General features: G+C 43.8%; 8 protein-coding genes across 13 annotated transcripts in view; 7 read left to right on the top strand and 1 right to left on the bottom strand.

Annotated features, from left to right (window-relative positions):
• Positions 1-800: 800 nt before the first annotated feature.
• Positions 801-10,611, bottom strand: LOC109871374 (sodium/myo-inositol cotransporter). Of its 3 annotated transcripts, none has more exons than XM_020462227.2 (2): positions 10,518-10,611; positions 801-4,543 (listed from the first exon to the last, which is right to left on the bottom strand). In XM_020462227.2, the coding sequence occupies exon 2, from the start codon at positions 4,486-4,488 to the stop codon at positions 2,338-2,340; it is 2,151 nt and encodes a 716-aa protein (XP_020317816.1). In that variant the 5' UTR covers positions 4,489-4,543; positions 10,518-10,611; the 3' UTR covers positions 801-2,337. The 3 variants fall into 3 exon arrangements, with proteins under 3 accessions (XP_020317816.1, XP_020317815.1, XP_031661341.1); XM_020462226.2 differs by lacking the exon at positions 10,518-10,611 and adding an exon at positions 6,905-7,146; XM_031805481.1 differs by lacking the exon at positions 10,518-10,611 and adding an exon at positions 6,905-7,141 and having other exon boundaries at positions 801-4,760.
• A 59-nt stretch (positions 10,612-10,670) lies between these two features.
• Positions 10,671-17,471, top strand: LOC109871375 (ATP synthase subunit O, mitochondrial-like). The gene is made up of 7 exons (XM_020462228.2): positions 10,671-10,760; positions 11,211-11,255; positions 11,448-11,558; positions 11,731-11,860; positions 12,512-12,624; positions 14,288-14,374; positions 17,244-17,471. The coding sequence occupies exons 1-7, from the start codon at positions 10,734-10,736 to the stop codon at positions 17,352-17,354; spliced, it is 624 nt and encodes a 207-aa protein (XP_020317817.1). The 5' UTR covers positions 10,671-10,733; the 3' UTR covers positions 17,355-17,471.
• A 3,867-nt stretch (positions 17,472-21,338) lies between these two features.
• Positions 21,339-24,469, top strand: LOC109871407 (carbonyl reductase [NADPH] 1-like). Of its 2 annotated transcripts, none has more exons than XR_004205610.1 (2): positions 21,339-23,481; positions 23,904-24,469. XR_004205610.1 is itself a non-coding variant. In XM_020462280.2 (2 exons), exons 1-2 carry the CDS (start codon positions 23,238-23,240, stop codon positions 23,936-23,938), a joined length of 321 nt encoding a protein of 106 aa, XP_020317869.1. In that variant the 5' UTR covers positions 21,339-23,237; the 3' UTR covers positions 23,939-24,469. The 2 variants fall into 2 exon arrangements, 1 of the variants encoding a protein (XP_020317869.1); XM_020462280.2 differs by having other exon boundaries at positions 21,339-23,523.
• A 299-nt stretch (positions 24,470-24,768) lies between these two features.
• LOC109870828 (protein dopey-2) lies at positions 24,769-70,961 on the top strand. 2 transcript variants are annotated; one of them, XM_031805682.1, is made up of 36 exons: positions 24,769-25,045; positions 30,716-30,890; positions 32,009-32,190; positions 32,359-32,529; positions 32,657-32,846; positions 33,197-33,295; positions 33,507-33,630; positions 36,094-36,203; positions 36,419-36,530; positions 44,023-44,143; positions 46,585-46,704; positions 46,832-46,943; positions 47,027-47,254; positions 47,805-48,142; positions 48,821-49,236; positions 51,001-51,272; positions 51,576-51,728; positions 54,040-54,140; positions 54,343-54,533; positions 54,654-56,323; positions 56,455-56,646; positions 56,776-56,901; positions 58,245-58,379; positions 58,853-58,908; positions 59,035-59,139; positions 61,455-61,521; positions 61,757-61,913; positions 62,747-62,829; positions 62,909-63,168; positions 63,287-63,348; positions 63,433-63,561; positions 67,279-67,415; positions 67,561-67,616; positions 67,774-67,914; positions 68,016-68,148; positions 69,480-70,961. In XM_031805682.1, exons 2-36 carry the CDS (start codon positions 30,753-30,755, stop codon positions 69,729-69,731), a joined length of 6,939 nt encoding a protein of 2,312 aa, XP_031661542.1. In that variant the 5' UTR covers positions 24,769-25,045; positions 30,716-30,752; the 3' UTR covers positions 69,732-70,961. The 2 variants fall into 2 exon arrangements, with proteins under 2 accessions (XP_031661542.1, XP_031661541.1); XM_031805681.1 differs by having other exon boundaries at positions 51,477-51,728.
• Positions 70,962-72,431: 1,470 nt separating this feature from the next.
• Positions 72,432-113,135, top strand: LOC109871341 (MORC family CW-type zinc finger protein 3). Of its 2 annotated transcripts, XR_004205640.1 has the most exons (19): positions 72,432-72,527; positions 86,798-86,870; positions 88,578-88,710; positions 89,116-89,354; positions 89,553-89,700; positions 89,977-90,136; positions 95,596-95,724; positions 96,086-96,205; positions 97,270-97,367; positions 97,550-97,657; positions 97,742-97,870; positions 100,745-100,819; positions 101,527-101,569; positions 102,848-102,950; positions 103,517-103,667; positions 103,830-104,649; positions 104,876-105,057; positions 105,267-105,468; positions 112,887-113,135. XR_004205640.1 is itself a non-coding variant. In XM_020462183.2 (18 exons), the coding sequence occupies exons 1-18, from the start codon at positions 72,495-72,497 to the stop codon at positions 105,412-105,414; spliced, it is 2,892 nt and encodes a 963-aa protein (XP_020317772.1). In that variant the 5' UTR covers positions 72,432-72,494; the 3' UTR covers positions 105,415-109,305. The 2 variants fall into 2 exon arrangements, 1 of the variants encoding a protein (XP_020317772.1); XM_020462183.2 differs by lacking the exon at positions 112,887-113,135 and having other exon boundaries at positions 105,267-109,305.
• Positions 113,136-119,923: 6,788 nt separating this feature from the next.
• On the top strand, positions 119,924-128,115 carry LOC109870675 (chromatin assembly factor 1 subunit B-like). Its single transcript, XM_020461266.2, has 14 exons — positions 119,924-120,050; positions 120,475-120,607; positions 120,907-121,039; positions 122,216-122,336; positions 122,451-122,554; positions 122,692-122,788; positions 122,912-122,996; positions 123,100-123,193; positions 123,378-123,447; positions 123,580-123,671; positions 123,772-123,931; positions 124,170-124,736; positions 125,794-125,873; positions 126,126-128,115. Exons 1-14 carry the CDS (start codon positions 119,956-119,958, stop codon positions 126,245-126,247), a joined length of 1,953 nt encoding a protein of 650 aa, XP_020316855.2. The 5' UTR covers positions 119,924-119,955; the 3' UTR covers positions 126,248-128,115.
• A 6,986-nt stretch (positions 128,116-135,101) lies between these two features.
• LOC109870901 (uncharacterized) lies at positions 135,102-146,584 on the top strand. The gene is made up of 7 exons (XM_020461592.2): positions 135,102-136,800; positions 137,567-137,640; positions 137,865-138,099; positions 139,130-141,249; positions 142,226-142,435; positions 143,937-144,052; positions 144,426-146,584. The coding sequence occupies exons 1-6, from the start codon at positions 136,461-136,463 to the stop codon at positions 144,036-144,038; spliced, it is 3,081 nt and encodes a 1,026-aa protein (XP_020317181.1). The 5' UTR covers positions 135,102-136,460; the 3' UTR covers positions 144,039-144,052; positions 144,426-146,584.
• Positions 146,585-180,953: 34,369 nt separating this feature from the next.
• The window catches only part of LOC109870839 (B-cell CLL/lymphoma 9 protein), a 31,835-nt gene continuing 2,788 nt past the window's right edge, over positions 180,954-210,000 (top strand). Inside the window, 9 exon segments of the mRNA XM_031805996.1 lie at positions 180,954-181,087; positions 182,774-182,954; positions 186,335-186,407; positions 193,342-193,775; positions 198,295-198,641; positions 199,132-199,239; positions 199,351-199,537; positions 205,153-205,252; positions 205,758-207,927. Coding sequence (XP_031661856.1) covers positions 193,477-193,775; positions 198,295-198,641; positions 199,132-199,239; positions 199,351-199,537; positions 205,153-205,252; positions 205,758-207,927 — 3,211 coding nt within the window. The 5' untranslated portion in view covers positions 180,954-181,087; positions 182,774-182,954; positions 186,335-186,407; positions 193,342-193,476.

The following is a 210,000-nucleotide window of genomic DNA, read 5'->3' as shown; positions in this document are numbered from 1 at the left end:
CCAAATCCAGAACTCCATGGGTTGATAAATTTGATTTCCATTGATAATATGTGTGATTGTGTTGTCAGCACATTCAACTATGTAAAGAAATTCTTATGAAATACTTTTATTTCATTCATCCAGATCTAGGATGTGTTATTTTAGTGTTCCCTTTATTTTTTTGAGCAGTGTATATATATATATATATACATACACACATGCTGTGCATGTGCGCCATCTGCATAAATGTATTTTGTCACCCCCCCGACATGCAGGTTAAAATATCAAACTCTGAACCAATTATATTAATTTGAGGACAGGTCGAAAAGCATTAAACAGTTATGGCAACTAAGCTGGCTAGGTGCACTTGCTAGCTAATTTGTCCTATTTACCTGAAATGCACATGGTCCTCTACTCCACCAATTAATCCATACATAAAACGTCAACCAAATCTAGTCATCTCTCATCCTTCCAGACCTTTTTTTCTCTTGACTTTATATTGCGATTGGCAACTTTCATAAATTAGGTGCATTACCGCCACCAACCTTGTTCGTCTTCAGTCACCCACGTGGGTATAACCAATAAGGAGATGGCATGTGGGTACTCGTTTCTATGAACCAATGAAGAGATGGGAGAGGCAGGACTTGCAGCGTGATCAGCGTCAGAAATAGAACAGACTTCTATTTTAGCAACGCAGACGCTTGTTGGCGCATGCGAGCAGTGTGGGTGCAATAATTGAATAATATAGATTTCAAAATATATTTTGCGACGTGAGTGGTGTAGTCAGCCTGTAATCATCCTTTTATCAGACTCGGAACAGGGATGGTTAGCGAAGCTTTAATTTTCAGCAAAACAACTACAGGTCTGAAATAGCATGTCTACTTTGCAAATGAATCTCCATTAGGTACGCTATTGAAGAGTTGCCACTATTTCACTACAAAACATTATCCAATTAATAGTAAGCATTGCTTTGGCATTGTTTTGCCTTCTTGAAAAACAAAAACATTTTCTTCAGCATTGAACACTAAGACACATTTGGTAAAAGATTTCACTCAAATGCATGTTGCGTTTAGTTTTATTTTACCTTTATTTAACTAGGCAAGTCCGTTAAGAACACATTCTTAATTATTTTCAATGACGGCCTAGGAACAGTGGGTTAACTGCCTTGTTCAGGGTTAGAACGACAGATTTTTACCTTGTCAGCTTATATTTTTGTTCAGTATAAATAAAAGGTCAAACAAAAGACCCACAAAAAACAGGACTTGGTTTTAGTGTTTTGTCACTAAGTTACCAAAATAGCTTACTGAACAAATGTCATGACATTAACTGTGGAAGATACAACATTCAGACAAACAGTAAGAAATAGCTAATATTAACCTAATCATAAACACATGACAAACTACCAGCATTGATACTGTATGTTCAATTCTTGGAATGCTACAATAAGTGTATAATAAAAAGTAGAGTTTTTCCTGTTGACAAACTGTCATACATACTTTCATCTTTATACTTAAGAACATCATTTTTACACATTCTACAGCAACTCACCTGGGTATTCTTATGAATTGGAAACGTCAGAAAATAAAAAGTAATAGGACAAACATTAACTAAATAATTTGGTAAAAATTCTAGGCATTTGCAATCACCATATCAACAACGTATAATAGGAAAGGAAAACACTTATGATAGTGTATTCTCCATCTGTGGTAGAGGGTGATGGCTTTAGTGTAACTTTGAGGTAATCTCTGCATAACAAAAAGGCCTTAAAATGGTTTCTTAAACTTTCGATAGAAAAGCAGGTGGAATAACACAGCAGCACACTATTAAGCTGTACTAAACAAGGAATTCACCCAGCTTAACCACTTGTGCTGATATGGATATAGTAACATAGCAGTACATGGAAAGTCTGAACACACTATTCGTAAACCACATACAGTACATGTTCAGAGTACATAGACATTCAGATATATAGGTGTGCTATAGCTAACATCAAAGTCAATGGTCCCAATAACACTTTTAGCACAGGAACAACTGTTCAAGGAAATATAAAAAGTGAATATAAATAATGCTAATGTCACCAAACACATACCACAGTTCTATAAATCACAATAGATATGTCAGTCACATTAACAATAAGCACTTTACAAAAATGACAAGTACAGGATAGAGTTGAAGTGGTTCGGAGTTTTGTGAGACTAGACAGAAGATTCAATCGTTTCAAAAGAATGATTTCAAAAAGCTCAGTGAATCCTTGTTAGGAAGCTGCACTGTAAATATTACAAACTTCAGATTCATAAAATATTAGAAAATTGTAACTTCCCTTGAAACAATCCCCAACAACCCCTCCTTTGGCCCAGTCTATAGAGAGAAGTAGACAAATAGGAATATTCCCAATGAGCAGACGAGAAACAGGCCACAGTTGAGCAGCAGTTTGGTTCTGGGTGGCTCGTACAGCATCTCCATAACGGCTCTCTCGTCCTCCGCTGTCCTTTTGGGATGGGCATCATATGCCGCTTCCTTAAACCCACAGAACCACTCCAACAGCTGCATGCACCTCCCATCCTCCTCATCCCCACAACCTTCCTCTGCATGCACTAGCCCTGGGTGCCCGTTATCAAACTGGGTGGTGGGCGTTGCTAGTGTCATTTCCGGGGTTGTCTCGCCACTGGGAGTCGCGGGGTCAAAGTCAGAAGGCGGAGCTAGCAGCTTGACATCCTCCCCATCTAGACACCTAGCATTGCAGATGTCTGGGGGCAGATCCTTATAGAGGCCTCCATTCAACTGCAAAGGGCTCTTATCCGTCAGCTTGTACATCTCCTCACGGTCTTTGAGGAGAAGCTTTCCCATGTTACGCAGGCCCCATAATGTGGTTGTGCGGATCTGCTCCTTATCTGGAGGAGGGTTGCAGAGACTGACGACCACAGCCACCAGTCCAGACACCCAGAACAGCCCAGCAGCCACATACATGTAGTGGACATGTGTGATGAAGAAAGGCCTGTCGTCTGGCTGGTCACAGGGAGGCTCTCGGTAAATAAACGCCAAGGTCAGCCGGGTGGTACCCAGCGCAAACCCGGTCATACCGCCCCAGAATGCACCCCTTTCGTTGCAGCGCTTCCAGAACACACCCAGCAGGAAGAGGGCAGCAATGGGCGGGGTTAGGTATCCGGCTACTTCCTGTATGTACAGGTACATCTGGCCGCCCTGCATCTCGATGATGACAGGGACCCAGGCGATGCTGATAACCACCATGAACACCACGAACAGCCGGCCCACCAACAACAGTTCTTTATGGGACGCACCACGCCTAGCACTCTGGTAGATGTCCAGGGTGAAGATAGTGCTAGCACTGTTAAAGATAGAGTCCAGATCACTCATGAGAGCCGCAATCATCACAGCCATCATAAGCCCTCGCAGTCCCACAGGCATCACTGCCATGACCAGCCGCGGGTATGCAATATTGGAGCACCCCGCCTTAGAGCCACACACAGCCAGGCAGTGCTCTGGCCCAATGCAGGCAATCTCATCTGCAAACAAGATCCGGGATATCATCCCGGGGATAACGATAATAAACATGGGCAGGACCTTCAGGAAGCCAGCCATCAGCGTGGAGCCCTTGGCGTGGGCAAGGTTCTTGGCAGCCAGCACCCTCTGGACAATAACCTGGTCAGCACACCAGTACCAGATGGAAGCTGGAGTTTGACCTAAGAGGAAGCCAGGCCAGGGGATGTCCTCGTCCAACGGGCCCCGGAGGATCCTCAGGGAGTCTGGCTTGGGCTCGATGCGGCAGGAGGGTGAGTGGGTGAAGTTCCCACTGGCCAGGATAGCTGTTACATTTGGGACAGCTAGCATGTACTTGGTCCGAACCCCTTCAAGACCACCGACCTTGATCAGGCTGATGATGGTCAGGCTGAGAGCTCCACCAATCATCAGCACGGCCTGGAGGGTGTCTGTGTACATGACCGCAACCAGGCCGCCGGTGACCGTAAGCAGTGCGGTCATACTAATGAGCAGAATGATGGACAGGTAGAGATTCCAGCCCAGTGACTCCTGGATGAAAAGCGCCCCAGCGTACAAGTCCACAGAGATCTTGGTGAAGATGTAGAGCAGCACAGAAAGCGAAGCAAAGTACACCTTTAGCCTATTGCCCCCATAGCGTTTGGACAGGTACTCCGGCATGGTGTACACACCAGAGTGGATATACACAGGTATGAAGACCCAGCCCAGCAGCTGCAGCAGGAGAAGAGCGTTAAACTCCCATGCTCCCACAGCAAAGCCGCTGGCTGCTCCCGACCCAGCCAGGCCTATGAAGTGTTCACTGCCGATGTTGCTGACAAACAGGGACGCTCCGATCACCACCCATGTCATGGAGCGTCCCGCAAGGAAGTAGCCGCTCACCGTGCTGCGGTTGGCCTTCCACATGGCGAAGAACCCGATGCTCAGGACCAGGATGAAGTACAGCACCACCACAGCAATGTCTGCTGCCTCCATGACAGCCGTACCCATCTTCATTGTGAGTGCTAAATGGAACCACTGGTTCAAAACGGCTGAAAAACTCCCTTGAACCCTGCAAAAGTCAAAGCCAAGTTTTAGCGTAACAGAAGAGCAATAAAAATTCTCTATCCTTTGGTTTGCTGTCTGGATGGAAGCTGTAGTATCCACCGTCAGGTCAAATTCACTAGGGGTGTCTGCATTTGGGGGTGTAATCCACCTGCACTGAGAACACTAGTTTTAAGGGAGGATGCAGCAGGCCTCTGGTCTAGTATAGCCTAGAGTTTACATTCCTGCAAGACAGCAAAGACAAAGACAAACACCTGATTAGAGCCTGTGTCAGATGGGAACCAAGAAAGGTGACACGCATTCTAAAATTGATTAAATTGTCCCTCACTCTCAGTTTACACACAATATCCCATAATGACAAAGCAAAAACAGGTTGACATTGCAAATGTATTAAAAATAAAACTTTAATCACATTTACATAAGTATTAAGATACTTTACTCAGTACTTTGTTGTATCATCTTTGGCAGTGATTACAGCCTCAAGTCTTGGGTATGATACTATAAGCTTGGCACACCTGTATTTGGAGAGTTTCTCTCATTCTTCTCTGGAGATCCTCTCAAGCTCCATTAGGTTGGATGGGGAGCGTCGATGCACAGCTATTTACACATTGATTTGGACCTTCTATAGAAGGTGTGTGCCTTTCCAAATGTCCAATCAATTGAATTTACCACAGGTGTACTCCAATCAAGTTGTAGAAATATCTCAAGGATGATCAATGGAAATAGGATGCACCTGAGCTCAATTTTGAGTCTCATAGCAAAGGGTCTGAATACTTCTGTAAACGTTATATTTCAGTTGTTAATTTTGAATACATTTGCAATAAAATAAAAATAAAAATGTGTTACTGTCATTATGGGGTATTGTGTGTCGATTGACGAGGAAAAATAACAATTTAATTACATTTTAGAATAAGGCTGTAACGTAACAAAATGTGGGAAAAGTCAAGGGGTCTGAATACTTTCCGAAGGGGACACACGCAACATTTCTGAGAAACAGGTCATCAAAACAGAGCTTGATCAGATGACTTTATTCACACTCAAACTGGGCATGGTAACAGATTTAAATACCGTATTTACAGTAACTTTCTCTAGCCCTCACCCCAATCTCTTAAATAGTGGCTAAACCTAAAAGAGAAAGAGCCATGTCCATCTCAGAGCTTCAAACCAAAAAGTCTAGCAGCTCAGTCCATGTGAAGAGATCAAAAATGCCTACATAGCCTAGTGGTAAAATAAGGAGTGCAATTATATATTTAAAAATATATAAAAAAATATTTTAAAAATAATGTTTTATTCATTCATTAATGTATTACACAATCATGACAGACGCATTATGATTACATCATCAGCCCCCAACCAAGTCATTATCCCAGAGGCAAGCTTTGCTAATTATTTAATAGACAATACGATATTTTATATTAATATTTCTGGTCACCTCCAGCATCATCGTCTACAGCTAATGCTGACCGATTAACCAATTGTTGGTTTTGTTGCTGCAATATTGTTTGTTGTTATTAAACAGCTAATTGACCAACGTCGATTCAATTACTTGAAATACATTTTGTTTTTTGAGAGCCGAACGTGCCGTTCCTCTAGAAATAAATCAAATAATAAACGAGAAATGTAGTTTTCATTGGGCAAATATTCTACCAAGTTCAGCGCAGAAACGTGGTAATTAACTACAATGACCACAATCCATTGCGCTAGTTTTCGTCCCAGCTCAGAGAGGAGGAGGTTTCACTCTTGTCAATATCTTTCCAAAATAAGCACAATGCATTTCTATGGCCTTATTTTAGACCTAAACTTGTTTTCCCGCCTTTGGGACGGCTCCCATTGTTATGGCATAGACATGAGCATCTTGTTATTATATACACAGATCTACGCTAAATAGACCGCATGAGAGAGGAATATGCACAACGACGAAGGACAAAGACAGCTCGTGAAAGTTGGCCTTATCTACTTTGAAGAAATGGTATCGACATGATACTGGTAAGAAAGATATGAGGATCAGTACAATGTAGTCAAAGTATAATCACGAAATGTGGCACGCTACACAACAGCTGCGGAATATTCTAGAAAAGAGTACGCGCATCTTCCGCAATGCCAAGGAGAGTATATCTAATTGAGGTAGCCGATATGTAGTTTGAGTAAAACAAGTGGTTGAATTCGTCAAATAGACTAGTATAGGACCCTGACCTAGTAGCCTACATTCAATTAATTTACATCCAATGCACAATAGTAAATTAAGCGCTCGACCTGCTTTTTACATTTTCCCCATCACCATCTTTTGTCCCTTCTGCTTTTCTAGCGTCAGTTACATTATCTAGGCTACAATTTAAAACGGGCGGCCATCACAAAAATACACACTCACCATTGCAATTACAATACTCCGCTATATTGTAGCTAATGTAGGCTACATCAAACCACAAGTTCAGGATGCGACTGTCTGAGCCTGCTTTTCTGGCGACAATATGTATGCGTCTCTTCCTGCGTCAGTTCTTCCGATGTAGAGATAGTTCGTGTCCTCCGCTTCAGAGCAATTAGGTTTAACACATAAGGTAGCTGCACTTTATAAGCATCGACTCTGCTTCTTCCCCATTGCCACGCCCTTCATGTGTAATATCAGTGAGGAAGCGGAAGAGAGAGGCCCAATTCGGGGGATTTTTTTTTTTTCTTCGGCCACCAAGCAAGGTTTTGTATGTAGCTCAATGAGTGTCGAATTTGGTCAACAACAAAAAATAAATGGCTTATTTGCTACGTGATGTTTATTTGATTGAATAGAAGTTTCGTAATGCTTAAGTTGTTGCTGATGTACTGCTTTGGACACGTGACATCCCGGCTACTTTGAGAAAAACACATTTGAGTTGCCTCGAGATGTATATGCATATTCACAACATGCGGCTAGTGGTATAGCATCTCTCTCCATTGAATACAGACGGTTGACGTCAACAACCCTCGTCGAATATTTTTTTTAAATGACAATAATGAGATTTATCCACCAATCCAAAGAACGTATTGGCGGGCGCTAGACAGCCCGCCATGCCGCTTTGTGGACACCGACTCCCATTGTTAGGGCGAGGAGACATGTAGTATCTTGTTAGTTCATCCATCATCTTTGGTAATACACATGTGACGTTTCAAATGCAACACGCCCATTGGTTATTGTTCTAATTCTAGTAGCCTGGAATTGAAATACCGTATTGTTTTGAGGCACAAATTAATTTTTTCGGATAACAACCGACTCAGAATGCATGCTACTGTAAGTGAACCTTTGTTTTAAAACAGTGGATTGGCTTTCCTCATGACATTCAACCTGTTAGGCTACTTGGGTCGAAATTGCCTTAAACCCCACTTTGCCTAATTAACTGACAGGTTTACATATCCTGGTTGATAATGAGCTTTACCAGTGGAATGGTAATAACTGAACAATCTAGAAATGGGCACTTTTGGATATATTAACTTGTAAAACCCTTGTAATTTTCCTTCAAAGTGTTCAACTTTCCAGAAATGTATATTGGCATATAGCCTAATCTGACCTCCAAACAGGCTACATACAGCTCATGCATCTATCTAGAATGTAATGTCATAGCATATGGGGGAGATAAACGGGATGCATTTGATAAGTTATTAAAGTTATTTGCAGTCTCAATAACACAGTACAGTGACAGCTGGTGTGACAGCCCATTCAGTGCGTCCATAGTTTACGTCAATTTACAGTGTGAGGGTATTCAATCGTTGGGCACAGGCGTAGGAACCACACAGGTAACCGTACGCGTTTTGATTAGTGACTAGCGCCTGCCATTCTCTCTGATAAATAAATAGGCTCTGTCTGATGTAGGATGTGACAAATGTAAGACTATTAAAATTATACCTTAGTCAATATATGTTGGCCTGTATGCAATGATAACCCCTTCAGTTCAGCGCACACATAAGTGGCATGTTTTATCATGGTGAAAGGTGCATAAGATGTCTGGAGAAGCCACTTTGGCTGTGTCACTGCGCATCTGTGAGAATGAAATGCATAAACAATGTGGATCAATCTACACTGGGACCCTAAACTATATACTGACACAGTCTGACAGTATCTTCATACAGGTGATGTTGGGACAACTAGGCCTGTGTCAATACATACTTGGGGTGATATCAGCAAGAATGCACTTATAAGCTTTATATAAAATGGAGCTCCTATTTTAATTACATAGGCCTAATTTTTAACACTTTCTGAGAACCTGATAAGTAGCCAACTATATGGCCTTGATGAGGAAATAGTATAGTCCCACACATTTACATTTGAGTCATTTAGCAAACACTTTGTCCAGACCGACTTCATACATTTTTGTACTGGTCCCCAGTAGGGATCAAACCCACAACCCTGGCATTCCAAACGCCATGCACTACCAACTGAGCCACATAGCTTAAACCAATTAAATTGGTTGCTTGTCTGCCAACGTGTATCTGACAAGGACAGTGAATTTCCACTTACTATTTTTTTTAGGTCTAGGAAGTAAATTCTTCTTATTCGCTGTATTTTTTTTATGGCAGTTGGCAACCAACTTTAAGGTGCCTTTACTGCCACCAACTGGACTGGAGTGTGGACCAGAGACAGGGAAGATCTAAATCCTACCCAATATTCTCATCCCCCTAAGGAAACAAAATACATAATTAAATAGTACATCCCCTGACGATTTCCCCAGCAGTTCACTTAATCTTGGCTCTTCAACCCCATCACTCCTTAAATCGAATAACAATCACTTCATTTTCCTCCCATATTGCTGGTACTGAAATAGAACGTGTTCCACTGTCTCCATCTCCTCCTGACAAAGATCACACCTCCCAGTCTGCATTTGTCCTACCAATTTCAAAGGTGGGACACACTATTGAGCCTTGTGTGTCCCAGTCTCTGATTACACACTCCTCCCTTCTCTCGACCTGAGGACCTCCCTGCCCCCACCTTTTCCTGTATCTTATACAGGTGTCTTCCCTTTCTCTCCCTTTTCCACAACTCTTGCCATTTCTTTTTAACTACTGTTTTTATCAACCCCTTGGCTTCTTCTTTACTGATTGACAATTCCATCTTAACATTAGGATGTTTAAGAGCCTGCTTGGCGATAACATCCACCTCCTCATTCCCCTCTACTCCCACATGAGCTGGTGCTCAGAGGAACATCACAAATACCACAATCTGTCTCACAAGCACTGCAAAACCTCATACAACACATCCTGTCTGCTCTGAGACACAAATTACTTTTATTTATCAGTGCTGCACAGGAGTCAGAGTAGATCACTACAATTTTTGGTCTCACCTCCTCCACCCACTCTGCAACCAAGAGTATGGCCAGCAATTCCATTGTGTAAACAGATACATTATCCTTTGTTATTTTTGTCACTGCCAAGGTGGCAGACTCAGGAACACTAAAAGCTGCATCTGTCCTCCCAATTTTAGGGTCTATAGATCCATCTGTGAATATATTCAAGAAAGCATAGTATTGTGTTTTTAAATGTTCACTTACAACAGAATCTACTCCTTCCTTAACAAATCTTACCCTCTCAAGCAACCTAGATCTATCCCTAGCTGAGGGAGCAACCAAGCAGTGGAGGCTGCTGAGGGCATGACGGTTCACAATAATCGCTGGAATGTAACAAATAGAATGGCATCAAACACTTGGAAACCATGTGTTTGATGTATTTGATACCATTGCACTTATTCCGCTCCAGCCATTACCACAAGCCAATTAAGGTGCAACCAAGGTGGGATAGCAGGAAGACACACAGAGGGGCTAAACTCCTTCCCAATCAACCCCATCTCTCTCGCCATGCCATTGCTTATCCACCCAAAACTTGTACTCAAATTTCGTTCATGTTCCCATTACTGTAGGAGTACCTTTTTTTGTAGGATATGCAACCTTATGTCCTTGTCGATTTACCCATATGTCATGGTTAGTTGCTGTCTATCTTAACTTTAACGGCATCTCTCCCAACTGTACCTGCATTGCTGCCACCGAGGAGGTCCTGAGTGCTCCACAGCATATTCGTAGCGCTTGTCTGAGCTGCTTATCCATATGCTACACTTTCAGGAAGTACATTTCCACTACATCGACATACAAACTACGTTTCCCATAATGCTTCTCGCTTCAGAATATACGTGTTTCTTTTGCGACCAGCTTTCATGCGCAGAAGTTGACCTACAGTCTCTGAAGAAAATGGCAGCATTAGGACTGGGGCTGCAGGTATGATTTTCGGATGAACGTGAATGTTATGCGATTCATGGCTGGGTTTTTAATTTGAGAATGTATGTATATTATTAATTGGCACAAAATGGATCAGTGTGCATTGTTTTGATGTCGCGCAGAAATAGTTTTCAACGCACAACACGCGAGGCCTTCTGTGAACTTGACAAGCCCGCTCCGCTACTGTTAACTAGTTAATGTTAATTACAGCCCGCTAGCTTGTTGAATATAGCTAGCTACCTAGTTATGCTTATTTGTCATTTTGCAACGGAGCAATAACATGACTATTTACTGTTGTCCATAAGACAGGCGCATGACATTGTAGAACATGTGGTCAAGATTTTTGCTAGTTCAAAACGATTTTGATAGCTTGCTAACTAACAGCTACTGCACTCCAGACGTCACTGTTCTATATTCATCATTTCCTTTATCATCTCTATCCTTTTTCAGGTGCGTCAATTCAGCACGTCGGTTCTCCGACAAGCTTTGATCAGGGTAAGAATTATGAAGTTAAACTTCAAATTACCCTTGTCATTTGATCAGTGCAATATTCTGTTCTATGGCTGATCACGTCCTTTGGTAATATGATACGCACGCTACAGCTTGAGCAATGTCAGTGTTCATTTGCTCTGTGGTTCAAGTACGTGGTTGGTTATTCCTTATGTTTGTGTGCGTTTTCTATTTTAGCCCCCTATCGATGTGTATGGGGTCGGAGGTCGCTATGCCACAGCCCTGTTCTCTGCTGCCAGCAAGCAGAAGAAACTGGAACAAGTAGAGAAGGAGATGAGGACGTTGTCGGTGAGTTATCCACTGCACCTCTCTCTCCTGTCTCAGTACTCTGTCCACTTGTGTGTAATGTGTATATACACTCTCTATTAACTAGGGAAACATTCATTAGTTTGTTAGGCACTGATGCGGCCACTATCATTTTTGACCAGCTCTCTTTCTCTCTTTTCATTCTCTCTACCAGGCTCTGATCAAGGACCCCAAGCTGTCCAGTATTGTGATGAACCCTCATGTCAAGCGCAGCCTCAAGCTGAAGTTCTTTGGTGATGCCATGACGAAGGCAAATCTCTCCCCAATATCAGTTAACCTCATCAGTGAGTCGCCCAGCCTAACTAAGTCATACTCCACAGTGCACTCTTGTTCTGGAAACTGCTTTTGTGTAAGAAAAATAAATGGGGCCGGTTTGGGGAGGATGACATTGTTTTTCTGCTGTCAAGAGCCTCATCTACCAAACTGCTTAATTTCCTTGTCTTCTGACTCTCTTGACCATCTGAAATGGAAAGAGCGATATGTATGTCACTCCATACCTTTTTTTTTTTTGTTTTCACTAGTTACCACAGACAGTCATGAAAACAAAAATGTGCTTTTGGTCTACATTTAAGGTTGGAGTTAGTCATGAGGTTAGCAATGTGCTTACATTTTAGTTTTAAAATCAAATTAAGACAAATTGTAGCAAAGATTTTTGCTGTGGTAAGTAGTGACAACCTACCCTTTTGGTTGGCTAGTTGTAACCGGAATATAAAGTAAACGTCAGCTAAGAGTACTGTTTACTGCTCACTAATGATCTTAATTAATTAGTGATACAAATGAGAGATTAGGAGAAATACTTGAGTATTTTTGCTTTTGTTATGAGTACATCCTCACCCTTACTAATGTTACTGAAAGCAAATGCAGTTTGTGCAAATATTATTTGTGGCTGCTGGCTAAGCCACTGAGGTTTCATTGTTCCCCTCTCTCCTCCTCAGCTGTGTTGGCAGATAATGGCCGTCTGACCCTGACCGCAGATGTAGTTGGCGCCTTTGCGAAAATGATGAGCGCTCACCGTGGCGAGGTCATCTGCACTGTCACCACCGCACATGTACGGTGACCCACCACCATACACACCGTGGTTGTACAGTTGAAGTCAGAAGTTTACATACACCTTAGACAAATACATTTAAACTCAGTTTTTCACAATTCCGGACATTTAATCAGAGTAAAAAGTCCCTGTTTTAGGTGAGTTAGGATCACCACTTTTTTTTAAGAATGTGAATTGTCAGAATAATAGTAGAGTGATTTATTTCAGCTTTTATTTCTTTCATCACATTCCCAGTTGGTCAGAAGTTTACATGCACTCAATTAGTATTTGGTAGCATTGCCTTTAAATTGTTGGGTCAAATGTTTCTGGTAGCCTTCCACAAGCTTCCCACAATAAGTTGGGTGAATTTTGGCCCATTCCTTCTGACAGAGCTGGTGGAACTGAGTCAGGTTTGTAGGCCTCCTTGCTCGCTCACACTTTTTCAGTTCTGACCACAAATATTCTATATGATTGAGGTTAGGGCTTTGTGATGGCCACTCCAATACCTTGACTTTGTTGTCCTTAAGCCATTTTTGTCTTGAGATGATGTTTTGAGATGTTGCTTCAATATCCACATAATTTTACTTTCTCATGATGCCATCTATTTTGTTTAGTGCACCAGTCCCTCCTGCAACAAAGCACCCCCACAACATGATGCTGCCACCCCCGTGCTTCACAGTTGGGATGGTGTTCTTTGGCCTGCAAGCCTCCCCCTTTTTCCTCCAAACATAAGGATGGTCATTATGGCCAAACAGTTCTATTTTTGTTTTATCAGACCAGAGGACATTTCTCAAAAAGTACGATATTTTTCCACATGTGCAGTTGCAAACCGTAGTCTGGCTTTCTTATGACGGTTTTGGAGCAGTGGCTTCTTCCTTGCTGAGCGGCCTCTCAGGTTATGTCGATATAGGACTCATTTTACGGTGGCTATGGATACTTTTGTGCCTGTTTCCTCCAGCATCTTCACAAGGTCCTTTGCTGTTGTTCTGGGATTGAGTAGCACTTTTCGCACAGAAGTACTTTCATCTCTAGGAGACCGAACATGTCTCCTTCCTGAGCGATATGATGGCTGCGTGGTCCCATAGTGTTTATACTTGCATACTATTGTTTGTACAGATGAACGTGGTACCTTTAGGCATTTGGAAATTGCTACCAAGGATGAACCAGACTTGTGGAGGTCTACAATTTTTTTTCTGAGGTCTTGGCTGATTTCTTTTGATTTTCCAATGATGTCAAAGAAAGAGGTACTGAGTTTGAAGGTAAGCCTTGAAATACATCCACAGGTACACCTCCAATTGACTCAAATGATGTCAATTAGCCTATCAGAAGCTTCTAAAACCATGACATAATTTTCTGGAATTTTCCAAGCTGTTTAAAGGCACAGTCAACTTAGTGTTTTTAAACTTTTGACCCACTGGAATTGTGATACAGTGAATTATAAGTGAAATAATCTCTGTAAACGATTGTTGGAAAAATGACTTGTCATGCACAATATAGATGTCCTAACTGACTTGCCAAAACTATAGTTTGTTGACAATAAATTTGTAGAGTGGTTGAAAAACAATTTTTAATGACTCCATCCTAAGTGTATGTAAACTTCTGACTTCAACTGTATATAGTTGTCAACCCGAGTTCCATATTAGTTTTTATAGTGTTTGATTTGATCTTTGTGTGTATGACACAGCCCCTGGATGAGGCTAACCTGGCAGAGCTGAAGGTGGCTCTGAACGGCTTCCTGGCAAAGGGAGAGACACTCATATTAGAGACCAAGGTGAGACCATACTCAATTCGTGTCCTCGTTGGCACAATAAGGATTTATCTGCTGTCAACTCCTGGTATGGCAGGCCGGTAAACTGTTAAAAATATATATACTGGTATTCATTCACAGACAGATTTTTTTTTCTCCCAACAGATGTGTTTAAATCAAATTGATTAGTTGTGGCTAAAAGGCTGTGCGTGATGACGTAGTGCACAGAAATAACTTTTGCGGTTACATTCTCATGTAGTGAATAGAAAATACAAGTTAAATGGGTTTCCATCGCATTTTAAACTACTGATGGTTTTGTCATACACACATTTTTAGTTATATAGTGAAGGTGCCCACTTTGGTCTTGGCACATGCTCTCCAGCCACAACCAAGCAAGGCTAAGGCTGTACGATGGCTCGGTTATTTCAGCAGTAGGGGAGTGTGAACTACAAGCCAATCATGATGCGGAAACCTATGTGCTAAAGTTCCAAATGGTGAAAACCTTGCAAACGCCTCTCCTTTCAGCAGAAACATGTGAAAAGCTTAAGTTAATACAGCTCAACCAGTGTCAGCACTAAAGGAAAAACTAAATGTCCCATCACACTTGAACACCTCAGAGGCAATACTGAAACAGTTTGAGGACATTTTTGAAGGGTTGGGGGCTCTGTGAGGTGAGCTCCACCCAGTGGTGGATGTGTCTGTCAGACCAGTTCAACAGCTTCCCCGCCAAATCTCCATTCCACTGAAGGAAACGATACTAAAGGCTGTTGATTCAATGGAGGAACAGGGTGTCAATACGAAGGTCACCAAACCTACTAAGTGGATAAGGAACATGATTGTGGTGGAAAAGCCAGGCAAAATAAGTCTGCTTGATCCAAGTGCCCTGAACAAAGCCTTATGTAGGGTACATTACCAAATACATACTATTGATGAGGTACTGCCTAGCCTGGAAAAAAACTAATCTTTGGGAATGGATGCAAAAAAACGAGTACTGGCAGGAATGTTGTTTGGATGAAGAGAAAAGTTACCTCACCACATTTTGGACCCCCAATGGTAGATACCGATGGACACGGTTACCTTTTTGGAGTGAAACCAGCTGCAGACTAATATCAGCAAAGGCCTGTCATGACATTTTCTTATTGTGCCTTCAGAAAGTATTTACAGCTCTCAACATTTTGTTTTTACAAAGTGGGATTCAAATGGATGTCATTTTTGGTCAACGATACACAAAATACACAAAAATACTTGTCAGTGGAAGAAAAATTTGAACATTTTCAAAAGATGTAAGGAAAATAACTACGCTGAACTAAAATATAAACGCAACAATTTTAGTGATTTTACGAAGTTCATAGAAGGAAATCAATTGAAATAATAAATTCATTAGACCCTAATCTATGGATTTCACATGACTGGGAATGCAAATATCTTAAATTATATTTTTAAAGTAGGGGAGTGGATCAGAAAACCAGTCAGTATCTGGTGTGACCACAAATTCCCTCATGCAGCGCAACACATCTCATTCGCATAGTTGATCAGGCTGTTGATTGTGGCCTGTGGAATGTTGTCCCACTCCTCTTCAATGGCTGTCTGAAGTTGCTGGATATTGGCGGGAACTGGAACACGCTGTAGTACACTTCGATCCAAGCATCCCAAACATGTTCAAGGGGTGACATGCCTGGTGAGTATGCAGGCCATGGAAGAACTGGGACATTTCCAGCTTCCAGGAATCGTGTACAGATCCTTGCGACATGGGGTTGTGCATTATCATGCTGAAGCATAAAGTGATGTCGGCGGAAGAATGGCACATCAATGGGCCTCAGGATCTTGTCACGGTGTCTGTGCATTCAAATTGCCATCGACTATAATGCAATTGTGTTCGTTGTCCGTGGCTTATGCTTGCCCATACCATAACCCCACAATGGGGCACTCTGTTCACAACGTTGATATCAGCTAAATGCTCGCCCACATGACACTATACATGCTGTCTGCCATCTGCCCGGTACAGTTGTAAATGGGATTCATCTGTGAAGAGGCCACTTCTCGGTGGCCATCGAAGGTGAGCATTTGCCCACTGGTTACGCCGCCGCAATGCAGTCAGGTGAGGACAACGAGAGCTTCCCTTAGACGGTTTCTGACAGTTTGTACAGAAATTCTTCAGTTGTACAAACCTACAGTTACATCAGCTGTCTGGGTGGCTGGTCTGATGATCCCGCAGGTGAAGAAGCTGGATGTGGGGGTCCTGGGCTGGCATGGCTATGATAGGGTTCTAAACAGATTTGTGCACAACATCTGAGAGAGAAGCTTTTTGTGCATCTGAAAAAAGGTGATCTTTATATTTAGCTCATGATACATGGGACCAACTCTTTGCATGTTGCGTTTTATTTTTGTTCAGTGTAATAACAAATTAGTGCAGAAAATGTAAGAAATTCATAAATGCTGGAAGTGAATGCAGAAATGTAATAAATAACTATACAAATGGGAACTGTTGGTCAAGTAGCAGAGTTGGAGGCTACCAAAGAGGATTTTTGATTCCTGTGCAATGTTCTATAAATGGGACTACTTTGCTGTCAGATTTGTCCTGTTATTTTTGGTTGAAGCAATCAGGATGGAGAAAGCTCATTTATAAAATCAACTTTGAATTCATGTTTTGCCATTCTAGGGTCATGCACTACCCATAAAGCATAGCCTAGAACTCTTATTATGCAGAAACATCAAATACCTTCAAATGAGAAATACTGTGATATATTATGTCGATATTGCCCTGCCCTGCCCTACCTAACACCTGGTATATGCAAAGGCTTAGGACTGTCAGGCTAGCACTAATCTGGAACATGCTGATATGCCTATGGTTTGAATGGTGCTTTAACTTGTATTACTTTTCTCTTTCCTCCAGTCTGATGCCTCCATCCTGGGTGGTATGATTGTCAGCATAGGAGATAAGTATGTGGACATGTCCACCAAGACAAAGATCCACAAACTGACCAAGATCATCAGAGATAGTTAAGTCCATTGCCCCGTCCAGAGAGGGAAAGTTTCTCTGCTTCCTGCCACCTATAAAGCGCTTTGTCCGCTAAAATCCTGTCTAGTTGTGTTCGTAATAAAATATTCTGTAACATACAAAGTGTATTTGTAATGCCTTTTTATTGGCCAGTTGAGAAGAAGTTCTCATTTACAACTGCGACCTGGCCAAGATCGAGCAAAGCAGTGCGACACAAACAACACAGAGTTACACATGGGATAAACAAACATACAGTCAATAACACAATAGAAAAATCTGTATACAGTGTATGCAAATGAGGTAAGGCAATAAATAGGCCATAGTGGCAAATTAATTACAATTTAGCATTTAACACTGGAGTGATAATGTGCAGATGAAGATGTGCAAGTAGAAATACTGGTGTGCAAAAGAGCAGAAAAAAACTAAACAAGTATGGGGATGAGGTAGGTAGTTGGATGGGCTATTTACAGATGGGCTGTGGACAGCTGCAGCGATCGGTAAGCTGCTCTGACAGCCGATGCTTGAAGTTAGTGAGGGAGATATGTCTTCAACTTCAGTGATTTTTGCAATTTGTTCCAGTCATTGGCAGCAGAGAACTGGAAGGAAAGGCGGCCAAAGGAGGTGTTTGCTTTGGGGATGATCAGTGAAATATACCTGCTGGAGCGCATGCTAAGGGTGGGTGTAGCTATGGTGACCAGTGAGCTGAGATAAGACGGCGCTTTACCTAGCAAAGACTTGTATTTCTGTGTCCATGCAGACTGGTTGTTGCTGGTGGAGGGAATATAAAATGCCTGTTTATCAGCTTGGATCATTTATGATGCAGTTGATGTACCACATTAGTGCCATAATATCAATTATAAACTGGGTGGTTCGAGCCCTGAATTCTGATTTGGCTGAAAGCCATGGTATATCCGACTGTATGACCAAATATTTATTTTTACTGCTTACGCTGGTAATCCGTTTATAATAGCAATAAGGCTCCTCGGGGTGGGTCCGTGTACCAAAGCCACACCGCGTTGCGTCTTACATAAGAACAGCCCTTAGTCGTCGTATATTGCCCATATACCGCACCTCCTCACATCCTATTGCTTAATTATAAACTGGGTAGTTTGATGCTGGTATGATGCAAATGTATTTGTTTACGTTTTTTAATTATGATGGTAACCAGTTTATAATAGCAAGGCACCCTGGGGTGCTTTGTGGTAAATGGCTAATATACAGTACCACAGCTAAGGGTGGTATCCAGGCACTCCGTGTTGCGAGAACAGCCCTTAGCTTTGGTATAACCCCACGGCCTTATTGCTTAAATATATTTTCTCTTTTGACTTCAAAAGATATTAATATCAGAATGTAGCAATTAGTGTTTCCTCTCATTCATGGGAATATGCTCTGCCACTTCTTGGTATATCTGTCCATACTATGCTCTTAATAGAGGAATTAAATTCCTATATGTTTAATACCCAATTAAATTAATACACTCAGCCCATTTCTAAGGATTTGTAAGAAACTTATTTGCATAAAATGGGCGGAGACCAGTCTCAAAATCAAGCACAAGCGTTTATTCTTGAGAGTACTGAACATGATACAATTTACAACAGGTTATAAACTGAAAATGACGTCATTAAGTTTCGAACTGTCCTGTCTCTCCTCCACTCCGGTACAATGGCAGTATAGTTCTCAAGCCTTCCTACATCGTCTCCCACCAATTTAGATAATTTATGACCAAGCCAAGGTCTTCCTGTGTAGATAAGCATTCTAGCCAGTCTGACGATAAGTTCATTCGTTTCTACCAAGGAACAGACAGTCATTGTTCTAATTCTTGGTTATAATTACACACATTATATTCAGTACTAGGATTAAAAGAAAATTAATGCATCTATACAGTAACATAATAGTATTCTGATTAGTCAGTCCTGATTGACAATTGCCAGGTCGCAATTGTAAATGAGAACTTGTTCTCAACTTGCCTACCTGGTTAAATAAAGGTAAAATAAAAATAAATAAAAAAATTGAAATGTGTACATAATTAGTCATTATTGATTTTAAAAAATGCCTTAACAGCTCTGCATAGCCGGGGGTGTGCTCCATACTACTTTAACAATTTTACATTCACACTGGTGATGCAGTGATTTCGGAAAGTATTCAGACCCCTTTATCCACATTTTTCTTTCTAAAATTATCTGCCGAAATTGTTGCCACCCCTATTACTAGCCTGTTCAACCTCTCTTTCGTGTCTAACTGAGATTCCCAAAGATTGGAAAGCAGCTGCGGTCATCCCCCCTCTTCAAAGGGGGGGACACTCTTGACCCAAACTGCTACAGACCTATATCTATCCTACCGTGCCTTTCTAAGGTCTTCGAAAGCCAAGTCAACAAACAGATTACCGACCATTTCGAATCTCACCATACCTTCTCTGCTATGCAATCTGGTTTCAGAGCTGGTCATGGGTGCACCTCAGCCACGCTCAAGGTCCTAAACGATATCTTAACCGCCATCGATAAGAAACATTACTGTGCAGCCGTATTCATTGATCTGGCCAAGGCTTTCGACTCTGTCAATCACCATATCCTCATCGGCAGACTCGACAGCCTTGGTTTCTCAAATGATTGCCTCGTCTGGTTCACCAACTACTTCTCTGATAGAGTTCAGTGTGTCAAATCGGAGGGTCTGCTGTCCGGACCTCTGGCAGTCTCTATGGGGGTGCCACAGGGTTCAATTCTTGGACCGACTCTCTTCTCTGTATACATCAATGAGGTCGCTCTTGCTGCTGGTGAGTCCCTGATCCACCTCTACGCAGACGACACCATTCTGTATACTTCCGGCCCTTCTCTGGACACTGTGTTAACAACCCTCCAGGCAAGCTTCAATGCCATACAACTCTCCTTCCGTGGCCTCCAATTGCTCTTGAATGCAAGTAAAACTAAATGCATGCTCTTCAACCGATCGCTGCCTGCACCTACCCGCCTGTCCAACATCACTACTCTGGACGGCTCTGACTTAGAATACGTGGACAACTACAAATACTTAGGTGTCTGGTTAGATTGTAAACTCTCCTTCCAGACCCATATCAAACATCTCCAATCCAAAGTTAAATCTAGAATTGGCTTCCTATTTCGCAACAAAGCATCCTTCACTCATGCTGCCAAACATACCCTTGTAAAACTGACCATCCTACCAATCCTCGACTTTGGCGATGTCATTTACAAAATAGCCTCCAATACCCTACTCAACAAATTGGATGCAGTCTATCACAGTGCAATCCGTTTTATCACCAAAGCCCCATATACTACCCACCATTGCGACCTGTACGCTCTCGTTGGCTGGCCCTCGCTTCATACTCGTCGCCAAACCCACTGGCTCCATGTCATCTACAAGACCCTGCTAGGTAAAGTCCCCCCTTATCTCAGCTCGCTGGTCACCATAGCATCTCCCACCTGTAGCACACGCTCCAGCAGGTATATCTCTCTAGTCACCCCCAAAACCAATTCTTTCTTTGGCCGCCTCTCCTTCCAGTTCTCTGCTGCCAATGACTGGAACGAACTACAAAAATCTCTGAAACTGGAAACACTTATCTCCCTCACTAGCTTTAAGCAACAACTGTCAGAGCAGCTCACAGATTACTGCACCTGTACATAGCCCACCTATAATTTAGCCCAAACAACTACCTCTTTCCCAACTGTATTTAATTTTAATTTATTTATTTATTTTGCTCCTTTGCACCCCATTATTTTTTTATTTCTACTTTGCACATTCTTCCATTGCAAAACTACCATTCCAGTATTTTACTTGCTATATTGTATTTACTTTGCCATCTTGGCCTTTTTTGCCTTTACCTCCCTTCTCACCTCATTTGCTCACATTGTATATAGACTTGTTTATACTGCATTATTGACTGTATGTTTGTTTTTACTCCATGTGTAACTCTGTGTCGTTTTATCTGTCGAACTGCTTTGCTTTATCTTGGCCAGGTCGCAATTGTAAATGAGAACTTGTTCTCAACTTGCCTACCTGGTTAAATAAAGGTAAAATAAATAAAATAAATAAATACATTTTGTTACGTTACAGCCTTATTCTAAAATGTATTTAAATAATTTTTCCCTCTCAATCTACACACCCCATAATAACAAAGCAAAAACGTTTTTTTTATTTTTTATTCTGACAAATGTATTCAAAATAAACATATCACATTTACATAAGTGTTCTGACCCTTTACGCAGTACATTGAAGTACCTTTGGCAGTGATTACAGCCTCGAGTCTTGAGTATGATGCTACAAGCTTGGCACACCTGTTTGGGGAGTTTCTTCCATTTGTCTCTGCATTTGTCTCAAGTTCTGTCAAGTTGTTCGATCAGGTTCAAGTCCGGGTCACTCAAGGACATTCAGAGACTTGTCCCGAAGCCACTTCTGCGTTATTTTGGCTGTGGCTTAGGGTCATTGTCCTGTTGGAAGGTGAACCTTCATCCCAGTCTGAGATCCTGAGCGATCTGGAGCAGGTTTTCATCAAGGGTCTCTTTGTACTTTGCTCTGTTCATCTTTCCCTCAATCCTGACTAGTCTCCCAGTCCTTGCCGCTGAAAAACATCCCAACTGCATGATGCTGCCACCCTGCTTCACCGTAGGGATGGTTCCAGGTTTCCTCCAGACGAGACACTTGGCATTCAGGCCTAAGAGTTCAATCTTGGTTTCTCCAAGCAGGCTGTCATGTGCTTCCGTCTGGCCACTCTACCATAAAGGCCTGATTGGTGGAGTGCAGTAGAGATGGTTGTCCTTCTGTTTTCGCTTTGTCATTATAGGGTATTGTGTGTGGGTTGGGTTGGGGCAATTTAATACATTTTTAGAATAAGGCTGTAATGTAACAGAATGCCAAAAAAGTCAAGGTTTCTGAATACTTTCTGGATGCACTGTACATCTGAATGATACATATTCTTTATTCACTTACTGTGTAGACTTTAGGGGTCACCATACTCCTACAATATAGCCTACTGCTTAAATTCCTCTGGTAATTCCGTTTTAATGTATGTTTAGATTATGTGGATGTGTTAGATGATTCATTTTGTACTGCATAGCAGCATACCCCAACAAGTCCTCTCGAGTTTCAGGGCGTGCCGGCTAATGTTATAGGCCATCACTAAAACAACTGATTAAACTACCATGAACCTTGATTAAAGTTTCAAAGTTTATTCACAATGTGCACAGGATAGAGTCCGTGTGGATACTCTGAGAGGGAGATTTTTTTTCAGAGTTAGTAGTTAGCCATTAACAATTTTATGGCGAGGGGATAAGCACTGTTTAGGAGTCTGTCTGAGCCTTGATGCACCAGTACGGCCTGCCGGATGGTAGCATGTAGAACAGTCCATGTATTGGGTGGCTGGAGTTGAATAAGGTATGCTAATGCTGGGTCAGCTGACAAACTAGCTCTCTGGATTTGTGATCACTGGAGCGGCAGGTAGCCTAGTGGTTAGAACGTTGAGCAAGTAACCAAAAGGTTCTGCCCCTAAACAAGGCAGTTAACCAACTGTTCATAGGCTGTCATTGTAAATAAGAATCTGTTCTTAACTGACTTGCCTAGTTAAATAAAATAAAAAATCACTGCTATAAAGTGTTTCATACCTTTTAATTGATATTGAGGACATAAACGTTTAACTCTGGAAATGTGTTTCCCGGTGGCTCAGAATCTATGGCCTTCAAATTCAAATCTGGACCTTGAAGCCAGTTCCACAGTTTTTTCCCCCTTTCTAATCAGGGAAGGGTTTAGAACTGGGACACTAAGGTGTGTGCAATTAATTATCGGGTATAACAGAAGTCTGAACCTCATAGGGAAAGATCTGAATACCCCTGCTCTGTAGCTTTCAGAATCTATTGCTTTTGATTTCTTTCTCTTTTTGAGGTGATGTCTGGCCCCCAGGTGGCTCTGGTCACTGGTTCCACGTGGGGCCTGGGGTTAGCCATAGTGCAGGCACTGTGCCAGGGCTTTAAATGGGATGTGTATCTGAGCGCCTGGGACGTCCAGAGGGGAGCCGTGGTTGTGGAGGATCTGCAGAGGGAGGGACTCAAGCCCAGACTCCTCCAACTGGACATTACAGACCTGGCCAACATCCTGGCGGCATGGCAGCATTTCATGAAGGAGTACGGGGGTATGGATGTGCTAATCAACAACACACGCATCGCCCCAAGAAGTAACTGCACATTATTAATGCCTTAACATTCACTCACACAGTCTGACACACTGGCTGCTTTCATACAGGCAGCCCAATTCAGATTTTTTTTCCCTCATCAGATTTTTGTCAGAGCTAATTTGATTGGTCAAAATACAATTAGTAAAAAAAGAACAGATTTGGGTTGCCTGTCTAAATGCAGCCATTGTGCAATAGTTGTGTGTCAGCTGGCCTGGGAATCAGTAACATTTAATGTAAACTAATAGCTCCCTCTATGTCCAGAAGGTGACCCTGCATCCTTCGGCAGCCAAGTAGAACACATTCTCTAAACCAAATTCTTTGCCACCAGTAACATGTGCAATGAGCTTCTTCCTCTCCATGTGTGTTCTCTGGACATCCAGGCCCTGCAGAAATGACATCGCAGAGGAGGAGCTAGTGGCTCTGATGAAGTGCTTTGTTGCCGAGGCCAAAGCTGGAGACCACGTCAGCAAGAGCTGGCCAAATTCTGGCTATGGGTTGTCCAAAATAGGCCTGATGGCTCTTAGAGACACCCCAGAGAGGATCCAGCTAAACCCCTGCTGCCCGGGCTGACATTACCTATACCAACGGGACTAGGACTCCCACGGAGGGGTTGGACACACCTGTACACCTTATTACAGGTGCAGTGAAATATGTTGTTTTACTGGGACAGCCATGGTAGTATGGTGCAAATTATAGATGTTTCACCTTGTTGGCTCAAGTATTCAAACCAGTGACCTTACTTACTGGGCCAACGCTCTAACCACTCTAGGCTCCTTGCCACCCTACATTAAACCACCATGTTAATGTGTCTCATTTGTTTACAGGGCCAGAGGATAGGTTGTGTACTGAATAGCTAGTATTGTCTTTGATTAAACAAGTCACTTCATTGTCTCAAAAAGGACTGTTCAATGTAATACATGATTATTAAATAACAAAGAAACAGATACAGTATGTTTGCAGTTATTTTTGTTAATGCTCTTTACCCCAGCGTTGACCAAATATCTGACAGTGAAGTGAGAGGTTTGTAAACGTCGCATATCCTGGAATGTACCAACACCGGGGGTGCCAGTGAAAAAATATACATAATTTCTGATTTGAACGCTGAACTCAAGAAACAGGTTTACCTAATTCTACTGAATCGCTTATTCGTTAATTGTGAATACTTTTAACTGACATTGTGAGCGGCTTTTAGCTTGTGAAGATAAATTCTGCACCTAAACTGTCAAGGATCTCCACATTCCACCCCTCCGAAGATCAGGAAGTGCGCTCTCCGTGCTCCAATCGCTCTCTGTGAATCAGCTGAGTTTGGGCTTTCCACCCAGTTGCGTTTAGCATGATCTGCACGAGAGAAATTGGAAACGCACCCCCCCACCTAACGGTTGGTTGACCGTTTCTCAAAGCTTCAGTTACAGAACGGACGCTACACCCAGAACCGTTAACATTCGCCGGTTTCCCGGGATTTAGTGACATTTGTTGGACGCACGCGAATGGTCAGCTCAAACCCGAGCTTGTTTTGCAGTTGGTGAGTCATTGATGCAGCCATATGATGCACCTTGTGTTTTTTTGTTTACCGCAACATTAGGTGCCGGTTTGGTGAGAATACAAATTGACGGGGTGTAGCTAATAATATAGGCCTATAAATCACTGGATATAGCACATTGAAATCAACATATTTCAATTTTAATTGGCTTGTGTTTTCTCCCCAGTTCACGTTTCCCTGTTGTGAATCAATATTATCTAAATATAGTGCTACCCTAATTCCTTTGACTCGGTGGACAATGGGGACATGATGCAGTGCCGCGTTCACGCTATTTTAATTATTTCTCTGCAACATCAACAACCATTCAATCTCAGTTATTGTAACATTGTTGCACTGAGTCTGGAGCTTTATAAACAACATTGGAAAGATGAAGAAGCAGCAGAATCTTGGGTGGGCCTGGGAGCCAGACTCAGCCAATCAGAATTAGTTTTTCCCCACAAAGGGGCTTTACTACAGGTAGAAATACTCGTCAGTATCATCAGCTGTCCGGGTAGCTGGTCTCGGACCATCCTGCAGGTGAAGAAGCAGGATGTGGAGGTCCTGGGCTGGCATTGTTACACGTGGTCTGCTATTGTGAGGCCTGTTGGATGCACTGCAAATTTCTCTAAAACGACGTTGGAGGCAGCTTATGGTAGAGAAATGAACATTCACTTTTCTGGCAACAGCTCTCATGGACATTCCTGCAGTCAGCATGCCAATTGCACACTCCCTTTAAACTTAAGACCTGTGGAATTGTGTTGTATGACATTTTAGAGTAGCCTTTTATTGTAACCAGTATAAGGTGCACCAGTGTAATGATCATGCTGTTTAATCAGCTTCTTGATATGGCACAACGGTCAGGTGGATTATCTTGGCAAAGGAGAAATGCTCTCTAATAGGAATGTAAAGAAATTTGTGCAAAAAATATGCTTTTTGTGTGTATGGAAATATATTTTATTCAGCTCATGAAACATGGGACCAACACTTTACACGTTGCATTTATATTTTTGTTCAGTATACATTGCCAACAACATCTAAATGGATGAAATCGTTTCTCCTTCTCATTCTCTTTCTCACACACAGACAGATGGAAATCCCTGATTTGCTCTTTGACGAGGCCATCTTACATAATGCAGTCAGGTCTATAGAGTCACATTCAGAGCCATAGCGCTGCCATGACTCCGTCTTTAACAGCAGTGTCTGTCCCATCCTAGAAGTTCTAGCCTGTCCTATTCATTTTATAGGCCTAGTCTCACAAGGCATAGTCATATGCTATATGGTAGTCAGTTTCATGGTGTCACAATCAGGTGACTGATATCTCTTTGCATTGCCTATTGGGTTTGTGTCCCTAAATCAGCTGGTAGTGAGTCCACCCTCTAAACACACAGTCTCCTTTCCCCTTCAGGAGCAAACGTTGCAGACCTACCACAAGCACTCCCAGCTCCCTATCAGCATGTTCATGAGATGAAGAATGAGTGTCTGATAGGCCGCTCCAGGTATTATTGTGTGTTGAAATGCAACTTTAGGCCACACAGCAATGCGTTTCAGTATTAATGCGATGTAGGCCTAAATATCTACATTTCCTTGTTTGAATTCAAACATTAGTTTATGACTAGATAAATATTCCAGGAAGCTAATAAAATCAGTTTTGTGAAAGATATCTGTATCCACAGGGTAATGTGTTTGCAGAGGGTTTTAGTAGGTCACTTGACAGGCTTGAGGTTGTGCTATTCAGGCAGCCTGTATTTCTGCACCTGACGTTCACATTGCATACAAATCAGGTAGCCTGGCAGGTAGGAGTGTTGGGCCAGTGGATCAAATCCCAGAGCTGACAAGGTAAAAATCTGTAGTTATGCCCCTGAGCAAGGCAGTTAACCCACTGTTCCCCAGGCGCCAATGTTGATTAAGGCAGCTCCCCGCACCTCTCATTCAGAGGGGTTAGGTTAAATGCGGAAGACACATTTCAATTGAATGCATTCAATTGCACAACTGACTAGGTATTCCCTTTTCTTCTTCACTTCTCTGTCAGGAGAGAACATACCACATTAGCAGAAGGTGGGAGAGTGAGACAGAAAGGGGGAAAAATGAACCTGACTGAAGATGTGTGGATGTGTCAGCAGCTGTAATGAGGCTGGCCTTTTCACTCAGTTTGGGGATAGTACTGACCCAGCCTCTTAAAGGAGATGTTCTGATCCAGAATCTGTATTAAAGTGGAGCTCAACCAATCAACCAGTTGACTAATTGGGTTCTGCCCTAGTCCAATGGCCACAGCTGTGATAGAGAATATTCAATTCACATCTTATCTGTTCTATTATCTGACCAGAGCTAGACAAGCTATAGTCAGTCAGTTCACGTACATGCTAAAGTCATACTGTGTGTGTGTGTGTGTGTGTGTGTGTGTGTGTGTGTGTAGGTGTATGTACAAAAGTAGTAAGTCAGTTAATCTGTGTAGTGCGTTGAGTTTGGGAGTGATTTGCAGGATTTAGTGGGTGAGGGTGTGTTATTCAAGGTCGGTCAGGAGATGAGGACATGATGTGTTAAGTTTCTGTCAACGCCACTTCTGCTTACTCATAAGCCAGGATTCCCCTCTCAGTGATATAATACTCCTCCTTATAGCTCTCTCTCTCTCTCTCTCTCTCTCTCTCTCTCTCTCTCTCTCTCTCTCTCTCTCTCTTACTCCAATTCAAATGAAATCTAATTTTATTTGTCACATGCTTTGTAAACAACAGGTGTAGACTAACAGTGAAATGCTTACTTACGGGCCCTTCCCAACAATGCAGAGAGAAAGAAAATAGAGGAATAATAATAGAAAAGTAAAAACCCGTAATAATCGATAGACAATGAGTAATGATGATCTTGGCTATATACTAGGGATACCAGTACCGAGTCGATGTGCAGGGGTACGAAGTAATAGATATGTACATATAACTAGGAATGACGTGACAGATAGTGAAAAGTAGCAGCAGTGTATGTGATGAGTCAAAAGAAGTTAGTGCAAAAAGGGTCAATGCGGATAGTCCTGGTAGCTAGTTGGTCAAAGTGGCAATATCTAACTTTTTGGGTGACCCGAACAAATTGATATAGAAATGTGAGTTATAATTCCACTTGAAAGCAAGTCTAAGAAGCAGTAGATCTGTTCTATTTGCACTGTTACTGTGCTTCCCCTTCTTAAGTTTTGTTTTTGTGTCTTTTACTTTCGTTTTTTTTACACCAGATGAAACAACAATATTTTTGGTTATGGAAATATATTTTGCAGTGGTTTAAATGGTACAATAAGTCTCTACACTATACTAGCTTATTTTGTCACATAAACTGAAAATAGGCAAACTATTAGTTTTAGCAACCACGAAATGGCAGCGCGATTTCTGCATAGTGCAACTTTAACTATTTAACTATTTAGCAGTTTTATAGCTTGTGGGTAGAAGCTGTTCAGGGTCCTGTTGGTTCCAAACTTGGTGCATCGTTACCACTTGCCTTGCGGTAGCAGAGAGAACAGTATGACTTGGGTGGCTGGAGTCTTTGACAATTTTTAAAGGCCTTCCTCTGACACCGCCTGGTATAGTGGTCCTGGATGGCAGGGAGTTCAGCCCCAGTGATGGACTAGACCAGTCAAGATTCTCTCAATGGTGCAGTTGTAGAACATTTTGAGGTTCTTAAGGTGTTGTCGTGGGGGAAGAGGCATTGTCATGCCATTTTCATGACTGTGTTGGTGTGTTTGGACCACGATAGATCCTTAGTGATGTGGACACAGAGGAACTTGATGCTCTCGACCTGCTCCACTACAGCCCCGTCCATGTGAATGGGGGCGTGCTCAGCCTTTCGGGTTCACGTAGTCCACCATCAGCTCCTTTGTCGTGCTGACGTTGAGGGACAGGTTGTTGTCCTGGTACCACACTGCCAGGTCTCTGACCTCCTCCCTATATGCTGTTTCATCATCGTCGGTGATCAGGCCTACCACCGTCGTGCCATCGGCAAACTTTCCCGTCTGTCTCTTTGTCAACCTTTCTGTCTACAAATCCCTAAGCTTGTCTGAGATAAAGGTTTAGAGAGAAACCGAGACAGAAATAGGCCTAGATTTAAAGGAGATAGTCCTAGTCAATTATCAAGTCAATCCATGTGTGTGTCAGTGTGTCTGCTCATTTTGTTTACAGGAAACACATTGCAGATCAATGTTGTGGAGGAGTCAGACAGATAAAGAATGCTAAGGCTGGCAAACAAACAAAAGCAGCCCCTAGCTAGCTCCTGTCCATTAGAACCCAGACTAGACATGTTGACCTGAGATGGCCCTAATTTAATCAACTGACTGAGTGTGCCTGTGATCTCACTATACACACAGCCTCTAACACACAGACACAGAGAGCTAGGTTATTACACATATAGAGGGGAGGGATATGGGTTCTGAGCTTGGGGTGTGTGCAGGTATACCCCAGACAGAGTGATTAGGGTAGAGCATGTATTGGTAGACCACTTTGTCGTTGACATTTACTCTGACTTGGTTACTGGCTGCCATGTTATTGTTGCTCAGCAGCACCATGTTCTCTCCTGTTTCCATGGCTCAAGGCATTGAGTTTTTATAGTGCTTCCTCACTGTTATTCTGTTAATGGAGGAATTATTTCCAGAGGTAAGCTGACCTGCGACTGTACTGACATAGCGTGACCAGAATGAGACTCCTCCCATCTGGCAGTGCTCGTGTCTTTAACGAAACAACCAGGGAACTCATGATATTGTGTTTTTATAAGCATAATATTGTGTGTGTGTGTTGTCAGGCACGTGTTGGGCAGGCTTGCCGATGTTAAAGCCTCTCTCTCTCTCCAAAAGTAAGTCCAGATGTCTCTGTTGCTCTAATCCTGTCCTGTCTCTGTTAGTCCCTCTCTCTCTGCTTTATTACATTGGCATAGTACATAGTACACACACACACACACAAAACAACTATGCCACTGCAGAAGAGCCATCTGATCATAATACAGTTAAACCAAATATTTTTGCTAGCTGAATAAATGGTTTTATTGACTTTAAGCCTAAGCATATCGAGTATGAGGTTTCCATTTGAGATCTTTCAAAGGACTCGTTATCCCACTGGTTGTCATAGCAAGCATCTGTGGGCGTTATTTGCTCCAGTATTCACAAATCATCTCAAGAGTAAGAGTGCTCCCATCTTATTCATCATGATTTAAAAGGCTAAACTACTCCTAGATCAGCACTTCTATCTTGAGACACTTTGTGAATATGGGCCCTGATGTGTATTCCTCTGGGAGCACGTGTAAATGGGGTAAACAAGAATTATTCGCCTTGTGTCCTAAATACCAGTTGTCTATTGTACACACTCCTCCCTCTCCCATTTTTCTCAGAATTCAAGACAGGCCAGGCAGACCAGCACAGAGCAGACCCAATCATGATTGAGCACATTGTGATTCCTGCATGTGTGTGTGTGCACGTGTGACTGTGAGCATATCAAACCACGTTTGCAAGAGAAACCCCTCTGCAACATGCTACAAACAGAGATCTGGGTTCAGGGTTGTGTTCATTTGGTTACACCGTATCAAAACATTTCAAGTACATGTAGCCTATTGGACATGATTTTGGTGTAGGGATTCATATCTGACAACAATTCTCTGTTCTGTCTCCCCTCTCTCCCTATCCTCCTCTGCTCCCCTTCCTCCCCCTTTCCCCAGACACAGGCTGAGTATGCTGGGGTGTGAGTGAGGCATCATGGATCCCGAGGAGCAGGAGCTGCAGAATGACTACCGTTACCGTAGCTACGCGGCGGTCATCGAGAAAGCCCTGCGGAACTTTGAGTCGTCCAGCGAGTGGGCTGACCTCATCTCCTCTCTGGGCAAACTCAACAAGGTATGGATGGCAAGGCTGGTACAATATATTGAGTCTGGAGGTCAGACATCCAGACACTCTATACTATTGAGTTGCACCCATGGTGTGACAGATGAAATTACTCAGTGGTGCATTCAGTTGTATTTCCATCCTGGTTTGCATTTCCTCAGTGTGTTCGTGTCCTGTCAGAGTAGAAGAGCACTGCTTATTTTTTTGCATTGACGAGTTAGACAGGCCATTGGTCTCTTGATCAGTGTATTGCCATTAGTGTTTTATTAGTTATTTTGTGTATGTTGGTTTGCATTGAGAGCATTTGCATGTGGAAGTGTCAGTTTAAACATTCTGTAAACAAAGCAGGAAATAGTTTTTGCTACTTTCAGCAATTTTAAACTCAACAGCATGCATATTATATGTGTGTAAGAGTTCATGGGCGTGTGTCTGTGTGTGAGTGACTCTCTGGCTCTGAGCCCAGTCACTACCTGCAGTCCCTTATCTGGCCTTGCTGGCATTGCCATGGTTGCATCTGGTTCTATCTGGCTCCAGGATCAGTGGACTGGGAGATGGAAAACATTCCAAATCTATCAATTGAGTTTCTAAAACTTATCCTACATCAGTGTTGATTCACTTATCCCCCAATCATTCAATGGAGAGGATGATAGACTGTCCCTTTCACTGAATAATGTATTTACCAAACACATTATTCAAACTCTTATTGACCTATCATATAGTGTGTATAGATTGCTTTTGCAGGTACTCCGTTTAAAGTTTCTCGTAAATTGTTCTACTTCAGTAGCCCAGAATACATGGCCTGACTCTCTGTCCCCTGCTCCACCCAAATGGGACTTTGGACACTAGTAGGTCCCTGCTTGTGACACATTTAGGAAGAAGGATGTTTGCTAAGGAGTGTTATGGTAGAATGGCCGTGTCTTGATCTGTGTGTGTCTAGGTGCTGTGTGTGAATGAATGAGGATTCTTTCAGGCCACTTTAGCATTAATCTGTCAAGTAAACAAAGCAAATGACAAAGTAGCATGATAACTATACAATAATTACCAATGAATTACGTATTTCTTTGATATCCATTAAAACACATACCACTAACACGTACCACTGGCATATCTCTCACTGTCCGTCCCCCTAGGCCCTGCAAAGTAACCTGCGCTACTCTCTGCTGCCCCAGAGGCTGATCATTGGGAAGCGTCTGGCCCAGTGTCTGCACCCGGCCCTGCCCAGTGGAGTGCACCTCAAGGCCTTAGAGACCTATGAGATCATCTTCAAGATCATCGGCACCAAATGGCTGGCCAAGGACCTCTTCATCTACAGGTGTGGGACCAGTCTAACCCATTTTGTGTGTGTGCATGCCTGTCTATTGTCCTGATTTGTTTGAAGGCCTATTGAACAATGTTAGTGTGTTTTTGGGGGATTTGTGTGTTGTTCACCTGTACTGTATGAGTTAGTGTGTTGTATTGATCTCTGTCATGTGTGTTTTAGCTCAGGACTGTTCCCGTTGCTGGGCCATGCTGCGATGGCGGTGAAGCCAGCCCTGTTGACGCTGTATGAGCGCTACTACCTCCCTCTACAGAGGGCCTTACTGCCCAGCCTACAGGCCTTCATCACTGGACTACTGCCTGGCCTGGAGGAGGGGGCTGATGTCTATGACAGGTACACACACACATGTACCTGTGTATCTAAACAGAGCTAAAAATATCTCTCCCATAAATATTTGCAAAATATAACATATCCTTTTCCCACTATCTTAAACTTTGATCTCTCTCCCTTCTCTGTCCAGGACGGATGCGTTGCTATTGAAGCTGTCTCTGTTAGTGGGCCAGCAAGTGTTCTATGGGGCTCTGTGGGGCAGTGTGTTGGTCAGCCCTCTGGTCCGGCTACCCGCCTCTCTCTTCATTGTCACACACTTCGACCGCTTCACCCCACCGCGCCAGCAGAGATGCATGCTGGGATATAACAACCGCTTGGTGGTGAGTTGATGTGTGTTTCCACATGTTAATATGAGTATGAGTGTCGGGATGTGTCTGCCATGTTGGATATGTTGTAGAACCTGTCTCTCCCTCTAGTGGTTAGAGCGTTGGGCCAGTAACCGAAAGGTTGCCGGATCAAATCCCCGAGCTGACAAGGTAAAAATCTGTTGTTCTGCCCCTGAGCAAGGCAGTTAACCCACTGTTCCCCGGGCGCCGAAGACGTGGATGGCAGCTCCCCGCACCTCTCAGATTCAGAGGGGTTGGGTTAAATGCGGAAGACACATTTCAGTTGAAGGCATTCAGTTGTACAACTGACTAGGTATCTCCCTTTCCTTTCCTCTCTCTTCCAGATGAAGGCGTTGTGTCTGTCTCTGCAGGACTCTAATGTTCTGGTGCAGAGGAACATGTTGGAGATCCTGCTATACTTCTTCTCCTTGGCCACCTGCCTGGTGAGTAACTTTTCCTCCTCCTCACCTCCTTCACCACCTCACCTTTTTCAGCTTATCCACCCTGTCCTGCTCCTCCACTTCCCCTCGCTCCTCCTCCAACTCTTCCTTCTCTGCCTCTCTATTATCTTCATCCACTACTGTTTCCTTCTCCCTCTTCATTAACTCCTTCTTCCTCCTTCCTGTGCCCCCTCTGTACCTGTTGTTCTCTCAGGATCCAACAGAAGGCAGTATTCCTATGACCAGGGAGGACACGATCACAGTGGTGTCTGCTGCTTCCCTCACGCTGCTCCGCAGAGACATGTCCCTCAACAGACGCCTCTACGCCTGGCTGCTAGGTAGCTACTGTGGATAGACATGCACCACACACACACCCACATGCAATGAAGTTATGGCTTTGAGTCCTATTCTAGCAATAGGCCTGAATATAGTTCACTGTGTAGCTAATAATAGCTTGAGTTGCTTTAGTAGCTAATGTCGTTAAAGTCTAGGTAATACATTTATCCATATAGCTTCAATTCTTTACCCCTTGCCTTTCAGAGACAAAAATGTATGACTTATTATACAGTGTCTTCAAAAAGTATTCATACCCCTTGACTTATTCAATATTTTGTTGTTACAGTCTGAATTAAAAATGTATTCATATTTTTTTCTACACACAAAACATGTTTTTAGAAATGTATTGAAAATGGAATACAGAGATATCTCATTTACTTAAGTATTCACACCCCTGAGTCAATACTTTGTAGAAGTACCTTTAGCAGTGATTACAGCTGTCTTTCTGGGCAAGTCTCTTAAGAGCTTTCCACACCTGGATTGGGCGACGTTTGCCCATTATTCTATTCAAAATTCTTCAAGCTCTGTCAAATTGGTTGTTGATCATTGCTAGATAAACATTTTCAGATCTTGCCATAGATTTTCAAGTAGATTTAAGTCAAAACTGTAACTTGGCCACTCCAGAACATTCACTGTCTTCTTGGTAAGCAACTAGTGTAGATTTGGCCTTGTGTTTTAGGTTATTATCCTTCTGAAAGGTGGATTCATCTCCCAGTCTCTGGTGGAAAGCAGACTGAACCAGGTTTTCTGCTAGGATTTGGCCTGTGCTTAGCTCCATTCAATGTATTTTTTTTTATCCTGAAAAACTCCCCAGTCCATGACGGTTGCAAGCATACCCATAACACAGTGGTGGGCCGTCAGGGCCAGCAAGGCCTTATCTGCTGGCCTAAACATCATCAGAATATAATTTAAAAATATATATATTTTCCCACAAATATGTATTAAATTATTCCCCAGAGTAAGAGCTATACTCTTCATTTCATCGCTTTCCTCTTGGTTGCACTGCTTCCAGCCCCAGGTTGAGATTTGGAGGGCTGGTCTTTATGTTAGATCTTTTATCCAATCATATTCAGCCATCATGAGTTGCCAGGGGTCTAAAATCTGCCCTCAGGCCTTCAGAATCAACAGTGCGGGCGCTTGTAGCTTGAAGTGAATGGAAATAAACATTTTGTGTCAACCAATCAGCTTTAGAGTTGGCTATTGTACGCCTGCTGGCTGGCTCCTGTGTTACACAGGAGCCAGCTAGCAGGCGTACGTCTTTTGATTGGATTACCAATATTGAGAGGCAGGTCTATGCAGAACTTCAGAACTAGGAAACTGAATTTGATAAATTAATTAACTTGTGTACTACTAAGCTGTTTTTTCAACCCACAATGGCGGAAGGAGGAGAAGATATCGATTTGGTCGAGGATATAATTTAACGCCATTCTCAAGACGAACTTTTCAAGAAAAGTTAGACATTGTAAGGAGAGGTCGCCCGACGCTACAAAGGAAAGGGGTTCGTTCGCCACTTTCAAAGTTCCAACTACGAGCGCTATCAATGGCTCACAGGCTCTGAGAAGCACTGTAAATTGTACTGCTGGGAATGCCTATTATTTGTTATAAGTAATGGATTTGGTGTTTGGAGCCACACTGGCTTTGCAAAGTTGAGTTGTCTAACCAAGGCAGTAACGAGACACCAAAGTACGGCTGGGCACTTACAAGCAATGGTGCTTTTGAAAACTTTTGGGGACACCCGAGTGGATCTACAGCTCAACGAACAAGCGCTCAGGGCAATGGAGCCGCAAAATGAAAAGGTGAAGAAAAATAGGGAAATATTTAAAAGACTCATTGATTGTGTCATGTTTTTGGGTGACGCCGGGTTATACTGCGTTTCTGTCTAAATGTATAGTGTCTAGAGCCATGGCATCATAATGATGGTAATAAGAAGTGGATTCATTCGGGTGGGACTGTGTAGGACCTCACTGAAGGCTCAGGCCCACGGCACGCCACTGCCATAACATGATACAGCCACCACTTTGCTTGAAAATATGGAGAATTGTACTCAGTAATTTTTTGCAGTTTTGCTTTAGTGCCTTGTTACAAACAGGATACATGTTTTGGAATTAGTTTAGTATTTTGGAGTAACTACAATGTTGTTGATCCATCCTCACCCTTGGCATCATGGGTGAAATCCCTGAGTGGTTTCCTTCCTCTCTGGTAACTGAATTAGGAAGGACACCTGTATCGTTGTAGTGACTGGGTGTATTGATACACTATCCAACATCCATAGTTAATTAGTAAACATTTTGAAAAGCCATAATTCCACTTTATGGGGTGTTGGTCAGTGTAATTATTTTGATTTTTTTAAAGCAATTTTCTATTTAGGCTGTAACCACAAAATGTTGAAAAAGTCAAGGGGTGTGAATACTTTCTGAAGGCTCTGTAAATTACTATCTGTCTGTGTGTGTGTTGCTGTTCGACAGGCACAGACATTAAGGGAGGTATGATTGCTGCAGACCCTGACCTCTCCATCTCCATGGAGGAACACACAGCCTTCTACTTCAACACCCACTCCAGAGAACTCCTAGTGCAGGTCAGACACACTAACACTACTGTTGAGCAGTTATATAAATCATACTGTTACAGAGGATTATACCTCAAAGGACTTCTCTGAAAAACACCTGCCCTTTAAATGCAAGTCACTCATTCAAATACGAAAACATTGAATCCAAGGTCACATTGTTTCTGTCAATAACCGGTGGTGTAACCTTGTGTATGTATGTGTGTACTCTGTCTCTCTGTACTTAGGCTTTGATCAACATCCTGAATCAGAAAGATGTGGAGGCAGACCCGGAGAGCGTGATTGGTTATCTCCGACCCTTCCGCATCATCATCAGCCTAATGGATAAGCCAGAGATAGGTAGTCACACACACACCTCCCCTCCTTCAGGCCTAAACACACACACACACACACCTCTTCTTCCTTACATTTTACTTTTTAGTTATTTAGCAGACCCTCTTATCAAGAGCGACTTACATTTAGTGCATTCATCTTCAGATAGCTAGGTGAGACAACCACATATCACAGTCATAATTTGGAGGGCCAAGAGACCAGAGGTGGCAGAACAGAGTGCTCGGGTTGGGGTGTTTGAGCATAGCCTAAGTATTGAGTGGCAGTGCCTCTTGCTGCTTCGTAGGCAAGTACGATGGTCTTGTAGTGGATGCGAGCTTCGACTGGAAGCCAGTGGATTGTGCGGAAGAGTGGGGTGACATGGGAGACCTTTGGAAGGTTGAACACCAGGTGGGCAGCACCGCTCTGGATAATTTGCAGGGGTTTGATGGCACAAGTGAGGAGCCCAGCCAACAGCGAGTTACAGTAGTCCAAACGGGAGATGATAAGTGCCTGGATAAGGACTTGCGGCGCTTCCTATGTGTGATAGGCTCATACACTATGGATGTTGTACAGCATGAACCTGCAGGATGCGAGTCACTGCTTTGATGTTGTCCAGGGTCACGCCAAGGTTCTTTGCACTCTGGTAGGGGGACACCATGGAGTTATCAACGGGGGAGTGTATCTGCCAGGCACGCAGAGATGTGTGTCGCCACCTGGTGCAGACACAGATCCTCTTCACGTCACCTGGTAGAAGCAGCCTGCCAGGTAGAGTGTGCAGCACCTGAGACGCCCAGCCTGAGAAAGTGGAGAGGAGGTCTAATGGTTCATGGTGTCAAAGGCGGAAAAGGAGAGAGAGTCAGCTTTGGCAGTGCAGAGAGCCTCTGTTACACAGAGGAGCAGTCTCGGTTGAGTTACCCATCTTGAAGCCTGACTGGTTAAGATCAAGAAGATCATTCTGAGAGAGATGGCAAGAGAGTTGGTCAGAGATCGCACACTCAATGTTTTGAAAATAAAATAAAGAATACTGGTCTGCAGTTTTTGACATCAGAGGAGTCACGAGTGTTGCTTTGAGGAGGGGAGTGACTCAGGCCATTTTGAAGTCCGATGGGACGCAGCCAGTGGTCAGGGATAAGTTGATGAGGAATGGGAGAAGGTCTCAAGAGATATGGAGAGGGGATGGGATTGAGTGGGCAAGTTGTCTGGTGGCCGGACTTCACTAGTCTCAGGATTTCACCCTGGAAATAGAGGGGATAAAGAGGTCAAGGCGTAGGGTAGTTATGTGTGAGTGGGACCAGTGAACTCAATATGCTGAGTGAATGTGGAGCGGATGTTGTCAACCTTCTTTTTAAAGTGGTTGACAAAGTCCTCCACGTAGGGGAAGGGGGTGGAGGATTAGGGAGGGAGGAGAAGGTTGAAAAGAGTTTCCTAGGATTAGAGGCAGAAGCTTGACATTTAGAGTGATTGAAATTGGAGTTCACAGTGGATACAGAGAAAGCAACGGTAGAGAGGAGGGAGTGAAAGGCTGATAGGTCGTTCGGAAGTTTAGTCCCCTTTCCTCCCAAGCCAACCGGGAGGAAAGGGTACAGTGCAAGTTAGAGGTTGACCGATACCGATTATTGGAGGGCCAATTAATTGGCCGATTTTAAAATATGTATGTGTGTAATAATGACAATTACAACACTACTGAATGAACAATTTACACTTTTATTTTAACTTAATAAAATACATAAATAAAATCTATTTAGTCTCAAATAAATAATGAAACATGTTCAATTTGGTTTAAATAATGCAAAAACAGTGTTGGAGGAGAAAGTAAAAGTGCAATATGTGCCATGTAAAAAAGCTAACGTTTAAGTTCCTTGCTCAGAACATGAGAACATATGAACGCTTCCTTTTAACGCTTCCTTTTTTCGTTTTAACATGAGTCTTCAATATTCCCAGTTAAGAAGTTTTAGGTTGTCGTTATTATAGGAATTATGACGTGTCGACTACTTCTCTCTATACCATTTGTATTTCATATACCTTTGACCATTGGATGTTCTAATAGGCACTTTAGTATTGCCAGCCTAATCTTGGGAGTTTAAATTTTTTTTATTTTACCTTTTATTTAACTAGGCAAGTCAGTTAAGAACAAATTCTTATTTTCAATGACGGCCTAGGAACAGTGGGTTAACTGCCTGTTCAGGGGCAGAACGACAGATTTGTACCTTGTCAGCTCGGGGGTTTGATCTTGCAACCTTCCGGTTACTAGTCCAACGCTCTAACCACTAGGCTACGCTGCCGCCCCAGGGAGTTGATAGGGTTGAAGTCATAAACAGGGCTGTGCTTCAAGCATTGCTAAGAGCTGCTGGCAAACGCAGTAAAGTGCTTACCACCGCTCAGTCAGACTTCTCTATCAAATATCAAATCATATACTTAATTATAATGTAATAAACACACAGAAATACGAGCCTTTGGTCATTAATATGGTATTTTTTCAGTGAAATACGGAACCGTTACGTATTTTGTCGAACTTGTGGCAACCCTAAGTCTAAATATTGCTGTTACATTGCACAACCTTCAATGTTATGTCATAATTATGTCAAATTCTGGCAAATTAATTGGTCTCTGTTAGGAAGAAATGGTCTTCACACAGTTCGCAACGAGCCAGGCGGCCCAAACTGCTGCATATACCCTGACTCGGCTTGCACTGAACGCAAGAGAAGTGACAATTTCTCTAGTTAATACTGCCTGCTAACATGCATTTCGTTTAACTAAATATGCAGGTTTAAAAAATATATACTTCAGTGTGTTGATGTTTATGGTTAGGTACATTTGTGCAACGATTGTGCTTTTTTCGCGAATGTGCTTTTGTTAAATCACCACCCGTTTGGCGAAATTGAAGTAGGCTGTGATTCGATGATAAAAAAACAGGCACCGCATTGATTATATGCACGCAGAACAAGCTAGTTAACCTAGTAATATCATCAACTATGTGTAGTTAACTAGTGATTATGTTAAGATTGTTTGTTTTTTATAAGATAAGTTAATGCTAGCAAGCAACTTACCTTGGCTCATTGCAGCCATAGGTCCTTTTGATGCCGCACTCGCGTAACAGGTGGTCAGCCTTCCATGCAGTCTCCTCGTGGATTGCAATGTTATCGGCCATAATCGGTGTCCAAAAAGGCCGATTACCGATTGTTATGAAAACTTGAAATCGGCCCTAATTTATTGGCCATGCACTAGAGGTCGACCGATTTATCGGCAAGTAATAGGATGCGGGAAAGGGAGGAGAGTTGGGTTGAAGAGGTAGAATCAGGAGACAGGAGGGAGAAGGATTTAGCAGAAGGGAAAGATGAGAGAGTGCAAAGATTGCGATGGCGCATGATCATCTGGGTAGGGGCTGGGTGGCTATGGTTGGAGGAAAGGGAGACAGAAAAGGAAACTAAGTAGGGATCAGAGACCTGGAGGGGGATTGCAGTGAGATTAGTAGGCAAACAGCCTCTAGTAAAGATAAGGTCAAGCATATTGTCTGCCTTGTGAGTGGGAGGGGACTGGGAAAGTGTGAGGTCAAAAGAGGCAAGGAGGGGAAAGAGAGAGTTGGAAAGAAATTAGGTTGAAGTAGCCAAGTACGAAGAGCGGTGAGCCATCGTCAGGAAATTAGCTTAATCAAGGTGTCAAGCTCATTGGGGAACTATTTAAGGACACCTGGTGGGCAATAGGTGACATCATTGTAAAGCTTGAGTGAACAAGTGACAGTGACCGCATGGAATTGAAATGATAGAAAGTCTCCACTTAGGAGAAATTAGTAGTCCTGTGTGATGACCAGATGCTCTCGAACTATGAAGAGAGAGGAGCTGGAGTAGCAGTGATCTCTGGGGGGATCCATGTCTCCGTCAGGGCCAAAAAGTAAAAGGACTGAAGGGCAGCATAGGCTCTGGTAGTTCCAAACGCTGCCAGAGACCAGGGTTGTGCGTGCAGGGTACACCAAATTAGATGGGTTGTAGCCAAGGGGTGGGGAGCATCTGTAAAGCCTCCAGGAAGAGGAGCGAACAGGTATAGAAAACACACACATATTGTAGTTGTCAAAGCTACAAAAGAGCAAAATTAGATCTGAAAATAACTAGGTAAGATAGTGGTTTGGATGGATCCTTCCTCTCTTTCCTTCCTCGAACAACTCAGCAGAACCGTTTTTGTTTCGGTGACCATCTTCGTTTTGCGACTAGACCGCTGCTTAGAAATCAGGGGAGTCTGAAGTACTAATACTAATTGCTTGCAAAGGTGAAGAGCACACATCCCGGTACTAATCTCTGACTGCCTAGGAGAGGAGAAACCACTCCCTCCAATACAGCCACTGATTATGAAAACAACAAGAGTCACAAATTGCCTTGCCCCTTAATCCTGGTTTATGTGTCAATCATCATCTTCAAGTTATGAGCAGTCAGCAGTTCACACACCAAGTAAGCTACTGGGAAGACAGGCAGCACTTAAAGTAAATGGCCCTAGCTAGCAAAAAGACGGTACTAGACAACAACAGATAAAGAAAAAGATTATACTCATCACTCCTGGAGATATCAGGAGTCCTCTAGCTATAGAATTAAGCACACCCTTAGGCCCAAACACACTCACCTCCCCTCCCACAGGCCCAAACACACACACCTCCCCTCCCACAGGACCAAACACACACACACCTCACCTCCCTTAAGCCTTCCGAATGCTTCGGTTTGGCTGGTGCCTAGTCGAATGAGTGTGCTCGCATACTCCCTTAAAAGACCGCTTGAAAAACGAGAAAAAAGTTGCAATAGTATTTACTAAAAATAGATAACTCAAGAAATGTCATTAAAGTTTTTGCTGAGGAGATCTTACATCTAACTAAGATGTTTGTTGCAGTACAAGTGAAAAATTAGCATGAAAAATATTTGTCTCTCGTTGAATGACAACATTGAAGTATTCCTACTGTTGACCAACCACCGACGAAGGCAAGTAGACCTTGGCTTGCCTATAAAAAAAAAATTGTGTGCACGAACAGCCGAAAAAACACTTTCCGAAGACCAAAACGAACAAAAAACGTCACAAAATGTCATCATAATATACAGTGCATTCCGAATGTATTCAGATCCCTTGACGTTAAAGCCTTATTCAAAAATGGATTAAATCGTTTTTTCCCCCCTCATCAATCCTCACACAATACCCCATAATGACAACGCAAAAACAGGTTTTTATACATTTTTGCAAATTTATAAAAAAAATATATAAATATCGCATTTACATAAGTATTCAGAGCTATTTTTTTAATTTTATTTGACCTTTATTTAACTAGGCAAGTCAGTTAAGAACAAATTCTTATTTTCAATGACTGCCTAGGAACAGTGGGTTAACTGCCTGTTCAGGGGCAGAACGACAGATTTGTACCTTGTCAGCTCGGGGATTTGAACTTGCAACCTTTCGGTTACTAGTCCAACGCTCTAACGACTAGGCTACCCTGCCGCCCCTATAAGCTTGGCACACCTGTATTTGGGGAGTTTCTCATTCTTCTCTGCAGATCCTCAAGCTCTGTCAGGTTGGATGGGGAGCGTCGCTGCACAGCTACTCTTAGGTCTCTCCAGAGATGTTCGATCGGGTTCAAGTCCGGACTCTGTGTTGGCTGTGTGCTTAGGGGTGTTGTTCTGTTGGAAGGTGAACCTTCGCCACCAGTCTGAGGTCCTGAGCAGTTTTTCATCAAGGATCTCTCTGTACTTTGCTCCGTTCATCTTCCCCTCAATCCTGACTAGTCTCCCAGTCCCTGCCGCTGAAAAACCTCCCCACAGCATGATGCTGCCACAACACATCACCGTGGAGATGGTGCCAGGTTTCCTCCAGACGTCACGCTCCAGACATTCAGGCCAAGAAGTTCAATCTTGTTTCTCATGGTATGAGAGTCTTTAGGTGCCTTTTGGCAAACTCCAAGCGGGCTGTCATGTGCCTTTTACTGAGGAGTGGCTTTCATCTGGCCACTCTACCATAAGCACCTGGTGCAGTGCTGCAGAAATGGTTGTCCTTCTGGAAAGTTCTCCCATCTCCACAGAGGAACTGTGGAAGTCTGTCAAAGTGACCATCGGTTTCTTGGTCACCTCCCTGACCAAGGCTGAGTTGGGCCCCGATTGCTCAGTTTGGCCCGGCGGCCAGCTCTTTAAAGAGTCTTTGTAGGTCTAAACTTCTTCTTTAAGAATGATGGAGGCCACAGTGTTCTTGGGGACCTTCAATCCTGCATAATTGTTTTGTTACCCTTCCCCAGATCAGTGCCTCGACACAATCCTTTCTCTGAGCTCTACCGACAATTCCTTCGACCTCATGCCTTGGTTTTTGCTCTGACATGCACTGTCAACTGTGGGACTTTATATAGACAGGTGTGTGCCTTTCCAAATCATGTCCAATCAATTGAATTTACCACAGATGGACTCTAATCAAGTTATAGAAACATCTCAAGGATGATCAATGGAAACAGAATCCACCTGAGCTCAATTTCGAGTCTCATAGCAAAAGGTCTGAATACTTATGTAAATAAGGTATCTGTTTTTAATATATTTGCAAAATTGTCTAAACTTGTTTTTGCTTTGTCAATATGGGGTTTTGTGTGTAGATTGAGGGAAAAACAAATATTTGATCTGTTTTAGAATAAGGTTGTAACGTAAGAATATGTGGAAAAAGGGAAGGGGTCTGAATACTTTCCGAATGCACTGTATGCACAAACCGTTTCGGATGGGAAGCATGCAGACACTTTCAGGCCTAAACACACACACCTCCCCTCCCTCAGGCCTTATCTCTCTCCCCCCACCCCTTCCCTTCTATCTCTCTTCATCTGTCTCAATCCCTCTGCTCGTAGATAGTGTAGTGGTGATGAAGAGGATGATGATGATGGTGGTGGTCCCTCTCAGGCCCTCTGGTAGTGTGTAGTGATGATGATGATGATGGTAGTCTCTCTAAGGACCTTTGGTAGTGTGTAGTGATGATAATGATGGTAGTCTCTCTAAGGACCTCTTGGTGGTGGGCAGTGTGTAGTGATGATGGTGGTCTCTAACAGGTCCTCTGGTGGTGGGCAGTGTGTAGTGATGATGGTGGTCTCTAACAGGTCCTCTGGTGGTGAACAGTGTATAGTGATGATGGTGGTCTCTTTCAGGTCCTCTGGTGGTGGGCAGTGTGTAATGATGATGGTGGTCTCTTTCAGGTCCTCTGGTGGTGGACAGTGTGTAGTGATGATGGCGGTCTCTTTCAGGTCTTCTGGTGGTGGACAGTGTGTAGTGATGATGGTGGTCTCTAACAGGTCCTCTGGTGGTGGACAGTGTGTAGTGATGATGGTGGTCTCTTTCAGGTCCTCTGGTGGTGGGCAGTGTGTAGTGATGAAGGTGGTCTCTAACAGGTCCTCTGGTGGTGGGCAGTGTGTAGTGATGATGGTGATCTCTAACAGGTCCTCTGGTGGTGGACAGTGTGTAGTGATGATGGTGGTCTCTAACAGGTCTTCTGGTGGTGGACAGTGTGTAGTGATGATGGTGGTCTCTAACAGGTCTTCTGGTGGTGGACAGTGTGTTATTGGAGGCAGTGAGAGCGTTCTACAGCTACTGCAGAGAGATGCTGGGAGAGGAGTCTATCACCAGCACTGGCCTGACGGGCAAACAACTAACCAGGTGAGAAGACCGGTGCGGAAGAGATACTGTGCCTTCAGAAAGTATTCACACACCTTGACTTTTTCCACATTTTGTTGTTTACAAAGTGAGATTCAAATGGATTCAATTGTCATTTTTTTTGTAAACGATCTACACAATACTCTGTCAAAGTGGAAGAAAAATTATAACATTGGTAAAACATTTATGAAAAATAAAACCCTAATATGTCTTGATTAGAGAAGTATTCAACCCCCTGAGTCAGCAATTACATCTGAGTTTTTATGGGTAACTCTCTAAGAGCTTTCCACACCTGAAATGTGCAACATTTGCCCATTATTCTTTACAGAATTCTTTAAGCTCTGTCATATTTGTTCTTGATCATGGCTAGACAACCATTTTCCGGTCTTACCATAGATTTTCAAGCAAATTTATGTCAGAACTGTAACTTGGACACTCAGGAACATTCCCTTTCTTGGTAAGCAACTCCAGTGTATATTTGACCCAGTGTATATTTGTGTTTTAGGTTATTGTCTTGCTGAAAGGTGAATTCATATCCCAATGTCTGGTGGAAAACAGACTGAACTAGGTTTTCCTCTAGGATTTTGCCTGTGCTAGGCTCCATTCCGTTAATCTTTTACCCTGAAAAAGTCCCCTTGCTTCTACATCTGTATTGCTTCCTGTTTGGGGTATTAGGATGGATTTCTGTATAAGCACTTTGTGACATCTGCTGATGTAAAAAGGGCTTTACAAATACATTTGATTAATTAACGATTACAAGCATACCTATAACATGATGCTGCCACCACTATGCTTGGAAATATGGAAAGTGGTACTCAGTAATATGTTTGGGGCAAATCCAATACAACACTTTGTATTCAGGTCAAAAAATGAATTGCTTTGCCACATTCTTTGCAGTATTTAGTGCCTTGTTGCAAACAGGATGCATGTTTTGGAATATGTTTTATTCTTTATAGGCTTCCTTCTTTTTACACTGTCAATTAGGTTAGTATTGTGGAGTAACTACAATGTTGTTAATCCATCCTCAGTTTTCTCCTATCACAGACTTAAACTGTTTTAAAGTCACCATTGGCCTCATGGTGAAATCTGAGCGTTTTCCTTCCTCTCCGGCAACTGAATTAGTAAGGACGTCTGCATCTGTGTAGTGACTGGGTGTATTGATACACCATCCAAAGTTAACTTATTTAGGCTTGTCATAAAGGGTTTGAAAACGTATTGTCTCAAGACATTTCAGCTTTTCATATTTAATTAGCCCAACTACCGGTACCGGTACGTTGACTCTGTACCGGTACCACCTGTATATAGCCTCGCTACTGTTATTTTCACTGTCATTTTACTTATCTATTGTTTACCTAATACCTATTTTTTACTTACAAATTGCACTGTTGGTTAAGGCTTAAGCATTTCACCTGCTGTATTTGGCGCACGTGACAAATAAACTTTTATTTGAATTACACTGAACAAAAATATAAACGCAACATCTAAAGTGTTGGTCCCATGTTTCATGAGCTGAAATAACAAGTAGCAGAACTTTTCCATATAGCATGCACAAAAAGCTTATTTTGCTCAAACACCTGACAGGTGTGGAATATCCAGAAGCCGATTAAACAGCATGATCATTACACAGGTGCACCTTGTGCTGGGGACAATAAGTGGCCACTTTAAAATGTGCAGTTTTGGCACAATGCCACAGATGTCTCAAGTTTTGAGGGAGTGTGCAATTGGCATGCTGACTGCAGGAATGTCCACCAAAGCTGTTGCCAGAGAATTGGATGTTAATTTCTCTACCATAAACTAGCTCCAATGTCGTTTAAGAGAATATGGCAGAACTTCCAAACGACCTCACAACTGCAGATCACGTGTAACCATGCCAGCCCAGATCCTCCACATCCGGCTTCTTCAACTGATGGACTAGGAGTATGACTGTTTGTAATAAAGCCCTTTTGTGGGGAAAAACTCATTCTGATTGGCCGGGCCTGGCTCCCCAGTGGGTGGGCCTATGACCTCCAAGGCCCACCCATTAATGCACCCCTGCCCAGACAACTGAAAGCCATATATTAGGACCTAATGAATTTATTTCAATTGACTGACTTCTTTATATGAACTGTAACTCAGTAAACTATTAGACATTGTTCCGTTTACATTTTTGAACAGTATAAATTGTTTAAAAAATTCCTAAAACATCATTCCACTTTGACATTATGGGGTATTGTGTAGGCCAGTGACACAATCTCAATTGAATCCATTTTAAATTCAGGCTGTACTGCAACAACAGTTGGAAAAAGTCAAGGGTTTTCTGAAGGCACTGTAAGTGGAGAATAAACTGATATATAAATGAAGGTTATTTATTGGGAATGGTTGTCCTTATATCCTAAGATTTTTCTAAAAAGAGAGTGACATGATAGTGACTTCGAGGATGTATTTGTATTGTGTTGTCTGTGCAGTAAAATAAAAGAAAACAAGAATGCGTCAGAGATCATAAAGACAGTGAACATGCTGGTGAGCTCCATGAACAGTGATTTCCTGTGGGATTACATGACCTGCCACTTCTGCACTTGCCTCAGGTAACACCTCTACTAACCCTTACTGTACCTCCTCTGGAATAGTCATAGTAGCTTTAATGTTATAAAGCATATTTTTCAAACATTGTTTAACTGCTCTCTCTCTCTCATCCTGTCTCTGTCTCCATAGTGACCTAGCTGACCTGCCGCTACCCACTCTGCAGTATCAGAGTGCCTCTCCTGCTCCCTCTGTCACAGAGATCTCTACCCTCATCATATTTCTAATGGATGTTATCCCTCTGGTACTCTCTCTCTCTCTCTCATTGGTCTGTTTCTCTGTGTCTCTCTCTTTGATTGGTCCGTTTCTCTGTGTTTGGTCCAATAGGAGCTCCATGCTGACATCCAGTCTCAGTTCCTGCCCCAGATGTTGTGTCGCATGCTGCACACGCTCTGCACCCACATGAATACCCTGGACTTATTGGAGCTCACGCAAGGCCTGGACGCCTGCTTCAAGGTGCTCAGTAAGATCCAGATGCCTGTGGCTTATATGGACATGGAGGAGTCACAGACACAGGAAGTGGAGGCACAGGAGGAGAGCTTTGAATATGTTCAGGTCAGACGTGTGTGTGTGTGTGTGTGTGCGCGCAGTGGTTCAGAAAAGCTGTGACATGTATTGAGAGTAGAAGAAAAATGGGAGTTAAGGATGCAGCATTACAGAGGTACTTCAGAAAATACATGCCTTTTGGCCAGGATGCTGTGCCCTTAGGTCAGGATACTGTCTGGGAGGTGATCTGTCTGACCGAGGGATAACATATCTGGTAGGGTACTGTACTACTCTTGTCTTGATCTTCGATCCTGACTCTACACAGGCTGGCCAATCACATGCTTCACTGTCCATTCAGATGTAATAGTTTTTTTTTTGCCAAGGTCTGGAGTCTAGCTGTAACACTGACCTGTCTATCTGTCACATAGAGATCAGTGGGAGCTGTGTCTATCTTTGTTCACTCACTGACTGGACCGTGATGGGATTTCTCCTTGAAAATTAATGGATATTTGAGAAGTTTAAGGACAAGGAGATGGTTCTTTAACAGTATTTGTAGGTCATACTACACTCTCCCTCAATGGTGATAATCTGGTTGGATCATACATTTTCTACCCTACAGTACAATGACAGTGATGAGGAGGATAACGATGAAGATGCTGGTAAGGTCAACGGTAACCATGACAACACAGAACAAGAGGAAGAACCTAAACTGAATGGGGTTATGGAGCACGAGATTGGTCCAGGAGAGGGAGAAAGCCCCTTCCTGCCCCTTCGGTCTGAAGACAGCGGATTGGGCATCAGCGCCTCGCCGTCAGAGCTGCACCTCCTACCAGGGGCGGGCCTGGGCCCTGAGGAGGCAGGGATTGTGAAAGAGGGAGAGGGTGTGTGGAGGAAGGGGGGCAGTGTGGAGACCATAACCCAGTATCTGCAGGATATCCTGGCCTTCATCATCAGCAGGTAGAGAACAGTGTCACATCAGGGAAACATAATAATCAACTCTAACAAACTTTGTATTTTCTTTTTCTCTCGCTATACTGGATTTGCTAAATGTACAGTAGCCCTTATCCAGTTAGCTAAACACTAACTGCAACAAACACAAAAGTGCATGTTTTCAGTTACAGTAGTATAGAGCACAGAATGTCTTCCACAATAACTGCACTAAATGTATGAAATAAGGAATAAGAGTACTCAATCTAGAGCCAAATATAAAATAAAGTTACGAGAATGCAATTGTTTGCTTAATATTACTCAGCTAGGGATCCCTAGGGAGAAATAGCATTGAAGCTAATGCATAGTAACTAACAGCTAACTCAATTATTAATCTTTTACAGAAACATGAAAACTATGTGATAAACATTTACCTTGTGTTAATAAACACATGTACTTACAGACATTGTGTCATGCAAAGCTTATAAAGAAGGATGTTGAATGATTGTAACTACTGACACATCTTACACATTGCTTCACTTCTGAAACTGCCTCCTGTCACATGAAACAAACAGGTCAATTCTAGACTGCTGAACTTAAACTGCCACTAGGGGGTGCTAAACAACTAACAGGTCCAGAACACTCCCTCTCTATCTCTCTGTCTACCTTGCTCTCTCTCCAACTCTATTTCTCTCTCTGCCCTCCCAGGTACCTGCTGGTTCAGGTGGAGGATGTCAGGGGGCAGGAGGAGGCTGTACAACCCGACCCCGCTGCCCTCTCCCCTGGTCGGAAGTCCTCGTTCCGGGAGGGCCCTCAGATCACCACCACCCAGATCAAAGACAAGCTAGCCGAGCTCTTCACCCCCAACAAACACAAACCACGTGCCACCTCAGACCCCCCTGTCCCAGACCCCCCTACAGAGAGGAAGAAGGGGCGAAGGTGTGCGGGAGGAGGGGTGGACTGGGGGGCAGGGTACATGCCCCGGAGCAGAGCGGAGATTTCGGAGGAGTGTCGACAGGCGTTCACGGCAGCGTGCCACCTTCTGTTGGAGTCTACCACCTTCCCCCTGTACCTGAGTGAGGGGGAGAGCCATGGGCTCTATAATGACATGTTCAACCATACAGGTGAGGTCACTGTATTCACTTTTAGCCAATAATAGTTGTTTAGCCATACCCGAATACAGCTTTTCTAATAGGGTTGATTTGACTACTTTATGATGCACCCTGATATACTTTCCTAATCGTTGAACATATTGAATGTGAAGTCACCAACATGTTTTTTGTTTTTATCTTACAGTTGAAATGGGAAGTTTACATACACCTGAGTCAAATACATTTAAACACAGTTTTTCACAATTCCTGACAAATTCCCTGTCCTAGGTCAGTTAGAATCACCACTTTATTTTAAGAATTTGAAATGTCAGAGTAATAGTAGAGAGAATGATTTATTTCAGCTTTTATTTCTTTCATCCCATTCCCAGTGGGTCAGACGTTTACATACACAATTAGTATTTGGGAACATTGCCTTTAAATTGTTTAACTTGGGTCAAATGTTTCGGGTAGCCCTCCATAACCTTCCCACAATAAGTTGGGTGAATTTTGGCCCATTCCTCCTGACAGAGCTGGTGTAACTGAGTCAGGTTGTAGGCCTCCTTGCTCGCACACACTTTTTCAGTTCTGCCCACACATTTCCTATAGGATTGAGGTCAGGGCTTTGTGATGGCCACTCCAATACCTTGACTTTGTTGTCCTTAAGCCATTTTGCCACGACTTTGGAAGTATGCTTGGGGTCATTGTCCATTTGGAAGACCCATTTTCGACCAAGCTTTAACTTCCTGACTGATGTCTTGAGATGTTGCTTCAATATATCCACGTAATTTTACTTTCTCATGATGCCGTCTAGTTTGAAGTGCACCAGTCCCTCCTGCAGCAAAGCACCCCCACAGCATGATGCTGCCACCCCCGTGCTTCACGGTTGGAATGGTGATCTTTGGCTTGCAAGCCTCCCCCTTTTTCCTCCGAACATAACAATGGTCATTATGCCCAAACAGTTCTATTTTTGTTTCATCAGACCAGAGGACATTTCTCCAAAGAGTACGATCTTTGTCCCCATGTGCAGTTGCAAACCGTATTCTGGCTTTTTTATGGTGGTTTTAGAGCAGTGGCTTCTTCCTTGCTGAGCAGGTTTCAGGTTATGTCGATATAGGACGTGTTTTACTGTGGATATAGATACTTTTGTACCGGTTTCCTCCAGCATCTTCACAAGGTTCTTTGCAGTTGTTCTGGGATTGATTTGCACTTTTCGCACCAAAGTATGTTCATCTCTAGGAGACAGAATGCGTCTCCTTCCAGAGCGGTATGACGGCTGCGTGGTCCCATGGTGTTTATACTTGCACACTATTGTTTGTACAGATGAACGTAGTAGGATGAACCAGACTTATGGAGGTCTACAACTTTTCTTCTGGGGTCTTGGCTGATTTCTTTTGATTTTCCCTTGATGTCAAGCAAAGAGGCACTGAGTTAAGGTAGGCCTTGAAATACATCCACAGGTATACCTCCAATTGACTCAAATGATGTCAATTAGCCTATCAGAAGCTTTTAAAGCCATGACATCTTCTGGAATTTTCCAAGCTGTTTAAAGGCACAGTCAACTTAGTGTATGTGAACTTCTGACCTACTGGAATTGTGATACAGTGAGTTATGTGAAATAATCTGTCTGTTTTCAATTGTTGGAAAAATGACTTGTCATGCACAAAGTAGATGTCCTAACCGACTTTCCAAAACTATAGTTTGTTAAGTGGTTGAAGAATGGTTGAAAAACTCGTTTTAATGACTCCAACCTAAGTGTATGTAAAACCTCCGACTTAAACGGAATGTGTTTCTCTTCAGGCAGTGACGTAGACAGCCTGCCTGTGTGGCTGAGGTCCTTGATGACTCTGTGTTGCCTGTCGAGGGACTACCACGTGCAGCACATGGCCATGTCGTCTCTGCTGGAGCTCATCAACCACTCACGGTCCCTGGCCCTGGTCATTCAGGACAAGACCAGGCGCTACCAGGCCAGCGATGGTAACCCTCTCAGTGGGCGGCTGCAGATGGTCACTATGCCCCCCATCTACCCAGGTCTGCTAAGCACCATCGAGCAGGGCACAGACTACTACCAGGTCAGGAAACAATTGTCTGCCATGGCAGGTGGCTTGTATTACTGCCACGTTAAGAGGGAACATATAAGGGGGCCTTGCTGGTCCGACGTGTTACTGTATAATATGATGAAATATGTCAATTTCCTTACTGAAGATGTCATCTGTAAAACTCACTTGTACAACAGCATCATCACCTTTTATGTCCGCTGCCTATTACCTCACCAGATCAAGAATGTTCGTCATATGATGCTGCTGCCTTCAGTTGATCCAAATGAACACCAATCATCCTCACCTCTAACCTTAGAACTCTGTGACCCCATGCAGCGGGTGGCCCAGGTGTTGTGGGGTCAGCTGGACGTGGAGCGTCGAGAGCAGCACACCTCCAGTGTAGAGCTCTTCTATCGGCTCCACTGCTTGGCCCCCTCTGCATCCATCTGTGAGGACATCATCTGCCAGGCTTTATTGCACAGAGACAAGGTACAGAACACACACAAACAAGATTTTACTGTACTATCAAGACAAACTGTGCACTACACGCCTACAGCAAAGATCCATCCTATACCACTATAGCAGGGGTCGGCAAAAGGCAGCCCACAAGTGAATTGTTTAGGCCCCCCACATTTTTTTGTTAAACAAATAATATATATGTTTTGGTAAGATACTGTAAAATCTCCTGGAATTCATCTAAAAATGTGTTTAACTTAGGAAATCTTTTCCCAATAGAGTTTTCCCGGTGTTTTACAAATGTTCCATCCCGGGGATAAATCAGTTTTCTCCCAGGTAATCTGGTATTTCCTACCAAAACCGGAAGTGCCATTCTAAAGCATATAAATATTTCTGGATTTCATTCAAGCTTTGATCAGCATGAAAATTCAAGCCTGATGCTACCTGAGCCTGATGAGTCATACACTAAAGACATTTTATGTACCCTACATTAGACATTTTATGAGCCCAAAGAAGCCCAAATTATTGTGCCATCATCCAATACATAGCCCATGGTGACTCCCTGCTTAGTCTAGCTTTTCACGGGACTCCGAGCTAAGGAGTGTTTTTTAAGGAGAGGCCAGCAGAGCGCAGGTGCGTATTGAGCAAGAGGCTATAAGTTATAACTGTATGCATAACCTTTCATTCATGAGCTAAAAATAAGGCTTCATTGAATTTATTACCTGAAATAGGTAGGCTAGGACATCTATATATTTATCTTTCTATCGTGAACAGGAATATCTATTTTGTATTTTGATTGGAATTGAAGGAGAGAGAAAACGACAGAGTGCTCAAGTACGCACTGATTTAAAGCAATTATATTAGAGTGTTAGGCTGTTTTAAAACTCTGCAGATGCAAATATCCCAAAATTATCTTTAGGCTACAATTAAAAAGTAAGGTGACCCCTTGGTGATGTGTAAATGAGTCCTTGTATTATATACTGTAGCATAGGCTTTGCTGTAGCAAATGTAGGCTTGTCACAAGAAAATAAGTTACTATGAGAAGATGATACATGTTTTGTGAACTGCGCTCCATAGCTTAATGAGATGCACTGTCTGTCCCCACCCTGAGCGTTGATGATCGATAATGCAGATGATTATTTTCATTAATTTAACTTTATTTAAGTCGGTTAAGAACAAAATCTTATTTACAATGACAGCCTACCAAAAGGCCTCCTGTGGGGACGGGGATTAAAAATACAAAATAAACAAAAAAATATAGAACATAAACACACATCACGACAAGAGACACCACAACACTACCTAAGACAACAACATGGCATTGTAGCAACACAACATGGCAACAACATGGTAGCAACACAACATGGAAGCAACATGGTAGCAACACAACATGACAACAACATGGTAGCAACACAACATGACAACAACATGGTAGCAACACAACATGACAACAACATGGTAGCAACACAACATGACAACAACATGGTAGCAACACAACATGACAACAACATGGTAGCAACACAACATGACAACAACATGGTAGCAACACAACATGACAACAACATGGTAGCAACACAACATGGCAACAACATGGTAGCAACACAACATGACAACAACATGGTAGCAACACAACATGACAAAAACATGGTAGCAACACAACATGACAACAACATGGTAGCAACACAACATGACAACAACATGGTAGCAACACAACATGACAACAACATGGTAGCAACACAACATGGCAACAACATGGTAGCAACACAACATGACAACAACATGGTAGCAACACAACATGACAACAACATGGTAGCAACACAACATGACAAAAACATGGTAGCAACGCAACATGGCAGCAGCACAACATCGTAGCAGCACGTAGGGTATAATTGACCAGTTTCTCGCAGTTATTTATTCTTTGAAAAGGTAACCTAGTTCCCGCTATTCAACCCTAGTTCCCAAGCATCCCCCTCCCCCAAAAAAGAGAGACGTGATCAATGTAATCAAGGTGTGAAATAAAATCTCATTTTGGGAACTAGGGTTGAATAGATTTTCAAAGACAATCTCATTTTGGGCTCTGTTGTGGTCAATTTGTAGTGTATCATTTATCATTTTGTTCCGGCCCCCCAACCATCCACTCCGACAGAAATCTAGTTGCCTACCCCTGCCCTACAGCATCCCTAACACATTTAAACAAGGCCCTGTAACTAAGAAACTCAGTTTTACACATATCCACCTTACATTGACTAGGAACAAATACACGAAGCCATGCTCATATGATATGACTAAGAGCAAGTTATCCTGTGTGTTTAACTAACATGTAAATTACGTGTGTGTCCCTCAGGCTGTACGGTTGGAGGCCCTACACAGGTTCTCAGTGCTGTGGCACCTGACCAGGGACATCCAGTCAAACCGGACCATGTCTCTGAACCGCTCATTTGACCGGTGAGTACAGAGCTGAAGTGCGGTCAGTGGTTTACTACAACATCACTCTTTACTACTACCTTCCTTTTCCTCAGATTGCGGAGATGGGATGTGTATCTATCTCCTTATCTCTCTCTCCTCTCTCTCTCTCTCTCTGGTCACCATTTAAGATTGTGCGTGTGTCTCTAAGCTCTCTATGACTGACTGTGTATCTCTGTCCCAGGTCTCTGTGTGTGGTGGTGGACTGTCTGAACAGCCCAGATGGTTCTGTGAGTGCTGCAGCCCAGTGCTGGCTGGTCAGGGCTCTCTCCCTGCAGGATGTGGTCCGCATCCTGGAGCCTGTTCTGCTGCTGCTGCTCCACCCCTCCACCCAGCGCTGCACCATCCAGAGTGTCAAACAGAACCTCACCGCAGGTATGTGTGTGTTTTGATGGGTGAAGTGGAGATTGTTGGAGTGTTTAGGGATGTTGCTCTCCTAGTGTGTTTGTTTGTGTGTGTGTTTTGATATGCTCAGAAATATCTTTCTCTCTGTAGGTATTCTGAAAGATTTAAAGAGCAGAATTCGAAGCACTGCCAACAGTTACACGAACGCCATAACAACCAGTACCCAAACAGATGAAGGTACACTGGGTCACATGATCCTGGTGGACCGGGAGGCCCTGTGGGGGGAGCTAGAGCATGACCCGGAGACAACCAAACCACCGGCCGACTCCACGGGGGTGTCTCGCAGCAATAGCGAAGCTACAGAGGAAGAAGACGAACCGGAGGAAGTGGAGGAGGAGGAGAGTGTACACACCGAGTCGAGCGGCGTCCAGGTCTCCACTGAGAACTCTAGCTCTGGCTCCGCCCCTTACGGTAGTAGTGTAGAAGAAGGAAGCATGGTCAACGGCCTGAGGAGGATGGAATCGGAACACACGCAGGCGTCAGATTCGCTGTCGAGCGAGGAGGAGGAGGACTTGGAGCTTGAAGCCATGGCTCGGTCACGTCTCCTCAAACAGGAGCGTGAGAAGCGGGAAGCCATCGACTCTATGTTCCGCCATGTTCTGCTGTACTCTGTGGCCGGCGGCTGGCCCCGTCTGCTCCACGGCCTGGCCCTGCTGGACAGCCTGTTGAGGAGCAGTGCCCAGCAGCCACTAGTGAATGCCCTCTCCTCCACCTCCCTGGACACCAGCTCAGCTGCACACCTCAATCTGGTCTCCAACCTGCTCCAGCGCCACCAGCAGGCCCAGGACGGAAGAGGCTTCTACGGACGCCTACTCTCGCCCTCCAGTCCCCTCTCCCTGCTCATCGAGCTGATGGTGTCCCTGTGCCTGAAGTTCCTGCGCTCCCACTACCCATCTTACCTCACTCTGGACCCCAGGGAGCTGCAGGGGAACAGAGAGGTCCAGGTGAAGAGCGTGGGGGTGCTGACCCGCCTGGTGACCCAGCTGGGGATTGTGGCGCGGGGCCAGGGAGACACCTCCACGCAAGGGGAGGCTGGCGTCAGCCCAGAGCCCATCTGTAAGCTGCTGGCCAGGTGTAAGGTGCAGCAGTACGCCCTCCTCACCCTCTCAGCCTCCATGTACATTAGCCAGAGAGGAACGGAGAAGGGCTCTGCCATGGGGGGTGTAGATCTGTTAGATGAACAGGTAGGTCTGTCTGAGGAGAGTCTGGTGAATCTGGGAGGGGCAGGGGGACAAGAGCAGTACCCCTTACAGATGGAGCTGCTCAAGCTCCTACAGGCCCTCATCGTCCTGGAGTACCACGTGTGGCCAGGGGAGTCTGGTTCGACCCTGCACTCCGATGAGCCCCGTGACTCCCCTGCCCCCTCAGCACTAGCACGGGAATGGCAGACAGCGGTTCTGTTCCAACAGTCCATCAAGGCAGCTCAGTACGTCCAAACCCAGCCCATCACAGCCCAGGGGATGTTTGTGTCTGCTGCAGCCCGGGCTTTACAGCCGCAGTACGGCTATGCCATGCACCCCCACTGGGTGGCGCTGCTTTGCTCGTCTCTGCCCTACCTGGGGCGCTCGCTGGGCATCATCGTGGCTCCTCTCATCACTCAGATGTGCAGGAACCTGGATGAGCTGGTCAAACAGTACGACGGGGGGAAGGCTACACAGAGTCTGATTGGCAGGAAGGAGAACATCACTCCTGATTATCCTCTCACCCTACTGGAGGGACTGACCACACTCACTCACCACTGTCTACTGGACAACAAGAAGGTGAGGCACACTCACACATATCCATGCAGTCTGCTGATTTGGCTACATGTAGGTGGATCACTGTGCCACACACTTAGACACACAGAGGTGAATGCAGAAAACTTTAAAATGTTTCTCTCCCGCCCTCTCAGTCCCTGGTGGCTTGTGACCCTGCAGACGTCCGGAATGCCCGCAACGCTGTGATTGAGGAGCTGCCGCACATGCTCAGTAGCATGGCTCTGCTGTGGGGTGTGGTCAAGAGGGAGGAGTCCCAGAGTAGGGGCTCAGACTATTCCCAGACCGCCAGACACACCTCTACTTCTGTCTACTTCAGGAGCTCCAAGGTATGTATGTGTGTGTGTTCGAGTGTGTGTGCATTCTTATGGACACTAGTGCTATGATGTGTTTTGCATGTGTATTTGTGTGTCACTCTCTGATGGTACTACTCATTGTGTGTGTGTGTGTGTGTATAGACCCTGAGACAGCGTGTGTTGGAATTTCTGACTCCTCTGACGGGGCAGTACGGGGTGCAGCTAATGGCCTCAGTGGGAGCTGTGTGGAGCAGCCGGAGGAACAGGAGGAGACACACCAAAAACAAAGTGAGTGCTTTAAAACATCATTATTTATTTAGCAATAAGCGGGTGGGACATGTAGGCTACACACACACACACGCACTACATGGCTAAAAGTATGTGGACACCTGCTCATCAAACATCGCATTCCAAAATCATGGGTATTAATATGGAGTTGGTCACCGCTTTGCCGCTATAACAGCCTTCACTCTTCTGGGAAGGCTTTCCACTAGATGTTGGAACATTGCTGTGGAGACTTGCTTCAATTCAGCCACAAGAGCATTGGTGAGGTCGGTCACTGATGTTGGGCGATTAGGCCTGGCTCGCAATCTGCGTTCCAATTCATCCCAAAGATGTTCGATGGGGTTGAGGTCAGGGCTCTGTGCAGGCCAGTCAAGTTCTTCCACACCGATCTCGACAAACCATTTCTGTATGGACTTTGCTTTGTGCACAGGGGCATTGTCATGCTGAAACAGGAAAGGGCCTTCCCCAAAATGTTGCCACAAAGTTGGAAGCACAGAATTGTCTAGAGTGTAATTGGATTTTGTAGCGTTAAGATTTCCCTTCACTGGAACTAAGGGGTCTAGCCTGAACCAAGAAAAAACGCCCTAGACCATTATTCCTCCACCAAACTTTACAGTTGGCACAATGCATTCAGGAAGGTAGAGTTGCCCTGGATCCGCCAAACCCACATTCTTCCGTTTGCCACATGGTGAAGCGTGATTCATCACTCAGAGAATGCTTTTCCCCTGCTCCAGAGTCCACTGGCGGCAAGCTGACTCTTGGCATTGTACATGATGATCTTAGGCTTGTGTGCGGCTGCTCGGCCATGGAAACCCATTTAATTAAGCTCCCACCGAACAGTTCTTGTGCTGACGTTACTTCCAGTGGCAGTTTGGAACTTGGTAGTGAGTGTTGCAACTGACGACAGACCATTTTTACCCGCTTCAGCACTCGGCGGTCCCGTTCTGTGAGCTTGAGTGGACTTCTCAGCAGAGCCGTTGTTGCTCAAAGGCATTTCCACTTCACAATAACAATACTTACAGTTGACCAGGTCAGCTCTAGTAGTAGAGCAGAAATTGAACGAACTGACTTGTTGGAAAGGTTGCATCCTTTGACGGCGTTACATTGAAATTCACTGAGCTTTTCAGTAAGGCCATTCTACTGTCAATGTTTCTATTTGGAGATTGCATGGCTGTGTGCTCGATTTGAAATGTCAGAATCCACTAATTTGAAGGGGTGTCCACATATTTTTGAATATATAGTGTACCTTCCATCACACACCCCTGTTTACATGACAACAAGAAGGTGACACACAAAGTCATTCCTCTCCCTCTCTCTTTCTCCCCCCCCTCTCTATCTCAATCTAGATCTTACCTGTGGCCAGTGAGTCTCGTCTGACCATCGTGGATCTGGTGAAGTCCCTGGGCACTCTCAGTACAGAACATATCCTGCAAATGGTCAAAGAGGTGGTGAAAAAACCCCACCAGATCAAACGAGACCAGGTACACACACATACACCTAAACATTTGACTGTTTAACCAAATCAAATCAAATCAAATGTATTTATATAGCCCTTCGTACATCAGCTGATATCTCAAAGTGCTGTACAGAAACCCAGCCTAAAACCCCAAACAGCAAGCAATGCAGGTGTAGAAGCACGGTGGCTAGGAAAAACTCCCTAGAAAGGCCAATACCTAGGAAGAAACCTAGAGAGGAACCAGGCTATGTGGGGTGGCCAGTCCTCTTCTGGCTGTGCCGGGTGGAGATTATAACAGAACATGGTCAAGATGTTCAATGTTCATAAATGACCAGCATGGTCGAATAATAATAAGGCAGAACAGTTGAAACTAGAGCAGCAGCACAGTCAGGTGGAAGTTGAAACTGGAGCAGTTAACCCAGAGATAAATGACACGGTGGTAATGTGAAGGTCATAGTTGATGCAAGTCCCTTTTTGTTTCCTTCCTCTGTGTGGCAGAAGTCCACCCTGGTAGACATCCCCATGCTACAGTTCAGCTATGCCTACATTCAGAGGTAACAAACTACAACAACAACACAGAGATTCACAGTGTCATGTAGTTAGTAATACACTTTAGTTCTTGCCTATATGTGATAGCATTTAAAAGTGTTTCACCTTCCTCCTCTCCCTGTGTGTGGTAGTATTCCGGCACAGGCGCTCCAGGAGAACATGGCACCCCTCCTCACTCTTCTCAGAGAATCTGTGCAGCTCAACCTGGCCCCGCCCGGACACTTCCTGCTGCTGGGGTGAGTCAGCAACTTCCTCTCTGTCTGACACATGTACTGTTATTTGTTGTCCAATGTCCATAAACCGTTATCAGCAGTGGTGGGAAAAGTACCCAACTGTCATACAACTGTCACACTCAGTAAAATATTACTTGAGTAAAAGTATTTGGTTAAATAAATTCAGCAAAAAAAGAAATGTCCCTTTTTCAGGACCCTGTCTTTCAAAGATAATTCATAAAAATCCAAGTAACTTCACAGATCTTCATAGTAAAGGGTTTAAACACTGTTTCCCATGCTTTTCAATGAACCATAAACAATGAATGAACATGCACCTATGGAACGGTTGTTAAGACACTAACAGCTTACAGACGGTAGGCAATTAAGGTCACAGTTATGAAAACTTAGGACACTAAAGAGGCCTTTCTACTGACTCTGAAAAACACCAAAAGAAAGATGCCCTGGGTCCCTGCTCATCTGTGTGAACGTGCCTTAGGCATGCTTCAAGGAGGCATGAGGACTGCAGATGTGGCCAGGGCAATAAATTGCAATGTCCATACTGTGAGATGCCTAAGACAGGACGGACAGCTCCTTGTCCTCGCAGTGGCAGACCATGTGTAACAACAACTGCACAGGATCGGTACATCCAAACATCACACCTGCGGGACAGGTACAGGATTGCAACAACAACTGCCAGAGTTACAATGGGAACGCACCATCTCTCCATCAGTGCTCAGACTGTCCTCAATAGGCTGAGAGAGGCTGGACTGAGGGCTTGTGGGCCTGTTGTAAGTAGGGTTTCTCACCAGACATCACCGGCAACAACGTTGCCTATGGGCACAAACCCACCATCACTGGACCGGACAGGACTGGCAAAAAGTGCTCTTCACTGACGAGTTGCAGTTTTGTCTCACATGGGGTGATGGTCGGATTCTCGTTTATCGTCGAAGGAATGAGTGTTACACCGAGGCCTGTACTCTGGAGCGGGATCGATTTGGAGGTGGAGGGTCCATCATGGTCTGGGGCGGTGTGTCACAGCATCATCGGACTGAGCTTGTTGTCATTGCAGGCAATCTCAACGCTGTGCATTACAGGGAAGACATCGTCCTCTCTCATGTGGTACCCTTCTTGCAGGCTCATCCTGACATGATCCTCCAGCATGACAATGCCACCAGCCATACTGCTTGTTCTGTGCGTGATTTCCTCCAGTGTTCTGCCATGGCCAGCGAAGAGCCCAGATCTCAATCCCACAGAGCACATCTGGGACCTGTTGGATCGGAGGTTGAGGGCTAGGGCCATTCCCCCCAGAAATGTCCGGGAACTTGCAGGTGCCTTGGTGGACGAGTGGGGTAGAATCTCACAGCATGAACTGGCAAATCTGGTGCAGTCCATGAGAAGGAGGTGCACTGCACTGCAGCTGGTGGCCACACCAGATACTGACTGTTACTTTTGATTTTGACCCCCCCTCCCCTTTGTTCAGGGACACATTATTCCATTTCTGTCACATGTTTGTGGAACTTGTTCAGTTTATGTCTCAGTTGTTGAATCTTGTTATGTTTATACAAATATTTACACATGTTAAGTTTGCTGAAAATAAACGCAGTTGACAGTGAGAGGACGTTTCTTTTTTTGCTGAGTTTATACTTAAGTATCAAATGGAAAAGTAATTGCTAAAATATACTTACTATACTAATATACTTAAGTTAAAGTATAAATCATTTAAAATGTCTTATATTAAGCAAACCAGATGGCACAATTTTTTTAAAGATATTTTTTTACAGATAGCCAGGGGCACACTCAAACACTCAGCCATAATTTACAAACTAAGTATGTGTGTTTAGTGAGTCCGCCAGATCAGAGGCAGTAGGGATGACCAGCGATATTATTTTCGTACATGCGTGAATTTTACAATTTTCCTGTCCTGCTAAGCATTCAAAATGTAACAAATACTTTTGAGTGTCAGGGAAAATGTATGGAGTAAAAAGTACATTATTTTCTTTAGGAATGTAGTGAACTAAAAGTAAATAGTATAGTACAGATACCCATACAAACTACTTAAGTAGTACTTAAGATTATTTTTACAGAAGTACTTTACACCACTGGTTATCAGTCATTCATCTCTGGTCATACTGATTTATTACTATAGATATTGTTCCTAGCATAACACTCCCTGTTGGAAACAATGTTTCTCCTATATGTTTTTACCAAACATAAGTAGAACGTCACACATCTCTCAGATGTGCTTTGGTTTGATACTGTATCATAATCAATAAGATATTATTGCACTCTGGTCTACCAATCTATAATTGTACTGTTATTTTAATTCTCTCCTACCACAGGATCCTCAATGACTTTGTAAACCGGCTCCCCAACCTAGACAATAAGAAGTACACTAGGGATATGCAGGTAAGACATGGGTCACAGTATCACCATCCTGGCTTCAGCCTAATTTTCACCTTTCTCTTCCGCATCATCCGCTAGGTCTCTCCTCACGGATTCAGAAACCCCACTTTGCACACCTGTGCGAAAGGGAGCGGACATTTGATTGAAGTGAAAGGTGTAAATTAGGCTTCAGTGTGAGATTGAAAGGGTACAGCGTGAGATGCATGATGATGGTGGTAATGATGTTGATGCCATGTAGGAGGTGACCCAGAAGATCCTAGAGGCTGTGGGCGGGGTGGCGGGGTCATCTCTGGAGCAGACCAGCTGGCTCAGCCGTAACCTGGAGGTCAAGAACCAGCCTCAGGTGTGTCCTGAGACAGAGGAGCCATCCGACGAGCTGGACCTGGACCTCTATGGTAACCATGGATACCACACACCCACTCACCTGTAGACATCCCTGGTTTCTATCAAGTACAGACTCAAGTCTAGTTTACACCTTGGGGTCTGATAGGTCCGCACTAAAGAAATGATGCAATATCAAATGTCCACTCCTGTCTCTATATGTCCACACTTTTCCAAGAAGGTGCGGACTGGAGCGGACATTCAATTGACCTTCGATTGAAGCAGAAGATTAGGATTCAAACTGGCTCAGAGATGCTCACATCCTAAAGCCTCAGGGCATGACACTCCTCTGTAACCGTGGCAACCAAACCCTGACCCGCTTATGCACGTTCCACATTAGCTGAGAAAGGGCCCACCTCAACCAACCTTTCCTTTCCTCTCTTCTCTCCTCATTTTTTAATTTTTTAATTGAACCTTTTAACCTTTATTCTGTCCTCATCTCTCTTCAGGTCTACATTAGAGTGGACTGAGAGAGTCCACAGACCCATACTGTAACCATGGAAATACAGCACTTCCCCTCTTAGTCCCCCAGTGTAGTGATCGAGGGAGGAAGAAGGACACTTCTTCCAAAAGTGCATTGGGAGAAGTACTTCTCTCCTCTGCTGTTACCATGGCAACCAGACTAGTTCCTCCAGTGACGTAAGAGCACTGCAGCTTCACTGGCATCAGTACTTCATGGGTAGACTCAGGATGTGGTCTAAAGTATGAGATAGAGTTCCTTCCTGATGCCTTGGGTCTGTCCTCAGGGCACTCACTAAAGAAGAAAGTCATAAATATTTATGAGTAACAACACTTCTGTCCCCATCTCCTTCTTTCCCTTTCTCCTCAATTGTCTTCTCTTCTCCAGACTCTGAGGCTCAGGCCAGCACCATGGTCTCTTCCTCAGCCCCTTCTGTGTACAGTGTGCAAGCCCTAGTGCTATTGGCAGAGGTAAGTATGTTTGTGTGCAACTATGGTTTTCACGCCTATGTATGTGTTTCTGTATATGACAGACCCTCCTCCTCTGCAGGTTCTAGCCCCTCTCCTGGACATGGTGTATCGCAGTGATGAGAAGGAGAAAGCGGTTCCTCTCATCTCTCGCCTCATGTACTACGTCTTCCCCTACCTGAAGAACCACAGTGCCTACAACATGCCCAGTTTTGGCGCAGGTGCCCAGCTTCTGAGCAATCTGAGTGGGTACGCCTACACCAAGAGGGCCTGGAGGAAAGAGGCCTTCGAACTCTACATGGACCCCCTCTTCTTCACCATGGACGTCTCCTGCACCCCCCAGTAAGATTGGATTTGTGTGTACATTACATGTACATTACATGTAAATATTGACATATTTATCATCAGATAAAATGTCAAAAGAAATTGACTGTTTGACCTCCTGACCTGTTTTCTATAGCTGGAGGTCTATCATCGACCACCTGCTGACCCATGAGAAGACCATGTTCAAAGACCTCATGAGTAAGTAGAGCCACCCAACCCTGTGTGTGTGTGTTTGTGTGTTTGTACGCACGTGCGTGTTAACTCTGTGTGTGTGTGTTGCAGGCATGCAGAGCAGTTCTCTGAAGCTGTTTCCCAGTGTAGAGCAGAAGCCCATGTTACTGAAGCGTCAGGCCTTTGCTATGTTCAGTGGAGAGTTAGACCAGTACCACCTCTACCTGCCCCTCATCCAAGGTGGGTGTGCTTTTTGTGTATTTAGGCATTTCTTTGTGTGTGTGACTGAATGCTTTGCATGAACATTGCTGCTGTGTGTCTGAGTGTGTAGAGAATGTGAGTGTGTGTGTGAAATGTTATAAGGTCAATATGATTAGGGATGGGCATTTTAAATGATTTCAGTATTCTAATATCTTTATTTTTTCAGATTTCCGGACAGTCCAAATACATGTACAATTTTGTTAACTTGGCAAAAATAAATCAATTAAGACTTGCTCGTGCAACTCGATAGAGCCGGTTTGCTGTGCTCTGCTTGTTTCAGCAGAAGGGTAGGGCGAGAGAGGAGCAGGGGCCAGTGTGTGTGACAGCAGAGATCTGTATATAATGACGAGATGCTCATGCTCGTTGTCCCAAAGGTGGGCGACCAAGCTTAGGTCCAAAATAAGCCCATAGAAACGCATTGGGCTTATTTTGGACAGATTTCAGCGGGTGTGTTCCAAACCGACTTGCACTAGTTTGACAAACTTGTTGCTGCCATAGATTACCTATCATACCAGCTGGTAGTGCCTGTCTTGACTACATCAAATAGTTGTAAAGAAGCTAGCTACATTAGCCAGCTACACTATATATACACTCAAAAGTATGTGGACACCGCTTCAAATGAATGGATTCGGCTATTTCAGCCACACCCGTTGCTGACAAGTGTATAAAATCAACACACAGCCATGCAATCTCCATAGACAAACATTGGCAGTAGAATGTTCTTACTGAAGAGCTCAGTGACTTTCAACGTGGCACCGTCATAGGATGCAACCTTTCCAAGAAATCAGTTTATCAAATTTCTGCCCTGCTAGAGCTGCCCCCCCCGGTCAACAATAAGTGCTGTTATTGTGAAGTGGAAACATCTTGGAGCAACATCGGCTCAGCCGCGAAGTGGTAGGCCACACAAGCTCACAAAACTGGACCGCTGAAGCGCGTCACACGTAAAAATGGTCTGTCCTCGGTTTTAACATTCACTACAGAGTTCCAAACTGCCTCTGGAAGCAACATTAGCACAAGAACTGTTCATCGGGAGCTTCATTAAATGAGTTTCCATGTCCGAGCAGCTGCACACAAGCCTAAGATCACCATGCGCAATGCCAAGCATCGGCTGGAGTGGTGTAAAGCTTGCCGCCATTGGATTCTGGAGCAGTGGAAACGTGTTCTCTGGAGTGATGAATCACGCTTCACCATCTGGCAGTCCAACGGACAAATCTGTGTTTGGAGGATGCCAGGAGAACGCTACCTGCCCCAATGCATAGTGCCAACTGTAAAGTTTGGTGGAGGAGGAATAATGGTCTGGCACTGTTTTTCATGGTTCGGGCTAGGCCCCTTAGTTCCAGTGAAGGGAAAGCTTAACGCTAAAGCATACAATGACATTCTAGACGATTCTGTGCTTCCAACTTTGTGGCAACAGTTTGGGGAAGGGCCTTTCCTGTTTCAGCTTGACAATGCCCTCATGCACAAAGCGCGGTCCATACAGAAATGGTTTGTCAAGATCGGTGAGGAAGAACTTGACTGGCCTGCACAGAGCCCTGACCTCCACCCCATCGAACACCTTTGGGATGAATTGGCCTAATCGTCCAACATCAGTGCCAGTCCTCACTAATACTCTTGTCAATTTAGTGTATATAAGCTTCTGACCCACGGGAATTGTGATGCAGTGAATTATAAGTGAAATAATCTGTCTGTAAATAATTGTTGGAAGAATTACTTGTGTCATGCACAAAGTAGATGTCCTAACCGATTTGCCAAAACTACAGTTTGTTAACAAGAAATTTGTGGAGTGGTTGAAAAATGAATTTTAATGACTCCAACATAAGTGTATGTAAACTTCCGACTTCAACTGTATGTGAGAATGCTATTCATTGACTACAACTCAAAATTCAACACCATAGTGCCCTCAAAGCTCATCACTATGCTAAGGACCATGGGACTAAGCACCTCCCTCTGAAACTGGATCCTGGATCCTGGACTGGCTGCCCCCAGGTGGTAAGGGTAGGTAACAACACACCACTCTGATCCTCAACACGGGGGCCCCTCAGGGGTGCGTGCTCAGCCCCCTCCTGTACTCCCTGTTCACTCTTGACTGCACGGTCAGGCCTGATCACCAACAACGATGAGACTATGGGAAGGAGGTCAGAGACCTGACTGTGTGGTGCAAGGACAACAACCTCTCCCTCAACGTGATCAAGACAAAGGAGATGATTGTGGACTACAGGAAAAGGAGGACTGAGCACACCCCCATTCTCATCGACGGGCTGTAGTGGAGCAGGTTGAGAGCTTCAAGTTCCTTGGCGTCCACATCACCAACAAACTAACATGGACCAAGCACACCAAGACAATCACCCTCAGGAGACTGAAAAGATGTGCATGGGTCCTCAGATCCTCAAAAGGTTTTACAGCTGCACCATCGAGCACGTCTTGACGGGTTGCATCACTTCCTGGTATGGCAATTGCTCGGCATCCAAACGCAAGGCACTACAGAGGGTAGTGCATACGGCCCAGTACATCACCGGGGCCAAGCTTTGTGCCATCCAGAACCTCTACACCAGGCGGTGTCGGAGGAAGGCCCTAAAATATCAGAGACTCCAGCCACGCTAGTCATAGACTGTTCTCTCTGCTACCGCACAGCAAGCGGTACCGGAGCACCAAGTCTAGGTCCAATAGGCTCCTAAATAGCTTCTACCCCCAAGCCATAAGACTCCTGAACAGCTAAGCAAATGCCTACACAGACTATTTGCTCATGTGACAAATAAAATTTTATTTGATTTAGTAAACCCGATACCATCATGCAGTATCGTTAGTGTACAGTCAGTAAGCAGTTTAGCACTGACACCGGCGGGCCACTGGGAAATTAATTTGTCAAACCAAAAGCTTACCTTGACTTCGAAGATTTCCAGTGTTGTGTTGCACAGTCAGCTAGCTAACATAGCATCGCTCTTTTTGAGCAGGGTGTTTGAGTAGGCTAAACTAGCTAGCTGCATTTGCTAGCTAAATAAATGAAACAGAATTTTTTATTTATTTTTATGAAATCTCTCTCGATCTCTATGGCTTCTCCTTCATTTTGGAACACTGTTCAACTATTTTCTTTCTCTCTTTGAGTCAACTACTCACCATATTTTATGCTCTGCAGTGCTAGCTCTGTACCTAATGCTTTCAGTACTAGATTTATTCTCTGATCCTTTGATTGGGTGGACAACATGTCAGTTCATGCTACAAGAGCTCTGATAGATTGGAGAACATTCTCTGGAAGTTGTCATAATTACTGTGTAAGTCTATGGAAGGGGGTGAGAACCATGAGCCTCTTGGGTTTTGTATTGAAGTCAATGTACCCAGAGGAGGATGGTTACACCATAGTGCTACCCTACAGAGTGATGTTGAGACTACTTTAGACCTTCATTGCAAAAATGTGTATTTTAATCAATTATTTGGTGGTGTGAATAGTTTTATCAAAAAGAATAACTTTTTAAACGTTCAATTTATTTTTGTTTTATGGATCTCCCCTTCCTCCTCTGGGTAGCTTCCACTGATTTTATTTAAATTTCAGACAAGGCCTTTAAAAAAAAAAGCGTATTTAAAAAATGAATACTCTCTTACTCAAGTAATCGAATACCTATGTTTGTTCAGATATGAATATTCAAATAACCGTACCCATCCCTAAATGTAATGATGATCTCTCCACCCATCCTCACTCAGAGCGGCTGACAGAGGCTCTGCGTATGGGTCAGACGCCCTCCCTCTCTGCTCAGATGTTTCTGACATTCCGTGTTCTTGTGCTGCGGATCTCCCCCCAGCACCTCACCTCCCTCTGGCCAATCATGGTCACAGAACTGGTGAGGAACAACCCCACATTGATGACATCACTTCCGGTCACTGTTGATTTCCTGACATGTACACCTACATGCATATTGGCAAGTGTTTGTTAGTGTTTGTCCAGTCCTGTCTTCTAATGGTGTGTCTCTTCTCTCCGTTTGTCAGATCCGAATATTTGTTCGGCTGGAAAAAGCCTTGTTGGAAGAAAAAGAGGTGTCAAAGTGAGTCAGTCTACCCATCCATTATTTTATCTACATATATAACGTCAATGTATCAGGCAGTGTATCATGTGAATATCTTGACTATGTTTCATTCAGACTTATTGTGTTGTCTCTTGCTTTTTCTCTGTTCTCCTTCTACTCTGTCTTTCTCTGTCAGGTTGACCAAAGTTGTACGTGGGGCCATTGGGAATGGGCCATTGGCTTTCCCCCAGCCAGAGTTGGACATGTACCTGTCTGCCTGCAAGTTCCTGGACACCGCCCTGGCCTTCCCCACAGAGAAGATGCCCCTCTTTCAGATGTAAGAGCCTAACCGGCTTAGTATCTGCTTAGCATGTATGTAGGGTGTGCTTAGAATGATTACAATTGCATTCCATTCTCTCTGCTCTTGTGCGTGTCTAGGTATCGCTGGGCCTTTGTTCCAGAAGTGGATACGAGCTGCTACAGTGGCCCGGAGAATAGTCTCCTGGAGGGAGAGCAGGAGTGCAAACCCCATATTGTCAAAGTACTAGAGGCACTACACCAACGCTACGGAGTAAGGGAACACCCTATCTTGCACTATGCACACTCACATTCTTGTACGACTAACCTTGTGGGGACACACAATTCAGTACAATTCAAAATCATATTTTCCCTAAACATTGCTCTTACCTTAACCTGAAAACATAACCCTAACCCTAGTTCCTAACCCTAAAATGAACCCTAGCTCCTAACCCTAAACCTAATTCTATCCTTAACCCCCTAGAAATAGCATTTGACCTTGTGGGGACCAACAAAATGTCCCCAGATGGTGAAATGTTTGTTAATTTACTATTCTTGTGGGGACTTCTGATCCCCTTCTGATAGTTAAACATGTCCACACACACACAGACACTCACACAAAACTCACACACACATGCATATCGACAACGCAAACACACATACACACACACACACACACACACACATACACACACACGCACACCAACACAAACGCACATACGCACACACACACCCTTTTACACTCATCATATGCTGCTGCTACTTTATTCTTTATTTTACTCTTATTATCTATCCTGATGCCTAGTAACTTTACCCTGCCTTCATGTACATACAGTATCTACCTCAAAAACACTATATATACAAAAGTATGTGGACACCCCATCAAATTTGTGGATTTGGCTATTTCAGCCACACCGGTTGCTGACAGGTATATAAAGTCAAGCACACAGCCATACAATCTCCATAGACAAACATTAGCAGTAGAATGGCCTTACTGAAGAGCTCAGTGACTTTGAACGTGGCACTGTCATAGGATGCCACCTTTCCAACAAGTCAGTTTGTCAAATTTCTGCTCTGCTAGAGCTGCCCCAGTCAACTCTTAATTGCTGTTAATGTGAAGTGGAAATGTCTAGGAGCAACAACAGCTCAGCCGCAAAGTGTTAGGCCACACAAGCTCACAGAATGGGACTGCCGGGTGCTATGCTTTTTTTCCTCAGTTGCAGCACTCACTACCGACTTCCAAACTGTGTCTGGAAGCAACGAGCTGGTGTCAACATACTTTTGGTCACCTCTCACCTCTGCACTTTGATCTGGTTCTGGTACTCACTGGATATACCTCCATTCCTGTGTATATTATTCATGTGTTACTATTTTATTATTTATTATTATTTCTTAACTATGCATCATTGAAGGGTTTGTAAGCAAGCATTTCATGGATAAGTCCTACAGCCATTGTATTCGGCGCATGTGACAATTAAAATTGAATTTGAGCACACACACTGTTATCGAGCAAAATATCACGTCCTTATATGCACTGTGATAACGAGCTGACTCAATCATGCGGTCCCATCGTCCCTTTCTGATGAGCACGTCTTTTCATTCCAGATGCTGAACGGGCTGAGCGAGGAGTCCTCTACGGAGCGTCTGGAGTTCCCCCTCCTCACCCGTCGCTTTCTCACCTCCATCACCCAGCTTGCTCCCTTCCTCCATACACTCTGCTGTTCCTTCCAGGGCACTTCACCCAGCAGCCCTCCAGATTACCCTGTGACAGACTACCCTGCAGCCAGCGCTGACCAAGTCCTGAAGAGACTGGAGCACATCACTGAGGAAGAGTTCCTAGACTCCATGGAGAGTTAGAACTCCACCAAGGATCTAGATCTTAGAACGTAGAGGAAATGAGAACTAGAACCATATAAATGGAATGTGTAGAATGGGCACAACCACTGAAAGCGATGTTGTATTGTAAGCATATGCCAGCTAAATGGTCATATTTTGGGATGTTCTTTTGAATTTTGAATTGTTTACCTTACCTGGTTGAGATTTAACACGTCTATATAGGATATTCTACATTTGAGATACTCTAAAATAATCTAGAATTAACTGACACAAACTGGAATGGCAGTTGGGGCGGCAGGTAGCCTAGTGGTTAGAGCGTTGGACGTGTAACCGAAAGGTTGCAAGATCGAATCACCGAGCTGACGAGGTAAAAATCTGTCGCTCTGCCACTAAACAAGGCAGTTAACCCACTGTTCCTAGGCCGTCATTGAAAATAAGAATGTGTTCTTAACTGACTTGCCTAGTTAAATAAAGGTGAAATACATTTTGAAAATTAGGCTCTCTCTGAGTACAAGTCTGAATGTGCTGACTTAAAATAAGAGTAGTACTGATACTAACTAGCTTTTCGAGGCGACACTGGTCATAAGAAGCACCACTGTAACCAAAGAGTGGGACAGCAGTACTGACTACTAATTGCTCTACAAAGCTCTCCATAAACCTGCTCCCTACTATTAGCATATGTTGTAATATATTCCAATGAGACAGGAGTAGATGAGTATACCTGCTGGTCAGTGACTATGGGACCTCTAAGGCTTTTAATAGAGGATGGTTGATTTTTTTATGTTTAAAAGGTCTGCTTGTCATCAATCATGTCACAGTTTTATTTGTGGGTAAATTCTTTAATGTGATTTGTGTGCACAGTAATACCTCTAGATATCTAATAAGTTAAATAACGTGTGGTATCTGTTCATGGGGAGTCTCTATTTTTAGGTGTTTTGTGGAATGTTTGGACATATGGTGCTTTCAAAGCAACTCAGAATCTCTGAAATTTGACTTGGAAACTAGTTGTAGAATGATGAGGCCCAAGTTTCTAGAATCAACCAATAGGAAGCTCTATGCAAACAAATGTAAATTGACTCAGAGGTTCAGTTTACCACTTGTCATGAATACACCATTACCACTCAACGCAATTTTATTCTTCAAATGTGAATGCTTAACTAAACTATGTAAATGTTTGACCTCCTGAAAATGATTACTTGTTAATATCCAAATTAATATATCATGGTCTGCAAATAAAAACATTTAAAAATGTCCAGACTATTTACATTGACACCCTACCCCCCTTTGATTTTACACTGCTGCTACTCACTGTTTATTATCTATGTATAGTCACTTTACCCCTACGTACAAACTACCTCAACTAACCTGTATCCCCCAACCCGGGTGACTCTAGGCCAATTGTGCGCCGACCTATGGGATTCCCGATCACGGCCGGTTGTGATACAGCCCAGGATCGAACCCAGGTCTGTAGTGATGCCTCTAGCACTACGATGCAATGCCTTAGACTGATGCGCCACTCAGGATCCCAATAGCATAATGTATGCAGGTTTTATAACTTTATCAAAGCCAATGATTCCTTTGGCCGGCTTTCCTTCCAGTTCTCTGCTGCCAATGACTGGAACGAACTGCAAAAATCACTGAAGCTGGAGACTCATATCTCCCTAAATAGCTTTAAGCACCAGCAATCAGAGCAGCTCACAGATCACTGGACCTGTACATAGCCCATCCAACTACTCCATCCCCATACTGTATTTATTTATCTTGCTCCTTTGCACCCCAGTATCTCTACTTGCACATTCATCTTCTACACATCTAACGTTCCAGTGTTTAATTGCTATATTGTAATTACTTCGCCACCATGGCCTATTTATTACTTTACTTCCCTCATCCTACCTCATTTGCACACACTGTATATAGACCTTTTCTACTGTATTATTGACTGTTTGTTTATTCCATGTGTAACTGTGTTGTTGTATGTGTCGTACTGCTTTACTTTATCTTGGCCAGGTCGCAGCTGCAATTGAGAACTTGTTCTCAACTAGCCTACCTGGTTAAATAAAGGTGGGAAAAAATAAAATAATCTAGGGAGGCAGGTGTTTGTGTTCCGGGTCAATACCAGCATCTCTCTTTTAAATTAATATCAATTGGTTCATGAATAAACAGATAAATTAAGTTATTCTTCAACACTCCAAGGAGTGTTCAGTTACACCCACCAAATGGAGCAAACGTACCTCAAAGTCTGTTCCAGAACATTTTGGGGAAACGTGTAGTTCAGTACAAACTGTTCCGCAACGTAGCAATTGTTCCATCGAACTAAAAGCACCCCTGACTTGTCCCACACGCTGACCTCTGACATCTACTAAAGAAATTACCTAGATAATAGCATTTGTCAGTTACATACAACAAAACATTGTTTATAAAAAGCAATATATGTTTTTGTAACACTATGTTGTTTACAATCATGATATCTGTACTTTTAGTTTATGGTTGAGCTTGTGTGAATCGGCATTTTTCAACGCGTTCAAAGGAAGTGAATACATTTAACTGGTAATTATCACCTTCCCACTTGGCTATGAATGCAGCATTATTATTCAAAACACCCGCTCGGCCCAGCTGGATGGTGCCCTCGCTCTAGACTTGTTCATGTATACATTTAACTTGTAATTACCACCTCCCCACTTGGTTATGAACGCAGCATTATTATTCAACACACCCACTTGGCCCAGCTGGGTGGTTCCCTCGCGCTAGACTTATGCATGTTTTCCCTTCTGCATTTCAGAGAAGATGGCGTCGCAGAGAGGAGTCCCTATAAGTAAGGTATGCGTTAACATGATATTTTACTTTTACAGTATCTTAGCCACAACCTGTTGACATTGTGCTATGTAGAAGTAAATTATGTGCAGTTGCTTCTGATTATAGTGATTAAACTATTCATCGAAATCATAGCACGTTTTTGGTCTCGATCAGTAGTTTTTACCTGATAAAGTAGAATCCTGTTGAAAAAGTATGTAAAGTACCGTTTATATTCCTAAAACATATATACAATTATACTGTTGCTTTTTTATACTGTTGCTTTTTTATACTGTTGCTTTTTTATTTATGGCCCACTGTCCAAGCGCCGGTTTTAAATATCCAAATGAATAATCAATATGTTGAAATAAATTGTGATATTTTGAAGACGAATACGTAAAAGTTACTGCCTACACACACACACGTATCACACTTGTGTTTAGATTATTTGTATTTGGCAAATTCGTAGCCTACCTTCTAACCTGCACACGCAGCAATATTTACGGAGCGGTCACTCAAGACTGGAATTGGTCGCTTGTTCTACTGTAATAAATCACGCGCGCAAATATACCAGTCATGTCGATATTGTTTAAGTCAATAGAACTGGGACAATAACCGCTGGGACATGTACGGTTTGCACACATCTAACAGACAAACTCAAAGAACTTTGGTATAGGCTACTACTTCTGTCAAGATATGACAACCTGTTATTTCGATAGATGGCAAGGAAACACGTTTTTACTGGATAATTTAAACAAATCACCACCTCATAATGGTTTCTAGATAGTGATAGGGGTTGGCATTCATTTCAATGATAAACCCTTAAGTCCATGACTTAAAAGTCCTCGGATCACATTAAGGGAGGATCGCCCGATTTTGTTTTTCTAGCCACGGTGGTCTGAAAATGACAGCTCCATTTCCAATGCCGCATTCAAAACAACTGGGAACTCTGAACTGGAACATTTCCGACTTCAGAATTCAGTGCGTTCAAGACAACTGGGAAGTCGGGAAAAAACGAGCTCCGACTGGGAAAAATCGTAAAAACCGAAAACTCGGAATTCCAAGTCGGGAACACGGGCCTCTTTCTGGAACTACTTCTTTCCGACCTGAAGATCACTGACATCATGATTCGACCTCGTTTTAGTTCCCAGTTGTCTTGAAAGCGTATTCTGTCCCAGTTTGAACTGGTTCGAATGACAAAAACAGTGGTACTAAACCAAAGATATTGATATATTTTAAGCAATCGATTTTGTGAGATCGTGATGACTATAAACAGTAATACTAACAACATTGCCCCCTGTATATAACCTCGTTATTGTTATTTTGTGTTAAAACATTTTTATTTGATAAATATTTTCTTAACTCTTCTTGAACTGCACTGTTGGTTACGGGCTTGTAAGTAAGAATTTCGCAGTAAGGTCTACACCTGTTGTATTAAAGTTGGATTAGATCACCAATCTGAGGTAAAGGGGATGTGTATTTCCTTTCATTTGTGTGTGGTGAAAACGTTCATCTGTGTAATGTAGTAACACGTTCTGACTACTATAGGGAAATGAGCGTAATATAGAATAATCAAATCAAATGTTATTGGTCACATACACATGTTTAGCAGATGTTATTGCGTGTGTAGCGAAATGCGTGTGTTTCTAGCTCCAACACTCACTTCTCCAAATCAAAGCACCAGATTTGTTCCCACTATTAGACAGTCCAGAGGCAAAGTCAAAATTGATGAATACAAAATGTTCCTTTTTGGTCTTAATTCAAGGTAAAGGTTATTATTGCGGTTGATGTTAGGGTTAGGTTTAAAATCATATTTGAAGAGATAAATTGTAGAAATAGGCGGTATTTACAGATTTTCTGCTTGCCCAGATAGTGACAAACGTCCAGATTGGCGAAGCATCCAGCTACAGATTATGCATGCTGACGCTGCTTGGTCTGTGAACTTCAAAGTGCATGCAGGTGCTTCTCAGACGGTATTTTTGCATCTCAAATGGTATGTGCACACGCAACCTGTAGATATTTGTTGGTTGAGTGTTTTGCTTTAGTCGGTAGCTTTGTTCCAAGGCGTCAGTGTGCTACCAGTCGGCGTACAAGCTCTGGTCCAGGGCGTTATTCTAACCACTGTTGATTGTGCAGCTAGCTAGTGCACACTTCTTAGCTAGCTAGTGTAGCCGGTGCTATACTGCACCGCTGTAACTCTGCGTTGTGTGTGGTTGATTGAGACTATAAACGTGGACTTTGGAGATCAGGTAGTTTTAATCAAGCAGAACTGACTCTCTGCATCTGCATCCAAAAGGAAATAAAACATTTGTAGAGCACATATGTTCTGAGAATCGTCGCCTCTTTCTACAACAGATGCACAATAGGAGGGACTGGGATCATTCGAGGAGCTAGCCATCGTTCACACATACAATAGCCTGCTAATACCTTAGCTAGCTATTAACCACATGTTGAATTCAGAATATTGATATCATCCTAAAAAAGTACAATTACAAGTGCATCTTAACAATACCATCCACTTATGAGTAACCTCTAAATATAGATCATTATTCATGAACAAAACACTGTGTGTATGACATTGTACTTAAAAGAATCCAACTTTTCTGAAGACAGAAAAAGCGTGCCTACCTCTCTCAGTGCATCAAAAATGATTTGAGCACCAGCACGCAGGGCAAAACGTAAGTACAAACTCCCCTTCTCCCAGGATGCAGGCATGCAATACAAATCAACACAACATATTGATATATGAACCTGGTGAAATTCACATAGTACTTTAACAACTGTTACATTCACCCCTCCTGAATTTCACCAACCTTGTAAAACAACAAAATAACCTACCAAGCTCAAGGCTTGATTCTGAATTCAGCTCAAAGCTACCCATAGGGTTCAGGGCAAGTGAAAGTTGGTCAGGCCTTCAACTGCCCCTAGATGCATAGTGCCTCTTACACTATATCTACATTCTTAGCCTTAAAAAAAAGAATCCTGTACTAAATCATCTCTCTGTACTATGTTAAACTTACACCTTCTGGTGGATTGACTCTATTAGTCTCTTTACTGGTTTAACTACCCTCCCCGCCCTTGTGCGCCCTGCCACTGGGCTAGGGGCCATGGTAACTAACGGTGGCTCTGGCCTTAGATCATTGATCAGAGGTGGGTTTGAAGGAATCAGCTCCAGAATCTCAGAGGTGCTTCCCCGGTCATTTTCCTCAAGCAAACAAGGTTCTTCTGGCTCTGACTTTCCATCCGATGTCCAGAGCTCGGAGTAATCGCTTGAATCCTCCGCCAGCCAGGATGCACTTTCCTCCCCAGAGTCCTCCATGTATTCCCTGTCCAGTCCATCGCCGGAGTGGGTGACCTCTCCTGCATCTACATTGATTGAAGGCCCTGCAGCATCACTGTCATTGAAGTGCACTGAATCATCAATTTCAAATGGCAGGAAATTCACCTGCAGCAGTAGATTCCGGTGAACCACTTTCTCTCTGCCGTAACGGTCTTGGATTATGTACGTGTGAGTTTGTGGATTGACTGAAGTCACTGTGAAAATCTCAGGGTTCCACTTGTCAGCCAACTTGCGGCGGCCCCTTTCACCCTTGTTGGCGATGAGGACACAATCCCCCATGGACAAACCGATGCCTTTAACCCGCTTGTCATACTCCCGACCTTGTCGTCTCTGTTGCTTGTCAGTGTGCCTTTGGGCAACACTCATAGCTTCCTTCAGCCCAGTGATCAGAGTCTCGACATACTTGTTGCAATCCACAACACTGGAGTCGTCCAAATCATTGCGGAACATAACATCCACTGGTAGCCGAGGGACTCTACCAAACATGAGAAAGAATGGAGCCTAGCCCGTAGTCTCGTGAACAGTGGCATTGTAGGCAAATGTTTGTTCAGGCCAATGTTCTTTGGTTTTCAAGGGCAGACTCCTGAGCATGCTACCTAAAGTCCTGTTGAAGCGTTCAGTTTCTCCATTCCCCATTGGGTGATATGCTGTGGTTCTTGACTTTTGGACAACGGAGAGCTTAAGCAGTTCTGCTATTAGCTCACTCTCAAAATTTGCGCCTTGATCAGTATGGATCCTTGATGCAAAGCCATAGACACAGAAGACATGATCCCACAGTTTACGAGCTACTTGCTTGGCTGTCTGGTTTCTGCATGGCCATGCATGGGCAAGTTTAGTGAAGTGGTCAGTCACCACCAGAACATCAACTGAGTTCTTCTTACTGTCTTCCGCTGTCCAAAAATCCAAACACACCAACTCCATGGGAGAGCAAGTTTTGATGCTCTCTAACGGGGCTCTAGCCGCTGGCTCTGGAGTCTTTGCTAGAACGCATCTCTGGCAGCAACGCACATACTCCTTGATGTCCCTCTCCATTGCAGGCCAGAAAAATCTCTGTCTGGCCAGAGCTAGAGTTCTAGCTTGGCCTTGATGTCCTGCAAGGTTGTGAATGCCAGTCATCGCTTTGAGTCTCAACACCTCTGGCAAGACATACTGGAACTTTCTCCGGTTTGTGTGACTCTCCTTAATGACACGATGCAGAACTCCCTCTTTTAGGATCAAGCGATCCCACTGTTTCATCAGCAACAACACTTTAGAAGAAACATTGTATCGATCTCGTCTGGTGGGCCGTTTCTTATTGAAGATGAAAGGGATGACCTTGGAAGTCACAGAGTCTTGCAGCTGGAGATCTCGAAGTTCCTCGTGCGAGAGTTCAGGCAAAGTGTCAATACCAGGAGAAAGCAGCCGTTGGGTGTTGGAACCAAGCTGGATTGCTTGCATCTCCGTTGAACATTCCCAGTCAATATGGAGCTGACATATGGCCTTCACTTCAGCAGTGGTCAAAGAGGTTATCTCCTGGGGATAAGAAGCCCAACGGAAGGCATCTTGGACATCATCATTCAGCGTCCCAACAGCCTCAGACAGAAGTGCTAGGTAGGACGCCCTCATCAGTCTCTGCGCGACAGTCACTGCAAAGGGGTCGCGGCTCAGTGCATCTGCTACTGTATTCTTGCTGCCTGGAATACGCTTCAAATCAAAGTTATACGGTGCCAGCTTGGCAACCCATCTTTGCTCGCAAGTGTCCAGTTTGGGTTTTGTCATGATGTACGTTAACGGGTTACTATCTGTCCAGACAGTGCACTCGTGCCCCTTAAGCCAGTGACTGAATTTGTTACACACACTCCATTTCAGTGCTAGAAATTAAAGTCTGTGTGCCGGATACCTTCTCTGCGACTTACTCAGGGTCTTGCTCGCAAATGCTATGGGCCTTGCCTTATCTTCACCTTCAGGTACTTGGCAAAGCACAGCCCCAAGACCATCCAAGGAAGCGTCAGTGAAGAGAATGAACGACAATTCAAAAGAGCATCCTTCAGCTTCTGGAATGCAACGACACACTCCTCAGTCCAATCCGATAGCGTCAGTTTCCGGAAAATCCCACTGTTGCCCTTCTTCCCATCTCTTCCTCTTCTCTTTTGACCCCCAGTGAGTGAAAACAAAAGGTCTGGCTATAGCAGAACAGTCAGGAATGAAGTGCTGGTAATATAATGCCTTCACATGGAGTTATCTGGGGATGTACTGTTACTTGCTTTGAGGATACAGCGGTAGATTGACACATGGTGGCCTTCCTGCGGCGTTCATGTTCATAGATTCTCTCCTGTACTTCACTCGCAGTCCATTTCTCAGCAGACTTGTATTGGAATACTGCTGCCAGTTTGGGGTCAGGGCAGTATGTTACAAACATCCTAACGACATCAGAGTTGGAGCCGTCAATCTTCTTACCTTGTCTCTTAAGGCCCTCGTCAGCGACATCTACGGCCTTGTTCAATCGAACCCAGTACTCCATAACAGCCTCTCCGGGTACAGGTTTAGTATTGTAAAAATCAGCCAAGGGCATGCATGAATAGGCCAATTCGCTGAAATTCTGTTTCAGAATGTCAAATGCAATCTCTGGCTTCTCTGTAGGATCAACTGTTGTCTCATTGCGTAAATTTATCTTTACCATGTCTCTTGCTTTGCCAGATAATCGACTAATCATCTCATCTGATTGTTCCCCAACAGGACATCCCTTCGTCCTCAAGTATATTTCTCATCAACTCCTCCCATTCATGAATGGAGCATTTGTCTGTACCATCTCCTCTATATGTAGGAGGTTCCTTTATGTCTGATTGCATGATGAACTTAATTTGACTGAGATCTACATATCCTACTGACTCTGAATGATGATCACTTATCTTTTCTGTACTTACTGGTGGCTCATAAGTACTGGACCTGCCACTCTGTAGTTCTTCCCTAATGGAGCTCCCTATTTCTCGGGCTAGCTGAGTGACCAGCTCAGCTAGACCATCTACAGGGGCATTTGGATTAACACTAGATGAAGGGCTTTCATCCTATTTTTTTGTGGAGCAAAACATGGGGGAACTTCCTGCACCTACACACTTTACAGGGGTTTGATCAGAGTATGAGAAAAACCTCTGAACCTTTGGGTTCATCACCATTATAAGATGCCATGCCACTAAAGTTACGTTAAAATGTCTGTTGATGAACACACTTCTATGTTGGTTAACGATAAACAGCGCTCTCAATACATAAAAATAAAAAAAGGAAAAAGGAAAAAAGACTGTAGTTCCGATTTTTGCCACAAGGCCGTAAGTACAAACTCCCCTTCTCCCAGGATGCAGGCATGCATAACAAATCAACACAACATATTGATATATGAACCTGGTGAAATTCACATAGTACTTTAACAACTGTTACACTAGTACTCACTTCTTAGCTAGCTAGTACACACTTCTTAGCTAGCTAGTACACACTTCTTAGCTAGCTAATACACACTTCTTAGCTAGCTAATACACACTTCATAGCTAGCTAGTACACACTAGATAGGTAGTAGGCCTACACCACTAGCTAGCTAGTACACACTAGCTAGTACCTAGCTTCTAATTGTACAAGTAATTTCACCACTACTGCGGGTTGGTGGCGGTAAAACACCATCTTTCTGGCATCATTAGACCTATCTGAGCTGGTATGTCTCACAGTCTGTGTCCTGCGAAAGTATCTGCTGGAGCCAGACCCTATTGCCAGATTGCTTGAAACCAATGACTGAATGGACAAAGCCACCGATCACTTGACACCATTCATTTCTATGTGAGGACTCATCACCACCTTGAAATGTATCAATTTTTGTTCATTACGCACCCATTAAGACTTTACACACAATGACTGTTCTGTCGTACTAGCAAATGAGTGACAATACACTTTGTTCTGTTTACTCTATAACTAGACCAGATCCAGTTGACAAATGCATGTAGGCCAATGAACAGGTTAAATGTAGTGAAATACAGGGGATTCTATTAATCTGGCCGGGTAGGCATAGTTTGCACCGGGTGAAAAGTGATTCTATTCATTTTGGAACCAGGCTGCCATGCAGGGCTGAGCACCCCTGACTTGTCCCACAAGCTGACCTCTGGCCGACTACAAAATCAGCTCAAAACAAAAATGATGTAGGTTAAGCACATGGAGTAATGAGTCGGATTCAGGATTTTTTTGATTGCTTTTGATAACTCTATCTAGTTTGAAAATTGAAATATATTTTATGGAAAAGATATGTTTCTGAACGATGGATCAACCACCCAACTTTGCAGTAGTTAGGTATATTTCCCTGCTTGAAAGGAGCTAGCTAGTAGTTCCTGGAGACTTCTAGCAATTGTGCTTAGCTAAAACTACACACAGAGACATAAAAATGGTATCATTGTGTGACTTTGGGTAAGTTGGAAAAATGGCTTAAGTATCCCTTTTAGTAGACCGGAACTGTGACCATTTTTTACAATGGTAAACAGACAGTGTAAGACATCTTCAATTATCCACCATCTTTGAATGCATTTGAAGCCAAGGGAGTCGGCAATGATGGCGTCTCATAGAGACATAGGTCACGTTCCTCTGCCCAGGTGTTGCTGACACATGCCAGATTTAAACAATGTCTGGATAGGTATTTTATATGTCAGCTAACCACATCATATGCTTTAGCAATCTGGTGCCCAACGGCACACACAACCATTGGTTGATGCAGGCAATGTCTGAGTGTACTGGTGTGAAATTCCTAGCTAGTTAGCGGTGCACGCTAGTAGTATTTCAATCAGTGACTTCACTCACCCTGAGACCTTGAAGTGGTTGTTTCCCTTACTCTGCAAGGGCGACAGCTTTTGTGGAGTGATAGGTAAGGATGTTTTGTCGGAGGAAGTCGTGTTCAGAGAGTCCGTGGTACAAACCCAGGTTGGGGCGAAGGACCGAAGCAAGACTGTTACATTGATGTTGTTGACCCTGATTACTGGTTGTTGCAGAGAACTTGGAGGTTAAAAGGGGGAGGAAGGGGGGTGGGTGTAACCGGTGTGAAATGGCTAGCTAGTTAGCAGTGCATGATAGTAGCATTTCAATCAGTGACTTCACTGGCTCAGACCTTGAAGTAGTTGTTTCCGTTCCTCTGTAAAGCTTTTGTGGAGTAATATTGATTTAAGGACATTAGTGTAATAGAAGCAACTATTGGTACGATGATTGCATTTGATTTATAGATTTTTACACAGATTGGCCACAAATATTGCCAATGTATCTTTCGTATTTCCAAAACCGTATCGCAAGCGTAGAGCGTTTGGGAAGCGTCTGATTATTTGCGTCTGACAGCATGTAGGAACATGGAATGATGTAATGCAATGCAGTTGGAGTCATGATAGGCACGTCCCCATAAGAGAGCGTGACAGAGCTGCATATGAGCTCTCACATTTTTCAACAAGTTTTTTTTAACAAAAGGATAGATTTGAAGTTAGATAAACTTGGATTTTTCAGCAGGTACAAGTGCAGGATGCTACCCTCCACAGCATGGTCTTCTCTCCAGATCAAAACTGAATGCCGAGTTAAGGCTCCCAGGCTTGCAAGGACAGACCAGATACAAATCCAATTAGCACTAAGGTGTGAAGTAAATGGTGTCATGGCCTTTGAAGCATCCTCTGAAGCCCTCTCCTACTGTTCAAAGACCATTCACTGGCATTTTCTACAAGAAATCTGCCTCCAGAAATTAAGGCTTGGGTTAGGGTTAGGGTTAGCTTGTATTGTGCATGGGACTCCGACTATTGTTTACACTGACATTTGGCCTCCCATCCTATTCTAGCCACCTCTCGCCAGCTTTGGATTCATGTTACCTGATGAAATTGCTATACAATATGATCTTGTTGCCATCTGATATCATACGTTCTTACGTACACCTCTAGGAAGAGGGAATGCAACACTCTGCTACAACGCAACTCCCCGTGGAGTGAAAGAGGTATGGACTGTAGGTGCGAGGAAGGATGACAAAGGCAGAGATTAGTACCGTTTACAGGGAATTTATTCCATCACACGGTAAATTTGGGGTAAAGGGGCTGAACGGAACCAAAGCAAAGAAAGTAAAATGTCAAAGGCCCCTCTCCTACCTTAACTGCCTACCCACTACTTACCTAACTTTGCACCACCTGGTGCGCTAACCAAAATACAGGGGGTGGTCCGCCCAGGTCTTACCTAGTGTGTATAGACAGTAAATACTACAGGTTATGCATGCTCGCAGGCCTCTTGCCTATGCACTCCCTAGGTGCCTTCCACCATGGGAACAAATGAAACAGAATACAAAAAATTACTATAATCAAAAAGTCCTTTTGTCATAGATATACCTTAGCAGGACCGACTAAAATATTGCCAACAAATTATACCTCTGCAACAACCAACACATGATATAAGAATAAGCTCTGAGAAACAATCAACACAGGATATACTAATCAGCGCTCTCTCAGCAACAACCCACACAGGATTTACTAATCAGCTCTAGTCTCTCAGTAGCAACCAACACAGGACATATTAATAATCTCTCTCTAACAAAGGAACACTGGCTTTTTCCAGCTGGAGAAGGAGTCTGTAATTGGATACAGCTGTATCCTCTGACGAGAGGGCGGGGTTAGCTCCAATTAGCAATGGGGCCGACCAATCAGCTGCTTGGGGGAATTTCAGGAAGCCATCCTGAAACACACACATACAAACAAAACCACAGCACAAGAACTGGGGAACGTAACATACATCAGCAATGCAGAGCTCCTCCTGTCCTATGCCGTGCCTTGATTGTATTACTGTTGGAAATGTGCATGTACACGCTGGCCCACCTAACCCTGGCCCACCTCATGTTGCTAGCCCCAATTCTGACTTGTGCTCTGATATCTGATTCACTGATTTCTGCTCTCATAAAAGCCTGGGTTTTCTGCACGTTAACACTAGAAGCTTATTACCTAAAATGGATCAAATGAAAGTGTGGGTTTACAGCTCCAATCCAGATGTTGGTCATTACTGAGACGTGGTTAAGGAAGACTGTTTTGAACACTGATGTTAACCTTTCTGGTTATAACCTTTTTCGGCAAGACGGATCTTCCAAAGGTGGGGGAGTGGCAATCTTTACCAAGGATCACCTTCAGTGCTCGGTTGTCTCCACCAAGTCTGTCCCCAGACAATTTGATTTGCTGATTTTAAGCATTAAACGTTCAAATAGCACTTTGTTGGCTATTGCTGGGTGGTATTGTCCTCCATCAGCACCGGCCTGTACCCTACCTGCCCTAAGCTCTCTCCTGGCCCCTTGCACAAAGTCTGAATTTGTTCTGCTTGGTTACCTTAACTGGGACATGCTTAAACCACAATGGGACTCCCTACATCTTTCTCATATTATTACCAATCCCACAAGGTATGACTCCAAACACCCAGAAAAGGCTACTCTCCTCAATGTAATCCTTTCAAATAATCCTGATAGGTATCAGTCTGGTGTTTTCTGTAATGACCTTAGCAATCACTATTTTACAGCCTGTGCTCGTAATGGCTGCTCAGTGAAATGACCTGTCCTGATTTGTCATAGACACTTGCTAAAAAAGTTTTATGAGCAAGCCTTCCTTCATGAACTGGCATCTGTAAAATGGTATAGAATCAGCTTGATCCCCTCTGTCGAAGACAATGGACCTTCCTTTTTGATATTTTCAGTGGTAATTGTTAACAAACATGCCCGCTAAAGAAAATGAGAATTAAAAACAGGTTCAGCCCCTGGTTCGACCGTGATCTTGCAGAGTTACTTAAGAATTGCATTTGGCGAGAGGCTCGGCACACGCATACTCAGGCTGACTGGCTATCTTTCAGGCAAATATGAAATAAGTGCACTCAGGCTATCTGGAAGGCCAAAGTTAGTTACTTTGAGGAGCAGTCTCTCTGTTGGTCTAACCCCTAGTTCTGGAAAACGGTTAAAGACCTGGAGAATAAACCCTCCTCCTCACAGCTGCCCATATCCCTTAATGTTGATGATGTGGTTGTTACTGACAAGAAGCACATGGCTGAGCTCCTTAATCACCACTTCATTAAGTCAGGATTCCTATTTGTCTCAGCCATGCCTCCCTGCCCGTCCAACATTTCCCGTCCCACCCCTTCTAATGCGACTATCCCCGATGCTTCTCCCTCTTTTTCTCCTGCCCCCCTACAAAGTCCTAGGTGCTGAAGAAGCTCCTTAAACTTGACCCCCAAAAAACATCTGGGTCAGATGGTTTAGACCCTTTCTTCTTTAAGGTTGCTGCCCCTATCGTCGCCAAGCCTATCTCCAACCTTTTTAACCTGTCTCTCCTTTCTGGGGAGGTTCCCATTGCTTGGAAGCCAACCACGGTTCATCCTTTATTTAAAGGGGAGATCAAGCTGATCCTAAATGTTATAGGCCTATTTCTATTTTGCCCTGTTTATCAAAAGTGTTGGAAAAACTTGTCAATAATCAACTAACTGGCTTTTTTGATGTTTATCGTATTCTCTCTGGTATGCAATCTGCTTTCCGCTCCGGTTATGGATCTGTCATTGCAACCTTAAAGGTCCTCTTGATGTCACCATTGCCCTTGATTCTAAGCAATATTGTGTTGCTATTTTTATTGACTTGGCCAAAGCTTTTGATACGGTTCCATTCTTGTGGGCTGGCTAAGGAGTATTGGTGTCTCTGAGGGGTCTTTGGACTGGTTTGCTAACTACCTCTCTCAAAGAGTGCAGTGTATAAAGTCAGAAAATCTGCTGTCTCAGCCACTGCCTGTCACCAAGGGAGTACCACAAGGCTCGATCGTAGGCCCCACACTCTTCTCAGTTTACATCAACAACATAGCTCAGGCAGTAGGATGCTCTCTCATCCATTTATACAGTGCCTTGCGAAAGTATTCGGCCCCCTTGAACTTTGCGACCTTTTGCCACATTTCAGGCTTCAAACATAAAGATATAAAACTGTATTTTTTTGTGAAGAATCAACAACAAGTGGGACACAATCATGAAGTGGAACGACATTTATTGGATATTTCAAACTTTTTTAACAAATCAAAAACTGAAAATTGGGCGTGCAAAAGACTCCCTGCAGGAGTGACACAAAACATAGAAATAAAAATATTATTCATGCCTTACCTTTGACGAGCTTCTTTTGTTGTCACTCCAATATGTCCCATAAACATCACAAATGGTCCTTTTGTTCGATTAATTACGTCAATATATATCCAAAATGTCCATTTATTTGGCACGTTTTATCTAGAAAAACACCAATTCCAACTTGCGCAACGTGACTACAAAATATCTCAAAAGTTACTGTACCTGTAAACTTTGCCAAAACATTTCAAACTACTTTTGTAATACAACTTTAGGTATTTGTTTACGTAAATAATCGATAAAATTGAAGACGGGATGATCTGTGTTCAATACAGGAGGAAAACACACTGTAGCTAGCTTTCTGGTCACGCGCCTCTATCTAACAGTACACTTCAAGTGACCCTCGTTCAAGATGGCCGTACTTCTTCATTACACAAGGAAAAACCTCAACCAATTTCTAAAGACTGGTGACATCCAGTGGAAGCGATAGGAACTGCAAGAAGGTCCCTTAGAAATATGGATTCCCAATGAAAACCCATTGAAAAGAGAGTGACCTCAAAAAAAAAAAAGTCTGAATGGTTTGTCCTCGGGGTTTCACCTGCTAAATAAGTTATGTTATACTCACAGACATGATTCAAACAGGTTCAGAAACTTCAGAGTGTTTTCTATCCAAATCTAATAATGAAAATACTGCCACCATGAAGTTAACCTTGTTCTGAACACCTCGAAAACAAAGGTCATGTGGTTTGGTAAGAAGAATGCCTGTCTCCCCACAGGTGTGATTACTAGCTCTGAGGGTTTAGAGCTTGAGGTAATCACCTCATACAAGTACTTGGGAGTATAGCTAGACAGTGCCCTGTCCTTCTCTCAGCACATATTAAAGCTGCAGGCTAAAGTTAAATCTAGTCTTGGTTTCCTCTATCGTAATCGCTCCTCTTTCACCCAGCTGCCAAACTAACCCTGATTCAGATGACCATGCTAGATTACGGAGACATCATTTATAGATCGGCAGGTAAGGGTGCTCTCAGCGGCTAGATGTTCTTCACCATTCGGCCATCAGATTTTCCACCATTGCTCCTTATAGGACACATCACTGCACTATATACTCCTCTGTAAACTGATCATCTCTGTAGACCCGTTGCAAGACCCACTGGTTGATGCTAATTTATAAAACCCACTTAGGCCTCATTCCCCTTATCTGAGATATCTACTGCAGCCCTCATCCTCCACATAGAACACCCGTTCTGCTAGTCACATTCTGTTAAAGGTCCCCAAAGCACACACATCCCTGGGTCGCCCCTCTTTTCAGTTCGCTGCAGCTAGCGACTGGAACGAGCTGCAATAAACACTCAAACTGGACAGTTTTATCTCCGTCTCTCATGGACACTCTTACTGACAGTTGTGCCTGCTTTGCGTGATGTATTGTTGTCTCTACCTTCTTGCCCTTTGTGCTGTTGTCTGTGCCCAATAATGTTTGTACCATGTTTTGTGCTGCTACCATGTTGTGTGCTACCATGTTGTTCTGTTGTGTTGCTACCATGCTGTGTTATCATGTGTTGCTGCCTTGCTATGTTGTTGCCTTAGGTCTCTCTTTATGTAGTGTTTTCTCTATTGTTGTGATGTGTGTTTTGTCCTATATTTATTTATATTGTATAATTTTTTTATCCCAGGCTCGTCCCCGTCATTGTAAATAAGAATTTGTTGTTAACTGACTTGCCTAGTTTTATAAAGGTTAAATAAAAATACAATAAAACTAAGGGCAAGAGTAGGCCGAACTTAACCCAGGAGGTGATAATACGCAAAAATAAAATCCCATTTCATGTTGTCAGCATTTGTATAGTGTAACTCTAATCCTCTGCCCCTTCCTTTACAGCTATGTCCAATGTTCCTCCACACAAACTCCACCAGCCACACCTGGCCCTTCAGCGCCATCGCTGAACTAATAGGTGAGTCATCGTCATATTGTCCAATCACAAAACCAGTGTTTTCCTACCTTTTTTAACCCTGATATGCATTGATGGGATAAAACATTCTAAGGCACACCTAAAATGTCCCTATTCATTTATTTAGTGGTAATGCCCTCCCTGCAAACAATAATGAGTCGTTAGGAAATGGTCACCTAAAATCGTCAGGATGTGGTGTCAGGGTCCCCTGGAGGTTTTGTTTATTTCTAGCTTGGTCCCGGGGATGTCCCCAAGGACTTTTTAGGATGTTCTTGGGACGTTGTGTCATGGTCCCCTGGTGGATTTGTCTAGTTCCCGGTTGGTCCTGAGTATGTCACCGAGGACGTTCTTGGGATGTTGTGTCATTGTCCCCTGAAGGTCCACCGAATGTTATTTAGATGTTGTCATGGACCCCTGGAGGTTTTTGACTAGATTCCGGTTTGTCCCAGGGATGTCATCTGATGGTCGCAAAAATGAAATCAATGAGCGAATACTCAGATTAATTGATAACTAAAATAGCAGTGCAGATGGCACTCTTTTGCTAAATGCAGAGATTAATAAATGTGTCCATCAATCTCTCCTTCTCTTATCTCCATCTTTCTCTGTGTCCCTGTATCTCACACTCTTGATTTCCTTCCATATCCTCACTATTCTTAACCCATCACACTATTTCTCTGTCTTTTTACCTCTACCTGGAGCAATAAATGCTTTGGATATATTCATATATTTCATCAGCCAGTGTCTCCCATCTACGCAGTATACACACACACACACACACACAAACGACAACCCTCCCCACCACTACCATTATGGCTTTGGACAGGCCTTTGGATTCAAGCCTACTACTCCAGACAGAATAATGGAGAGATGGTGGGCTCTGCAATAAAATATAGTTGTACAACAATTGCAGTAAGGAGGAAATGTGAAAAGGAGATGGCTGGATTAATAGAGGGATTGATTTGAAAATAGTTGGGGAGAGTGGGAGACCAGACCACATGTTTGTGTTAGCCTGATGGTGGTGTCTTGAGGATATAGCATCAGTATAAGAGGCTGGGGTTGCATCCTCCGTGACAGCTGTCCCAGACAGGCTGTTCTAAAGGAGAAAACACATTGCACTGAATGACGGTTTGCCTTTCGTTTCCCAGTTTCTTTCAGCTTTTTGTGATTTTGGGACCAACCCCCAGTAGGCGTCAACATTTCTAGATAACGAATTGATTTGCAGTCAATATGCAAATGAAGGCTGTCACTTTGTTCAGCGGTATGTACTCTTGGTCTGCAAACGCTACCGGTTTGTCCAAGCCTTAATGGTTCACATTGCACAATCAACAAAGGGGGACATGTTCTATCTATCACACTTTACATGACACCATTTTGAATGTTGAATTTCTGGGGGGGTCTAAACCCCTCGTGGTGTGGTAGTTTTCCACAGCAGTAGCAACACAGCTGGTAGGTGGATGGTTTGGCTTGGACTGCTAGGTGGGTTTGGCGTGAATGTGCCGGCTTGGCCATAGTCTTGTTCTCATTGAAAAGCAATAACAAGGTGGCATGGGTAGTCTAGTATAGGGTTTTATCATCTACACTATGAAAGGGACTGGTTATTTGCATAGCAACATACTGTAATAACAATACTCTTTATGTGCCAAAGTAATTTTCAGTGTATTCTGTGTATGCACCTATGCTTACATCCTCTATCTCTATATCTTTCACCAGACAATGCCTATGATCCTGATGTTAACGCCAAGCAGTTCTGGATTGATAAGACCCAGATCAAAAAGCAAGACTGCCTCATCTTCATGGACAATGGAAATGGATTGGACTATGAAAAGATGCACAAGATGCTCAGGTATGGACAGTTTTTCAATGACTACCACTACTATAGCAGGGTAAATCATGTTAGATCGAGACAAAAGTACTGCAGAGACCTTCCTTGGGACCATCACAAGACATCCTGACAACTGGTATATTGATGAATGTTCTGAGAAGGTCCTAAAAACGCTCTGACACAGTCCTCCATAATGTCAGGGGAACTTACAGGGAACTAGGCAAAAGTCCCCTAGAGAATGTTCCTTTAGGACCATTATTTTATGTTTTAAAGAGTGGAAAAACAGATGTTCAGAGCACGTCCTTAAAACATCCTAAGGGATGTCCCTGGAACAAACCAGGGACAAGTCTTATGCTGTACTATAAGAATGCACGTTTACGATTTATGTACACAAAAATAGCATGTTTCTCTCTTTTTCTCTTTCAGCTTCGGTTACAGTGATAAGAGAGTCATAAATGGCAAGCACCCGATTGGTCTCTATGGTAACGGCTTCAAGTCCGGGTCCATGCGTCTGGGGAAAGATGCCATTGTGTTCTCGAAGTCGCAAGATGGAGACACCATGCAAGTAGGCATGCTCTCCCAGAGCTACCTGGCACAGATCAAAGCAGACGAGATCATTGTGCCCATCATCTCCTTCCAATGTGTCCCACACAGCCAGTATAAGTATATCCTTTTATAGAGAGACTATACACATACACATAGTGCCCAAACTGTCATCACCTCCAAACATGTTGGATTTAGATCCCTCTATAGATGTGTATATACAGTGTTATTTTATAGTGCCAACCTTAAATACTGTTAGCTATTTGTCTATCTACCTTTTGTGTTGTCCCTGTGTGTGTTGTCCTTGACTTCCGGTGCACTCAATGTGAATGAGAAGCACAAGGCTAGTCTGCAGGACATCCTGCACTACTCTATCTTTAATACGGAGAACGAGCTGCTCGAAGAGCTCAAAGCCATCAGCTCCACAGGCTCCTCGGGAACACGTATTATCGTCTGGAACCTGCGCAGGTCAGACACACACACGCATTCTCTTCCTTTTCCTTCTCCCACATCTATTGGGTTTTGCTATGTGGGATTTTACTTTCAAATATCACTTATCCCTCTGCCTCTATGAATGCCCTTGGTCGAATTTTCAGTTTCACTTCTGTTTTCTCCATAATCAAAACCTAAAATTCCACCATTAGGGGTCGGCAGAGAGGCCTTTTTTGAAGTGTGGAGCAAGTGTGGAGCAAGGTCAGCTGTTGAGTAAGAGTCTATACAGTAAGTGTTTGTTATTGTCCACAGGACGATAACACGACCGACAGAATTTGATTTCACGACATTCAGCGACGACATCAAAATCCCATTAGATGTCCCATTGGATGGGTTGGAGAGCACCAGTGAGCAATACAGAGCAATACAGTCAGAGCTGCTCACAAAACCAGAGAGTTACTACTCGCTACGTGTAAGTGATGACTGAGTATACTGATTATAATGTTATTGATTTACCATACAGCATTTTGCATTTTGTCAACCTTAGAACTTCTAAGATTGACTCAAATACAGTGCCTAGTGAGTCTACACACCCCTTGTACAGTCTTCACATTTTGCTGCCTTAAAATTCAATCTGACTGATCTTCACAACCCACTCCAAATTTTCTCAGTGTAAAGAAAATTATAGAAACTTTCCCAGATTAACCCTATATGCATAACCATGCTAGCAATTGAAAGGGAAAAGTTAGGAGATTATGGGAAAACTATTAGACCAAAGTTGAGGACACAACATTTCACCTGACACAAGACTGAATCCAAACATTGCGCTTTAAACCTAAACTTAGAACGTACACTCTCATCAAAGAGAACGCCACCCCTGAACCATATGTTTGCCTGAACCTAACAAAAATCTAAAGGTCAGTTTGTGCCGATCCGTCACCCTCCCTCTGGCTATAGAGATGGGTAGATTTAACAGAGTGCCTGAACCTGACAAACATCCTAAGGTCAGTTTGTGCCGATCCGTCACCCTCCCTCTGGCTATAAAGATGGGTAGATTTAACAGTGCCTGAACCTGACAAACATCCTAAGGTCAGTTTGTGCCGATCCGTCACCCTCCCTCTGGCTATAGAGATGGGTAGATTTAACAGAGTGCCTGAACCTGACAAACATCCTAAGGTCAGTTTGTGCCGATCCGTCACCCTCCCTCTGGCTATAGAGATGGGTAGATTTAACAGTGCCTGAACCTGACAAACATCCTAAGGTCAGTTTGTGCCGATCCGTCACCCTCCCTCTGGCTATAGAGATGGGTAGATTTAACAGAGTGCCTGAACCTAACAAAAATCTAAAGGTCAGTTTGTGCCGATCCGTCACCCTCCCTCTGGCTATAGAGATGGGTAGATTTAACAGAGTGCCTGAACCTGACAAACATCCTAAGGTCAGTTTGTGCCGATCCGTCACCCTCCCTCTGGCTATAGAGATGGGTAGATTTAACAGAGTGCCTGAACCTAACAAAAATCTAAAGGTCAGTTTGTGCCGATCCGTCACCCTCCCTCTGGCTATAGAGATGGGTAGATTTAACAGAGTGCCTGAACCTGACAAACATCCTAAGGTCAGTTTGTGCCGATCCGTCACCCTCCCTCTGGCTATAGAGATGGGTAGATTTAACAGAGTGCCTGAACCTGACAAACATCCTAAGGTCAGTTTGTGCAGATCCGTCACCCTCCCTCTGGCTATAGAGATGGGTAGATTTAACAGTGCCTGAACCTGACAAACATCCTAAGGTCAGTTTGTGCCGATCCGTCACCCTCCCTCTGGCTATAGAGATGGATAGATTTAACAGAGTGCCTGAACCTGACAAACATCCTAAGGTCAGTTTGTGCCGATCCGTCACCCTCCCTCTGGCTATAGAGATGGGTAGATTTAACAGAGTGCCTGAAGAAGAAAGACTTTGCCTGCTGTGTGATCTTGGGAAAATTCGAAAACAAAGTCAATTTAGTGTTTTATTGCCCTCTGTATAACGATCTGAGACATGTTTTTAGTTGTTGATAACCCTGAAGGATTCTGGTTACGAGACGAGCAGAGGCTTGAATTTTGTTTCAGACAGGGCGTGCTTGAGATTGCTCAGTTTGTTAACAATGCCTGGAGGAGAATGAGAAATGTACTGTTTGTGAAGTGTGGCTAGATGATAGCTGTACTTGCCATGATCATTGTATGCATATCATTTGTAAAATGACATTTTGTTCTGTAGTGTCTTGGAAGCCCATTTGGGCTGGGCACCGGTAGGTGTATGACACTTAAATATCATATCAATACACTTACATTTACTACATGTACATTTACTGTACTTTTCGCCGCATTTGTTGAAAACCAAATCAGAAAATACTCTTGATATATTTAGTAACATGATAAGAAAATTCCTGAAAAATCTGGGGTAGGTGCAAAAGACAAAAAAAATGATGAGGGTTTGAGTGAAAGGACAAAAACAATGAATAAACTGATATATATATATATCTACATATATATATACATATACATACAGTTGAAGTCGGAAGTTTACATACACCTTAGCCAAATACATTTAAACTCAGTTTTTCACAATTCCTGACATTTAATCCTAGTAAAAATCCCCTGTTTTAGGTCAGTTAGAATCACCACTTTATTTTAAGAATGTGAAATGTCAGAATAATAGGAGAGATAATTATTTATTTCAGATTTGATTTCTTTCATCCCATTCCCAGTGGATCAGAAGTGTATATACACTCAGTAAGTATTTTGTAACATTGCCTGTAAATTGTTTAACTTGGGTCAAACGTTTCAGGTACCCTTCCACAAGCTTTCCACAATAAGTTGGGTGAATTTTGGCCCATTCCTCCTGACAGAGCTGGTGTAACTGAGTCAGGTTTGTTGGCCTCCTTGCTCGCACATGCTTTTTCAGTTCTGCCCACAAATTTTCTATGGGATTTAGGTCAGGGCTTTGTGATGGCCACTCCAATACCTTGGCTTTGTTGTCTTTAAGCCATATTGCCACTATTGTTTGTACAGATGAACGTGGTACTTTTAGGTGTTTTGGAAATTGCTCCCAAGGATGAACCAGACTCGTGGAGGTCTACAATTTTTTTCTGAGGTCTTATCTGATTTCTTTTGATTTTCCCATGATGTCAAGCAAAGAGGCACTGAGTTTGAAGGTAGGCCTTGAAATACATCCACAGGTACACCTCCAATTGACTCAAATGATGTCAATTAGCCTATCAGAAGCTTCTAAAGCCATGACATAATTTTCTGGAATTTTCCAAGCTGTTTAAAGGCACAGTCAACTTAGTGTATGTAAACTTCTGACCCTCTGGAATTGTGATACAGTGAATTATAAGTCAAATAATCTGTCTGTAAACAATTGTTGGAAAAATTGCTTGTGTCATGCACAAAGTAAATGTCTTAACCAGACTTGCCAAAACTATAGTTTGTTAACAAGAAATGTGTGGAGTGGTTGAAAAACGAGTTTTAATGACTCCAACCTAAGTGTATGTAAACGTCCGACTTCAACTGTATGTACTTATACAGTGCATTCGGAAGGTATTCAGACCTTGACTTTTTCCACATTTTGTTACGTTACAGCCTTATTCTAAAATGGATTAAATAAATGTGTATCAATCCCTTATCAATCTACAAACAATATCCCATAATTACAAAGCGAAAACAAGTTAAAAACAGGAATACCTTATTGACATAAGTATTCAGACCCTTTGCTATGAGACTTGAAATTGAGCTCAGGTGCATCCTGTTTCCATTGAGATGTTTCTACAACTTGATTGGAGTCCACCTGTGGTACTTAAATTGATTGGACATGATTTGGAAAGGCGCACTCCAGTTTATATAAGGTCCCACAATTGACAGTGTATGTCAGAGCAAAAACCAAGCCATGAGGTCAAAGGAATTGTCCGTAGAGCTCCGAGACAGAATTGTGTCGAGGCACAGATCTGGGGAAGGGTACCAAAAAATGTTGGCAACATTGAAGGTCCCAAAGAACACAGTGGTCTCCATCATTCTCAAATGTATGAAGTTTGGAACCACCAAGACATTTTAGAGCTGGCCACCCGGCCACACTGAGCAATCAGGGAGGAGGGGCCTTGGTCAGAGAGGTGACCAAGAACCCGAAGGTCACTCCGACAGACCTCCAGAGTTCCTCTGTGGAGATGGGAGAACCTTCCAGAAGGACAACCATCTCTGAAGCACTCCAACAATCAGGCCTTTATGGTAGAGTGGCCAGACAGAAGCCACTCCTCAGTAAAATACACATGACAGTGTTACGCTATGAATATTTCCTTTAACCTGTCACAACAGCCTGCTTGGAGTTTGCCAAAAGCCACCCAAAGGACTCTCAAACATGAGAAACAAGATGCTCTGGTCTGATGAAACCCAGATTGAATTATTTGGCCTGAATGCCAAGCATGACGTCTGGAGGAAACCTGGCACCATCCCTACGGTGAAGCATTGTGGTGACGGCATCATGCTGAGGGGATGTTTTTCGGTGGCAGGTACTTGGAGACTAATCAGGATCTAAGGAAAGATGAACGGAGCAAAGTAGAGACAGATCCTTGATGAAAACCTGCTCCAGAGCCCTCAGGACCTTAGACTAGGGCAAAGGTTCTCCTTCCAACAGGACAACAAACCTAAGCACAAAGCCAAAACAACGCATTAGTGGCTTCGGGACAAGTCTCTAAATGTCCTTGAGTGGCCCAGCCAGAGCCCGGACTTGAACCCGATCGAACATCTCTGGAGAGACCTGAAAATAGCTGTGCAGCGACGCTCCCCATCCATCCTAACATAGCTTGAGATGATCTGCAGAGAAGAATGGGAGAAACTCCCCAAATACAGGTGTGCCAAGCCTGTAGCGTCATACCCAAGAATACTCAAGGCTGTAATCGTGGCCAAAGGTAATTTAACAAATTACCTAGTAAAGGCTCTGAATACCTATGTAAATGTGATATTTCAGCTTTTTATTTTTTATAAATGTCAACCTGTTTTTGCTTTGACATTATGGTGTATTGTGTGTAGATTGATGAGGAAAAAATATATTTAATCCATTTTAAAATAAGGCTGTAACGTAACAAAATGTGGAAAAAGTCAAGGGGTCTGAATACTTTCGAATGCGCTGTATATGTTGCCCAAAGAGTTGTGCAAGATTGGTAGAATCTTATCTAAAAATTGTTCACAGCTTGTAATGGCTGCTAAAGGTGCTTCCACCAAGTATTAACTCTGGGGTGTGAAGACATATGCAATCAATTATTCATTTGGAAAATTGTAATGTCCGAAGTGTAGTGGGTGAGAAGTCAGGCGCAGGAAGCAGAGTTCAGGGTAGTGCTAATACCTTTTAATGCACAACAACGGTGAACATACGCCAACCCCACAAAACACGGGGCGCCCACTAAAACAAATGCCCCAAACACGGGGGACTTGAACAGTCCAGCAAAAACTCAAGCAAATGGGAAAGCCATGACACACAGACGTGTACACACGTACATCAAACAATCCCGCACAACCAGGCAAGCCTGCTGGTAAATAAAGCCCGACCAATCAGCCTAAAACAAACACAGGTGAAACCAATAAACAGAAAAGGGGAAAGGGGATCAGTGGCAGCTAGTAGGCCGGTGACGACGACCGCCGAGCGCCACCCAAACAGGAAGGGGAGCTACCTTCGGTAGGAGTCGTGACAAATGTTCTATAATGTTTCTTTCACTTTGAAAATGTAGTGTAGGTTGTGTAGATCGGTAGCAAGAAATATCTAATTTAATCCCATTTTATTTAATTCTAAGGCAGCAAAATGTGAAGACTATGCAAGATGTGTGAACCTCGTCCTTTGACTAGTTTTATCATTTTGTTTGTGTGAAATATTTCATATTTTGATTGTTTATCAAAGTGTTGTTGTGTGCTCAGGCATACTGCAGTATTCTGTACCTGAAGCCCCGCATGCAGATCATAATTCGCGGTCAGAAAGTGAAGACTGAGCTCATCTCCAAGAGCCTGGCTTGCATTGCTAAGGACCATTACAAGCCCAACTTTGTGGTATCCTTCCTCACCCCGGAGCCTCTCTGGATGGATTTAGTCTGTGTGCGTGCGCATGTTGTCATATCCTCGAGATGACACAACTTTTGTTTGCATTTGGAGGGAAATTAGAAATTGGAAAATATGGGTAGTATGCTCTATATACAAGACATACCATCAGTCACTGCTATAGACGCAATACATTATAAGCTTGCAATAATCAGTTACCTATCGTTAGCTAATTATAAGTTAAATGTATTCCATAGTTGGATGTTCATGTTCAACATAGTGATACAATATGATATTTTTCATAAAGGGGAAAAGGATATATATATGCCACTGCTCTCCTTTCTGTTTGAGTTGTCCTTAAGTCCTATACCAGAACAGACGCATCCCTGTGACCTTTGGGTACAACACCAAGTGCAAGGACCAGTACGGCATCATGATGTACCACAAAAACCGCCTTATCAAAGCCTATGAGCGAGTGGGCGTTCAACTCAAGGTATAATAGTGTATGTGCATGTGCATAAGAAAAATGACTGCCATCCATTGTGGTACTCAGATGCTTCTATTGTGGGACTTGTATTCAGAAAGTTTTCAGATCCCCTTGACCTTTTCCCCCCAAAATATGTTACAGCCTTATTCTAAAATGGATTCAATTGTTTTTCCCCCTCATAAATCTACACACAATACCCCATAATGACAAAGAAAACACAGGTTTTTATTTTTTCCAAAGAAATAATGAAATATCACATTTACATAAGTATTCAGACCCTTTACTTAGTACTTTGTTGAAGCACCTTTGGCAGCGATCACATTCTTGAGTCTTCTTGGGTATGACGCTACAAGCTTGGCACACCTGTATTTGGGGAGTGTCTCCCATTCTTCTCTGCAGATCCTCTCAAGCTCTGTTAGGATGGATGGGGAGCGTCACTGCACAGCTATTTTCAGGTCTCTCCAGAGATTAGATCGGGTTCAAGTCCGGGCTCTGGCTGCGCCACTCAAGGACATTTAGAGACTTGTCCTGAAGCCACTCCTGCGTTGTCTTGGCTTTGTGCTTAGAGTCGTTGTCCTGTTGGAAGTTGCCCCAGTCTGACGTCCTGAGTGCTCCGCATCAAGTTTTCATCAAGGATCTCTCTGTACTTTCCTCCATTCATCTTTCCCTCGATCCTAAACGGACAATTCCTTCAGCCTCATGGCTTGGTTTTGTGCCTTACCAAATCATGTCCAATCAATTGAATTTACCACAGGTGGACTCCAATCAAGTTGTAGAAACATCTCAAGGATGATCAATGGAAACATGATGCACCTGAGCTCAATTTCGAGTCTCATAGCGAAGGATCTGAATACTTATGTAAATAAGATATATTTAATTTTTAATAAATGTGCCAAAAAATTATACAACCCTGTTTTCGCTGTAGATTGTTAAGGGAAACAATTGAATCAATTTTAGAATAAGGCTGTAACGTAACAAAATGTGGAAAAAGCGAAGCGGTCTGAAAACTTTCCGAATGCACTGCATATCCTGTCACTGACCCCATAACCACCTCTACCCCCCTCCCTCAGGCCAACAACCAAGGTCTCGGGGTTATTGGGGTCATCGAGTGTAACTTTCTGGAGCCCACCCACAACAAGCAGGATTTTGACAATACTGACAAATACAGGTAATGAGGAGAGTGCTCCATTCAAGAACATGACCTGAGGAACTATTTTCCACTCAATAAAACAAAACTATTTATTGTCAATCTGCCCACACTCACGTTAATGATGGTGTAATTTCAATAATCTAGTTGAATATATCAGCACTAGGTGAACTGTCTGTTTATTTCTTATTTTCTATCTCCAGGAAAACCATCAACAACTTGGGGTTAAAGCTGGAGGACTACTGGAAAGAGATACGCTTTAAGAGAAACAAAGAAGATCCTAGCAGCACCACACCAGTGGAAGACACCATGTAAGTAAAACACTCCTCTGTTTTCCTTTCTCCTCTCTCCATCCCTCCTCTAACTGGTTCTTCTGTGTATCTCTACATCCATAGGAAACGTCCAGACCAGAACTGGGTGCAGTGTGACACCTGCCTGCGCTGGAGGAAGCTGCCAGATGGAATTGATTGCAAACGGCTCCCAAAGGAGTGGTTCTGCCACATGAACCCTGACCCCCAGTTCAGGTGAGTCCCACCTAGATCAAAAAATAATACTTATAACAGGTGTTATAAAATACACTGAGTATGCCAAACATTAGGAACACCACAGGCTTGTAATTTACCATTTCACGGTAAGGTCAACACCTGTTTTATTTGGCACATGTGACAAATACAATTTGATTTGATTTAAGAGTTGCACCTGCCCATTTTGCCCTCAGAACATCTTCAATTCGTCATGGTATGGACTACGTGTCGAAAGCATTCCACAGGGATGCTAACCCATGTTGACTCCAATGCTTCCCACATTTTTTTTAACGTGAAAATCCTTAGTTTCTCTCAGTGGACAGGGCCTTTTCGCAGCACATTTGTAAGTCTCTGATTGTCCAAAAGGGGTTTCTCTGTTGTTCTCCTCTGCAGTCGTCTGATATCCGGTGACTTGTCGTGTAGTCCTGAACAGAACTACAAATGTATTCTCCTTCCATTCGCTCTGGAAGATGCTTCTTTGAAGATAGGCTAGCCAGCCGTGTCGATGGTTCCCAGTGAGGTGATGAGAGTAGTGTACTACAGTGGTTTGAGCAGAGTAGTAGAATGGTTCCACTTCAATTCGCGTTTCTAGATACTTTACTTAGGACAGCTAATCAGCCGTACCAGTGATTGTCCGGGAGGGGACTTTATTGTCTCTACCTCGTGTTGAGATTCAGAGTTCAAACCACTTTAAACGTAAAGCTGCAGTCTCTCTGGTCTGGTATGTTAATTCTTAACCCATCATTTTATACAGTTTGTTCAAAATGAGCGGTTCCATCAACTTGACACGCTCTCTGACCTCACTCAAGGGGGTGGTGACTACTTACTGTGGACAGTTATAGAAACAATTTCCTCCTATAGTTTCTCAAATCACATCCCTTTCCTAACAAAAACACTTTCATCATTTTCATATAGCATGCACAACACAGAGGATGGAAACTTCATACATGTAGTGTGTATACTTTAAGTTACAGTATTTCCTTTATAACATATTTAATGACATCACAAAAAGTACTACCAAAAAATATATTAGTGGTAACCTGTCTGGGAATGGGCTAACCCCGTTCTGCTAGCGGAACACCTCGTCAAAAAATGCTTTACAGCGAAAGCTCCACAAATGATTATGTTAGGTCACGACTAAGTCACAGAATAAACCTAGCCATTTTTCCAGCCAAAGAGAGGAGTCACAAAAAGCACAAATAGAGATAAAATGAATCACTAACCTTTGATGATCTTCATCAGATGACACTCATAGGACTTCATATTACACAATACATGTATGTTTTGTTCGATAAAGTGCATATTTATATCTAAAAATCTCATTTTACATTGGCATGTTATGTTCAGTTCCAAAACACGCAGTGATTTGCAGAGAGCCACATCAATTTACAGAAATACTCATTATAAATGTGGATGAAAATACAAGTGTTATGCATGGAACTTTACATAAACTTCTCCTTAATGCAACCGCTGTGTCAGATTTTAAAAACACTTTACGGAAAAAGCATACCATGCAATAATCTGAATACGGAGCTCAGAGCCCAAACCAGCCAAAATAAATATCTGCCATGTTGCGCAGTCAACATTAGTCAGAAATAGCATTATAAATATTCACTTACCTTTGATGATCTTCATCAGAATGCACTCCCAGGAATCCCTGTTCCACAGTAAATGTTTGATTTGTTCGATAAAGTTCATCATTTATGTCCATATACCTCCTTTTGTTAGAGCGTTCGGTAAACAAATCGAAAAGCGCGTGCAACTTCCAGTGGAAAGGTCGGACGAAAATTCCAAAAACTTATATTACTGGTCGTATCAAACATATCAAACAATGTATAGAATCAATCTTTAGGATGTTTTTATCATAAATGTTCAATAATGTTCCAACCGGAGAATTCCATTATCTGTAGAAAAGCAATGGAACGAGAGCTAACTCTCATGACCGCGCATGGTCAGCTCGTGGGTCTCAGGCAGACCTCTGACTCATTCCCCTCTCATTCAGCCCCCCTTCATAGTAGAAGCATCAAACAACGTTCTAAAGATGGTTGACATCTAGTGGAAGCCTTAGGAAGTGCAACATAACCAATATCCCACTGTATCTTCAATAGGGGCTGAGTTGAAAAACGACAAACCTCAGATTTCCCACTTCCTGTTTGGATTTTTTCTCTGGGTTTTTTCTGCCTCAGATCATTTGGATTTTTTCTCAGGGTTTTTTCTGCCTCAGATCATTCCCAACGTTCTATGTTAGAAATATTGTTCCAGTAGTTGAACGAGTTAAGAGTTTTGGTGGGAAAAAGTATTCTTGAAACAAAGCACATTCCTTGGGTGATTTGGATAGGGAAGGTCTGAGTGTTCTGTCCTTGATTTACAACAGGGTGTGAGGTGTTAACCCCCACCAGTCTCCCCCTCTGCGGGTGAGAGGTAGTCTGGTTGAAGTTATTAATTGCAAAGCTGATCTGACCTATTTGGATTCTCACAGGACAGTCATGACAAAACTGTTGAGTGTAAAAAACCCAGCAGCGTTACAGTTCTTAGTTGCCTGGCAACTACTACCATGCCCTGTTCAAAGGCACCTAAATCGTATATGTCTTGACCATTCACCCGCTGACAGGCACACATACATAATCCATGTCTCAAGGCTTAAAAATCCTTCTTTAACCTGTCTTCTCCCCTTCATCTACACTGATGAAGTGGATTTAAAAAGTAACAACAGTAAGGGGTCATAGCTTTCACCCGGTCAGCCTATGTCAAGGAAAGAGCAAGTGTTCTTAATGTTTTGTATACTCAGTGTATATTGACAACCGGTATGCATGCATTTGTGTGTGTTGACGTTGCCACTACAGTATATAGTATATTCAGTATCCCCTATTCCAGGAGCTGCACGGTAGAGGAAGAACCTGAAGACTCCGATGATGACCAACCTTCATACCAGAAAACCTACAAGCAACAGTGAGAACCCAACCATATACTGTATCAATGATGCTGCATCTAAATATATTTGTAATGCATAACTGAACATGTAGGCTATTTGCAGATAATGAACCTTGAGGCTGAAACATGCATCGTTATTTTGTCTATGCATGGAGTGAAAAAACAACGTTAGGCCTTGCACAAAATGTGCTTTGTATGATTTATTGATGGAGGCAAAATAATCGTGACATGTTTACCATGCTGGCTCGCGGCACAAGTTGCTTGAGTTTTCATGATGCTGAGAGTTTTCAGACCACAATACTTGCATTTGGTAGAAGCTGGGCCGTTTACGTTTTACTCGACGCAGGTAAAACATTTTTTGTGTAACATGTTAGACAAAAAAATGGCTTACTATCAAATGCAAAATAGCTAGCTGGCATAGTCAACTGCATGCTTGCAGTCACATGTCAAATGGCATTTGCATATTTATAAAGACAAATGAGCTGGTGTTCAGACTAGAAAAGTGTAAAACCCAAAGAAAACTGTTGACTTGACAGATTCATATGCAAGTGAGATTTTGCCTTAATTTAGCAGCACAGTAGTCAAGGCATTAACATTGTATATAGGCTATTTTATAGAATGTATAGGAGGTGAGATGAATGCAATTACTGATTTTCATGTTCAATCGAATCTAGATGGTGCCAGTGTTTTTTAATATGTCAGTCAATCTGTGTTCTGTTTCACAGTGAAAGGAACACCAAAATGAAGCAGGATAAGAAACGACAACAGGTTAGCTGTCTGTGTGTGTCTGTCTGTCCGTCAGTGTATACACTACATAAGCAAAAGTATGTGGAAACCCCATCAAGTTAGTGGATTTGGATAGTTCAGCCACATCCATTGTTGACAGGTGTGTAAAATCGAGCACACAGCCATGAAATCTCCATAGACAAACATTTGTAGTAGAATGGCTCGTACGGAACAACTCAGTGACTTTCAACCTGGCACTGTCATAGGATGCCATAAGTTTGTCAAATTTCTGCCTTGCTAGAGCTGTCCCGGTCAACTGTATTGCTCTTATTGTGAAGTGGAAATGTCTAGGGGCAACAATGGCTCAGCAGCGAAGTGGTAGGCCACACAAGCTCACAGAGCGGGACCGTCGAGTGCTGAAGTCTGTCCTCGGTTGCAACACTCACTACCGAGTTCCAAACTGACTCTGGAAGCAACGTCAGCACAATAACTGTTCTACGGGAGCTTCGTGAAATTGGTTTCCATGGCCGATCAGCGGCATACCAGCCTAAGATCACCATGCACAATGCCAAGCGTCGGCTGGAGTGGTGTAAAGCTCACCGCCATTGAACTCTGGAGCAGTGGAAACACTTTCTCTGGAGTGACAAATCACGCTTCACCATCTGGTAGTCCGACGGATGAATCTGGGTTCGGCAGATGCCAGGAGAATGCAACCTTCCTAAATGCATAGTGCCAACTGTAAAATTTGGTGGAGGAGGAATAATGGTCTGGGGCTTTTTTTATGGTTCGGGCTAGGCCCCTTAGTTCGAGTGAAGGAAAATCTTAACGCTACTGCATACAATGACATTCTAGTAGATTCTGTGCTTCTAACTTTGTGGCAACATTTTGAGGAAGGTCCTTTCCTGTTTCAACATGACAATGCCCTGTTCACAAAGTGAGGTCCAGAGCCCTGACCTCAACCCCATCAAACACCTTTGGGATAAATTGGAAAGCTGACTGCGAACCAGGCCTAATCGCCCAACATCACTAATGCTCTTGTGGCTAGAATGGAAGCAAGTCCCAGCAGGAATGTTCCAACATCTAGTGGAAAGCCTTCCCAGAAGAGCGGAGGCTGTTATAGCAGCAAAGGTGGGGACCAACTCCACATGAATGCCCATGACTTTGGAATGAGATGTTCGACAAGCAGGTGTCCACATGCTTTTAGTCATGTAGTGTATGTCACACCCTGGTTCATGATAATGTTATGCCCACAAATGTTTTTTTCTCCCTAATATGTTGTGTACCCTACCCAAACTACCCTGGTGTTTGTGTGTGTGTCAGAATGAAGATGAGCGGAGGAAGGCAGAGCAGATGCAGATTAAGGCTCTGGCTCAGAAGAACAAGACTCTGAAGCACCAGAGGATCTCTTGCCTCGCCAAAGCATGTAAGTCTACTGTACGAGCTGTGTGTGCATGTGTTAAGTTGATGGGGATGTTTTTAATAATGTCGGTATTGATATACATGTGCGTCTCTTCATATCAAATTTATTTATAAAGCCCTTCTTATATCAGCTGATGTCTCAAAGTGCTGTACAGAAACCCAGCCTAAAACCCCAAACAGCAAGCAATGCAGGTGTAGAAGCACGGTGGCTAGGATAAACTCCCTAGGAAGAAACCTAGAGAGGAACCAGGCTATGAGGGGTGGCCAGTCCTCTTCTGGCTATGCCGGGTGGAGATTAGAAACCTAGAGAGGAACCAGGCTATGAGGGGTGGCCAGTCCTCTTCTGGCTGTGCCGGGTGGAGATTAGAAACCTAGAGAGGAACCAGGCTATGAGGGGTGGCCAGTCCTCTTCTGGCTGTGCCGGGTGGAGATTAGAAACCTAGAGAGGAACCAGGCTATGAGGGGTGGCCAGTCCTCTTCTGGCTGAACATGGCCAAGATGCAGGGACCAGCCCTTCCTCCAAAAACATTTCCTTAATCTCTACCGTGTGCTTTCTGTCAACCCCTCCAGCCCCTTCAACCCCTCCGGCCCCTTCAACCCCTCCAGCCCCTTCAACCCCTCCAGCCCCGTCAACCTCTCCGGCCCCGTCAACCCCTCCGGCCCCGTCAACCCCTCCGGCCCCGTCAACCTCTCCGGCCCCGTCAACCCCTTCAAACCCAAGGTAGGCCCACTGTCTGAGTGGTAGGGTCTCTCCTCCCTTGAATTCTCTCTCTCTCGCATAGTGTTTGTAGTTCATTTCATTGCCACAGCGTACAGATATTTTCTGTAAATAATCATCATTATTCATTCAATAGTGCATCAAGCCCCCATATCCTCTCTACAGAATGAAGAGAACGCTGGCCATGACCCCTGAAAGTGAGACAAAAAAACCCAGGTTGAATGGTTTCCACAACAACACCCCCATGGAGACTGTATCACCGGCTGCTGAAACAACCATGTCATCCACGTCAGTCATCATCCCTGTTGACGATGATGACGATAACATCATGGATGACGATGACATTATGATCTTGGAGATCAACAGCACCCCTATTCAGAAGAAGGCAACCTTTGACCTTGCCATGGTAAAATCAGAGAGCAGGGCCATGGAGACACCTTCTGGCACTGGCAATGTTAAAACTAGCTGCACAGGAACAAGCTCTGTGGAGACGGGAACTGCAGCGACCAGCTACTTCCCTCCACCACCTTCTTCAGAGCAGGTGAGCATCACCACCCAGACAGAGATCAGGAGCAAAGTGAAGGATGAAGATGAGGAGCACAAGAGGAAAAGGGAGAAGGAGGAAAAAGTTAGGGACAGAACCGAACCAGGCCCTTCCACACCAAACCCAACCTCTGCTGGCCCATCCACACCAGGCCCATCCTCTTCTGGTTCATCCGCCCCAGACCCATCAGACCATCCTATGATTGACTTCCGTAACCTGTCAGAGGCCCAGGAGCAGCAGGACCAGCTGCTGGAGCTCATGCAGGCTGCAGCCCACGAGAGGGACCAGTTCAAGGAGCAAGTCAACAAGTTGACCTCCCAGCTCCATAACCTGGAGGGCAGCATGCAGGAGCTCTCCCAGGCCACTGTGAAGAGAGAGCACTGCCACCAGGCCTGTCAGACTGGAGGAGGGGAAGAAGGAGAGCAGTCGGAGAGGATTAAGGTCAGTCACCAGCTGGCCATCTTGTAGCCTCATATATATTTGTATGCTGTTAATATTTAATGAGTAAGATTTGCCCAGCAGCTGTCGGTATAGTTAGTATTTGTTAAATGGACAATGCAGTGTGCGAAAGAACATTGCCAGGGTGTCTATCTGATATCTCCTTCCTCTCCCCATAATCCTTTGTCATCCATCCCCTCTGTGACCCTGCCTGCTCCCCAATTTACAGGTTGAGCTTATAGAGGAGGAGAGGGGCAACCTCTGGTCTCTTTGTGAGACACTGCAGCAGGACGTGGTGGAGCTGAGGAGGGAGAAACAAGAGTGGGGGAGAGAGAAACAGGAGAAAGAGAAACAGGAGAGAGAGAAACAGGAGAGCGAGGGAGCTCAGACATCAGCTGACCAGGCAGAGAGGTGAGACAGGTTCTGGCCACTAGTGCTGCTAATGGCTCGACCTCGGATACGCCCCAGACGTGAGGATAAGATTGTTTCCTTCAGTATTCATTTCTGACAGTGTACATGTTGACAATCTGTTTTTCTGTCTGTCTGTCTGTCTGTCTGTCTGTCTGTCTGTCTGTCTGTCTGTCTGTCTGTCTGTCTCTGTCTCTTTCTCTCTCTCGCAGACTGAGGGAGCTTCGGAGGAGCGTTGGTCGTCTCCTGGTCACGTTTGTCCCAGCGCTGGACCTCGAACAAGTAAACTATGACTGTTCAGTCATTGACGAAATCCTCGACCAGGTTCTTACTGACGTGGAGTCCATGGGGCCTGTGTAGGTGCCTGTGGGCGGGATATGGATGGACGGGTTGTCATCCATCTTACTCTGTAAGGTGAGGCAAACTTGGGGATAGTCACAGATAATTCCTGCCTACCTTTTTACACTTTTAAAAATGGTTTTATAGGTATGTTTTTACAAACAAAAAAAGGAAATGAACACATAATACCCCATAATGACAAAGTAACAACAGGTTTGTAGAAATTTTTGCAAATCTATTAAAAATAAAAAACTGATACCTTATTTACATAAGTATTCAGACCCTTTGCTATGAGACTCAAAATTAAGCTCAGGTGCATCCTGTTTCCGTTGATCATCCTTGAGATTGATCATCCTTGATTAGAGTCCACCTGTAGTATTTTAAATTGATTGGACATGATTTGGAAAGGCACACAACTTTGAAGGTCCCCAAGAACACAGTGGCCACCATCATTCTTAAATGGATGAAGTTTGGAACCACCAAAACTCTTCCTAGAGCTGTCTGCCCGTTCAAACTGAGCAATCGGGGGAGAAGGGCCTTGGTCAGTGACGTGACCAAGAACCTGATGGTCACTCTGGCAGAGCTCCAGAGTTCCTCTGTGGAGATGGGAAACCTTCCAGAAGGACAACCATCTCTGCAGCACTCCACCAATCAGGCCTTTATGGTAGAGTGACTGGATGGAAGCCACTCCCAAGTAAAAGGCACATGACAACCCGCTTGGAGTTTGCCAAAAGGCACTCCAAGGACTCTCAGACCATGGTCTGATGAAACCAAGATTGAACTCTTTGGCCTGAATGCCAAACGTCACGTCTGCAGGACACTTGGCACCATCCCTACGGTGAAGTATGGTGGTGGCAGCAACATGTTGTGGGGATGTTTTTCAGCGGCAGGGACTTGGAGACTAGTCAGGATCGAGGCAAAGATGAGCAGAACAAAGTACAGAGAGATCCTTGATGAAAACCTGCTCCAGAGCCCTCAGGATCTCAGACTGGGGCGAAGGTTCACCTTCCAACAGGACAATGACCCTAGGCACAAAGCCAAGACAATGCAGGAGTGGCTTCGGGACAAGTCTCTGAATATCCTTGAGTGGCCCAGCCAGAGCCCGGACTTGAACACGATCAAACATCTCGAAAGAGACCTGAAAATAGCTGTGCAGCGATGCTCCACATTCAACCTGACAGAGTTTGAGAGGCTGTAATTGCTGTCAACAAAATACTGAGTAAAGGGTCTGAATACTTGTGTAAATGTGATATTTCCTTCTTTTTTTTTCATATAAATTTGTACACATTTCTAAAAACCTGTTTTTGCTTAGTCATTATGGGGTATTGTGTGTAGGTTGATGTGGGGGGGGACTATTTAATCAATTATAGGATAAGGCTGTAACATAAGAAAATGAGGAAAAAGTCAAGGGGTCTGAATACTTTCCGAATGCACTGAGTATACAAAACATCAAGAACACCTGCTCTTTCCATTACATAGACTGTCCAGGCGAATCTAGGTGTAAGGTATGATCCCTTATTGATTTCAGTTGTTAAATCCACTTTGTTTATTGTAGATGAAGGGGAGAAGACAAGTTAAAGAAGGATTTTTAGCCTTGAGACAATTGAGATATAGATTGTGTATGTGTGCCATTCAGAGAGGGGGTAGGGGTGTTCCTATTAGGAAGGTATTCCTAATGTTTTGTATACTTTTTAAAAACTTTTATTTTGTTCCATGACCATGGTGGTGTTGTGGAAATTCTTGCACAGGGACACTCCAGGTCAATCTGGTAGCTGGTTGAGAGAATGCCTAGAGCGTGCAAAGCTGTCATCAAGGCAAAGGGTGGCTATTAGAAGAATCTCAAATATAAAATATATTTTGATTTGTTTAACACTTTTTTGGTTACAACATGATTCCATATGTGTTATTTCATAGTTTTGATGTCTTCACTATAATTCTACAATGTAGAAAAAAGTAAAAAATTAAGAAAAACCCTTGAATGAGTAGGTGTTCTAAAACTTTTGACCGGTAGTGTACATCAAACTCCACTGATAAGACATGTTATCATCATATAATCAAAATGAGTCATGTTACCCTCAGAGGTGTTATCCTTGTTACTAATCGAGACATGTAATGTAAACATGTTTTCCTTGTTACTAATCGAGACATCCCCTGAGACATGATGTCTCTTAAGAGATTTCTGACACATGTTATCCTCTACTGTAGATAACGTTATAGATCAGCTCACACAGAACTGGCAAACTCAGCTCACATTCACTCCATATTCACACTTACTTAGTCCCCTGACAGCTCTTATTCACTAAATACTTAATAGCTCAATTTCAATCCTCTTATTGTCCAAATTTCAATCGGCTTATTATCCAGATGTCAATCTATTTCTTATCCACATTTCTATCGGCTTGATATCAAATGTAAAATTTATTTTCCAAATTTCAGTTTAATATGTAATTTCTCACAATCACACAACTTTCACATTCACCTAGTACTATTACCCATGTGCATCTTCAACGATTCTCTTGTCATTACTTGCTATACACCTTATGTATCGTCAACGGTTCTCTTGCCACTACTTGCTATACATATAAATAACACCCCATATTCAAAAATGCCTTGTGTTATTTTGTAGTGGCTGCAGACTACATAGACATTTCTTCTAAATGCCTAGAGTCAGCAATCAGTGGGGCTTTCCATGGTACCGTTACGCCCTCGTCCTAGTTCTCATAAGACTAGTAAATAGCCTCCTCTCTATAAGACTGGGTACCTTTTTTTTGTGTTACTCGCCCTGATTTTATTCGATATCATTTATTTTTATACAGATTTATTTAAATTGACTTACCAGTTGCCGTCCCTCAATTGTTTGTGAATGATGTGTCTCCTCCTGGGCAGCTCACAGCCAAATTCAAATTAAATTACTAAAAATATTTAATTTTCATGAAATCACAAGTGCAATATAGCAAAACACAGCATAGCTTGTTGTTAATCCACCTGGCGTGTCAGATTTCAATAAAGCTTTTCGGCGAAAGCATACCAAGCATTTATGTAAGAACATCTCTCTCAGTACACAAAATATTACAAACAGCTAGCAGCCAAGTAGATTGGTCACGAAAGTCAGAAGAGCAATAAATTAAATCACTTACCTTGGATGATCTTCAGATGTTTGCACTCACGAGAATCCCAGTTACACAATAAATGTTCCTTTTGTTCCATAAAGATTATTTTTATATCCATTTGTTTGGCGCGTTATGTTCAGAAATCCACAGGGTCGAGGGGTCCCGACATCGCAGATGAAAATTCCAAATAGTATCCATAACGTGCGTAGAAAGATGTCAAATGTTTTTTATAATCAATCCTCAGGTTGTTTTTACAATATATAATCGATAATATGTCAACCGGAATGTAGCTTCTTCCATAGGAGAATAGAGCGAAAATGGCTGTTGCGCATGAAAAACTGTGCTGGCAACCAGCCATCCACTGACGTGAGGGGTTCTTTCTCGCTCATTTTTCAAAATAAAAGCCTGAAACTATGTCTAAAGACTGTTCACACCTTGAGGAAACCATAGGAAAAGGATTCTGGTTGATATCCCTTTAAATGGAGGCAAGGCATCCAATGGAACAGAGAGCTTTCAGGAAAAACAGCACTTCCTTGTTGGATTTTCCTCAGGTTTTCGCCTGCAATATCAGTTCTGTTATACTCACAGACAATATTTGGACAGTTTTGGAAACTTTAGAGTTTTCTATCCTAATCTGACAATTATATGCATATTCTAGTTTCTGGGCCTGAGAAATAGACAGTTTCAAATGGGTGTTTTTTTAGCCAAAAATGAAAATATAACTCAAGAAGTTATGGGTGGAATGTTATTATAAGTGTAATATTGGGATGCAAACTCAAAATAAAATACATTTAAACTCTGACACGGTACATGTGTTCTCTTTTTATAAGGCCATAACCATGTGTATGAGGTGTATACTTTTGTCTCAAAGTAGATTTGTTTAAGACTACTAAGAAACACTGTGACCCTGATTTAGCCCACTGCAGGAAAAGGTTTAAACTGTGGGGCTACTGAGAGAGAGAATACAGTAGACAGAATGGGTCAAAAAGTGATTTTTGACCTATTTTATGTGTCACGTGATTATGTCCATATACAGTGTGGCAAAAAAGTATTTAGTCAGCCACCAATTGTGCAAGTTCTCCCACTTAAAAAGACGAGAGAGGCCTGTAATTTTCATCATAGGTACACTTCAACTATGACAGACAAATGAGAAGAAACAAATCCAGAAAATCACATTGTAGGATTTTTTATGAATTTATTTGCAAATTATGGTGGAAAATAAGTATTTGGTCACTTACAAACAAGCAAGATTTCTGGCTCTCACAGACCTGTAACTTCTTCTTTAAGAGGCTCCTCTGTCCTCCACCCGTTACCTGTATTAATGGCACCTGTTTGAACTTGTTATCAGTTAAAAGATATATAAAAAGAAACCTGTCCACAACCTCAAACAGTCACACTCCAAACTCCACTATGGCCAAGACCAAAGAGCTGTCAAAGGACACCAGAAACAAAATTGTAGACCTGCACCAGGCTGGGAAGACTGGATCTGCAATAGGTAAGCAGCTTGGTTTGAAGAAATCAACTGTGGGAGCAATTATTAGGAAATGGAAGACATACAAGACCACTGATAATCTCCCTCGATCTGGGGCTCCACGCAAGATCTCACCCTGCGGGGTCAAAATGATCACAAGAACGGTGAGCAAAAATCCCAGAACCACACGGGGGAACCTAGTGAATGACCTGCAGAGAGCTGGGACCAAAGTAACAAAGCCTACCATCAGAAGCACACTACGCCGCCAGGGACTCAAATCCTGCAGTGCCAGACGTGTCCCCCTGCTTAAGCCAGTACATGTCCAGGCCCGTCTGAAGTTTGCTAGAGAGCATTTGGATGATCCAGAAGAAGATTGGGAGAATGTCATATGGTCAGATGAAACCAAAATATAACTTTTTGGTAAAAACTCAACTCGTTGTGTTTGGAGGACAAAGAATGCTGAGTTGCATCCAAAGAACACCATCCCTACTGTGAAGCATGGGGGTGGAAACATCATGCTTTGGGGCTGTTTTTCTGCAAAGGGACCAGGACGTCTGATCTGTGTAAAGGAAAGAATGAATGGGGCCATGTATCGTGAGATTTTGAGTGAAAACCTTCCATCAGCAAGGGCATTGAAGATGAAACGTGGCTGGGTCTTTCAGCATGACAATGATCCCAAACACACCGCCCGGGCAACGAAGGAGTGGCTTCGTAAGAAGCATTTCAAGGTCCTGGAGTGGCCTAGCCAGTCTCCAGATCTCAACCCCATAGAAAATCTTTGGAGGGAGTTGAAAGTCCGTGTTGCCCAGCAACAGCCCCAAAACATCACTGCTCTAGAGGAGATCTGCATGGATGAATGGGCCAAAATACCAGCAACAGTGTGTGATAACCTTGTGAAGACTTACAGAAAACGTTTGACCTCTGTCATTGCCAACAAAGTGTATATAACAAAGTACTGAGATAAACTTTTGTTTATGACAAAATACTTATTTTCCACCATAATTTGCAAATAAATTCATTAAAAATCCTACAATGTGATTTTCTGGATTTTGGATTCTGTATTTTTTCTCATTTTGTCTGTCATAGTTGAAGTGTACCTATGATGAAAATTACAGACCTCTCTCATCTTTTTAAGTGGGAGAATTTGCACAATTGGTGGCTGACTAAATACTTTTTTGCCCCACTGTATGTACATCCTGTCCTTCCGTTCTCACGCTATCGAGTGAGTGCTTATGTAACTTGATAGTGCATCTGTTTATGGTAAAGCATGTGTTTGCATAAAAGCTGTCAATAATTGATGTGGAATGTGTTTGAACATTTTAAAGAGTAGTGTAGTGAGTCTCTGCTATTTAGTAATAATGTATATGAAACAGTAATTTCCGGGGGGGGGGGTTAGGGTATTGGTCAGTATAAGTAAAGAGCTGTGAACACTACGAGTGACAAGAAACCTCAAGAGATAATCCACAGAAGACTCTAAATAAATAAAACCTGTCTCCTAGACCAATTGTCAGTGTGTTGTGTCCCTGTCATGAACACAATGACAAAACCCTCGAAGCCATTCTTTGTGAGGCCTCTGATTGTGTTAATGGTGTGGTGGATATGAGTGACAGACATATGGGTTACATTTTCCAACCCGACGATTCAACGGTGAAGATTTTCACAAACGACAGCCTCAACACCCTTTTTCAACCAAAAACAGGGTGTTTTTCTCCTGTGTTGCGGATGAGAGAATGGCTTAAGACTTGCTCTATGTCAGATCGAACAGGCCCTCGGGGGAATAATCCTGCCGGGGTACACATTGGAAGAGGAAGTCTGCAGGCGAGATGATTTGAAAGCCATAAGAATCTCTTCAGTGGCATATAGTCCAGACTCCAAAATTACAATTTTAGGTAATGCCGAATTCAAATAGTTTAAATGCCACCAAATCAGTTAGTTCGTATGTTTTTTCAAAAGCCTACACAGAGGTCAACTATTTTGTGCCCTTTTCCAAAATTGTGAACTTTTGCATCGATTGGCGCTTCTGTCCTCAAGACATAACCTGGGCCTAAAGGCAAGAAGGCTGATCTATCCAGGGAATGAAAACATGCGAATCCTGGAAGGCGCTGGAGATCATGGGGGGAAGAGACAGTGTCTGAACCGGCCACATCTTGATGATGGGGATTTAGAGACAGATCGAGGTGTTGGTTTACCACAGATAATTCCCAATGCCTTTTTTTCTTGAAGAAAGGAATTACTTATAAAACATGTATATGAAGGATTGTTCAATAATAACTTGTAAAATGTATGCATTTAGGTACTAAAGATTTCAAAATGTAATTTACATAGCCTGATATTTAATTTAATCTCTGTCTCTTGCTCTGTGTGTGTGTGTGTGTGTGTGTGTGTGTGTGTGTGTGTGTGTGTGTGTTGACAAGGATCTGTCGCGTCAGGGGTGGGGCTAATGACATATGCCACCACACAACAGGTGGTTGTGTGTGGGATGTCTGTTGGTTACAAGCAAAGAACAATGCTGATAACATAATTTTTTAATAAAGGAATAATAATTATACATGTAAACATTTAAAGGACATAAATAGCATTTATGTATTAACATTTTATAATAATATGAAGTTTACAAAAATAACTAAAGTGTATTTATCTTCAATGAATGAAATCTCTGGCTCTCTCTCTGTCCCCCGATATGTTCCTCTCTACACAAGAGAAGTGGTTCAGGGAAGATGTGTGTGTGCAAGCACATGCTTTACCATAAACAGATACACTATCATGTTACATAAGCACTCACTCATAGGAGAACGGAAGGACATGATGTACATATATTGTCATAAGCACGTGACACATAAAATAGGTCACTTTTTGACCCGTGCCGTCTACTGTATTCTCACTACTGAGTTTAACACCTCGTTCTCACACAGACTTACTACTCCAATGTGGATGGAGGCTCTGGAATCGTGTTCGTTTTTTCCCGGGATGATGATTTTCTATTTGATTACAAGGGGACCACAGTGAACTTTCCTGGAATGACGTCAGGAACAGGAATTCTCCGATTAGTGTAGGGATGTAAGCTCTGCAATTAACAGCTATGTTTACAATGCAACTGTTTTCAATGTATTATTTATTTGGGAATTTTTTATATTTATTCAAATTAAAAACGTATCACTGTTCTGTGTTGTGATTTTATTTCTCTCAATTAATAGAAATAACTCCTTGCTTCATATATCACTGGCAACAAAAGATACACATATTAATGCTGTAATGCATTACCAACAGCTTCTTAAAGTGTATGAGAAGAAAATATGCAGGTTGTCATTTATTGAGATGACTTGTGTACTGGAGGCAGCTCTGCATAGTGCTTACTAGCTGGCACAACCACAAAGTCATAAAATCTGATTTTCAACCTATCCTTAATGCCTAACCTTAAATTAAGACCAAAAAGCAAAATGTTGTTTAGATCAATTTTTGCGATATACTGTGGACAATTTTGACTGTACAGCCAATCTTTTGGAAACTGCTCAGTTCTGACTCATGACAATAAATGTCAACCTGCAGAAAATAAATAGCCATAGAAAACCCAATAACATTTACTGACTAAGGAATCCTCAATATGTCACTTTCACAATTCCATACACAATTAGTAATCATTTCTTTGTTTGGGAAGGCATCAAAAACAAAACGGAAGCAGAAATGTCATTCAGTGTATTAGAAGGGCACATAGTATCAAAGCAAGTGCATATTTGATGATTGGCAGGGCAATAGAAAAGCCCTACTCTTTGCCTGATGCACTTTAGGGGGAGGGGGGTGGAATAAAACCACAACCACATGCTCATCCCTGACTCCTGCAATACATAGTGGCATCAGAAAGTATTCACACCTTTTGACTTTTCCACATTTGTTTTGTGTTAGACTGAATTTAAAATGGATTACATTTAGCTTTTTTGACTGGTCTACACACAATACCCAATAATGTCAAAGTGCAATTGTGTTTTTTGTCATTTTTACAAATGAATAAAAAATGAAAAGCTGAAATGTCTTGAGTCAATAAGTATTCAACCACTTTTTTATGGCAAGTTCAGGAGTTAAAATGTGCTTAAGTCACATAAGTTGCATGGACTCAGTGCAATAATAGTGTATAATATTATTTTAAAATGACTGCACCCCACAAAAATCTATGCACCCCACATATACAAGTATCTGTAAGGTCGCTCAGTTGAGCAGTGAATTTCAAACAGATTCAACCACAAACACCAGAGGTTTTCCAATGTTTCGCAATGTACCTATTGGTAAAACAAAAAAAACAGACATGGAATATCCCTTTGAGCATGGTGAAGTTATTAATTATACTTTGGATGTTGTATAAATACACCCAGTCACTAAAAAGATACAGGTTTTCACAAAAAAAATATATGGAAATGTCTGCTCTATCCAAAAATACAACCAACTAATTGCAGCATTACCGCAAAAAATGGAAGAGGAAAGTGGATATAAGGGCACAGGGTGAGACCCAGATGCAGACATGGGAGGCAGATGGTTTGAGTCTCTGATATTTATTAGTATCCAAGGGGCAGGCACGAGAATGGCCGTGGACAGGCAAAAGTTCATAACAAGGTCAGAGTCCAGGAGGTACAGTGGCAGGCAAGCAGTATGGTCAGGCAGGCGGGTTCAGAGTCAAGGCAGGCAGTATGGTCAGGCAGGCGGGTTCAGAGTCAAGGCAGGCAGTATGGTCAGGCAGGCGAGTTCAGAGTCATGGCAGGCAGGCAGGCAGGTTCAGAGTCAAGGCAGACAGTATGGTCAGGCAGGCGGGTTCAGAGTCAAGGGAGGCAGTATGGTCAGGCAGGCGGGTTCAGAGTCAAGGCAGGCAGTATGGTCAGGCAGGCGGGTTCAGTGTCAAGGCAGGCACTATGGTCAGGCAGGCGGGTTCAGAGTCAAGGCAGGCAGTATGGTCAGGCAGGCGGGTTCAGAGTGAAGGCAGGCACTATGGTCAGGCAGGCGGGTTCAGAGTCAAGGCAGGCAGTATGGTCAGGCAGGCGGGTTCAGTGTCAAGGCAGGCACTATGGTCAGGCAGGCGGGTTCAGAGTCAAGGCAGGCAGTATGGTCAGGCAGGCGGGTTCAGAGTCAAGGCAGGCAAGGATCAAAACTGGAAGGACTAACAAAAAATAGAGAAAATGAAAAAGCAGGAGCACGGAGTAACACTCTGGTTGACTTGAACAAACAAGACGAACTGGCACAGAGACAGAAAACACAGGTATAAATACCCAGGGGATAATGGGGAAGATGGGTGATACCTGGAGGGGTGGAGACAAGCACAAGGACAGATGAAACAGATCAGGGTGTGACATTGGAAGGGGAAAAAGTAGGGAACTTGTCTGTCAGCCCTGCATTAAAGGCCATAATTGGTTAAGAAAAATGGACAAATAAAAAAGTATACCAGTTTCATTTAAGGACCAAAACATTTGACAGCCGTGCCATATAGATTGCAAAATAGTTGGAAAGAGATTTTCGAAGTACCGATTCCATGGCACATGGTTTATGAACTGATACGCAAAACTAATTCAAAACTTTACATTTTTCATTAAAATTATTATACAAAATTCTTGCAACCAATAGATTGTTATATATATGGGGGGATACAACCTTCCCAGAGACAGAATCATTAGATCATTTGTGTTGGTACTGTCCATATGGAGCTTGTTTTTGGTCACAGTTCCAGGAATGGCTGAAGAATTGCAACATTTACCTGAAGCTCACTCTGCAGATAGCACTCCTGGGTGATCTGAAAAGTCATAGTCAATCGATCAATAATATAATAGCAAAAAAAGTATTTTTAAGGTACAATCTGTACAAATTATGAGAATAGAAAGGTTCAGAATTTTTGTGAAACATCACAGCACAGTTGAAAAATATATGCCAATTATAAATCCAATGTGGATGGTGTTAAGAGATAGATGGGAGGGGTTGAATGGAGCTGAAGGTTGGTAATAATAACACCTAATAACAACAGGATAGCTAATGTAAAACATACTGTGTCCATAAAACGTATATAGGTTCATAACTTTTGTGAAATAAATAGATGGGAGAGGTTGAGGTTAGACGAAGGACAGGAGTAAAAACAAACAAAAGAGAACTATTGTAAAATAGACTGTGCCATAAAAAGTGTATGGTTTGTATAAGCTGGAAGTAGAAGCCTAAGCGTTGTTGTTCACTAGTTTACTCCAATTAAGGAGGGGTGGTGGGATTAGAAAGTAATTGTCACGACTTCTGCCGAAGTCGGCTCCTCTCCTTGTTCGTGGGGCGTTCGGCGGTCAACGTCTCCGGCTTTCTAGCCATCGCTGCTCCATTTTTCATGTATCCATAATTCTTGTGACTGTTTTGCGCGTTTTGCACTTTTGCCTAAATAAAGTGTGCGCCTGTTAACAAATCTCTGCTCTCCTGCACCTGACTTCGCTTACCAGTACGCACACATTCTGACAGTAATAAGGGGGGTACAGAATATAGCCCTATTTGGTAAAATAACAAGTCAATAATATGGCAAGAACAGCTCAAATAAGCAAAGCGAAACGGCAGTCCATCATTACTTTAAGACATGAAGGTCAGGCAATACAGAAAATGGAAGACCTAAAGTTACCTCTGCTGCAGAGGATAAATTCATTAGAGTTACCAGCCTCAGAAATTGCAGCCAAATAAATGAGTTTAAGTAACAGACACATCTCAACATCAACTATTCAGAGGAGACTAGCTACAAAGAAACAACTACTAAATGACACCAATAAGAATAAGAGACTGGCTTTGGCCAAGAAACATGAGCAATGGACATTGAAATCTGAAATCTGTCCTTTGCTTTTATGAGTCCAAATTTGAGATTTTTGGTTCCAACCGCCGTGTCTTTGTGAGACGCGGTGTGGTTGAATGGATGAACTCCGTATGTGTATTTCCCATCGTAAAGCATGGAGGAGGAGGTGTTATGGTGTGGGGGTGCTTTGCTGGTGACACTGTCTGGGATTTATTTAGAATTCAAGGCACACTTAACCAGCATGGCTACCACAGCATTCTGCAGCAATACGCCATCCCATCTGGTTTGGGCTTAGTGGGCCTATCATTTGTTTTTCAACAGGACAATTACCCAACACACCTCCAGGCTGTGTAAGGGCTATTTAACCAAGAAGGAGATTGGAGTGCTGCATCAGATGACCTGGCCTACACAATCCCCCGACCCTAACCAAATTGAGATGGTTTGGGATGTGTCAGGCCTCAGAGTGAAGGAAAAGCAGCCAACAAGTGCTCAGCATATGTGGGAACTCCTTCAAGACTGTTGGAAAAGCATTCCAGGTGAAGCTGGTTGAGAGAATGCCAAGAGTGTGCAAAGCTGTCATCAAGGCAAATGGAGGCTATTTGAAGAATCTCAAATATAAAATATATTTTGATTTGTTTAACACTTTTTTCTTTACTACATGATTCCATGTGTGTCATTTCATAGTTTTGATGTTTTCACTATTATTCTACAATGTAGAAAATAGTCAAAATAAAGAAAAACCCTTTAATGAGTAGGTGTTCTAAAACTTTTGACCGGTAGTGTATATGTATGTGTGTATATGTATGTATATGTATGTATTTTTGTGTGTATGCATTTGTATGTATATACAGTGTATATTTGCAAAAAATATATATGGGGGATTAGCATTGATGCAGACAATTACATTTCGATCATACCGATAGTGTTTTTGCGCAAAATAGTACGCAGCATCATCTGGATATGTATGCAACAAAAGTTCAACATTCAACTTCTGCTACCATTTCACATCCAGTTTGATGAATATATTAGATAAATCCAACATATGCACTACACCGAACGCACTGCAACTGCCTCTGCAACGCAATGCTGCAAAGCAAACGTATCGTTAAATTGGAAATGAATGTTATTCTGGTGTTGTAACGGAATTCTTCGTCTTCCTCTGAGGAGGAGTATTAAATGTCGGACCAATGCGCAGCGTGGTATGTGTTCATGTTTGTTAACTGAACAAAATAACATGAAATAAAGGAAAACCGAAACAGTCCGGAAAGGTGCAGAAAACACTAGACAGAAAATAATCACCCACAAAACACAGGTGGGAAAAGGCTACCTAAGTATGATTCTCAGAGACAACAAACGACACCTGCCTCTGATTGAGAACCATACCAGGCCAAACACATAAACACAACATAGAAGAAAGAACAGACTACCCACCAACTCACACCCTGACCATACTAAAACAAAGACATAACAAAGGAACTAAGGTCAGAACGTGAAAGGTGTACCAAAATTCAATGACACTATCGGTGTGTTCGAAGTATTACATTGAAATGTTAACGCTGATCTACTCCCTAAATATATATATATATATTTTGAAGATAATGGTGTCCTTCCTAACTGTAACTGCTGTCTTGGGAAGAAGGTGAGGACCAAAGCACAGCAAGTGTTCATCTTATTTAATTTAAAAAAACTGAACACTGAATAACAAAGAAACAACCGAAACAGTTCTGTCTAGTGCAGACACACAAAGACTGAAAATAACCACCCACAAAACACAATCGAAAACAGGCTACCTAAATATGGTTCTCAATCAGGGACAACGATTGACAGCTGCCTCTGATTGAGAACCATACCAGGCCAAACACAGAAATAGAAAATCGTAGAAAACTAACATAGACAACCCACCCAACTCACGCCCTGACCATACTAAAACAAAAGACAAAACAAAGGAACTAAGGTCAGAACGTGACACTAACTCGGTTGCCAGAGGAAGAAAATCACTCAGGGATTTCCCCATGAAGCCAATGATATCAATATCAAATTACAGCCTGATGTGCTGGCATTGCTGAATTCAACATAAATTGTGGCGTGACCAACTGTTCCGTTTTCAGCGCGCAGCGGAGGGAAAGTGCACAGACACATGCCACAGTCCTAGCTATCAGTGGTGTAAAGTACATAAGTAAAAATACATTAAAGTACTACTTAAGTCGTTTTTTGAGGGTGTCTGTACTTTTTTAATGACTTTTACTTTATTACATTCCTGACGAAAATAATGTACTTTTTACTCCATACATTTTCCCTGACACCCGAAAGTACTCATTACATTTTGAACGCTTAGCAGGACAGGAAAATGGTCTAATTCACGAATTTATAGAGAAAATCCCTGGTCATCTGATCTGGCGACAAACTAAACAGTGTGCCCCTGGCTATCCATAAATCAAATAAAAACAAGAAAGTCGTACCATCTCTTTGCTTAATATAAGGAATTTAAAATTATTTATACTTTCACTTTTGATACTTTTGTATATTTTAGCAATTACATTTACTTTTGATACTTAATTATATTTCAAACCAAATACTTTAAAACTTTTACTCAAGTAGGATTTTACTGGGTGACTTTCCCTTTTACTTGAGTCATTTCTATTAAATAGTGCTTCCCCACCTCCTAATTCCCAATTTACCCCAAGTCTCAAACTAAATTACATGATGTAATTTGTAATTATTCGCCTACCTCCTCATGTATATAGACTATTTTTTCTTTGTCTACTGTGTTATTGACTTGTTTATTGTTTACTCCATGTGTAACTCTGTGTTGTTGTCTGTTCACACTGCTATGCTTTATCTTGGCCAGGTCGCAGTTGTAAATGAGAACTTGTTCTCAACTAGCCTACCTGGTTAAATAAAGGTGAAATAAATAAATAAAATAAAATAAGTAAAAAATGCGCTTCATACACTTACAGCGACTTGAATGTCAGCATATATGTTGTTATTCTACTATAATGTCAGCTGAAATCTATTTTGAATGTCAATTTTATTTACCCCTTGAAATTACCCAGACTCAAGAGAGTCTGTGTACTCTCTGCCGCCATTTGGATTACTCTGGTATTACAGCACCCGGGAACAATCTCTGATGTTGCAGGTTCTCATACCCACCCCCTTTCCCTCTCCTCCTATCACTGTTGACTTCTCTACCGGAAGTTATGGACGAACTCTACGCGGGAAACCCATGTTGTTTTGTCTGTGCAGTCTGCTTGTCAACTGGACTCAGCAGAAAAGTGAAACAGCGGAAAAACAGGTAGATAAAGATAAATGTTTATTTATGCATATGTTATGGATGCATATATGAGTAATTCAATATTTAATATAACATTAAGACTGTTCATTAGGTCGTCGCAAGTGGTTTACTTCATCACACAGCTAGCTATCTGAACTAGCTAACGTAAGCTAGCTAGCGAATGAACTAATTTAGCTTTGGCTAAATTAACGAACATGTTGGCTTTACTAAGCAAAATTACTAGTAGGTACTGAGCTACAATTAATATATGAGAGTAGAGCACTTGAAAGTTGCTAATGTCCCAACTTTCTTCACTGCCTTTTCATTTACAAGTGACTGTTGGTGTCAACAACACAACAATTGTTGTTTGTTCAGTTGCTACTACTTATAGCTAGTATCTCTAGCTGACATTCTCCTTAATCTTTCTTCCTTTCCCTGTATTTAGTAGCAGGATGAAGGTGATAACATGTGAGATTGCGTGGCACAACAAAGAGCCTGTCTACAGTCTGGACTTCCAGCACAACTCAGAGGGCCGCATACACAGGCTGGCCACAGCAGGAGTGGACACCACTGTCAGGGTGAGTACTAGCTAGCTGTTTAAAACAACCACATTGTTCAAATCAAAGTTTAGTGGTTGTGTAAACAGATTTTCAAATGTTATGGCAGGTGCAGCGAAATGTCTCTCTTACTTTCTCACACACACACTTACATAGTTACACACAAACTGAACACTTGTATGCATTAGCAGAGGGCCTTTTTCTCTCACTCACACTGCTTGGTAAGGGAACAATGTAGTTATGCTTTCAGAGACAATGACCTAACGTGTGTAGTGGCTCTGTGTGATGCTGTAACGTGTGGTGTCACTTGCTGTGGTCAGCTGTGGCGTGTGGAGATGGGGCCTGATGGGAAGGCAGTGGTGGACTTCCTGTCAAACCTGGCGCGGCACACCAAGGCCGTCAACGTGGTGCGCTTCTGCCCCAACAGCGAGCTGCTCGCCTCTGGAGGAGATGGTGCGTCACTATGTAGCAAACTTATATAGCAAATAAAATGGAACAAGGGTGATCAGCTTCTCCAATGCCGAAGGTGCAGAAAAGATGTCGGAATTCAAAAATGACATCATGGTTTTACCACTATCGATGCTGTTTTAAAACTATGGTGTGACATGGTTCAATTTTCAAAACTTGAAGCTAAAAATGGGATCATGTTTACTGTGATTATGATATAAAAAAATAACAGAGAGCAATGTACATTACGGAAAACTTGGTAAGTGCATGGAGGCCGCCATCTTTTTGCACCTCTGGTATTGTAATCAGTGGATTCCAACACAACAATAATATACTATTTATTTATTTTTGTGTTTTACCAATCTCGTTGAGATGAACTATCTCTTTTACAAGAGAGACCTGGCCTAAATACCAGCACACAAAGTTGCAGACACATTTACAACATGAAGCACTACAGTTTAAAAAAACATGAATGTAAACATTGAACAGATGGTTTGAGAGTGTGGTGAAACTAGGGGTTAACATTGACCCCCCCCCCCCCACTTAATTTTCCATCATAGTGTTTAACCTAGCTTTAAACTAATTTAAAGGGACGAGCTCCTGTAATTTCAGGACCGTTTGAAAATCGTTCCAAGTGAAAGGGGCAGAGAACTGGAAAGCTTTTTTCCTCTAGCTCTGTACTGGCTTTAGGCACAATCAACAAAACACAGTCGTGAGTCAGGCAATAGTTTTTCATGTGACTGCTCGATAATGTAGTTAAACTAGTAAAAATGGGAACTGTCTCAGTATGGCTTTATAAATAAAAATGTACAAAGGATTTAATCCCCTGAAGAGTTAAGGCCAGCCCACTCGCACATAGAGGGTACAGTGATGTGACAGCTTTGGAGTTGGTAACAAACTTCAGCACCCCATGGTACAGTGTTCATCATACATAATGACCTCACAGGGGCGTACATGTACAAGGTATCACCATAATCAAGTATAAGCATAAAAGTAGTGCAAACAAGCCTCTTTTATCGCTTCAAATAAAAACATGACTTATTACAGACAAAAAAATCCAACTTGTGCCTGAGCTTTTTCACAAGACCTTCGATGTGGGATCTTTCAAAAAACCCAAGTACTTGTAAATTGCTATGATAAGAGATACTCACATTACATGTGAGTGTAATGACTGTGTAACAGATGCAGCCATCCTGCTGTGGAAGCTAAACGACAGTAAGGAGCCTGAACAGGCCCAATCGTTCCAGGAGGAGGAGGACAGTCAGCTCAACAAGGAGAGCTGGAGTGTGGTCAAGACCCTGAGGTGAGACCCTCTAATAGATGCCCTTATTTACAATGCATGGTCCCCTCCCTGTAATATTTTGATATGTCTTACTTCATAACCACATCTGTGATTGTTGTTTAAATTGTTTGGTAGGGGACACATAGAGGATGTGTATGATATCAGCTGGACCCGGGATGGGAACTTCATGGTCTCTGGTTCTGTGGACAACACTGCCATTATGTGGGATGTCACAAAGGGTAAGATGTGTGTACACAAAGTGTGTCTACATGTGTCTGTTGAGTTGTACCTCTGTGTTGTCTATTAAGTTTACTCTCAGTGAATGCATGCTGTTAATGAGTTATAACACAGGTAGTAACTGTGTTGTATTTCTCAGGTCAGAAGCTGTGCATCTTTAACGACCATAAGAGCTATGTGCAGGGAGTGACCTGGGACCCGCTGGGCCAGTATGTGGCCACACTCAGCTGTGACCGGTAGGAACACAACACACACAGCCACTGGTTCTGCGTGAGAAGCCAATTTGTCTCTCCCTTAATCAGTGATTAGTGGAATTAACATATAAACAATGAACCAGCATCTCCCTCGCTCTTTCTCAGGGTGATGCGTGTGTACAGTACTCAGAGCAGGAGGAAGGCCTACAGTGTCAGTAAGATGAGCTCTGGATCAGCTGTCGAGGGAGAGGTCAGTATGAGCTGAGTGGACAATCACACATTTACACTCACGAAACAATCATACACACACTGAACACTCAATGATGTAATGGTGTTTATTTGTTTCTGTACAGGTGAAACAGTACCGAATGTTCCATGACGACAGCATGAAGTCTTTCTTCAGGCGACTCACCTTCACACCGGACGGATCCTTTCTGCTTGCCCCAGGTACACACATGAAAACAATTACTCTGTGCATTCGTCTGGTGACTTGAAACAGGAAGAAATTGTGTCCTGTGCTGCTGTCATATCCTATGATGTGGAGGTCATAGGTGACATCCTGTTTAGCCCATCTCCTTTCTCTCTGTCTCCCTCTCTCTGTTCTTCCTCTGCGTTCTCTCTCTATATGTAGCGGGGTGTGTGGAGGCAGGGGAGAACGTCACCAACACTACATACGTCTTCTCCAGGAAGAGCCTCAAGAGGTCATTGCTGCCAACCAATAACCCTTTGGTGACAATGAAGATTTAGTGAAATGAACTGAGACTGTCATAGCCTGCAGTTTGCTTCTGTAACAGAGTATGGGTATAACCTGTATCTGCCTTTCTGTATCTTAGGCCCATAGCTCACCTGCCCTGTCCTGCTAAAGCCACCCTGGCTGTACGCTGTTGCCCTGTCTACTTCGAGCTGAGGACCAAGAAGGGAGATGGTAAGGACACACACAATAGCAAAATTATAACTAACTCCCTCCTCTCTATGCCTTCCTCTCTCCTCACCACTCCACTCCACTCTCCCTTCCTTCCCTACAGATGGCAATGCCCAGCCCCTGCCCAACATGTTTGGCTTGCCATACAGACTGGTGTTTGCTGTGGCATCAGAGGACTCCATCTTCATCTATGACACTCAGCAAACCCTACCCTTCGGCTACGTGTCCAACATCCATTACCACACACTCAGCGACCTCACCTGGTACACACACGCTCTTCAGATGTCTTGTATTGCTCTGTTTTTGATTAGCTTGAGGTAGAAGATGCCCTTGATCTACGATCTGATGACCCTATCCCCCAATCCCAAACTGCACTGAAAATATCTGACCCTGTATCAGTGTTTGGGGGTAACTTCTAACTACTCCTTGTGATAATAAGTTGTTGTAGTATTATTCCAGTCTGTTCCATCCAGTCTATTTAGTGATGGTGTACTGTTGTAGGTCTCGGGACGGTTCTTTCCTGGCGGTTTCTTCTACAGACGGCTACTGCTCCTTCCTTTCCTTCTCTCCTGGTGAGCTGGGCACCCCCCTGAAGGAGCCCCCAGTCCTGGAGGTCGTCACCCCTGGCAATGGCCCAGAGAAGAAGGGCAAGAAGGCTGCCATGGCTCGCACGGTGTCCCCCGTCCCTAAATCCACAGAGCGCACCACCACTGTCCACGCCATTCCTAAAGAGACCCCCAGCACCTCCCATGCCACCCCCCTGGTCCATGGGGGTGAGGAGAATAACAACCCTGGCAAGGCCAAGCCACAGCCCCGTAGGATCACCCTCAACACCCTGGAGGGATGGGGCAAGCCCAGCACCCCCAAAGCTAATTCCCCCAAGATCCCTACCACAGCCAGCATCAGCACCCCCTCCACCCCCCAGCAGCCTCACCTCATCGCCTCTACCCCCAACACCCACCTCACCCCCTCTACAGCCCAGCCCTGCCTCACGCCAAAGGCCCAAAGAAACACTCTTGGCCCCAGCACCCCTAAAGCTAGCACCACCCCTAAAGAACCTGTCCCCAGGTAAGAGCACAGACACAAGATGTCATGGATTTTTTTATCTACAGACCATTGTGTGTCTGGATTTTTGTATGCCTGTGCTAGTCTAATCAATTTAATGCTTGCCTGTGAGTCAGAGTTTGTGCATGGATGCGTATATTAGTGAGAATGTGTTTCTGCATGTGTGAGTAGCGTTTGCATGCTAATGCATCTTGATCCTCGTCGAATCACTCATTATGTTGGTCACCACTACAATCAAAGGTTAGATGAAACCATTCTCCCTGTAATGGCTACCCCTGGTCCATAATCTCATTACTATCCTGTTCTCAACCATGATGCTACAACAAGTTAGCCTGAATGTAAAGGCAGCACCTGGGCATTTAGGCTACACTCTCCAATACAAAACTATAGTATGTAAATGTAGTTAAAATCCCTGAACTCCCATTCAAATGGCTGATGGTGAGTGGAGCCAGACTGACTGCCTGGTACCTACACACAGCTACTACGTCACTGCCACATGGTCACTGGATGGAAGGGAACAGTTAGACAGGGATAGGCTGATGGCAGCATGCCTTGTCTAGGGAAGGACATTGAACCATTTCCCTCCTACTGTTTCCATTTATTGGAAATGTGCAGTATGTAAGAATCTCTATTGGTTGACATTGAGTATGAGACAAAATAATGACAGTGCTTGCGGCGTGTATTGGTCGTTAGCTACTGTCTGTCAGAACAAAACCCTGTCTGGTGTTCAGGGTTCTTTGGACCCCACCCACTGTTAATCAAGTACCGATTATCCTGAGAGGCTGCCAGCAGACAAGATGGGCAGTGTGTGTGTCTGGTCATTATCAGTCTGTGAGGAGATTGAACGAGGAGAGAAAGAGCATAGGTGGGAAGAAGTGCAGTTAGATTGTTATTATTTGCAGGTTTAGTTTTTCCCTATGAATCCTAAATTAGGTGCAAGTTTTTCTTATGTAGGCCTACATGAAAGCCAAATTGTGGAACTTATTACTAAGCCACCTACTCAAGAGCTGGGTAGATTCCCTCTCTAAGTCAATGTTCTCTCGCTACCTTCTGTTTTTAGACGGATATCTCTGACTCCCGTCGTCTCTAGATCTCCAGCTGCCTTCACCACACCCTCCTCCACGGAGAAAGCCAAACGTGGTCAGCATATCATGCAACAACCAACACAAGGATTTGCCAAGCACTTTACAACAAGGCCAGGGATTGGCTATGGACAGTGTTATAGTTACCTGTCTCTGTAATGGGGTCTGCCTCTGAGTGCCCAACCAATGAAACAAAATTAACATCCGAGTATACTAAATTATGTAAAATCCTATTCCTAAGAGAGTTTTATTCAGTCCAGTGTTCTTCCTATGATTGATGCATGTACTTTGGTTCATCTTTGCCCCCCAGAACAACCCTCTCCCCCCACCGAACCTGTGTGCCAGCCCCCAGAATCCAAGCGGCCCAAGACCAGCACCCAGGCAGGCAAGACAGGGGTGGCTCCAGCCTCAAGGGCCACACCCAACCCCTAAGGACCCCTCATTGCCAAGAACCCTCTGCAGGACAGAGTGGTGTCAACATGCAACTCGCATATTATCATCCTACACACACACACACTCTCACAAGTGTCTAGCCTATAGAACTCCTTAGAGACTGGTGTTGTGACCTAATTTACACACACACACTCACAAAAGTTCACAGAGCAAAGACTGGTGTTTCTTCCTAATGCAATTTTCTGTATATTTTTGTAATTTCACATCCTGAATTGTTCTGTAGCTCATTTTATTGGATAACCAGGTAGTTATTTAAGTGATAATGCCCGAGAAGCAGTGTTAGCCGTGCCAATATATCCTCCAAACACAGTCTTCGAGGGCATTATCAATTTTATTCAGCAGGTTACCAACATATTCAAATAAGGTTATTTTCATGAATTTATTCATGCTATTTCATCCTTCCTCAAGATATAGTCCCGACACAAATCTAGGGTTGCTACCCAAGCCGGCTGGTCGTTCGTTCAGTCTTTTTGTTCTGTATCTATGCCATACTGGCTGGCAACGTCCTTATCCCTTGCTTGCTAACTACCAACTACGGCTACCTTACAGTCACGTCAAACAGTGCAGACAGAATAACAACAGTAGCTGCATTTGTTTAAACTGCTTTCTAGTGACATTTATTTGGAAAAATCCATAACAATGAGCTTATGAGACAATGTGCTCTCTCATCAGGGCACTGTTGTTCAGAGGAGCTAGCTAAAAACACAGCTACAATAACTTCAAAAGGAAGCTGGAAAGACTGCAAACTAGCTTTGTTTCATTTGACCTTTTTTCAATTGACATTTCTTTGTTTGTATTCATAAAAATTATGCCAGTTGATTCATGATTTCGACTGGCTGAGAAACGCTTGCCTGTCTTTCTCGTCCCGATCCCTAAAAGTTCATTACTATGGGACAGCTGGAGATTGAATTTGAATATTGAAGCAAATGTCAGAGAGACAGACGGCAAGGTTCATACAAATCTCCATTGTTGAAAACTAAATGTTAGAGTCTAAAAGAAATGTGAGAATGTCTAGATGCCTTTTAAAGTGTAGAACTTCCCTGCCTGGGCTGATGAGACAGTGGATTGCGCATTCAGATGGAACAGAGTAAATGGGCATTTTAACATCATAGATTTAGCCAATGGTAACTTGTGGAATAGACACGGGCTGGAATGCGCTTTTAACTGATCAGCTTTCAGGATTAGACCCACCCGTTGTATAATTTAAATTAAAAACCGTGGTTCCAGCCCTGAATGCTGATTGGATGACAGCCATGGTATATCAGACCGTATACAACGTGTATGACAAAACATTTATTTTTACTGCTCTAATTATGCTGGTAACCAGTTTTTAATAGCAATAAGGCAGCTCTGGGGTTTGTGGTATATGGCCAATATACCACGGCGATGCGTAGTACCTAAGAACAGCTCTCAGCTGTAGTATATTGGCCATATGCCACCCCCCCCTCATGCCTTAATTCTTAAATAAAAATGTACCTGGCTAAGAAACAGAAAGTTACATATAAGATAAAACCACCCCAGTCCAAATTCTGCTTAGCTCATGTATGAAATTGTACAATGGTCATTGACTTTAGTCTGAATGGTTGTCTGTAGTGGTGTTATATTGGGGTTGTTTCTCCTTTTTATATGAATGTTTGTGTATTGTACTTTGGGGATTTTGGTAACACTTCAATGCAGTTGTGCTTGTCTAAAAAAATACATGTATTTGTTATGTCTCTAAACATTCCCATGAATGTTCCCAGGACCCAAGTGGTAAATCTAAAAACACTATGAAAAATCTGGGAAACCAGGTCTGGTATTCATAGCTGACTTTGAAAAGGCCTTTGATAAAGTATGACCGGAATTTATAAATGCCAGGACTATTTTATTTTGGATAATCTCTTATACAATGGGTTAAAGTTATGTATAGTAACTCCAGGTGTAAAATAGTAAATAATGGCTACTTCTCATAAAGTTTTAAACTGTCAAGAGGAGTTAAACAAGGTTGTCCACTATCTGCATATCTATTTATTATAGCCATCGAAATGTTGGCTGTTAAAATCAGATCCAACCATTAATGTCAAGGCGCTAGAAATCCAGGGATTAAAAACAAAGGTGTCATTGTACGCTGACAATCCATGTTGTCTTTTAAATCTGTAATGTGGATCCCTGCACAGTCTCAAAGGATCTAGATCATTTTCCTAATCTCTCTGGATTACAACCAAATTATGTATTGGATTGCTAAAATAATACAACTTTTACATTACTGTGTAGTTTACCAATAACATGGTCTGATGGAGAAGTGGACATACTCTATATTCATATCCTGAAAAAATGAAATTATTTTACTACAATACATTTTAAAAAGTGAGTCAAAATAGATAATCTTACCATGAAAAGGACCATACAAAATTAGACAGGCCTATTTATATAGTGAATATGAATTTGTAGGGCAGAAATGATTAAATATTAAAGGATTGGACCTCTCACTACAGGCTTCAGTCGTAAAAAATGAAAAATTAAATTCAAACTGGCTCTCTAGCTGATTAGTAAGAATGGCTCACCCCGTGTTCAATAATGGCATTTTTTCCTTTATTCAGATTACAACCTCTCACTTTTGGTTATTTGAAAGTAAAATAATCTCCAAAATATCGCATAAAAAAAAAAAACGTGCCACAGAAAGCTGGTTGCAATTTCTGTCTAATCCACCAGAAAAGAGAACAAATATTGTAACAAATAGTATGGTTAAACTCAAATATACGAATTGATTTTAAAAAAAAATTGGAAAAACAACGTTTAAAAACAGTATAATCTTTTTAAATTATATAAATAGGACTGGTGGAGTTATGTCACACATGTTGTTAACAAAAATATATGGAAATGTGTGCTCTGTCCAAGATTACAACCAAAGGATGGCAGCGTTACTACAAAAATGGAGACAAGTGGAAGGAGGAGAAGGAACTTGTCTGTCGGCCCTGCATTAAAGACCAAAATTGGTTAAAGGAAATTGTGATAAATAAAAAAAAGTATACCAGTTCAATTAAAGGACCCAAATAATGACAGTTGAGTCATACAGGTTGAAAAATAGTTGGGAAGAGGTTTTCGATGTAATGATTCCATGGCACGTGGTTTATGAACTGATAAAGACTCTGGATTCAAAACTTTGTTTTTCAGTTTAAATTATAACCAACAGAATGTTTATATATACAGTACCTCTCAAAAGTTGACACACCTACTCATTAAAGGGTTTTTATTTATTTTTACTATTTTCTACATTGTAAAGAAGTAGTGAATACATAAACTATGAAATAACACATGGAATCATGTAGTAACCAAGAAAGTGTTAAACAAATCTAAATATATTTGAGATTCTTCAAAGTAGCCACCCTTTGATGACAGCTTTGCACTCTCTTGGCATTCTCTCCACCAGCTTCACCTGGAATGCTTTTCCAAAAGTCTTGAAGGAGTTCCCAGATATGCTGAGCACTTGTTGGCTGCTTTTCCTTCACTCTGAGGCCAACTCATAACAAACCAATTTGGTTGAGGTTGGGTGATTGTGTAGGCCAGGTCATCAGATGCAGCACTCCGTCACTCTCCTTGGTAAAATAGCCCTTACACAGCCTGTAGGTGTGAGGCCATTGTCCTGTTGAAAAACAAATGATAGGCCCAATAAGCGCAAACCAGATGGGATGGTGAATTGCTGCAAAATGCTGTGGTAGCCATGCTGGTTAAGTATGCCTTGAATTCTAAATAAATCACAGACGGTGTCACCAGCAAAGCACCATCACACCTCCATGCTTCACGGTGGGAACTACACGTGCGGAGATCATCCATTCACCTATTCTGCGTCTCGCAAAGACACGGCGGTTGGAACAAAAAATCTCACATTTGGACTCATCAGACCAAAGGTCAGATTTCCACCGGAGTAATGTCCATTGCTCGTGTTTCTTGGCAGCAATTCGAGCATTCAACCTCTGAACAGTTGATGTTCAGATGGGTCTGTTACTAGAATTCTGAAGCATTTATTTCGGCTTCAATTTCTGAGGCTGGTAGCTCTAATGGACCTATCCTCTGCAGCAGAGATAACTCTGGGTCTTCCTTTCCTGTGGCGGTCCTCGTGAGAGCCGGTTTCATATCGCTTTATGTTTTTTGCGACTGCACTTTAAGAAACTTTCTAAATTCTTGACATTTTCCAGATTGACTAACCTTCATGTCTTAATGTAATGATGGACTGTCAGATTTTGCTGCGAAGAGACAGAAACATTAGATTGCATGTTTTGGTACTGACCATATGTAGCTTGTTTATGGTCGCAGGTTCAGGAATGGCTGATAAATTGCCAAATTTATCCAGAGTGAACTCGGCAAATAGCACTACTGGGTGATTTGAAAAGTTATAGTCAATCGAACAATAATATAATAATATTCTTAGCAGAAATATGTATAATTAATTTAGCATCTGAGATAATTGGGTTATATTATATATTTGTATGTTTCCAATTCATGATGAATTAATGTTGTGTGTGTGTTTGCTACTAATCTCCTGTTAAGTGTGTTACCCCCTCTACAGGCCAATGGAGAGAACAGTTAAAGGCATACATGCTCCAAGGCCTACTGGAAGTGACCGGAATGGCAGCACACGTTCTTTTGACCATACCAAACCATGGTTACCATACTGTTTGTTTCTTTAGTTTTAATGATCAGAATCCGTTTTGTTAGAATTTTCTTTACATTTTTATATCCAGAAGAATGACAAATAAATGAATCAAACATTGGATTTGTATGCGTCAAGACTAACATTTTGCCACTCTCCATTGTTGTTGAAGGATTAGAATGGAAATTGTATTAGGACAATTATATTGAACAATTTAGCCACTACAGAAACAATGAGAATAGAAAGGTTCAGAACTGTTGTGAAACATCACAGCACAGTGGGAAACAATATGGCAATTAGAAATTAAAACTGGATGGTCTTTGGAGATCGATGGAAGGGGTTGAGGGTAGCTGTTGGGTGGAACTAAAAACAAACAAAAAAGATAACTAATGTAAAATACACAACATGGTCAAAAGTATGTCAGCACCGCATCTCATTCCAAACTCATGGGCAATAATACGTAGTTGGTCCCCCCCTTTGCTGCAATAACCGCCTTCATTCGTCTGGGTAGTCTTTGCACTAGATGTTGGAACATTGCTGCAGGGACTTGCTTCCATTCAGCCACAAGACATTAGTGAGGTTGGGTATTGATTTTGGGCGATTAGGCCTGGCTTGCAGGCGGCGTTCCAATTCATCCCAAATGTGTTTGATGGGGTTGAGGTCAGGCCTCTGTGCAGGCCAGTCAAGTTCTTCCACACCGATCTCGACAAACCATTGCACGGGGGCATTGTCATGCTGAAACAGGAAAGGGCCTTCCCCGTGCACAGAATTGTATAGAATGTCATTGTATGCTGTAGTGTTAAGATTTAATTTAGTTGGAACTAAGGGGCCTAGCCCGAACCATTATTCCTCCTCCACCAAACTTTACAGTTGGCACTATGTGTTGGGGCAGGTAGCGTTCTCCTGGCATCCGCCAAGCCCAGATTCGTCTGTTGTGAATCGTGATTCATCACTCCAGAGAACGTATTTCCACTGCTCCAGAGTCCAATGGCGGCGAGCTTTACACCACTCCAGCCGATGCTTGGCATTGCGAATGCTGATCTTAGGCTTGTCGTGTGGCTGCTCGGCCATGGAAACCCATTTCATGAAACTCCCAGCAAACGGCTATTGTGCTGACGTTGCTTTCAGAGGTAGTGTGAATTGCAACCAAGGACAGGCAAAAGAATGTACGTACTACGTGCTTCAGCACTTGGCGGTCCTGTCCTGTGAGCTTGTGTGGCCTACCACTTCACGACTGAGCCGTTGCTCCTAGACATTTCCATTTCACAATAACAGCACTTACAGTTGACCGGGACGGCTCTAGCAGGGCAGACATTTGATGAGCTGACTTGTTGGAAAGGTGGCATCCTAAGACGGTGCCACGTTAAAAGTCAATGAGCCCTTCAGTAAGGCCATGCTACTGACAATGTTTGTCTATGAAGATTGTATGGCGGTGTGCTCGATTGTATACTCCTGTCAGCAACAGGTGTGGCTAAAATAGCCAAATCCACAAATTTGAAGGGGTGTCCACATACTTTTGTATATATAGTGTATGTTGAACTACAAATAATAAGAAAGTGGAGTTGGATTGGTCACACCCTACGAAAACTGGCCACCAGCCACTTGCCTTCCATGAAATGGAACCCCCAGTGGGAAAGAAAGAGGGGTTGACCCAAAAACACTTGAAGGAGAGACTTCCAGGCAGAGATTACGGCAAGAATGGTGGATAAATTAAGACAGTTCACTCAGGCCATTTACCATTGAAAGAAATTATCAGTTCCTGTCTACTTAAGGGGGTGTCTCTCCCATAGACACCAATGTGATAGCAGCTGGGTCTGGTCTAATTAGTTCATTGACTTCCATTGAAACAGAAAAAATGAGGGAGTGGGGATGTCTCGCATCCTCTTCCATCTCTCATGACCGAGAGTGGCCTCAACCTGAAAAAACGTTCCCCCGGCCCAAACCAAGGGGGATGATGGACATTCGTCAATGGCCTATGCTCCTTATAGAAGCCAAGTAAATATGTCAAGTAAGACAATTTATGAACATCTTTAAAAATGGTAGTTGCATCAGGTTTTAAATGTATCCATCTAACAAAGTACTGGGGATACCTGACACCTGGCAGACATTTATGTTAAACAATTGGACTTGTGAAAACAAGTATCCCATTGGCCTATCCAGAACAGTGTATGAAGGAAGGAAAATGAGAGGAAGCCCGATATACCTTTGAAACCCACCCATTGTCTGACACAGGTGAGATTATAATGCCTGAGAGAGGAGCAGGGGTCGATGTGTCCTTGTGAAAGTCACACTGCTTGTTTATGCGTTAATAGTAATAGTTTAACTATTCACAAACCCTCACGGGCAATTGTATGAGAAGCAGACATCTTCTGTAGACATTGGTTTAATTTCACACATAGGAAGTTCACAGAATCAATTAAACAACCTCGTCTTTCAATTAGCTTGTTTTCCTGTAGCTGGGTGGTTACTTGGTCTTGGACGTTTCTTGGTAGAGGTTGCCCTTTGACACATACCCAGGATCATCTAAAACCCACTTTTGTTTTCAGGCAGAAAGCTCTGACCCCTGTCGTAGCCTGATCTTCTACTGCCACTCAAATCTTCACCACACCCTCCTCCACTGAGAAAGCCAACATGGTCAGTATATCCTGCAACAACCATATGTGTGAGGGAACAATTTACGAATCTGATAAGCAATAATACGGCAGCAAGGTAGTAAGGCGCCTCCTCTTGCCCAATTGCAGATCCATAACGCCTTAAAGGTGAGCATTTAGAGCCTTAAATCAAAACAAATTGTACTTGTTGCATGCGCCGAATACAACAGGTGTAGTAGACCTTACCGTGAAATGCTTACTTACAAGCCCTTAACCAATAATGCAGTTAAGAAAATACAAAAAAAAGTAAGAGATAAGAATAACAAATAATTAAAGAGCAGCAGTAAATAACAATAGCCGGGGCAAAATACAGGGGGTACCGGTGTCGAGGTAATTGAGGTAATTATGTACATGTAGGTAGAGTTATTTAAGTGGTAATGCATAGATAATACGTATCAGCAGCTTGGGTGGGGGGTGGGGGGATGCAATGCAAATAGCCTGGGTAGCCATTTGATTAGCTGTACAGGAGTCTTATGGCTTTGGGGTAGAAGCTGTTAAGAAGCCTCTTGGAGCTAGACCTGGCGCTCCGGTACCGCTTGCTGTGCGGTAGCAGGTAGAACAGCCCATGACTAGGGTGGCTGGAGTCTTTGACACCGCCTGGTATAGAGGTCCTGGATGGCAGGAAGCTTGGCCCCGGGGATGAACTGGGCCGTATCCACTACCCTCTGTAGTGTACTCCTCAATACCATCGGAAAATCCCGGGAACATATTCCAATCTGTGCGAGCAAAACAGTCCTGTAGTTTAGCATCTGCTTCATCTGACCACTGGAACTGATCACTAGTCTTTCCAACCACAGGTGAATGTACACAAGAGTAATTTAGGGCAGAATCTGTCATTAGAGGAGTGGTATATATTTTGCCTCAATCACTTTTTTTGCTTGCTGCATGTCATGCATTGGAAGAAGAAGAGGATGATGATAATAATGATGATGATTAGGTTAAGGACAACAGAGTCTGTTATATAGTCAGGTGCATAGCACTTGGTGTGTGTATTTGCTTATGTATGGTCCACTCTGGTCTTACGTCACACAGTCAGTATGGAAAATGCCTTATCATGGCTATGTACAACTGGAAGCATATTAATGTGACGGTAAAGCCCATAATCCGTATAATAAAGGTTCTAAATTCGGTGATACAAAATTAAATGAAATACTGCTACTCCTGCCTTCCAGTTTTGGGGCACATACAGTATCTAAACTACTGCATATAATGCATTCACATTAATAAACTTTGTGGGTGAAGTGCATTTATAAAACATGTTATTTATAGCCCATAGCAGATGAATACCTGAACATTTTGGTATCTGATCACATTTATTGGTCTGAATGCATGAGGAGAATTATCTAAGAATATGTGAATCCCCTAGAGAGGTATTGGGTGATATATGAGAAGTAGCGGAATTGATACTTGTAAAAATCACACCAAGCGAGGCAAAACTGCCGTCAACAACCTATCTTGATGCATGAAAAAACACCATCTGACTGGCAGTTCCAATGGCCAATCGCATTGTCTATGGTTGGGGCTCTTTAAAGGGTCTACTAATAGGCATTGAGGGAGAGATGCTGCGAGTGTTAGAACGAGTTAGGTTGTCATGTAGTAACCAACAGAAGGTTACGAGTTAAAAAATATATATGATTATTTGATCGTCTGACTGGTTTTGCGTAAAGGGAAGAGATATGGAATGAGTCGGATACCACAGATGCGAGTCTTGTGTTGTTTTTGGAGACATTATTTAGACATTTTTTATATTCGTGGTGATCGACGAGATACCTCGCTTCACGCGGTCGTTCAACTCGCGATGCTGGACAGATCGCTGCATCATCATGTTGCTTCCGAGTTAGCGAAAGAAATCACAAGTTACACCAGGGGGGCAGTGAGTCGTCGTCATTTAGCTACAGAGGCCACCCGACAATTGCAAGCAGAAAAAGAGGGATGCATTGGCTACATCTGTTGATTTGGCTTGTTGGCACTTCAATAATACATTGTCGCGCCCGGTGATGTGAATTAGGAAGATCAGTAAGTGTTTACGTTGTAGCCTATCACTTGTGTTTATGCCTGGGATTGGCGCGATGTTCCTCCTAATTTGTTGGGTGGGTGCGATCGTAATTAGCCAATATTTTGATTATGGACATAGTGGCTGAATTTGGGATAACTAAAAAGCATTATTTTTCAAACACAATTTTCCTGTGAAACAGGCTAATCTACCCAGACCTAGCCTACATCGTAATCATCTGGAATATAGGCAGTTCATGTGTACTGTTATTGACTCCATCATCATCAAATGACCTCTTGGACTTGTCAAGGGAGTGCACATGTTTAGTGTCTGTTGGATTACACAATTTGTGTAGGATAGGCTATCGACTCAGACACCGGACTCTGCTCGGATTATGATCATGACCCTGGAATGTATGTATAATCGCCAAAGAGATGTTGACTCCAATGAACTATGCTGGTGACATTTCTCCTAAACTAACAAATAGTTTACATAGTCTTGTGCTGCTGACTCTTATTGGATAGGCTACGTATTGATTTTAGTGGGTAATTGTGCCACTGTCTCAGTACTTGGTCTGTTTTAACCACACAATGGAATACAACATAAATAGCCTATCTAAATAGGTTGCAAATGGGTTCATTTCAAAGTTCCGTTGCATCCTATGTGTTCCTGACGCGTGAGTAATCATTGGTCACAATCCACTCCTGTAACTGCATCCACGTGGAGTTCATGTAGGTCTACTTGAAAACTTTGGGTGGAGGAAACTTCCAGCCGTGACGCACAGACGGCTCCCTCTGCTGTAGTCCTGCTGCAAAAAAGGGACAGCTTTTTATTTTTGCTGTCATACAGAGGAGAGGAAGGGGTATTGACTCAATAAGGAAAAAGTAGGCTACAGCAGATTAAAAACATCAGTCTAAAATGGCCGGCGACTGCAACTATAAGATGCATTATGTGAATGATGACACATTTTCTCCATCCAAACCTCTACTGGACCAAGTGCGGGTGCCCGCGGGGGAGCCCGACGCCCCCAGTGTTCTGCAGGGGCGTGGGTCCGTTTATTGCTCGCCAAACTTTGACATGATTGATGGGCTGCTGTACCGTAAGAAGTTGGAGAGAGGTTTCATCCACTACCGGGAGGTGCTAGACGAGGACCGACGACTCGGGGCGATCGCCACTTTCCACCGGCGGCGGCCAGGCATGTGCCACCACTCCCTGGAGGATACGTACAGATCAGTGGCTGAGAACTACTGGTGGGAGGGTGAGTCTGGTCGGGTGGGATGGTTGGTTATTATCGATCCCCCATCCAGTTAAGTCTACTCGATTGAGCTCTCTGTGGGTTAGGACTGATGGTTGTGCTGAGATTTACTGTCACTTTCTTTCATCTTTCTCCTTTTCTCTCACTCTCTCATCCAGACAACCTTTCTATCCCACTCACTCAATGACTTTCTCTTTCTAGGTGTTCCTCTGTCTGCCTGTCTAACCACCTTCTCTCTCCCTGTCCTGTAGGTTTCAGTGAGTCTATCCTGATGTCTCTGCTGGACTTCTCCTACTCCTCTACCCTTTTTACACAGGACAATGATTAACACCACTTAGGATGTTCCTGAAAGTGGCTTTTCAGCCCAAATAATTACACCTCATCACATTGTAGACTGTTACTGTAATGTTCTCGCGAGGCTTAGTATAGGCCAGTGTTTCCAAACTTCTCTATCCTCCTATCCTCTGGTGAGATGATGTATTCATCTATTCTGTAAAGAGGGAAGTCTCTCTTTACAACCAGAGAGACCTAAAAGAGAAGGTGAACTGCAGGCGTTCGACAGAGGTGTTATTATATTGCAACATAAGTCAGATTGATGCTGTATAATGTCGAACTACATTGAATAAATACTGATCTTGTTTTGCGGTTAAAAAAAACAATGACCCTTTTGGTGGTCAAAAACATTGCCTGTGTAAAATGGTTTGTTTCGTTAATATAAAATCCGTTATGATGATCATTGTAATAATGTACATGATTGACCCTTCCTCAGGGATGTACTTCCAGATCCGAGACTTTGTCCGGGGATGTCCAGCGTGCCTGGAGCAGAGGAACAAGAGAACCAAGGTAAGAGATGGCACCATAGAGCATCCTGATGTGAAGGCACTGATACTGAATGATGTTTTCACCATGTCGTTCTCTCCCCCATCTCTCCGCCACTCACGTTTGCTCTCATTCACACTTCCTTCTCTCACATTCTCTTTCCTTCAATCCCTTTCTCACCCTCGTTCTCACGTTATTGGTGACTCTGTTCTACTGTCGGTCGTGTTAATTCGCTTTCTCTCCTACAGAAGCGTGTGGGTGAGAGGCGTCTCTCTCAGACGATGATGTCACACAGCCGTGACATGCTGAGTAAACTGAGGAGCCAGCGGGAGGCGGGGCTGTTCTGTGACATCACTCTGAGGACTGACGGGTGCTCTTACTCCGCCCACAAGGCGGTGCTAGCAGCGGTGAGCGAGTACTTTCAGGAATTATTCACTGAGATGGACTCCGCCCCTAGCTCCAGGTCTGACATCGACCTCACAGGTACAAGATTGACACACACACACACACTTCTGAATGGGGTTATTTCTTTATCCATCTGTCTCTGTTTTCCTCCATCTACTCTAATCTCTCCTTTTGTGGATGCCCATGTTTTGGCGTGGACATGACCGCTGCTGCTCTGAAAAGGAACTTAACAGCACTTTCTACCTCACTATCTTTTCCCTTTTTTCACTTCCTCATGTTTGGTCTCTCCTCCTACTGTTTCCCTCCTCTGGTCTTCTCAACATATGTAATTTACAGAAGTTAAATCAGTAAGGCTGGTCTGAATGTTCGTTTAACTTCATCCAGTCAGCATAACATAAGTCACTTTGTTTCCTATTCTACAGGCATAGTGGGAATGACGACAAAACGTATCATCATCAGCAAAGCATCTTGTTTCTTCTCCTCTTCTCCCATGTGCAGAATGCTATTTACCTTGTGGCCTATTAGCACAACACAACAATGCTCAATCCTCATGCTTGCTGTTAAACCTATGGGCTCACTCTGACAATTAATACCTTCCTCTCTCTCAACCAATGGGTGTAAATCTTGGGATGTATTTATGTCAACTTACCGATGTTCCCTCACTTGCTGTTTTTCAGCAACAGTTTGACAACCATCCACCTCCCCATCAGCTATAATAACCTTATGGCCTTGGCTTTGGAACTCCTTTCCCCCTGCAGGGGGGAGGGGGTTTCGATGCCAGCAGTCCCACATAGGGCGACCTGCCATCATATGATCTTGCTCCGAGGATTTTCCCTCGCAGACAAGGCCATTCCCCAAACTATTTAATAAAATGTCATATTGCATTCCTATGTTGTCCATTCAGTTAAGCCTGTTACTAGATTGAACTGTCTGTGGGTTAGGACTGATGGTGGTGCCGAGATTTACTGTCACTTTCTTTAATCTTTCTCCTTTTCTCTCACTCTCTCATCCAGACAACCTTTCTATCCCACTCACTCAATGACTTTCTCTTTCTAGCTGTTCTTCTCTGTCTGCCTGTCTAACCACCTTCTCTCTCCCTGTCCTGTAGGTTTCAGTGAGTCTATCCTGATGTCTCTGCTGGACTTCTCCTACTCCTCTATTCTGTGTGTGTCTGAGGAGGACCTTCCAGAGGTCAGCACTATGGCCCGTCACCTGGGCATGTGGCCTGCCGTGGAGGCCTGTTCTGCCCTCCAGACGGAGCAGGAATACCACGCCGCCCAATACCCCACCATGGAGCACCCTGCCCTGGGCTTCTCATCGCAGATCCCTGGATCTCCCCTGGAGCTCCACCACCACCAGAGGAACAGGAGGAAGAATAGGGGGTTGGCTGGAGAGGGCAGGGAGAGGGTGGCTGGGGGTAGAAGGGTAAGGGGTGTGGATGATGGCTTCAGACAAATTCTGGATCAGTCCAATGAGTCGAGGGAGGAGAGCCTGACCAGGCGGTCACCCCGTCGGCCCCCCGGACCCAGCCCCCTCCCCCTAGGGCAGAACGGTCTCCCCCTCAGCCCCACCCGCAGGATGAAGCTCATGGACTTCAAATCTCCGTCTTGTAAAATATCTTCTTCTCCTCCAAAAAACGTATCCTCCAACCCAAGCTCCCGAAACACCCAATCTTCCTCCTCCTCGCCCCACACGCGTCTTCTCCGCTCTACTCCCGGGGCCGCCCAGGAAGTTCAGAGACTGCTTCCCAGGACAGAGAGCCCTCCTCGGGGCCGAAAACCTCACCCTGTCCCCCATCCTGCCCCCACCTCCAGCTCCTCCACACAGAGGGCTGGCTCTGAGGCCCCCATAGTGAGGGTGAAGCAGGAGGAAGAGGGGGACGAGGATGAGAAAGATCATTTCCGAGCGCTGGAGAAGTACCGCCTGATGAGCGTGCTCGGGTTACAGAGGACGTCCCTCCTCCCCAGACCAGAGGATCTGATTGGCTGGAGGCAGAAAAAACGCCTCCGGAAGTTGAAGGTCAATAACTATTCGTTGACCAAGAGGAGGAAACCTCGCCTCCAGGCATCAGGGGGGCTTACGTTCGGGGGGCCGCCCCTGTCACTCCCCCTATGTACCCCTGCCAAAACCCACTTCCTGAGCAGGATCATAAAGACGGAGCCTGAGTATCCAATCAGCATGGAGAGACTGAAGAAACCCAGGCAGCCCCGGCGGTTTCCGCCCAGTGACAGGAGCATGCGCAGTAAAGTAGTGTTACCAGACCTGCTGCAGCCCGTGTCCAGGCTGGTCTACGGAGGGAGGGATCTCAGGCGCTCTGTCAGGGGTGTTGAGGCCAGCCACCCCCCTCCACCCCGTTCTGGGAACACAAGAGTTCCAAATCCCAAGAGGAACGTCTCTACTGTCAGGATCAAACCCGAACCTGCAGACTATGCCATCTCAGCACCATCCATCCCCTCAGATGGCCAACGCCCAAACCCACACCTCTCCCCTCCCAGGGCCCACCTCAGGCACAAGGTTACCACAGAAACTGTCAGAGCGCTCCGCTACAACAGCGGGCGTCCGATGGCCAAAGATAAGCTGAAGCGGAGTGGCATGAAAGAGGCTAGGAGAGCCCAGCGTAAGCCCAGAGAGGAGAGCATGAGGACCGGGAGCAGCCAAGGAGTGAGAAGGATCATTGAGAGAGGGCCTGGAGGTATGAGCAGCAGGGAGACAAGCAGCATCCTCAGCCCTGATCCTGTTCCTCCTCCCATCCACAGCCACCCTCTGTACAGGGTCATCAAGGAGGAACCAGCAGACCCTCTACCTGTGGCGGGGTCCTTCCCCGAGTCACCCTCCCTGTCCTCCTCCCCAGAGCTGGGCAAAAGGCAGATCAAGCCCCCTGTCAAGCTCCTAGACCCAGGCTTCCTCTTCAGCTTCTGCCGCCCGGCAGGAGGGCCCATGTTGGGGGTGAAGAGGGAGGAGGAGAGTGTGGATATCTGCCTAACACGGTCGGTCTCAAGGGTAGAGAGATTTGGTTCCGGGGGGGCCCCAGCCAGGGTCCTGAGGGCCAGAGGAGGCCCCCCCACTCTCCACAGGGTGAAGAAGGAGAGGGAAGAAAGGAGTGTAAGCCAAAGTCCAATCCAGAGGCAGGGGCCACCAAGGGCTGTCAACTCTCACCAACACAAACCCCCCCACCTGGATAGAGCCACAGGGTCAAAGGGTGCTTGCGTTGCACGGGACATACCAAAGGTAAACACTGGGGGGGGGGGGGTTCTCTTGCGTGTTCTCCTATGATTTGGGCGAGTCTTAATATTTTAAAAAGTGGGCTGCTGCTCTCCTCAGTCCTCACCTTATCTCTGTCTCATGTACTACTGACATGAAAACACAAGATGGATGAAAGAAATGGCATAGGTGTACTGAAGGACTTTCACATACAGATTAAGGAAAGGAAGCCAGGATGAAACTATTGAGATGCCTTGCTTTCCTCCACAGTGGAGAGTAGAGGGGAGGTCTGGGGTGGGTGAAGTTAACTGTTATCTCTCCATAACACCATCAGACTGAGGATTCCAGTAGGGGTTAAACAGGCTGACCCAATGTCAACCCTGTCTGAGGGGTAGGGTGTTCTACTCATCAGCCATACTTTTTCTTTGGGAACTAACTCTAGCAAAATGTTGACACTTTAATACTCTCTTAGATTACATTAGAAAATCTGATCTGAGATAAGATTACATTCTTCTTTTAGAGATTGTAAATTGAGTTTGATAACATTCCATGTTGATTGCTCTCTGCTGACATGCATAGATCATTAAGCTAAAATATGTAATGACCATGTAACTGGTGTCATGACCATGTAACTGGTGTCTTGACCATGTAACTGGTGTCTTGACCATGTAACTGGGGTCATGACCTGGTGTCTTGACCATGTAACTGGTGTCATGACCATGTAACTGGGGTCATGACCTGGTGTCTTGACCATGGAACTGGGGTCATGACCATGGAACTGGGGTCATGACCATGGAACTGGGGTCATGACCTGGGGTCATGACCATGGAACTGGGGTCTTGACCTTGTGTCTTGACCATGTAACTGGGGTCATGACCATGGAACTGGGGTCATGACCATGGAACTGGGTACAGCATTGGAGCATCTTAAGAAATACGTGTTCCTGAATGTCATCTAACAAAATGGAATCGATTTGATTCTGTTTCTCCCTCTTTGTCTGCAGAAGCCAGCTAAGCCCCTGCCTAGCCGAGGCCCTGCCCTGTTGGACTCGATCCGCCGGGCGAGGCTAAAGCAGCTGCGGGGTCCTCGCAGTCAGGCCCCCAAGGACAAGTCATCCCACGTCTGCCTGCAGTGCCGGGCATCCTGTAAGGACTGTAACGCCCTCATCATGCACCGCATCAGGCACATCGAGGGCAAGCACTGGCCCTGCCCTGTACGTACTGGACCTGTTACAGTCTTTGAACACTGTTACAGTCTCCCTCTGTGTGTGTTGTAGCTGTGTGTATGTATGTTTGTTCAGTGTTTTACTGATGTGTGTGTGTGTGTGTGTGTGTGTGTGTGTGTGTGTGTGTGTGTGTGTGTGTGTATATATACAGTCGAAGTCGTAAGTTTACATATACCTTAGCCAAATACATTTAAACTCAGTTTTTCACAATTCCTGACATTTAATCCTTGTAAAAAATTCCCTGTTTTAGGTCAGTTAGGATCACCAGTTTATTCTAAGAATGTGAAATGTCAGAATAATAGTAGAGTGATTTATTTCATCACATTCCCAGTTGGTCAGAAGTTTACATGCACTCAATTAGTATTTGGTAGCATTGCCCATAAATTGTTGAACTTGGGTCAAATGTTTCGGTTAGCTTTCCACAAGCTTCCCACAATAAGTTGGGTGAATTTTGGCCCATTCCTCCTGACAGAGCTGGTGTACCTGAGTCAGGTTTGTAGGCATCCTAGGATTAAGGTCAGGGCTTTTTGATGGTCACTCCAATACCTTGACTTTGTTGTCCATTTTGCCCCAACTTTGGAAGTATGCTTGGGGTCATTGTCCAGTTGGAAGACCCATTTGCGACCAAGCTTTTAACTTCCTGACTGATGTTTTGAGATGTTGGTTTCAATATATCCACATAATTCTTCTTCCTCATGATGCCATCTGTTTTGTGAAGTGCACCAGTCCCTCCTGCAGCAAAGCACCCCCACAACATGATGCTGCCACCCCCGTGCTTCACGGTTGGGATGGTGTTCTTCGGCTTGCAAGCTTCCCCCTTTTTCCTCCACACATAACAATGGTCATTATGGCCAAATAGTTATATTTTTATTTTATCAGACTAGAGGACATTTCTCCAAAAAGTACGCGTCTCCTTCCTGAGCGGTATGACGGCTGCGTGGTCCCATGGTGTTTATACCTGCGTACTATTGTTTGTACAGATGAACGTGGTATCTTCAGGCATTTGGAAATTGCTCCCAAGGATGAACCAGACTTGTGGAGGGCTACAATTTTTTTCTGAGGTCTTGGCTGATTTCTTTAGATTTTCCCATGATTTCAAGCAAAGAGGCACTGAGTTTGAAGGTAGGCCTTGAAATACATCCACAGGTACACCTCCAATTGACTCAAATTATGTCAATTAGCCTATCAGAATCTTCCATGACATAATTTTCTGGAATTTTCCAAGCTGTTTAAAGGTACAGTCAACTTAGTGTATGTAAACTTCTGACCCACTGGAATTGTGATACAGTGAAATAATGTAAACAATTGTTGGAAAAATGACTTGTGTCATGCACAAAGTAGATGTCCTAACTGACTTGCCAAAACTATAGTTTGCTAAAAAGATATTTGTGGAGTGGTTGAAAAACGAGTTTTAATGACTCCAACCTAAGTGTATGTAAAATTCTGACTTCAACTGTGTGTGTATATATATTGTGGCTCTGTGTTGTAGCTGTGCAATAAGACATTCTTCAGGATGAGGAATGTGAAGAACCACATTCGGACCCACGACCAGAGGCTGTATAAGTGTCGCAGCTGTTTGGCTGCATCCTGAGACTGGGGAAGGAGGTGAGTGTCCCCTGTCCCTCTGTCCCACTTAAGGGCAAGACGCAATAACCAATGTCGGATGTGTGCAGTAGATCACCTGCTGGTGTCGACTAGCTGTGGCGCTTCAACATGTAAAATAGTGAAATGAACAGAAAAATACTGCTGATGTTCTGTAGTTGGAGGCGACAGGACGGCCACCTGCTGCTTTAAAACTGTTTTACAGCACGGTCTGTTTTGTCATTTAAGCAAGTGTATATGTCAGCACTGTTCCTGCCAGTGAAGATGGCTGTATTTGGTAAATCATTCTACAGTTTGCCTTTATCACAGATTTCCTGTCCGTCGTGCGTTGTAAGACTAGCTCTTCAGTCCCCTAATTGTCCTCTTTGTGTTTTAGGGTTGAAGCTGTCTACATTGACTGACGGGATGAGGAGAGGCACATTGTTAAACTGCAAGCTTGTAAATACAAAGCATCAGTCCACATCCAAACACAAGTCTACCAGGAGAAATGTAGTTACTATTACGATGATAATTATGATTATTGTAGTAATTCTTGATTGGTAATGTTATTTAAAAAACAGAACTTAATTTCTTGTTTGCATTTTAGGTAGCTACAGGGGTTTAAACTTGAAATTCACTCAGGGGGTGGGGAACTGTGAGGTCACTGTATTTAAATGGTCGACGATGTCACAGTATGTAAATTAGAATGGAAATTATGGAGAATTATGATGATTACTACTATTGCTATCAATATTTTTGTATGTATAGACTGAATCTGAGTGCACCTATACCATAGCTTTGTTGTAAACCTAAAATAAGTTGATGTAAAACGGAGGGGTAGCCGGAGAGCAGTCCCAGGTGGAAATACTTGAAGGTTCACAGGGGTCGGTTTGGAGATGGAATTGGAGAGTGTTTCTTAAAGTCGGTAGACGAGGGGGGTTGTTGGGTTTCTACTCTCTTTGGTGTTCAGAGATGGTATGAGTTGGCTAGTATCGCCTCATGTATCGGTTCTCTAGTCTAACCTTTGTCCAGGGTTAGGGTTTGGGAAAGGGGGTTAAGGAGGGGGGAATAGGCCCAATCACAAAATGACCCCTAAACACCATGCCCTATGCACTTGTGGAGATCGTAGCACATTTGATTGATTGAAGCAATATGGAGAAACTTCCCCATAGTAGATTAAATGGAAAGGTAGATTTATTATCATATTGCTTACACATGTCATATCCTCTCAGATCTCCATAAGTGCATAGAGTCTAGGGGTCCATTTGGGATTGGGCCCATGAGTTAGCTAGTTTGGGGTAAGGGGGTTCTATGACATCCCTGCATGTTTGACTGCAGGTCTGTTTCCTCCCCTTGTCTTTTCCAATGTTACTATATGTCTATGAAAGGGAAAACTGTCATGTCTAAATGTGAATTTGTAAAATTACTTTGTTTCTGGATTATATACAGTTCTTTTGGCTCGGTAGTCCAGAACGTTTTATTTGAAAGGATGCAATGACTATGGGGTTAAAGTGCATACGGCCGACTTTCATTTGAGGGTAATTTCATCCATATCAGGTGAACAGTTTATAAATTACAGCACTTTTTGTACATAGTCTCCCCCATTTTAGGGCACCAAAAATATTGGGACAAATTCACTTGTGTATTGAAAAGTTTAGTATTTGGTCCCGTATTCCTAGCATGCAATGATTACACCAAGTTTGTGACTCTACAAACGTAACATTTGTGCGTCTAACGTTCACTAATTATTATTCACGATTCATTCAGGACTATTCGTAATCATGGTAGAAACACATTTTAATTTACAAAAGAAGTGACTCCAATGATACAATACATTATTTACCATTAATTTCTATTGGGCACAAAATAATCTGAAACAAACAAAACAGCAAATGCATCCAAAAAGTCTGTAGAGCAGGGCTGCCCAACCCAAGATTTTCAGTCCAACCCTAATTTAGCATATCTGATTCAGCTGGTTAAGGTGTTGTTGAGCAGCTAATTAGTAGAATCGTTTGTGTTAAATTAGGGTTGGACTGAAAACCCACAGGATCTCCAGGAAGAGGGTTGGGCAGCCCTGCTGTGGAGTCATAAGCTTGGTGTAATCATTACGTGCTAGGAATATGGGACCAAATACTAAACTTTTGGTGCCTTAAAATGGGAGGACTATTTACAAAGTGCTGTAATTTCTAAACAGGTCACCTGATATGGATGGATATACCCTCAAATTAAAGCTTCCAGTCTGCACTTTAACCTGTCATTGTTTGATTTAAAATCCAAACTTCTGGAGTATAGATCCAAAGTAAGGAAAATACTGCAATATCCCAATAATGGAGGGCACTGTACATGTTTCTCCTTTTTTTATTAAACTAGGATGTTTGGCCTTTAAATAGTTTTTCTTCTTCTCATATTTAAGAACCTCTCTCGTACTGAATGCAACGCGTGCACATACTATGGAGACATTGAATATGTTCCGAATTTGATTGGAAGTCGGATGATTCACTCTCCTTTTGGTTCTGTAAAAAGAATGATATGGAATAAATGTTTGCCTTTTACATTTTTCCCTTTCCTGTTTGAAATTAGAATAGTTGTTCACATTTGTTTCTTGTCTACTGTAGTTTCAGCAGAATACAGACAGAGCAGCTATATACACTGTGTGTACAAAACATTAAGGACACCATCTCTTTCCATGACATAAATTGACCAGGTGAATCCAGGTGAAAACTATGATCCCTTATTGATGTCACTAGATGGAGAGGAGACGGGTTAAAGAAGGATTTTTAAGCCTTGAGACATGGATTGTGTATATGTGCCCTTGGGTGTGAATGGGGAAATACTAAATGTTTAAGTGCCTTTGAACTGCACAGCTGCTGGGTTTTTCCACACTCAACAGTTTCTCGTGTGTCAACATTGACCAGCAGCCTTGTGAGGGGGAGGTGGTGGGGGTTTGTAACTAAATATTAGGAAGGTGTTCTTAATGTTTTGTACACAGTGTATAACACTTCTCGTTCTTGAGAAATGCATTGATTAATGCATCAGCTTGGACATGTATTGAAAACCTTAGGGATTCACCCAGTTACATAAAATGATAAGTATTCTACATATTTCAGGCACATCTTCATGGTCCTACTAACCACAGTCTGTGCTCATCCAGAGGTTTAGGAGGAACGATAGAAGGCAGGAATCGACCAGCGATGGTCACTAATCCATTTACTGTGCCCAAACAGCACATTAGAAGCATCTGCTTCTCATTCAAACATAATGATGTGATGTCACCGGTGTATTCAGAATCAGATATGTAACCATGACTGGCGTAATCCCAAGGACATGACCATGCAGTACCTGATACTACCACAAGACGGCAGCCAATACTAGGTAGTGAGAATTGGCTGTGGGTGCCTCTGCAAAATAATGAAATCTTCCATCTTTACTCTTTGAAATGACCTCCTGTAGATCTGAACTTTGGATAGGTGTATGTGTCAATAATATGGTCATACCTAATAAACAACAGACTTGCACCAACCCAGTACTTTCAGATCTGAAAAGGCCCCTTGTCAGTGGTCCATCAGGAAGTGTCTAAAGCCAAAGGGATTATTTCAGACTGGGTATCAGACAGTGTCAGTAATATAGTCAGCCCTTACTCATTGGATGTGTAGTGTATAGGTGTTATGTAAATATTGCATGTTTCTGAAAAAAAAAATCACCGTATTGCAACCGTACCAGAGAAGGGATAGCATAGCGTGCACAACTGTTTATAAAACTATTCGTTCATTTACTCCTGATAACAGCACGACATTATACCATATCATACTTTACCATTGTCTATCACTTCTGGGTAAAAATGAAGTACCTTACTGTGATTGTTTTCAATTAAAGTGGTAGAATTTTGATAGGACTGCCTGGGAGTGGTCTGAGTGGATAGGAGAAAACGAGCTGTTATTGGCAGAGAGATCTGGAACTCTCTTTCACCAGGCAGGCCAAAACTCCATCCCACCGAAACAGGCTAACATTTCAGGCGGTCTTTTCAAGGAGCTCTTACACTGAAAGGGCTTTATCATCGTTTTCACAATTTCAGAGTATTATTCCAACCTTATATTATAGAAATGTATATAACACACAGGGAAATCCTGTTTTTGACTGCACTGGGCCTTTAAATCTAGTATAAAAATGGTGTTGGAGACAAGAACTCAACTCTTCATTGCATAGACAGCATCTTGTTACTGATGGTAAGAGACTGATTGTGGTTTCTTTCTAGTTTGGTGATTAATATCTGATGTGTGTGAGGAATACTGGGTCTGGAGGGCTGTTCAAACTACATAACTATTACCTCTCCATCTGAACAGAACCTACAGAATCTACTGGGATTTATTCTCTAACAGTTAGGTCCTCTACTCATCTACACTCTGAATTACTCACTGAGATTACATCTGTTACATGTTCTTTGTCTGATTTCTACTATCTGTGGAAATGGTACAGACATTTTATACTATCTGATTTCTACTGTACATATCTTTACAGTATGGTAAAAAAAAGTGGTTTTACTCTTTCTCTTAGGGGACTATCACCATGGCGATGTTGACCATCCTTCTGTCCTCAGTGCTGCATTTGCTCTGGGCGAGGCATGTAGTAGAGACTCCACCTCACACGTACTCCTCGCATAGTTGTTGTACACTGTGAGACTTCAGTAAAACACCTGGAATGTGTTTTACAGAATGAATGCTGTAGATTGCACAGTAAAACACCTGGAATGTGTTTTACAGAATGAATGCTGTAGATTGCACAGTAAAACACCTGGAATGTGTTTTACAGAATGAATGCTGTAGATTGCACAGTAAAACACCCCGAATGTGTTTTACAGAATGAATGCTGTAGATTGCACTGCATTATTGGTCAAATGCAGAAATGACTGTTATTAACTGTACTTGGAAGCCTCCAATAAAAATGACTCTAACATGCTGTGTTTCTTTACAGTAATAGTTTATGATTACTAGATTCAAATGTTCTGTTTCAAAACGCCAATCTCATGCTGTCGGGTGAGATGCAGACTATTACTAGTTTTTTTTATAAATATATATTTTTTAATCACCCAAATAGTAATTGTTGTAATGATTAGGCTTCGCTGTACCCCAGCCTCAGGGTGCCATAGTAAATGAACTGAATGCAGATTTGTGACTGTTTACATTTGCAATGGCTTGTTTGCACAGAGAAAACGGCTTGTTTCTAGGCCAAACAGTTCAAAAGTCTAAGCGGTCTAAGGCACTGCATCTCAGTGCAAGAGGCATCACTACAGTCCCTGGTTCGAATCCAGGCTGTATCACATCCGGCTGTGATTGGGAGTCCAATCACAAAGGCACACAATTGGCTCAGCGTCGTCCTGGTTTGGCCAGGGTAGGCCATCGTTGTAAATAAGAATTTGTTCTTAACTGACTTGCCTAGTTAAAAAAAAAAATATATATATATTACCTTTGTTAGTTTTATTGTATTATACTGTAAAAACAACAGCAACGTACCATATTATTTACAATAAATTGCCATAAATCACAATGCACTCCGGGTGATTTTTAGGCGTAACTGGTAAATGATACCATGCATTCCAATGGTTGGTTTAACAGTACCTTACTTTAAAGAAGTACTGTATTTCAAACGGTAATGTAATTTCACCCCACAGAATATAGTACCCTACCGTATTTTGAGTGCAAAAAAAGTTTTTGACCACTAGTGGGTGCATGGTATTGTTGTTTCTGTCTCATAAACATATTTTGAGGTGTGCCTTATAAGAGGTTCCATTTGTTGCACCCGTGAGTGAGATTGCTGTACCAGTTTAACTGATATGTGTTACTGTAGTAGATCCCCAACAATTAAATGTGTATATGGGACAGATTGGAGTGGCAACAAGCCTCAAACCTTTAATGGTTTAGTATTTGCCATGTCCTTGACTGTTTTTCCCTGTAGTCAATGCAAGTTTTGAAGCTTTTAAGGCCTCTAGAAGTGCAAGTGGTGAACTACCTGTCATATCAAACCCAGTGTGTTAAGGCATATGATTGTGCAGTCAGTCGGACACCCTGCTGTTTATTATCTATACCAAGGTTTCCCAAACTTGGTTTTGGTATTTATTCTAGCACTACACAGCTGATTCAAATACTCCAAGCTTGGTGATGAGTTGGTTATTTGAATAAGCTGTGTAGTGCTAGAGCAAAAACTAAAACGTGCACCCAGGAGGGCCCCAGGACCTAGTTTGGGAAACACTGATCTAGATCAACAACATTGGGAGACATATTGCGACAGCTGATGTGCAGTTTTATGTGGATGACACTGTTCTCTATTCAAGTGGCAGCAGTTTGACTTTGGTTTTTGAAAAAACTCAAACAGATTTTAACATCTTTCAACAGAATCTGTATGATTTGAAGCTTGTTCTGAATTCCTCTAAAACAAAATGCATGGTATGGCACTATAGAGCAAGTTAAAGTGTATAAATATCTGTGAGTTTGGGTGGATGAGAAGTTGAGCATCACCACCCATGTAGAGAAACGTATCAGGATATTCAAGCTGCTTATTGGGGTTTATTACCGGCACAAAGCTTGTTTTTCCTTTTGTCGCCAGAAGGGAGTTGATTCATTGTGCTTTTCTGTCTGTATTGGACTGTGGTGATACTGTTTATCAGGGATGCAAACTAGTCACCGTTAGGCGAAAGAGTGGAAAGGCAGTTTGCCAGTTACAGCAGCGCGTCCCCTGGACGATAGGTAGGTGAGAAGCTTGACCACGAAGACGGGGGTGATACGGTGATGAAGCGTCCTTCATGAGCTGTAACTGAAAAATAACTGTCATTTGGAAAGTTTGAGGTGAGGGAGAAAGTGTGGTGGAACAAGTATTGTTAGCATGGTTAAAGTGTCTTGTTAGCTGGATGGAATTCTCCGTTAGCTTCCCAGAGAAATGTTTAGCAGCATTAGCCAATTTAACTGATCAAATAATTGAGTTTATGGCGTGACAATTAGATGGCTAATAAAGTCAGAAAGCTAACGTTACAACATCAGATGAGCAAACCTTAACGTTAGTAACCTAACCAATTCGCTATTGTATTAACTGGTATACGACTCGTTATAACTCGTTAGTTGCTTACAGGACCCTGGCAATATGTGTGAAATGTTAACAATCTAACAAACTAACTACTGTGAACTAATGTTTTCCCTCTACAGTATGTGGTTAATTTTCAGAATGAGAGAATAACGTGAAAATGAGGCGTTGCTTGTTAAACAAGTGCATTCAGCAATCAAGTGTAGAGGTGAAAGAAACACCACACACTTTCCCTCTTTCTCAACACAGTGGATAAAAAGGGGTATGCCAGGTGTACTCTCTGCCTGAAAGAGATCAATTATGCCAACAAAGGGTATCATGCTCTACTGGCACATTGTGGAACAGATGTCCACAGGCAGAAAGTGTACAATGTAATAATGTGCAGTGTAGCCCAAAGATATTGCTTTTGTTGTGTTGAACTTGACAGTAACACTTGTGAGTGTGGATTAGTACATTTTTTTACTCAGTGAATGTTATTTTTGCACACCTGTAGACTTGCGCGCTTGATCGATGTCGACTATAGTGGCCACTATAATAGAGCAAAAATAGAATGCCTGTTTTCGTTCTATTTCTACTTAAAATGTTTTTCTCTCAAGTGCAATATTTAGATGTGTGTGTGGTCACAAGCATTCTATTATAAAGGCTGTCATGGCTAACAGCAATACTAGTGTATTGTTTTTTTCCTCAAGATTTAAGTGTCATTTGCAGTAAAGTCTAGGCAACAAATAACATTGGATTGCTTTCTTTACATTTTTTAGCTGTGAGTTAGGTTGACATTAAACACTTTTTATTTTACACACAGACTGATTTTTTGTGTGTGTTTCAGTGCCCAAAAAAATTGTCACTTTTTTGGGCCCTCACCAGTTTGCATCCCTGGTTTATGTGCAAGCCTCAAGCTTTACACTGAAGGATCTTGATTCTGTATCTTGCAGCCTTTGGTTTTGTCACCAATCAGATACATCTATTACTCACCATCTCAACAGTGCTGTCTATTACTCACCTTCTCTACGGTGCTGTCTATTACTCACCATCTTAACAGTGCTGTCTATTACTCACCATCTCTACAGTGCTGTCTATTACTCACCATCTCTACAGTGCTGTCTATTACTCACCATCTCTACAGTGCTGTGTATTACTCACCATCTCTACAGTGCTGTCTATTACTCACCATCTCTACGGTGCTGTCTATTACTCACCATCTCTACAGTGCTGTGTATTACTCACCATCTCTACAGTGCTGTCTATTACTCACCATCTCTACAGTGCTGTGTATTACTCACCATCTCTACAGTGCTGTCTATTACTCACCATCTCTACAGTGCTGTCTATTACTCACCATCTCTACGGTGCTGTCTATTACTCACCATCTCTACAGTGCTGTCTATTACTCACCATCTCTACGGTGCTGTCTACTACTCACCTTAATTGACACCCCTAAAGATTCTTAAAAATAAAGTGGTCAAAAGTTTAGTATTTGTTCCCATATTCCTAGCACACATCTACAACTACTACAAAATATATTTCTCTGGGTAATTGTATTTGCATAAAGAATATAATCTCCCATTTCTTTAGAGCATACAATATAGCTCAGTATTTGAATAATTTATTTTATACAGTCAATATAGCTCATCTTTATCAAGGGTGTCAATCATTTTGGACCCCAATGTGTGTGTGTGTGTGTGTGTGTGTGTGTGTGTGTGTGTGTGTGTAATAAATGTCCTCTCACTGTCAACTGTGTTTATTTTCAGCAAACTTAACGTGTAAATATTTGTATGAACATAACTAGATTCAACAACTGAGACATAAACTGAATAAGTTCCACAGACATGTGACTAACAGAAATGGAATAGTGTGTCCCTGAACAAAGGGGTGGTCAAAATCAAAAGTAACAGTCAGTATCTGGTGTGGCCACCAGCTGCATTAAGTACTGCAGTGCATCTCCTCCTCATGGACTGCACCAGAGTTGTCAGTTCTTGCTGTGAGTTCCTGGACATTTCTGTGGGGAATGGTCCTAGCCCTCACCCTCCGAGCCAACAGGTCCTAGACGTGCTCAATGGAATTGAGATCCGGGCTCTTCGCTGGCCATGGCAGAACACTAACATTCCTGTCTTGCAGGAAATCACGCACAGAACAAGCATTATGGCTGGTGGCATTGTCATGCTGGAGGGTCATGTCAGGATGAGCCTGCAGGAAGGGTACCACATGAGGGAGGAGGATGTCTTCCCTGTAATGCACAGAGTTGAGATTGCCTGCAATGACAACAAGCTCAGTCCGATGATGCTGTGACACACCGCCCCAGACCATGACGGGCCATCCACCCCTCAAAATCGATACCGCTCCAGAGTACAGGCCTCTGTGTAACGCTCATACCTTCAACGATAAATGAAAATTCGACCATCACCCATGGTGAGACAAAACCGCGACTCGTCAGTGAAGAGCACTTTTTTCCAGTCCTGTCTGGTCCAGCGACGGTGGGTTTGTGCCCATAGGCGACATTGTTGCCAGTGATGTCTGGTGAGGATCTGCCTTACAACAGGCCTACAAGTCCTCAATCCAGCCTCTCTCATCCTATTGCGGAGAGTTTGAGCACTGATGGAGGGATTGCACAGATTGTACGTACAGACACCGGTTAGTCAGGCTGATTGAGGTAGTATGTACATGTAGATATGGTTAAAGTGACTATGCATATATGATGAACAGAGAGTAGCAGTAGCGTAAAAGAGGGGGTTGGCGGGTGGTGGGTGGGACACAATGCAGATAGCCCGGTTAGCCAATGTGCAGGAGCACTGGTTGGTCGGCCCAAATGAGGTAGTATGTACATGAATGTATAGTTAAAGTGACTATGCATATATGATAAACAGAGAGTAGCAGCAGCGTAAAAAGAGGGGTTGGTTGGGATGGGAACACAATGCAAATAGTCCAGGTAGCCATTTGATTACCATTTCAGGAGTCTTATGGCTTGGGGGTAAAAACTGTTGAGAAGCCTTTTTGTCCTAGACTTGACACTCCGGTACCGCTTGCCATGCGGTAGTAGAGAGAACAGTCTTTGGCTGGGATTTTTGACAAATTTTAGGGCCTTCCTCTAAACACCGCCTGGTGTAGAAGTCCTGGATGGCAGGCAGCTTAGCCCCAGTGATGTACTGGGCCGGACACACTACCCTCTGGGGTGCCTTGCGGTCAGGCAGTGATGCAACCAGTCATGATGCTCTCGATGTTGCAAGTGTAGAACCTTTTGAGGATCTCAGGACCCATGCCAAATCTTTTTCATTTCCTGAGGGGTAATAGGCTTTGTCGTGCCCTCTTCAGGACTGTCTTGGTGTGTTTGATGACCATTCTAGTTTGCTGTTGATGTGGACACCAAGGAACTTGAAGCTCTCAACCTGCTCCACTACAGCCCTGTCGATGAGAATGGGAGCATACTCGGTCCTCCTTTTCCTGTAGTTCACAATCATATCCTTAGTCTTGGTTACGTTGAGGGATAGGTTGTTATTCTGGCACCACCTGGCCAGGTCTCTGGCCTCCTCCCTAAAGGCTGTCTCGTCGTTGTCGGTGATCAGACCTACCACGGTTGTGTCGTCTGTAAACTTAATGATGGTGTTGGAGTCGTGCCTGGCCATGCAGTCGTGGGTGAACAGGGAGTAAAGGAGGGGACTGAGCACGCACCCCTGGGGAGCTCCTGTGTTGAGGATCAGCGTGGAAGATGTGTTGCTACCTACCCTCACCACCTGGGGGCGGCCCATCAGGAAGTCCGGGATCCAGTTGCAGAGGGAGGTGTTTAGTCCCAGGATCCTTAGCTTAGTGATGAGCTTTGAGGGTACTATGGTGTTGAACGCTGAGCTGTAGTCAATGAATAGCATTCTCACATAAGTGTTCCTTTTGTCCAGGTGGGAAAGGGCAGTGTGGAGTGCAATAGAGATTGCATCATCTGTGGATCTGTTTGGGCAGTATGCAAGTTGGAGTGGGTCTAGGGTTTCTGTGATAATGGTGTTGATGTGAGCCATTACCAACCTTTCAAAGCACTTCATGGCTACAGATGTGAGTGCTACAGGTCTACAGTCATTTAGGCAGGTTGCCTTTGTGTTCTTGGGCACAGGGACTATTATGATCTGCTTGAAACATGTTGGTATTACAGACTCAATCAGGGAATCATGTTGAAAATGTTAGTGAAGACACCTGCCAGTTGGTCAGTGCATGCCCGGAGCACACGTCCTGGTAATCCATCTGGCCCCGCAGCCTTGTGTATGTTGACCTGTTTAAAGGTCTTACTCACGTCGACTATGGAGAGCGTGATCACACAGTAGTCCGGGACATGCTCTCATGCATGCCTCAGTGATGCTTGCCTCGAAGCAACATAGAAGTGATTTAGCTCATCTGGTAGGCTCGTGTCACTGGGCAGCTCGCGGCTGTGCTTCCCTTTGTAGTCTGTAATAGTTTGCAAGCCCTGCCACATTAGACGAGCATCGGAGCCAGTGTAGTATGACTCAATCTTAGCCCTGTATTGACGTTTTGCCTGTTTGATTGTTCGTGGCAGGGCATAGCAGGATTTTTTGTAAGCTTCCTGGGTTAGAGTCCCGCACCTCAGTGCAAATGTTGCCTGTAATCCATGGCTTCTGTTTGGGGTATGTACGTACAGTCACTGTGGGGACAATGTCCTCAATGTGCTTATTGATAAAGCCAGTGACTGATGTGGTGTACTCCTCAATGCCATCGGAAGAATCCCGGAACATGTTCCAGTCTGTGATAGTAAAACAGTCCTGTAGTTTAGTATCTGCTTTATCTGACCACTTTTTTATAGACCGAGTCACTGGTGCTTCCTGCTTTAATTTTTGCTTGTGATTAGGAATCAGGAGGATAGTTTTGGTCGAATTTACCACATGGAGGGCGAAGGTGTGCTTTGTACGCGTCTCTGTGTGTTGAGTACTGGTGATCTAGAATTTTTTTCCCTCTGGTTGCACATTTAACATGTTGATGGAAATTTGGTAGAACTGATTTAAGTTTTCCTGCGTTAAAATCTCTGGCCACTAGGAGCGCAGCCTCTGGGTGAATGGTTTCCTGTTTGCTTATTTCCTTAAACAGCTGACTGAGTGCGGTTAGTGCCAGATAAACAGCCCCGGAAAGTATAACTGAAAACTCTCTAGGCAAGTAGCGTGGCCTGCAATTTATCACAATATACTCTACTTCCTTAGATTTCGTGCACCAGCTGCTGTCTACAAATATGCACAGACCCCCCCCCCCCCCCCCCGTCTTACCGGAGTGTGCTGTTCTATCCCGCCGGTGCAGCGTATATCCCACTAACTGAATATCCATGTCGTCATTCAGCCACTGGCCTAGCCAGTCTCCAGATCTCAACCCCATAGAAAATCTTTGGAGGGAGTTGTAAGTCCATGTTGTCCAGCAACAGCCCCAAAACATCACTGCTCGAGAGGAGATCTGCATGGAGGAATGGGCCAAAATACCAGAAACAGTGTGTGAAACCTTGTGAAGACTTACAGAAAACATTTTACCTCTGTCATTGCCAACAAAGGGTATATAACAAAGTATTGAGATAAACTTTTGTTATTGACCAAATACTTATTTTCCACCATAATTTGCAAATAAATTCATAAAAAATCCTACAATGTGATTTTCTGGATTTTTTTCCCCCTCATTTTGTCTGTCATAGTTGAAGTGTACCTATGATGAAAATTACAGGCCTCTCTCATCTTTTTTAAGTGGGAGAACTTACACAATTGGTGGCTGACTAAATACTTTTTTGCCCCACTGTATATATATATATATATATATATATATATAATATCGTCTTTATATCTCAATCATTGTAATGTGGTTAACCTTAAAAATATAAATGAAAATGATTAAAATCTAAAAGATAAAATTCAACCAGAGAGCGCTCTTAGATCATGGGAAAAGGCCGCACTTGACCGTTGCACTTGAATTATTCCCACGGTGAATGGCTGAGCCCGTTACACTATGAAACCACACATTATTGCAGAGACTTTCATATTCCCGGCGGCAATAGATATGGTGAAAACAATGTGTGGGGAGGCCACCAGCAGAAGAACAGAAACTCACATCAATACCTTTGTCAGATCACACTGTGAAACGAAGAATTGATGCTATAGCTAGCAATAAAGAGGAAACTGACTGAACAACTCAAACTCCCCAGCTTATGCTCTCCAAAAGTAGTTAGCTGTGAGAGCTGAGATGCCACGCATTGACATTTGTTGGCTACATGTCGGGGGATGCAATTCATGAGGAAATATTGTCTCACGATTCCTGAGCATGACAAGGCACAGGGGATGTTCAGTGTGCTGCGTGGCTACTGTTTAGTGACGAAAAACACATTCCATGGGATCGGATGGTGGGCTTTTGCACAGATGGGGCTCTATCTATAACGGGACGGGGGGCAGGCTTCTGCACTCTAGTTATGAATGTGTCTCCCTCTGCCATATGGACGCATTGTATGATACACCAAGAGCAACTGGCAGCAAAAGAGCTGAGCACAGAACTCGGAGATATACTGTAACAGGTAACTTTGATTGTAAACTACATCAAACCACATCCATTGGGTGCAAGCTTGTAGTGTTGGGTGTAAGTGTAGTGCTCTCCATAATACTGAACAACACAGGGTTCAGCCTATAGGGTTTTCTAGGATCATGGTACCAGGCAGGCCATCTGTAGAGGAGTAGTACTTTATTGATCCCAACTTAGGAAATTGTTTTATCACCATCTCCTAATAGGTTACTTCCTGAATGCTGTGCCACACCCTGTCAAAATACAACTACGCAGTCCCAGTCATCACAGGATGTATACAGTCTCCTCAACTGTAAACATTATCACTATCAACAGCTGAATTTGCATACGCAGTATATCAATCATCATGATCAATGGGGATCTGCTGCTGATGATGATTGCCATAGGAGTATGACAATTCAGCTGTTGATAATGATCATGTTAACAGTTATAGAGATAATAATGTTCATGATAATGATTGTTGTGTAGATACCATATATACAAACACACCATGTGAATTGGACTGAAACTTGAGGATGTATAGTTGGGGTTCACTACTACAGTAAGTTCTCAAAAAAATGTTTTTTAACAATGAATATTCTGTTAATACATACCATCGCTCTTTAGGTAACCTTACAGTTTCCAGCGGCTGCATGTGCCAGTTTAGGACAGTTAGGAGAGTAGAGAACGCCCAGGGACAGCTGACTATTTAATACATGTCTAGTGGGGCCCCCACATTCTCAGAGAGAGTGGGAGAGAGAGAAAGTGGGAGAGAGAGAGAGGTCAGAAGGGGTAAGGAGTATGTGGGTGGGAGGTTAAAGAAGGTGGAGGGGGAGAGGCAAGAGAGGGAGGGAAAGGGACAGAGGGTCTGTCTTGTTTGTTGCTTGTCAGCAATTGCTTGAGACAAGCTTCCCCTCCATGTGTGAATGCTACTTGGCAGGAATGCGTGGACTGTACCAAGTGAAAGCCAGGAGGGGGTTCAACAGGGAAAACGGACTCCAACTGAGCAGCCAGTGTGTGGGGCTGAACTGATTCCTCTACTCTTTGATGCTGCCCTGGTGTGCATCTTTGTGTGTGTGTGTGTGTGTGTGTGTGTGTGTGTGTGTGTGTGTGTGTGTGTGTGTGTGTGTGTGTGTGTGTGTGTGTGTGTGTGTGAGAGAGAGAGTGAGAGGTTGCCGGAGCGGAGTGTTCTGTATGGATATGTGCTCTCTTTCACAAACAGCAACAAAGAGAGGGAATGAGACACCCCTTTCTCCCCCTCCCTCCACACAGGAGAAATAGAAGGAAAAACAAAGGGAAAAAAGATGATGAAACCCAAAGTGTACATGTAGACTGTGTGTGCATGTTTGCGTGTGTACGATACAGAGACATCTCTTCAAAAGAGTCCAGACACACACTGCCAGGTGTGCATCTTGCTTTGTGTGTTTGCAATATGTGTGTGTTTGTGTAAACACCAGCATGTCTCTCCCCTGTTCCCCAGTAGGGGTTGTAATAGTCTTGAGAATGTGTGTGGTTGTGCTGTGGCAGTATAGCCTGTTGCCTTCCCCCCTATCCACTCCTCTCCCATCTGCATCAGTAAGAAACCCAGACAGAGACATATTCCCACTTTCTCTCTCCATCCTTTTCACGGCGAGTAGGATCTTTCCTTTTCAGAGGGAGCACCCATGGCAGGATTTATCTGACATCAGAAAGTGAAAGACAAATTCCTAACAATCTAAATTGGTTCTTTATTAATGAAGGAAAAAATGAGTTTGATTAAATTAAATTAACCACTTTAAAAGCCCACATTGAATGGAGTCCTCCCTAATCCACTCCCCTCTGCTCTTCTTTCCTCCCCTCTCGCTCTCTTTCTATAAGGAACATTTTGTGTTCAGTCATGCACACACACACACACACACACACAAAATAGAGGCTTCTGTTGGCAGTCACAGAGGTTTCATTTCCAGACTGAATCTTTTTTTGTGTGGAAAAGCAGTAAAGTTCCAGAATGTCCAGTCAGCAGTCTGTTTCTACTCTACAAGAATCAGAAACCCCTGGTCCCTTTTCATTTATTGCACTTGTGGTTTCAAAATACTCTTAAAAAAGGGATGTGTAATTATAAGTTAATAACTGAATAATGTGTGGATGTGGAAACGTGTTTGGGTTAAGGTGTGTATACGACTGGGGTGCTGGATGGTTCACTGGAGGGGCTGGTAGAGAGGAGAAACAGTAATCACACACACACCTACCTCTACAGCTGTAAGTTGGTGTGGAAGCTGTATTCAGGAGACTCAGTTCTGAGAGAGGTGTAAGAGAACATAGGTGAATGGATGAAAGGAGAGGGGAGGACTGATAGAGGAAGGGTGATGGAGTAAGAGGAAAGGGGGAGGGAGGGAGGGATGCACAGAAGGGGAAAGGAGCAATAGAGGGAGTGGGGAAGGAGGGAAAGATGGAAAGGAAGGAATGGAGAGAGGGAGGGAAGAGCAGGAGGTAGGGATGGATGGAGGGAGGAGGGGTGATCTCAGGGGTTTGAAGCACATTAGTATTCATGGAGAAGAGGAGGCCTCAGACAGCACAGAAACAGAGGAGCCAGACGGAGAGCAGGACAATACCACACACACACACACACTTTATTCTGCATGTACTGACATGTATGTGTGTTCAGCATGCATGGATGCATAAAATATGTACAGTGCCTTCAGAAAGTTCACAGCCCTTTACTTTTTCCACATTTATTGTGTTACAGATGGAGTTTAAAATTGATAAAATTTAGATTTTGTGCCATAGATCTACATATAATAACCCATAATATAAAAGTGGAATTTTGTTAGAAATGTTTACAAATTATTTTAAAAAATGTAAAGTTCTGTGTGCAATAATAGTGGTCAACATGCTTTTTGAATGATTACCCCATCTCTGTACCCCACACATACAATTAAACACACATACGAGGTCCCTCATTCATGTAGTGAATTTCAAGCACAGATTCAACCACAAAGACCAGGGAGGTTTTCCAACGGCTTGCAAAGAAGGGCACCTATTGGTAGATAGGAAAAAAGCAGACATTGAATGATGGTGGCTGCATCATGTTATGGATATACTCGTCATTGGCAAAGACTAAGGAGTTTTTGGGGGGTATTTTCTACATCATAGAGTAATAGTGAAGACATCCATACTATGAAATAACACATGGATTCATGTAGTAACCAAAAGTGTTAAACAATCAAAATATATTTTATATTTGAGATTCTTGAAAGTTGCCAACTTTCACCTTGATCACAGCTTTGCAGACTCTTGGCATTCTCTCAACCAGCTTCACCTGGAATGCTTTTCCAACAGTCTTGAAGAAGTCCCTACATATGCTGACCGATTGATGGCTGCTTTTCCTTCTCTCTGCGGTCCAACTCAACCCAAACCATCTCAACTGGGTTGAGGTCGGGTGATTGTGGCGGTCCGGTCATCTGATGCAGCACTCCATCACTCTCATTTTTGGTCAAATAGCCCTTACACAGCCTGGAGGTGTGTTGGGTCATTGTCCTGTTGAAAAACAAATGATAGTCCCACTAAGCCCAAACCAAATGGGATGGCATATCGCTGCAGAAGGCTGTGGTAGCCATGCTGGTCAAGTGTGCCTGGAATTCTAAAAGAAATCACACACAGTGTCACCAGCAAAGCACCCCACACCATCACACCTCCTCAATGCTTCACGGTGGGAACTACACATACGGAGATCAGCTGTTCACCTACTCTTTTCTCACAAAGACATGGCTGGCAATTTTTTTTTTTTATCTCAAATTTGGACTCATCTGACCAAAGGACAGATTTCCACCGGTCTATTGTCCATTGCTAATTTTTCTTGGCCCAAACAAGTCTCTTTTTATTAGTGTCCTTTAGTAGTGGTTCCTTTGGCGAAATTTGACCAAGAAGGCCTGCTTCGCGCAGTCTCCTCTGAACACTTGATGTTGAGATGTGTTACTTGAACTCTGAATAATTTATTTGGGCTGCAATTTCTTTTATTTATTTGTTGTTGTTTTTTTGTTGTTGAATTTTTACCCTGTTTTCTCCCCAATTTCGTGGTATCCAATTGTTTAGTAGCTACTATCTTTTCTCATCGCTACAACTCCCGTACGGGCTTGGGAGAGACGAAGGTTGAAAGTCACGCGTCCTCCGATACACAACCCAACCAAGCCGCACTGCTTCTTAACACAGCGTGCATCCAACCCAGAAGCCAGCCGCACCAATGTGTCGGAGGAAACACCATGCACCTGGCAACCTTGGTTAGCGCGCACTGCGCCCGGCCCGCCACAGGAGTCGCTGGTGCACGATGAGACAAGGATATCCCTACCAGCCAAGCCCTCCCTAACCCGGACGACACTAGGCCAATTGTGCGTCGCCCCACGGACCTCCCGGCCGCGTCCGGTTATGACAGAGCCTGGCCGTGAACCCAGAGTCTCTGGTGGCATGGCTGGCGCTGCAGTACAGCGGCCTTAACCACTGCAATTTCTGAGGCTGGTAACTCTAATGAACTTCTTCTAACTCTGGGTCTTCCATTCCTGTGGCGGTTCTCATGAGAGACAGTTTCATCATAACGCTTGATGGTTATTGCGACTGTACTTAAAGAAACTTTCCAGATTGACTGACCTTCTTGTCTTAAAGTAATGATGGACTGTCATTTCTCTTTGCTTTTTTGAGCTGTTCTTGCCATAATATGGACTTGGTCTTTTACCAAATAGGGTATAACACCCATACTTTGTCACAACACAACTGATTGGCTCAAACACATTAAGGAAGGAAATTCCCCAAATTAACTTTTAACAAGGCACACCTGTTAATTGAAATGCATTCCAGGTGACTACCTCATGAAGCTGGTTGAGATAATGCCAAGAGTGTGCAGATCTGTCAAGGCAAAGGGTGGCTACTTGAAGAATCTAAAATATATTTGAATTTGTATAACACTTTTTTGTTTACTACATGATTCCATGTGTTATTTCATAGTGTTGATGTCTTCACTATTATTCTACAATGTAGAAAATAGTAAAAATAAATAAAAACCCTTGAATGAGTAGGTGTGTCCAAACCTTTGACTGGTACTGTAAATTGGCTTGAAAATCTATGGCAAGACTTGAAAATGGCTGTCTAGCAACGATCAACAACCAATTTGACAAGAGCTTGAAGAGTAAAAAAAAATGTATGGACAAGTATTGTACAATCCAGGTGTGCAACGCTCTTAGAGACTTACCTAAAAAGACTGGCAAAGGTGATTCTAACATGTATGTATTGACCCAGGGGATTAAATACTTAGATAAGATATGTGTTTTAGTTTTCATAAATGATTTACAAATGTTATAATTTTTCTTCTACTTTGTGTCATGATGTGTATGAAGGCGAAGTCAGGTGCAGGAGAGCAGAGTATGATTAAATAAAGCACACTATTATAGTTCCAAACCGAGAGCACAACAAAACAAACGCGCTCAAAAAACAGAACAATAAAGTAAAGCGCTAAACGAACATCACTTGACATGAAAACAATGACACACAAAACATGATGGGAAACAGAGGGTTAAATACAAGTAGATTGATCGGGGAAATGAAAACCAGGTGTGTATGAAAAGAAGACAAATGGATATATGAAAAATGGAGCGGTGATGGCTAGAAAGCCTGTGACGTCGATCGCCGAACGCCGCCAAAACAAGGAGAGGAGCCGACTTCGGCGGAAGTCGTGACAGTACCCCCCCCCCTTGACGCGCTGCTCCAGCGGCGACGGTGAAACTCCCGCAGTAGTTCAGGATCCAAAATATCTGAAGGCCCCCCACCCGACACCTCGAATCCAGGATGGAACGAACGACGTACGCCGGGGCCCCCTCGATGTCCAAAGGGGGCGGAGGGACCTCCCGCACCTCAGATTCCTGGAGCGGTATTGTACCCCAATACACCAAGAAAGGGGGAGAAAGGTTAGTGGAGGAGTGGCGAAGCGGGTTCTGTGCCATCTCGGCCCAGGGCACGAACGCTGCCCACTCCCCCGGCCGGTCCTGGCAATAGGACCGCAGAAACCTGCCCACATCCTGGTTGACTCTCTACCTGCCCATTACTCTCGGGGTGAAAACCTGAGGTAAGGCTGATCGAGACCCCCAGACATTCCATGAACGCCCTCCAAACTCTCGACGTGAACTGGGGACCCCGATCCGACACTATATCCTCAGGTACCCCGTATTGCCGGAAGACATGTGTAAACAGGGCCTCCGCAGTCTGTAGGGCCGTAGGGAAACCAGGCAGAGGGAGGAGACGACAGGATTTAGAAAAACGACCCACAACGACCAGGATCGTGGTATTTCCCTGTGAGAGAGGAAGATCTGTTGAGAAATCCACAGACAGATGTGAACAAGGTCGTTGTGGAAGGGGTAAGTGATGTAACTTACCTCTGGACAGGTGTCTCGGAGCCTTACACTGGGCACACACCGAGCAGGAGGAAACATAAACCCTCAAGTCCTTAGCCAAAGTGGGCCACCAGTACTTCCCAGTCAGACAGTGCACCGTCCGACCGATCCCCGGATGACCAGAGGATGGAGACGTGTGGGACCAAGAGATCAACTGGTCATGGACAGCAGACGGAACGTACTTACGCCCAATGAGACACTGGAGGGGAGCGGACTCCGTACGCAGCGCCTGCTCAATGTCCGCATCCAGATCCCACACGACTGGCACTACCAGGCACGAGGCTTCGAGAAGAAAGCACAGGGGCGGAGTTTCGGTGGCATGCAAGAGCACTGTGAGAGCCTTGCCTTGGACGCTTCCACCTCCACTATGAATGCCAAAGAGGGATCCAGATGGACCAGCACTGGAGCCAAAGTAAACAGAGCTCTTAGCTGCCCAAAGGCCCGGTCCGCCTCAGCTGACCACTGCAACCTTACAGGAACCCCCTTCAGCAATGAAGTAATGGGCGCAGCAACCTGGCAAAATCCCAGATAACTCTCCGGTAGTAATTGGCAAACCCTAAATATCGCTGCACCTCCTTTACCGTGGTGGGAGTCGGCCAATTACGCATGTCTGAAATGCGGTCTCTCTAAATCTCCACCCTTAATGTGGAAATGCGATACCCTAGGAAGAAGACGGCCTGCTGAAAGAACATGCATTTCTCAGCCTTGACATACAGGTCATGCTCCAACAGTCGTCCAAGTACTTTGCGCACCAAGGACACATGCTCGGCGCGTGTAGCAGAGTAAATCAGAATGTCATCGATATACACCACTACACCCTGCCCGTGCAGGTCCCTGAAAATCTTGTCTACAAAGGATTGGAAAACTGATGGAGCATTCTTCAACCCGTACGGCATGACAAGGTACTCATAATGCCCTGTGGTGGTACTGAACGCTGTCTTCCACTCGTCTCCCTCCCGGATACGCACCAGGTTATCCGCACTCCTGAGATCCAGTTTTGTGAAGCGCGCCCCATGCATTGACTCAATCGCCGTAGCGATAAGAGGTAGCGGGTAACTGTACCCCACTGTGATTTGATTGAGACCTCGATAGTCAATGCACGGGCGTAAACCTCTATCCTTCTTCTTCACAAAATAGAAACTCGAGGAGGCAGGTGAAGTAGAGGGCCAAAAGTTCTCCTGACGCAGGGATTCAGAGACATATGTATCCATAGCCACCATCTCTGATTGCGACAGGGGATACGATACACGTGACTCCTGGGAAGCACAGCGTCTGCCAGGAGATTTATCGCACAATCCCCCCGTCGATGAGGTGGTAGCTGAGCCGCCTTATTTTTACAGAAGGCTAGAGCCAAATCGGCATATTCTGGGGGGGATGTGCACGGTGGAGACCTGATCTGGACTTTCCACCGTAGTAGCACCAACAGAAACCCCCACACACACCCCTGAGCACTCTCGCGACCACCCCGTGAGAGCCCTCTGTTGCCAGGAAATAGTGGGGTTATGCAGAGCCAACCAGGGAAGGCCTAGTACCACAGGAATTGCAGGTGAGTAAAATGAGAAAGAGATTCTCTCCTCATGATTCCCCTGCATAACCATGGCCAAGGAGATGGTGGCCTCCCTGATTAGTCCGGACCCTAATGGTCGACTATCTAGAGCGTGTACCAGGAAGGGTTTAACTATAGGAAAAATGGGGATCCCTAACCTAATGGCTAATGCTCTGTCGATAAAATTCCCAGCTGCGCCTGAATCGACAAGCGCCTTATGCTGGGAATTTGGGGAAAACTCAGGGAAACAAACAGGCACAAACAGTTGCTCAACAGAGGAGTGTGGTGCAAACTCACCTGGGGTGATGCCAGAGTGCCCTGCCTGTTGCCTCGACTCCCAGAGGAACCAACACGGCACCGACCAGCAGTGTGTCCTCTGAGGCCACAGATGGTGCACGTGATGGCTCCTCTTCCAGTCTCCCTATGCGCTGCACCTCCTAACTCCATGGAAACCGGAGCAGGGTTGCTGGATGATGGAACCAACAGAGCCCCCTCTGGATGTCCTCGGGTGACCAGAAGGTTATCCAACCGGATGGACAAATCCACCAGTTGGTCAAAGGTAATGGTGGCATCCCTGCAGGCCAGCTCACGTCGGACATCCTCTCGTAGGCTGCATCTATAGTGGTCGATGAGGGCTCTGTCGTTCCAGCCTGCTCCGGCGGCCAAGGTTCGGAATTCAAGGGCGAAGTCCTGAGTGCTCCTCGTCCCCTGCCTCAAATGGAAGAGCCTCTCCCCCACCTTTCTGCCCTCAGGTGGATGGTCAAAGACGGTCCTGAAGCGACGGGTGAAATCCTCGATGTGGTCTGGAGCCATGTCTCCTTCTCTCCAAACGGCGTTTGCCCACTCCAGCACTCTTCCTGTGAGGCAGGAGACGAGAGCGGCCACTCTCTCCCCTCCTGAGGGAGCTGGGTACACAGTGACCAGGTAGAGGTCCAGTTGTAGCAAGAATCCCTGGCACTGTGCTGCTGTTCCATCATACTCCCAGGGAAGGGAGAGACGCATCCCCCTGGAATCCCCTCCGGATGGAACGGGTGGAGACAACCTCGGTTGTGCTGGTCGAGGCCTCCTGTCTCTCCCAGCAGTCCATGGTCTGGACAACGTGATCCATCATGGCACCAAGATGATGTAGCATGGCCGAATGTTCCTGGACGCGCTCCTCGACTCCTCTAACCGGGGTACCTGATCCTGCTGACTCCATTCAACTCCATGTAATTCTGTCATGATGTGTATGAAGGCGATGGCTAGAAAGCCGGCGCCGAACGCCGCCCGAAAAAGGAGAGGAGCCGACGGCGGAAGTCGTGACACTTTGACATAGTATTTTGTGTAGATTGTAAAAAAAAAAGACAAATCCACTTCGATTGTAATTTGTAACACAGAAAATGTGGAAAAAGTAAAGTGGTGTGAATACTTTCTGAAGGCACTGTATCTGTTATTGTATTGTTGAATGCCGCCTAAACTGAAAAGGGGTTACCATACATTTGCAGCTCGGTGGAAAGTTCTTTATTTAATAATTACAGTACACCTACTGCAATATAAATACGGTATCAAAGCAAGTACTGTGTAATGACACACAGTACAATACTGTAAAATTGACTATTATACTGTGAAAAAGTAAATGTTACCATAATCGGAATGAATGAATGGAAGGAAGGGGTTTGTATTTCACAGTATTTTAATGTAATTTCAAGGGATTGGTGCAAGCAAGATTAGTTTTCCTTTACAGTCTACCTCTATGCACAGAGTTGTGCAAGCTGTCCGTCAGCACCAAACCTATTTAAAGCAGCAAAACACACTAATGATGCACATGTAGGTAGTAGCTCACAACAGTCCCGCTTTTCCCCAACCAATTGGGACATCCAGGACCAGGGCTGCATGAGGGACATCATGCCCAGGAAGGAGCGCTCAGGGAAGGAGATATAATCTAAAATGAATTGGGTGACTTACAACACACCACAAATTATGACAGCAGGAATGGAAGAAGGAAGGGAGGAGGAAAAGGAGAGGCAGAAGCCAAAAAGACAACACTTCCATGGAGGTCTATTCTTAGTCTCACTCCTCAGATTTGGGGGAGTGTGTGTGACTGTGTGTGTGGGCAGTGTGCAGCTGATTTGCTTTGACCCCCCCCCTCTCTCTCACACACACACACATAGAGAGGGAGATCACTTATGGTGTCCTCTAAACACTCTGAGGTGCTGCATAGAGATGGAGGAGGCATGGTTGCCATGGCGGCAGCGCTGCATCCTTTTGTTAAAGATGTCACTCAGGGGGAATCAGGGCTAATGAGGAGGGAGTGTGTGTGTTTGTGTGTTGTACGCTCAGTAGTCTATTCAGTTGGGTGTGTATTGAGAATGTGTGTGTGTTTGTGTCCTAGGGTCAAGGATAGCAGTACTAGAAATGAGAGAAGGAGAGGGAGAAGGTAAAGAGAGAGAGAGGGAGAGGGAGAAGGTAAAGAGAGAGAGAGGGAGAGGGAGAAGGTAAAGAGAGAGAGAGGGAGAGGGTAAAGAGAGAGAGAGGGGGGGAGAAGGTAAAGAGAGAGAGAGGGAGAGCTTAGGCAGGGATATACATGTAAAGGAATGTCTGTAGAAGCTGAAAACAAATCAGTTGTGCGTTTGTGTGTATGTGTACATTTATGTGTGTTTGTGCATGTGTGTGTGTGTTGGTGCGTATTTACTTTAGACAGAGGAGTGTATGAGAGAGTGTAGGTGGTGTGTGTGTGCTGTCTTCATTGAGACTGAGAAAGGTAGAGTGTACAGGGCTGTGTAGGCAGTCTGTTCTCTCTGCTCTTCATCTCACTGTAAATTAGAGAAGAATCTGAAAAAATAGCAGGACTCGTTTAATCACTCTCCCTTCCTCTTATTCTACCCCTCTTTCTTCTTCTCAACAGCTTTGAGGTTGACACCTGTGCACCAGGGCTGTGTGAGCTCACACCCCCAAACACCCAAACACCACCAAAACACACACATACCCCCAAACACACACAAACAAACATGCATACAATCTCACACACATATGCATATAAACACGCAATTACAGAAATATTGTGAGAGAGTGCGAGAGGCCCTCATTTCATTCTCTCCTCTTTTTCTCTTTACTTTTTTGTATTCTCTCTCTGTCCCTCTCTCTCTACTGACAGGGATAAATCATTTCATCTAGAAGGTTTTCAAATTCCACGACTCTGAGAAGCATGGCGTTCATCTTTCATTATCTGCTCTCTCAGTCTTCCCTTCTCTTTCTCTTCCATTTCTTATCTCTCTCAGACCCTCCCTCCCCCTCTCCAACCCTGTCCTGGCTCTAGTCTAATGATTCATATTTCACATCCAATACCTTTTCATTTAGTCTGTCTCTACTGCTTCAGCCACCACAGCTGATGATCTCAATTGGCTGATAGAATAGTGGCTTAGGCAGACAGGTACAGGCACATCTGTCTGTGTGTATACAAACACACTCACACACACACACACACACACACACACACACAAACACTCACACATACACTCAGTTAAGAGGGGATATAGGGAAGGGGAGGAGAGCAAGGTAGAGAGAGAGGAGGAGAGGAGATTTAGTTGAGGAGGTGAGAGATGACACGCATACACACACACACGCCTCTCTCTCTGTCGCTCCCTTTGATCTCCAGCTCTGCCCCACACTGCATATTAAGATGCCTGGGCCCTGTTTGGTATTCCAGAGTGGGTAGTAGCAATGCCAGTCTCCATATCCTCTCCCTGCATCCCTCTGAAAGAGAGCAGAAACCCTCTGTCTGTCTCAAGATGCTTATCCAACTAAATGGGTCTGAACAGATGGAAGGAGAGAAGGAGGAGGAGGGAGAGACAGAGGGAGGGATAGGAGGGAAAGGGGGAGGCAGAGGCATTAGGCCCAGGCAGCACAGACAGAGTGAGTGTGTGAGTGAGTGAGCAGGGAAAAAGAAGCAGAGAGATGGAGCTGATGTTAGCAGAGAGAGTATAATTAAACGTTATTATCACAATGGGCCAGTAATACAGGCTGTCTGCCTCACTGAAGGAGGGAGGGATGAGAGAGAGAGAGAGGAATGGAGAGATTAAAGTGGAGGGAGAGTGAGAAAGAGGCAAACAGAATTAGAGAGAGAGTGAGGGAGTTTGGTGGTGGGTGACTGCTCAATGTTTGGGATTAGTATATGACTCGAAAGCTCTCTCTCGTTCACTCTCTTTCTCTAAGCCCTGGGGATGGCACATCTTTAGTTAAACTGCTCTATTAAATGGCGCCTGCTGAGAAAATCAAATTATAACTTCCTTTAATCAGCGAGTATCAGTGGCCCACACAGGAGTAGCCAGCTCTGACAGGAGAAAGAGAGGGAGAGAGAGAGAGAGAGAAATAGAGAGAATATAGGATAGAGGGGAGGGAAGGGAAGGGAAGGGAAGGGAAGGAGAGAGAAATGGAGGAAAGAGAGAGCGAGAGAGGGAGGGAGGGGAAAAGAGAGAATCGGGGAAAGAGTGAGGGGAAATAAGAGAGAGGGGGAGGAAAGGAGGGAGAGCAACTGGAGACCTGAGGGAGGACGATATGAACCTGTCTCCCTTCTGCTTTGGTTCCCATGGCAACAAGATAGTGGGTGGGGGGGTTGTGGAATGTGTGCATCCATCGCTTCCTCTCTAAACATTCATAGAGAGAATAGAGAGAGAGAGAGAGAAGTTGAGGGGAGATCAATACATACTCTGGGTGTTTTAAATTACATTCAATTAGATGATATTCAGTTGCAGCACAGCTAACTTATGGTATAAATATTATAGCCCTGTTCAATCATAAATCCAGCTCGTTAATACCTGTTCTAAACCAGCTTTTCCCAACTCCGGTCCTCAAGTGCTCCCAACAGTACATATTTTTGATGTGGCCCCGGACAAGCACACCTGATTCTACTTGTCAACTACTCATCAAGCCCTTGACGAGTTGAATCAGGTGTTTTTGTCCGGGGCTACAACTGGAAGGGGTGCGTCACCTGAGTGGGTTGATTCACTGATGTGGTCATCCTGTCTGGGTTGGCGCCCCCCCCTTGGGTTGTGCCATGGCGGAGATCTTTGTGGGCTATACTCAGCCCTGTCTCAGGATGGTAAGTTGGTGGTTGAAGATATCCCTCTAGTGGTGTGGGGGCTGTGCTTTGGCAAAGTGGGTGGGGTTATATCCTTCCTGTTTGGCCCTGTCCGGGGGTGTCCTCAGATGGGCCCACAGTGTCTCCTGACCCCTCCTGTCTCAGCCTCCAGTATTTATGCTGCAGTAGTTTATGTGTCGGGGGGCTAGGGTCAGTTTGTTATATCTGGAGTACTTCTCCTGTCCTATTCGGTGTCCTGTGTGAATCTAAGTGTGCGTTCTCTAATTCTCTCCTTCTCTCTTTCTTTCTCTCTCTCGGAGGACCTGAGCCCTAGGACCATGCCCCAGGACTACCTGACATGATGACTCCTTGTTGTCCCCAGTCCACCTGGCCGTGCTGCTGCTCCAGTTTCAACTGTTCTGCCTTCTTATTATTCGAACATGCTGGTCATTTATGAACATTTGAACATCTTGGCCATGTTCTGTTATAATCTCCACCCGGCACAGCCAGAAGAGGACTGGCCACCCCACATATGCTCTCACTAATTCTCTCTTTCTTTCTCTCTCTCGGAGGACCTGAGCCCTAGGACCATGCCCTAGGACTACCTGACATGATGACTCCTTGCTGTCCCCAGTCCATCTGACCGTGCTGCTGCTCCAGTTTCAACTGTTCTGCCTTATTATTATTATACGACCATACTGGTCATTTATGAACATTTGAACATCTTGGCCATGTTCTGTTATAATCTCCACCCGGCACAGCCAGAAGAGGACTGGCCACCCCACATATGCTCTCACTAATTCTCTCTTTCTTTCTCTCTCTCGGAGGACCTGAGCCCTAGGACCATGCCCTAGGACTACCTGACATGATGACTCCTTGCTGTCCCCAGTCCATCTGACCGTGCTGCTGCTCCAGTTTCAACTGTTCTGCCTTATTATTATTATACGACCATACTGGTCATTTATGAACATTTGAACATCTTGGCCATGTTCTGTTATAATCTCCACCCGGCACAGCCAGAAGAGGACTGGCCACCCCACATAGCCTGGTTCCTCTCTAGGTTTCTTCCAGGTTTTGGCCTTTCTAGGGTGTTTTTCCTAGCCACCGTGCTTCTACACCTGCATTGCTTGCTGTTTGGGGTTTTAGGCTGGGTTTCTGTACAGCACTTTGAGATATCAGCTGATGTACGAAGGGCTATATAAATACATTTGATTTGATTTGAACTGTGTGCTGTTGGGGGTACTTGAGGACCGGAGTTGGGAAACACTGTTCTCAACACTCCCTCCCTGATTAGTCATTAACAGGCCAGTTAGTGTACTGCTGAAACACAGGTGGGCGGAGGCTCAAATCTCTGGTGGCTGCCTCTGCTACAGATGTGTCGGATCTTAATTTGACCAGTATTGCCGCAGCAAAAATAATCCTGCAGCAACAGCTAGCAGCATACCAACCTGCATCCTAAATACAGGCTTGCTTCTGAAGCTAAGCAGGGTCGGTCCCTGGATGGAAGACCAGGTGCTGCTGGAAGTAGTATTGGAGGGCCAGTAGGAGACACTCTTTCCTCTGGTCTAAAAAAAAAATATCCCAGTGGCCCAGGGCAGTGGGGACATTGCCCTGTGTAGGGCACAACAGGCTGCTGAGGGGAGGACAGCTCATAACAATGGCCGGAGCAAATGGAATGACAAACACATGGAAACCATGTAGGGGTGGTAACCCCGGTGTCCTGGTTAAATTCCCAATCTTGCCTTCATACCATCATGGCCACCTAATCATCCCCAGCTTCCAATTGGCTCATTCATCTCCCCTCCTCTCACATGTAATTATTCCTCAGGTTGTTGCTGTAAATAAGAATGTGTTCTCAGTCACCTTACTAAGGTTTAAATAAAAATGCAATTTAACTTTTAGTCCATAATGTTGCTTGATCGGTGATTTGGCTATTAGGTGGCCAGAATTAGGCTACATGAAAAGTGCAATACTGTTAATATAACTGTGTGTTAGTGTGAGTTTTCCACATTTTGTTGTTACAGCCTGAATTTAAAATGGATTACCTTTAGATGTTTTGATCACTGTCCTACCTACAATACCCCATAATGTCAAAGTGTAATTATGTTTTTCACATTTTCTTTAACAAATGAATTAAAAATGAATAGCTGAAATGTCTCGAGTCAATTAGTATTCAACCCCTTTGTTATGGCAACCCTAAATAAGTTCAGGAGTAAACATTTGCTCAACATGTAACATAATAAGTTGCATGGACTCACTCTGTGTGCAATAATAGTGTTTTACATGATTTTTGAATGACTACATCATCTCTGTAGCCCACACATGTAGATAAAAGGTCCTCAGTTGAGCAGTGAATTTCAAACACAGACTCAACCACAAAGACCCAGGAGGTTTTCCAATGCCTCGCAAAGAAGTGCACTTATTGGTAGGATGGGTAAAAATAAAAAAGCAGACATAGAATATCAATTTGAGCATGCTGAAGTTGTTAGTGACACTTTGGATGGTGTATCAATACACCCAGTCCCTACAAAGATACAGGCGTCTTTCCTAACTCAGTTGCCGGAGAAGAAGGAGATTTCACCATGAGGCCACTTTAAAACTGTTACAGAGTTGAATGGCTGTGATAGGAGAAAACTGATGATGGATCAACAACATTGTAGTTACTCCACAAAACTAACCTAATTGACAGAGTGAAAAGGAGGAAGCCCGTACAGAATAAACATATTCCAAAACATGCATTCTGTTTGTAACAAGATACTAAAATAATTCTGCAAAAAATGTGGCAAAGCAGTTCACTTTTTGTCCTGAATACAAAGTGTTATGTTTGGGGCAAATCCAATACAACACATTACTGAACACCACACTCCATATTTTTTTTTTTGACCTTCATTTAACTAGGAACAGTGGCCACTGCCTTGTTCAGGGGCAGAACAACAGATTTTTACCTTGTCAGCTCAGGGATTTGATCTTGCAACCTTTCGGTTAGTAGTCCAACGCTCTAACCACTAGGCTACCCTAACCCAATTGTTAAGGACTGGGGAGTTTTTCAGGATACAAAAATAAATGGAATGGAGCTAAACACAGGTAAAATCCTATAGGAAAACCTGGTTCAGTCTGCTTCCACCAGACACTGGGAGATTAATTCACCTTTCAACAGGACAATAACCTAAAAAGGCCAAATCTACACTGGAGTTGCTTACCAAGAAGACAGTGAATGTTCTGGAGGGGCCGAGTTACAGTTTTGACTTAAATCTTCTTGACAATCTATGTCAAGACCTGAAAATTTGACAGAGCTTGAAGAATTTTGAATATAATAAATGGGCAAATGTCGCACAATCCAGGTGTGGAAAGCTCTTAGAGACTTGCCCAGAAAGACAGCTGTAATCGCTGCTAAAGGTACTTCTACAAAGTATTGACTCAGGGGTGTGAATACTTAGGTAAATTCAATATTTCTGTACTTCATTTTTAATAAATGTGCAACAATTTCATAAAATAAATGTTCACTTTTCATTATGGGGTATTGATTGTATGTAGATCGGTGAGAAAACTATACATTTTCAATTTGGGCTCTAATACAACAAAATGTGGATTAAGTCAAGGGGTATGAATACTTTCTGAAGGCACTGTACCTGCTGAGGGGAACAGAACAGACAAAAAAGACTAATGGGAGAGACTCAACAAAGAGAGGGATGGGGAAGGAAAGCAGGATGGAGAGAAACTGTAAATGAGAGCAAAGGAATAAAATCAATTTCAATTCATGTGACTGTTGGTGAAAAAGTGCTATGAGTATTTTCAGTTTGAAGAGACACATAACAGTGAAATGGATTCAAATTCAACAGTTTGAGAAAGAAAGAAGGGAGAAAGGTCAATAAAGCAGAATCTCCCCAGAGTGGATCATATAGGCCTAGTGCTTGTAGAATCCAGGACAACTGTAAAATAGAATAGAAGATTCTGTATTAACCATCAGTGAGGATCTCTGTAGTGTTGCTTGACTGTTACTCATAGCAACACTGCAAACCATGATAATGGCTGCCTGATGATTGGTCTGACAGCGGAGCTCCAGTGTGTGACCTCATCGGTGTGTGAGTGAGCTCACTGTCTCAGTATTTTGATAACCCTGTTGAGTGAGGCTGCTCTCACCACTGCAGAATACGCTAATGAACTCACTAAACAAATCCAATACCTCCAGAACCAAAACATCAACAGCAGGGACTAGTCTGAGGATACAGGCATGGCTATAGATGGGTTTCTGTTAGCAAAGATGAGGTGTTTTGGGCCTGTTATGTCTATTGTGTCTTTCTGTATTGAAGGGGCATTGAAATGAGAGTCATTGTGTTGGTTGGTGAGGAAAAATCCCTCTACTTTGACAATAAAGCCCCTTTTCATGTGTGTGGAGTAGCCAACCGAGCTTCTTTTAGGAACAGCAGTGCAAGGACCGGGTACCGCCTCATCCCATCATGTATGGCGGATCCTTGAAGACCCCTCACTGGGCAGACTGGGGCGTGAATAGGTCATCGATTAGTATGTCCTCATCTGGTCTTGGAGAGCAGCAGCGTGAGTACTGTTCTCTATAGGTCCTTAATAAGAAGATCTCTCTCTCTCTCCTTTTCTCTTCCGCCGCCCCCTTTCCCTGTCAGTGTGTCTACAGCATGTCTCCCTGCATAGCAGAATTTACTAAAGCCTTAAATAATGCAGATGGTAATGTGATAAGAGTCAATGTTGGTGTCCTGTTTAAACACACACACAGTACAACTATAGATAGTCAGACCGAGACAAAGACCGATCAGACACATATATAACAGACCACAACACTCATGAACGTACACCTACACCAACAAATACACACACTGAACCAGTCAAGGAATCCCCGAAGTATTCCACCAATTTTTATGTACGTAGGCCCAAATCTAAATATATGATACATATTTTGTCTGAGTTTAGGACAGGAGGTGGAGCCTGTTGTCCTGTTTCCTCAGTGTGTTCCAACTTCTCAGCCAATGAAGCAGCCAGAGTGGGAACGCTGGAGAGTCAGAACAGCGGCCTGGAAAGCTCTGCTAGTGTGCATGTCTAATGCATCCCAGTCTGGGAATACTGCCAGTCTGCTGTTACTAAACAGTGGACTTATCACACAGTCTAGGCTTATACTGAGTGCACAAAACATTAAGAACACCTTCCTAATATTGAGTTGCACCCCACTCTTTTGCCCTCAGAATAGCCTCAATTCTTTGGAGCATGGACTCTAAATGGTGTTGAAAGCATTCCACAGGGATGCTGGCCGATGTTGACTCAAATGCTTCCTACAGTTGTGTCAAGTTGGCTGGATGTCCTTTGGGTGGTGGACAATTCTTGATACACATTTTTTTTTAAACAAATTTTTACCTTTATTTAACTAGGCAAGTCAGTTAAGAACAAATTCTTATTTTCAATGACGGCCTAGGAACAGTGGGTTAACTGCCTGTTCAGGGGCAGAACAACAGATTTGTACCTTGTCAGCTCGGGGGTTTGAACTTGCAACCTTCCGGTTACTAGTCCAACGCTCTAACCACTAGGCTACGCTGCCACCCCCCATGGGAAAATGAAAGCATGAAAAACCCAGCAGCGTTGCAGTTCTTTACACAAACCTATGTGCCTGGCATCTACTCCCATACCCTGCTCAAAGGAACTTACATATGTATTGGCCATTCACTCTTTGAATGGCACTCACACACAATCCATGCCTCAATTGTCTCAAGGCTTAAATATCATTATTTATCCTGTCTTCTCCCCTTCATCTACACTGATTGAAGTGGATTTAACAAGTGGCATCAATAAGGGATCATAGCTTTCCTCTGGATTCATCTGGTCAGTCTATGTCATGGAAAGAGCAGGTGTTCCTAATGTTTTGTACACTCAGTGTACACTCAGTGTAAAGAGAGAGATCTGTATACAGTTTTATGCTCTGTCACAGATCGGCACTAACATGCACCAACATGTCTAATATAACCATGGCCTCAGTCAAAAGTCACAAATATGCAGCGCTAGTCTAAGAACCCAGGGGAGCTTCTGTTATTTAGCTTCTGTTGTTCACGTGTCTGTATCTGTGTGTAAAAGGACAGTGAGTGAATCTGAGAATGTCAGTCAAACACAGAATATCTCATTCCATGTTTCACTTGGCTCTTCCCTCTCTTATATGACATAATTTCGGTGTTCATGACAATGAAACCCAACCCTGACACAAGACACGACCCCTGTCCTGCAGTCTGTGTTCTCCTGTACAGATACCCTCTTCACTCATCCACTCACCATCCACTCCCATCTCTGTGTTATTTTTTGTGGATTATTTTATAGCACTATCAACAGGCTGCTTCAATAATTGAATCGGCTGTGTCCTATGTGCTTTTGTGGAGTTCTGAAGTCCCCTGGCATTTCTCTCAGCTCTGCTGTTTACTATTCCTCCTCTAAAAGTATGCATTGTAAAAAATATATATATTTCAACTGTTTACAAGTAAATCAGTTAGGTTAGCTAGGTTTTCTCAATTGAAAATAGAATATGTGTTGAAACAAAATATATTATTCAATGCCAAATGTTTTGTTTGATGATTACCAAACCTACACTGCTCAAAAAAATAAAGGGAACACTTAAACAACACAATGTAACTCCTAGTCAATCACACTTCTGTAAAATCAAACTGTCCACTTAGGAAGCAACACTCATTGACAATAAATGTCACATGCTGTTGTGCAAATGGAATAGACAACAGGTGGAAATTATAGGCAATTAGCAAGACACCCCCAATAAAGGAGTGGTTCTGCAGGTGGTGACCACAGACCACTTCTCAGTTCCTATGCTTCCTGGCTGATGTTTTGGTCACTTTTGAATGCTGGCGGTGCTTTCACTCTAGTGGTAGCATGAGACGGAGTCTACAACCCACACAAGTGGCTCAGGTAGTGCAGCTCATCCAGGATGGCACATCAATGCGAGATGTGGCAAGAAGGTTTGCTGTGTCTGTCAGCGTAGTGTCCAGAGCATGGAGGCGCTACCAGGAGACAGGCCAGTACATCAGGAGACGTGGAGGAGGCCGTAGGAGGGCAACAACCAAGCAGCAGGACCGCTACCTCCGCCTTTGTGCAAGGAGGAGCACTGCCAGAGCCCTGCAAAATGACCTCTAGCAGGCCACAAATGTGCATGTGTCAGAAACAGACTCCATGAGGGTGGTATGAGGGCCCGACGTCCACAGGTGGGGGTTGTGCTTACAGCCCAACACCGTGCAGGACGTTTGGCATTTGCCAGAGAACACCAAGATTGGCAAATTCGTCACTGTGCTCTTCACAGATGAAAGCAGGTTCACACTGAGCACATGTGACAGATGTGACAGAGTCTGGAGACGCCGTGGAGAACGTTCTGCTGCCTGCAACATCCTCCAGCATGACCGGTTTGGCGGTGGGTCAGTCATGGTGTGGGGTGGCATTTCTTTGGGGGGCCGCACAGCCCTCCATGTGCTCGCCAGAGGTAGCCTGACTGCCATTAGGTACCGAGATGAGATCCTCAGACCCCTTGTGAGACCATATGCTGGTGCGGTTGGCCCTGGATTCCTCCTAATGCAAGACAATGCTAGACCTCATGTAGCTGGAGTGTGTCAGCAGTTCCTGCAAGAGGAAGGCATTGATGCTATGGACTGGCCCGCCCGTTCCCCAGACCTGAATCCAATTGAGCACATCTGGGACATCATGTCTCGCTCCATCCACCAATGCCACGTTGCACCACAGACTGTCCAGGAGTTGGCAGATGCTTTAGTCCAGGTCTGGGAGGAGATTCCTCAGGAGACCATCCGCCACCTCATCAGGAGCATGCCCAGGCGTTGTAGGAAGGTCATACAGGCACGTGGAGGCCACACACACTACTGAGCCTCATGTTGACTTGTTTTAAGGACATTATATCAAAGTTGGATCAGCCTGTAGTGTGGTTTTCTACTTTAATTTTGAGTGTGACTCCAAATCCAGACCTCCATGGGTTGATAAATTTGATTTCCATTGATAATTTGTGTGATTTTGTTGTCAGCACATTCAACTATGTAAAGAAAAGTATTTAATAAGAATATTTCATTCATTCAGATCTAGGAGGTGTTATTTTAGTGTTCCCTTTATTTTTTTGAGCAGTGTATATTTCAAGGTGCAGCCTATTTTTTTTTAACACTCAACTTACTTTTCCTCTTTGATTAAACCTAATAAATAACTAATACAAACTATATTTCATATAAATACAACCCAGTTTAAAAAAAATCTTGTTGCAAGATCACTTTTAAATTTGTAATGAATTGAGTTATTTAATTGAGTTACAAGCAATTAAATACATTCCCTGTAAATCAAGAAATTTAGTTGGTTAATTAAATAACTTGAAATAATGTTTCCAAACATATTCTTTTCACAATACTTTCACATTTAGTAGCCACACTATGGTAACCAAGCATTGACTACCTTAAAAGGGATACTTCAGGATTTTGGCAGTGAAGCCCTTTATCTACTTTCCCAGTCAGATGGTATACAACTCGTGGATACCATTTTTATGTCCCTGTGTGCAGTTTGCTAACCAGCCCTAGTGCAATGACTGGAAGTCTATGGGTACTAGCAGATAACCATACACTTCTAGTCATTGTGCTAACAATAGTTAGCATTGGCTCATGAAACTTCCTTCATACTGGACAAATTATTCCTTTAACATAGAAACCTTATGGGCTCTTTAATATCACATGCACGTGTATCCTTACAGATGCTGACAGTGTACAAAATTAGTTTGAATAATGACTATAATAGACCACATTAATTGGAATAACATTCACTCTCATGATTGGGCAAAAAGAACAAGCTGAAAGCCACGCCTCCAACTCTTCTAATAGTCTGTTGCTGCTACATTGCCCCCACTGCTATTCAATGTGCATGCCTTGAGGTGGTGAAAGCGATTTAGAAGCGGTCATTGCATTTAAAAAAATCACATTGATCTGTCAAATTTGTTATTTGATTTCATACAAATTTAATAGGTTGAACAAACCAAAGCATCATTTTTAATCGTTCCAATCAGTAAAAGCACTCCAGATGAACAAAAGCATTGTCCCACGTTTTATATTGTGGGATTGTCTTCTCTGACAGACAGAGAGTCTGTCAGATTGCTGGTAGAGAATAATGGGTATTAGGACAACTCTCCCCTGTCACTCTCACAGTACAACAGCTGTTGAATGGTTTGGTGGATGTGGTTAGGTTGATGCATTGTTATTGCAATGGTATTATGTGATAAGGGTTTGTCTTGCACGTGACAAGTAATATGTTATGCACACACAGGATGATAATTAAGTGGAGATAGTCATTCAGGAATAATCTCTGCCATAGCCTCACGGGTAAAAAATGCAAGTATTATTACCTCACTTTTCTGCACAACAATCATCATCTGGTCCATCAGAACCCACACACACACACACTAAGAAAGAGAGGGGGCAGGGGGCTGTCAGGGGCCTCATAGGAGAAGAGAAACATTAAGCACAAGCAATCTGAGAGTGGTGCTCTTCAATATGTAATCAAGATACAGTACATTTCAAATGTAATCCAAATGTTTAATTATAACAACTGGGGTTTTAATCAATTGGTGTGTTTGTGCACAGTTGAGTGTATGTGTGTGTCATTCATCCATAAAATGTAACATTTAGAAGGGAAATGACATCTTGTTGGTGTGTGTGTGTGTCTGTGTGCAGGCTATGTATTATGGAGAAATTTACCCTTATCTTCTTCTTCACTATTTTGGTAAAAACATATTTTAGAAGTCACTCTTTTCTTAATATCACCTTCCCTCTCTGTGTCAGACTTTTTGACACTTTAATAATTGAATCAATGTGTCTACCAGATGTAGACACATTGAACTGTGTGTAGGATTCTGTGAGTAGGATTCAACTGAGTGTAAGATTCAAATGAAAAGACATTGCAGGAAAGGAGGGGAAAGAGGGGAGACGAGGGAGTTTGGTTGAAGTAGATTCTTAATGAGGATAGACTCAAAAGGCTACATACAGTCTGCGGTGAATGCTGTGTGTTTTATTGTGCAGGTAATGGTATATATGTGTAGCCTACGTACACACAGTTTAATGGGTTTCACCTCAAACCAGTTGAATATTCTAATTTTCCAAAGTCTACTTGCCCGTTTTCTGTCTTGAGACGGCATTTCTAGTCCCCTTCTCCGACAGTTACATTCTCACTGGCACATAGACCTGACCTAGAATTGCTACATAGAATTCGGACTAAACCAACACGCTGGGACGGGCGGGGGAGACAGCAGGAAATCTTAGTTATGGATATAATGTAGTAGGACCGCTGGAAGCTACGGCGAAAGGGGGGGGAAACATTTCTGTTTATAACATTGGTCGAATAATGTAGCTATTTCATCGCTACAATTAGGCTATAGAACGTAGCCTACTAAGCGAAGCAAGCCCGATGAGTTATTCCAGGTGAGTTTTCGGGGAAAGTGTCGCTGTGGCCGCTCACCTCCTGGCAAGGCTACACGGGGGTCCTCCTCCCGGGGACATCTCAGTCCAGTATCCGCTCTACCTACCTCTGTCCCCGAAGGATGGCCACAAAACCCAGCGTACCCGGTCTGACAAGGAAAGATCGTTTCTTCTCATCAACGGTGATTTTTTTTTCTTCTCGTGATTACGGAGGATAATTCCACACAACGTTGACAGGATATGATATTACGCGCGGAGGAATATGGCTTTTTACGCTTTACTGGAGTACCAATCTTGCCTCTCGAAAATGAAAATAGCCTACGGTGCAGCATGCATGTGCCACATTCTTCAATACAATTCGGCGCAAGCAATATACAACACAATTTATATTTGCTTGAAAAAGGCGTAGGCTATTGTAGGTCCACTATAGGCCTAACAAACGTATAGCCTAGCCTATCCTTAGTAGCCTACCCTATTAGGCTATCCACACAGAGAACCTATCCTACGTGCTATTGAGATCAAGCGAATTCGGTGACGATAACATTCTACATTGTTACTGTACTGAAGTTGAAAATGTAACACTGCTTGTCGTGGGAGTGGCTATATTTTTCTATTAGACAAAGCTTATAATGTTTCCCCTTTTTAAGTATTGTCTGTCTGTGGGCGCTGATTTGGACAAGCAGGGTTGTGGCGAGTGGCAACCGCCGTGAGAGCCCCCCTCTCGGGGCCGACTTTGTTTGCGCTGGCCGGGGCTGTGTGAGAGAGCTGTAGTATTCCCTTCCCCCAGTTCTTGGGCGAAACAGGAACAACTTATTTTAGGAGGAAAAAGTTGGAGTTTGGAGCGCCCTGAAATACTGAGGACGCAAAACGTTAGCCAGTGAGACGCTGAGATTTCATAGGGTCACTTATTTCGTTTGTTTCAGGAGTTTTTCACTCGTTTGCAAACTAGGCCTACAATTATATATATTTTTACAGTGTATTTATGGCTATAACTGTATAGCTAGTGTACCGCATTACTACAGTGCCAGCTCTACATTACTCTATCTGGTTGTAGCCTCTTGTATAGTCTATTCTGCGATTGGGACATTTGAAATCAAGTGATGTCACTCAGGATGCCAGATATTTAAACTAACCAAGGCCAGATATATTATTAAGTGGCATTGCATGACTGTGTGTGTGTCAAGGGTTGTGGTTTGTTTCTCCCAGGCACGTAATTGATCAATTCATATTATTGATTGGCTAGAGTCCACACACCTGCTTACCCTGAACCCTAATCTGTCCGTTCTGGACTGAAGTCTTTTCTCTACTAATCCAGTATTCCCCACCAACCCTGGCCCTGGATGGTGCTTATTTTGTTTCAGCCCAACATTAACACATCTGAATCAATTAATACACTATTACTGATAAGTTGATTTGTGAAGTTGTAATAATTCTGGTCTGGAAGAAAATACAATTCTGAACACCCTGTATCTCTCCAGGACTAAGGCTGGAGACCATTTAATCATTGAACTAGGCTAGTTCTAGAGAGGGATAACTAGTTCCTAGATATAATCTATTCTACTGAAGAGGGGCTGAACTAGTTTACATTTGAGTAATTGCTGCTGTTGTATTGCTCCTGGCAGTGTTACAAGTATTTTTGCAACAGAAGTCAAAATGATTGGATGTTGAGTAAAACTTTGTCTCTCTTAGGTGTGTGTTTGGCTGCAGTGACCTGTGAGGGTGTTGCCAGTGACAGAGCAAGGATCAACTCCTGCCTTCAGCCTGTCTTTGTCTGAGTGGGAGGAGTCAGGGTTCAAAGGTTGTGACTCTGAGGACCCGCGGGCTGTATTTCCATATGAGGCCCTGCTGAGGGGGCTGGGGACCAACCGAGGTAACCTATCAATCACTATACTCTGTCTGTATCTGTCTGTCTCTCACACACACACACTACCTTTGCCTGCTTCAATGCCTGTTGAACATTCAAGGCCATAAGTAGGGATGACTCAGGGCTGGATTGTTTTGGGCTGGCAGCACTATCTGTGATCTGTACATACTGAGGACACTGGAGGGTCAAAGCTTTCTGCCTGAGAAAACTATCCACAGGATGAAATGGATACGGATGTATTAAGGACAATTTTATTTATTTTTTCTCCTGAGTGAATTGGCCTAATGTTTCCTATTTTGTTTACTTCGTGGCTTTTCAAGTAAAAATCTTGGGGTCAAACAGTAGGAGAGAAATGTGTTTTTAGAGAGAGGTAGAGATGCATCATGTGCTTCAGCTTGAAAGATGAGGTCTTCCTGGGGTCTTCAAGTTCTCATGTCACATACATAAGTACAGTGAAATGGTTTTCTTGCAAGCGCTAAACCCAACAATGCAGTAATCAATGACAATGCAATTCTTCCTTGGGCTTACATCTACATGATATATTTTTTAAATCTGTCAAAACACCCCATAACAAGACATGGCATCAATAACAAGATACAACGAGCTGAAACAATCCACCTACGATTTCCCACAGGACTTCTTGTCACCACAAGGCCTCGTGCCGTTATTGCTAGCTATATGACCGTTCAGAATCATAGCAACGCTTCTAGCCACATCCATGCGCATCCTTTTTGTGACGTTGTAGGCCAACCCGTCTCTCCCTTCTCTCTTCTCTCTCTCTCTCCCTTCTCTCTTCTCTCTCTCTCTCCCTTCTCTCTTCTCTCTCTCTCCCATCTTCTCTCTCTCTCTCCCATCTTATCTCTCTCTCTCTCCCCTCTTCTCTCTCTCCCCTCTACCTCCCCTCCTCTCTCTCTCTCTCTCTCTCTCTCTCTCTCTCTCTCTCTCTCTCTCTCTCTCTCTCTGTGCATTCGGAAAGTATTCAAACCCCTTGACGTTTTCCACATTTTGTTACGTTACAGCCTTATTCTAAAATGGATTAAAACATTTTTCCCTCATCACTATACATGCACAATACCCCATAAAGACAACGTGAAAACAGGTGAAGACATTTTTGCAAATGTATTCAAAATAATAAACAGAAATACCTTATTTACATAAGTATTCAGACCCTTTGCTATGAGACTCGAAATTGAGCCCAGGTCCATCCTGTTTCCATTGATCATCCTTGATGTTTCTACAACTTGATTGGACATGATTTGGAAAGGCACACACCTGTCTATATAAGGTCCCACAGTTGACAGTGCATGTCAGAGCAAAAACCAAGCCATGAGGTTGAAGGAATTGTCCGTAGAGCTCAGAGACAGGATTGTTTCAAGGCACAGATCTGGGGAAGGGTACCAAAATATTTCTGCAGCATTGAAGGGCCCCCATCATTCTTAAATGGAAGAAGTTTGGAACCACCAAGACTTCCTATAGCTCGCCGCCCGGCCAAACTGAGCAATTGGGGGATGAAGGGCCTTGGTCAGGGATGTGACCAAGAACCCGATGGTCACTCTGACAGAGCTCCAGTGTTCCTCTGTGGAGATGGGAGAACCTTCAAGAAGGACAACCATCTCTGCAGCACTACACCAATCAGGCCTTTATGGTAGAGTGGCCAGAAGAAAGCCACTCCTCAGTAAAAGGCACATGACAGCCCGCTTGAAGTTTGCCAAAAGGGACCTAAAGGACTTTCAGACCATGAGAAACAAGATTCTCTGGTCTGATGAAACCAAGATTGAACTCTTTGTCCTTAATGCCAAGCTTCACATCTGGAGGAACTTGGCACCATCCCTATGTTGTGAAGCATGGTGGTGGCAGCATCATGCTTTGGGGATGTTATTCAGCGGCAGGAACTGACTGCTTTGTCATTATGGGTATTGTGTAGATTGATGAGGGGGGAAAAAACAAATTTCATACATTTTAGAATGAGGCTGAAACGGGGTCTGAATACTTTCCGAATGCTGTGTGTGTGTGTAGTTCTGTGTCTGCCTGTGCATTTAATTGGACAGGTCTTTGCCAGTATTTTAAAAATCCCATGGGAATGAAACACCAGGTTAAAGTGGGTTAATTCAGGGACAGACCCTGACTCATGTTCTCTCCACAGTGCTAATGTTGGGCTAGAGAAGAAAATGTTGTGTGTGTGAATTTGTGATCATCAAAGATAATAATTACTTGCACAAATATGACCTCTACACCATTTATTGTAGATGTTTGGTCAGTAGGACCTTATTGGAGACGTGTATGTGCAGTATGTAATGTGTGTGAGACACCAGACAGGCCACATTGCATGTTCTGTTTCTGAGCTCAACTAAATCTGCTCTCTGTCCCCATGCGCCTCCCATTCCCCAGGATCACTAATCAATTACATGGTCTCTCTTTCAGGCATTACTACATGCTCCTCCTGCTCACCAGTAAAGGATTGGGTGGAGGGGAGGTGTACAGTATAGAAGTGGACCACATAAATTTAACATCACCATATCCAGCTGTACGACAAACCCTCATAAATGTTTACATGATAGACTGGAATGTTTATATGTGTGTAACGCACCAACACATTTTATTTAGTTGTTTCTGCACATCAAATGGCAATATTTTAAAATATTTGCATTGCGCTATTTCAATGTCGCCAACATTTAGCCGGGCCTACCCAGTTCCTTGGGAGTAGAGAGGAGTGTGTGTTCCCTCTGTCTGTCTCTGTGGGGCACAGGGCCTCCGAAGGCTCCCTTCGACTGTTGGGATTTCCCACAATGCTTTGAGCCGCAGGGAGTCCTCACGGCATGAGCTATGGAGGAATGTGGCCGGAGTGTGGGAGCGACCTGCGGGAGGGAAGGAGAACATGGCTGAGGGAGGGGAAAGGGGGGAGGAGACAGGAGCTAGTGTGTTGAAAGCCCTGGAGTTGCAGTCAGAAACCATCAAATCAATATCTCTCCACCTATCGTACCTACTCCATGAATAAACAAAGAATGTTAGGGATTATACTTCAGTCTGTTATCAACTTCTGTGCTGTTTGTGTGTGTGTGTGTGTGTGTGTGTGTGTACAAGTATTTGAGATGGATATAACTGCGTGTGTTAAGGAAAGTGATAGTGTGTTTTTTTATTATCATATGTTACTAATTATATTACTCAAACAGAAACAGAGAGGGGTGTGAGTGAGGTAGAGAGGGATAATGTGTGATGAAGTGTGTGAGCCAGAGATCAGAGCAGCAGAAGAGCTGCTGAGTGCCAGTCCTGCTGCCCGCTTGCCTGACACACACACATGGCACCGTGCCCAGGCTCAGACAGCAGATGTGTCAGTCGTGAGTCAGCTGTGTGTCTCGTGTAACCTTTTCCGTCTCTTCTGCCTGCAGGTTTTGGAGTAACACACGTTTCTCTTCCCGTTGCAGGGATGGCCACATCTATATCATGACAATGATGGACATGGTGAGTGATGTGATCATAGTCATGTCCTAAACATGACATTACAGCGTAACAGTGGGGAGGAGAGCGAGGGCCCTGGATGCCGGTGTGCATCACTACAGAAAGTCTTTCTTTATAAGAGGCCATTACTAGCTAGATCTGTTGAGTTTAATATGGTGAGAGACAGGCACATTGATGGGTAAAGCGATAGAGACGGAGAGAGAGAGAAAGACGTGTGTGTGTGTGTGTGTGTGTGTGTGTGTGTGTGTGTGTGCGCGCTAAAGCCGATAATGTTTTTTTTGTACCTTTATTTAACTAGGCAAGTCAGTTAAGAACAAATTCTTATTTTCAATGACGGCCTAGGAACAGTGGGTTAACTGCCTGTTCAGGGGCAGAACGACAGATTTGTACCTTGTCAGCTCGGGGATTTGAACTTGCAACCTTTCGGTTACTAGTCCAACTCTCTAACCACAAGGCTACCCCGCCGCACCTACGCATACTTAATGTGTGAGTTAAGTATGCGGAACAGTCGAAGAGTTTACTGTAAACATTTGACATGGCTCACATTCACAAGGAACAAGAGCACACTCATAACTGTGTGTGCGTATGAATGTGTTTGTCTATGTACAGGTAACAGCCCAAATAAAGGAAACACCAACATAAAGGGTCTTAATAGGGTGTTGAGCCAGAACAACTTCAATGCACCTCAGCATAGATTCTACAAGTGTCTGAAACTCTATTGGAGGGATGTGACACCATTCTTCCACAATAAATTCCATAATATGGTGCTTTGTTGATGGTGGTGGAAAAGGCTGTCTCAGAATCTCCCAAAAGTGTTCAATTGGCCTGAGATCTGGTGACTGAGACGGCCATGGCATATGGCTTACATTGGTTTGATGAGCATGATAACATTCAGTGACCACCCTTTCCCCTGTGGATGGGGGGCATTGTATTTATATGTGGGCAAATCCATGGTAGCTAAAATAATGGCCTACCCAGCATTTTTATTCGGTACGTGCTATCCGGGATCCTTGGGACATCCCCTACCCCATTGAAATGGTTATGGTTAGGGACTTCCCAATGATCTTGATAGCACTAACTATTTTTATACTTGACCCATGCATAATGGGATGTTAATTGCTTAATTAACCCAGGAACCACACCTGTGTGGAAGAACCTGCTTTCAATATACTTTGTATCCCTCATTTACTCAAGTGTACTCAACTATATTTAGCCGTTACCCTGAGTTCCAAGAATTCTGTGCGTTCCGTGTGTGTGTTATCTCCAGGGCGTGTTGTCTGTCTGGCACCGGGTACAGGAAGTCACCTGAACAGGTGAGATCCCAGGTGTCAGCTGTCAGCCAATCAGAGCAGGAAGAGGAAGGCATCCCCCTGTCTCAGACATGTTGGTTGGAAGGACTAGAACACTCAGTGAAATGAACTGGGAGCTGCATAGTGTACAGATGAATGTTCCTTCTGCTATCGCCTGTGTTCTGTCTGTCAAAGGTATTTTCTGTCTTTATTTTCTTGTTTGTGTACTGACAGTTGAAATTGGAGTGTGTGGGGTGCTATTGCATTGTATGAAATCCAGGCTAGGTTGACACACGCTACATGTAAATATGTTTTCATTGTGCAAGACTAGTGTGTCTAATATGCCGATCCAGTGGTTATCCAGGTTTAGCTGTGTGTGTGTGAATCATGGTCTTGCAGAGGAGAGAAAAGCAAGGGAGAGTGTTAACAAATAGTGTTTAAAATGATTTAGAGGGAGAGAGCGCGACTGCTCTTGTGGCTGAGCTGCGATATTGGATTTGCATAAATGAGGCTGAAACATCTGCAGGCCATTTACAGCCAGCGAGGCTAAGAGAGGGTAGTGTGTGTTTGTGTGCAAGCTGTGTAAAACAAATAAACCTGCACTTCAAAACTTAATTAAGTTGCCTCTTTTTAAATGTGGAAATCACTCTTTATATCAGCGGCTCTTTACTGAAGAAGCACATTTGTTGTTTAACTGATCAGCTAGTTTAATAGTGGGAGAGGAACCTCTCCGATTATCCGTTACCGTATACGTGTTTGTTTTGCTGGGACTGCTCTTTGTGTGTGTGTGTGTGTATATAGTTGTACTGTATCTAACTCTATATACTAACATATAAACACAACATGTAAGGTGTTGGTCCCATGTTTCATGAGCTGAAATAAAATATCCTAGAAATGTTCTGTGCACACGAAAAGCTTATTTCTCTCAAATTGGGCACAAATTTGTTTATATCTCTGTTTGTGAGCATATCTCCTTTGCCAAGATAATCCATCCACCTGACAGGTGTGGCACATCAAGAAGCTGATTAAACAGCATGCTTATTACAAAGGTGCTTCCTTGTGCTGGGGACAATAAAAGGCCACTCTATGATGTGAAAGTTTGTCACACAACACAATGCCACAGATCTCTCAAGTTTTGAGGGAGCATGCAATTGGAACGCTGACTACATGAATGTCAACCAGAGCTGTTGCCAGAGAATTTAATGTTAATTTCTCTACCATAAGCTGCCTCCAATGTCGTTTTAGAGAATTTTGCAGTACGTCTACCGGCACCACAACTGCAGACCACACGTAACCACGCCAGCCCAGGACCTCCGCATCCGGCTTCTTCACCTGCAGCCCAGGACCTCCGCATCCGGCTTCTTCACCTGTAGCCCAGGACCTCCGCATCCGGCTTCTTCACCTGCAGCCCAGGACCTCCGCATCCGGCTTCTTCACCTGCAGCCCAGGACCTCCGCATCCGGCTTCTTCACCTGCAGCTCAGGACCTCCGTATCCGGCTTCTTCACCTGCAGCCCAGGACCTCCGCATCCGGCTTCTTCACCTGCAGCCCAGGACCTCCGCATCCGGCTTCTTCACCTGCAGCCCAGGACCTCCGCATCCGGCTTCTTCACCTGCAGCCCAGGACCTCCATATCCGGCTTCTTCACCTGCAGCCCAGGACCTCCGCATCCGGCTTCTTCACCTGCAGCCCAGGACCTCCGCATCCGGCTTCTTCACCTGCAGCCCAGGACCTCCACATCCGGCTTCTTCACCTGCAGCCCAGGACCTCCACATCCGGCTTCTTCACCTGCAGCCCAGGACCTCCCACATCCGGCTTCTTCACCTGCAGCCCAGGACCTCCACATCCGGCTTCTTCACCTGCAGCCCAGGACCTCCACATCCGGCTTCTTCACCTGCAGCCCAGGACCTCCACATCCGGCTTCTTCACCTGCAGCCCAGGACCTCCACATCCGGCTTCTTCACCTGCAGCCCAGGACCTCCACATCCGGCTTCTTCACCTGCAGCCCAGGACCTCCACATCCGGCTTCTTCACCTGCAGCCCAGGACCTCCACATCCGGCTTCTTCACCTGCAGCCCAGGACCTCCACATCCGGCTTCTTCACCTGCAGCCCAGGACCTCCGCATCCGGCTTCTTCACCTGCGGGATCATCTGAGACCAGACAGTTGATGAATCAGTGGGTTTGCACAAATGAAGAATTTTTGCAAAACTGCCAGAAACCTTCTCAGGGAAGCTCATCTGCGTGCTCGTCGTCCTCGCCAGGATCTTGATCCGACTGCAGTTCGACGTCGTAACCGACTTCAGTGGACAAATGCTCATCTTCAATGGCCTCTGGCATGCAGGAGAAGTGTCGTCTTCACAGATTAATTCCGGTTTCAACTCTACCGGGCAGATGGCGTCGTGTGGGCAAGCGGTTTTCTGATGTCAACGTTGTGAACAAAGTGCCCCATGTTGCTGTGGGGTTATGGTATGGGCAGTCATAAGCTACAAACTATGGACACAATTGCATTTTATCTATGGCAATTTGAATGCACAGAGATACCGTGATGAGATCCTGAGGCCCATTGTCGTGCCATTCATCTGCCACCATCACCTCATGTTTCAGAATATATTGCACAGCCCCTTTTCGCAAGGATCTGTGCACAATTTCTGGAAGCTGAAAATGTCCCACTTCTTCCATGGCCTGCAAACTCACTAAACATGTAACACATTGTGCATGTTTTGGTCATTACATTTGAGAGAAATAAGCTATTTGTGTGTATGAAATATTTCTGGGATCTTTTATTTCGGATCATGAAACACAGGACTAACACCTTAAATGCATTGTTTATATTGTTGTTCTGTATGTACGTATGCCTGCTTATATTCAACAAAAATATAAACACAACAAAATATGCCAAATATCAGTCTAAAGAACAAATAAATCCGATTTGACCGTTTAGACACAAGCCGCATGGCCAATAATCAGATTTGTGGCTTGAAATATCCGATTACATATGCTTTTTGGCAGGAAGAATAACAGATTCTAATCAGATATGCATTTTTTTTTTTGTCACTTCAAACTGCCAGTGTGAACAAGGCTTTAGTGGTTGCTTGTGGGTGCTGCGTGTTTGTTCTGTGTGATAGGAATGTCAGCAAGCGGCCCAATTAGCGTCTCGTTAGTGTGTGATTGGAGGGAGAGGGTGATTGACAGTTCCTGCTGTGTGTGCGTGTGTGTAAGACTGATGTGAGTATATCTAGCTACAACAGGAAAGACAGTGGTTTTGCTATTCTAAGGCTCAGGCAGAACTAATTTCTTTGTAAATACACTAGGTTTTCCTCAGCATACAGTGCCTTGCAAAAGTATTTATCCACCTTGACGTTTTTCCTATTTTGTTGCATTATAACCTGTAATTTAAATTGATTTTTATTTGGAATTCATGTAATGGACATACAGAAAAGAGTCCAAATTGGGGAAGTGAAATTTAAAAAATTACTTGTTTAAAAAAATTCTAAGAAAGGGAAAGTGGTGCGTGCGTATTCACTCCCTTTGCAATGAAGCCCCTAAATAAGATCTGGTGCAAACAATTACCTTCAGAAGTCACATAATTAGTTAGACTGCATACAGGTGGACTTTAAGTGTCACATGGTGTGTGTGTGTGTGTGTGTGTGTGTGTGTGTGTGGAGGAGAAATGCTCACTACCAGGTTTGTTACAAAAATGTGTGCACAAAATTTGAGAGAAATTAACTCTTTGTGCATATGGAACAGTTCTGGGATCTTTTATTTCAGCTCATGAAACATGGAACCAACACTTTATGTTGCATTTTATATTTTTTGCCCATTATTCTTTTAAAAAATTCTTCAAGCTCTGTCAAGTTGATCATTGCTAGACAGACATTTTTAAGTCTTGTCATAGATTTTCAATCTGATTTCAAAACTAACTAGGCCACTCGGGAACATTCATGTCGTCTTGGTATGCGACTCCAGTGTAGATTTAGCCTTGTGTTTTAAGTTATTGTTTTTGTCCTGCTGAAACAGTGTATGTTGGAAGGCAGAGTGAACCAGGGTTTCCTCTAGGATTTTCCCTGTGCTGTATTCCGTTTATTTTATCCCCCAAAACTAATCTAGTTATTGCCGATGACAAGCATACCCATAACATGATACAGACAGCATGATGTTTGAAAAATATGAAGTGGTACTCAGTGATGGTTTGGATTTGCCCCAAACAATGCTTTGTATTCAGGACAAAAAGTTAATTTCTTAGCCGCATTTTTGCACAATTACTTAAGTGCCTCGTTGTAAGCAGGATGCATGTTTTGAAATATTTGTATTCTGTACAGGCTTTCTTCTTTCCACTGTGTCATTTTAGGTTGGTACTGTGAAGTAACTACAATGTTGATCTATCCTCAGTTTTTTATTTATATATATATAAATATCACAACCATTAAACTCTGTTTTATAATCACCACTGGCCTCATGGTAAAATCCCTGATCAGTTTCCTTCCTCTCTGGCAACTGAGTTAGGAAGGATGCCTGTAGTGACTGGGTCTATTGATACACCATTCGTAGTGTAATTAATAATTTCACCATGCTCAAAAGTATATATTTTTTTATACATCTACAAATTGGTGCCCATCTTTGCTAGGCATTGAAAAACTTCCCTAGTCTTTGTGGTTGAATTTTTGCTTGAAATTCACTACTCGATTGAGGGACCGCACAATTATCTGTATGTGTGAGGTAGTCATTCAAAAATCATGTTAACCACTATTACCACAATTTGTTTTGCAATATGTTAAGCACATTTTTACTCTTGAACTTATTCAGGCTTGCCATAACAAATGGATTGAATACTTATAGACTCAAGACATTTCAAAGAAAGAAAAAAAAAGTTTTGAAAAACATTTCTGCAAAACAAAATGCCCATTTTGACATTATGGGCTTTTGTGTGTAGATCAGTGACACAAAATCTCAATTGAATTCAAGCTGTAACACAACTAAATGTGGAAAAGTGAAATGGTGTGAATACTTTCTGAAAGCACTGTCGGTCTCTCTGTCCCTATGGAGTTCTCTCTCGCTGTACACACACACAACCCTGTACAGTAGTGTAGAGTTAGCCCATGTAGGAGCAGCTAACAGTGTGAGATTGTCTGTTAATTCCAGTCCCAGCAGCCCCCCCCCCCTTGTGGATCTCTGGAGCTGGTTACAGTATGAGTGTTTTGGAGGAGTTCCTAAATATTTGCGGGATGACAGTGTGATCTGACTGTGCTGCTCACTGTGGATTCTCATGTCACTACCAGAGGGGGATAAAACACACACTGCTGCAACAGAATGCATATGCACTCACAGGCAAACACACACACACTGCTGCATCATAGAATGCATACGCAAACACGCGTGCGCACACACACACGCACACAGTGTAAGAACCGGTGTGGGCTCTGTGGTCAATAAGAATCCAGGCAGTCATAATTGAGAGCTCAGTCAGTGGAGCTTCCATTAGTATTCTGTGTTTCCCCCAGTCAACCACATTCAGGGACTCCCATCACTTCTACCAGAAAGGATGATACACAACAGAATTATTTTCAAATGTGATAACCAATGACCATGTAACAGCAATGACAATTGTTGTAAAGGTGTCCTTACATTTGTATTCTCTCTTCTCTCCACAGAGTGCCCAAGGGCTGTGAGAGCCCCTTGGGGAAACTTCATGCACAAACCCACTCTCTTCCTCACACAGAAACACACACTCTCTCTGACACACACACAGTCTTATTGAGACACACTCACTCACACACACACAGAGCATGTTGGAGGTCCAGGAGGAAAGGCCTGCCACAGCAGGAGGGACGGCAGCAACACACTTCAGCAAAAAAGAGCGAGGGAAGAAGGAACGAGAGGAGGCCAAGGACAGCCGGGGGAATCTTGGGAATATCGGGAACAGTATTCCAGGTTCGGGTGGCCGAGGGAACGGCAGAGGGAAAGCCCCTCACACACACACAGGCAGCCCCCACCAGCTCATCACCCCACCCTGCTCTGTGGTGCTGGGAGCCCCCTCCATTCATCACAACAGACTGAAGAACTCCCCATCCACCAACACACAGAGGTGAGGGAGAGCGAGTGTACGTGTGTCTGTCTGTGTAAAGTAGTAGTAGTAAAAGTGGTGTGTGTCCTGGGGTCGGGGAGTACACTGTGTTTGGATCTTCTCTCTGCTGACTCATGTTTCTGGAGCCACTGAAAATCAGCATCTGCCCTGCCAAACGCCTGCCACCCCTATCTCTCTCTCTCTCTCTCTCTCTCTCTCTCTCTCAGCTGTGTGTGTCAGTAGGGTGTGGTATGGGGCTGTCTCTGCCAGTTGGAAGTGTCCTGTTCTCCTGAGCTGTACTTTTCTCATGGCCACTGAGAAGCAGCCGCCCTGATCCTCCTCTCCGCCAGATTATTATGGTCTGTGTCTCTGGCCTACGGTTGTGAAGAACTGCCCCTGTCAGTTGTACATGGTTGTGATCCGAGCCAAATATAATACTCTGGCAGACATTATTCCTACCTCACTATTGACCAGTGAGAAAATGGTGTGTGTGTTTCCCTTCCCTCGGTCTGTCTGTACTCTGCCTATACTTGCCTATACCAACTGTGATCTACAAGGCTTTCCTAGTCGATCACCAAATATTTCTCTCAAACAATAAAGCCTTGCATTCCCTATTTTTCATCTCGTGCTGTTGGCAGTAGGTGTACCCGATTCAGCTGCCCTGCGCGCCGGGTTGGCGACGTGTTCAAATTTTTTACAATTTCATGTGTCTGAAGCTGCAAACTCTACCTTCCTAGGGGGGCCCGGAGAACAAATCAAGTGCATTATAGGCCTACCGCTAATCGGGTGGCTCAGATTGCTGGGTCTGCAGTAACGTAGCAGACATAAAAGAAAGTTACAGCAAGGTTGATACTGTGAGCTTTTAAAATCCTGTCTAGAGAGACGGTCAACAAATACAGCAAAATGGTGGTTTTATGAGGGAGTTCATGTGTAAGTTCTTACTCAGCATTGTCAACACTTTGTATTCCACACTTTTATAAGCCATACAATGCGGGTTCTTCCTGCTTGCGCTACAACAAGCACTGCAGCTGTACAGCCTACCTCAAATGTTGAAAATAAAATTATATATATATTTCTTTTTTTAATAAGGTCAACAACAATGTATTGACAATTCAAGCAAAGCCAATATGCAGTGATAATGTAATGGGCCTATAGCTTACTGCACATACCTCATTGCTACAGTACTGTTTTTAATTGGTTAATGTTGCATAGGATTACTCTGACTCAGAAAAGGTTGGTGACCACTGGTACAGCACAGTGGTTAGTAGCTATAATGATGATGTATGTACAGCACAGTGGTTAGTAGCTATAATGATGGATCATGGTAGGTTGGGGGATTTCCCACAACGTAAGTCTTGAACACAGTACTGTTTTTAGTCTGTTTTTCAATTAGGGTGCCTCCATACAAATAGAGCTGCTGAAGGAGTGTGTGTGTGTTTATGTATTAGTCTGCACACATGTTAGGTTGTGTGTGTGTGTGTGTGTGTGATTCACTACTCTGGCAGTCTCTCCTCCCGGCAATGGAAAGAGCGGAGTGAGGAAAGAGGTAGGGGGAGATGGGGAGGGGTTGATGGGACAAGAGGTCAGTTTGGTCCACTCCCAGCCAGCCGTCTGACTCTCTGGCCTCTGTTCCAACTGAGACTCCTCAGTCAGGAGTCTGTTCACTGGGCATTAACTCTAGCTCCAGGCTCTGGCCTGTTTCCCCTCTGTGTCCCTGGTTGTGTCAAGTGTTTTCCCTGTACTCACTAAATTGATGCCGCCACACAACAACAAAAAAGGAACATAAAAATATTTCTGCCAAGATTCACTTTGAAGATGCTAGAATTGTCCACATTTACTTTTCCTCTGTCAACAAGACTAGTAAAGAACAGCAAAATCAGACAACCCCATAGTAAAATGGCTTTAACGGGAGGTGCATTCAAGTTGCGGGTGTCACAGGGAGAAACATGCATTCTGATAATCAGTCAATGTCCAACATTTCTTCATGTAATTGCACGCATGGCACCATTAAAAAACTAGAGTTTGTAGCATGTGGTTTAGGAACAACTGCACCACAAAACTCTTCACAGGGCAATGGTGTCTTGAAAGGGAAATTACATACTTTGTAATTGAAACAGTTTTTCTCGGTTGAATAATTCATGCTTATTCAAAATCATTTGAAATATTAACAACAATTAGGATGTTGTGTCAAATGTAAAGTTGTTCTCTAAAAGTCTGACTTTAAAAATTCCAAATAAAATAATTTGGAATCGTTTGAGTAGAATGTCCTTTTTAAGAAGTCACCAGAACTGTACTTCTATCTCCCCACCTTTTTCCTGCGACCTTTGCCACCACTGCTTTTCTAGGGGAAACAAGTTGTGGTGGGGAAGTAAGAGAACTAACAGAGACTGTGGGAGAATCTTAATGGCATACTCCTCTCGTTGCCTCCTTCTCAAAACCCATCGGAGGAGAAGATCAGAGGGGAGGGACCTTTTTGATCTGTGTTTTGAGAAGGAGGAGAGAGGATTGCCTGGCTACCACACACACACTCCTTGCTCCGGCCGAAACCCTATGCCACGCCCACAGACGTTAGTTTCTTCTCTGCAATGAGTCTGGACCGGAGTACCTGTCCGACCCTTCAGCGACTGCGAACGCATTCGGGGCCTTCTAATTGGTTCAGAAACCAATAGGTTGAGCCAGAGCTAGAACACACATGGGTTAAGCGGCTGTTTGAAAATTTGTCATTGGCTTTGATGCTCAGATTGGTTAGACTAGTGGTCACCAACCTTTTTGACTTTGAGTCAAAATGCAAGCCGAGATCTACAGCCAAGATTTTTAGAATTAACATGACTTTAAAAACATAAGCATATGCAACATTAGCCAATTAAAAACAGTACTGTAGCAATGAGGTTTGTGCAGTAGGTTTACTAGGCTATAGGCCCAATACATTATCACCGCATATTAGCTTTGCTTGAATTGCCCTGCCAAATCATTGTTGTTCAGACAATTCTTTTCAATGATATTTCAACATTTGAGGTAGGCTGTATTATCGCACCGGTAATAGATCAGTTGTTGTATTACTTGTGAGGCACAGCTGAGTGACCATACATTTAAATAATGTGCTTTTTATTCTAAATGTGCTGGGCTGATGGTGCCTGCATCTGATAGTCAGTCTCAGTGGAGGGAGTGAGCATCAGACTGAGGGTCCGTCTCTCAATGTCCCTCCGCTCTCCCTTTCCTCCGCTGACATTGACCAAAAAGGGACACCGTTTTCCAGCTGATGGCGAAACTGAAGTCGCACTGCATTATTTCTGCCTCGTGCACAAATTCATGTTGTTACTCCTATGAACAGAGAAAGTGAAATATAGACCCAAGCTGCAAATAACAACGCAAGCCTATCGATACGTTCCTACTCATTCATTACAGCTACAATGCTGGTTGTAGCGCGAGTGGAAGTTGGAAGAATTGCGCATTTTATGGCTTATAAAAAGTGTTGACAGTGCTGAGTAAGAACTTTAAAACATGAACTCACTCATAAAAACAGCAGCTCTTTGCTGTATTTGTTGACAGTCGCTCTAGTCATTGTTTCAAAAGCTTTGAAATCTCACAGTATCAACATCGCTGTAGCTTTCTTTTATGTCCGCTACGTTACACTGAGCCGTCCGATTGGCCAGCGGTAGACCGTGGCCAATATAGTGCACTTGATTTGCCATCCGGGCCCGCCGGGATTTCAGAGTTTGTACCTTTAGACACATAAAATGGGAACACTTCGCCTACTCGACGCGCAGATGAGTTGAATCGAGTGCATCTACCGTAAACAGTACAAGACTAATTAAAAAACATGATCGCAAATCTTAATCGTGTTTTTTTGTGAAATGTTTGGTGATCGACTAGGAATGCCTTTCGGTGACCACTGGGTTAGACGATCCAATCGCGGATGACTTTGTTTTGTAAAACTCTTCTCCGCCCCTCGTCACCACAAACAACTTCAATGATGGAAGTTTCAGACTAGAGGTGAGGAGTGATTGCAGTCTGACTCGAGACAGGAGAAGGGACGTGAGGAGTGATTGCAGTCTGACTAGAGACAGGAGAAGGGATGTGAGGAGGGATTGCAGTCTGACTAGAGACAGGAGTAGGGATGTGATGAGGGATTGCAGTCTGACTAGAGACAGGAGAAGGGACGTGAGGAGTATGCAATTGAGATTCTCCCTGAGTGTACTACTTGGGGAGCCATATATGTTGCGGCATTCACACACGTACACACAGAGTGTGAGATATGCACTTGATTCTCCTGGAATGTCATAACCCAAGTCTCCAGTAATTCTTCCTCATCAGTCTAAGTAAAGTTGTCTTCCCTCTTGCCTAACCATGACCAGGTCAATAGATTTTTATATCAATGAGACTACCTGGATAAATAAAGGTTCAATAAAAATGATGCTGACATTTTTTTCACTGTCTGTCACTATGAAAGAGTGCATGAAGTACAATTTGCTTCAGTTTATTTCTGTACAGTTGATAAGCACTTCTCTCTCTCCCTCCTCCTCATCTCTCCCTCTCTCAGTCCTAAACCCAAGCCAGAAGTCATGGTGCGCTCCCCTCCTGTCATGTCTCCCTCCGGTGGTGCCGCCCAAATGGACTCCAAACTGCCCAATCAGAACAAACCAGGAAGCTGCGGCAGCCAACTTCAGGCTTCGCCCTGCGACCTCAAGACAGTGGGTGTTAAGGGCTCCCAGCAGGGGGGTGTATTGGGGACGGGCCCAGGGGGCATGGGGGGGCTGAAGAACGGCCAGGGCCTGACCTCTGGGGGACAGGGGTCAAAGGTGAAGGTAAAAAGAGAGAGGAGCACCTCGGTGGAGTCCTACAACGAGCAGCAGCCAGACACAGTCACGCCCACCAGCGATGACAAGGGTGAGTATTACACTGCACTCCAAGTAGTATTCAGCTCAAATATGTCAAGTTGAGTACCGGTATACGTAGTGGTATGAAGTAGTGTACTATTTACTGATGACTTCCTACTTTCTAAGCTTGCATTTCCATGAAGCTAAAGTGCTTATATATTTCTGTTTCTCTAACACAATAGCTGTTGATGTTAGTGGGCATGTTACGAATCCATTCTGTGTGAACATGTGTTGTGGCTGTGGAAACAGCAGCAGGCCCCTGAAAGCGTGTCATTATGGTCACGCACTCTGCCCTTGATCCACTGCTGTGTCGGTCTCTCCTCTGCTCCTGGGAGTCTGGTGCACAGGACTGCATTTAGAGAAGGGAGGGGAGAGGGGAAAGTGTGTTTGTGTGTGTGCTATTGACATGGGAGCTCAGCTCGAACTCTGGTCTGTAGAAACGCACGCACACACATGAAAACACAGCTACACACACACTGACTGTGTGTGTGTGTATACAGACAGTAACAGGGTGAAGAGGATGTGTGTGGCTGAGAGGAGGCAGCCCTACAGTGGAGCTGACTGGTGCTCTGGAGGAGAGAGTGATGAGGACGACAAAGGATTCTTCAGTGAGTGTGTGTGTGTGACTTTGTGTATGTGTTTGTGTGTCTGTCGGTCATCCCCATTTCCACCTGCAACTGAAAACTACAGTATCAATGATCCTCTCTGTCCTTCCCCAGACTGTAACTCCAGTGACGTGAAGCCCCAGGACTCCAACTCCCATCCTCCCGCCAACGCCGGACTCAGCCGCTCTTCCACGCCCTCCCACAATCCACTAGGAGGCCAGGGCGCAGCGTCGGAGTCGGCGGGTGGTCAGAAGGCTGGGTCTAAAGTGGTTTATGTCTTCACTACAGAGATGGCCAACAAGTAAGGCCGATCACAGCGAATGAATGTATATTATGTATACTGCAAAAATATATTTTTCAAGATATTTGATCTTGATCGCCATATTAATTGTCATATGAAGGTAAAATATCTTGAAATAAGACAATTATCTGCCAGCTTTTATCTGCTAGCTTGGTACGAAAAAACAAGTTAATTATCACTCAATATAAGATATTTAGGTGTGCATAGATTTAACTTTTTGCTAAATGTTCTCTACTCAATGGGCTTTATTCGGTGTGTTTTGTGAGAGTGTCACCAGCAAAGCAAAGCACAGTCACAATTACACCTCCTCCATGCTTCACGGTGGGAACCACACATGCAGAGGTCATCCGTTCACCTACTCTGCGTCTCACAAAGAAACTGCTGTTGGAACCAAAAATCGCACATTTGTACTCATCAGACCAAGGAACAGATTTCCACCGGTCTAATGTCCATTGTTTGTGTTTCTTGGCCTAAGCAAGTCTCTTATTATTATTGGTGTCCTTTAGTAGCGGTTTCTTTGCAGCAATTCGACCATGAAGGCCCGATTCACGTGGTCTCCTCTGAACAGTTGATGTTGAGATGTGTCTGTTACTTGAACTCTGTGAAGTATTTATTTGGGCTGCAATTTCTGAGGCTGGTAACTCTAATGAATTTATCCTCTGCGGCAGAGTTAACTCTGGGTCTTCCTTTCCTGTGGCGGACCTCATGAGAGACATTTTCATTGTAGTGCTTGATGGTTTTTTAGAAAGTTCTTGAAATGTTCCGTATTGACTGACCCTCATGTCTTAAAGTAATGATGGACTGCTGTTTCTCTTTGCGTATTTGAGCTGTTCTTGCCAAATAGGGCTGTCTTCTGTATACCACCTTCTCACAACACAACTGATTGGCTCCATCGCATTAAGAAAGAAATTCCCCAAATTCACTTTTAACAAGGCACACCTGTTAATTGAAATGCATTCCAGGTGACTACCTCATGATTCTGTTTGAGAGAATGCCAAGAGTGTGCAAAACTGTCATTTAAAAAATATTTTTAAATATCTTTATTTAACCTGGTAGGCCAGTTGAGAACAACTTCTCATTTACAACTGCGACCTGGCCAAGATAAAGCAAAGCAGTGCAACACAAAAAACAACACAGAGTTACACATGGAATAAACAAACATACAGTCAATAACACAATACAAAAAAAGCTATATACAGTGTGTGCAAATGAGGTAAGATTAGGGAGGTAAGGCAATAAATAGGCCATAGTGGCGAATAAATTCCAATTTAGCAATTAAACACTGGAGTGATAGCTGTGCAGAAGATGAATGTGCAAGTAGAGATACTGGGGTGCAAAGGAGAGAAAAAAAACAATATGGGGATGAGGTAGTTGGATGGGCTATTTACAGATGGGCTATGTACAGGTGCAATGATCTGTGACCTGCTCTGACAGCTGATGCTTAAAGTTAGTGAGGGAGATATGAGTCTTCAGCTTCAGGGATTTTTGCAATTCGTTCCAGTCATTGGCAGCAGAGAACTGGAAGGAAAGGCGGCCAATGGAGGAATTGGCTTTGGGGGTGACCAGTGAAATATACCTTCTGGAGTGCTCGGTACGGGTGGCTGCTGCTATGGTGACCAGTGAGCTGAGATAAGTCGGGGCTTTACCTAGCAAATACTTCTATATGACCTGGAGCCAGTGGGTTTGGCGGTGAATATGAAGCGAGGGCCAGCCAACGAGATCATACAGGTCGCAGTGGTGGGTAGTATATGGGGCTTTGGTGACAAAACGGATGGCACTGTGATAGACTGCATCCAATTTGCTGAGCAGAGTGTTGGAGGCTATTTTGTAAATGACATTGCCGGAGTCAAGGATTGGTAGGATAGTCAGTTTTACGAGGGTATGCGTGGCAGCATGAGTGAAGGATACTTTGTTGCGAAATAGGAAACCGATTCTAGATTTCATTTTGGATTGGCGATGCTTAATGTGAGTCTAGAAGGAGAGTTTACAGTCTAACCAGACACCTAGAATATGTGGACAACCACAAAATCCTAAGTCAGAATCGTCCAGAGTAGTGATGCTGGACGTGCGGGCAGGTACAGGCAGCGATCGCTTGAAGAGCATGCATTTAGTTTTACTTGTATTTAAGAGCAGTTGGAGGCCACGGTAGGAGAGTTGTATGGCATTAAAGCTCATCTGGAGGTTAGTTAACACCGTGTCCAAAGAAGGGCCAGAAGTATGCAGAATGGTATCGTCTGCGTAGAGGTGGATCAAAGAATCACCAGCAGCAAGAGCGACATCATTGATGTATACAGAGAAAAGAGTCAGCCCGGGAATTGAACCCTCCGATTTGACACACTGAACTCTGTCTGAGAAGTAGTTGGTGAACCAGCCGAGGCAGTCATTTGAGAAACCAAGGCTGTTTAGTCTGCCGATAAGAATGTGGTGATTGACAGAGTCAAAAGCCTTGGCCACGTTGATGAATACGGCTGCACAGTATTGTCTTTTGTCGATGGCGGTTATGATATCGTTTTGGACCTTGAGCGTGGCTGAGGTGCACCCATGACCAGCTCTGAAACCAGATTGCATAGCGGAGAAGGTACGTTGGGATTCTAAATGGTCGGTAATCTGTTTGTTAACTTGGCTTTCGAAGACCTTAGAAAGGCAGGGTAGGATAGATATAGGTCTGTAACAGTTTGGGTCTAGAGTGTCTCCCCCTTTGAAGAGGGAGATGACCCTGGCAGCTTTCCAATCTTTAGGGATCTCAGACGATACGAAGGAGAGGTTGAACAGGCTAGTAATAGGGGTTGCAACAATTGCGGCTGATCATTTTAGAAAGAGAGGGTTCTGATTGTCTAGCCCAGCTGATTTGTAGGGGTCCAGATTTTGCAACTCTTTCAGAACATCAGCTATCTAGATTTGGGTGAAGGAGAAATGGGGGAGGCATGGGCAAGTTGCTGTGGGGGGTGCAGGGCTGTAGCCAGGTGGAAAGCATGGCCAGCCGTTGAGAAATGCTTATTGAAATTCTCAATTATTGTGGATGTGACAGTGTTTCCTAGCCTCAGTGCAGTGGGCAGCTGGGAGGAGGGCTCTTATTCTCCATGGACTTTAGTGTCCCAGAACTTGTTGGAGTTTGTGCTACAGGATGCAAATTTCTGTTAGGAAAGCAAAGGCTAGCTTTTTCAAACTGCCTGTATTGGTTCCTAACTTCCCTGAAAAGTTACATATCGCGGGGGCTCTTCGATGCTTATGCAGTACGCCACAGGATGTTTTTGTGCTGGTCAAGGGCAGTCAGGTCTGGAGTGAACAAAGGGCTATATCTGTTCCTGGTTCTACATTTTTTTGAACGGGGCATGCTTATTTAAGATTGTGAGGAAAGCACTTTTTAAGAACAACCAGACATCCTCTACTGACGGAATTAGGTCAATATCCTTCCAGGATACCCGGGCCAGGTCGATTAGAAAGGTCTTCTCGCTGAAGTGTTTTAGGGAGCGTTTGACAGTGATGAAGGGTGGTCGTTTGACCACAGACCGATTACGGATGTAGGCAATGAGGCAGTGATCGCTGAGATCCTAGTTTAAGACAGTAGAGGTGTATTTAGAGGGCAGATTGGTCAGGATGATATCTATGAGGGTGCCCATGTTTATGGATTTGGGGTTGTACCTGGTAGGTTCATTGATAATTTGTGTGAGATTGAGGGCATCTAGCTTAGATTGTAGGACGGCCAGTGTGTTAAGCATGTCCCAGTTTAGGTCATCTAACAGTACGAACTCTGAAGATAGATGGTGGGCAATCAATTCACAGTGTCCAGGGCACAGCTGGGGGCACAAGGTGGTCTATAACAAGCGGCAACGGTGAGAGACTTGTTTCTGGAAAGGTGGATTTTTAGAAGAAGAAGCTTGAATCGTTTGGGCACAGACCTGGATAGTATGACAGAGCTCTGCAGGCTCTCTCTGCAGTAGATTGCAACTCCGCCCCCTTTGGAAGTTATATCTTGTCGAAAAATGTTATAGTTAGGGATGGATTTTTGGTGGCCTTCCTAAGCCAGGGTTCAGACACGGCTAGGACATCAGGGTTGGCGGAGTGTGCTAAAGCAGTGAATAAAACAAACTTAGGGAGGAGGCTTCTAATGTTAACATGCATGAAACCAAGGCTTTTACGGTTACAGAAGTCAACAAAGGAGAGTGCCTGGGGAATGGGAGTGGAGCTAGGTGCTGCAGGGCCTGGTTTAACCTCTACATCACCAGAGGAACTGACGAAGAGTAGGATAAGGGTACTGCTAAAGGCTATAAGAACTAGCCTTCTAGTGCGTTCGGAACAGAGCGTAAAAGGAGGTTTCTGGGCGTGGAAGAATAGATTCAAGGCATAATGTACAGACAAGGGTATGGTAGGATGTGAATACAGTGGAGGTAAACCTAGGCATTGAGTCCCGATGAGAGAGGTTTTGTCTCTAGAAACATCATAATCGAATATGTGAGGTTACCACATGTGTGGGAGGTGGAACAAAGGGGCTAGTTAAGGCATATTGAGCAGGGCTGGAGGCTCTATAGTGAAATAAGACAATAATCACTAACCAGAACAGCAATGGACAAGGCATATTGACATTTGGGTATGCGTAGCAGAGTGATCAAATGGACCAGTGGGTAGCTAGGCGAGCTGGAGACACGGCGACTCAGACAGCTAGCGGGCCGGGGCTAGCAGGCTAACAGAAGGGCCTTAGGGGGACGTCGCAACGGAAGAGTCTGTTGTAGCCCCCTTGGACGGTTACGTCGGCAGACCAGTCGTGTTGGATTGGCAGGGCTCCGTGTAGGCAATAAAAGGCTCCAGGCCAATTGTCAAATAGGTATTGTAGCCCAAGAAATTGGTTGATGGACAGTCCGATATGCTCTAGACAAGGCAAAGCGTGGCTTCTTTGAAGAATCTCAAATAGAAAATATATTTTGATTTGTTTAACACTTTTGTTTACTACGTGATTCCATTTGTGTTATTTCATAGTTTTGATGTCTTCACTATTATTTTATGTAGAAAATAGTAAAAATAAAGAAAAACTTTTGACTAAGTGTGTCCAAACTTTTTACTGGTGCTTTATATAAACTGAACAAAAATAAACGCATCAATTAATAAGGGATTGTGACATCAATAAGGGATCATAGCTTTCACCTGGTCAGTGTGTCATGGAAAGATATTCCTAATGTTTTGTACACTCAGGGCACACACACACACACGGAGGGGGCAGAGAATAATAACCAATGTGCATAAGCACATCATGCTGCACATTTCTCTGAGAAAGTAGAGGAGACATCAAATCCAGAAATATTGCTCTCTACCGAACATGTGAAAGCCTGCAGCTATGCTTTGTTTTCAGTGTGCTTGCCTGAAAGTGTGTGTGTGTTTCAGTTAGCTCAGATTAACACTGTCCTCTGTAGGGAATAGGAGATGAAAGATGTGGATGTTAATTGGAAAATGTGTGTAAAGTTGTTTGTTTAGTCTGTCAACCTTGGCATTTCCTTCATGCCCTTGTCTAACATTGCCGTCATTCTGCTGGCACACGTGGACACACACCACGCATGCGCACACACACACACACACACATAGACCGCTGACTGATGTGTGACTGTCTGGTTTCTGATCCTCAGGGCAGCCGATGCTGTTTTAACAGGACACTCAGAAAACATAATCAACTTCCACATGAAAAACATATCCAACAGCAAGGACAAGACCCCCCTCCCACCCCTGGTAAGAACACACACACACACACACACACACACACACACACACACACACACACACACACACACACACACACACACACACACACACACACACACACACACACACAGTCTTGTATAACTAACCTGGTGGGGACACACAATTCAGTCCCCTTAAATTACATTTTCACCAAACCTAACCTTAACCCTAAAACCAAACCTCAATCCTAACCCAGCTCCTATCCCAAATTCTAAGCCTAACACTAACACTAACCTTAACCCTAAACCGCCTTGAAATAGCATTTGAACTTGTGGGGACTAACAAAATGTTCCCAGTTGGTAAAATTTTGGTTTGTTTACTATTCTTGTGGGGACTTAGTTAAACACGTCCAGTATAGTTAAACACACACACATACACACAATACACAGTGACAAAGGTGATGACCGCAGGCCACTTGGCATACAGTCAGCTTTGATAAAGACTTACAAACCCTCACTTACTCCCTCTCTCTTTTATCCTTTCTTCATTTTAGAACAATCAGACAGGACCCCTCCGAGGTAACTCCAAGCCCTCTCAGCAGTCATCTCACCCCTCAGACCAGAACCACCAGACAGTGTCTAAACCTGGCATGACTGATCAAGCTCCACCCCAGCCCCCTTCCCAGGGGATTAAGCCTGGTTCACTCACCCAGGATGGGGCCTCCTCAGCAGGCATGGACCCCAAGAAAATCCCTGGTAATACCATGGGTCCAGGTGACCAGGCCCCTGGGTGCCAGCCTCAGTCCGAACAGGGCATGCCCCCTGTGAACCCCCCTCAGCCTGGGGAAGGAGGAGGGCCGGGGTCAATGGGGATGGGTCACCCTGGTCTGACACCCCAGCAGCAGCAGCAGCAGCAACTGGCCCAGGAGCTTCTCAACATGGAGGCCAATACCGAGGGACTGTCCCAGGAACAGCTGGAGCACCGCCAACGCTCCCTCCAGACCCTCCGAGACATCCAGCGCATGCTCTTCCCTGACGACCGCGACGCCCCACCGCCACCCGGCCCCCATGGGGGACCCCCACAGCCCCACGACGGCATGCCTGATGTGGGACCCAGGAGGCCGGAGCAGGGACCTCTCCAGGCCATGATGGCCCAGTCCCAGAGCCTAGGTCCACCAGTGGGACCAGGAGGGCCCCGACCCCAGGGACCCCCATTCGGCCCCCTGCATGGACACCCCAGAGACATGCCCCCCTTCCCAGACGAGCTGGGTCACATGATAGGTCATGAGGGGTGTGGAGACGGAGATCACATGACCCCGGAGCAGGTGGCCTGGCTGAAGCTGCAGCAGGAGTTCTATGAGGAGAAGAAGAGGAAACAGGAAATGCATCACCGCCCACTTCCTCCCGACATGATGATGCATCCCCACGGGCCGCGCGGCATGATGAGAGGACCACCACCTCCCTACCAGATGGGCCCCGGAGAGGTGTGGGGTCCAGGGGGGCCGGGAGGGCCATCAGAGCACTACCAGGAGCGCATTGCCATGGGCCCCAGAGGGATGCCGCCTCACATGCAGAGGATGCCAGGGTTCCCCCAAGGCATGATGAATCCTGATATGGAGGGACCCCCCAGGCCCGGGATGGGCTGGCCTGAAGACATGCCCCCCAGAATGGGGATGGGGGATGGCCGAGGGTTCCCAGGAGGGCCAGGGGGGATGTTCGGAGGTCCAGGGTTGCGGGGAGAGCGCTTCCCCAATCCCCAGTCAGTCCAGGAGGCTATGTTTCACCAGGGCATGGGGGGTGACAAGGGACAGGGCCTTCCTCCACAGATGATGATGGAGATGCAGAGGATGATGGGACACCAAAGAGGCGGCATGGAGCCCGGCAACGGGGGCGGGATGATGTTTCCCAGGATGCCTGGCGAGGGCCCCATGAGCCCCTCCTCCAGACTGGCTGTGATGGGGGGCCGGGATATGGGCCCTGAGTTTGGCATGGGCCCCCATGGGAACCCCCAACTACGAGATGGGCCAATGAATATGAGCCCAGACGAGATAATGAGAATGAGAGGGCCTCCAATGGACAACATGGGGCCTCAGGGAAGGCAGATGCAGGGGTCCCACTTCCCTGACCATCCCCAGCCAGGGGACTTCCCCATGGGGCCCGGACGGCCCTTCCCTGGGGGTCCTGGAAGTATGAGGGGGCCTCATGGAGAGCAGCCCTACCGTGGCCCGGAGCACAGGACCACGCCTATGGCGGGCAACGGCCGACTCAACCACCTTCCCCCCGCCGCCGGAACACCCCAGGGCCAGAGGGGACGTAAGCCTGCAGAACTGAACATCCAGTCAGGAGGGGCCAGCTCGCCCAGTCTCAATCCCCTCAAGTCCCCTCCTTTGAGGCAGGTGCAATCCCCCATGATGGGCTCTCCCTCTGGGAACCTCAAGTCCCCCCAGACCCCCTCCCAGCTGGCTGGTATGCTCTCCGGCCCTCCGGGACCCAACGGCCCCCCTAACACTGCCAACTCGGCCCCAATGAAGTCCCCTCACTCTATGATGGGGTCTGCTGGTGCCTCCCCAGTACATATGAGGTCCCCGTCCCTCCCCAACCCTTCTCCAGGGTGGGCATCCTCCCCCAAACCCCCCATGCCCAGCCCAGTACTCCCCCAGCAGCAGGGGGGAAAAACCCCCCTCAGTATGACCTCACCTAACATGATGGGTAACATGGAGCAAGGTACAGTACTTCTATGGCTTTATTCTTGTTGATGTTCTTTCTCCCTCTACCGCTCTCTTTTTCTCTCGCTCTCGCTCGCTCTCTCGCTAATCAAATTTGATTTGTCACGTATTTCGTAAACAACAGGTGTGGACTAACAGTGAAATGCTTACTTAGAGCCCTTCCCAACAATGCAGAGAGAAATAATAGAAAAGTAAAACACATAATAATAATAATAATAAATACACATTCAGTAATGAGAACTTGGTTATATACAGTGCCTTGCGAAAGTATTCGGCCCCCTTGAACTTTGCGACCTTTTGCCACATTTCAGGCTTCAAACATAAAGATATAAAACTGTATTTTTTTGTGAAGAATCAACAACAAGTGGGACACAATCATTAAGTGGAACAACATTTATTGGATATTTCAAACTTTTTTAACAAATCAAAAACGGAAAAATTGGGCATGCAAAATTATTCAGCCCCCTTAAGTTAATACTTTGTAGCGCCACCTTTTGCCGCAATTACAGCTGTAAGTCTGTAATTACAGCTGTAAGTCTCTCTATCAGTTTTGCACATCGAGAGACTGAAATTTTTTCCCATTCCTCCTTGCAAAACAGCTCGAGCTCAGTGAGGTTGGATGGAGAGCATTTGTGAACAGCAGTTTTCAGTTCTTTCCACAGATTCTCGATTGGATTCAGGTCTGGACTTTGACTTGGCCATTCTAACACCTGGATATGTTTATTTTTGAACCATTCCATTGTAGATTTTGCTTTATGTTTTGGATCATTGTCTTGTTGGAAGACAAATCTCCGTCCAGGTCTCAGGTCTTTTGCAGACTCCATCAGGTTTTCTTCCAGAATGGTCCTGTATTTGGCTCCATCCATCTTCCCATCAATTTTAACCATCTTCCCTGTCCCTGCTGAAGAAAAGCAGGCCCAAACCATGATGCTGCCACCACCATGTTTGACAGTGGGGATGGTGTGTTCAGGGTGATGAGCTGTGTTGCTTTTACGCCAAACATAACGTTTTGCATTGTTGCCAAAATGTTCAATTTTGGTTTCATCTGACCAGAGCACCTTCTTCCACATGTTTGGTGGGTCTCCCAGGTGGCTTGTGGCAAACTTTAAACAACACTTTTTATGGATATCTTTAAGAAATGGCTTTCTTCTTTCCACTCTTCCATAAAGGCCAGATTTGTGCAATATACGACTGATTGTTGTCCTATGGACAGAGTCTCCCACCTCAGCTGTAGATCTCTGCAGTTCATCCAGAGTGATCATGGGCCTCTTGGCTGCATCTCTGATCAGTCTTCTCCTTGTATGAGCTGAAAGTTTAGAGGGACGGCCAGGTCTTGGTAGATTTGCAGTGGTCTGATACTCCTTCCATTTCAATATTATCGCTTGCACAGTGCTCCTTGGGATGTTTAAAGCTTGGGAAATCTTTTTGTATCCAAATCCGGCTTTAAACTTCTTCACAACATTTATCTCGGACCTGCCTGGTGTGTTCCTTGTTCTTCATGATGCTCTCTGCGCTTTTAACGGACCTCTGAGACTATCACAGTGCAGGTGCATTTATACGGAGACTTGATTACACACAGGTGGATTGTATTTATCATCATTAGTCATTTAGGTCAACATTGGATCATTCAGAGATCCTCACTGAACTTCTGGAGAGAGTTTGCTGCACTGAAAGTAAAGGGGCTGAATAATTTTGCACGCCCAATTTTTCAGTTTTTGATTTGTAAAAAAAGTTTGAAATATCCAATAAATGTCGTTCCACTTCATGATTGTGTCCCACTTGTTGTTGATTCTTCACAAAAAATACAGTTTTATATCTTTATGTTTGAAGCCTGAAATGTGGCAAAAGGTCGCAAATACTTTCGCAAGGCACTGTATATCTATTTCAAACCAGGATATGTTTTGCTACCTAAGGTAAATAGTTATTATATTTAATCTCTCTCCTCTCTCCTCTTCTCTCTCTCTCTCTCTCTCTCTCTCTCTCTCCTCTCTCTCTCTCTCTCTCCTCTCTCTCTCTCTCTCTCTCTCTCTCCTCTCTCTCTCTCTCTCTCTCTCCCTTCTCTCTCATCTCT

This window comes from Oncorhynchus kisutch, linkage group LG26, assembly GCF_002021735.2.
Source record: "Oncorhynchus kisutch isolate 150728-3 linkage group LG26, Okis_V2, whole genome shotgun sequence".
Lineage (NCBI taxonomy): Eukaryota > Metazoa > Chordata > Actinopteri > Salmoniformes > Salmonidae > Oncorhynchus > Oncorhynchus kisutch.
The sequence above is the reverse complement of the archived record's forward strand: the minus strand, read 5'-3'. Positions and strand labels throughout refer to the sequence as shown.

What these genes read in the sequence shown, in the direction of transcription:
- LOC109871374 (XM_020462227.2), bottom strand. Translation starts at nt 4,488, where the DNA reads ATGAAGATGGGTACGGCTGTCATGGAGGCAGCAGACATTGCTGTGGTG.
- LOC109871375 (XM_020462228.2), top strand. Translation starts at nt 10,734, where the DNA reads ATGGCAGCATTAGGACTGGGGCTGCAG. An exon ending in TCCGACAAGCTTTGATCAGG is followed by an intron (nt 11,256 to 11,447) that starts GTAAGAATTATG and finishes TTTCTATTTTAG; the next exon opens with CCCCCTATCGATGTGTATGG. An exon ending in AATATCAGTTAACCTCATCA is followed by an intron (nt 11,861 to 12,511) that starts GTGAGTCGCCCA and finishes TCTCCTCCTCAG; the next exon opens with CTGTGTTGGCAGATAATGGC.
- LOC109871407 (XM_020462280.2), top strand. Translation starts at nt 23,238, where the DNA reads ATGTCTGGCCCCCAGGTGGCTCTGGTCACTGGTTCCACGTGGGGCCTG. An exon ending in CACACGCATCGCCCCAAGAA is followed by an intron (nt 23,524 to 23,903) that starts GTAACTGCACAT and finishes CTGGACATCCAG; the next exon opens with GCCCTGCAGAAATGACATCG.
- LOC109870828 (XM_031805681.1), top strand. Translation starts at nt 30,753, where the DNA reads ATGGATCCCGAGGAGCAGGAGCTGCAGAATGACTACCGTTACCGTAGC. An exon ending in GGGGCTGATGTCTATGACAG is followed by an intron (nt 32,530 to 32,656) that starts GTACACACACAC and finishes TTCTCTGTCCAG; the next exon opens with GACGGATGCGTTGCTATTGA. An exon ending in GATATAACAACCGCTTGGTG is followed by an intron (nt 32,847 to 33,196) that starts GTGAGTTGATGT and finishes TCTCTCTTCCAG; the next exon opens with ATGAAGGCGTTGTGTCTGTC.
- LOC109871341 (XM_020462183.2), top strand. Translation starts at nt 72,495, where the DNA reads ATGGCGTCGCAGAGAGGAGTCCCTATAAGTAAG. An exon ending in GACAATACTGACAAATACAG is followed by an intron (nt 97,368 to 97,549) that starts GTAATGAGGAGA and finishes TTCTATCTCCAG; the next exon opens with GAAAACCATCAACAACTTGG. An exon ending in AGGATAAGAAACGACAACAG is followed by an intron (nt 101,570 to 102,847) that starts GTTAGCTGTCTG and finishes TGTGTGTGTCAG; the next exon opens with AATGAAGATGAGCGGAGGAA.
- LOC109870675 (XM_020461266.2), top strand. Translation starts at nt 119,956, where the DNA reads ATGGACGAACTCTACGCGGGAAACCCATGTTGTTTTGTCTGTGCAGTC. An exon ending in ACACTCAGCGACCTCACCTG is followed by an intron (nt 123,932 to 124,169) that starts GTACACACACGC and finishes GTACTGTTGTAG; the next exon opens with GTCTCGGGACGGTTCTTTCC. An exon ending in CACGGAGAAAGCCAAACGTG is followed by an intron (nt 125,874 to 126,125) that starts GTCAGCATATCA and finishes TTTGCCCCCCAG; the next exon opens with AACAACCCTCTCCCCCCACC.
- LOC109870901 (XM_020461592.2), top strand. Translation starts at nt 136,461, where the DNA reads ATGGCCGGCGACTGCAACTATAAGATGCATTATGTGAATGATGACACA. An exon ending in GTCTGACATCGACCTCACAG is followed by an intron (nt 138,100 to 139,129) that starts GTACAAGATTGA and finishes CCTGTCCTGTAG; the next exon opens with GTTTCAGTGAGTCTATCCTG. An exon ending in GCAAGCACTGGCCCTGCCCT is followed by an intron (nt 142,436 to 143,936) that starts GTACGTACTGGA and finishes TCTGTGTTGTAG; the next exon opens with CTGTGCAATAAGACATTCTT.